General features: G+C 37.4%; 1 long non-coding RNA gene and 1 pseudogene across 1 annotated transcript; one reads left to right on the forward strand and one right to left on the reverse strand.

Annotated features, from left to right (window-relative positions):
• The first annotated feature begins 54426 nt into the window (after nucleotides 1-54426).
• LOC464692 (translationally-controlled tumor protein-like) lies at nucleotides 54427-54966 on the forward strand (annotated as a pseudogene).
• Nucleotides 54967-60302: 5336 nt separating this feature from the next.
• LOC104007997 (uncharacterized) lies at nucleotides 60303-220107 on the reverse strand. The gene is made up of 9 exons (XR_008537172.1): nucleotides 219985-220107; nucleotides 218108-218295; nucleotides 214811-214904; nucleotides 209936-210155; nucleotides 205561-205685; nucleotides 81068-81189; nucleotides 73542-73600; nucleotides 66967-67008; nucleotides 60303-65710 (listed from the first exon to the last, which is right to left on the reverse strand). It is a non-coding gene; the product is annotated as an uncharacterized LOC104007997 (long non-coding RNA).
• Between the last annotated feature and the right edge of the window lie 68251 nt (nucleotides 220108-288358).

Consider the following 288358-nt stretch of genomic DNA (forward strand, 5'->3'; position numbering starts at 1 on the left):
TATTTCTATCATAACAGTGTGTACTTCCTTTCTAATCAAACAATATGTGAAGAGCAATTTAAGTCATTCATGATATATTTATTTCACAAACTTTATAGCATAAAAGGCCAGCAGAGGTGCAAGTCCCTGGGGAGACTGTAAAACTGTAGCAATAGCATGAATGTTGGAGTCAAAAGATCCAGTTTGAAGAATCAGCTATGTCATTTTCTGATTATATAACCTTGCATCACTTATTCAGCAATGGCATTCCTTAACTTTTTTCTTTTCAAGTGGTATGGATAATATTCCACACACTCCCTAACTCGAAGAACAATGACGAGGTTCAACAGAATTTATCTGCAATATTAAGTTCTAAGGGAAAAATAACCCAACCATTTATTGCATGCTTTTTTTTTTTTTTTTGAGACAGAGTTTTGCTCTTGTTGCCCAGGCTGGAGTGCAGTGGCGTGATCTCGGCTCACTGCAACCTCCACCTCCCAGATTCAAGCAATTCTCCTGCCTCAGCCTCCCGAGTAGCTGGGATTACAGGCATGCACCACCATGCCTGGCTAATTTTTTTGTATTTTTAGTAGAGATGGGGTTTCTCCATGTTGAGGCTGGTCTTGAACTCCTGACCGCAGGTGATCTGCCCGCCTCGGCCTCCCAAAGAGCTGGGATTACAGGTGTGAGCCACCACGCCCTGCCTATTGCATGCTTACTAAATATTAGGTTGTGCCAAGGCACTGTTATTTCATAAGGCAACCTGTTTAATATTTATAATAATCTTGTGATATAGGTATTATTATTCCTATTTTACATATCAGGAGACAGTGCTAGAAGGGGCCAGGTAGGCTGCCTAAAATCACACACCTGGGTTGCAAACACAAGCCTATTTAAATCTGAAGGCAGCCTGTGCAGGCATTATTACCGCATTTGCAGCACAATTGCTAAGTCACTGTATGAGTGTAGCCAAGTCTCATAACTGAATAGGGCAGACACAATAATTCAGTCCTTCCTAACATCCTAAAACGTGTGTGTGTGTGTGTGTGTGTGTGTGTCAAAGAGAAAAAAGTAGGTGTTATAGCACTTGAACTTTAATTTTCAAACTCTATTCCCATTTCAGATATTTGTTATTAAGGATTCCTTATGCTTTTGGAGGAACGAAAGGAAAGAAGTGTGGAGGTGGAAGAACGCTTGTTCTATTCTGGAGGTACCCAAATGAAATTAAACATAAGAGATAGTCTTTTCCTCTGTGATCACCAATCATGTCCAAGGAATAGGCCTGTCCAAGAACCACTTGCATCCTTCATTTCAATAAATCAGGCATTGGGATCAGTAGAGTATAGATTACAGGGTTATCCAGCAAGGTTATTAGTGATGCCTTCCTTGTCTTTATACAGTGTATCTGCTGTATTCCTAATTGATACATTCAGGATCCATAGGACTGTGCAGGGTAGTCATGCTGCGGTTTATCCTGACAGAGAAAACACTCTGGCTGAATCTAAAATGAGCTGTTTATAGCTCTTGTCTTCCTGGTGCTGGCATATACCTGAAAGAGGTAGAAATGGTAGAAATGAACAGTATTCTAGAACCCAAGAAATTATACCTTCTGGTTTGGCAGGAACTGTTGCTTATCCATAAAAATATAAGAAGCTTTGGGAATGGCAATGATGTTAGTTAATAAAAATTTCAACTTTAGGTAACTCTAAAGTTTACAAAATGCATTCACACATAACATCTTAATTTTCTAAAGAACTCAGTGAGGTAGTTTTCATTGGTCCTCTTCTTTGGGTGAGGATAGTGTGGATCAAAGAGGTTACATGTGTCACACAGCTAGCTAATGAGAGGCAGAACTCAGGCTTCTTCGTTCCTGGGTCAGTTTATTTCCCATTGTGTTGAGTTGTTTTCAAGGAACCAAGGACTAACGTGTCCTGAATCAAAAACAGGAGTCTGGAAGAAGCGAAAAAATGATGGAATGAGGGGCAGGCTACTGTAACCCACCAGAGAATCAGAAGAATGTCTTAATTAAAGCTTTGAAGCAGAGAGTAAGACAAGAGCATTGTATTCCAGAACAACACAAATTGGAGTGAGAAATCAAATGGCATCGTGCAGGATGAAGCAACAGACTGGATCCAGGATATCCCTGCTCTGCTACAGACTCCACCACTTAATAGCTACATGATTATGAGTAAGTCACTCAATGCCATTGAACATCTCTTTCTTCAGGTACAAACTGGGGGTTGTATTATTTGCCTTGATTTTCTTACAGTTCTGCTGAGAGTTAAGACAAGAAGTAAAATTTTGTACAAAGTATAATGATCTATACGAATAAAAGACGTTTCTACAAGTGCTACCATTTCTGCTATTATAGCCACTACTACTCTATTTTTGAAATTATCAAAGAATGCACTAGCAAAATTACAGGACATAATAGTAAAATTTTGTTGCCAGTAAATTTAGCACAGAGTCTTTTCCAAAGTAAGTACTCAATAAGCGGTTGTTTAAATTTAAATAATTAGTTCTGCTTTTTTTTTTTTCAGATTCTCTATTTCTAGACTTTTCCTGACTTACAGGTATCTCTTCTTCTCAGAATGAAGCATTATTTTTTTAATGTTTTTAAACTCTTCTTCAGTGGACTGGCCTTGTTGATTATTTTTGTTGTTTGATCTAACATCTACATTGCCAACTTTCCAACTAACAGCTATCATTTTAGGATTGTGCCTTGTACACTGGCTAAGATCCCCCAAAGTTCAGCAGGACCTGTTTCCCTGTTCACCTGCATCAGATGTTGGAATCTGACAGCCTGAGAACATTTGTCTCAGAGATAATGATATAGGGGTCACATTCTTTCTTTGGCTCTTGCCAACTGGAGCTAAGTATAAATCATGTCCTTTTAGGTGAAATGTGTACTGTCCATTCACCAAAGTACCCACTGGTCTCATTCTCTCACTTACATAGCCCTTTAGACATTTAAGTTTGAGGCTTCTTTCCTAGAATGTGATCAGACTCTGCCTTCCACAACAAATAAAATAATATATGCAGGTCCGTTTCTCCATCTCCAGACCTACTGTAGGCAACGCATCAAGTGCAAAGTTCTGGCCGTTCTTACCTCATCTCTCAGTCCACCACGTAAGGTGCTAAGGTTAGTTATCGGCACTCTTTAAAATTAGGAACAATATCAGAAATTGCCAACCCTTGATATGAAAACCAAGAGAATGTATTTGACACAAAGTAGATTTTAATTCAATTCGATAGATATATTGAAGCCAATTGGCTGTTAAAAAGAAATTTCCTTAAAATGCATTTGATAATTGTGTTAGTGATATTGCCCATGGATCTAGCCAAAACAACAGGTTTTCCAGGATTCAATATGGAAAACACAATATAACTGAATATGTCTATGAATCTAAGCACAGGAGTATAATTAGCGTAACTTTAAGGCCTATTTGTGAGTACCAATAATTCTAGAGTAACCAAAATATAAAAGTCAATCAATTCCACCATAACTTACAGGTCTAAAATAATAAAATTGGCAATATATAATAACACAAGTGTTCTGCATAAATGACAAAAAAGGAACTTACAGGAAAAATGTGAGTGTGTTTTCAGCACTGCCCAGGTACAGTTAGTCATTTGGAAAAGGTTGGCCCCATGAACATGTTTTAAGACGTACAGTGTCCCAGTCTCTGAGTTAGATAGTAAAATAGCAAGAAATAAAGGCATATCTTTTTGTTCCAGAAAGTCGCATTTCAGAAGCGGACCCAAATTGGTATATACACACACATCCAAAAAACAAGTTATTTATTTATTTATTCATGCAGGTGATATTTGCTGGACCTCTAGGATGCAAGTACCAGGCAGAGGATGATGCACATAACAGACCAGACCCTGTCCTGTCAGGATTTACTGTCTAGAAGTGGAACTTGATAATGAACAGTGGACAAACAGATACGTTCCAAATAGTGAAACAGCACTTTTCATTTCCTATTCTAAATAAAGCAATATTAAGCAGGTGAGATATATGATCAAGTTTGTGTTTTTGTAAAAGGGTTATTATGAGAATAAATTGGGCAGAAATTGAGACAGGGAGATGAGTTAGAAACCTATTGGAAAGCAGAGATAACATAAACTTGGACTTGAATGTGACAGTGGGCATATAAAAAATAGATTGATTTGAAATATACTTTGAAAATAGAAAAAGGACTTAGAGATGCATAGATGTGATGTGAGAAGGAAATAAAAAATCAAGGACAATTCGTAGATTTCCAGCTTCAGCAATAGAGATGAGAAAGCTGGAGTAGAGAATTCATAACATTTGGTTTAAGTTTGAAATATCTGAGTGTCATTGAAGTGGAAATATTAAGTAGACAATTATTCATGTGAGTATGGAGTGCTGAGGCAAGATTTTGTTTTGGAACAAAAAGTTTAATATTAAACACAATGCAAAAAGTACTACCTGTTGTGTGATAGAAATATGAGAGAAAAATTGAGATCCTTAAAAGGACAACCCTACCAAGAAGAGAAAAGAAATATACTATCTGAGTTTTATAAAACTAACTATTTCTGTCACTGAATCCACTTTATTCCAATTTTATTTTCATACCATGATGTGTAGATAGTAATTTATAGTCTCATATGTATTTTTCCACTAGGTCAATAACTGGTTGATCAGCTGAAATTAAAATGGCCTGAAATTGGTATAGAGAACACTAGGTTAAACTTAGCAAACTATGGTTTCCTGATCTAGCCCAGATTCTTGTTAACTAGGGGAATTTAGACATATCTCTCTATGTCTCTAAGGTTCAATGTCAATCTTCAAAATGAGAAAAATAATGACTGTTTCTACTCAACTAAAATTTATACTAAGTATCTATTTCTGGCTGAAGTGAAATAATTTATGGCAGAACATACACACCAAGAATAATTAGAAAAGGTGAATAAAATATTTTAAAAATAGTAAAAACATCTGAATGAAGGCATCAAAATATCAATAAAAAATTCAGAATTTGAATGGACAAAATTCAAGGGAAAAAGTAACCAGAAAGTTATGAACCAACATTCTAGAAGCCATATTTCCTCTCAAAGCATTTGGCAATTTGGAGATCATAGCAAAAGTTTGAAGATACTAACAGGAAGTCAAGGTTAAGAGGCAGGAAAACAATCAGATGTTTTGGCAATCTCAAAAGGATAGGGGGACAGAAAATGGAGTCTGAATTTGTCAAGGCAGCTGGGCTTGAGGATCCAAGTTCCTAACAAGAAGGAAACCCAGAAAATTAAGCCAGACCTGCTGGGTTTTTCCCCTGAAGACATTACCACATGCAAAAGTAAAAATGACAAGATTTTAAGAGATAAATAAGAAGTTAGAAAAAATAAAACTGAAAAAAATAAAACAAAATGAAAGTTAAAATATTAAAAGGAAAAAGAAATGAAACATACCTTCTGGTTTTAGCTCTGACATGCAAAACTTTGGAAGTCATTATTCCTGTTCTTACAATAAGAAACAGTTGAACAAACTAAAAATCAACAAGTTTTCCTGAACCTATTTGAAATCTGAGCTTTCAGGACAAATCAATATTTTGAAGTTTGCAGAGGCAAACACACTCAGAGTCCCACAGTTGAGATATGATTACCGAGAGCAGAAACTTCTGGAGCCTGGAAATAGTATAAACACTTAAATTGTAATATTGATGAATTGCAATAAGCTAAATGTAGAAAGAAGGAGAGTAGGAAATTTCTGGGTCCGCAATTTTAGGTGGCCTCAAATACTTTCATGGCTTAATTCCAGGAACACTACCAAGCTCTCAGCAGTGAAGATCTCAGAAAGATCTCATGCTCTGGTACTTATATGCAAATGTAAGACTCTGCTAGGCTAAAAAGGAAAGGGTGGAGAAAGATATACACTACAAACCAAATCAGAAATCCTAGAGTAACTGTATTACTTTCAAACAAAGGATTCTTTAGAACAAGAAAGCTTGTCCGAGATAAACAGAGGCATTACATAAAGAGTAAGTGGGTCAATTGGGTCAATTATCTAAGAAGAAATAACAATCTTAAAAATAAGTGCACTTAACAACAAAGCATAAAATTTTATGTGACAAAAATGGGTACATCCACACAATGGAATATTATTCAGCAAGAAAAAATAATGTGCTATTAAGCCACAAAAAGGCATTAAGGTACCTAAAAAATGCCTATTACCAGGTGAAGAGGCCAGTTTTAAAAGGCTGTATGATTCCAATGGTATGACATTCTGAAAAAGGCATAACTATAAAGACAGTAAAAGGATCAGTAGCTACAAAAGAGATGTGGTGGGTAGAATTAATAAATGAAGCACAGGGCATTTTTAGGATGGTACAACCACTCTGGAAAACCTCAGTATCTACTGAAGAAGAATAGCACTTACAACATGACCTAGGAATTCCTTTCCTAACTACATATCCACAGGAAATAGGTACACAAATACCTTGAAGATATTGTGGGTTTGATTCCAGACCTCTGCAATGAAGGGAATATTACAATAAAGTGAGTCTCCTAAGTTTTTGGTTTCCAAATGCACATAAAATTTATTTTTACATTATGTTATAGTCTATTAAGTGTGTAATAGCATTATGTATAAAAATGTACATGCCTTAATTTAAGAACACTTTATTGCTAGAAAGTGCTAATGATCATCTGAGTCTTCAGTGAATCCTAATCAATAATTTTGCTGATGGAGGGTCTTGCCTTGATGTTGATGGCTGCTGACTAATTAGGGTGGTGGCTGCTGAAGGTTGAAGTGCCTGTGTTGATTACTTAAAATAGGACAACAATAAAGTTTTCCACATCTATTGTCTCTTCCCTTCACAAAAGATTTCTCTCTATCATGTAATGCTTTCCCATAGCATTTAACCCTGTATAATATCTTTCAAAATTGGAGTCAATCTTCTCAAACCCCACCACTGCTTTATCAAGTAAGTTTCTGTAAGTCCTTTCTTGATATTTCAACCATGTTCACATCTTCAACAGGAGTAGATTCCATCTCAAAACACTGCTTTCTTTGCTCATCCATAAAGAGTAAAGACGTACTCCCTATCCGTTAAGGATTTATCATGATATTGCAGAAATTCAGTCACATTTTCAGGATCTACTTATAATTCTAGTTCTCATGCTATTTTCACCACATCTGCAGTTACTTCCTCCATTGATTCTTTAACCCCTCAAAGTAATTCATGAGGGTTGTAATCAGCTTATTCCAAACCCCTATTAATGTTGATATTTTAACTTCCTCTCATAAATCCAGAATGGTCTTAACGACATCTAAAATGTTGAGTCCTTTCCAGAAGATCTCCCATTTATTTTGTCCAGATCCATCAGAGGAATCACTCTTCTATGGCAGCTATCACTTAAAAATGTTTTTTTTTTCTTAAATGTATTTTTTGTTTCAGTGTTTTTTTAGATTTATTTTTCCACCCTTAAGGGCCTCACTTTAATGTTTATAGTTTATTGTAGCCTAATTCAGCTCTTGGTGCTTTCATGGGTGAAGACTTCCTTGGTTATAGAGGGTCTTTTTATGATAGCTTTCTCAGATGCTAGTAGTAGCAATGTGCTTGACGTATGAGCAAGTTCACTGTATCCCATGAGGCTGGAATGGCAGAGGTCTCTTGAAGCTTATCTCATTCCCCTGTGGTGTGCACTTATTTATTTATTTTTCCCCCAGTATTTTATTAGCTGGATTGAATAGTTCAGTCTCTAGGATAGTAAGGGAAGTGTCCTTGGGTAGAAACTGTTTGTATTTAAAGTAGGTGGGTAAATGCAACACCCAATGGCGGGCAGAGGTCCCAGCCTTGAGAGAGGTGGCTGAAGGAGCTCTCAGTGAAACATACTGAGGTTTTATCAAGGGATAGGGTGGGAGCCACCTCAGCTCCCCTGCCAGGTCAGGAGGAAAGTGATTCACCTCCTTGTCACACTCCTGACCCAGTGTTTCAGCTATTCAGATTGGTCAGGCATGTCTTTTCTTCTGCAGAAATGTTAGTGTTCCAAGTAGAGAAGAATTATGTAAGCCTGAACCTGGAAGGCACTCCTTCTGTGGGGATGCAGTCATCCTGAGTGTTCCAGAAAGGCTGTCTATAGGTGCACTCATGCTGAGCTCCCATGGGAAAATCCCAGCTGTGTCTGCAGTGGCAGATGAGAAGGAAAAGTCATCCCCTTCTCCAAGACCCTTCACATGCACCAGGGCTGCCTGACTGTCAGGTAGAGCTGCAGACTTTCCCTGCTGAGCCCAGCACTGCCCCTGTGCCTCTGCTGAAAGAAACTTCCTAGTAGAAGAAAGTTCTGGGACTCAGGGCTTGCCATCCAGATTGTTTTATCCCACAGGGTATTCCCTTGATATGGTGCACTTTCCTTTGGAGCCCCTGAGAGCCATACTACTGTGAATGCTGCTGCTCCTCTGGGTCTAGCCTCCTAATGGAGTTGCCACACTCCAGGCTGGTGATGGGGAATTTCTGCAAGGGATCAAATGATGTGATTTGTCCTCAAGTCTCCCAGTAATGGGTACCAGCACCAGCTCTGATGGGGGTGGCAGTGGAGTGACATAGACTCTGTAAGATTTCTTGGTTATATATGGCCTTAGTGTATTGCCTTTCTCAAATACTGGTTGTAGTAGTCATGAACTGGCACACGAACACACTCAGAACCTCCTGGTTAGCCAGGGTGCTGTGGGTAATGGTGATAGCTGAGGTCACATACAAGTTTTCTCCTTCCTGGGAACTGTGTTATTCTACCTGGAGGTGCTGTAATGGACTGTGTTGTTTGGCCTCCAGCCAGGAGGTGGTACTTACAAAAGAGTGCCAGCTGTGTTGGCAGTGGTGGATTTGTGCTTGTCCCTTACCCAGGGGAGGTATTCTGGATTCTCAGGCAATGGGTGGGGCCATAGAGCTCCAAAAACTTTCTGTTCATTGTGCTAAGCTACCAGGGTGGGTAGAGGGGCAAAGCCAGGTTAGGGATGGGTCAGGCAGGTCTGCACTCTGGCTCTCCACAGGTGGGTCAAGCAGCAGGCCCAGTAGGGGTGGGAGGTCAGTTATCTGGCCCCAGTATAATATTCCAGAGAGAAGCACAGCTGCCTGTTGCACAGAAGAGTTCACACAAGAAGGGGGGAGTAGCAGGCAGCACTAAGCCCCACCCAGCTCTCACATACTTGGCAAGGCAGGTCTCATACCTGCAGTGTTCCACTAGCAGCAGCTAGCTAAGATCCAGACAGTCTGTGCTCAGAACTCAAAACTCCCACAGATGATAAACCTTCCCAGTGGAGATGGCAACTGAGGCTTTCAGTCCATGCCTCTTCCTGTCTGCCTGCAAAGCCAGGCACCCAGCTCCTGCACTGGTGGCTGCAGCACACTTCCCACTCATTCTCCAGTGCTGGCCAAGAGAGTTTGCCCTCACTAGAGATTATACTGTGAATTTCAACTGGGAGCATATCTCAACCTGTGACCACTGCCTAAGTTAGCTGGAAGACTTCTGCAAGGTCCCCTGGGAGGTAGGATAAAAAATGGCTTCCCTCCATCAGCACTGGAGACTGGGAATGCAAGCAAGGTTCTTTTCTTGGCTGCTCCTACTTTTATATTTCCCACGGCTCCCTAAAACAGTTCCAGTGCTAGGTAGGGTTAAGGCCTTCCACCATGGTCTGGATTGCAAGGCTCCCTAGTTGGAGTATATATCCTGGAAGCAGTTTATCCCCCTTTCACACTCTGGGAACTTACAGTTTACTGCCTGTCTCATGGTGTAGGCTGCAGCCTGCTACTTCTTTCAAAGGATCTATGCTTTCTTCAGTTTTCCCATTAAGTTCCTGCATTGCTTCTTGGAAAAAATTTCCATGTGAATTTCTACACACTATATTGTCTTTCCCTGTGGGAGAGGCATGCTAACAATGGCTCCAGTCTGCCATCTTGGAAAACAAATGTATTTCTTAAATAGTAAGATTTGAGCATCAAAATTACTCTTTGATTCATAGGCTGCGGAATGGACGTTGTGTTAGCAGGAATGAAAACAACATTAATCTTCTTGTACATGTCCATGAGGGATCTTGGGTGACTGGGTGCACTTTCAATAAGCAGTAATATTTTGAAAGGAATCTTTGTTTCTGAGCAGTAGGTCTCAAGTGTGGGCTTAAAATAATCATGCTGTAAAACATGCTGTCATCCAGGCTTTGTTGTTCCATTTATAGAGCTCAAGCAAAGTAGATCTAGCATAATTATTAAGGGACCTAAGAATTTTGGAATGGTAAATGAGCATTGGCTTCAATTTAAAGTCAGCAGCTGTGTTATCCCCAGTAAGAGTGTCAGTCTGTCCTTTAAAGCTGTAAAGCCAGGCATTGACTTCTCCTCTCCAGTTATGAAAGTCCTAGATGGCATCTTAATATGTTATAATATGTTACTTTTAATACAAGACTGTTTCAACTGCATTGCAAATAGGTTGCTGAGGGTAGCCACCTTCATCAATGATCTTAGCTAGATCTTCTTGATAACTTGCTGTAGTTTCTACATTAGCACTTCCTGCTTCAACTTAAACTTTTATGATATGGAGACAGGTCCCTTCCTTAAACTTTATGAATCAACTTATGTTTGCTTCCAACATGCATTTCTTCTGTAGCCTCTTCACCTTTCTCAGCCTTCATAAAATTGAAGAGAGTTCGGGCCTTGCCCTGGATTAGGCTTTGGTTTAAGGGAATGTTGTGGCTGGTTGATCTATCCAGATCACTAAAACTTTATTCATATCAGCAATAATGCTGTTTTTCTTTGTTGGCATTTGTGTGTCTTCTGGAGTAGCACTTTAAATTTCCTTCAAGAACTTTTCCTTTGAATTCATAACTTGGCTAACTCTTTGGTGTGAGAGACTAGAGCTTTGAGCCCATCTTGGCTTTCAACATGCCTTCCTCACTAAGGTTAATAATTTCTAGCCTTTTGATTTAAAGTGAGAGACATGAGACTCTTTCTAACCCTTAAACATTTAGAGGCTATTGTAGGGTTATTAATTGGCCTAATATTACTACTGTTGTGTCTCGTGGAATAAGGAAACCTGAGGAGAGGGAGAGACATGGGGGAATGGCTGGTCCATGGAGCAGTCAGAGCACACAAAACATTTATCAAATAAGTTTACCATTGGTATTAATCAAGGTTCTGTAAAGGGACAGAATTAATAGGATAAATGTATACATGAAGGGGAATTTATTAGGAGAATTGACTCACACGATCACAAGGCGAAGTCCCACAGTAGCTCATCAGCAAGCTGAGAAGCAAGGAGCCAGTTCGATCCCAAAACTTCAAAAGTGGGGAAGCCAACAGTGCAGCCTTCAGTCTGTGGCCAAAGGCCTGAGAGGGCCTGGCAAATCACTAGTGTAAGTCCAAGAGTTCAAAACCTGAAGAACTTGGAGTCTGAAGCTCAAGGGCAGGAAGCATCCAGCACAGGAGAAAGATGAAGGCCAGAAGACTTAGCAAGTCAGCTCCTTCCAACTTGTTCTGACTGCTTTATTCTAGCTGTGCTAGCGGCTAATTAGATATTAACCACCCAGATTGAGGGTGGGTCTGCCTCTCCCAGTCCACTGTCTCAAATGTTAATCTCCTTTCGCAACACCCTCACAGACACACCCAGAAACAATAATTTGCATCCTTCAATGGAATCAAGTTGACACTCAATACTAACCATCACATGAATACAGTTCATAGCATCCCAAAACAATTACAATAGTAACATTAAAGATCATTGATCACAGTTTACCAACAGATATAGTAAACATAAACAAATGTAAAATGTTGTAAAAATCACCAAAATGTGATGCAGAGACCAAGGTGAGCACATCATGTTGGAAAAATGACACCAATAGACTTGTTCCACACAGGGTTGCTACAAACCTTCAATTTGTAAAGAATACAGTGTCTTACCAACCAAAAAAAGTCCAGGACCAGATGGATTCACAGCCAAATTCTACCAGAGGTATGAAGAGGAGCTGGTACCATTCCTTCTGAAACTATTCCAATCAATAAAAACAGAGGGAATCCTCCCTAACGCATTTTATGAGGCCAGCATCATCCTGATACCAAAGCCTGGCAGAGACACAACCAAAAAAGAGAATTTTAGACCAATATCCTTGATGAACATTGATGCAAAAATCCTCAATAAAATACTGGCAAACAGAATCCAGCAACACATCAAAAAGCTTATCCACCATGATCAAGTGGGCTTCATCCCTGGGATGCAAGGTTGGTTCAACATATGCAAATCAATAAATGTAATCCAGCATATAAACATAACCAAAGACAAAAACCACATGATTATCTCAGTAGATGCAGAAAAGGCCTTTGACAAAATTCAACAATGCTTCATGCTAAAAACTCTCAATAAGTTAGGTATTGATGGGACGTATCTCAAAATAATAAGAGCTATTTATGACAAACCCACAGGCAATATCATACTGAATGGCCAAAAACTTGAAGCATTCCCTTTGAAAACGGGCACAAGACAGGGATGCCCTCTCTTACCACTCCTATTCAACATAGTGTTGGAAGTTCTGGCCAGGGCAATCAGGCAGGAGAAGGAAATAAAGGGTATTCAATTAGGAAAAGAGGAAGTCAAATTGTCCCTGTTTGCAGATGACATGATTGTATATCTAGAAAACCCCATTGTCTCAGCCCAAAATCTCCTCAAGCTGATAAGCAACTTCAGCAAAGTCTCAGGATACAAAATCAATGTACAAAAATCACAAGCATTCTTATACACCAATAACAGACAAACAGAGAACCAAATCATGAGTGAACTCCCATTCACAATTGCTTCAAAGAGAATAAAATACCTAGGAATCCAACTTACAAGGGATGTGAAGGACCTCTTCAAGGAGAACTACAAACCACTGCTCAATGAAATAAAAGAGGATACAAACAAATGGAAGAACATTCCATGCTCATGGGTAGGAAGAATAAATATCGTGAAAATGGCCATACTGCTCAAGGTAATTTATAGATTCAATGCCATCCCCATCCAGCTACCAATGACTTTCTTCACAGAATTGGAAAAAACTACTTTAAAGTTCATATGGAACCAAAAAATGGCCCGCATTGCCAAGTCAATCTTAAGCCAAAAGAACAAAGCTGGAGGCATCACACGACCTGACTTCAAACTGTACTACAAGGCTATAGTAACCAAAACACCATGGTACTCTGGTACCAAAACAGAGATATAGACCAATGGAACAGAACAGAGCCCTCAGAAATAATGCCACATATCTACAACTATCTGATCTTTGACAAATCTGACAAAAACAAGAAATGGGGAAAGGATTCCCTATTTAATAAATGGTGTTGGGAAAACTGGCTAGCCATATGTAGAAAGCTGAAACTGGATCCCTTCCTTACACCTTATACAAAAATTAATTCAAGATGGATTAAAGACTTAAATGTTAGACCTAAAACCATAAAAACCCTAGAAGAAAACCTAGGCATTACCATTCAGGACATAGGCATGGGCAAGGACTTCATGTCTAAAACACCAAAAGCAATGGCAACAAAAGCCAAAATTGACAAATGGGATCTAATTAAACTAAAGAGCTTCTGCACAGCAAAAGAAACTACCATCAGAGTGAACAGGCAACCTACAGAATGGGAGAAAATTTTTGCAACCTACTCATCTGACAAAGGGCTAATATCCAGAATCTACAATGAACTCAAACAAACTTACAAGAAAAAAACAAACAACCCCATCAAAAAGTGGGCGACGGATATGAACAGACACTTCTCAAAAGAAGATATTTATGCAGCCAACAGACACATGAAAAAATGCTCATCATCACTGGCCATCAGAGAAATGCAAATCAAAACCACAATGAGATACCATCTCACACCAGTTAGAATGGCAATCAATAAAAAGTCAGGAAACAACAGGTGCTGGAGAGGATGTGGAGAAATAGGAACACTTTTACACTGTTGGTGGGACTGTAAACTAGTTCAACCACTGTGGAAGTCAGTGTGGCGATTCCTCAGGGATCTAGAACTAGAAATACCATTTGACCCAGCTATCCCATTACTGGGTATATACCCAAAGGATTATAAATCATGCTGCTATAAAGACACATGCACACGTATGTTTACTGCGGCACTATTCACAACAGCAAAGACTTGGAACCAACCTAAATGTCCAACAAGGATAGACTGGATTAAGAAAACGTGGTACATATACACCATGGAATACTATTCAGCCATAAAAAATGATGAGTTCATGTCCTTTGTAGGGACATGGATGAAACTGGAAACCATCATTCTCAGCAAACTATCACAAGGACAAAAAACCAAACATCGAATGTTCTCACTCATAGGTGGGAACTGAATAATGAGAACACATGGACACAGGAAGGGGAACATCACACACCGGGGACTGTTGTGGGGTGGGGGGAGGTGGGAGAGATAGCATTGGGAGATACATCTAATGCTAAATGACGAGTTGATGGGTGCAACACACCAACATGGCACATGTATACGTATGTAACAAACCTGCACGTTGTGCACATGTACCCTAAAACTTAAAGTATAATAATAATAAAATTTTTAAAAAAAGAAAATTATATTTTGCATACCTGAAAAAAAATACAATGTCTATGAAACACAAAAAAGCAAAGCATAATAAAATGAGGTATGCCCGTGCGTGCTCAAAGAAAGAGAAGTATAAAGATATTCATGCAGTAATTTTCTTTATAGCTACCAGCTGAAAACAACTCAAATGTCCATCAAAAGTGGAATAGACAGACAGCTTGTGATATTTGCACGGAAGGAACTACTATTCAACCATAAGGAAAACCAAAACAAAACAACTATTGCTACATGCAACAACTTAAGGTCACAAATATAATATCGAGTAGGAATACCCAGACATAACACAATACATTATATATATGATAAAATGTGTTAACTTTTCAAAAAGATGAAATAATCTATAAAGTTACAAGTCAATAAAGCAGTTACTTTTGTGGTGTGGTTAAGTGACAGAGTAGGGGGCATCAGAGGGTTTTTGGAATGACGGAAATGTTCTATTTCATACTCTGGCTGGTAGTTTTATAGATAAGTGTACATTTGGTAAAAATTTATTGAGCTGTACAATTGCAATGTGCATTTTTCTCTGTGTATATTACCCAATAATAAAAATATAAATGTTGATTATAAAAATTAATGCTGTGATGGTTCAGTAAAATTGAACATTCTATGCTGTTTTGATTAATATAATGAGTGCCCTACAATATTTAAATGGTTCTATTATATTTTGTTTTGAGTTTAGGCTCTGACCAGTGAAAACACTAGAGAATCCTCAATACAGAATCAAATCAAAATGGTTCTCTACTTGTTATCTCTGATGTCTTCTCTTTTTTTTTTTTTTTTTTGTATGTTTGTTTTAGGTTCAGGGGGTACATATGTAGGTTTGTTACATGGGTAAATTTCATGTCACTTTGGCTTGGTGTACAAATGATCCTGTTAACAAGGTAGTGAGCATAGTGTCCAATAGGTAACCTTCCAGCCTTCCCATGCATCCTCCCTCCTGTCTTGTCTCTGACATCGTATATTCACCTATATGTCTTTTCAGTGTAGAACAATGGATAAAATAGTAGTAATAAACATTAATCATAGATAACAAATTATAAATTAAAACAGTAATAATAAAGAAATGGGTCCTATAGCCACCTATGCCATTAAAGAGCTATGTGATGCTTGACAAATCATGTTGTTTCCTCATCTCAATCACCTTTTTCCCATATGAAATAAGAGGTTGCATAAGTTAATGTCTCCTCCATATCTCTAGAATGTGTTCTCATACTCACTCACTAGGCACTGGAGAGAGCCTTCTGGAATAATAAGCCAAAGTAGTTCATGCCTAAATTGGTCACCGAAATCCAGGCTTGCTTGAGACTGATGGAGTAGGAGTGAAAGTTAGGGCTAACGTGGCTCCATGTGTCATGTAATAATATGAGCTTGTCCCATGGAGGGAGAAAGATCTGTCTTTCCTATGAGCTTCTTTCTATGACTAAGAAAACCTTTCTCAGCTCTTCCTCACCTCTCATCACAGTTAACTGGCTAGAAGCGTTCACATGCCTGTTTCTACATGAATCACTTTCAGGGGCAGTGGGATGATTATAATTGGTTTCCAGTGGCATGCTAGGGCCCAGTTATGCTGGCTCATGAGAACACATTGCTAAGTTTTCAGGAATTTTGCTAACCAATTGATGTCACTTGCCTAAAAATGACCACCATGGAAGTATTTACACCACAAAAACTGGAAAGTGCTACAAATTAGGCTTTCATACCCTCTGAAAAGTTAGTAGCTAAACATGTTTTAATACATTACTAATTTAGATTAACCAAGTTTGCTCTAGAGCTGAAAAAAATCTTCCTGAGGGTTGGAATTCTGAAAAAAGCAGGATTCTAATAACAATAACAATTAAAACAAAGAAAAGGGGGAGCAGAAGGAATGCCACTTAGGTAGGAAACTAAAAGTATTTATCAAAAATAGCTTTTCTTTATATGATAAAAACTCCACACATCTTAGGAGAAAAGTACAACAAACTGAATTTTCAGGTCTCTGCCCGTCTCTCCAACTTTATTTCCAGCCATTCATTCCCCCATTCCTCCCTGTGATACAGTGGCTCTTCCTTCTGAGTGAGGTCTGTGCACGCACTGTTTCCTCTGTCTGAAATAATTTTGCACCCACCCACCATATGCATAGAAACTTCTCATGTTTCAGGGCCAATTTAAATGTCTTCTATATACTCAGAAAAGCCTTTCTTGATTATATAAAATAAAATACCCTCCACCTCTTCATTCTCTAACAGAGTATTTCTTTCTATCCTTTTAGCATATGCATCGCTGTTCATCATTGTGTATTTATGTCTGCCTCTCCACTAGAACTAAAGTTGTATGTCCATTTCTTCAGAGCTTTGTATAGTGTCTAGCACATGATAGACTTTCAATTAACATGTGTTGAATGAATAATGGGGAAAGGAAGAAAGAACGTAAAAGAGGAAGAAAGGAACAGATAGAGTGAAGGAGAAGAGAGAAAAGGGAGAGAAGAAAGAAGTCAGGGAAAGAGGGAGGAAGCATGGAGGAAAATCATGAAGGAAGATAGGCTACGTGTCAAGAAATGTTTAAATTCAAAAATAGAGTACATAAGTAGCACAGTAGTAGTAAGGTGAAAGAATATAGGACTTTGTTTATGAATGGAATAGAATGTTGGATGTTATTTAATAATTCATGAATTCATTCACTTATTCATATATTTCTGTATTAATGTTGCAGGAAAATCTGGGTTATTGTCACATGACCAGGAAAGATTAGGCTCATAGATGCTTTAAAGGGTGAGGGGAAATGGAATTTACTGGGCAAAAAAGGAAAAAGAGAAAAACTTTCAGCAGAGTGAGAGGGAAGCCTGTTAACCAGCTCCTGCCCCACCACACAGGAACTCAAGAGGCCAGGATCCTCCCCTCTGCAAATGACACAAACTCCTGTGGCTCTGCTCTTTTCTCCCAGAGCACAGGCTGGTCAGAGGTTCTCCAGGGACCCCTTGATACCTGGTGTCTTATTAAGTCATTCATTTATTCATTCAACAATAAATTACTGAGCATCAATTTGGTACTTTGACAGTAGAAACTGAAGACAAAGAGATGGATACAACATAGCTTCTACCTACAATGAGCTCTCAGTAGAGATGCTGAAAAAGTAGACATATGAATTTAATATAATACGGGAGAAGTTCCTGGAGAAAGCATAAAAGATGTCCTCATTTAATTTTGCATTTGATGCATGGACAACAGGGTTTGGAAAGAGGTAGCACTTGAGTAGGTAACAGCCCAGAATGGACATTAAAGAAGAATCAAGGAGTATAGGGTAGAGGGGCCAGAAACTCATAAGGTCTTTTTAGTCTGGGAGAATGAAGAAATGAACATAGGGTAAAGGTGAGAGAACAGTGAAGAAAATTTGGTCATGCTGGAATTTAGAAAATGAGGGGAACAAAGATGAAGCCAAACCAGAACATGTTAGCAGGAGGCGGATTGTGAGCTGGATCAGAACTCACGGATCCTGAGCACAGCTCAGGAAGCATCTGTCCTCAGATCTTCAGCTTCTCTCTGATTCCCTCAGATGACTACAGTGATGTCTCTTAAGCAAAATATCTTCACTTTCAAAAGGTAATCTATCAGTAATTTTAATTTAAGCAGTGGTGTGATCAGAGTTACATTTTTAAAAGACCACTTTGACTTCATTAAAGAAATAATTAAGGAGTGGTGAATCTGGATGATGGTAACATAAATTGGGAGTCTCTTTGCAGTGATCCAAAGAATTGATGTCGACCTAAACTAAAGTTGTAGCCACGAGAATGGGCTCCAGACTTCTTGTGGGTGGGTATGCAGGCCTGAATCAGAGGCAGCTCAGGACGCATCTGTCTTCAGATCTTCAGCTTCTCTCTGATTCCCTCAGATGACTACAGTGATGTCCCTTAAGCAAAATATCTTCATTTTCAATGAAATTCTGCATTTTTCCCTGTTTACCACTCTACCCTGGAAGACACTCATTCAAATCATTCTGGGGTAAAAAGATCTTTAGGAAAAAGCAACTGAATATATCCCCCTCAGCAGATGCCAGCTCTCTGAATGGCAGTGATAAAAAAAATCTCTCATCCCCCACTTCTCTGACTCACTTGACCCATCTCCACCCAATTTCAAAGAAACAAAAGATGTCTCAAGGACTCCTTTGGAAAAATAACCACTCAATGCGATGTGACTAGGCTGTTTCCATGGCAATTCAAGCTTTTTTACATTGTGATAATTCCTGAAAATGGAAATTTCCTTTTGTCTCCTAATGTTACTTTCCTTTGTTGTATAGGTATTCATACTCACACAGAGGCAGTTTGGGTCAAAAAAAATAAAGATAAAGTGAAATAAAAGACTTAAGTCTCTTGGTTATTTTCCTACTTCCTACAGCTTACTAGCCTGGGGAGACTGTTAAGCCTTTTAAGGGATGCATCAAACAGAGTGTCAATATGGGGGTTGGATAAAGGATTATCCTAGTATTTAGAAATTTTTTTAAATACAGGCATTTCAGGAAAACAGAACACTCTGCATAATACCCAACAATCCCAAACTCTCTGGAGCACACATCAGGCCCTCAAACAGCAGTTTCTTCCCAATTAAAAAAACTGCTACAAAGCCAGAGATGGGTCACTTTAGCCAGCCAGAGAAATCCAACCAAGAGGAAACAATGCAACCTGATCAGCCCTTCTCAGCTGCATCTGCATATATAAATCAAAGATTTCAGGATTGAGATGAAAGCTTGTTTTTATGTTATTGTTTAAAGCTGGAACTCGCCTTGCAGCAGTAATTCTCAACCAGGGGCAATTTTGGCCCTCATGAGACATTTGGGTTGACCCCCATGGACACTTTGGGTTGGCACAACTGGAGAGAGATAGGGATGCTGCATAACTGACTCTCAGCAGATAGAGCTGGGATGCTACTAAATATTTTGCAGAATTCATGACAAGCTTTCCATGACAGAGACTTTTTTGGCCCAAAATGTTACTAATGACTAGTTTTAGAAATCATGACTTAGAAGTTGAAAATGCTACTAACTTGGGGACAGTGGCTCAATCTTTACAAAACAGATTTTTCTGTTTAAGTTTAGAAAGTGCATCTAAGTGGGTCAGTAGAATAGCAGTAAAGAAGCCCAAAGACTCATTCCAAATTCTGAAACGTCATGTATTAAGTATCCAATGAGGCATATAAGACAAGACATCCAAGAATCCACAAGTCAAGTGAGTTCGTTTATTCCTTCAGTCTCACATTCATTGAATATGTTTTTCAACAAATGACAGGCAATGGCCTGGGTACTAAAAATTTAATAATAAACCAGACAGGGCTCTGCTGTCATTGATTTTCTGGTCTAGCAGGAAATACAGATAATAAACAAATGCACAATTAAATATTTAATAACAGTTGTAGTAAGCACTATGTAGGAGAAGTTGCAGGGAGACCCCCTGAAATTATTGCTACGGAATAAAAGATGAAATGCTCCTGATTATTGTAAATACAAAATTGCATGCAGGACAGTATAAAGACAATGCCAGGTTGGACTGCCAGAACGAGCCAACAGCACGTGATGTGCTTCCCCCTGCAGAGAGCCTATGAATGGACGTGCAGTCAGGGAGGTTTCACATCACCAAGATTCCTATCCCAGAAAAGCAGATGTTCATAGCTCTGGAAATGGAATGCAACCCTTGTGGAGAGCCTATAAATGGACGCATGAGGGGCGCCTGTTCATATGGATAAGATAGGGCTATAAATGCCCTCAACTTGCCACGGCTCTTCTGGGCCTCTTTAGGGTTAAGACATACTCCCTTCTGAGAATTTCTGGTCTAACCAGTTGTCTAGCTTCACATCCTGTTTCTATGGATTGTTTGTAACCAGCTTTCGCTGCAACTGTTACTGCTGATTAATATCTTGCTAATCATAGGTTATGGATAGACGGTGTTTCTGTTTTAAGGCTCTGTTAGAAATTACTGATGCACACACTATATTGTAAATTCTTATCTCTGTATACTGTACTTCTGCATACAGGTGTTACGTTAAAGAATTACTTCATCCCCGTGTGACCATCTCACCTCATAATCAAATGACCCTAAATCCCTCACTATCCTACCCCAACCCTCACTAAACTTAATAATAAATGCTGGTATATCCAGTGCATGGGCGGCATTGCAGGACCAGAAGGCAGTGACCCCCCCAGACCAAGCTTTCACTATCTTGTGTGTGTCTATTATTTCTCAACCTGCCGATCCACCTGGGAAAAAAGAGTGAGCCCCATTGCGTTGTGGGCTGCTGGCCAGATCCCGCAATAGAAGTAAGTTTTCTTTCTTTTTTTTTTTTTTTTTTTTTAAGTGTAAATTAGAAGACTTAATCTAGGGGAAAAAATTTCCAAGAGAAAAAAAATGACTTTAAGTTGAAACCTGATAGATGAGTAAAAATCTGGGCACGGTAGATCTTGGAGATATGTCTATATGCCCCAGAACCTGAACTGGTATGTGAATTGTGGAGTGAAGTCCAGATTACAAAGGAGATATCCACTGAGAGCCCACATTTAGAATGTTTCAATCTCAATCACTTTTGCTTTTTTTTTTTTTTGGCCCTGATGTTTTAACAATCAATAGATGAAGAATCAGGGAAAATAGCAGGCAAATTAAGAACTGAGACAAAGCTGGAACAACTTGGAAAAATAAATTGATACTGTACACTGTCTAATCTATGCATTAACTAGAACCTGAGCTTATGCATCAACCATATTTCCAATAAATATTAATTAAATTTATCCTTTGGGCTAAGCAAATGGTATTAGGTGTACATAATAATTTTTAAAAATTTAGATAAGTTAAGACATGGAGTGAGATAAGATTCAATAGGAACCCAAGGGCCCCCTGAGTTATAGGATCCCAGATCAAAACATTGACTGGTTATCTTTAATTTTTTCACCTCTATGGAAATGGAGGTAAAAGATATGGGAAAATGGCTGACACATTTGTCTAGCTAGTAACAGATTATTGCTTCTCTCAATCATGCTTTCTGTTGGCTGTCTATAAACATTTTGCATGTTATTGCATAGATGTTTTAAGTAAATATTTGTATTGATATAAGCAGACAAATAAAAAATATACAAGGCATGGATAAAAAGCTCAATAAATTTTCACAATTGCAGTTCAATAACTGCCAATTAGACCAAGACATAGAATATTTCCAACATCTCAGAAACCCCTTTGTGGTTCTTCCCAGCCAACATCCACCACCAGGATGCATACTGCCTCAACTTCTGTTACCACAGATTAGTTTTGCCTATTTTTGAAATACTGTTTAATGGAATTATATAGTATTTTATCATCTGTGTCTGGGTTTTCTTACCCCAAGTTATATGGTGATATCTACCTACTTTGTTGCATAAAATTGTTCATTATCTTTGTTGTATAGAATTCCTTCACATAAATATATCACGATTTGTCTATTCCACTATGGGCCTTTGGGTTGTTTCCAGTTTGGGGTTTTTATAAACAATGTTGCTGAAAACATTCATGTACATGTCTGTGAGTAAATGTTTTTACCCATTTTTGTTAATAATATATTCAAGAATAGAATGGTATCGCATACATTATGCATAGATTTGGCTTTATTGATCTGCCAAACATGTATTTCTAATAGCAATGTATAAGAATTCCATTCGCTCCACATCGTCTCCAACATTTAGCATTGTGTCTTTATCATTTAACAAACTTGGTGGATGCAGATTTTATTTGTGTTTCCTAAGGACTAAGGAGATTCAGCACATTTGCGTATGCTTACCATGCATTTAGATATCCTGCCTGGCAAAATGTATCTTCAAGTCCCTTGACCACTTTGTTACTTGGTTTTCTTCCTTTAACTTTTTAAAATTTTACGTTGGTTAAAAGTTTTTTGTTTGTTTGTTTGTTTTGTTTTGTTTTGTTTTGTTTTCAAATAGATGCACTACAAAGTCTTCTACCACTTAGTGGTTGTGTTTTCATTCTTGTAATGGTACCTTTTGATGAAAACATGTTTTTAATTTTAATATAGTATAATTTACCTTTTAAATTTGTGGTGCCTTTTGTGTCCAATGAAAATATCTTTCCTTATTCCAAGTTTATGAAGATACGTTTTTATTTCATGTTCTAGAAATTCCTTTTGCTCTATTTTTTATATTTATATCTATAATCCACCTGAAAGTGATTACTTTTTAACATTTTGAAGTCAGAGTGAAGGTTTCTGCTCTTTTCTCCACCAAGAAGATCCAACTGACTCAGCTAAATATATTGAAAAGAACACTTTTCACCATTGCACTGATGGAATTAATTGGTCTTAAATAATTATGTGTGGGTCTGATTCTGGAGTCACTCTTTTTTTGTTTCCTATTGCTCTATTTTTGTTCAAATACCATATAATAGTGAATATAATATTTAATGACATGCTAGGATTGACATAGGTAGGTAGGTAGGTAGCCCATGTTCTTCAATTTTGTTCATTTTCCTTCAAGACTTATGCAGATATTTTTTAACTTTTGTGTTTTCATATAAATTTTAAAATCTACTTATCCATTTGTTAAAAAAAAAAAGTTCCTGTTGTTTTGATGAGAAGGGCATTAAACGTGTAATTTGACTTGTAGAGAAGAAATATTTTTCCAATTTTTCTTTTCTTTCCTCTCTCTTTTTTTTCTTTTTTTTTTTCTTTTGAGATGGAGTCTGTCTCTGTCATCCAGGCTGGAGTTCAATGGCGCAATCTTGGCTTACTGCAACCTCCGACTCCCGGGTTCAAGTGATTCTCCTGCCTCAGCCTCCTGAGTAGCTGAGATTACAGACACTTGCCACCACGCCCGGTTAATTTTTGTATTTTTAGTAGAGACGGGGTTTCACCATGTTGGCCAGGCTGGTCTTCAACTCATGACCTCAATCAATCCACCCGCCTCGGCCTCCCAAAGTGCTGGTATTACAAGCGTGAGCCACCACGCCCGGCCTTTTTCATTTATTTATTTATTTATTTATTTATTTATTTATTTATTTAGAGACAGGTTCTCACTCTTTCGTCCAGGCTGGAGTGCAGTGGTACAATCAACAGTCACTGTAGCCTGTAACTCCCGGCTCCCAGGGAGCCTGCTGCCTCCGCTCCCTGAGTAGATGGGACAACAGGCATGCACCACCACATCTGGCTAATTTTGTTTTTGTTTTTGGTTTTGGTAGAGATGCAGGTCTCCCTGTGTTGCTCAGACTGGTCTCAAGATCCTGGGCTCAAGTGATCATCCCGCGTTGGCCTCTCAAAATGTAGGGATTAAAAGCATGAACAACAAAACCCAGCCAGTATTTATTTATTTCAATACGTGGACACATATCCTACCATGTGGGTGGGAAATAGATTTGTCGAATTTAATATCTGTTAGAAGTTTTCCCTGACTTTAAGTTTCTAATAAGTACACTGCTTAATTTCCAAACCTTTAGGCATTTTTAGTTACCTTTTTTATTATTAATTTGTAAGTTAATTCCACTGTGGGCAAAAAAAGAAATACACTCTGTATGACTTTAATTCTTTGAAACTTTTTGAGATTTGCTTTATTGTCTCACATATGATTAATTTTGATAGATGTTTCTTGTACTCTTGACAAGAATATACATTCTGTAATTGTTCAGTCCTACATTCTTCTTTATGAACTTGATATCATTTGCTAATTTAGTTCTTCCTATCTTCTGAATCCTCACTAGTTTTTACGCTGTGTGCTGATTCTATTATTTATCAAGAGAGATATGTTAAAATTGTTCACTAAGAATATAAATTTGTCTATTCTAATTTTAATCTGCTCTTTAGGCGTTAGAATAGTTACGTAGCCTTAATTAGTATTTGTATCATATATATGTATATATAGTATCCCATTATTTTCAAGTTTTGTGTCCAATTTCTTATTTTCTCTTATAAGCAGCATGTATATTTTTAGTTGATTCTAACAGCTTTTTTCTTGTATTTATAGTATTATTACACTTACATTTAATATAATTACTAAAATACTGTGCTTATATCTATCATCTTCCTATTTGTGTTCTATTGTTTCATTGGCTTTATGACCATTTCTGTCTCTTTCATTTTTAGATTTACTTCTCTGCATTTCCTTACTCTCTGGAATTTTATCCCCTCAAGGTCAAGCTTTTTGGTAGCACTTAACAAAGACTTTTGTTTTCCCAGCTGTGTAGGAGTACCACAATTTTGGACTCATTTTTGTTCTGTCTATTAGTGGCCACTAACCGCACAGTTTCCCCAATTCTGGCAATATTGTGTTAATCAGAAAATGACATGATGGACAAAGCAGCTAAGAATATTTTTCAATGTGTTTCCCTTCTTCCTAAGCTTTTGTTCCATAAATTCTAGTTTTCATGATACCTACCCAATGCCTTAAAAATAGATATTTTTGTTATTGTTATTATTTTATTATTAGTTTCACATTTTAAAATTATTATTGGAAGAAGGATTAATCTGCCACAAACTTGTCTCTTATACCCATGAACGTATCTCACACATTTCACACCACCCAAAACGATCTATTCTACCTCTAAAAGAAAGCCTTCTTCACTCTCCCCCCAAACTACAACTTTCATTCTACCTGGGCTATTTTATATATCTAAAATTATACTTCCCACCCTTCCATCTCTCTCCTGTCCTTGTTCCTCAGCCAATGAAATAATTATTAAGAACAAATGACTGTGGAGTCAGAATGTTAGTATTCATATTCTGGCTGTGATAAAAAATATAAACATGATTTTTCACATTCTGATAAATGAACTCCTTGTTTTGAACCTGCTATAGTTTGAATGCTTGTGTCCCACATAAAATTTATATGCTGAAATCTTAACTCCAAGATGATAGTATTAGAAAGTGGGGTTTTGGGGGAGTGATTAGGTCATGGGGGAAGAGCCTTTATAAATTATATTAGTGTTCTTTAAGAAGAGGCCTAAGAGACCCTTTGCCTTTCTGCTATTGTGAGGACACAGCAAGGAGGGTCTGTTTATGAACCAGGAAATGGGACCTGCTGGGGCCTTAAACTTGGAATTTCCAGCCTTCAGAATTGTACGGAATTAAATTCTGTGGTTTATAAGCCACAGAATTTAAGCCACTCAGTTTATGCTATTTTTGTTACATCAGTATGAACAGACTAAGATAGAATGCTTGCGCTAGAATCTCCTAAGAATTACAAGATAACTTTGAAAAAGTCAAAACAAAGTGGATTGCATTAACTGAATAGTATTGTTTTCCTGAAATCAATTTTCTCCACAGAAGATAGTGATTTTACTTCTTCTCAAGCACATCTCAAAGGTGCAAATTTTTGACCCAGGTTCATGTAAATCAGAGTCCTTTTTCTTTCCAGAGAAAACAGGAAGAAAGTTTTTTTACTATTTTTTTTTTTCCTGGCATATTATGTACTTTATAACAGCCAAAAGAAGCTATGACTTATGACTCTTTTTTTTTTCACAATTTTAGACTTCCTTGAGCCAAAAATTGAAAATCCTAAGTCTCAGAGGGAAGTCTGGTCTCTAACATGAACATAATGGGCACAAAATATATGAAAGTTTAGCGGCTTATCCGAAAACAATTAGCTGGACCAACTGGAAGAACAAGAGGAAAGGCAGTTACAGAGGCAACTTAAGCTGTTCTGTCTCATGATGCCTGTCAGCATCGTAAAAATGAATAGAGGTGAGGATGAGAGAGAATTGTAAAGTATTTCTGTTTGTGAAGTTTTACTCAAATATGATTAACAACTAAGCCTCAACAGCTTGAATACATGTCAATAGATTCTTTTCAGTGTTTTTTCTATAAAATTATTTAATAGCATACACATATAATCTTTTTAGTTTCATATGAATTTTCACATGAATTATCACATTAAATCTTCACCACTACACTTTTGGGGTAGGAATCACCAGCTCCAAATTACAGATAAAACAGTTGATTCCAAAATTTGATATCTTGATTACAGTCACTAAATCAAAGTCTGATCATTTTTCCTAAACACTACTGCCTTGGCATTTAAAACATCTTTATTCAAAAAGCTTACTCACGTTTCTTGAACTATGCAAATTGCATCTTTTTATTTAGGGGATTGCTCACATAATATTAAAATAACAATGTGAATGACCAGACAACAGCAGTAACAATAACTTCATCACATACAGTGATCACATAGGATAAACAGTGAAAGCAAAATGCATATCCAGATAGATTGGCTTCCGAGCGTTTCTTAGCCTCTGCTATGAAATCTTCCCTTGGCTTTGCCCTTGCCCTTTGAGGGGGCCAATGCCCTTCTCGACATTCTTGCATTCTCCAGGCCATTACCATTAATCAATACCAAGTTCTCCTTCATCTCAGATCATAAATCACCAAGCTATCCCAGTGTTGCCAGGTAATGGCTCTGATGAGCTAATTCACACCAAGGTGTGAATGAATAATGATGGTTTCATAAGTTTTCCACTTGGGAGTCTGTTTGGGTTTTAAGATGGGCTACAAACACTTCTCCAATGAAGTGTGAAATGTGGAGATTTTTAAGACTATTTCCAGCTAGATTAAGGGAGAAGTATTGTTTGGTCAAGAGAAACGTAAGCAACTTTCAAACTGTTTGATGTGCCAAAAAAAAAAAAAAAAATGGAGAAAATAGAGAGAATTAGTATATGGAGGCTAGCAAGAGGGAGTCAGGATAAGCCAACTCTTTATCACAGATAATGATGAGTCATACTTGGCCCCATAAAGGGACTTCCTTGTTACCTTCACTCCAGGAAAGATTGCTGCACCTGCTAAGATGCTCCTGTAAAGCAGGTGTTTGTCCCATTTTCAGATCATTAACACAGCAGGGCAAGTTTCCTAACATCCAGGATCCAGCTACCTCCCTTGTTCTTGCAGCTCCTTTGCAGAAATTTTAGAGTCTTAATTCATCCCTTCATGAGATGGCTCATCTCCTTCTATAAAGATTAGACACTTAAACCAATTGGAGTTTACAAAGAAACAAGCAAACAAAAAGGTTTGAAAAGATTTTCATTCTTTCAAACCACTCCAGCTTGAAGGTTGCAAGCATATAAAATGTTCCTGTTTCTTCATGGGAACCCTAGTCTCTTCCTTGAAGCTGCCTGAAGGGGACCCTGTGATGCAACGTTAAACACTATTGATAAATTCGTTGGACATATAGACAACGTAATAATGCCTTTTCTTAATACGCACTTTTAAAGTTATTAGTGGAGATTTCACATCATTATGATGAAGGGAACCCCTCTCAGTGGGATTCTGATCTGAGAAATATATGTAAGAAACAAAGCAGAATGATAATGAAAATGCCTTGTTAGTGGCTGAATAAGTAATCTCTACTTCTATTGAAGAGTCCCAAAGATACTTGGAAAATGCAACCCAGGCCCAAGGCTCAGGTGAGGCTTTTTGCATCCTCTTCATTGAATTCTAACTTCCTGACCCCCTACAGTCACAGCAAGAGTAGGCCTGCCCAGGGTGAGTCCAAAAAGGAAGGTTCTGCTCAGGGCTGAGAAAACAAAAAGTCGAAAAACATTTGACTTGAATAGGTTCAGGATAACCCTCCATTATTAACTATAGGTTATTAAAATTCTCAGATATTTTAGTGTAATTAGTAACACTTCTTTTCTTCAGTAAAGCTAGGAAAGGATCATAGGATGAAGGTTCCAAACATATTTTCTTAATTGAAAAGTTAAATGAAAGCACATTAGTACTTTGTTTCTTATTTTATATTTTAATATTACTTATAAATTTGGAAATATTCTTCATTAGAAAAGAGAGGAAATCATAATTAACACAGTTAAGTATAAAAGCTAAGTTTTTCTCCTAGCTTAATAGATTTACGGGGCTTCTCTAAGACTTGTTTTTCCTTTCTTTCACTTAATGTCTCAAAATGTTTGTCTGTTAAATGAGGACTTATATTTGTTTCATAAGGTGATTCAGAGTGTTAAATCTAGCAACGCATGTAAAGTACTCAACACAGTGTCTAGCACGTAGTTTGTGGTTAAGACTTAGTGGCTTTGGAATCAGGTAGATACAAGTAAAATTCCTCATCTACCAAGTATAAACCACATGACTCTGGGTGAATTAGTTTTTCTCTTAGACTTCTCATGTGCGCCATGTAGACAAATAATAGGTAATACACAGTGAGGATTAAATGAGATATAATTATTACAGATATAATTACTACACACTAGGAACTCAATTAATAGGAGCTATTATTATTAACGTCACTTGAAATCCATTTCACAGCATGTAAGTTCCTTATAATTTCACCTATATTTCCCTGTTGGCAGAGGTGGGTTTAGAACAGGGAAGACTGTATGTGAAAGTTACACATAAATTTTAATTCCTTTAATCGAATTACATTTGTCTTTTGGAATATGCTGATGCAATAATGTTAAATCCTTGCTTGTTACAGCAGAGCATAGTAACATAAGGTCTGGAGTCATGAAGTCTGCTTTCAAAGCCAACTCTAGAATTTACAGTCTATGTGAACTTGAACAAGATATATAATTTCTGTGTTTCACATTCCTCATCTATAATATACAAATAATTTTATCCACCACATAACGTTGTTGTAAGGATCAAATGAGTTATATATTTAACTACTTAGAAAAATGGTAGGGACATAGTAAGTTACTCCCAAATGTTAAGTACTCGAATTTCTTTTCATAATTATTTCCCTTTGTAGATAATATTTAATGAGTATAATATTTAAGATTATATTTTTATTTTAATCAATTACTTTAATTTTAAAATTGATCTGTGTTGTTCCATATGATCCACATTAAATGCTATTTCTAGTTTGTCAGATATTTCTAATCAGTGATGTAAGTATAACACTCATTGTAAGATCCAAATGGAATCAGAACATCTTTGATTTCTAGTTGGTTTCATTTGTGTGTGGACTAATTGACCAAAAAGTCAGTGATGCACATTCACATAAGGGCAAGTTGTAATCATGACGCTTGCACAGAAGTAATGCTGCATGAGTTATATGTAAGTTTTAATTGATTTTAATATCTGATTATGTCTACCTCAACAAATACTGCAGATGCCTTAACGCATTCTCTTAAAATCTGGCTGAAAATCCAAGTACATGTACCTTGAGTAGTTCGTACAAACCACACTTGTGTGAAAGAAAACAACACATCAACAACCAAAGATCAAAATTCTGAAATCTTGTGTCAGTCCAAGAGCTGTTCACCATCTTCCAGAAAGGCTCTCCAAACAAATCCTTGGCTTTGCCCAACAACCCAAGATTAGTGCTCCTTCTGGCAGATATAGGTGTTAATACACCTATTTACAACTTCTTTGATCCTTCCAAGAATTACATTTCCCTTCCCACTTTTAGTTTCCTCCACTCAATCCCATATACTTTCAGTTGGAAATCCTAGTCTTCTGAGGCTTCTCTCTCATTTTGTTGTTTCTGAGTTACTCTGAACTTCCTTTTAAAGGACATAAATGTTATACCACTATATCTCCCTCCTGTACACTTCCCATTTGTTTAGTAAAGGCTGCTCTGTTTGCTTAAATCATACAGCCTTGATTCTTAAAGGAGCTATGTACTTATTCACTTAGAATCAATCTAAGAAAACAATAGAATTTCTTTTGTTTTGTTTTGTTTTTTGTTTTTGTTTTTGTTTTTTTACAAGCTTTTAAAAAGACTCTCTTACTGAGGTAGATGAAGAAGTCTTGGTTTAGAGTAGAGATTGTGAATGCTTTCCATAAAAAAACAGGGTTTATTTTCTGCCTATTGTCCATTCGCTGTTTTATCGTTTGTTTCAGTGCATGTAGCAGAGTTCTCACACTGCATGCCCCAACTGGCTCTGCTTGCATAAAACATGATACTCTACCTCGAACAATGCTAGAATACATTACATAAATTTCCCTTTGATATCCAGCATGTTTTCTACTCTAATAGAATCTGAGAAGAACCATATCTCCTTTTCCCCTAGTGTTCCCGACGTGCATCATAACTCTCTCTTCTCTGAATCCAATAACCATCTCCAAGCCATTAGAACGGATACGTTTCACTGAAGGGTGGAAGTAGCTCAGTAGGGCAGAGCTGAAGATGATCTGGCAAGTAGTTACATGATAGCATAAGAGGACACAGTCTTAAGGATCAGGAAGCTATACAATCAATCTTCATTTCACTCAGAATTCTTGCAGGATAGAGCATTCTGGTTATAATGTGGAGTGAAGGCCCAAAACTTTCATATCTCAAGCTCGATTGTAACTATTCCTAAATGGTCAGTGTTCCTTTCTGTGGAAGCCACTGCAGTTTCATTTACCTCACATCCACTCTCAAACCTCATGTCAACTTTCAATCTCCAGTAGAAGCAAATACAGCTTCCCTTACAGCTAGCATGGTCATATGCACAGTTAAATTCAACAAGATGGAGGTAGACACCTGTTAGGAGAATGTCTTGGAAAACTTTTGGTTTCCTAATTAAAAGGAAAGGATAGATAGGAGGGCACCACATTTTACCCTTGAATGTTTCTGTGATACCAGAAACTACAATGCCCATCAATGACCACGAGAGAAAGACCAGGGTGATCACACAGATAACAGCCCTGATATTGTTGAGATGGTGAATCAATGTCAACAACTTCCTACCTCTAGATGTTTTACTATGTAATATAAAATAAAATAATCAGAATGCCAATTTGCTTAAGCCAAGGTGTATCATTTGTTTGATTTGTTCTATTAATAATAGTGACAAGTATTTCTGTTACAAATACCTTGCCTTCCTAAGTTGAACAAACCTTGCTTCAGATCTAAGGATCATCAGGGCTTTGTAGTCATCATTCTAAATACCTTGGCTTGATACAGGTCTGGAAAGTCTCAACATAAGAACCCATTCCCTGGAAAGGCACATAGTAGAAACAGCATTAGACCAGGCTAGTCTCCACTTTCCTCACTTTCAGTGTGAACTTAGAAAACCCAATTCAGAAAATGAGCTCTCAGCTATTTGAAGCAAAGTTTGGAGTTAGGTTACATAACCTCCTAGTCCTGAAGTTTGACAATTCCTTCTCAGCACCTGGAGTACGCTACAAGATTGTAATTCCTAGATGTTCTCCATGGCAAGGTAATATGTGAAATAGCCCACTGGTAATGTGGACATCTGTGTTGTTGTACTGGCTATGCCGTTTATTCCTGGTATTCATTGTTCTGAATCTCATTTTTTCTCACCAGTATGAGATCATGGGTAAATAAGAGATCATATTCTGGTGGTTCTTAGACTAAATTCAGTCATCAATTTCATTTCCTTTACAGAGATTTTATTTTGCATATTTTTAAAGAAAAGGAATTAGTCACATAATATCCACATATCTAGGTTCTATATTGAGAAATCAGTCTAAATAGCAATGCTCGACCTACATTCTTCCTTGAAATTGTCCCCTGGAATAGGGGAGTTCCTTCCTCATTTGGAGCGAGTCTGTGTCCTCCACTCCCAACACTTTCTATCAGACTCACTTCCCTTACTTTGGTCCCGTATTTGGCAACCATAGTTATTTGAATTTCTAAGCCTTGGAATAGAAAATTGCCAAGATTCTTTCTAACTCTAAAATTGACTCTAAAAACATCTACTTTGTAAGCTGAATATATTAAGCCATCAGAATTTTTTCATAGGCTGTAGGAGATGATGTCTTAAGCCCCTTCAAGCTCTAATATTCCAGTATTCTATGACAAGCTAAGTTGTTTCTGAGACTTTGATGGATTATTTTACACCTCATTGGGCAAGCCAGCCTTGAGCTGGTCTTAGAAGTCACTAAAGGGAGCAACACTTCACTTGTCACCATTGATCCAGGACAAAAAAATTGATAGGTTAAAATCAGGGGTTGCAGGTATGCCCTTCCTGGCAGTTCTAAATAAACACAATCAGTCTACTCAGGGCTAAGCAACTGTTTCTTAAGGCATGTTTGTAAATGTGTTTATAAAGCAAGAGCTTCCAATCTATCAGCTCTCAAAGAGCTAATCAATATATTCCGATCTGATCTCAGAGAAATTTTGCCGTTGGGAAGTTTAATTCATTTCAACTCATGGCCTTGAAAAAATGAGCAGCCAAGGCATTCTGACAAAATAGAAAAAGTGGATGATGTTGTATCCAGCACCAGTTCCATTTCAATTTTCCATTTTATCTGTACAAATCACCTCACTGAATGGAATGACCATGAAAACCAGTCAGGCATGGGGTTAGTCTGTGGGCCAAGGTAGGAAGAAAGTGTATATAGATGGCAGCTGCAAAAGGCATTGTTACTCACAGACCACACTCCCTGTTAAAACGTTTCTTCTGGAGAAGGAATAAGAAGCCTGGAAAATGGTTTTGATATGTAATCTACCAGATAAATTTCTTTTTAACAACATTTGTATTTGGATATAATCACTTCCCATAGCCTGAGTGTTTGCCCCTGAAAAATAAATTCCCCTGATGTCTGTAATGGATGGATATCAAATGCCATTTCCCTTTTAGAATTTGGCACTGTAATGACATAAACAAATCCCAGGAGAGTATTTCTGATTTTTATGCACCCAAAATAGAATTCAGGTCTATCATATACTGAAAGACAGCATAGCTTTCCAGCTAGCCCCAAGGGAAATATGCAGAGTGGCAGAAATGGAAATATGTTATCCTTGAAACCCTGCTATATTACAGGCAGCACCAGTGGCATATGTTTGCATAAGTGATATATCAATCCCCACTCTTCTTATGCAGATTCAATAAACAACAGTGTCAATTGTCTTGAAAATGCAAAGAGATAAGACCTGGAAGACAAAACATAAGGAAAGGGGAAGACTAAAGAAGGTTATTGGGAAGTAGGGACTTTTTTTAAAGCAGGGCTACTTTAAACTAGTTTATCCAAAAAAGGAAAACTGGACTGAGAGAAGGACTCCAGAAAGCATAATTGTACTGTATGTAAGCACCTTGAGAGACAGACCTTATTTTCTAGTGATACAAAGATGGTGCTGAGGTGGAGAAAGGATAAAATGTCCTGACTTCCTCCTGGGTCCTGATAAGACCACTGTTGAGTTAGAGAAAGCAAGATATTAAACTGTATATTGTAACTGGAACAATGAACAGCATTCATTTTATTTTTGATACCTCCCTGGATTCACTGTTATAACAATATGGGGAGACTTCCTAGGGATTACAAGAGCAATAGGGCATGAAAGAAGAAATATTAAACCTATGACTATAAAGCATTAATTCTAGCTGCTGCTTTGCCACTAATTTCCAATGTGACTTAACTTCTTTGCAATTGTGTTTCCTCATCTCCTAAACAGTCATTGCTTTGATAGTTTTCCAAGGTTCTATCTAACTCTAAAATGTTGTGATCCTCTTCAGTGATCTTCCACACAACTCTACATGTGTATTTCTCTATTTTTAAAGTAGTGTACATTGAATATATAAATTAATTTCTTTTGACTTTTATTTTAAGTTCAGGGGTACAAGTGCAGGTTTGTTACATAGGTAAACTTGTGTCATGGGGGTTTGTTGTACTGATTATCTTATTACCCAGGCATTTGGGTTTGCTGTACTGATTATCTTATTACCCAGGTATTAAGCCTAGTACCCATTAGTTATTTTTCTTGATTCTCTCTCTCCCACCCACCCACTGAAAGGCTCAGTGTGTGTCGTTCCCCTCTGTGTGTTCATGTGTCCGTCATTTAGCTTCCGCTTATAAGTAAGAACATGTAGTATTTGGTTTTCTCTTCCTGTGTTCATTTGCTAAGGATAATGGTCTCCAGATCCACCCATGCCCTGCAAAGGACACGATGTTGACCTAAACGCCCATCAGTGATAGACTGGATAAAGAAAATGTGGTACATATACACCATAAAATACTATGCAGGCATAAATTAATTTTAGGATGACAATTGGGTAGAGTAATTCCCATTCTATAAAGTTAAACCTCTGCAATTCTCTTTCACAAGTTGGAACCATCTATTTTGGAAGTTATAATATACAATTGGTATAGGGTTGATTCATGACATTTATATTCTCCCAAGATATCCAACCTCATTCATAAGTTTCCAAAGGTTAGAGCAGCATAACCAGAATAGATCTCTCTAAGAATGACCTGTTTTAAAACACTCTTTGTCAAAAAGGATAACCTATCTGTGGCACTCTGTGTGGGCTCTTAAATAAGAATCTATTCACTGTTATCATCTGCAGAAGTAGGCATGGTTCACTACTTATTCAGAGAGGACTCTAGTGATTGAAGGCTCTTTGATGTGTCTACCATTTTCTAAAGAAATTACTGCAGAACTTACATTATGTTACAATGCAATGTTCTTTTGGTAAAATTGTTTAAAATTACATAAAATAAATGTCATTCAAGCATAAGAAAATGACCTTTGCCTTTTACTTTAGTTCTGTCAGATTGTTATTAAATAATGTCTGTTTTTTTTTATCACTGAATTCTTAGAAGGATGGGGACTAACTGGAGGTCAAGAGAAGAGTGTGTGTGACCTGTAAGATAGGAAGAAAGTCATGTTAAAAAAAAAAACTAATGAAATTTGAGATTTCTACCAGTGAGAGACACTCAAGAGTGATTCGTCTCCAGCATTCATGCATAATAAAATACATAGGAGGAAATAGATATGAATGGAATGGGAGTAAACTTTAGCTCTTTGGGGAGTGAACAAGAGGACTCCAAACCAATTTACAGAACATATATAAGCAGGGTACTAAGTTTGGTGCTATGGTTCACAGAGAGTTGATTTTAAAAAGTGTAAGACACCAAACTTGCAGTTACTCTTTTTTTTTTTTTTTTTTTTTTTGAGATGGAGTCTCGCTCTGTTGCCCAGGCTGGAGTGCAGTGGCGCGATCTTGGCTCACTGCAGCCTCTGCCTCCTAGGTCCAAGCAATTCTCCTGCCTCTGCCTCCTGAGTAGCTGGGATTACAGGCACGCACTGCCACACCCGGCTAATTTTTGTATTTTTAGTAGAGACGGGGTTTCACCATGTTGGCCAGGATAGTCTTGATCTCCTGACCTTGTGATCTGCGAGCCTTAGCCTCTCAAAATTCTGGGATTACAGGCTTGATCCACCACGCCCGGCCCCAGTCACTCATTTTTTAGGGAAAGAAATAAGCTCATAAATTATGCTAGATAGGTCTTTAAGCTCCAAAGAAGGGACAGGCCTAAGAGATCTTTGTTTATGAAGTTATAAAGTTTTATTTTAAAAATACAAACAAAACAAAAGGGAATAAATACCCTAGATATTGTCCCTTGACAATACATTCACTCTAGGCCCAAGAATCTGGATTGGACTGTAGTAAATATTTTTGGGAAGTAGAAGAATAACTCATTGTTAGGGACAGAATCTGGGCTTAAATTACCATCACCTCCCTCCACTTTAAAAATACAATTAGTATCTATGCCATCTGCAGCGAGAGTCTCATTAGATCAGTGGCCACATTTAACTGATAGTGCTACCATTGGGAACGGCTTCATAGCAAGTCACCCCAGATGTATCTGTCCTTTTTTATGTGCAGCTTGAATCGGCTATATTGATCCCTTGGAAAATTAACTTGTGAGCAGAACAACAAAGTTGATTTCATCCAACAGAAACTGCACAGGCTTCTTCAATGTAATTCAGAGAGAATCACCTGGTCCCATCGTCAAGAAGTGAAATATTTTGCCTACTCTTCCTGTCAAGCCCAGATCCTCCCACCCGCTGCTTAAGTCTCTCTTAAGGGAAGAGGTGTTTCTTTTTCTGCTTAGTATAAGCTCAGGGTATACATTGGTCTTTGCCTTAGAAGGCAGGTTTATTTTTCCTTAAATGAAGCATCCCAGTTTTCTATGATTGCATTGCTTTTTCGGCCTTTGGTATAGTCTGCCCTGGGGGAAGATTGCTCACCTCACATCTTTTCCTTTCAAGTCAAGGAATTGGTTGTGTAAGTGGATTAAGAGGTTGTTTTCTTCCCACGGGCATGAGCTAAGCGTGGCATTTCTAAAATTGAGGAGTTTCTCATTTGATGTTGGGCATAACTAGTTAAGAATTACTGGGCATCTGCTAAGCTATTAATGAAGCAATTTTTATTTACACTTGTATTGTCCTTTCTGTCTGTAGCATCTTCCAGAACTCTTTGGGGAGTGGTGACTAATAGGGTGTGGCTTGAGATTTCACAATACCTGATCATAATAGGGTCATGATAGAATCTTACCCATGCATTTTTCCTCAGAGAACAAAGTTGAAACATTGTGATAAGTTTTATAAGAGTACAAAAAGTTTTGTAGGAAAATGCAGGTGATACGTTAATTTAAGTTGGAAAGATCTAGATTGAAATGGTTTATAGGCATGTCAGAGTAAGTTTGCCTATTAAAGAGGTTGTTGGGGCCTAGAAAACCATACCCCAAAATGAAGACCTGTGAAGCAGCCTCAGAAGCAAAAGTTTCTATCTGACCTTCTTCTGACCCCTTGTCTCTGGCCTCTATGAATCCCCTGAGGCTAGCCATAGAAACTAGAATCCCTCTTCTCCAGGGAGGGTTATAGAAACAGAACCCGTTTTCCCTCAAGACAGCTATAAAACCCCAAAGTATGACTGTAGCTCTCCCCTGCCTTTTTGCATAAAATCTGGCCATATACAAATTATCTGACCTATTTTGTTTGATTATAGGTCATAAGACCTTCATTCCAGAGAAGGGCCTATCTCAAACCCAGAAGGAAGCAGTGGTGCACAGACAGGCCAAGAAGAATCTAAACAGACAGGGCTTGCTGGGTTTCTCCACTTAGGCTATCAGCATTGGATCTCTACTCTTGTCCAATCATATTTCTGCATGGGCTGTCCATGGTTCATTGATCCAAAGCATAAAGATGGAGTTTCCCCTGTACCTTTGAGTCTTCAAGCCTAAAGATGGAAAGTTTCTCCTGTACCTTTGGATCTTCACTCCAAAGGTCCCTGTGTCATATAACACTATAATCAAAGAAATTTGTATATCTTTTACATTATCAATCTGCTTTTTGTCAGTTGATTTTCAGCAAACCTTCAAAGGATGAATGGAAAGTTTCCCCTTGGACCCTACAGGGTCTTCTTACTTGGTGGAATAAATCCTAAAAGGGTTTTCTAAGTCCCTTAATATAATATTTACTGCTATCCTCCTGCCTTTACTGTAACACTACCTTTAATAATATGATGAATACTAATATTTTTACTAGCTACAAATGTTCAAAACTATTGGTAGGCATCATTCTAAGATTATTTCAATTAATATTTAAAATAACTCATCAAGTAGATATGATTATAATGTGAATTTGAAACATAGGAAAAGTGCCCATGGTCATACAGACGCTGGATTAGTTATTTCTGCTGGATAGTTTATCATCTCAAATTCGGTAGCATAGAACAAAAACATTTATTATCTCTCATGATTTTGGCAGTTGACTCGGCTCAGGTAGGTGGTTTTTCCCCGGGTTTGGCATGCAGTTTAAGTCAGCCAAAGATTGGCTAAGGCTGTGATCATTTCTAAGGCTTCTCCACTGACTTAGCAGGCCCCTGGGCTGAGAAGACACAACCAGCTGAAGACTGAAACAGATGGGTCTCCCAGGGTATCTCTCTGTAGTTTTAAGTGCTCTCTCCAGCATGGTAGCTTCCGGGTCTTCAAACTTCTTGCATGGGGCTTGAGACCCCAGTGGTGCATGCTCTCAGAGAGAGTTGGGTGAAAACTGTATCACCTTATGTGACCCAGCCTCAGAAGTCATACAGTGTCAAATTTATCATATTCCATAGATTACTAGTGAGTCATTAAGGTCGGGACCTCTTCAAGGGAAAAAAATTTGACTTAACCTTTTGATGAAAGAAAAGTCAAATAACAAGTGTTAAAATCTTTATTTGAAGTAAGGTTTTCCTAACTCAACATCTGTTCTTAGTTCTGCTGGCTACACTTCTACAAGTTACACTGAAGATTGTCTAAAGGACACTTGGCCACTTAACCTATAAGGTCATAAACTTAACTGAAGTTAGAAGTCAAGTCAAAATAATATATTAAGGTCTCTCTATCTCTTACAAGAATGTACAATGTATGTTTTTAAATGTTAGAATCTTTAAAAATTGCTATTTTAATTAATTAATTAATTTTTTTTGGAGACAGGGTCTGGTTTTGTTCCCGGGCTGGAATGCAGTGACACAATCACAGCTCACCATATCCTCGACTACCTGGGCTCAAACCATCCTCCCATCTCAGATCCCTGAGCAGCTAGGACTACAGCCACATGCCGCCATGCCCAGTTATTTTTTATTCATATTTTTTGTAGAGACAGTGTCTCACTATGTTGCCCAGACTGGTCTTGAACTCCTGGCCTCAAGTGATCCTTCCACCTTAGTCTCCCAAAGTGCTGGAATTATAGGCATGAGCTACTGCACCTAGCCAGAAATTGTACTTTTGATGACAGCTGTAAGAAGCCTTCAGCAGCAGAACACACTGACTGAAAAGTCCCCTAGTTCCTTAATACATTCCTGGTTTTGATTAATATTAATATTAATTTTATATTTCTCTTTCTGTCTCTCTTATAACATATATAATTTGTGGCACATCACTGTGATTTTTACCTTCTTGACAAGGCTTATCTTCAACCTAACTGAAATTAATTTTTCATGTAAAATTCCCCAATGGACATGATTTCTTAAAATTCAAGATACATTGCATCAACACCGTTTCTTCTGACAACTAATCTCCTAATTCTATCAAAAAAGTAATCAAGTTTTCCTTGAATGATTTATTCTCTATAGAGCCAGAGTGCTTATGGCTTGTGGCTCTGTGATCGTCAAGGCACTAAAAGCTTTCCTGACTCTTTATATTTGTTATGGCGCTTTGCTAAACCATGAATTTCTATGAAAGATTGAGAAGATGATTGAATTCCTTTCCCATTTGGAACTTCCCAGCTGTCCTAGTGTCTGGCTTTGCATACATTTTTAGAGGTCTCTGCAAATTGCCATCCAACCAAAAATGTATGAAAATAAAATAGAATAAAACCACTAATTAAATATGTCAATTCACACTCCCTCTTTTTGCATAAGAATTAACAAGCTGGATAAATCTCACATAACTACCTTTACTAACAACCACAAATGCCCTTGACTTCTATTGCTGTCTACACATTGAAATCCTGTTGAGGTCTCAAGATCTCACCCTGCTGCAATCTTACCCTGACTTCTTATGTAGCTTTTGCAACTTGGTCCATGATGCCTATACATCAGGTGTTGGAGCTTCATCCTGGAAACAGGAGCTCTGTCTCTGGGCAAATGCTTACAAGCAGCTTGATCTTTCCAAACATTAATTGCTACATCAGTGAAATAGGGAAAATAATTTCTGAAAGCCTAATTTGCAGGGCTATTTTGCATGAATAAATAAAATGTTTTTTACCCTTTGTTAAACCAGTTCTGATTAATTGAACATAAGATTCTCAAACATTCTGTCAATGTAATTTTAAGATTTGAAATACCTTAAATATCGTGATGTAAAAGATGATTTGTGTGTGTGTATTTGTGTGTGTGTGTATGTATTTACTCTTCCTCCAACTTCTCTTGGAAGTCACAGAACTAAAGGTTCCAAAGGTGTCTTGTAAAATGAGAAGACGTATACAAATACAACCTTTCCAATATATAATGTTGGCCAGGAGCGGTGGCTCACACCTGTGATCTCAGCACTTTGGAAGGCCAAGGCAGAAAGATCACCTGAGGTCAGGAGTTTGGGACCAGCCTGGCCAACATGGAGAAATCCTGTCTCTACTAAAAATACAAAAATTAGCCTGGCGTGGTGGTGCACACCTGTAGTCTCAGCTACTCCGGAGCCTGAGGCAGGAGAATAGCTTGAACCTGAGAGGCAGAGGTTGCAGTAAGCTGAGTTCGCTCCACTGCACTATGCAGCCTGGGAGACAGAGTGAACCTCTGTCTAATAAATAAATAAATAAATAACCAAATATATAATCTAATATATTTGAAAGTTTGTATTTCACAAACAATTTTGTGAGAGTTTACTGGTAGCATTGTTGAAGTTAGGAAATTCAGGGGTACATAGTAATAAACAGCAGAGCTTGTGAGCAAAACACACTTCTGACCACAGATTTATAACTGTTCCTAGCCCTGCCCAGAATATCTAGCGTTGTCTGCACTTACCACATAAAACCTCAAGCCAGAATAAGAATTCTTGTTTTGCCTTGTTTTTCCTGAAAGGTCAGACTCCTCTCCCTTATTGATGGTAAACTTCTTGAAAGGAGAACCCATCTCTATTTTGATCACTTCTAGTGCCAGCTAGGTACTGAATAAGAAGTTATTCAACAACCTGTTCTAGTTATTTTTTTTTTTAAGTATACATTGGGCATAGCTTCCTTTCTTATACTTTCTGATATTCAGCCTCACCTGCATGAGTTACTTATCGTATCAGACGTGCATCTAGACATCTGTCTCTCTGTAAAGACCAGTTTTCACAGTATGGACAGGATGGATAATCAGTCTATGTCTGGAGCCCACTCAGACCACACTGATACTGAAGTAGTGGGAGAGGTATTTCCAGCCATGTCTGTTTAGCTTTAAACCCTATTCTCTTGGTGCATGAAGGAGAAACAGTGCTTTCAATGTATCTAGCAGATGGGAACTTCACAGGCATTGGTAGCTTTAAGGAAAAAAAGAAAAACAACAAGAAAAAAAACAAGAGTTCCATAGAAACATAATGCAATTGTTAGTTCTCATGGCCTCTATCTCTCTTTCAAAGATTAAAGAAGTATTTAGTCATCCATTTTCATATGCTACCTCACATAGTAAAGCTTATTATGTGTCTTTCACGTGTCCCTATTTCTTTGAGAGAGGTAAGAATAACAACTACTTTGCTGCATCCTTTCAGTGTCATCCCAACAGATTACAAAGGGAAATGTCTCTCCATTGATAAGATACAGGTGGTTTTTAATTAGTTATCAAATTAACTTTGAAACAAGTACAATTTGATAATTATAACAGTTTTTCCATTCATAAAATATTATTCAGTGTATACTGTCCTTTCAAATGATTTGTTTTGCTTTGCTTTTCATAACCACACAAATCCCGGAAGGTCAACAGAGACCCATAAGATGGCTAAGAAAGCCAAGCAATAAATAAGAAATACATGAGCCAGGCACATGGCTCACACCTGTAATCCCAGCACTTTGGGAGGCCGAGACAGGTGGATCATCTGAGGTCAGGAGTTCAAGACCAGCTTGGCCGACCATGGCTAACATGGTGAAACCCCATCTCTACTAAAAATACCAAAATTAGCTGGGTGTGGTGGTGGGCACCTGTAATCCCAGCTACTCGGGAGGCTGTGGGAAGAGAATCGCTTGAACCCAGGTGGCAGAGGTCGCAGTAAGCCAAGATTGCACCACTCCTCTCTAGCCTGGGTGACAGCGAGACTCCGTCTCAAAAAAAAAAAAAAAAAAAAAAAGAAAAAAAGAAAGAAAGAAATACATGGATTAACACAACTTTTAAAGTTAGAAGTGAAAGAGCTGGGGCAGACATTTCATCAGTGTAGAAGGTAAGTAATATTTGATGAGTACATATTTCATGCCAAATAACTGGAGATACGGGCTAGTATATGCTATTTTATTTGAACCTTGTAATTCAGACTCACATTGGCATCTCTCCACCTAATCTGTTCTGGAGCCTTTACGTCAATGCCCACCAAACTTTAGATACTACAATTATTCCCGGCCATGGATTATTAACTGTGAAATAAAGTTGCAAACATTTGAAAAAATTAGATGTTTTCCTCTATATAAATAAAAGGATCACCTCAAATGTGGGACTTGTGGTTGCTTTGTAATTTGTCAAGTTATCCAGGCTGAATTACTTTCCCAGAATCCCCTTCCCTCTATGTTTTAGGTTAGGATTTTCTGCAAAAGACATAATCGTTTGAAATTTGGAGAGCAGAAGAGAAGCAGTGACCATTTGGGGTTTTATGCTCCAACAACAGTCTGGGCAAGTACTTTAGTAGCTTACGCATGTTTTCAGTCATCTGTCAGTTTACCTTCTTGGGGTAAGGTAGCAACCAAGGCTGCAACTATTCTACCTTTTCCTGCATCCTCCTTCAACTTCTCCCACTTTTTGGTCTGGTATGTGTTTAGCTCTGAGATAAAGGTCACCAGCTTCTCCTGCAGGACCCTATTGGTTGGAGGCGATGAGAACCAACCTGGATTTCAGATCATTCTCATGGATTTCATCTCGTGCTCAAAGATTTCAGCTTGTCCTTGCTCTTCTCAATTTACATTTATTTTATCATGAGACAATGGCCTTATAGAAACTGTTTAACCAGTCCTATAATGGGGCAGAGTCAAATCCCTATAACAAATACGTCCTTGTAGTTCTGCTTCTGTGATTGAACCCTACCTGATATATAATTTGTCACCAAGAGAGATTCTTAGAGAAATAATGTCTTAAGGATAGGGTTTCTGGACTGGTTTGGGGTTATCTGGCTTGTTCTGATCTGATTAGATTGAAAGGTTCTAATCACTGCCCTTTCCAGTGGTTAAAGAGACACTAGTAATTTATGTGATTCAGTTGTGAAAGTGTTATGCAAATTATCACCTGCAGATATGTGTAATCAAATGCCTATAGAAAGCAAGGCTCTGAGTGACTAAGTATGTGATGCCAGAGAATATTTTAGTCAAATTAGGCATACGATGGGGTTGATTGGTTTCTTCTAACTATACAGGAAATATGTGTGTCGCGGGGAGGATAAACACAAAATGATGATATCCCAGCTAAGGTCCACATAACAGACCTGAAGTTGTCTATGTCTACCTTAAAAAAACAATACAAAAATCCTTATCTTCTGTGACCACGGGGTTGGGACTTCCAAAAGCTAAGCCCAAAGTCTAATCTTGCAGGGGACTGAATTACAACGTAAATTGAATCCCCAACTCCCAGGAGGTCTCTATTATTAAAATTTGGGCATTAACTGGGAAAGAATAAGACTTTGAAATTTGCAGTGGGGCAGATGGGCATATTTCAATAAAGCTGGGGATTTTGAACCCCTAAATTCTGTGGAGGCTTCTTTACAGTAGAAGCAACTCCCTTTCTGCAGAAATTGTAATGGTCTGCAAAAGACTGCTGATTCTACCTAGGAACTACCCTCACCACCTCTCCTTGCTTCTAAATGTATAAATATACAAGTCCCAGGAGACTCAAAGAATGAGAAACAAAGTATGACACATGAGCAGGTAAAATGCACAAAAAATCCTTGATTTTGCCAACGATGATGTCATTCAGCTAGAAGTTAAAAATGTCACCTGGCTGCTCTGGGTTTACTGTGCCAGTTAATCAACAAGCAAAGAATAGAGAGACTGTATTGGCTGGAGTGATTGTTTCTGACTCTCTAGGAGAAACTGAGTTGTTATACAACGAGCGTAAGAAGGAATATGCTTGGAATGCAGGAGAACCCCTCATCAATTCTTAGTATTCCCATGTCCGTGACTAAAGTAAAAAAAGTTGCAAGAACCCAGTTCAGGTAGAACTGCTAGTGGTCCAGATCTTTCAGGAATCAAGGTTTGGATCACCCAACTAACCAGGAAATCACAAGAAATTGAGGTGATTTCTCCAGTTGGAATTTGGAATGGGTAGTGAAAGATGGTAGTTATAAATACCAGATCTGACCATATAAACAGTCACAAAGATGAGGACTATAATAGTTATAAATATTCTTTATTTTGATATGAATATGTATGTATATGTGTGTATGCACAATATTTTTGTTTTCTTTCCTTTTTCCATTACCCTTCCATGAAACAGAAGATAGAGCTCATTGTTTAAGTTATAGGATACCAAAGGGAGAATGAAAATCAGCTATAAGAAATGAACATCACCCCCAAACTATACGAGAGATGTTATATCCTCTTTGGGGGAAATCTACTAAATATTAATTAATATTCAAATTTACTAATATTAAAATATTAATTAATATTAATACCATAATTATTTTGACTCTTAGTACCTAATTCTGTAGCATAGAGATAATTTTATCTATTTAAGAACTCAATGTGAAAAAGTAAATCATAAACATAAAATTTACTGCACATAGTAAGTGCTCAATAGTGGTAGCTATCACTAATACAAATATGGCCAGGCACGGTGGCTCAAGCCTGTAATTCCAGCACTTTGGAAGGCCAAGGCAGAAAGATCACCTGAGGTCAGGAGTTTGAGACCAGCCTGGTCAACATGGTGAAACTCTGTCTTTACTAAAAATACAAAAATTAGCCAGGCGTGGTGGTGTGCGTCTATAGTCCCAGCTACTCAGGAGGCTGAGCCAGGAGAATCACTTGAACCCAGGAGGCGGAGGATGCCGTGAGACGAGATTGTGCCACTGCGGTCCAGCCTGGGTGACAAGAGTGAAACTATGTCTCAAAAAAAAAAAAATAATAATAATAATAAACGTTAGCATTTGTTTAATAATTAATATTAATGAAAGGTTTTTAACCATGCATTTACTTTTTAACATCCATGAAAACTGTATGGCATAGGTAAGCATTGTTATTAACATTATTATTACTGTTGTTATTGTTTCCATTTTACAGTCACATAAAAACGTATTCAAGTGCTTACATGATATGTGGCCAAGGGTAGTTTGATTTTCAAAGAAGGAGGCAGAACTTTTTAATTCAAACTCATGTGGAATATTCTGCCTACATTAAATGCAAATTCCTTGTTTATTCTGATGCCAGAAAATGTTGAAAGCAGAAACAAATGTGTTGATTCTCTCTCCTCCAACTGCCTTGCATTCTAACGCTTTCTGCTTTGATGCGTTGTTCCCGATCATATTTGATATAGCTGCGCAACATCTTTTTTATGTCAAGGCTTTGCTTCAAACACTCCATTGCCAGTTTGACTTGTCAGTAGTTGGAGGGAACACGTTTTAAGCATTCAGCAAGCATTCTTCTGAAAAGAAAACCACTATTTCTAATGAGCATTTGAGAGCGCAGTGGATTGCAGAAATTGTTTTCTAAGATCTGTCACGAATGATTTAGTTTTATTAGTTTTAATGGCCCTCAGCTATAGGCATGGAATATAAGTGAAAATTAAGATATTTTTTATGAGATGAAAATAGATTTCAATCAGAGAGTGTGTTTTCCTCCCCATCTCTTCCTATTTACTTATTTATTTAACTACATTAATTAATTAATTTTTGGCAGTTGATTCTTGTTAAAAGAAAACCACTGTGAGAGATGAGAACACAGGGGTTTTCTTTCACAAGAACAAAGGTTTCCTTGTGTGGGGAGCCTTTCTGTTAATTGTATATAAACTGGTTGATTTGCCAAGCTCACAGGCAGGATGGCAGAGAAAGGGGCTAATGTGTTAAACTGGAATTTTTTCCTGGGTAGGGAATGAATATTTTTGTTCATAACTAAAGATCTGTCTTCCATGCTAGTAAACACAGAAATGACCATGAAACCCCTATATTTAATGCCACTGCTTGTTGCTTCTGTTTTTCTGCACTGTAGCTTTTCTTGGATAATTTTATTTCTTCCTTTCTTTTCTATCACTCATTGGTTGCTGAAAAGTATGGTAATCTAAACAGGTGTATATATTTTATTTTTCCTAAACAATATGAGTGTATTTCTTAAATGTGGAGTGGTTTTGGCTGCTCATTCTCATTGCCCATGTGTGTGTATGCCTGGTGGTGTATGGCAGTGGATGATGAATGTGAGATTTTCTGTTGTAATAGCTCTACTCTAGCATTTCTCCATCCTCTAGGCCAAGGTAATATGTGGTTTGAAAGAGAGCCAACAAAAGTCTGCATCAGGAATCCTGGAGTTTGTGCTGTCTCTGCCATTCATTCACTGACTTTACAACCTTGGGTAAGCCACATACATTTCTCGTGTCAAACTTTCCTCATTTGCAAAGTATAGGTCACTGGAAAGAGCAAGTTTACACATCTGAGATAAACAAACAAAAAGGACAAAATCCTTGTCTTCATGGAGATTATAATCAAGGTGGAAGAATAACAATAAGCCAGAAAGTAACTGAAAATTAAATTGTATTGTATGTTAGTAGGTAATAGTTATTATATTACTAGGTTGGTGCAAAAGTATTTGCTATTAAAAGTACTGGCAAAAACCGCAATTACTTTTGTACCAACCTAATAGTTTCCCAGGGCTGCTGCTACAAAGTACCACAGAGTGAGTGGTTTAAACAACAGAAATTTATGTTCTTACAATGTTAAAAGCTAGAATTCTGAAATCAAAGTGTCAGCAGGGTTCTCGAGTTTCTTCCGAGGCCTCTCTCCTTGGCTTGTACACCATTCACCTTCTCCTGGTGTCCTCTAGCATCTTCCCTCTGCACCTCACTGGGCCCTAATCTCTTCTTCACATAAGGACACTGGTCATATTGGATTAAGGCCTACTCTAATGACCTAATTTTAACCTAATTACTTCTTTAAAGAATCTGTCTCCAAATACAATCACATTCTGAGGTACTATGGATTAGGACTTTAACATGTGAATTTTGGGGAGCACAATTCACTCTATAATAATAATTATTCAAAAGTCTATAATTAGATTTGGGAGTGCAGGGACATGATTCAGTATTAATGGGATATTGAGGATACGCTTGACTGAGATGGTGACATCTGCACAAGTAGTGAAGGAGCACCGGGAGTGGACATTGCAGATATCCTGGAAGAGTGTGATTCACTAGAAGGAATAGTCAATCCAAAGGCCCTGAAGTAGGAATGACCAGAGATGCCCAAGGGTCAGTGTCTGTAAGAGAGAATGGTGATATGGCCGGGGTCATAACAGGGGCATTGCATTTTTGAGGGCCTGATGGGTGATGAAAAAGATTGGGCTTTTACCCTGAGAGAATTGGAGAGCCACTACAAGAACTGAGCAGACATAAGATTTGATCAGAACCACCCTTTCACATGCTCACTCAGCCCTGCTGCATTGGGAATAGATGGTAGGCCAGTGTTTCTCAACCTGGATGACATTGACATCTGGGGCCAGAAAATTCTTTGTTGAAGGAGCCTGTCTTGTGCATTGTAGGCTGTTTAACAGCGTCCCTGCTATCTACCCCTTAGATGCCTACAGCCTCTTGCCTGCCAGTTGTAACAACCAAAAGTGTCTGAAAACATTGCCAAGTGTCCCCTGAGGAAGGATAAATGACCCCAAGTTGAGAACCACTGTTGTAGGTGGAGTAGAAGAAAAGCTAAAAGACCATCGTGGAAGTCCTTGTAATAATATTGGCTAGAAATAATAGCTTGAATCATCATGGCAGCATTCTAAATATTTTGAAGGCAGAGTCAACCAATTTTAGAGGCTGCCCATGAACTGGATGTGCGGTATGAAAAAAGATTCAAAATGACCTGCGTTTTATGTTCTGTGCAACAAAAAGAATGTATTTACCTCTTACTCAAACAGGGAAGACTTTGAGTGGAGCAGGCTTAGAATAAACACAGACTCTTCATACAAGGTAACAGGAGGTAAGGTTAAACACATCTATACATATATTCATGTGTATAGAAGTGTGTGAGTTTGTGAAAATGTCTTCTAATTTCTATTTTTTCCTGAGAATTAGTGAGCAGAATCATTATCATCTGAGACTAAATATAGAACAGAATGTGTTAGATAATAAAAGCAAAGGTACAGAATAGAATTATAGAGTGTAGGTTCTTATATGATGTATTATCAATGTAACTCTGAAGACATTGATTGCAACGCCTCCCTAATTAGTATTGAGTGTTACTTTTAATGATGTCTCTTTATGAATCCAATGAATATTTTCCCAAAAAAGTCAGAGTCAGTATGCTTTTGGATCTGTCTATTTTCTATTGTTCTGAGCCAAACAGACAATTTTTGCAATGGCCAAAACAATCTCCATTCCTCCGGAAATACATTATTTACTTTCTTATGAGGAACTGATAGTAAAATTAAGGCAAAAAGCAGTGCTTTAAGCTATTGTCTTAATTTCATGCATGTTCATAATTAGGAAACATCTCTAAAAAATAAGTTACCGACTTTGAAGAATTATGTTGGTTTCCAAAGATCTATCTTGCATTAGAGACAGGACTAACTGCACTTGAGTCCAATATCTGTCAGTGCTCACTTCAACCCCTCTTGGAACTCCCATTACTGTTGATCAGAAAATATTATTTACTCCATACGACGCTTCTGAAAATGCTCCCTGATTCTAATGTGCCTCTACCATTGGAATATGATCCCTTAAGCACAGAAAATCACACGAGTTTACTGAAGCTTGGGCTGAAGTCAGTCCTCCGGTCTGAGAGATCTCACCTGATGACCGTGCTCTTTTTTGTTAGCAATTCCACCCCACACTAGTTGTTTCCTGCTCTGCAGGTACACCAAGCTCTTTCCCACCTTAGTGCTTCTGAAGAGTATGATGATTTTAAACATTCACTTTTTCAAAAACTCTTACACAGCCATTTCTTTGACAATGCCAGAAACTGTCAAATGTGCATTACAAATATTAAACTGATTAATCTTCATAACAAAGTTATATGGTAGGTATTTTTATTATCCCCATTGTATAGATGAGGAAACTGGGACATCTCAAAATTAAGTAACTTGCCCAATGTGACACAATATAGCAAACATTATTGATATACCCTGATATTCCCTCTGGTGTCCCAAATTCCAGTTATCAGCACTGGAATCTCTTTTTCTTAGAGTTTTCCCTGTTATAGGAGCTTCACCCAAGCCCAGAGCAGACCATAATGTCTGAGAATAAAGCTTTCTACTATCTAACCATACTCAACAATGCCTCATTGGGTCATTGCCCAGATTCCTTGCTCTTTAGGTGGCGTAACTTTGAGGTGGGCATTCTGTACTTGTTGCTAGAGTTTCCCAGTAGAATCAAGCCTTTGCTTCCTCACATTGGTAACTCATTTAAGAACCTAGCAATTATTGACTGTCTTCACTTCACTGTCTCACTTCCCTATTTCTTTACTTGTCTTTCTGGTGATACTTTCCAAATAAATTACTTACACTCAGATCCTTATTTCAGTGTCTACTTAACTGGGAACTCAAACTAAGACACAGCCACGGAGTTGCAGAGTCAGGATTTTATTAAGTGGGTATAGCTAAAGGGCCTGTATTTGTCTGTTCTCACACTGCTAATTAAGACATACCGAAGACTGGGTAATTTTTAAAGGAAAGCAGTTTCATTGACTCACAGTTCCACATGGCTGGGGAGGCTTCACAATCATGGCAGAAGGTGAATGAGGAGCAAAGTCACGACTTACATGGCACAGCCAGGAGAACTTGTGCAAGTGAACTCCCATTTATAAAACCATCAGATCTCCCGAGACTTAGTCATTACCACGAGAACAGAATGGGAGAAACTGCGCCCATGATTCAATTGTCTCCACCTGGCCCTGCCCTTGACAGGTGGGGATTATTACAATTCAAGGTGCGTTTTGAGTGGAGACACAGCCAAACCATATCAGGGTTTATGCTCTTAATCAATACACCATGCTGCCTCTTCTCTAGAAGCAAATGAATGAGTACCCTACTCTGTTTTTCAGGAAATTATATCTTTGTAAAAACTGCAATTCTGGCTTTGAAAGGCTACAACTTTAATCTTTTGAGTCCCCAACATTTTATGAACAATATCTGGCTATGATATGAACAGACACTTCCCAAAAGAAGACGTACATGAAGCCAAGAAACATATTTAAAAAAGCTCAACATCACTGATCATCACAGAAATGCAAATCAAAACTACAATGAGATATCATCTCACACCAATCAGAATGGCTATTATTAAAAAGTCAAAAAATAACATGCTGACAAGGTTGTGGAGAAAAAAAAAGAATGCCTTTACACTGTTGGTGAGAGTGTAAATTAATTCAGTCATTATGGAATACAGTGTGTCAATTCCTCAAAGACCTAAAGACAGAAATACCATTCGACCCAGCAATCTCATTACTGGGGATATACCCAAAGGAATATAAATCAATCTATTTTAAGGACACATGCACAGATATGTTCATTGCTGCACTATTCACAACAGTAGAGACATGGAATCAACCTAAATGCCCATCAATGATAGACTGGATAAAGAAAATGTGGGACATATACACCATGGAATATTATGTCATTTGTAGGGACATGGATGGAGCTGGAGGCCATTATCCTTAGCAAACTAACCCCAGAAAATATAAGCAAATATTGGATTTTCTCACTTATAAGAAGGAGCTAAGTGATGAGAATGCATGGACACATGGTGGGGAAACAACACACACTGGGACCTGTCAGAGGGCAGGGGTTGGGAGGTGGAAGAGGATTAGGAAGAATGGCTACTGGATGCTGTGCTTAATACCTCGGTGATAAAATGATCTGTGCAGCAAACCACCATGGCACAGGTTTACCTATGTAAAAAACCTGCACATCCTGCACATGTACCTTGAGCTTAAAATAAAAGATAGAAATAAAATAAATTAAAAAAAGGAAAGCTGCACACCTTCCTAGGAAAAATACACCTTTCCAAATATTCACTCAGTATGGACATGGAGCGCAATGTGCAAAAGACTCACCCCCACACCCCTTGGTGGAGCTGGAGCAATAGGAACGACAGACAAAAATAGATACTCCCATGATAACAGAACCAGAATTGAGTGAAGTAATTCCACCCTTTGACTGATCAGAATCTCTTCAGAATATCTGACCGGCAGGATTTTATTATTGCTATGGCTGACTACTGTGTGTTCTCTATTCCTCTTTCTTGAAGGTGATTTGTATCATGGCCTTTCTGTCCTTGTTTCACAATTATATGTCCATTATATATGTGTGTGTGTGGTGGTGGTGAGGAGGGACAGATTACCTGCCATTTACTTCATGGGTTCCTAGTCATTAAAAGTCATATATATATATATATATATTTTTTTTCTTCTTTTTTGAGATGGAGTCTTGCTCTGTCACCCAGTCTGGAGTGCAGTGGCACGATCTCAGCTCACTGCAACCTCCACCTCCCAGGTTCAAGCGATTCTCGTGCCTCAGCTTCCCAAGTAGCTGGGGCTACAGGCATGCACCACCATGCCTAGCTAATTTTTGTATTTTTACTAGAGACGGGGTTTTGTCATGTTGGTCAGGCTGGTCTCAAACTCCTGACCTCAGGTAATCTGCCTGCCTCAGCCTCCCAAAGTGCTAGGATTACAGGCATGAGCCACTGCGCCCAGCTTCAAGAGTCATATCTTGATCAGACAGAAAGGAATGCATGTAATCAGGGTACCTTTGCTTATTTTGAGACAGAGTGTTGCTCAGGCTGGAGTGCAGTGGCACAATCATGGCTCACTGCAGGCTCAAACTCCTGGGCCCAAGTGATTCTCCCACCTCAGCCTCCTGAGTAGCTGGGACTACAGGTGGGTTCTACTACGAATAAGTAGTTTTCTTTTTTCTCTTTTTTTGTAGAGACAGAATCTAGGCTGATCTCAAACTCCTGGCCTCCAGTGATTCTCCTGTGTCAGCCTCCCGAAGCTCTGGGATTACAGGTGTGAAAGATTACACCCAGCCACATCAGAATATCTTTGAGTTTAGCATGAATGTAACAAGGGAGAGCCATGCAGGTATTTGTTGGCTAAAAGAGTAGACTCTCAGAAAACAGCTTACTGTCTATCCAAATTCCATGCTTTCTTTTCATTGCATGGAATTCCAATAAGATGTGGCTATCCAATTAGAGACTATGTTATCCAGTTCCCAATGCATCCAGGTTAGCCAAATGATGAGTTATTGCCAATAAAATGTGAACAGAAGTGACACGTGTAGTTTTGATGAAGGAATTTAAGAAGCAAATGTGCCTTTTGATTGCTTCAATTTTTTGACATTAGAAAATTCTGAGGCCTAAAGGGCTGGTTTAGCCAAAAAATAGAAGGAGCCTGGATTCCTTAATCAACACATGGAAGAAAGGTAAGCAAGAAAAACTATTGAACATGAGACAGAAATGCATTTCTGGGTGGGCGTGGTGGCTCATGCCTGTAATCCCAGCATTTTGGGAGGCCAAGGTAGGCAGCTCATGAGGTCAAGAGATCGAGACCATCTGGCCAACATGGTGAAACCCCTTCTACTAAAAATACAAAAATTAGCTGGGCATGGTGGTGCATGCCTGTAGTCCCAGGTACTCAGGAGTCTGAGGCAGGAGAATTGCTTGAACCCAGGAGGCGAAGGCTGCAGTGAGCCGAGATCGCGCCACTGCACCCCAGCCTGGCAATAGAGCGAGATTCCACCTGAAAAAAAAAAAAAAAAAAGAAGGAAAAGAAAGAAAAAGAAATGCGTTTCTATATTACTAAGTGTGATGATTAATACTGAGTGTCAATTCGATTGGACTGAAGGATGCAAAGTATTGATCCTGGGTGTGTCTGTGAAGGTGGTGGCAAAGGAGATTAATCTTGAGTCAGTGGGCTGGGAAAGGCAGAACCACCCTTAATCTGGGTGGGTACCATCTAAATCAGCTGTCAGAGAATATAAAGCAGGCAGAAAACCGTGAAAAGGTAGACTGGCTAGGCCTCCCAGCCTACATCTTTCTCCCGTGCTGGATGCTTCCTGCCCTCGAACATCAGAGTTCAAGTTCTTCAGCTTTGGGACTCGGACTGGCTTCCTTGCTTCCCAGCTTGCAGACGGCCTATTGAGGAACCTTGTGATCATGTGAGTTTAATACTCCTTAATAAACTATGCTCTCTCTCTCTCTCTCTCTCTATATATATATATATGTATGTATATATACATACACATATATGTATGTATATATACACACATATATGTATGTATATATACACACATATATATGTATGTATATATACACACATATATATGTATGTATATAGGTGTGTATATATATATACACACACACATATATATCTGTCCTATTAGTTCTTTCCCTCTAGAGAGCCCTAATACACTAAGCCACTAATATTTTAGCCTTTGTTCATTACAGCCCCTAGGATTACTCTAATACAAAAATTATCACATAGTTGACTATTTTGTAAAGGTCTGTGCCTAAATGTCACCTCCTTACAGATGATCTCACCAAAACACTCAACCTATTTTACATCTTCTGTCTCACTCTAACTCAGTACCTCTTTTATTAGTAACTCAGAACTTTCTATTACCTGCTTTTTAAATTAGTTTTTATGTATATCTATATATAGCCTCTCTCTACCATCACTAGCATATAAGCTCTGTGTTGGTTGGAACTTTTTCCAATGGACTTACTGTTGTAGTACCGAGTACCTAGAATAGTTTATGAAACATAGGATGTGTTCAATAAATATTTTTTGAGAGAAGAATTACTTATAATCCTTTGTCTCTATATTCCAGATATAGTCCCAAAGAAAATTGAATTAGGTACTATTTGTGTTAGAAAATATTATTTCTGCTTTCCTCTCCATGCCTGCATTGTCCATTTGCTTTCTTATTTTCTATCCAAGCCCTGTTCACTCAACATCTTCATTATGCAGGTATTGGTGAAAATTAACTTTGATATTCACTAGCAGTACTCCATTACTCATGGGAAATCTGAGAATCACTGAAGTGAAGATTTACTGTATCATGTCTACAAATCACTGAGCACTTTATATGCACTATTTTATTTCATTACGTCCTACTGTGTATGTGGAATGTAGGTATAAATATCACCACTTACAAATAAGAAAAAATGAGGTTCAGAGTTTATGTACCATGCATAAGTTCACAGAGATATGAAACATTAGAGTGGGGTTCAAGCCAAGTTCTGGATGCAAACCTGCTGCTCTAAAAGCTCCTCATGCTTTTCCACCTGCTCCCCTGTCCCCCTGAGCGCCACCCTGGCTGCACCACACTCGCTTGGAGCTTCTGGCTGCTGCTAAGCTAGTGCTGCCGTAGTCTCCCTTCAGCCGCCATCATGATTATCTACCAGGACCTCATCAGTCACAATGAGATGTTCTCCGACATCTAGAAGATCTGGGAGATTGCGGACGGGCTGTGCTGGGAGGTGGTGGGGAAAATGGTCAGTAGGACAGAAGGTAACAATGATGACTCGCTCATTGGTGGAAATGTCTCCGCTGAAGGCCCTGAGAGTGAAGGTACCGAAAGCACAGTAATCACTGCTGTCGATGTTGTCATGAACCATCACCTGCAGGAAACAAGTTTCACAAAAGAAGCCTACAAGAAGTACATCAAAGATTACATGAAATCAATCAAAGGCAAACTTGAAGAACTGAGACCAGAAAGAGTAAAACCTTTTATGACAGGGGCTGCAGAACAAATCAAGCACATCCTTGCTAATTTCAAAAACTACCAGTTCTTTATTGGTGAAAACATGAATCCAGATGGCATGGTTGCTCTACTGGACTACGGTGAGGATGGTGTGACCCCATATATGATTTCCTTTAGGAATGGTTTAGAAACGGAAAAATGTTAACAAATTTGGCAATTAGTTTGGATCTATTACCTGTCATCATAACTCGCTTCTAATTGTCATCCACACAACACCAGGACCTAAGACAAATGGGACTAATATCATCTTGAGCTCTTCATTTATTTTTACCATAATTTATTCGGAGTGGAGGCATTGTTTTTAAGAAAAACATGTTGGCTGGGGGGCAGTGGCTCACACCTGTAATCCCAGCACTTTGGGAGGCAAAGGCGGGTGGATCACAAGCTCAAGAGTTGGAGATCGTGCTGGCCAACACCGTGAAACCCCATCTCTACTAAAAATACAAAAATTAGCTGGGCATGGTGGTGCACGCCTATAGTCCCAGCTGCTCAGGAGGCTGAGGCAGGAGAATCACTTGAACCCAGGAGGCAGAGGTTGCAGTGAGCCAAGATTGCACTCCAGCCTGGCGACAGAGTGAGACTCCGTCTAAAATAAAAGAAAAAGAAAGAAAAGCATGTCATGTAGGTTGTCTAAAAATAAAATGCATTTTAACTCATTTGAGAGAATACCTTTTCGTTTAATGCATGTTTAAACTAAATTCATCCTGTTGTGTTCCTGGAGAAGCTACAGCCTGGTCATAAGCTACTACTAGAAAGAGTAAGACTCATCAATTAACTTCTACAGTGGAAACTACTTCTGGGACTGGAATATACAAAAAAAATCAAAGGTTTTGATTGTGTGTTGCAATAAAGGGAAAGACCATGTTCATAGCAGTGCCAACATCTGAAGTGGAGCTTTACGCATTTCATCACCTACAATGGAATTAGTTAACTGGAAGAGATTACCAAGAGAATAAAAAGAGACAAATTCAGCTGGAAAAAAAAAAACCACACATCATATATTGCCTAAAATAATGTTTGTATTCTGGCTCCCAGTCTTATCTTCTAGCATATACTGTCTTGTATTATCTATTTTTGTGCTACAAAATATTTTTTGCTTTTTAACTGAAGTAGTTTCAATGTAATTTAGATATAATTTTTCCATAGAGAAATGCACAAATCATAAATGTTATACTAGCATAATCCACACTCTTATCAAAGTGTAGAACATTCCCATCACTCCATAAATTTCCTTCGTGTCATTTCCCATTAATTATGCCTCCCACTATTGCTGAGGCAACCAAAGCTCTGATTGCCTATTCTAGTGCTTCATATAAATAAAAGCATACAAAAGATATTCTTATGTGACTGGCTTTATTTTCATGCAACATATGTTTAGAGGTTTCTTTGTGTTGTTGCATGTGTTTGTAATGAGGATTTTTTGTTTGTTTGTTTGTTTGTGGGTTTTTTAATATACTGATTTGTATTCCATCATATAAATATACCACAATTTATGTATCCATTCTGTTGTCAAGGAACCTATAGATGGCTCACAATTTTTGGCTGTTATGAATAAAACCATTATGAACATTAGTGTTCAAGTCTGTTTGTGGATATATATTTTCCTTTCTCTTGGGTAAATACCTAGGAGTACATATTAGTTTTCTAGGGTTGCTATAACAAATTACCACACACTTCATAGTTTAAAACAATGGAAATTTATTCTTTCACAGTGGCCAAAAGTCTGAGATCACGGTGTTGGCAGAGCCACGTTCCTCTGAAGGTTCTAGGGAAGAACACTTCCTTGCCTTTTCATAGCTTCTGGGATCTCCCATCAATCCTTGATATTTCTTAGATTGTGCTGTACCACTCCAATGTTGGCTTCCATCTTCACGTGGACTTCTTTTCTATTTCTTTATTTCCTAATCTTCCCTTTCCTTTCCCTCATAAAGACACCAATCAATGAACTTAGAGCCCACTCTAAACCCAGGATACTTTTATTTCAAGATCTTTAACTAAAAACATGTGCAAATATTCTCTTTCTAAATTAGGTAACAGTCTGAGGTTCCAGATGAACATAAATTTGGGGGGCAACACTGCTCACTATACTAGAATTGGTATATCACATCACCCAGGCTGGAGTGCAGTGGCACAATCTTGGCTCACTGTAACCTCCACCTCTTGAATTCAAGCAATTCTTGTGCCTCAGCCTCCCAAGTAGCTGGAATTACAGGTGTGCCATCACGCCCAGCTAATTTTTGTATTATTAGTAGAGACAGGGTTTTACCATGTTGGCTAGGCTGGTCTTGAACTCCAGACCTCAAGTGTTCCTCCTGCTTTGGCCTCCCAAAATGCTGGAATTACAGGTGTGAGCCACCATGCCCAGCCTAAACCATTTTCTAATGTATTTGTAATGTATGATTTTAGTCCCAAAAGCGATATATGAGAGTGAAGTTATTCCACCCTTTGTATTTGATATTGTCTTTTAAGTTTTAAAATAATACCAGTGAATGGCAGTGGCATCTCGTTGTAGTTTCAATTCTTGGCAGTTTGTGGTCTGTCTGTTCATTTTCTTAGTGGTTTCTTGAGAATTTTTAAATTTCAATGAAGTCTATACTTTTATTTTCTTTTATAGCTTGTGTGTTCTGTGTCCTGCCTAAAATTGTTCATTCCAAGTGTATTAGTTGTCTATTACTATGTGACTGCACCAAAGCTTATCATCTTAAAAAAGCCATATTTATTATCCCACAGTTCACATTTATTAAAATGAATTTATTGTAACTGAAAGGAAGTATTTATTATACAGATTTTCTTAGGGTCAAACACCCTTAGCACAGCTCAATTCTTGTTGTTGCTGTTATTGTTGTTTTACAAGGCTGCCTTCCAGGGGTCTGATGGGGCTGCCATCATTTCAAGGGTCAGCTAAGGAAGGATTCACATCCAAGCTCAGGCATGTGGATATTAGCAGGACTCAGCTACTCATGGTCTGCTAGACTGAGGGCCTCAGTTTGTGGCCTCTCTATATAACACCTCAGAACATAGCTGCTTGTTTCAGCAGACGTCACAAGGAAGACAAGCAAAACAGAATGTTATACTCCTTTGTAATCTAATCTTGGATGTGGTAGTATTCTATTTATTCAAAGTCAGTCACTTGATTCAATCCACTCTCAAGAAGAGGTAACCTAAGGTTGTGAATACCAGAAGATGGGAATTACTGGGAGCCGTTTTAGAAGATGGCTTTCACATAAAATTTTTAAAGATGATCTCCTATTTCGTTTTCTGCTGCTTCCTACGTAGTTTTATATTTTACATGTAGGTCCATGATGCCACGAAGTATTGTTTGTATATTATGTGAGGTAGCTATCAAAATTCATTTTACCCATATGCATGTACAGTTACTCTCGTGCGGTACACTTGTTAAAATTTGTTTAAAATATTGTTAAAAATATTTTTCCCATTGAATTGTTTGGTAACTTAGTCAAAGTTCTTGGTCTACAAATATAAATGTAGATATATTTCTGGAATATATTGCTTTCCAATATCAAGCTGCATTGATTAATGGAGTTTTATAGTAAGACACAAAAACAGTTTGAGTCTCCCAAAATAGCTCTTTTTCAAAATTGTCTTGGATAGCCTAGGTGATTTGAATTTCCAGATATTTTTAAATTAAGCTATTAATGTCGACAAAAACATATATTGGTATTTTTATTAAAGTTGTCCTAAATCTATAGATAATTGCAAGTGAACTCCTACATTTAAAATATTGGGTCTTCCAGTAGTACACACAGTAAATCTCTTCATTTATGTGTTCTTACTTGATTTCTGTCATCATTATTTTTAAAATTTTAGTGTAAAGCATTTTTAATTACATTTATTTCAATTTTTATGGTTTTTAATGCTATTGTAAATGGTATTTTTAATATTTTCCAGTTGTTCATTGAGCTGCATCTCATTGTATAATGTTTGAGTTGTTGTTCTAAGAGAGTTGATATGCATCTTTAAGTTATCCCAATATATTTAGAGTTAATAATGAATTATTTCAGATAAAATAGAGGACTGTAAACAATATGCTCCATGCCTAACCCCAATGCTTATAACTATTATCATATATTAAATTTTAAAACTTCATAGAAACAAAAAAGTTATATTTTGCTTTAAATAGGCATTTTTCTTCCATAAATTTATAAAATAACTCTATGTATATGTATATTTGTATGTGTTTATATTTATTCACATATTTACTGTTTCTAGTGCTTTTCATTTCCTCCTGTACATCTGAGTTGCTATCTGTTAACATTTCCCTTCAGACATAAGATTTTTCTTTAATTTAAGGTAGGGAATATCTGCTGACAGCTGGTCATGTCAGTTTTGTTTATTTGAAAATATTTTACCTTGCTTTTTAAATGATAGTTTTTATGTATGTAAAATTTTTGACTGTTTATTTCATGGCTTTAAATGTGTTATTCCAATGTTCTCTGATCTTCATAATTATTAATATTGGCTATTAATCATAGTGTTGTTCCTTAAAGCAATATATATTTTTTTCAGAGTATTCCAGGTTTTCTCTTTATCTTCAGACTTTAGTGTTTTGGTTTTGACTTGATGCAAAAGGATTTTCTTAGAGTTTATCCTACTTGATGTTTGTTGAGCTTCTTTAACTTGCATGTTAATGTTTTTCAAACACAATTGGAATATATTTATCTATTATTTCTGCTAAGATTCTTCTTTAATATTTTCTCCATTTGACCCCACAATCCTATTACTGGGCATATGCCCAAAGGAATATACATCTCTCTATTATAAAGACACATGCAAACGTATGTTTAGTGCAGCACTATTCACAATAGCAAAGATTTAATTCACAAAAAATTAAATCTTTGGCCATCAGTGATAGACTGGCCATCTATCAATGGCCATCAGCGATAGACTGGATAAAGAAAATGTAATATATAGACACCATGGAATACTATGCAGCCCTAATAAAAAATGAGATCATGTCCTTTACAGGGCTATAGATGGAGCTGGAGGCCATTATCCTTAGCAAACTAACACAGAAACAGAACACTAAATACACACATGTTCTCACTCCTAAGTGGGAGCTAAATGATGAGAACATATGGATATATCGAGGGGAACAACAGACACTGGGGCCTTTCGGAGGCTGAAGGGTGAGTGCAGGGAGAGGATCAGGAAAAATAACTAATGGGTACTAGGCTTAATACTTGAGTGATGAAATAATCTGTACAACAAACCCCCATGACACAAGTTTCCCTATGTAACAAACCTGCACTTGTACTCTTGAACTTAAAATAAAGTTTGAAAATATATATATATTTTCCCTATTATTCCAATAATGAAAATGTTACTAGTTTTTATTCAAGTTCACTAGTCCTTTTCTTCTGATAGACACAATGTGTTAACAAACGCATTCAGTAAATAATTAATTTTGGCTACTTAGTTTTTGGCTGTAAAATGTTTATTAAGTTAGCTTTAATTGTTAGAATACTTATATGTTTACACACTGATACAAAACCGTATTTTTCTTCACATATTTTTAGTAATTTTTGTAGTTATTTGTTGCTTCAATCTGATCTCTGATCTCAATGACACTCATTTTTTTTTATTGACTGAATTCTTTTTTTTCCTGGAAATGTGTCACACTGTTCAGAAGCTTTTTGTGTCTAATACTTTGGGTTGAAAATTAAACTGGACATTATATAAAATAAATCATAGTGCCTCTGAATTCTGTTAGCTTCTTCTGAAGATTCTGGTTGCTTTTGTTTTAATAGAGATAATGTTACAAAACTTAAACTGCAAATTTTGTCTCCCCCATTATTGCACTTGATGATGTCTCTGTTCTGTTCATGTAGCTTCCAACTCCTCCTTATTTTCCTGCAGATCTCTAAGATCCTCACGTGGACCTGAATTATTTGACGATTGGCCAAGAATTTGATTTTTAAAATACCTATTCAGAGTTGCTCCCCCTCTCTGTGGTTCCCATGCTTCTAGAGAATCCAGGTTATCTCAAACTGTGTCCTCTGATACTTTAAGCCCATAAAGCTTCAGCTTTCTATCTTGACTATTTAAGTTTTATATATATATATATAATTAGCACTCAGCAACTTAATCATTTTATCCATTGTTATGATTTTATTTGTGTTTCTTCTCCTTCAGATCTGTTGGTCTACATGGATACATGGCTTCATATATTTTTAGAAATTTTAAGCCATTTTGAATGCTTCTTTTCCATTTTCTTCCATTTCCTTCTGGTACTCCAATTACACTTTTGTTACAATTCTCGATGTTGCCCCAGAGTTTACTGAGGGTCTGTTAATTTATTTCAGTCATTTTTCTCTTTGCATTTTATTTGGTTTCAACTGAAATATCTTTAATTTTTTCCTATAATATCCAATTTTTTTAAGCTTACCTTGTGATTTTTTCATTTTACATATATTTATCAACTTTAGATATTTCCCCCTTGGTCTTTAAATTTTTTTGTTTTTACTTTTCATTGTATTTATGTTTCCTTTAAGTCCTTGCACATATTTATAATGTGTGCTTTAAGGCCTCATCTACTAATCTTATCATCTCTAATATTTCTTGCTTTGTTGCTACTGACCGATTCGTGCTGGATATTGTTGTATTTCTTTAACCAATGTGGATTTTTTAAGAAAGCAGGTAATTTACTGGTTTTAAGTTTTGCTAGCATGTCTACGTGTTTCACGGGGTCTTATGTCTCCAAATATCATAGACAAGTAAAATAAACTTATATTTCTCTAAAATTGTTTTCATCTTATATATCTATGGTGTTTGATATTAAGCCAATATTTTCCCACCAAACAACTTTACTTCAGGGTAGTTTATTTCTACTCTAAGGTTTTGGGCTTTCTGGGTTCTTTAAAGAATGCTCCAGGTATTCACAATGGTTCTTCCTTTTTGTGTAATCAGAACTTGGGTGCTTCCGAAATGTTTGTGAACTCTGGGAGTTGTTCGACGCATAAGTAGTTGTTCTATCACCAATGATTGTTCCTTGCCTAGTCTCCTACATTCTAATCCTGCACATTTAGAGACTGATATTTAGCAATAATAGACTGAGGGAGACTCTATGTAAGTTCTTGAGTACTCTTCACTTTGATAATTTGCCCTACGTATGTCAACCACTTTAGCCTCTCCAAATTCATTCCTTTGTGTCATCTCAATAAGACTACTAAACTGTGCCTCTTTTATGCTACAGCTGGGGAAATGACTTTTGGTAGAAAACTGGAGCAATCATTTAACTCACTTGAGCTTCTCTTTTTCTCAGAGATCAGAATTCTGTTCAATGTCTGAAGACACTTATTTCATACATTTTGTCCAGTTCTCTATTTTTGCTTTAAGAGACTCAGACTCAGTCCAGTAGCAGTTACTCTATCTTGACTAAAGGTAGAATCATCAACGCATTTTTTTTTTTTTTAGACAGAGTTTTCCTTTTGTTGCCCAGGCTGGATTGCAATGGTGTGATCTTGGCTCGCTGAAACCTCTGCATCCCGAGTTCAAGTGATTTTCCTGCCTCAGCCTCCCAAGTACTGGGATTACAGGCACCTGCCACCACGCACAGCTAATTTTTTTGTATTTTTAGTAAAGACAGGGTTTCACCGTGTTGGCCAAACTGGTCTCGAACTCCTGACCTCAGGTTATCCTCCTGCCTCCGCCTCCTAAAGTGCTAGGATTACAGGCATGAGCCACCGCAGCCGGCACATTTTTTTAAAAGGTTGTGTATTCCTGATTACTGCAGAGTTTAAACAATTGGCACAGGGACCATATTCCTTTTACTCTAGATATTCTGTAGAATTCAAGAGTTCTTAGCAAAACAGAAAATGATCAAAAACTAAGATCCTCTGCCTCTCACTTATACTTCCAGAAAACAGCTAGGTAAGCACAAATGGTTAGTTTTTTTAATGGTAGGCAGTCAGTTTACATCAATATTCAGAAATTAAGAAAAAAAGTCAATGTTAACGTTTGTTTTTGTAACCAAGTAGTCCATTTATTTAACCAATGTCTTTAGATTTTCAGTTTATTACTTACAAACTTATAAAAGATTAAAATGTTCAAGCAATTTTCTTTCAAATGCAATCACTAGCGGTGATATTTTAAGTGTCCATTAGATTGGATAGAGTGATAGATACTTAAAAAGGATGTTTTTATTGTCTCTTGGAGAAATGTAATTTATCCATGTTTTTCTTTTATTTAAGGGTCATTCAACTTGACACTTACTATTAGTAACAAATAAGACAATTTGTTAAAAATTTTATTTCATAAGATCTTACATCTTCAGATATTATAGGCAAGTAAAATAAACTTATCTTTCCCTAAAATTGTTGTTTTTTTCTTATATCTCCATGGTATTTGATATTAAGCCCAGATTTTCCAATCAAACAAGGGGAACTATCTTGCAAACTAAAGTGTTCTGTAATAATATACACTTGGATAGATGTCACTGAAAATATATATATATTCTAACATTCTGAGAAAGGTTCAAGTTTAAGTTTTGACTTTGCACTTGAATTATTGTATGATATCAGGTTAATTACTTAATCTTTAGAGGGTCACCTTTTCCATTTTTGAAATAAACACCTCACAAGATGAATTGAAGATAAAGTAATATAATAAAGAAAACCGTAAAGTGATATATAATAGGAGGACTCATCATCTGTCTTATTTTGAGTTTCCCAAAAGAAGACCCTGAGATAACTATGTCCGCATGACTTTCCAGAACAATCTAGTAAGGTAATAGGAGATTAGGACAGAGCAGAAGAGGATGCAAAGCAATTGAGCGATTTCAAGGAAGAATGCTTGAGGGAAGCCCCTGGGGAAAGCTCTTGTGTAGCTTATTATCGGAATTTGTGTACTTGTGGCCAAGGAGCTAGGCATTGAAACTCCTATAATAGAGAGTCATTGGCTAAGAACAATCACAGGCAGATAAAGACTGTCTAATACTTTTGAGTAACTGCACCTTCCAAGCAAGTGCTGTGATAATGCAACAGTCATCCTCAAAGTTAGTCACAGGTGCTCACTGTTAGAAACGAATCACACAGAAGACAGAGCAGAGCACGCAGGGCCTGCATGAAGGATCCAAGGAGAGCTTGGTAGAGTATTGATGATATCTGTTACATCACATTTTGTCCTTTGTCTTATTCAACATCAACTTCATTGTCTTTTTGATGTCATCATGTAGTCAAAATCTTTGTAGCATCTTTGGCTTTTAAATTCCATTTACATTTGTTTTGTGTTTTGAAAATACAGAATAAAGTTTTGAGTCTTATTTGTGGATATGTGGAATATGAGAATCAGAAGGCTAACTGCTTACATTAAATAAACATAAGTTTGTGGAGATTCCAAACATTCAAGCATGTCTCTTAACAATCAGCCCATGGCATTCAGTCTTTTTCCTAATTCAGTCATTTTTATCTATTTAGTTATTTTTATATCTCCTAAATAAGAATAGGATCTTCTCATTTGCTTTCAAACTAGACATCATAGCTCTTTCTTAAAACATTCTACTGTCCATAAGCATGGTGTGTATGTGTATGTGTGCTTATTTTTCAGTTCTCCAAGAGATTTTCCTAGACATATATAAAGAATATTATTTCCATATATATGTGCATGAGCATTTATATATATACATGTATGCATTGTATGTACATATGTTTATATATACACATGTATACACTGTATATACATATAAATATAATCTTAGTCCATCCAGGCTGATATAACAAAATACTTTAGACTGGGTAATTTATAAATTATAGAAATTTATTTCTCACAGTTTTGGAGTCTGGGAAGTTCACTGTCAAATTATGAGTAGATTAGCTGTCTGGTGAAGGCTCACACTATGCTTCATAGATGGTGACTCTTACTGTGTTCTCACGCGGGAGAAGGGGTAAACAGCTCTCTTGCATCTCTTTTATAAGTTGACTAATCCCAATCATGAAGGCTGTGCTCTCATAACTTAATCACCCTCCAGTGGCCCCACTGCTTAATACTATCATGTTGACAATTAAGACACCTGTAATCCCAGATACTGAGGGGTCTGAGGTGGGAGTTTTGCTTGAGCCCAGGAGTTCAAGGCTGCAGTGAGCTACGTTGGCACCATGGCACTCCAGCCTGGGTGAGAGAGTGAGACGGTGTCTCTAAAACATTAATTAATTAGATATTTCTAGAAATAGAATTAAGTAAAATTTCAGAGTTCTTGATTACATTTCATGTAACATATATTTGATATATGATGAGCTGATCACATTTGGATTGACTGTTCTACCATATCCAAAATGAAATAACTAAGGTTTGTATTTGATTATTTAATAAAGGTTATTGATAGTTTGTGAATTCTGTAAATTCTATTTGGGAATGTCATTATTTTCATTAATTTTTCTTTTTCATATCCAACCTTGAAAGCCTATAGAAAGGAAAATATATTTGTTTTTCAATTATTCATTAAGTCTCTAGTTTATCAAGTATTGTTGATATGATGTGTCATATTCTAAGAAAGGGATTCAGCCATATTTAATAAAGAGAAGGGTCACTGATTATTTAAATGTCATTTACAAGAGGCTAGTCTTTCTTCCCTCATGTGTCCATCAAGATATGTAAAATGCCACAAGGTCTCCCGTAAAAGTCCTATATTATTTTTCTTAAGCTGGTTGGTACGCATTCATGTACTGTCTTAGTCTATTCAGGCTGCTATAACAAAATACCATAAACTGGGTGACTTATAAACAATGGAAATATATTGCCCACAGTTCCGGGGGCTGCAAAGTCCATGATCAAGTTTTCGGCAGATTCAGTGTCTGGTGAGGGTCCACTTTCTAGTGCCTTCTTGCCATGTCCTCACATGGTAGAACAGTCAACACGCTTTTAGGGTCTCTTATGTGTTTATCATTTGGGGAATCCTTTAAACAAACAGAGAATAAATAAAATTAGGATGCAACTATTTCTTTGTCCTATAACCATAATATCATTCATTAGCAACACAAGCCTACCCTAAGTATTATTAGTGAAGTTAGAATGATTTACTCAAATCCGAGCTAATTATACTCTGAATTTTTGCCAGCCCCTTGGAGGTTGCAAAACTTATCAAGATCAGGACATAATTGAATTACCCATAAAATACTCCATTTGTTAATTCTGATGTAGTTTCACTGTGTTTTTTAAACTGAAAGAGCAAATTATGATATATTTTAAAAGTTAATAGCATTGATATCTAAATACTTAGTTTCAACCATTCTCTAGTGATATAACTTTGGCCAGTTTTCTTAATATAACGGGGCTGTAAGATGTAGATAGATACAATTGCTAATAGGATTTTTGGGAGAGTGAAATGAAGTAACAAAGAAGTTTCTCTATAATCTAATGTGCATAGTAAGAATGTAATATAGTATTTGTATACAACAAAGTACTTCCATCTGGGCAGTGGGTCTCATATTGGCAGTACTAGAACTAAAAATTGGAAACAATGTTATCATTTTCCTCTTGCATTCATTTATATAATATTGAGTCTAGCAATCCTAATGCAAACTAGATTAGATTTTTTTAAAAAAGAAAAAATCTCCATTGCTTTTATAAGGAAATAAAGAAAAAGCTCATGGTGCATGTGGTGTGTGTGTGTGTGTGTGTGTGTGTGTGTGTATGTTTGTGTGTGTGTGTTTGAGAGAGAGAACAGTTGTCAATTAGGTCATTGAATTTCATATGATTTTATTTTTCATCCTAAGTCTGGCTGTTATTTCTACACTTCTGATAGAATAATAACTGAATTATCTCAAGAAATGTTATTATATTTTTAAAACAGATGGAAATTGAATTAAGTAGAATGCTCAAGAGACAATTTGTTCCAATAAGACTGAATGTCAAGGTTCACACACTGAAAGATCAGGATAAGGTTTGTGCAAGCTTCTGGTTTTCTTAGAAACATGCATGCTCAAATCAGTTAAATATGTGTTTCATCAATCACTTACTTGTCACTTAGTTTAAAGAAAAACAATAATCTTAAATCTCATGATTTTAAATTGCTGTAGCCTGTTTACAGAAAACAAAAAAGGGAGTTGCAACTTTATATAAGTTGATGCGTCTTGTTGAACCAAATAATAATAGAAAGACTATTGAAGTAGAAAGCATAAGAAATTTTAAAAGACCAAAATCTATTGCTTACCAACTTTATGAACCTTGGATTTCTAGCACTCAGTTTCCCCATCTATAAGATAAAATAAGTGGCCTCAGTTGTACTTAAATTACTTTCTAAATTTAATTTTCTACAAAGCAACAAGTCTAGAGCTATTTACATCTAATTGAAGTTTATTTATGTGATATTTAAGAGCAAAAAAAATACTCTGTTATTCTTCCTCATTGTCTGTCTTCAGCATTGCATCTCACAGGTTAAATCATCTTTCTGTGCACTTTAATTTACATGAAATTAATGATTGCTATAAGAGATTTAAGCTAATTTGTAATCATTGTCATAATCAAAAGAGTACATCTTAAAACAATGAACATGGGAGAAGGGAGGACATTATATTTTGGAAGTATAAGGTTCCAATTGGGAAGTATTCTGGCACATTTCAAAACTCATGTGGCTGCTTTAGGTCTTGATGGAGTAAATGATACTAAACTAGTCCTCTTGCCCAAAACAACTACAAAGCTAAAGAAAATAAATGCAATGAGAGTTTTCGTATGTTGCTTAATATGATGGACAAGCTTATGATTTATGAGAAAATGGTCCTCATGATAGCCCCAGCTTTGGTATGGAAGGAAATTTCTAGATTGTAGTACAACAGGTAAAGCACAAGCAGATTGTTACAGACCTAATGATGTGACATGGAATGAACAGGGTATAAGACTGCTGAGGTAGATGGAATTTGTAGGAAGGGATAGCACCAAAAAGGAAGCTGCATAGAGAAGAAGTCCCAGAATGTGTAGTGGGCACCATAAATTCGAAACCATGAATGCAGAGGGTCAGACTCTACAAGACCTATCAGAGAACAAGTACCAGGAAGCTTTGAGATGACCAGAGGTTCAGAGGTCACACAATGTTAGAAAACAGGCATTCTGATCAACCGGAGTGGATGAATCTCACCTAATATTTTAGGTTTTTAAGTAATACACCAAAAGGGCCACAACTGAGGAAGGAGAATAATTTAACCCTGGAATAAGAACTTCTCTAGACCCACCTAAAAAAATGACTATAATCTATCTTCAGAGGTTAAAGCTCGGACATGAGGAAATAAATTGCCTGCCAGAAGAAAATTTTGCACTCTCTAAACGAAAACCACAAAATCCAGAATCTCAAAGATGATGGATTTTTATGTTCTTCTTGTCAAAAAATAAGTAGATATGTGAAGAAGTAGAAAACAATGGCGAAATGAGGAAAAATACACTCAGTAAGAACAAAACACGAGATGTTAGAGATGTTGAAATTAGAGTCAAGAACTTGGACATAGCTATTATACAGCCAATACAGAGATGCTTAAGGATTTGAAGGAAAAATGCATTTAATGAGCAAAGAGATGAGGAATATTGCTGAAAAAATTAAAACTTTCAAAAAAACTAGATGGGAATACTAGAATGGAAAAATATAAGATCTGAAATGAAAATGTAAAAGGATAGGTTTAATGGAATATTTCAGCTCAAAGAAGAAAAGGTCAATGAAATTGACTATATGTCAATCCAAACACAAGCTCAGAGAAAAAAAAAGTTTGAAAATAAGAAAATAAGACATAAGAGGCCAATATTTATATCTATATCATAAATATTATTGTTTACTACTTTATCATTATTATGAGGTAGATATTTGTGTAGTTCAAGCAGTTTTATACTTAAATCCTAGAAAGAGGATGTTTTCATAAAATATTTGAAAAAGCAAAACATTAAATAGTGCATCTTTGATTAAAAAATAATATCTAGAACAAAGAGGCATAATATGCCACGAGCAAGAAACACACACACACACACACACACACACACACAGAAACTAGAAAGACATATAATAATCAATTTTCTAAATTAATAATAAAAAGAAAATCTTAAACTATCACAGAGAATAAGAACATATTATATAAAGAGGAAAATGCAAAAGTAACAATAGAAGTATAATTAGAGACAATGCAAGGGCATAGGTAATGAACCAATATTTTTTAAATGTTGAAGAAAAAAGAATACCTTTTAAAATATACCTTACAAATATTGCCTTTAAGAAGATTGCTCAAAATATCACTTTCCAAAACTGAAGGTTAAATGGAGATGTTTGCAGATAAACAAAAGCTGAGAGTTCTTTTTTCCCCTCAATAGAACTGCAATATAAAATAAAGTAAAAGAATATTCTTCTCCAGGTAAGTAGCAAGGAGGCAAGATGGGAAAATCTTTTAACATCAGAAGGGCATCAAAATAATGTATATCTTATTCAATATAAAATGATTTTCTTTTTTACTTTTTGACATCTTTAAACAGATAATTAGTTGCATAAAGCATAGACTAATAATAAGGTATTGTGGGATTCATCACAAGTTCATGTATAAAGATAATAGCACAAAGGACACAAAGGGAGAAATGGAAGTATACTAATTTAAGATTCTAATATATTAATTGGTATAAATTTTTTAAAGTAGATTGTGATAACGTAAATACACACTATTATAAACCCTACAGCAACCAGTGAAAATAATTAAACAAAGAGTTTATGTCAAGTTACATATTTATTTATATTAAATAAACTAATAAAGTAAGTTAAAATTAAAGAAAACAATGTAATAGAAGGTAAGAAAATGAAGGAAAGAAAGAACAAATAGAAAAATGAGAAAAATGGCAAGATGGTAAACTTAAACCCAATAATATCAATAATTACATTAAAAGTTAATGAATTAAAACACAAATTAAAAGGCAGACAATATCAGACATGATGATAAATATTCAACTACATGCGTTCTACAAGAAGACACAAACTATAAATTCACAGGTAATTTAAAAGTAAAATGATATAAAACATGTATCATGCAAACATTAACTGTAAAAAATCTGGGATGGATATACTAATATCAGACAAAAGGGATTGCAGATCAAGGAATATTATCATAGATAAAGAAGGGTGTCTTATAACCTTATAAAGGCCAATTTATAAAGATGATATAAGAACACCTCAAACAAAGGATCTTCTATAAACATCAAACAACAATGGATAAAACTAAAGGGAGAAATAAACAATTGCACAATTGTATTCTCAGATTTTAAGACAACTTTAGTAATTGATTGAATAGTAGGTTTAAAAATCATTAAACATAGGCCGGACACGGTGGCTCATGCCTATAATCCCAGCACTTTGGGAAGCCAAGGCGGGCAGATCACGAGGTCAAGAGATCGAAACCATCCTGGCAAACCCGTGATGATGAAACATGATGAAAACCCGTGTCTACTAAAAATACATGATGAAAACCCGTGTCTACTAAAAATACAGAAATTAGCCGGACATGGTGGTGCACACCTGCAGTCCCAGCTGCTCCGGAGGCTGAGGCAGGAGAATGGCTTGAACCTGGGAGGTAGAGGTTGCAGTGAGCCAAGATTGCACCACTGCACTCCAGCCTCGCAACAGAGTGAGACTCTGTCTCAAAAAAAAAAAATATATATATATATACATAAAGATATATACAATAAAGAATATTTAAATAATACCAAAAAACATGTTTATCTACTTGATAATGAATGTTACCTAATAATTACAGAATACACATGTTTTAATATATTATTTATTTCAATAGGTTTTTAGGGAGCAGGTGGTGTTCAGTTACATGAATAAGTTCTTTAGCGGTGATTTCTAAGCTTTTGGTGCACCAGTCACCCAAGCAGTGTACACTGTACCCAATGTGTAGTCTTTTATCTCTCACCTCCCTCTCACGCTTTCCCCCGAGTCCTCAAAGTTTACAACAGCGTTCTTATGCCTTTGCATCCTCATAGCTTACCGCTCACTTATGAGTGAGAACATATAACGCTTGATTTTCCATTCCTGAGTTACTTAACTCAAAATAATAGTCTGCAATTTCATCCAGGTTGCTGCGAAGGTCATTATTTTGTTCCTTTTTATGGCTGAGTAGTTTTCCATGGTGTGTGTGTGTGTGTGTGTGTGTGTGTGTGTGTATAGATAGATAGATAGATAGAGATATCACAATTTCTTTATTCAATTGTTGATTGATGGGCATTTGGGCTGGTTTCATATTTTTGCAATTGCAAATTGTGCTGCTGTAAGCATGCCTGTGCAAGTATCGTTCTTGTATAATGACTTATTTTCCTCTGGGTAGATACCCAGTAGTGGAATTGCTGGATCGTTTTCTATTTTAGTTCTTAAGGAATCTCCACACTGTTTTCCATAGTACTAATTTACATTCCCATCAGCAGTGTAAAAGTGTTCTCTTTTCACCGCATCCACACCGACGTCTTTTTATTATTTTTTTTTTATTATGGCCATTCCTTTAAAAGTAAGATGGTATCACCCTGTGCTTTCCATTTGCATTTCCCTGATCATTAGTGATACTGAGCATTTGTTCATATGTTTGTTGGTCATTTCTATGTCTGTTCTTGAGAATCGTCTATTCATGTCCTTAGCCTACTTTTTCAAGGGATTTTTTTTTCTTGTTGATTTGTTTGAGTTCTTTGTAGATTCTGAATATTAGTCCTTGGTCAGCTGTATAGGTTTTGAAGATTTTCTCCCACTCTGCGGGTTGTCTGTTAACTCTGCTGATTATTTCTTTTGCTGTGCAGAAATTTTTTTGTTTAATTAAGTCCCATATATTCACCATTTCTATTCAACATAGCACTGGAAGTCCTAGCCAGAGCAACCAGACAAGAGAAAGAAATAAAGGGCATCCAAATCACTAGAGAGGAAGTCAAATTTTCACTGTTTGCTGGTGATATGATTGTATACCTAGAAAACCCTAAAGACCCACCTAAAAAGCTCCTAAAACTGGTAAATGAATTCAGCAAACTTTCAGGATACAAAATTAATGTACATAAATCAGTGACTCTACTGTACACCAACAGTGACCAAGCTGAGAATCAAATCAAGAACTCAACCCCTTTTACAGTAGCTACCAAAAAAATACTTATAAATATACCTAACCAAAGAGGTGACCTCTACAAGGAAAGCTGCAAAACACTACTAAAAGAAATCATAGACAACACAAACAAATGGAAACATCCCATACTCATGGATGGGTAGAATCAGTATTGTGAAAATGACTATATTGCCAAAGGCAATCTACAAATTCAATGCAATTCGCATCAAAATACCACAATCATTCTCCACAGAACTAGAAAATACAATCCTAAAATTCATATGGAACCAAAAAACAGCCTGCATAGCCAAAGAAAGACTAAGTAAAAAAGAACAAATCTGGAGACATCATATTACCCAATTTCAAACTATCCTAAAAGGCCATCATCACCGAAACAGCATGGTGCTGATATAAAAATAGGCATATAGATCAATGGAACAGAATAGAGAACCCAGAAACAAAGCCAAATATGTACAGCCAACTGATCTTTGGCAAAGCAAACAAAAACACGAAGGGGGGAAAGGACACCCTATTCAACGAATAGTGCTGGGATAATTGGCAAGCCACATGTAGAAGAATGAAACTGGATCTTCATCTCTCACCTTATTCCGAAATCAACTCAAGATGAATGAAAGACTTAAATCTAAGACCTGAAGCCATAAAATTTCTAGAAGATAACATCGGAAAAACTCTTTTAGATATTGGCTTAGGCAAAGACTTCATGACCAAGAACCCAAAAGCAAATGCCACAAAAACAAAGTTAAACAGATAAGGCTTAGTTAAACAGTTACGTCTTTATATCCATGTGAAACTCTTAAGTAAAGAAACCATTTGCTGACTCTTTAAACATCTCAATATATTTTAAATGGCTGAAATTGTTCAAAGCATGCTCGGTGATAACAATGGAATTAATGAGAAATCAATAACAAAAATATACCTAGAGAATCCTACAGAGATGGCAATCAAACACACAGTTATAGATAACCCTTGGTCAAAAAAGAAAGCACATAGGAATTTGAAAAATATTTTAAACTGAATGGGAATAAAAAGACAACATACAAAATTTTGAGGTGCAGATAGTGCAGAGCTTAGAATAAAAGTTGTAGCTTTAAATTCTAGTCATAGAAAAGAAGAAATATTTCAAATTATCTAAGCATCCAATATAAGAAACTAGAGAAAAAAACCCAGCAAATTTATACAAAAGTAAATAGAATACAAGAAATTAAAAGACACAAAAGTGAATATTAATTAAGCACAGAGATATAAAAAATGAAAAAAATGAATAAAATGTAAATTGCTTTTCGAATAGTTCGGTAAAACAAGAAAAAAAGGCTAATTACACTGATCAAGAACAAAACAGAAAACACACACATTTTCAAATATTCAACAGAAATCAGAATAGTTCCCACACATTTTAAAAGTAAAATAAGGAAATACTATGAATAACGTTATGCCAAAAAATCTGGCAACTTACCTGAAATAGACACACTACTTAGGGGAGATACCCTAAGTTAGGGTATCTAAGTTACCAAAGTTGACACACACACAAAAATGAAAATTTTAATTTCATAATTTAAAATTATCTTAGAAAATTACATGACCCTCATGACTTTGTGGGTAAATTCTCTCAAATATTTAAGGAAAAAATATTATTCTTACATACATTCTTTGAGCAAATGAAGGAAGAAATTACCTTTTCCATCTCTCATGTGAGTCCAGCATAATGATGATACCAAAAGCACACAGGACATTCTAAAAACAAAAACAGAACTATAAGTCAATGTCACCCAAAGCAAAGATGCAAAAATACTCAACAAAATACCAGCAAACCAAACTTAGCAATATATAAAAGCAATGTTACAGCATGACAAAATATGGTTTACCTAGAAACTCAAGGTTTGGATTAATATTTGGAAATTGATTACTATAATTTACCATATTAATAGAACATAGAAAATCACATAATTTTCCCAAAAGATGCAGAAGATGGTTTGATAAAAATCAATGTTCATTCGGGAGAAAAACTCTGAGCAAATTAAACATAGACAAAAATTATTTTAAATTAATAAAGAATATTTACAAAAATCCTGAGACTAAAAAAATTAGTGAGAAAAAATTACTTTTTCCCTAAAACTAGAATAATGCAAAGTTTTCCATTATTATTTCTTCAATTCAATTTTGTACTAGAGCTCCTAGCCTGGGAAAAAGGTAAGAAAAATAAATAACTATATTGCAACTTCTCTTTTGATTTAAGATAATGTAACAAGTACTGGATTTACCCTCCTGACTAAAAGAACAAAAACAAACAAATGAACCAAAAATACTAGAAACAGTGTTTTTTTAGACATGAGGCAAAAAAAAAGAGAGTAATTTCCAAGATGTGGGAAATAAAGTAGTTGAGCCCTAGAGTTGAAACATTTCATTGGCTTGGGAATTTCCAGGACATGACACAAAAAGAGGGAAAACAAGTGGAGCCTAGTGGACTCAGAACTGAGAAGAGCTGGAAGAGTTCAAGTAGAACGCAATACTTGACACATTAGCACAGAGGAAACAGCTGTATTGAAATGGAGTTCTGAAAATTTGCAGAGAGTTGCCCTGGAGTATTTAGAAGAGTGCTATCAGAGCTCTTACCTAAGGAAACTACCTGCAGCCACAGAAGCAAGCATAACACCTGCTCCCAGCCAGCCAGATTGGAAAACCTGAAGATCACAGAACTTTAGGTGAATGATTTGAAAAGATGCATCAAAGAAGAGATATAGATAGGAAGTAAGCACAAGAAAAGATTCTTAATGTCATAAGTTGTTAAGAAATTACAAATTAAAATCATAATGTGATAGCACTACACCTTACAAAGACTGGCCATACCAGTGGTAGTAAAAATGTGAAATTCTTGTATACTGTTGGATATCACATAAAATGGTGCAACTGCCTTAGAAAATGGTTTGGCAGTTTCTTAAAAAATGTTAGACATATGCTAACCATGTGATCCAGGTGTTTTACTCCTAATTGTTTACCCAAAAGAACACAAAGCATTTGTCCATCAAAGACTTGACTACACATGTCTCCAGCAGCTTTATTTGTAACAGGCAACCTGAATGTTCATCAAAAGGTGAATGGATAAACAAAATGTGATTTATTTATACAATGGGATACTATCCAACAATAAAATAAGTGAGTAAAACACTCATCAAAAATACTATTGATACTGCAACATAAGTGAATCTCAAGGTTACACTGAGTAAAATAAATCAGACAAAAAATATTTACCACTTAATTCAATTTTTGTCAATTTTAATAAAATGCAAACTAATCCATAGTGATAGCATGTAGATCATTAGTTGTCTCTGGACAAGTAGGTAGGCCTCCAGAGGGACAGAAGCAAGAGAATACAATACAGTATGAGGAAATGTTGGGGGACAATGAGCATTTCACTGTTTTGGCTGTGGTGATGTTTCATGGGTATAAACACACATAAAAACAGGGTATAATAAAAGAGAAAATCTTTGCAATTTTGATATAGGCAGATCTTTCTTAGAACACACAGTAATGTAGTAAAGAACTAATAGTAAATAGTAATAATATTAAATTGGACTTCATCTAAAGATACTGTTAATTTTTTTTAAATTAACAGTATTTTTAAAAAGTAAATTTAAAAAGTTTAACAGTAAATTTTTCTAATATTTTTTAAAACCTAGATACTTGGGGAAATATTGTAATTATATATATTTGACAATGGAATTTTATGGAGAAGGTAATAGAAACATTTTTACCACTCAGTAATAAGAATAAACAACCTCACATATGTGGGAAAATGATATAGTCATAAACTTTACAAAAGAAAATAATATAATGATGGAAAAGCACATGAACAATTTTTTGTCATTCATTACTAGGGAAATTAATTTTAAAATTACAGCAAAGTACCATCACATCCCTAGAACAACTAAAGTTTAAAAGTCTGTCAATTCCAAGTGTTGATTATGATGTGCAACATTTAGACATATTATATAAAGTTAATATGATTAAAAATGATACCATGAATAACATTTCACTTATTTCTCATATTTACCATATGACTCAACCATTGCAGACCTAGGTATTTACCCACAACAAATATAAATATATGTCCACACACAAAAATTGCAAAATATTTATAGCCACTTTATTCAAAATAGCCACAAAGTGGAAATAACACAGTGTCTATCACTCATGAATGTATAATCAAATTATAGTATATTCATGCAATGATACACAACTAACCTATAAAACAAATTACCCAAAATTACAACAACATGAATTTGTCATCCAAATATGCCAGGCATAAAAGTGTACATTCTCTATTATTCCATTTTTATAGAATTATGAAAATGTCAAAATTAATTGTGATAGAAATAATAGCACAGTTTACCTGGGGTTAATCATAGGACAAGTTGACTGAAAACGAATGAAGGAATATTTTGGCTCTAATTAAAGCATCTTACTGGCTTGGCAGGGTGGTCTTACAGGGTAAAATTTAATCAGACTCTTCAGAATGTACATTTAAAATAGACACTTTTATTACATGTAAATTTTATATTTATGTCTCTATGAAGTTGATGTAAAATCACATATATATAGATGTGCATATGTGTGTGTGTGTATATATATTATATATACATAGATTATATATATATATAGAGAGAGAGAGAAAATTCGTGTATTAATGCCAAGTGACATGAAAAGGTATCTCATTCTGCAATTTTGAAAAGCTTGCAATTTTGAAAAGCATACGTATATTTGAAACTTTCTATACATGACTTTGTAAATGTTTACAGGGTTTCGTTACCACCCACAGAACCCCAACTTCTTACCACCACTGCTACATTTAATCCTTCCCAGCAGAGTCAAATAGCAGAGATATGGAGAGCAATACAACAAACTATGTAACACACTGTGTAATTGAAATGGACCATAATCACTAATATTAAAGACAGTGAATCATTCTAATAGAGCTCTGTTCAGCAAACAATGAAAAATTATGTGCCAGAAAAGCTAATGCTGGTTTTAAAATGAACAGAAATGAAGCGAAATGGAACGTCACTTGTTATTCATGAAGGTCAATTTAACGTGATTATTTTTTCCCAGCATCACAGGCTTGTGATTACTGTTATATACCTGAGTGCTATTTTACAACCTAATAAGAGTATAAAATAACCAGCTGGTGATGATCTTTAGATCTGACGCTAAATGCTCCCCTAACCAGCACCAAGTGAAACATGCTACTGGTTGCAATGCAAACAAGTTCCAATGTATCAAGAAAAAGGGAGCATGAGGTATTCAACAATTAGATTTTATTTTAACAATTTCAAAAGATGAAAGTAGATAAGCATAGATTACTCTTAGGTGAAATATTACACCTTAAAACCAACAATCACTTAAAATTACCTCTCATATAATATTTGCCTTTGATACAAATCTACTTTGCAGTCTCAAAGAGAGTATCCTAAAATTAGAGCCTTATTTGGCATACAACGAATGCTGACATTGCAACTTGCTGATTATTTCCAAAATGCTGTAAGATTTCACGTAGAGAAACCTATATAAAAGTTAATTAAAATATGTCTAAGCAATTTTATTACCAACACTAAGGAAACTCGTGTTTGAATGGCAAACATCTTGTTAAATAAAAATTTCTCTTAAATTTGGCTTTATCGGGGTCTCAGTAGACTCTATCAACAAGTTTACTAGTTTTCCTATAAAATTTATCCTATTTTTTGCTTATCTCATTTTTAATGTTTGCTAAAATCCCAAAGAGACAAATTAGTAAGGTGGCAGAGCCTGGCTGAGTGCCTTCATTAGCTCAGCGCTAATAACTTCTTTCAGCACCACGGATAGCGCCTGACATCACAACTCAAGCTTATCCAAAAGCTAATTATTTTCCCTGTTATAAAACAAAGGTTCTATATCAAAGGCCCATAATGCGACACAGTATACTCTCTAGATGCGCTGATTTGCAAAATAAATCAACTGTGTCAGGGAGGAATTTAAGCAGAAATTACAACAAATTGCAATTATACTTGCAATGGTGCACTATTTAAATGCATTGTCAGTTGTTCATGGTGAGATGGCATCCGTGCCATTCTGAGGATTGAGGGAAAAAGCTGAATTCTCATCTGTCACAGTAATAAAAATGTATTCCATTCTGTTGCTACAAGTTATAGATTCCATTATAGCTTATCTCATAAATATTTAAATGATATCATTGAGAAAAAAGACCTGAGGACCTCTGATAGATTATATTTAAAAATATTTTAATTATACACAGATGCACAAACACACATGCATATATTACATACATACATATTGGTTTTATGAAGTTAAGCCTTTGTATATTTTTCCTTTGAATATATAAGTATTCTTAAATAACACATACATGTATACTTCAGCTCACTTACCAAATACGAGCAGTTCTTTCCCAGAGGCCACAGAGTCTATCTTTCAGATTACACAACATCCTCAGAGATTCAGGAGAGAGTTTAAAAATAGACCAAAGTTTACTGAACTGAAAATTACACTCAGATGTTAACTAGAACACAGAATTTCCCAATGGGCCCATGTCTACAATGTTTCAAACGGAAAGTAGACTTCAGGAAAAAAAGAATATTTCCACTTCTTCCTTTCTCAATGAAGAAACTGCTAATTTGGAGCAATTGTTTTGTACTTTAGTTCCTTGGGGTAAGCTCTTTAGAAGTCCCTACAACTTCAACTCATAGTGAAAGGACGGGTGGAGGAGAAACAAGATGCCTATAAGGCCCCTCAAATAAACATGCAACCTAGGAAGTTCTGAGCCTGTATAGGTAACTAAAAAATCCTCCATACCTGACTAAACATGTTTCAGTTATTTAAAATATTTAATTTCCCTTTCTTCTGTTTTAGCTTTATCACATAATTCTCTTGCATATCCTCCTCTTGCACCATCTCACATACACACCTATCATTTTTGCTCCAGGATTTAAACAGAAAATAAAGTCAATAAACTCTCATCTGTAATTATGTCCTGTTTCTTCTTTGAACTTAGCCCATGGAACTTCTTCCATATAAATACCAGCTGTTTGTTTTACTCACCACACACTCCCACCCTTTCATTTCCCTTTGTTTGTTTCCTAGGTTTTTATCTCCAAATCTTTTGCTATGTTCCAAGCAGAAGTCTGACCCTTGAGTTTATTTACTATTCCAGTCTCATACACCTTATTGGGTTATTTTCTTTGCAGCAATCAGTCGTTAAATACAATCCAGTAAAGATACAGCAATGATTTTTGACAACCTGACCTTTCTCGGCTTTCTTACACTTGTTTAATTAGGTAATACAGGCAGCTGTGACTTGATCTTTACAGTTTTCCTTTGGAAAAAATAGAGGTATGTTGTTTAAAGAAGGTCAGATTTGGCAGGTTTTCTAGTTACTTCAGGAACTGACAATGGAGACTCAGAAGCCTGAGGGGTTTAGAAATTCTATGCTAGTTTTCTTAAACATAATTTTAAAAATATGATTTGGAAAGACCACTTGACTCATGAACAAGTTAGGAGATGAAGAGCTTTTCACTTTTGGGTTGACAGCTTGAAGTGATTGCAAGTCATCACTCTGGAAGTGATAAGTTTGGGTTCACATTCAATGAAGTTACAGGCCAAAGCTCAGGTTCTAATTGAAGAAAAAAAAATTCCTCATCATTAAGTAGCTCAAAAACAAAGAAATTATGCTAATTCCAGGTGAAAATGTAGTAGACGAGTCCGAAGTTGCTAGATATAGAGTGTCAGTTTACCATAATTAGTAGAGGGAGGCAATGCAAGGGTACCCCATCAATGATGTGTCCTAGAAAACACTACAGTGAACTATTGAAGTGCTAGTAGATGTACAACTGAATCTGCAATAAAGAAATTGAGTTCAACTTCCAAAACTGTCACTCACTCTTTGTAATGTGATCAAAATCATTTCATCATTCTCGATTTTAATTATTCATTTCTATGATTAAATTGGCATGTGCATAGTGGATTATCACATTTTAGTATTTTGTGATATTCAATCCTCTTATTAGGGATGTGGGATACTTATTGCTATCTTCTTTATCTCAGTAAATATCAGTCATTTGTCCAAGGTAACATAGCTAGAAAAGACAAAACTGATTTAGAGATCTATTAATAAAAAATCTCATGTTTCTCTTTTGTTATTGGACACTAATTCTGTTTAATGAGAAATGTTGTTTGCGGGTGCTTTATGTTCTATAACAATCTTTAAAAATATACATTTATTGAATTATATCACCCATGCAAAGCAGTGCCATTATCTTTAAATTAGACCCACAGTAATGCCTGGCCCCACTCCACCCTGCCAGGGTTGTGTTGTGACCCATCTCTCTGTTTATATGCCTATTGTTTTTCTTTTCTGGTTAAGGAATATATTTTGAAATCATTTTTAAAGTTCCACTCTACTTCATGTTTTAGAAAGACATGTTTGCTCCAAGTAGAATAATTCTATATCATGCCTCAAACAATATTGATGATCCAGGAAAATTAATCCAATTTGATTTAGTTCAATTCAGTAAGTATTTTTATTACATGTTTATCTTGTAATCAATCCAATGATAGAGTTATGAGTGATACAAAAAGTGATGGCTTCTGCTTTCCAGGAATGTAGTATTTTATTGTAATAATATGATACTGACATATGCCACATCTCAATAAAACTATAGGACAGTTCCTGATTATATTCCAAGAGGAGTAATCCTGTGATGCAATTTCAAAGAAGAAAGAATGCAACAGTAGATGAATTGTTCATGGAACAATAAATGAAAAAGCAGAAGTGCACTGTGTGATCTGAATGATGAATGTAATACAGCTAGATAGATGGGTGAGAGAAAGTAATTTCTGCCTGTATTAAAGACCTTGAAGGGGGACTTTACAGAGAGCTCACATGGCATAGCAGGAAAACATCCTTCCCTGGAAAGGAAGGTACATTTGAAAAGGTAGGGGGAAGAGAAGATCCAGTGAGTTTTGGAACAATTCACAACAGCTTTATCAAAAATTGGTTAACGCTGGGCACAGTGGCTCACATCTATAATCCCAGCTATTTGGGAGGCCGTGGCAGGAGGATCACTTAAGCCCAGGAGTTTGAAACCAGCCTGGGTGACATAGTGACACTCTATATCTACAAAAAATAAAAAATTATACAGGAGTGGTGGCACATACCTGTAGTTCCAGCTACTCAGGAGATGGAGGCTGGAGGATTGCTTGAGCCCAGGAGGTTGAGGCTGCTGTGAGCTATGACCGCACCACTGAATTCCAGTCTAGGTGACAGAGTGACATCCTGTCTAAAAAGAATTCAAATTTAAAAAAAATGAGTTAAACTGTTGAAATATAAAAATGTCATGTAGATGTATCTTTTATTGCATCTTATTTTATTTTTCTTGCAATTATAAGAAAATGAAAACAACCCACCAATCCTTCAGTAATAATCTGCTTAAATACACCATGACCTTTCTATAATGGAATACTACAAAAAATGTACAAAAAGAATAAATAATATCTCTTCATAGAAACTACAGAATATCTCCAACATATATTGTTAAGTAAGTGAGTAGAAGGGAGGTCCTGATTAGTATTTCAAGTGAGCTACCTTCTATATGTTTAAGAGGGAAACACATAAATGTGTGCATATGTGCACAGGCACAGGTAAGCAAACACACACAGGGAGAGAAATAATAAAGGATAAAGCAAATCTAATAAAGATGCTTAAGCATAGGGTCAGGGAGGAAAAGTGGAGGAATGGACAAGGAATGAAATACTTTCTAAATAATAAAATACTTTTCTTAATTTGTAATCATGTAAATATTTTATGAATTCTCCTTTTCCTCAAAGACCTTAAGATGGAAAAAGATACAATAAACCAAGGGAAAAGGCAACCTATAGAATGAGAAAGAATATTTGTAAACCATGTATCTGATAAGCGGTTAATATCCAAAGTGAATAACAAATATATATAAATCAACAGCAAAATAAATAAATAAATAATATGAGTGAAAATGAACAAAGGACCTCACTGAACATTTCTCAGAAGATATAGACATAGTTAACAGATACAAGAAAAGATGCTCAACCTCACTAATAATCAGAGGAATACAGATCCAAACCACTTTGAAATACCACCTCTTACCTGTTAGAATAGCTATTATTAAAAAGATAAGATAACAATTGTTAGAAAGGGTCTGGAGAAAAAGAAACCCTTGTACACTGTTGGTAGGAAGGAAAATTGGTACAGCCATTATGGAAACAGTATGGCGATTTCTAAAAAAATTAAAAATAAAACTGCTATATGATCCAGCAATCCGACTACTGAGTATATATCCAAAGGAACTGAAATCAGTACGTCAAAGAGATTTCTGCACTCCCATGTTTATTGCAGTATTATTCACTATAGTCAAGATATAGAATCAACCTATTGGTCCCTCAAAAGATGAATAAAGACAATTTGATACACTACTTGAAAATATAACTATAATGTGACTATATATATAATTTGAAAATGTATATACTTAAATATATACACAATTTAAAATTGTATATATATATAGATATAAAATTCAACCTTAAAAAAAGAAGGAAATCCTACTATTCATGGGAACATAAGTGAACCTGAAAAACATTATGCTAAGTGAAATAAGCCAGATAACATGGAGAACGACAAATATACTGCAGGGCCTCACTCATAAGTGGAATATAAAATAATCAAATTCACAGAAGCGCATTCTGGAACGGTGGTTGCTGGGGCAGGGACGGGGGAAAATGAGAAGATGCTAGTTAAAAGGTTAGGCAAGATGAGTGAATTCTGGATATACTGTTCAGCATGATGACTACAGTAAATTATACTCCACTGTGTACTTGAAATTTGCTAAAGGATACATCTTAATTGTTCACACACAAAAAAAAATAAAATGGTTACTATGTGAGGTGATTAAATATTAATTAGCTTGGTTGCAGTGATCATTTTACAGTGTATAAATATATCAAAACATCCAGTTGTACATGTTAAAAATGTAAAATTCATATTTGTCAATTATACCTCAAAACAGAATGGAAAATCAAAGAAAATTTAATTTAAACAGGAAATAAATGAAAACATTTTTAACAAATGAATCAGACTGCTTATCAAGTTGGTGGCATTGCAACAGAGTAGCACCGAATTTTGACGTATTTGATCTCTGATGATATATATATAACTAATGACAATAAAAATTAATTAATCTTTAGACTACATTTGTTAGTCTTATTAGCAGTAATATTGATGATGCTTTCTTGAGGTGATTATATATCTATTATATATAGTATGTGTATGTATTCCTATATACATATACACAGATATACATGCATATACATCTATATGCATGTATATGTAAATAATTAATATTGTATTTTTAATATTAGAAATCAAGAGAGCAAACATAATAGATACATGACAGGGGTTTAAAATCAAACAATTATGTTAAATGCTCAATTCTTAATTTTAATTGGAAATATATCAATTCATCATACTTTTTCTTAAAAAAATTTCTAGGTCTGTCTACTTATAACCCTAGGAACAATGGCAACAGAATAGAAAGAACCAACATAAGAAGAGAAAATAGATAGAGGAAGAAGTAAGGCAAATTTGGAAGGTGAAATATTAACCAAGACAAATAATCAATGGATCTTATTTTAAAAATAGAAACTTTTATCATAGAGTAAAAGAAATTTAAAAGACATAACAAAGGGAATATGTAGAACTTATTTGTATTCTGAATCAAGCATGCCAACAATAAAACATATTTGCGTTTGTGTTGGGTATTAGATAATAAGAAATGATATTAAGAAGATACTTTGTCACTGTTAGTCCTTGTTATAATAGATAAACACAGCAAAGAATTTATAAGAGAAATTACTTGTTGTCTACGATTGGTTTAAAATGCTTTAGAAAAAAGTTGAGAATTTAGATGACACAAGATTAGCAAAATATTTATAATTATTGAAGGTGAATTATGAGTACCTTAAGTTTCATTATACTACTGTCTCTATTTTGTGTATATTTGAAAATTTCCACAATGAAAATAGAAAAGAGAATAAAAAGGTAGTTAACTCCTGCCCTCAGTAGGGTCAATTTCAGATGACATGGGGAACATTTTATGAAGAGTGACAGTGTCCTTGAAAATATTTACTCAGGCCTTTAAAGTCATCGTCGTGTATCAGATAACTCAATAAACTAATTTATTGTATATTAAGTTATTAAGGCAGTTAATAATTCATTGGACAAATTTATTAAGAGTCTTCTGTGTAAGGTACTAATTATATATTGCTGAACAACACACTTTATTTGTGCTCATGGAACTTGCATCTAGTGGGAGTGAAAAAGACAGTAGAAACAAGCAAACAAATAAAATGACTATGAATTTTGATAATTACTGTGAATAAAACAAACAAGGATCCAAGATAAACAGTATTGGAAAAGGAGAGTGGTATTTTAGGATTGTGAAGGAAGAGCCTCCATATTGAGTGATATTGAAGTTCTGAATTAAGGATATCAAGGAAATGTGAAAAAGAAAAAACAATTTTCTAAGCAAAGGGTTAACAGATACTGTGGTAGTCAGAAATCGAATATAGTCTCCCAAGAATCCGGACCTCTGATACACATACACCTTCTCCTAGTTATTCAGTCAAATACCACTATAGGTACTATAGTGATGGGATTTTTCAGGTGTAATTAAGGTGCTAAATCAGTTGACCTTAAAATAGTGAGATTATCTAGATGGACCTGACATGGCTGGTGGCAGAAAAAGAAGTCAGTGATTCTGAGGCATAAGAATAATGTCATGCACTGTTGCTAGCTTAAAGATGGAGGTGGCCATGTGGCAAGACATGCAAGTGGCATCTGAAAGTTGAGAGCACACTTGGTTGGCGTCCAAGTACACTGGGACCTCAGTTCTACAAATACAAGGAACTGAACTCTGTGAACAACCAGAATGAGATTGGAAGAGAGTCTTTCTATCAGTGTGTGTGTGTGTGTGTGTGTGTGTGTGTGTGTGTGTTTCTATACAGATGTTACAGAATAAAACTCAGTTTGGAGAAACTTGATGTTAGCCTTGTGATACCCTAGGCAGAGAACTTAGCCACAGTGTTTCAGATCATGGTGCATTGTATCTGATTTAAGTGAACATTCAGTGGAAAATGGAATGTTCTCACCTTTAGAAAAGCTGGCTCATAAGAATGTGAATAGCACATTTGCAAAAGGAGATGTTTGACTCAGGAGAATATTTTAGGTTCCATTTCAGTGATCAAAATAATCTTAGGCTCATAAGTCAAGGAAAAGAGAGTTCGAATGCAACAGTTAATCTGCATGTAGATTTAATATTGCCTAGGTACTGGTTAGATGTCGGGGCAGGGATGCATAAAAATCAAGAGTGAAGGGTGTGGCATCTCTAATGTCATTGATCAGAAAGTTGATGATGTAGAAAATGACAAATTAGAAGAGGCAGAGTTGTGAGGGAGAACAAAAATTCCAGTAACATACAAATTTAAATTAAAGTGTATAGCTAATAGTGGGTAAAAATGCTCCACAGAAACTCAAGAGAAGTTCTGGACTGAAGAAAGATAGATGGTAGTCATTTAAATAAAGCTAATAACTATGTAAAGGAATGGATTCATGAAGCAAGGGGAAAAATGAGAAATCTAAGGACTGAACGTATATGATTGCAATGATGTACTAAACCTGGCTTGCCCAGGCTTACCTGAGTGAATTTTACACAGTTCTTCTTAACTCTATTTTTACTAACGAATGACACTGGTAGCTTGAACTAGGCCATGGTGGGAGTATTTAAATCATGAACATCAGCAAACACCACAAATCAGCCTTCTCTTCTCACCACCCCAGACAGCCAGTTGTTAAACCTTTGCTAGCACACTACTGAATATAGGAACAGGGATTTTAAAAAGACCAGCACCAAAGTAGTTTTTTTTTGTTTATTTTTTTTGTATCTAACATAGTTGGTTGTCACAGAAGAAACTATCTTGAAAAATGTGGGCATCCACTGTGTAAATGGTTCAAGATGTTCAAAAAGTATAAATGACTTTGGTAACTATGGCATTAACGTAAGAGAGCCCTTTCAATAAAGTGAGGCCAAATGGCAAGAAATAGAGTAAAGATTATATGCTGAGAAAATAGATCATAAATAGAATGCTATTATTTTACCCAAATGACAGGGTTTAGTAAATTGTTTGCTGGGATAAGAATGAGAAGATCTGAGTTTCTCATGCCATCACTATCACTTATCTCCGTGGGCCTCAGTTTCTCACTTGTAAAATCAGGGGTTTAGAGTAAGTTTTCTGAAAGGTCTGTTCCAGCTAGATTAATTGATAGTAGATGTTCCAAGATTTCCAAGGAATTAGTTAAAACAACAACAACAAAATAAAACTTCAGCATTCTCACACGCACCTGAGTCTCCTTAGACCACACTTATAATTGCATACTTTCCCCTTGAACTTCCTATCTGGAGTCATCTCTTCTAGATATGAAACACATGCATCATCTCACATTTTGGTACAGGTGTTATTTAACAGAGAAAGGGGACAGTCAACGGAGACTGATTAATGTGCTGTCTCAAGGGTTGGGGGAAGAGGACTGTATTAAGTGAAGCTACTTATCCCCCCTCATCTCTTCAGGCCAAATTATTCACTCAGTGCTGTCAAGACAACTGAAGTGACTTTTTGTGGCTGAAACTTTTTAAATTCTTTTTCACGTTAAATTTTTAAATGTCTCTAAAATTATTTTAATCAAATATTCATTCAGAGAAAGGTTAACTTATTCTCCCCCCACCCGCAAAGGAACTTCATGGTAACATGTGAATATGAAATCTCCCGGGAATTTACAGATTAGACAGGTTTTGTTTGAGGGTCTGGCATTTAACACCTTGCTCTGCCACTAGCTTTTGGGCCTGAGAGCTGCCTCAGAGATCTGGAGAAGAGCATTCTAATACCTGCGACTGAAACTGCAGAGGGAATTGGAAGACAAAACAAGGTTTTGGCATTTGCCAAGGAAGAAAATGGGCCACAAGAAAATCTGGGTCCCCAGGCTGGAGCAAACACACTCGATGGCTGATTCTAAAGAAGTTAGGCAGAGAAAGAGGATTTATTATTCCTAGATAACTCCTGGTCTTCTGACTCCGATGTCTGATGACACTAATACCAGAGTGAGAAGCACATGGGGACATAAGGTTAGTAGACCAGAGAGTGAGAAAGAATGCTATAGAAGGAGATGTAAAAGGGAAGACAATGAGGCATATCCTGAAAATATTGGCTTTGTGGTGACAATGATACATAACCAGCCACTGTCATGATACTTTTGAAGAGATTGTTTATGTTGATTTCAAGCTCAACAAGGTGATATTGAGAAGCAGCATAGATGAAAGGATGGTCAGATTTGTAGCTAATGTGACCCCAAGAGTAGATGAATTGGCCAAGAACATGTAGATTGAACAAATGAGAGAAATAATGAAAAATTCATGGATGACATCATTAATTAATGGGAAAGAATGATCTGGAAAGTCAAAAGAAATGTTTGATAAATGTAGTGGTCAAACAGGCCAGAAACGCACCAGATGAGCATGGCATTAAGAAGACAAAGGTAAGGCACTGTAATATCAAGTATCACCAAAAGGTCAAGAAAACTGTTCAATGGATTTGAAATTAGAAAACATTAGTGGACTTAGAAAAATAATTTTTAATCAATTCTGTGTTTGGATGGGATAAGGGATAAAAACCTTAAAAAGTAGAGTAGTTTAAAAAAAAAACCATTTTAGAGGATAATAGTCCGAAGAAAAGCATTAAAAATGACTGCTTGAGTGGAGTACAGAATGAAGAAGGATTATCTGTTTATTTACTTTTATAATGGAGAATTTCACATGCTAATAGGCTATGGACAAAGTAGATTAAATATATAGATGAGGAATAGTTTATTGATGAAGTGAGATATTGGGGGATATTTGTGACTAAAAGGAAATAGATGTCAGAAGTTTCTGGGAGAAAGTTACTATGGGTGATAAATTCAGTGTTAATCCTAATATTGAATTGGACCGATGGGGGATGATGAATGCTATTACTATGAAATGGTATTGAAATAACTAAAGGAACTTTTTTTCTAAAATTAACAGGTTTCAGGAATGAAATGTTCTGTCTTATAAAGCATGACTCCTTCCTTATTAGAGATGTTCAATGGGAGTGTGAAAAATGTGCCGCCTCCTGGCTGAAGGCCAACCAACACAAAACCAGCACACTTAACAAAATACAACGAAGGGCTCTCACATAATCCATTTCACTCCCCTGCTACCTTCACCAGAGTAGGTGCTGGTATTCATGGCTGAGAGATCTGAAGATGGATCACATCGCAGGACTCTTTGCAGACACTCCCCAGTACCAGCCCAGCACCTGCTAGCTCTGCTGGGTGGCTAGATCCAGAAGAGAAATAGGAGTCACTGCAGTTCAGCTCTCAGGGGCTCCATCCCTAGGAGAAAGAGGAGAGCACCACATCAAGGGAGCACCCTGTAGGACAAAAGAATCTGAACAGCAGTCCTTGAGTCCCAGATCTTCCCTCTGACACAGTCTACCCAAATGAGAAGGAACCAGAAAAACAATTCTGGTAATATGACAAAACAAGGTTTCTTACTACCCCCCGAAAGATCATACTAGCTTACCAGCAATGGATGCAAACCAAGACAAAATCTCTGAATTGCTAGAAAAAGAATTCAGAAGGTCAATTATTAAACCAATCAAGAAGGCACTAGAGAAAGGTGAAGTTCAACTTAAAGGAATTAAAAAAAGATACAGAATATTAATAGAAAAATCTCCAGTGACATCATAGATAAGATAAAGAAAAAACAATCGCAACTTCTGGAAATCAAGGACTCATTTAGAGAAATGCAAAATGCATGGGAAAGTCTCAGCAATAGAATTGACAAAGTAGAAGAAAGAACTTCAGAGCTCAAAGACAAGGCTTTTGAATTAATCGAATCTAACAAAGACAAAGAAAAAATAATTTTAAAAATGAGCAAACTTCCAAGAATTTTGGGATTATGTTAAATGACCAAACCTGAGAATAATTAGTGTTCCCAAGGAAGAAGAGAAATCTAAAAGTTTGGAAAATATATTTCAGGGAACAATCAATGAAAACTTTCTTGGTCTTGTTAGAGAGCTAGATGTTCAAATACAAGAAGCTCAAAAAAAGGGAATCGAACAATTATGTTTATGGATGCAAATGGCGGGGGCCAGATTACTCATTGCTAAGGTAAAATGTTACAGATAACCAAGGGAAGAGGCTAGAATGATTTGTATAGTCATGGATCAGAGGTGAAGACTGCAGTATGAATTCATATTTAGCTTAATAGTATCAAAATGCAGATTATATAGAAAAATTACAAACATGTATATATATGGAGATTACTATATATTATACTTTCATTTTATTTCTCTGTCAGCTGAGAGGGCCTAGAAGCAATGACATCTCAGTAGCCATGAATGCATCTATCACTCAAACTTTGGTTTCTAATACCATTCTCTAAAAAAAGAAACCAGGACTCTTTGAAGGAATGGCTGATTCTAGGGCAGAGGCAGGGATTATATCAGATGAGCAAAACACACTTCAGTAGCAAGGAGCACATCTAGTAGGGCAGAACATATACAAGATGAGCCTGCAGAGTTCTGAAGTGTTAGAAAGTAAGAAAGTTCTAAAACACACTTCAACACACATACACACACATACACGCACACACACGATGTTGGGATTATGTCAAAGGGATACAGTAACCAACTGAAAGAGTTGTCAATAATCAAAGTTGGAACATTTGGTCAAAAAGTAAGGTAGTATTGGATTATAATCCAAAATATAAAATAAATATGCACGAGTCCATACTGTTATAAATAATTGAATATATAAATATATGAGGGATATGCAACAAAACTTCCTTGCAGAAGAATTACACATAGTTTGTGTAATAGTTTGCCTTTAATTACAAATAGCTGTCCTTTAATGTAGTAGAATGTAGCTCCATGTCTTAAGTGGGAAAAGAAAGGGACAAAAAAGAATCACTTTATAGTGGTGAAACCTGACAATCATTACCTCAAGCCAAGTGATCAAGGTGATAAGACATATGGATAGTATGTACTCTTGATATGATGTGATGCGTATGACACTTTACCTTTGTAGACTTTCTCTCAAAAATATGTTGTTTCAGTCTAATAATGAGACAAACTATCACATCAATCCCAATTGAGACACATTCTACAAAAAATACTTGGCAGTACTCCATGAAACTGTCAGGTTCATCAAAAAAAAAAAAAAAAAAGGAAAATCTGAGACACTGTCACAACTAGGAGGAACCTAAAGAGATATCACTATCAGCCATAATATGGTATCCTGGATGGAATTCTAAAACAAACAAACAAACAATAGAGGACATTAGGGGAAAACTGAGGGAATATTAATAAAACATAAACTTTAATAATAACATTTCACTATTGGTTTATTAATTTTCCCAAATATGCTGTACCAGTGTAAGATAATAATAAGGGAAGCAGGGTTTGTGGTATACAGGAGATCTCTGTATTACCTTCACAATAATTCTGTAAGTCTAAAATTAAAAGTTTAGTTTTAAAAAATGGATAAGTAAAATTCTAAAAAGCAAAGTATTGAGGTTTCTAAACAAAAGTGTATACCAATATTGGTTCAGCATCTGTAAATGACTTTTTCATGGAACAGTAGTCCTGCAAGGTGCCCTAGAAAAAAAAATCATTTATTTGGTCAAATAATTTTTGAGATAAGCTGCATATTGAAAGAGCCTTTGGAGATTCACAAAGTACATTAGAATATTAAAAATTCTAAGAAATCTTTTAAAAAGATATAAATTTAATGTTGTTTACCTCAACATTAAGTTTACCTCAACTTCCCAACTTAACAATAATTTTTAAATATTACAGTCATATCTTCTAACATCTGTGGAATATATATCCCTAGAATATACTTTGGGAAATGTTTGTGGTACTATGTGTATGCTATTGAAATAAAAAATGAGTCACATAGAGGAAAACAACACACACTGGGACCTTTTGAGGGGTGGAGGGTGGGAGGAGGGAGAGGATCAGGAAGAATAACTACTGGGTACTAGGCTTAATATCTGGGTGATGAAATAATCTGGACAACAAACTTTCATGACACAAGTTTACCTGTTTAACAAACCTGCACTCATACCCCTGAACTTGAAATACAAGTTAAAAAAAAAAGAGTCACTTATGAAGGGAATATGTGATCCTCTTGAGTTTGAAGCTATGTAGTATAACATGTGATGTAGTATAACAAAGCCTGCCAAAGAGAAGGCTTTGGCAAAACACGGTATCTCCAATTCAAAGAAATGTCATGTTGAAGACAGTTTGTGTGGCTGAAGACAGTAGACTTAATTCAAATGGTGAGGGGTCATGCACACACATGCATACACAAACACGCAGTGACTTTAATATAAAGGAAACTCTTCCAGCAATCAGGGCTATCCAGGAATACATCTGGTAGGCATTGAGCTCTCAGTCACTAGAGGTACTCAATCTGAAGTTTGATTACCTTCCATAAGGTAAGGTGTAAAGGGAAAATGTAGAGAAAAAATGAACTAGGTAGGAGAAGAGGATCTTGAAGATCTGTCTTAGTTTTATAATTTCACTTATTTACTCATCCATTCAACAAAATGGTTAGTGCTTATTATGTGATCAGAATTATGCTGGGTTTTTGGTATAAAACATTGGCTGCCATGGTTTCTCCCCTGCTGATTACAGTTTAATGGGTAATTGGAATAAAATGAGCATTAGGAAAAAAGAAAGTTATCCTTTTCATTTCATTTTCTAGGGAGTAGAAAAATTTCCAGGGAAATGATGTCTAATAATAACTGCAAACACTTACGTAGCTGTGTGCCAAGCACCAACTACATTTATATATTAAGTAATTTAATTCTCACAATTTTATGAGGAATCTTTTATTGTTATTACCGAATTTTGAGCATGAAGAGACTGTGTGACCCAGGGGTTAAGTGACTCTCCCAAGTGACTCAGCCATTCATGCCAAACGATCTGTCTCTGAAGTTTGAACTCTTAACCACTATGCACTATTGTCCAAACTAAGACTTGAAGGATGAGTGTTCAGAAATGTGTATGTGTATAGCAGAGAAAGGGAAAGGAACAGGAGGATAAAGAAGAAAATAAATATTTGAAAAGCAGAAAGAATAATCATGTTTAATCTTTGAGAAGTGTCAGCAACTGGAGAGAATTTGAAAAATTTAAAGTAGTTTATTTTCCAGACTAAAATCATTGACGTTACATAGAAAAGAGCAGTTTTTATTTCCCTTATCCTCACCAAAACACCCACCTCCCCTACACACTTACATGCACACAGGTATAAATACACATGCCACAAGGAATTTAATTTGGAAAACTAAAAAGTGCTACTAACACCCTTTTAAATCATATCCCCACAAAGTTGAGGTTAGTTCCTTCTCCCTTCTATGTATGTAGAAAAGCCAATTTGGCAAAACAAAATTTTAAAAAGGTAAAAACTCCATCCATCTTCTTATTTATTTTAGATACCTGTAGCACTTGGAGACTTGAGACACAGCTCACCTAGGAGGCAGCCCTGATGGTGATGGGGGCATACTTGCTAGAGTCGGCACAGTCCCCAAGGTCTCTGGCTGCTGAAACCACATATTTGAAAATGATTGAGTTACTCTAACAATTATGAAATTGGACACCACTCAAGCCTGCAAGACTCTTTATTAGACACAGTGATTCAGAGTTTATAAGATCATAAATCCTATCTGTAAAAGGAAAACTCTGGACCCAGGCAGTCTATCACTTTTGGAAATGGAGTAAACGTCCAAAGGTTGCCCGGGGTCGAGGTCATGGAAGGTCGGGGTGGGAAAAGTGCCTTTTGACCCATACAGCTCAGGTGCTTCATACTTTGTAAAACTTTCTTTTGTCTATTTTTCACTTGAGAGAGTCAGAGAGGGTTTCTAAAATCATCATTTGATTAAGAAAACTGAGTCTGAGAGATGAAATGACCGCCCCAGATCAAACAACTTCTAAGCCATAGATCCATAGCTGGGGAACATGCTTATGCTTTTTAAATCATAACCCTGGGAGACATAACAGGAATTTGCAAATCCTGTTCCCCAAGGTGGGTGAATCAGTTATGGACATGCTAATACTGTGTAACAAATAGTTACATAATAGCAATAGCATACATGGATAAGCCTTTTATTTAGTTCATGTGTGTAAGTGAGCTGAGGTCTGGTGATGTAGACTGAGGGGTACAAGGAGGAGGCAGTGTTCCTTGTGCCTTTATCTTCCTCCTGGGACCAGCAGACTAGCCTGGGCATGTTCATCTTGGTCTCCTTAAGCACAGAAGCACAAAGAGAAACAGGCAAGCCATCTTAGGCTGAGCCTCAGAAATGTAATAATCAATTTCACCATATTTTATTGGCCAAAGGAAGTTATATGGCCAAATCCACAGTCAGGAGTAGGAAAGTACATCTCACCTACAGTGGAAGGACATCACAGATTTACACGGCAAAGAGTATAGATATTGGGAAAAATGAATTTGGGACAATAATGCAATCTATCAGAGTGGATGAAACAATTGTGGACCAGGGGGAGAAATGGTTCAAAATGGATATCTCTTACCCGACATGGTAAGTTTGAAACACACTGAGGGAGGCTCATAGAGCGTTGGCAGGAATTTTATTATGTAAAACACTGTATATATTAATAAGATATGAAGGTTTGTTTCCAAATATACTAACGATATCCTGGCACAGTGGGACAGGAGTATAGTTTCTGCTACTCAGCTACTTGGCAGGCTGAGGTGGTGGGAGGGTCCCTTGAATCTAGGAGTTCAAGGCCAGCCTGGGCAACACAGTGAAACTCTGCCTCTAAAATAAATAAAATTACATAAATAAATAAATACAGTACAAGTCATTAGAAGATTTGAAATAGAAAAGTGACACAATCATATTTACATGTTCAACAGGAGACTCTGGTTTTGAGTAGAAAATGGGTTATGGAGGTTCAAGATTAGCAGAAGAAAGAAACCGGTTGGGATGTATAATCAATAGGAAGGAGATTATGGATTAGGCAAGTGGAGGTAGAGATGTGGGAATAAAATCTCATACTTCTCGAAACACCAAAAGATATTTGGAGCTGCAGTGGGAAGGACTTAGAAATTGACTGAAAATGGTGGAAGTGAGGGTTGAGGAAAATAGTGATGCATAGAATGAATTAATCTCAAATTTCTGGCTTGAGTAGTTGGGGGTATAGAAGTGGAGAGGGCTGGAAACGAGGGACAGCTTCGCACTTTGTTCCGTTTGCCCTAACTCCATTGCACTGTCCAGGACCCCAGATTCAAGCTGACTTTATTCTCCTTCCAGGCAGTATAAGAAGTATTTTTAAGTATGTCATTGTGGAAAATGTTAAATATATACAAAAGTAGAGAGAAAAGTATAGTAACCCCCACACATCAATCCTCGAGTTTCCACAATTACTCTCTCTCTCTCTCTCTAGATATATATATATATATCCACACAACTATATTCCCGTTTTTAAAGGCCAGGCATGATATAATTTCTTCTATAAATATTTCAATAGGTGGCTCAAAACAGTAAGAACTGTTTTTAAATATAAACAAAACATTACTTTACAACTGAAATAAATTAGCAAAAATTCCCTGATAACATAAATCAAATTTCAAAGTTTCCTGAGTGTCTCATATTTTTATAGTGTGTCTAAATTAGGATCTAAATAATGTTCATACATTGTCATTGGTAGGTGTGTCTTCAAAAACCTCTTTTAGTATAAGAATTTCTTTTCATATTTTTTATTCTATTTATTTATATAAAAACATGATTTTTATTCTATAACATTTTCCATAGTCTACATATTTACTAATTATGTTTTGTGATTTTATATAGAATTCTCCTGTATGTTTCGTATATGGCATAAATTGGTTTTACGACACAGACTAATCAAGTTCAGGTTTAATTTTTTTGGCAAAAATACAAAGCAGTATTTTCATAGCAGGGATAATATAAAAACAGCACTGTAGGTAGAAGAAGGATCTGTATATTAAAGCCAGTTTTTTGGTTTTTTTTTTACTTTAAGTTCTTGGATACATGTGCAGAACGTGCAGGTTTGTTACATAGATACAAGTGCCATGGTGATTTGCTGCACCTATCAACCTGTCGTCTAGGTTTTAAGCCCTACAGGCATTAGTTATTTGTCCTAATGCTGTCTCTTCTCTTGCCCCCACCCCCTGACATGCCCCACTGTGTGATGTTCCCCTCCCTGTGATTATGTGTTCTCATTGTTCAACTCCCACTTACGAGTGAGAACATGTGGTGTTCGGTTTTCTGTTTCCGTGTTAGCTTGCTGAGAATGATGGCTTCCAGCTTCATCCATGTATCTGCAAAGGATATGAACTCATCCTTTTTTATGGCTGCATAGTATTCCATGGTATATATATGCCGCATTTTCTTTACCCAGTCTACCATTGATGGGCATTTGGGTTGGTTCCAAGTCTTTGCTATTGTAAATAGTACTGCAATAGACATACATGTGCATGTGCCATTACAGTAGAATGATTTATAAAGCTTTAGGTATATACCCAGTAATGGGATTGCTGGATCGAATGATATTTCTGGTTCTAGATCCTTGAGAAATCATCACACTGTCTTCCACAATGGTTGAACTAATCTACACTCCCACGCACAGTGTAAAAGTGTTCCTATTTCTCCACGGCCTCACCAGCATCTGTTGTTTCCTGACTTTTTAATAATCACCTTTCTGACTGGCATGAGGTGGTATCTAATTGTGGTTTTGATCTGCATTTCCCTAATGACCAGTGATGATTAGCTTTTTTTCATATGTTTGTTGGTTGCATAAATGTCTTCTTTTGAGAAGTGTCTGTTTATATCTTTGCCCACTTTTTGATGGGGTTATTTGTTTTTTTTTTCTTTTAAATTTGTTTAAGTTCCTTGTAGATTCTGGATATTAGCCCTTTGTCAGATGGGTAGATTGCAAAAATTATCTCCCATTCTGTAGGTTGCCTGTTCACTCTGATGATAGTTGATAGTTTCTTTTGCTGTGCAGAAGCTGTTTAGTTTAATTAAATCCTATTTGTCAATTTTAGCTTTTGTTGCAATTGCTTTTGGTGTTTCAGTCATGAAGTCTTTGCCCATGCCTATGTCTTGAATGATATTGCCAAGGTTTTCTTCTAGGGTTTTATGGTTTGGGGTTTTACATTTAAGTCTTTAATCCATCTTGAGTTAATTTTTATATAAGGTGTAAGAAAGGGGTCCAGTTTCTGTTTTCTGCATATGGCTAGCCAGTTTTTCCAGCACCATTTATTAAATAGGGAATCCATTCCCCTTTGTTAAAGCCAGATTTTAGTCATTTTTTTTTCCTAGCCTGTCATGCTGGAAAGTTCATTAAACCACCTCACATTTTAGTTATCATGGCAAAAAATGGGAATATTAATGTTAGATACTAACATAAGATGAATTATCTAATGTTTCTTATTTTGGGTTGTACAGCAAAATCATCTGAGCTTTTGCTTGTTTTAAAGTTGAAATACCTAAGCCCTATATTAACTCAAATCAGAATTTCTGAGATGGAACATAGAAGTCCATATTTTAAAAAAAATTCTAATATACATATTTGGTTGAGACTCATAAAGTAGCCAATAAGCACTTCAGAGGCAGGGCTTCTATATTTCTTATCAGGCTCGGGCTTATAGCTAATACTCAGTACATATTTTGGTGTGATAGCATGAATGAATAGAGTGACGGATGTATAGAGAGGATGGATAGCTGGAAAGATGGATCAATCATAAAGGGTTTAATGATGCTCTGAGTTAGTAATAGAATGATGCTAACTTCAGGATAAAAAGTTATATATACTTTTACCTAAGAAACTACTAGAATGTTTATGATGTGGGTTGACATGACCAGTGCTCTAGGTATGAGTGCATTAAAGGAATATTGGATATAAGTTGAAGATATTCAAGAGAAATGTTTTTAATTAAATACAACTTGGGAGTTGGTATAAGTGAATGCCAAAATATCTGAGAAGTAATCTGGGAGATGAGTGGAATGCTGAAGGTCACTGAAACTGCATTCTCATCAGCAAAATTATTTGTATGAACGATAATCAGAGAATTGAGCCAAATTCTATTTTTCTGAATATGTTGAAAATTCAGGACTATAGCCAAATGGAAAAATCTCACCACACACACATAAACATATTCCTAAAATGTTAAAAATTTTGAATTGAGGAAAAAATACTTTAAAAATGTTTCCATAACTTACCTGTGCACAAATAGTTGCCACATTCCCTAAAAGTCAGCACAGATAACAGGCTAATCACCTCTTTTAACCATAAGGACTGTTAATCTAAAAGAACCACCTCTAAAAACTAAGTTACTGAAGTGAGTGAGTGTGTGTGTGTATGCAGGATTCTAACAGCTCATAAATCTTTGTATGATTCTACTGTGTCTGCCAGTATTTATCTTAAGGTCCCCCTTCTTGTGTTCTCACATTGCAAATGTTTCCCTTTGATATTGGTTTTATTTGATTTGATTTTGACATTTAATTGCTAAAAATTGCAAGCATTGATTTTTCTTCCTCTCATCTTGCTTGCTCTGTTTACCTAAGAAGGTTTTTTCTGAAAATCAAATGTAAAGCAACATGTGAAAGCATGTTATAGTTTATAAAACTTCAAAAATGGGAGGAATTATTTATATAACCATTAATCAAAATCATCATCGTCTTCATTATCATTATGACAGCATTGTAATTGGGGAATGGTGATCGAGATCTAAAGCAGCTCTTTTTTTGTTGGAAGGACAAGTTGTAGTTATGCCCCATTGGGCAATTATCCTCCTTACATATGGGGAGAAAGTAAGTTTTTTTTTTTTTTCCTAATAAAAGTAATGGTGACTGCAGTGGAAAGGCAATATAATTTCCCAGGTGAGAAATAAAGGTTAGAAAGAACCATAATCTACATATCTACAGTTGACTAGCTAAGAAGAGAAGCATGCTTTCTTGTAATCTCTCTAATCTGAAGCTCTCTCTCTCCCTCTCTCTCCACCTCTCCTAGATGCCAACAAAGAGAATATGAGACAGGCCACAATAAAAGTATAAGAATTGTTCACTCATCTTCAACAGTGTAGAATTACTTTGCAAGTCCAGGCATTTGTTCCCCAACTGTACTTGGTAATTAGCAAGATATAAGCAAACTAAACACTCTATGGAACTTTTTGCTGCTTCTTTTTGCTGAAGTACTAGGAGCTTACGTTTTCTTTCCCTGTGGATTTTTTTCAATTATTTTTTATTATAATAAATATCTCTAGCTGCCTGAGATACTATTTTTTAATGCTTCTAATTACTAGATGTGTGATCTTTGGCAACTCACTTAACTTCTGTGAACATTTGTTTTCTCCTTTCTAATATAGACACAATTTTTGTCCTGCCTCATAAGGATCTTAGAGGCTCTAATTAGAAAATATATTTGAACACAATTTATAAGTTGAAAAAGGCAAACAAATAATGAGATATAATTATTGTAACTTAGTATCTGACCCAGTTCTTTATCAAGTTTTATAATTTTCTAGTATACATGGTAAAACCCTTAAATATGATTATTAATTTGCCTGTGTCTAGAATTGCAGACAAATTTTTCTTGTACACCATCCCTAAATAGTTGGTTTTGGCTGCTTGCAGTGCCTTTTGGAATTAATTCTAAGTTCATTTTGGGACATTGTGGAAAAAGATTCTATGATCAATCAGCAGCATCTTCTGTGGGCACAGGGGAGGGAAGTAGTATCAAGAAAAGTGTATATTTGCTAACTCTGCACAATGTTCTAAAGCAATAATATATAGTGGCAATACATGGATGAAATTCAGTCCCAGACATGTTTTACATTGTTTGCATAAACACTTAAAAATTCAAAGATTTAATACATACATGTATACATATTCATATATACATGGATTTTTATATTCTCTTGAAAAACTGGAAGGTCTAGTAAAACTATGCCTGTCCTTACCCTATGTATTAGTCTGTTCTCACACTGCTATAAAATATATACCTAAAACTGGGTAATTTATAAAGGAAAGAGGCTTAATAGATTCACAATTCTGCATGGCTGGGGAGGCCTCAGGAAACGTACAATCATGGTGAAGACAAAGGGAAAGCAAAGACCTTCTTCACATTGTGGCAGGAAAGAGAAGTGCAAGCAGGGGAAATGCCAGTTGCTTATAAAACCATTAGCTCTTGTGAGACTCACTCACTGTCATAAGAACAGCATGGGGGAACCATACCCATGATCCAATCACCTTCTACAAGGTCTCTTCCTCAACACCTGGGGATTACAATTCAAGATGAGATTTGGGTGGGGATAGAAAGCCTAACCATATCACCCCATTACAACAATGATCAAGAACTAAGTACTGTTTCATTACCCCTTTTAAGTGAAGCACATTCCCTTTAATTTTACATAGCTCCACCACTCCCTATTACCTTACTCCATTCTCCTTCACATTTGTTCTATTTTCTAAGATTCTGTAGGCATTAGGATTTCTGATTTCTGGTTTAGAGTTTTGCAGTGTGTTGGATTCATCTGCAAAATTCAGACTATGACAAAATTATCTGAGCACTGCATATTAAGATAGTTGAGTTCTGAATACCAAAAAATTTAGATACTCAAAAATGCTGTATGGTACAGACTTTTTCATTTCAAATCCAGAATTTTAAATCTTGAAAATGTCAATGCTGTTATGCATTGATCAAGCCTTTTAGCAAAAGCTTCATTAAATGAATCATGGCCAACATAGTGTAGCCAACTCCAAAGTTGGAAAAGAGTCTGTGCCCCTTTCCTTCGCCCTATAATCTCTCAGCACTTTCAGGATCTAGCCAAAAGCAAAGAAAGAGCAATATAAAATGAAGTGAGTAATTCACCATTTGTTGAGGGAACATAAATTAGCAACATTTTATGATGTCGCTTTTTTAACTAAAAATCTCCACAGATATGCTTAATGTGGAGAAGTGCATTTGTTTTCCCCTGATAAGACATACATATATCCCCCCATCCTCCTGCATCCTCTTTCAGATCCCTTCAAGTTGAACAAAGTGGACTTAATTTGAATTAAACTGTCAAAATTCTCCCACCTAAATTGATGTATCTACTTCCTCAACTAAAATGGATTAATTTCTGGGCAATGTATAAGAAGTGTTGATGGATTGCATTTTGTGAACTAGAAATATTTTGCATGCATCTTCATGTCATGTAATTTAGGTATGGAAAGAAAATGAAATAGTGGAAGTAGAACAGGACAGCGTAGGGAGTAGAAAATACAAGGGGTGGGTGAGAGGCAAGGGCGAGAGGAGATGGCAGCGTTTACACTAAAACAAGGAAATAGTAACCCTCTTTAGATATTTTGAGTCAGATAAACTTTTCAAATTAAATATGGAGACTGTCTTTTAAGTCTGATGTAGTTGACCTTCAAAACCCCCCACCCGAGGCATTTTACTGATGCCTTTGATTTACCAGGATATGATTTTATATGTGCAAATGGCCATTTAAATTCAAAAAAGGAAAAGCTGAATTATCAGGAAATTTTTGAATTTAATAATGAATTTTTGTTATATTATCAAGAATGCTTTGTGTACTTTATAGTGGGGGCTACAAAAAAAGTATTCAAATATAACGACTAGTTTCATCTTCAAAGATGTTATAATTTAATTAGGAAGCATAAAACAATTACTATCATATTTAAGGCAGAAAATAATTTGGCACTTAAGCCTGTAGTTATGGGCTAGAAATGATTAAAAAATAAAGGAAATCAATGTAAATTTGTATAAATCAGGAAGCTTCATCAATGAGGTTCACTGGCAGAAGATGGAAAATATTGTTTTATGCTTGTTGAGAAAATTGTCGTACTATTCACTAGTCTGCCTTCTGGCAGATTTGACCAATGTCATAGATATTAAAAGAAAATTAACTAAATGGAAAGCAAAATGCCTATTTATAAATTACTCAGTGAGTGTCGGGGTCTTTTTTTGTAGGGCTGTGGCAAGTGGAGGAGTGACATAGTATGATTTAAACTTGAAGTTAAACCAGGCCTCCAATCTCTCTCTTATTTTAACTCTCTGTATTGAAACCCATACATGCAGATATGCAAAAGAGAGTGAGCCAAGGGAGTTCCAAAGAGTAGGTGCCTACTTCATGACCTAGCCCACAGGAGTGAGGCACAAAGGTGTGCCTTGCTGATCCATTCAAAGGCAAGCACAGAGAAAATAACATGACATCTTGCAAGCCCTAGCTGAGTTGCTCACTGTATGGAGAAAGAAAAGGCAAGAGAGTCTTAGAAAATTTCCATTTACAAACACTAATTGTTATCACTGTCTCTGACCACTTGTAAAATGTAGTTCATTAGATTCACATCTCGTCCTTTTCATGGGGAAAAACGTACATGGTTGGAAGAGTCAAAGCAAAACAGAAATTCCCTACTTTATGGACTGAAGCCAAAGTATGAGATGAGCAGAAAAAGTATTTCCCACAATTAAGGAAATGAACTGTGCCATCCACCTGTAATGGTTCTAAGGGAATCTAGAAACATTTTATTGTGTCTTTGACCTTCAATTTTCCCTTGGTGTTACACAGTAATTTGAAGAATCTCTTTCAACAAAATGTCTCATCTGTTGACTATCAGAAATATACATTTCAACATTTTTATGACACATGATAAAAATATAAATCCTTTGAGTATTCTGCATAAAATTCGTAGCTCATTTAGAGAGAAATGAGGAGGATAGGAAGGTACTCAAATGATCTTAGGGTATGAGAAAAGATTGAAAAACATACGTGGATATTAATGCTGGTGGGATAGAGGAGGAATGTGATCACTGTCTTCAAATAGCTATAGCAATGTCATGGGAAAAAAACAATTACCCTAATTCTTTATGACCCAAATAAGTGAAAGTAAATGCAATCAAACTGTGTCACAAGGTAATAAGCTTCCAATCATAGGAAATATGTAAACACTAACTTTTTGGTAACTTTCCAGAGATGTGGTAGAGAGTTATTTTTCAAAGGGGTAAGATTCTCAAAAGTGTTAAAAGCAACCATCTAACTGTGAAATTATATGATTCTATAAGTCTAATTCTTAAACTGTTAAACCATTTGTGATATTGTGAAATATATATTAGGTTTTGGTCCCTGTTTCCTGTCATACAAGTCCTAACATCTTTAGAATCTCCAAAGTAATGTCTTTTTGTGTGCTATTGAGTTGACTGGTGGCTGGCTGACCCAGTAGCTTCAGCATGGGATCTGGTCACTGTAAACACCAAGACGTGATTACAGGGTTTGGTGTTTTGCCTCCATTCCCCAACCTCCAGGGCTGAAGGTTAAATTGGTCACCAATGGCCAATTGTTTAATCAATCATGCCTACACAATGAAGGCTTCATAAAAACCCAAAAGGACAGGGCTAAGAGAACTCCCCTAAATAGCTGAATACCTGGACGGTGTTGGAGGGTGGTGTGCTCAAGGAGGCCATAGAAGCTTCATGACTCTTCCCCGGTACCTCACCCTATACAATTCTTTATCTGTATTTTTGTAATATCATTTTAAATAAACCAGTAAATGTAAGCATGTTTCCCTGAGTTCTGTGAGCTGCTCTAGAAAATTAATGAAACCCAGAGAAGGGGCTATTGAAACCCCAGCTTGGAGCTGGTGGATCAGAAGTTGTAGAGTCCCAGACTTTTGGCTGGTATCTAACAAGCATACAGTCTTGTGGGACTGAGCCCTCAACCTGTGGGATCTGACTCTATCTCCAGGTAGACAGTGTCGAAATTGAATTGGAGGACACCCAGCTGGGGTCTCTTGCAGAATTGATTGTTTGCTTATTGATGGGGAGAAATCTCCACACATTTGATGACAGAAGTTTTCTGTGTAGATTGTTAAGTGAGAGAAAAAAAAGTTTGTTTACCTTTTATTACTTGTTTTTTTGTTTTTTACTTTTTTTACTTGTTTATTTATAATCATTATTCATTATTACTAAACTGTAGTTACAGAAATCTTACCTTCAAATCTTAACTTCTTCCAGTATGTTTCTTTGAATATATAAGTCTAGAATGAATATTATCCTTTGTTACAAGAGTCATGTGAGTCCACTTTTGGAAGTTAAACACCTACTGTTCTTGGTTAAGACTGGTCTGTGTTCAAATGGAAAGAGGATACTACTTCCTAAGAAGCTGAGTCATCCAATCTTACGGCTTTAAATGCCATCTTTATGCATAAGAAACCCAAATTCATCTCCAGCCCAGAGCTTACATTTGAACTACATATTAATAATGGGAACTGCTAACTAGAAATTTTCTTTTTGATGTGATGGGCATCACAAACAGTATTTCCAGAAAGAAAAAAAGGCAAAAGTGAGGTGCATATATCCGCCACACCCCCTCCATTTAAAAGACCTTGTCTCCCCCAGTATTTTCAATCTGAGTAAATGGCATTCATATCTATTTTAGTAGCTCACATCAAACACTTGGAAGTCAATTTTGATCTTTTTCTCATTCTCTACCACCAAAAGCTCTTCTGGTTCTTTTAGTTCTTCTTCAAAAATATGTCACATTTATCTTCTTTTCAATTGCTTGCTCCCACTCTAGTCAAGGCCGCCATCATAAATCCCCTAGCTATTGTCTCTAACAGTATTGTCTCTGATTGATCCCCCTGCTTCCACTTTTAAGTCTCTCCAATCCATTCTTCACATCACAGTCAGAAGAGGGAAGAAACGGCAAGAACAATGACATGCTTGAGACCATTGCATTTGAAAAACAAACATAAACAAACAACAACAACAACAAAACTCTTTCAATTATAAAAATGTTGTTATTTTATTTCTGCATTGCACTGACCTAGCTAGTGCTGAATATGGTGGGAGCCATTTAACAAATTTAATTTACTTGTACTCAAAAAACAATTCTTATCTCCAGGATTTGAGTTGAGGAGGGGAAGGATGAAATTTGTCATTGATTGACCCAATAAAAATTGACTCTTACTTTATCCCAAAGAAAACATCCTTCACTCTTTTCTCTCTGTGTTTGTCAAAAAAAACTTAGATTTAGAAGACTACAAGGACAAAAAAAAATCATCCACTAATTTATTCATCCATGTCATTCATTTGTTCGTGGTACTGTTAAAGAAAAAATTATTCATGACACTTGTTAAAGAAAGTAAGAAATATTGTTTTCAAGAGAGACTACTGTAATATGGGTTTTGCAACAGAAGACAAAAGTTAAGTTCAACTCTAAATACAATAAGAACAAGTTGAGATTTATAGCTAAGGAGTAGGATGAGGATTCAGTGGATAGAAAATTACTAAAAGAAAACATCAAGGCTAGAGATATCCTTACTGAAGGTAGGTCAGAGTGATACAATATCCAGGACTGGGGATAAGGCATTTGATCAGATACCAAGGATGGGGGACTTTCTCTAATCTGACAGAGTAGGACTATTGCTAATATAGGACTAAGCAGGACAAAGACAGCACCTGAGGTTGGACTTAGTCAAATGGAAGACTCAGCAGGTCCTGATTCAAGTTTGCTCAAGGATAGTGTCTTTGTCACTAACCGTGCTTTCTGAACATATATTCCAGGGTCTGAGCTAGGGAACAGTGATACAAATAATGACATGTCAGACATAGTCCCTACCTCATGTGCCTAACAAGCTAATAGGAAATAAAATTACTTTAAAAAAAGTTTACTCATTTAACTTCTTCAAGCCGTAGAAAGAGCCAGAATGAAAAAAAAAATTACTGAGGTCAGTAAGGGAATACTTAGAGACAATTGCCAGGTGAGTTTTCTGTTCGTTTGCCTTGTTTTTTAATACCCTCAGTTACCAATGAAATTAACCCGATCAATGCCCTAGCAATTTATTATCCACCTCTCCTAACTTTAGAAGTAAACAAAATAAGTGGTACAGTCACGAAATAGAAGTGGAGGAATGATGCTGAAAGGAGAAAGAAAGTAGGAAAATATTTTAAAGTACCTAATATGTGATTGAGAGCCTTGATTTATCTTCGAGTTTTACCCTTGCGTCTTCAATGTGAGGCAGAAAGAATTATCCCACACTATTTCACAGAAAATGAAAGCATCTCAGAGATGGCAAGAAACTTGCTCATGATCTAATAGATATACAAAGTAGCAAAACTCAAATTTAAACCCCAATTCATCTCCTCACTCCCAACACAGGCATTGATTATATCCTACAACATTTGTATCTTCCATCAGGCCCAGTTCCTTGGATCCATACAGAAGAGATTATTGAGACCTTAGAAATAAGCTGGAGACTGAGAGGAGTTCCTGATGCTCTCTGATCACGGTTCTTTCCAGATACTTGCCAGTTGAGCTGTCTTGCAAAACTTTTTATTTCAAAGTCCAATGGGAATTTCTATAATTATGCCCTGCCTTTTTCCAGCTTCTGCCTTTCACTTTCCTGCCCTCCTGGCCTCTCTCAAATGGAAATTAATCCAGCCTCTAACAAGCTGTCACTAAGTAAAGATTTTACTGTGATTATTGCTTAGGAAAAAGATATTGCCTTTCTCCCCCTGCCTCCAAATGCCTTATTTGCAGACTAGAAATCATGGGGCATGTGTCCAATTGATACATTTCTCTTCAAATAGCAGATCCAATGCTAAAGTGGGATGCAAATTTAATTATTCCACATGTACAGAACAGAAACAGAATCTCATTGTTAAATTTGTTCTCCTATGTTGGAAAGATTAAAAACAAAATATGTTGAAGTGGTTTGTGTGAGCGGAATATATTTCAGCTCATAAAAATGTGAGGCAGTGAAATAAGGGCACCAGAGGACTTACTTCTACCACACAGAATTGTCATTATTTAAAAATGTTTCTTCTCAGAAATCTTTTTTTTCCTCACCTGTGTACTTCCAACATTTCTATAATCTTCTCTGTGATGATTTCTCTAAATAATCCCCTTCAAACACTTTGTCTTCCAGCCATGCCCATATAATATAATTAATATGGAATAAAATGGTGATAAAATTAATTAATTGCAACATAAATATGAGTCCAGCAGTCAAGAGCCTGACCTTAACCTCTACCTAAACTCAAACGTTGGCTTTATTGCTTCACAGTTATACAAACTCAGGCAAGTTACTTGACTTCTCTCTGCTTCTGTTTCTTGCTCTATAAAAGGGCACAATAATGGTATCCACTTCCTAAAGTTTTTATGGAGTAATGAGTTAATACAAGTATTGTGTCTAGAACAGTGCCTAGTACTTAATAAACACTCAATAGAATGTTATTATCCCGTACCTGCCTCCTTTCCTCTTTATCACCTCCTTCAAGGTTCAACTGAAATAATTTCTATGCTATAAAACCATTTCACCAGCCAATAGTTAACTTTTCATCCCTAAGTTCCTTAAAACATTGTCTCTGCCTCATGTATCACAATTTATCATGTTCTTTCTTGGGTTATATCTATATATATATACAAGTTACTCCATTGCTCCTAAGAGTGAAGAGAAGAGATCATCTTACTGCTTTTACAGAGCAGGGAGAAAGTAAGTGCTTGCTGATCGATGGAATGAATAAAAGGACAAGGAGTGTTTTAATTAGAACCCTTGAGGGCTTACTATATATACCCAGGCCCTGTGCCAAGAATACATTATCTTATTTAATCTTTGCAACAGTTTTGGAGATAGGTTTTATTATTTGCAGTATATAGATAAGGGTTTGGGAGGTCAGAGAACTTTAATTACCTTGACCAAGGACACATGGGAAATAAGAGGCAGCATAGGCATTTGAGGTTACATAGCTCTGTCTGGCTAACACCTGTTAAATTGAGATTAGCTTACAGCTGCCTCCTTACACATCTTAAGCTCAGCCTAAAAGTTATGCCATACCTCATGAACCATAGCCTAACTGGATGTGTAAACAGACTAACCTACTCTTGTAACAAGTAGCTGAGTCTCAGCCAATCACAGCTTGGTTGATGTTGGCCAATCACAGGTGACCAACTGTTCAAACCGTGTTCAAATAATGCAAAGCCAAGCTATAGCCCTCTAGCTGTTTCTGCACCTCACTTCCATTTTCTATGCATCAGTTTCCTTTTTTCTGTCCATATGTTATCTGATCACTTGGAAGCCCTGGAGTCCTTCTGAACTGGGGGCTGCTCAGTTCCTTCTTTGCTCAGTTAAACTGTTGAATTCAATTTGTCTGAAGTATTTCTTTTAACACTCTAAAGATCATATTTGTACCTACTAAGCAAAATTGTCCTAGGAGTCCCCACATAGGCATGGGGAAGAGCAAATTATGAAATAGTGCTGTGTGAGATTGGAGTTTGAAATTCACTGAATTTCTTACAGATGCATTTCTTCTGTTAGCAGGAAATACTTCAAACCAGAAATTTTGTTAATGAGCACATTTCATAAATCCTAGCTTGAGACGGAGGGAGAGGGAGAAGAGAGTAGCATTCTCCCCTACTCATCTGATATGGTTTGGCTGTGTCCCCACCCAAATGTCATCTTGAATTGTATCTCCCATAATTCCCACGTGTTGTGGGAGGGAACCCGTGGGAGATAATGGAATCATGGCAACAGTTTAACACAAGCTGTTCTCGTGGTAGTGAATAAGTCTCATGAAATCTGATGGTTTTATAAGAGGAAACTCCTTTCACTTGGCTTTCACTCTTCTCTTGTCTGCCTCCATGTGAGACCGTGCCTTTCACCTTCTGCCATGATTGTGAGGCAGCGTCCCCAGCCATGTGGAACTGTGGGTCCATTAAACCTCTCTCTTTTGTAAATTGCCCAGTCTCGGGTATGTCTTCATCGGTAGCATGAAAATGGACTAATACGCCATCTCAAGAATATCTGTCTCTGGGGAAGTGACTGCTTTCTTGATTACTTTTATCTCCTCCTTCCAAACTCTGGTTGTCTCTTAGGTCTCAGATCAAGCCACTCCCACTCCCACCCCTTCCTCTCTGCTCCAGCCAAGAGATCTATTTAAAATTATTTGCATTGGTACCCTTCTTTTTCTTCAAGCTTCTTTGACCACCATCTCTTCTGTTTTCACTTTGACTCCCAAATGCTTTCCCAACCACTCTGGAAAGTTTTCTCAATCATTCCACTAAATTCACTGCATTGAATTTGCCTATTTATTCTTCATTTTCTCCTCACCAGTCTACATCCTCCCAGAAAATAGGTATATCTTCTACCTTATTCACAGTTAAATCTCCAAACTGAGTGGACCCTTTCTTGGCCAAGAGGACCCAGATAAACCTTAAAATTGAATTCCTGGTCATGACCGGATGGGAAGTGAGACATGCCTCAGGATGCCCCTCCATTATTAACCTTTAGCCAGAATTCTCTCCTAAGGAGTAAGCAGAAAACAGCCCTAGAAGACAAGAAACAGATGATTCATGCCTTTATCAACTTTGGCCAATCACTGGAGACTGCAACCAGACTCCCCTTCCTGCTTTGCAGGTTAACTTGACAACTCACCAGTTTCATAGCTCATTCCTTTCTTATAAGAGACCATGGATCACTGAGTGGTTCTGGCCAGTCTACAGAGGCTGTGCAGTGAGGGTTTCTGGGTCCCATGCTTTACCTTTTGATGTCAATGGGCCAAAAATCCCACCCTCAAATTACACTAATGCCACCATTTTTTTGAACGTGCAACTCATGGAGAGGCATTAAGCTCAATTGTGCATGTGCATGTTTCTCCTTTTATAAACATTTTGACTTTTCCTATAGCTTGATAAATATGTATATTTGGTCTCCCCATTTAGCATAAATTTCTATCTTCTGCTTTCCTCCCTGGAAGTTCTTGCTCTTGGCTTCTGGCTGGAGGCTATGCTTCCCAGAATGTGGGATGCCCAGCCTGCAGGCTGAAATGCTTTATGAAAAATAAGGCTTTCCCTTCCAAATTTATAAGCCCCCTGATATTTAGTTGACAAACCTTGTAGAGGTTTAAATACCTCAAAAACTTTAGAAAACTGTAATTACCACTTTTCCTGCTCATACCACCCTGCCTCCACTCTCTCTAACAGCATATAAAAGGGAAAAAAAATTAAGGCTGATGTTACCTGGGAAAAAAAGCCCAGGAAGACCTTTTAGGAAGGAGAAGAGATTTTCCCCTAGTAATACAGAAACAGACGTCAACTCCTTTCCTTCCTACCTTACAGCTACAGTAACAATAATGTGCCCTAACATTTTAGTCTAGGCACACTGTTTCTCTTAAGTACACATAAAAATCACCTAGAGAGTTTGTTAAAACAAATTCCTAGCTTCTGATATGCAGAGATTGGGCCATGTGAATCTCAGTGACCTGAATCCCTAATACTTCTTTATGGCTCCTCTGCCCCAGAAAAAAAAAAAAAAAGAAAAGAAAAGTTAAAATTCATGTATCAATTATAAATAATTGTGTCTCCATTAAGCACAAGCAAGTGATTCCTCATTGTCTCTGTCAAATAAAACCACCCCTTAACTCAAGCGGTTTTCTTCAGAAAACACAGCTCCACTTCCTCCCACCCTGAACTCAGTTAGATTAACATTAATGATTCTTCCTTTCAGATGGGCCCCAGAGCATTGGACCCTGCCAAGCCATTTGCCACTTAGAATGATGCTTGTTATGGCCTCTTGCTTGCAACATGGCTCTATCTCAATTTGGAAGTAGCAGCTGTTTAACAGATGCTCGCCCACTTAGACTTAGCCTTGAAAGGTATGGAGAGAGGGTCTGGTAGGCCAAGAAAAGAGAAGAGAGCATTGCAGATATATTATGATAAATTCTAGAAGCTGGGAGCATAGATCCTGGAAAGAAAAACCACCATTGAGCTTTATAGTTGACTTTGAGTGATGAAGACTGAGCAGTTATTTTGCCTTTCCCAGGAATGTGTGTCAGTATTTTAAATAATTTTAACTACTCCTTTTTTTTAATTTATAAATAAAACACACACAAAAAGATAGAATTAAATGTCTACATGTTCTAACTTCCTTTCTCCATTTTAGAGTTCATCCTTGTTTATAATGTCTTATGTATTCTAGAATTTGTACAAATATCAGAGCATTTAATATAAACATTTTGTTTTAAAATCACAAATGACATTATATATAATATTCTCTACATTGATTAAACATTTCTGTCACAGAATCATGTGCTTCCAAAAAACAACGTATATATTTAAGTGTATAACTCATTGACTTTTTATAAACTGAACTCTCAGATGTAACTAGCTGCACAAAGACCATAAAACAGAACAAAACAGAATTTTAGGAGTTCTCTTGTGCACCTTGCTTTTTCATTTAATGAAACAGCTCGGCAATCTCTTCATTCAGCCTATATGAATCTACTATTTTTTAAATAGCTATAGAGTGCTTGGCCATATGGCATTGCTATAAAGAAATACCTGAAACAGTGTAATTTATGAAGAAAAGAGTTTTAATTGGCTTGTGATTCTGCAGCTGCATGGGAAGCATGGCAGCATCTGCTCAGATTCTGGGGAGGCCTCAGGAAACTTACACTCATGGCAGAAGATGAAGGGGAAGCAGGAACATCTTACATGTCCAGGGCAGAAGGAAGGGGTGGGGGCAGGTGCCACACACTTTTAAACAATAGGAGGAAATCTGCCCCCATGATGCAATCACCTCCCAGCATGCCCCATCTCCAACACTGGGGATTATAATTCAACATGAAATTTAGGCAGGGACAAGATCCAATCCATATCAAAGAGCCATATATTTTTTAATGACTGGGCTATTGATGGACATTTAGGCAATTTCCAGTTTTGCTTTGTAAATATCTCCATGAAAATTCTTGCACGTGGATCTTTGTACACTTCTGAGAATTCTTTAAAATGTACTCTTGAAGAAGAATTGCAATAACAAAAAAGTGTCTGTATTTTAATTGTTACGAATATTTTAAAATTGTCCTGCAAGAAGTTAAGGAATCTACACTAATCCACACTCCCACAATGGTACCAGCTTCAGAAAAATACAGTTTAAAAAATGCATGCTAAATATATACTACTTAGAATATGCTGATAAACAAACAAACAAAAAACTAAACATTACCAGCAGTCTTATCTCTTTGAGGTAACTCCTTATTTATTTTTGTGAACTTTTGGAATTTTTTTCTTAGGTTCAAATGAGGAGAAAGTTTGGTTGATTTGAAAAGGCATCGTGAAGAGACAGTCAGCCTGAGGATATAAGCTCAGTTGATGTTCTGGAAGAGAAAGCTGATCTCTTTCAGTTTAGCACCGAAACCTTTTCACTGCATCATTTTGGCAGCTCCTAAGGCTGTTTCTCCTCTCCCTTTAGACTAACAAACTCATGGCCTGCAAGGAAAGAGGGAGTCATAGACTTATCCAGGAAAGGAGGCATATGGACTCAGCGGCATGCCCAAAGGCCCAGGTACCCACTAACTGAGCTGTGGGGCTTGTTATGCTGCCTGTGCAGGTGACATATAGGCATCATGGGATCCATTCATTAGAGTCCAGATGCTCTGATAAAGGGAATAGTGCCTTATGCACTGTCACAGAGAGAAAAACTCCTTTCTTTAACTTTCCATGCATTTTTCACTGCTGACGATCATTGAATAATATCTCTACTTCATATATCTGGGAGTAAAATGTTCACAAAAACAGTCTGTGTGAGAGATGAGCTGTCACAAAACAGAGCAGCAGATAAAGTCTGATAAAGTTCCTGCTGTATCCATCTCCCTTCCTCACTTGCAGTTGGTACTGGTTGTACCTGTGACACCATATATCTAAGCAAACAACATGAAAAGTTCTCTCAGAAGTATTTCTTCTCTACCATCTACCTTCTGCCATGGAATTCCTGGCAGAAGAACTCAGAATGGCAGAGATTTTCAGAGGTGAATGGGATCACAGAGACCATGCGGTGTGGGACTTCTCCAAAACTTTCAAATTGTATGTAGACTGGGCTTAAACATTGCTTCTAAAGGCCCAGCATTGGCAGAGGTTATGAATAAAATCTGGAATGGGGTCCAGGAATATACATTTTTTATTAAGGTGATGCTGATACAGCAAGACCTCTAGTTTGCATTTAGAAAACATCATTTGAGTTCAAACCTCCAAGTGAGTAAGTGAAGAAACTGAAGTCAAGTCCAGTGAGTATTCTATTACATTATACCAAAGAAATGCTTTGTTATTCACCCTTCCAAAGTCAGAACTCTGTTCACATAAGCTCAGAGTATTTCCTCACAAGATACTTACTAATTTATGAAGGACATACAGTCACTTGACAGCAGACAAAACTGGCAGACCCTTTCCTAACCAAGTGATCAAAGTTAATATCATCAGTTATGAACAAATCAGTAAATGGTACAGATGAGACAGGGAAAAGATGCAATAAGAACACAGCATCATTTTTATGGCATCCTTGCCAAAAAGGTGTAATCTAAATTTTTCATCATAGGAAATATTTGCCCAACCCAAACTGAGGTATATTTGACAAAATAACTGGCTAATATTCTCCAAAAAATGTCAAGGTCCTAAAAGACAAACAAAGAAGCTAATGAACTGTCACAGATTAAAGGATACTTAAAGGACACATGAGGACGAAATATATCATTCAGGATTGGGTTGTGAAACAGAAGATGACATCAGTGGAACAAGTAGGGGAATTTAATAAAGTCTTTAGATTAGATACTCATATGTTATCAATGTTAATTTCTTATTTTAATAATTGTACTATGGTTATACATTAACATTTCTGGAATCTGGGTAAAGGGCATACTGGAATTCTTTTCACCAGTTTTGCAATGTTTTTATAAGTCTGAAAGTTTTTCAAAAATAAAAAGCTTAAAAAACAGAAAAATTAAAAGGTAAGAACTCTACTGTACTCTCAGACTCCATAAAATTTAAGAGATAAAGAAATGGTGAAGACATTGACTTATAAAACTGATTTTTGCCTCTGAAACTTGAAGAATAGAGACAAAGGCTGAGGCATAAGACAAGTTTTACAACTTTATTTGGTGTCCTTGGATAAATCATTAACTTCCTTTGGCTTCAATTTATTACATAAAACCATTATTAAATATAGTCAACTATCACATTATTTAACATTCAATAAAATTACTTGATTGTGTCCTTCCCTTAATAAGTAGAATAGGTTGCAGATGGAGAGGAAATGTATACTAGGCACTAGAATACCTCCCTACAATACTAAAACACTTTTACTTCATCCTAGATGACAATTTAAATCTTAGACTGTATTTCTCCTCTAGAATAGAATCTATATGTAAGTTTATCTTGTTTGTAGCCAAAATCGCAGCACCTAGGGTAGTTTGCTGTCACAAAATATTTATCCTTTAAATATCTCCTGAATAAATTAATGAACGAACAAATCTATCTTTACCTCTTTGCTGGACCATACCAAAATTTATTCCTTCTACAAATTCCCAAATGTTATGAATTGGCAAAATCTACCCTATTTTATTGTTCTTTCTTAATTGTTTGATACTTGGCCATTGTTCTTTTTTTTTTTTTTTGAGACGGTGTCTCGCTCTGTTGCCCAGGCTGGAATGCAGTGGCGTGATATCCGCTCACTGCAAGCTCCGCCTCCCGGGTTCACGCCATTCTCCTGCCTCAGCCTTCGGAGTAGCTGGGACTACAGGCGCCCGCCACCACGCTCGGCTAATTTTTTGTATTTTTAGTAGAAACGGGGTTTCACCATGTTAACCAGGATGGTCTCTATCTCCTGACCTCGTGATCCGCCCGCCTCCGCCTCCCAAAGTGCTGGGATTGCAGGCGTGAGCCGCCGCGCCCGGCCTTGGCCATTGTTCTTTCAGGCAGTATTTTAGCTGTCCTTCCGGCGCAGTTGAAGACTCTATAACTGGGCGTTTGCCATTCAAAATAGGTAGAGTTGCACATTCAAGAGGGAAACAGTCCTGAGGCATTCTCACAGATAAAGGTAAGTCGAATGTTTAGGAAGCACTTTAACTTGAGCTTCTGGAAGGTAATCTCTAAGAATGCCATGCCTAAAAAGAGTTTCTTTCTTTGCATGGTGGCTGTGAGTTACACTAAATGGTCTAACAATACGATTTAGGGTGAGGCCTGGCCAGAATTTAGGGCTGGGGCTACTCATGCCAGGAAAACCAATAATGTTACCTGAGGTGAGGGCTTTGGATCATGCACTATCAGTCAACCTGTAGACTGAGATCAACCACATGGGCAATCAATCAGTCAATCCTATCTACATCATGCAGTCCCAGTCAAAATTCTGAACAAGGAGTCTTAGTGAGCTTCCGTTTTTGGCAGTCCTCCAAGCATATTGTCATACAACATCGGCAGGAAGGTAACACATCCTGACTTCTCAGGGAAAGAACAACAGAAGTTCCACCAGGGAAATAAAGTGGAGTCAGATTTATAGAAGTTGTTAAGGTATGAATAAAGAAGTATGTCAGTTTTGTGCGTTCTGTGATAACCTAAAACACAGAGGAAGAAATTTCAGTGAAGGAGTTCAAATCAGAATGCAAAACAGTAACTAAAAGTTCTGAAACATTGAGCAACTTGGGGGAGTGTCACACAATACAAAAATTAAGCTCTAATAATCTGCAAGAGTCCTTTAATTCTGTTGTTATAAAGATGATACTGTATAGGACTTGTAAGGAATTCCGTGTTCTCATCTCTGGCTACTACTCTACTTCTCTCAAAGTTTTTATCATAGTATCATATACTACAACTAGAATGAATTGGTCTTATTTTGTACTTTCTTAAATATGCCATAGTCTGTGTTTATGTTGTTCCTTCTGCTTTGAATGCTTTTCCACACTCTCTTTGTCTGACTAACTCATGGTTATAACTTAGGAAACACTGCCTCCAGAAAACCTTAATTGTCTCCATGTTTGGCTGAGATATTCCTTTCTGTGGTCCACAAACTTGATATTCTTGCTCTTTCATAACACTTATGCCCTGGTATTGTATGTATCTGCATAAACTCTCCACCTGGCTAGATTAAATGCTGACTAATTAATGGCAGGAAATGTGCTCACTTTAGTCATCACTGAATTCTGCACATCCAGAACACTTCTTTTATATATGTAATGAATAAATGTGCACTATTTGTTAAATAGCTGAATAAATACATTTTATAAATACTGCTTTTGGCTTATTCATTTTTATTTTATTTTTTTAGGAACAGGGTCTTGTGTTGTTGCCCAGGATGGCCTTGAACTCCTGGGCTCAAGCAATCCTTGAGTAGCTGGGATTACAGGCCTGCACTGCTGTGCCCTATTTATTTTTAACAAGGGGCATTATATGCCACTTAACTATCTGATATTTCCATCATAAATTATGATTGACATTTCTCTGTTTATTTTAAGCTGGGAATAAGCTTAACTCTCAAGAAAGATTCTCTGGAGATTATGGCTCTTTTATTGTATGGACTGATCTTAAATCAGTACCTTAGTGTGGCATAGCAAAAGAAGTTCTGGACTGAAAGGGAGGTGACTGGATTTCATAAGAAATCTAGCAACAAATTCTGTAACTTAATGACTATAGTATAAGACTGCTTTTTCTACCAGGCGGACATCAAGTAGACTGTAAATATTAGCAATCTCTCCTTTAATATTAGAGAATCTCTATCTCAGAAGAGTAGAAAAGCTTATTTGCTAGCCAAATGAAGAGTAGTCTCCTAAGTCTTATCTATTACCAATGTTGCCTGGACTGAAGTTGTTATAGTGACTTTTTTTTTTTCAGTTTCTTTTTCCCTTTCTCAATGAAGAAGACATTTGTGGATTCTTTCTTTTTTCTCTCTCTCTCATTTTGCCTTTCTCTCTTCCTTCCTGCATGCCCCAACTCTCAGGATCTCTAGTACATTATTAACTGGGACTTGTTCAATTAAAGGGGACGTGGACCTTCGTATTTCGTGGTTCCTCAACAACGATCAGGCTGGCAGGCCCAGGAGGAACTGCAGTCCCTGAGACACTGGCTGCATGAGCTAACAGGAAAAGATGAGCAATAAAAAGAGATTATGAGAGAAATCAATAGGTTCATACTGGCCCCATATGTCCACAAACATCTTTTTGCTGCTGGAGAATCACTTCTGAGATTGTAGCCATCATTACTGCAGTATTTATTTCTCTCTCTCTGACCCATCAAATACCTGCCTAGAATCAGGAGTCTATTTGGTTCTGGCGTTTTAAGCTCTCTTAGTTCTCTATAGGTCAGGTTTTTGGTCTTTTCTCTTATTTCCTAACTGCAAGCCAGAGACTACAGTTTCTTTAACTGGCTGACTACAGGCCTGAAATATTGTGCAAGAAACTGTGGAATTCATAGGGAACTAGGGATTGGTCTTAGTGACTTTATTCTAATTCTGAGCTTCAAAGATTCTGTGCCTAAATGAACATTTTATCTAAGACGAAAAACTTGCTGTTGGTTTCATAAAAACATATTTATTCAACAAATATTTATTGGGCATGGTGTGTCTGGTATTCATTTATGTTTTTGGCTTCATTGATTACATCTAACTATTTTGTAAATTTTAGAAAGGTTCTGCCTGGTGATTTAGAAAGGTTCTGCCTGGTACCACACTCCTGATAGCAGACATAGTCTCTGAGCCTCCACATTCTGTAGTCATTTATCTTGATGTTTCCCAAAGTGTGGTGCAAAATCATCTGTCTCAGACAAGCTGCTAGAGTGTAGTAGTTATGAATATGGCTCTAGAGCTGAATTGCACCTCAGCCACTTACCATCTATGAGACATTGGGCAAAGCACTTAATCATTTAAAATCATGTCTTGTGGAGTAAGTCCTGAATGATGAGCAACTATCAGAATTATCCAGCAATTCTATCAAAATGCAGATCTAGAGATGTTTTAGTGGTGGACTGACTGCAGCAAGATGATCTTTATTTATTGAAACTTGCGGAAGCACTGAATTTTATACTTTCCCCTTAAATTTTCTCAGTTTTTCTTCCCCCCACTTCTATCAATGACTGGGTTCAAATCTGATCCTTTCATTTTTCATGATGTATAATTTAGGCAAGTTTCTTGAACTCTCTGATACTCAATTTTTTTCACATGTAAAAAGAAAGACAATATTTTCAATGTTTCTGGTGATGATGAATGAGGCGAGGATTAAATACCTAATAGAATGGAAGAATACCCAATAAAATGAGAATACCCAATAAAATGAAAGTCATCATTTGTTACCATGTAACAAGCATTGCCTTATGGTGTTTAGCTATCTCAGCCACTTTGTAAGGTAGGTAGGTATCATCATGCCCATTTTACAGATGAGGAAACAGGTTCAAAATGGCTAAACTATTTGCACACAGTCTCAGTCTCACAGATAGTAAATGGCAGATCCAGGATTTGAAAGCACAACTATTTTCGAACGTGGATATTTTATCAATAAAGTGACTTCTACTTTTCTTATCGTTTTGTAAAGTTTCACCTCTACTTGAGAACCATGTAGGTAATGTCTTCTCAGGAGAGGATTTTCTGAAATCAGGCAGCAGATAGAGAATTATCAATATTTATACTCTTCATCAGTGTGTTATATATTAATGACAAATGTTTTTACAACAGTACAGGCAATTTTAGCAAAAAAAAAAAAAAAAATACTAAACCCCTAACAATAAAAGTTGCTGGAGTAGAAAGCACTGTATATCCGTATAGCTCATTATATGTCTTTGCTAATAGAGTGTTTCAGGTCACCTTATGGGGTTAAGGAAGCCCCACTGTCCTTGCATTAATTAATTAATTTTTTTCTCAATCTTATTTCTTACACTCTATTTTGTTGCTATTCAAGAGGTATCTATAAACTAGTTGTAAGTAGTGAAGAAGACAGTAAAGTTCCCTGACATACGGCACTTAATTTTAATGGGGGAACATAGATAAAAATTACTATATAATGAGCTATATGGGTACATAGTAGTTTCTACTCCAGCAACTTTTGTTGTTAGGGGTTTAGTGTGATATTTTTGCTAAAATTGCCTGCAATATATATATATATATATATATATATATATATATATATATACACACACACACACACACACACACACACACATATATATATATATAATACCTTAAGTTCTAGGGTACCTATGCACAACGTGCAGGTTTGTTACATATGTATACATGTGCCATGCTGGTGTGCTGCACCCAGTAACTCATCATTTACATTAGGTATATCTTCTAATACTATCCCTCCCCACTCCCACCACCCTACAACAGGCCCCGGTGTGTGATGTTCCCCTTCCTGCGTCCAAGTGTTCTCATTGTTCAATTCCCACCTATGAGTGAGAACATGTGGTGTTTGGTTTTTTGTCCTTGTGATAGTTTGCTCAGAATGATGGTTTCCAGCTTCATCCACGTCCCTACAAAGGACAAGAACTCATCATTTTTTATGGCTGCTTAGTATTCCATGGTGTATATGTGCCACATTTTCTTAATCCAGTCTATCATTGTTGGACATTTGGGTTGGTTCCAAGTCTTTGCTATTGTGAGTAGTGCCACAACAAACATGCGTGTGCATGTGTCTTTATAGCAGCATGATTTATAATCCTTTGGGTATATACCCAGTAATGGGATGGCTGGGTCAAATGGTATTTCTAGTTCTAGATCATTGAGGAATAGCCACACTGTCTTCCACAATGGTTGAACTAGTTTACAGTCCCACCAACAGTGTAAAATCATGAGTGAACTCCCATTCACAATTGCTTCAAAGAGAATAAAATACCTGGGAATCCAACTTACAAGGGATGTGAAGGACCTCTTCAAGGAGAACTACAAACCACTGCTCAATGAAATAAAAGAGCATACAAACAAATAGAATAACATTCCATGCTCATGGATAGGAAGAATCAATATTGTGAAAATGGCCATGCTGCCCAAGGTAATTTATAGATTCAATGCCATCCCCATCAAGCTACCAATGACTTTCTTCACAGAATTGGAAAAAACTACTTTAAAGTTCATATGGAACCAAAAAATAGCCTGCATTGCCAAGTCAATCCTAAGCCAAAAGAACAAAGCTGGAGGCATTATGCTACCTGACTTCAAACTACACTACAAGGCTACAGTAACCAAAACAGCATGGTACTGGTACCAAAACAGAGATATAGACCAATGGAACAGAACAGAGCCCTCAGAAATAATACCACACATCTGCAACTATCTGATCTTTGACAAACCTGACAAAAACAAGAAACGGGGAAAGGATTCCCTATTTAACAAATGGTGCTGGGAAAACTGGCTAGCCGTATGTAGAAAGCTGAAACTGGATCCCTTCCTTACACCTTATACAAAAATTAATTCAAGATGGATTAAAGACTTAAATGTTAGACCTAAAACCATAAAAACCCTAGAAGAAAACCTAGGCAATACCATTCAGGACAGAGGCATGGGCAAGGACTTCATGTCTAAAACACCAAAAGCAATGGCAACAAAAGACAAAATTGACAAATGGGATCTAATTAAACTCAAGAGCTTCTGCACAGCAAAAGAAACTACCATCAGAGTGAACAGGCAACCTACAGAATGGGAGAAAATTTTTGCAATCTACTCATCTGACAAAGGGCTAATATCCAGAATCCACAAAGAACTCAAACAAATTTACAAGAAAAAAACAATCCCATCAACACGTGGGCAAAGGATATGAACAGACACTCCTCAAAAGAAGACATTTATGCAGCCAAAAGACACATGAAAAAATTGCCTGCAATATTTTAAAACCATTGGTCCTATATATAAAACATACTGATGAAGAGCAATATGATGGAATAGGACTTTCCACTGTTCCCCCTTCAGAAACATCAGTTTGAACAACAATCAACACACAAAAGTACCTTCACAAGAGGTGATTTTAGCACCTGGGCATAGCACAGAAATCAGAAGAGGTGCATTAAAGAGAGTAAGACGGGCAGTTTTATATCAACTGAGTCACCCCTTTGAAAATTCCAGGCAGTACATCGTGTAAAGAGACACTCTTCAACTTGGGGAAGGAGAAGAAAGTGAGCTTTGGACTTTTCCTTTGGCCCCAACATTGGATTTGCACCAATAAAACCCAACACTGAGCAGGCTACCACAACCACAGAATTCAAGGTAGTACCTATGGGCTGAGTATCCAGGCCTGCCCTGGCACCAGATTGGACCCTGCTGCTCCAGGTTCCAGGCCTGCTCATTGGATTCAGTCTCCAGGCCTGCCTCACCATCAGGCCAACCCCAGCGGCCCTGGGCTCTGGACCAGCTGCAGCACAGGGCTAGTCCCATCACAAGGTAAGCCCTGCCAGATTCAGGCTCTAGGCATGCCCCACAGACTCGGTCTCCAGGCTGGCCCCAGCAACCCTGGGCTCAGGCCTGCCCCAGCACCATGCTAGTTTCTGCATCCCTAGTCATCATGCTAGCACTCACAGATCCACTCATCAGGATGGACCCTGTGCATGCAGAATTCAGGTTTGCCCAGTAGCTGGTCAGCCTCTATGACCCCAGGCTCCAGACCTGCCCCAGGTTTCAGAAAAGCCCAGAGCTAGGCACACACACAGCCCCAGGCTCAGGCCCACCCTGGCACTAAGTTAGCAATCTTTGCCTCAGGCACTAGGATAGAACCCATTGGCTCAGGCTTTAGGCCTGCCAAATACAAGGTTGGTTCCTGGTTCCATTCTCCAGGCCAGATACCAGAGCCACATGCTCCAGCAGACCTAGAGTTCAGACCTGCCCAGGGTCCAGGCTTATCTCAATAGATCCTAGCACCAGGTGAGACTCCTGAACCTTGGCTCCAGGACTGACCCTCAGCACCCAGGATCTAGGCCAGCCCCCAAAACCCCAGGACCCAGGCCAGCCCTCATGTTCCTAGCCTTCTGGTCAGCATCATCACACCCAGCTTCCAGGCAAGCCCCCATAGCCCTTGGCTCCAGGCAAGTTTCTGTGGCTCCAAGCATAATGTCAGCACCTGCCATCCCAGGCTACAGTCTGGCCCCTGTGGGTGCAGGCTTCATGTCTTCCCTAGCTCCAGGCCATCCCCAGGTTCCCGTCAGGTCCCAGTGGCCCAAAGTTCCAGTGGACCCAGGGGCCAGGCCTGATCCAAAAAATACAGGGCCTAGGCTTACCTCAGGTGACCCTAGTGACTGGCCAACCCCTGTGGACTAAGACTCTAAGAACAACCCTGCAGACTTAGGCTCCAAGCCCATCCCAGTAGACCTAGGCTCTAGGCTTATCACAGCACCTGGTAGCTCCTTCAGACTCAGGCTCAAGGGATATTCCACTATCAGGTTAGCCTCTGTGGATTCATGCTTCAGTAGAGACCCCATGGATCTAAATCAAAAGGTCTGGCACTATTGATCCAGCTTTCAGGTCCAACTCTGCAGATCCCAGGCACCAGGCCCACTCATCTGCTGACCCTGACACCAGACCAGCTTGCCTAGAAACTTCAGAAGCAAACCCATTCATGAACCATGCCAGATGGACTGTTAGAATCTCTCTGGACAGGCTCACTGTTGAAAGTTTTTCTGAAACAAAGCCAGTCTGCAATGTTTGGAATAAGTCCATACTTCTTTAAATACACAGAAACCAACACATGGCCGCAAGAATCAAGAATGATCAGGAAAACATGACACCAACAAAGGAATAATGCACCAGTAACCAACCATAAATAAGTGGAGATTTACAAATTGCCTGACAAAAAATTAAAATAATTGTTTTAAGGAAGCTCAGTAAACTTCAAGAAAACATAGAGAAAAAAATTCAATGAAATCAGAAAAAAAATAAATGACCAAAACAAAAAATAAATACCAGAGATATTGAAATTATTTTTAAAAAATCAAACAGAAATTCTGGAGCTAAATATACCATGAAGAAAATTTAAAATGCAATAGAGAGCATCAACAGCAGAATTGATTGAGCAGAAGAAAGAATTTGAGAACTTGAAGACAGGTTATTTGAATATGTACAATCGGAGGAGAAAAGATCTAAATGAATAAAAAAGAATGGATAAATATTATGGGACTTTTGGGAAAGCATGAAAAGGGCAAGGCTTTTTGATTTATAGAAATTAATGAAGGAGAAGAGAGAAACAGTGATATTTAAAGAAAGAATAGAAGAAAACTTTCTAAATTGGGAGAAAGATATAAATATTCAGGTATGTAAAGGTTAAAGATATCTAATTAGATCCAATCCAAACAGGACTACACCAAGTCATGTGATAATCAAACTGTGAAAATTAATGATAAAGATGGAATTCTGAAAGCCACAAAGGAAAAGAAGAGAATATCACATATATGAGAATTACAGAACCACTAGAAACAAACCTCTCAGCAGAAATCTTACAGGCCAGGAGAGATTGGGTTGATATATGCAAAGTGCTGGAGAAAAAAACAAATCATCAATAAAGATTATTTTACCCACAGAATTTGTCCTTCAGAGAAGGAGAGATATAGGCTTTCCAACACAAACAAAAGTGAGGGAGTTCATCACCACCAGAAAGACCTGTCTCACAAGAAATACTAAAGGCAGTCCTTAAAGATGAAAGAAACATATGCTAGGTAGCAACAGAGAAACATAGAAAAGTATAAAACTCATTGATGAAAGTATGTACACAGTCAAATTCAGAATGCTTTAATATTGAAATAGTGGTATATAAATCACTTAAATCTTTACTATGAAGGTTAAAAGAAAAAACTGCTAAAAATAATAATAGTTACAATAATTTCTTAAGGAATATGCTATTTAAAGAGATGTAAGTCATGGCATCAAAAACACAAAATGTGAGGAGATGTTGAGTTTTTTTTAATGAGATCAAAGTTAGTTGTTATCAGCTCAAAATAGCCTATTATGACCATAAGATGTCTTATGTAACTCATAAAGAAAAAAATAGTAGATACCAAAATAATAAAAAGAACCAAGTATACATTAGAAAAAAATCACCTAATTACCAAGAAAGGCAGAAAGAGAAGAAGAAAGGAATATATAATCTACAAAACTACCAGAAAGCAATTAACAAAATGGCAGTAGTCATTACCTAACAATAATTACCTTAAATATAAATGATTTTTTTTAATCAAAAGATACAGAATGACTAAAAGTATAAAAACGAGACCTGCCTATATGCTGCTTACAAAAGCCTCACTTTACCTGTAAGGACACACATAGATTGAAAGTGAAGGAATGGAAAAAATATTCCATGCAGATGGAAATCGAAAGAGAGCAATGACAGCTACGTTTACATCAGATAAAATAGACTTGGGTGAAGAGTAAGACAGACTGTAATATAATAATACCAGGGACTTCAGTACTCCACTTTGGGCATGGACAGGTTATCCAGACAGAAATCAATAATGAAACTTTGGATTTAAACTACACTAAACCAAATGGACCTAACAGACACATACAGAATATTCCACACAGAAAAGCAGAATATACATTCTTCTCAAGAGCACACAGAACTTCTCTAGGATAGATTATATGTTAGGCCACAGAAAAGTTTTAACAAATTTAAGAAGATTGAAATCATGTCAAGTGTCTTTTCTGACCACAATGGTATAAAGCTAGAAATCAGTGACAGAAGAAATCTTGGAAGACTCACAAATATGTGGGAATTGAGACAAACAAAAATGGACAAACAACATAACAAAATTTAAGGGATGCAACAAAAGAAGTTCTAAGAGGAACATTTATAACATAAATGCCTACATCAAAATAGAGAAAAGATTTTAAGTAAGCAACCTAATATTATACTTTAAGAGAGTAGAGAAAGAAGAACAAACTAACCCCAACATTAGTAGAAGAAAGAAAATAATTAGTATCAGAGTAGATGTAGGCAAAATAGAGACTAGAAAAAAACAATAAAAATGATCAACAAAACTAAGAGTTTTATTTAAGATTAACAAAATTTACAAACCTTTCACTAGACTAAGAAAATAAAGAGAAGATGAAAATAAATAAAATCAGAAAGAAAGAGGAGACATTACAACTGATACCACAGCAATAAAAAGCATCAGAAGACATTACTATGAGCAATTATATATCAATGAGTTGGATAACCTAGAAGAAAAGAATAAATTCCTAGATACATGCAGTCTGTCAAGACAGAATTATGAAGAAATAGAAAATCTGAACAGACCAATAACAAAGAAGAAGAAAAAGTCAATAGTAAAGTCTTTCATCAAAAATAAAAAGGCTCAGGAAATGACAGCTTCACTGCTGAATTTTACCAAACACTCAAAAAACAACTAACAACAATTATTCTCACAGTCTGAAAAAAATGAAGAAAAGGAAATACTTCCAAATTCATTTTATGAGGCCAGCATTTCACTGATACTAAAGCCAGACAAAAACACTACCAGAAAAGAAAATTACAGGCCAATATTCCTGACATAGATGCAAAAGTTTGCAATAAAATATTAGCAAACCAAATTCAACAACACATTAAAAGGATCTTTCTAATAGAATACTTTATATGCCTTTGGGAATACTCTGCAGCCATAAACAAGAATGAGATCATGTCCTTTGCAGGGACATGGATGGAGCTGGAGGCTATTATCCTTACCAAACTAATGCAGGAACAGAAAACCAAATACCACGTGTTCTCAGTTATAAATGGGAGCTAAATGATGAGAACACATGGATACATAGAGGGAAACAACACACACTGGGGCTTCCAGAGGGTGGAGAGTGGGAGGAGGGAAAGAATCAGGAAAAATAACTAATGTGTACTAGGTTTAGTATCTGGGTGACTAAATAATCTGTACAATGAACCCCAACAACACAAGGTTGCCTATGCAACAAACCTGCACTTGTACCCCTAAATTTAAAATAAAAGTTAAAAGATAAATAAAATGATGCTTCACCATGATAAAGTGGGATTTATCCCAGAAATGCAAGATGGCTCAACATACACAAATCTGTAAATGTAATATACCACATTAATAGAATGAAGGACAAAAAACATACAATCATCCTAATAGATGCAGAAAAAGCATTTGACAAAATTCGAACATAATTTCATAATAAAAACTCTCAATAAACTAGGTGTAGAGGGAATGTACATGAAATAATGCTTAACGTCACTAATCCTAAGCGAAATGCAAACCAAAACCATAATGTGCTACTATCTCACACTTGTTTGAAAAACTTTTTTCAAAAACTCAAAAGATAACAAGGGTTGGCAAGGAAGTGGAGAAAAGGGAAAGCTTGTACGCTATTAGTATAGCCATTATGGAAAACAGTATAAAAATTCCTCAGAAACTTAAAAATAGAACCACCACATGATTCAGTAATCACTCTCTTGAGTATAAATTCAAAGGATATGAAATCAGTTTGTCTAAGAAATATATCTGCACTTCCATGGTTATTGTACCATTATTTGCAATAGGCAAGATGTGGGATCAATCTAAGTGTCCATCAATGGATGAATGGATAAAGAACATGTGTCATATGTACTTAAAGGGATTCCTTTTTTGCCTTTTTTTAAAAAAAAAAGAAAGAAAGAAAACCTGCTATTTGCAACAACATGGATAAACCTGGAGGACCTTAAGTTAAGTGAAATAAGCCAGGCACAAATAGAGAAGTGTCACAGCATCTCACTTACATATGGAATCTAAAATAGTTGGACCCATAGAAGCAAAGAGTAGAATAGTGAATACCAGGAGCTGGGGAGATGTTGGTCAAAAATTACAAAATTTTGGTTAGATAGGAAGAATCTACAGATCTCTCTATTCAAGAGCTCTGTTGTACAACATGGTGACTATAGTTAATAGGAATGTACTATATTCTTGAAAATTACTAGGAGTAGATTTTACATGTTCTCACCGCAAAAGAAAAAAAAATGATATGTGAGCCAGTTCATATGCTAGGTAACTTGATTTGGCCATTCTGCAGTGTATACATACTTCAAAATATGATGTTGTACAAAAAAAAGTCTACATAATTTTTGTTAATTAAAAAATAAATTTTTAAAAATTACTAAGATAACTCATAATTGATTTTTATAAATGTCATACATGATACAAATAAGATATTATCTAAGGGTAAAGAATATATTTGAAAGAATAAGAGAAGAAACTAAAAAACATTTAACTTGAAAACAAAAAGATTGTGTTCAGAGATAGTGCATCCACTTGTAACTGCTAAGCTGTTCATGGTGGCACACGTAATACTCTAAGTAATTTTACTGTCTTTATGGGCTCTTGATGTGTATTCATGTTCTTAGACTTCATATTAAGAATATTTCATCTCAAGCAATATTGGCATCTTTGAAAACATAATGCTTTCCAATACCAATGTCCAGGATGGTCAAAGTAGGTAATTTTCTCTGATGTAAACGTTTACTATGATGTTGACATCCTTATTGTCTTCTTATAAAAAGTTATAAAAATTTTCTGTCCATAATATTTGTCATAGAAATAACCTTAGAATAGTCTTTTTGAGAAGATTCCATACTGTTCTCATCCCTGCTACACTTAATTGATCAGAGTCGGGCACCTGTTCCCCAAGACAGCCCAGGTACAATCTGGTCAGCAACCCATGAAATGATCTTGTATAAACCATAAGCTGGACCAGTTAGATCTCTTTCTCTAACATATTTGGATCAGCTAACATTAGAGAATTATGTTGATAGCTTTGGGGAAGCAAAAATGGAAGTGTTCATAGAGACTATGAGGTAGAGTGAGGAGGGCTTTGAAAAACAATCTGAGAAAGTCATGTGATGAGGTTTTAATGCAATAAATAAGCAAATGTTATGAGAAAAGAGAGAAATGACAATGAAGCTAGTCTTTAGTGAGCTAACAAAAAGGAAAGAGAAGTGGAGACCCAGAGAGTACCTGAATGACCTTAATTTTGAAAAATTCCAGTAGATACCTACCAGTGTCTACTGCCAGAGACTTTAGAACTTTGCATTGGTTTTCATTTTCAAGAGGCTGAATGAGCATTTGAGTGGCATGTCATAAGAGAATTAAAAAATGGAGTTGAGACTAGACTATATAAACTCATAGGTGTTTCTTAATTATGAGAGTCTAAATTTAAGTTCCCAAATCATCGACACCCACACAATTTACTGTCTACATTAAACATCACTTTAGTAATCCATTGCTTTCATCTGCATGACTTTACAATTCTAAGAAACTGTTGCCTAGGAAAATAAATTTTGAAAATGATTTTCTTGTTCATTCCAGGATCTTCACAAGAAGATCACTTAAATAAACACCAACTAGTTAAATGCCTCTATAGCATCAAATGATAGCTTGCCCCAAAAGATTCTTCCAACTAAAGCATTCACCAATTCTAAACAATTATATCTGAATTCTTACCCAGTCCTAATCAAACCACTTCATTGAAAGACCGCTAAATTTTGTAAATATTCTAATTTTATCTTTCTCCAAAAATTTACTGAGTCTGCCAAGATGATATATTCCCTTACTATAAGAATCTATTCAGCTTTTCCTTATCAGCAGGTTGTTTTTTCTTTTAATATCATATGGTAGTTTATGTAAGACCAACTTGAGAAAAAAAAAAAAATCCCCTAGTAGCTTCCAGAATCCGAAAGCCTTATGCTTTTGTGCGTTTACATCATACACTTTAAGACTTTGTCAAATGACCTGCCTTAATCAGGATTTTTAATCCTTCCTCCCACCCAATCCCATTTATTCTCTTGCCACAGTTCTTAGGCATGGCATTCCTCTCACTCATCTTTTAAAATGGAGAGTTTTATGCTCCCATTTCGTGTGCTATAGTCTCTGAATTGTCCCGGGCTATGTAGTCTCTTTTTTATCTCTGTAAATCTATCTCTATTTTATTTTCTCACCAAAGTGCGAATACTTGAATCTGTAATAGATCAAACCTTTGTTGAAATCCCTTTCAAATTATATTAACATTAGGCTGAGGTACATAGAAAAGATGATGTGATTTTTCTATCTCTGTATGCGTGTGTGATTGCGTATGTGTATGTATGCAATTTCAAAAGAGAAAAACAGATAAACACACAAAATGTCTAAGAACATCAACCCTTTCATCAAATAGCAACCAAATTAAAAAGGAAACCAAAGATAAATTCAGGTCCATATTTCAGAAGTGAATGAGGACCTCTTTATTTCCAATGCAATAGAAATGCAAAGCGGAAGAAATCAATGCAAACCAGTATGTCTTGGATCAGCACATTTTAAAACAAAATGTACCTTTGTATCTAAAAATCTGAGAGCCATGAATATTTAACACAGAGAGAAAAGAATGATTTTGTCAGCCTGTAAAGCAAGTCCCAGGGAAGCTTAAATTCTGCTGCCTTCTATTAGCTTCTCAGCTCAGTAAACAAAATGTGTCATTCAGGGAGAAGGAGAGGAAGGAGGTAAGGACCAGGGGAGGCTGAGTGAGAGGGTACTTCTGAGGCTTGGGAAGCAGTGAACTCAGGAATGGTAGTGGAGGGGAGAGAATGATGAGGTTTAATGCCAGCTAGTGGTCATGAGCTCTCTGGCTGGGGATAGAGCAGCTGGAGATAGTCTGTGGAAAGAATTATTAAAACTCCTACCAGTTTTTGGAACCAAAGGAAGCAAGGAGTGGCTATTGTAGTAAAGGGATCTAAGGGACTGATTTGGCTATTCCAGGATGCATGTCTTGTCCAACTAATCTCTCCAAGGCTCTCTCTCCTAATCTCTTAAAGGGTAGTAATACCAGCTCTTTGCTTTAGAAGAATATCTTAGGGATAAATGAAGCGCATTAGCCAAAATCCATGCTAAATATTTGATGGTTGTATCTGAAGCCACACAAGGGAATATTTGATCAGCTTGCTATCTTCATGGGGGACAATTCTTAATGTGGCATAATTCAAAACTTTTATTACAGCCCAACCCCTATCATTATGACTCAGATAATGTTCCCAGGAGTTTGCCTAATACTCAGAAAACAACATCCTGCAGGCTAATGATGTATTGATTCTTTGGCTATGAGGTCTGCATGAAAGGAAAACGATGATGAGTGGGCTGGGATGGTATACATGGGTGTGTAGTTGCATTAAACAATACTAATCAAAAAGTTTGACTGCTCCTTCAGTCTTTCCTCCCCCTGCCCCCCCCCCCCCCCAATATTCTGTTAGGCTTCAAACTGGCATTTTATCCCCTTGTTTTTTAACAAATGACTTTTGCAAGAGGCAGCATAGTGTTGTGTGAAATGGACTCTGGACTGCGAATCAAAAACCTTCATTCTCATCCTAACTCTGCAATAAACACCACTCATGAATTTGAGCAAGCCACTTCCAATTCTTTACTTTTAGAGTGTCAGTTTCCCAATCTGTAGGAAAAACAAATACATTCTACAGTTTTTTGTTTGATAGAGGGAGAAGGGAAGAGACTTTCATTCTAGATAACACACATTACTCCCTGTTTATGTTTCTGCCCCAGCCACTCTCTACTTAGAGCCTATGTTTCAGGGCTATAAGCCTTAAATATAAGCTATAAGCCTTGCTGGAGGCTGTCACAGCCTGAACTAACCATTAACTAATTAAGGGGAGCAAATCAAGTTGTCAAAAATCTTTAAAACTAATAAGTCTTTGTAAATCGTTTTTATTTTATTTTTTTAATTTAAGTGGGTACACCGCAATCCCATCGCTTCAAGGCCAGCGTGCTTAGTGCAAGGTATCAGCAGACAACCCTTGAAAAGAAGATTTCTCATTAAATACACTAGCCCTGAGGCCATCACTTCACTCAAAGCTTGTCCTTGGTACCTTAATTTTGGAGAAAAATGCAGATTTTCAGAGGATGTAAGAAAAAGGCATCCAGGCTGTCTCCTAGGAGTCTCTTGAGCCCTCAGGCAATCAGTCTAGAAGCAAAAGTGTTTTTCTACAAAGGGACACTTGACACCTATCAATTATCTTCCTAAGCTGACTAATTCTTCTTTATGGCTTCTTGGTGCTCAAATCAGAGCAGAGGTGCCATCTCTATGAAGGTTGAATTTGTATCAGCTGAAATATGGGAGCCACCATGGAATCATAGAATAATGGATGTTCAGGGCTTGTCGTATTAGAGATGGAGACGATTGGCACAGGAGCATCTAACTGGGATCATTTCTTCAAGTAAGGCATTCTTAGCCTAGGGATGTGAATAGAATCATTCTGCAAATAGGTACAGGGTTTCTGTGCTGAGCTCACGCTTGCATTTGAGGACAGAGGACAAAGAATTGAAAAGAAAGGGTCTCTTCCACTCTAATACCTGAGCACGTAAGTGGAGATATAAAGATGCACGCAATGTTTTACCATCACTGGTTCATAACACTGAAATTGTATTTACATCTCTCGTTATGTGAGGTAATGCAGGAAAACATTACAAAAGACGTGATATCTGAGCTGAGGCTTGTAGGGTGAGTAGGGTAAGGGTAAGCAAGCAGAGGGAAGGCCATGCCAGGCAGGGGGAACATTATATATAATGGCAAGAAGATCTGTAAAATAATTGTTTGTTTGTTTGTTTGTTTGAAAGCAGTTTGGTGTGAAGAGGTGTTCCTGAGATACTTGTCTTCCCAACACATACATGCAAGATTTGATGCTACAGTTGAAGGGAGACATTATCAAATATTGAGCAGGTGCACAGATTGATTGGATACAAATAGTAGAATTGCCATTCTGGAGGTTGTAGGGAGACTATCGAAACACATGCCAGGTCATGGGAGACACTGTCCATAGGAGATGAATGAGGACATCATTTTGACAGTGTAGGGGAACAGGTGAGACCCTGAAGCAGGATAGCAGCAGTTGGAATAAGTATCATGTAAGAGTTATTTAGATGGTGGAATTAGAACAGAAGTTTACAATCGATGTGGTGGCATGGATAAGGAAGAAAAATAAGGCATTTTATTTGTGTTTAGGTTGTTATTAAAACTTCCTCACTCAAAGTAATTTTCCCATTTTTTAACAAGTAAATTTGATTCCAATATATGTTTTAACCCAGTTAATATGACCACAGTGCACTGTATTTTCAAGTTAGCAAAAATTGACAGCAGAAAGCTTTTTTCTTAGTTTTACTAATCAATATCCATTGAATTTCACTGGACATTCTAAACACAGTATATGTATTTGGGAAGAAAATGGTAAAAAGCCCAGGACTCTCGCCCTTCCAAACCTATGTGTGGAACCTGTTAGCCTGTATGACCCAATTCTCCTGTGAGATGACTCCATTAACATGGAAATGCCAGCTTTGGAAATTGTGTTTTCAGAGTTCACAATATAGCTCAGAAAGAGGCCAAAATGGATGTTGTAGTGTCCATTTTGACTGGATACAGCTCTCATGGGTTTCTTTGCATTTTTTTAATGTGCACTAAAGAGCCAAAGTTGCTGAGCAGATAATGCAAAGATACAAACATGTTCTTGTGCAGAGGATAAAGAAAAGATCTGGAAGTCAAAATGCATCATATATAGTGAGATAACATTATTAATGAATTATTTGTCCATTCCTTAATTAGATAAATATTTGTGGAGTTTCAAACATCGTAAACTGTACAGTGGGTGTAATGATAGAATCAACAGATTTTAGATGTGAGTTTCAATATTCAATGATGAGTCTTATAATTGGAGTTAAGAAGTGTCATGGGAGTGGATATCAGATGTTCCTAACCATGAATTAAGTTCTGTATTGAGCTCAGGCAGGAAATAAATAACAGCAGTTCATTTTTCAATCAACATTGTATACTTATCTGTGCTTCAAATATTGAGCTGGGTTTGTGGTGAATTTAAAATAAATCAGACACTTATCCTCTTCTCTAGGTATTTGTACAACAGCCGTGGTAAGGTATGGAAACAAGTAAGTTTGAAATTATTAAATCCATGATAAGCACGTTTGACAAAGGAAGTGCCACAGGACTTAGGCAGAAAGAGAAGTTGATTCCAATTAGGTGATCTATCAAGAAAAGCTTAAATATCCAGGGAAACATCTATAAAAACAAAATACATTTGGAAACATAGTAATAAAGAAATTAGACTTATCGGGACTTGCTCTAAGAAGGTTAGCCAGTTGGTATCCAAGTCGAAGGAAGGTATATTACAAAAGAGGTAATATCTGAGCTGAAGCTTGAAGGATGAGTAGGATTTATTAGGATAAGCAAGCAGAGGGAAGGCCATGCCAGGCAGGGGAAATATCATATGCAATGGCAAGAAGATCTGTAAAATAATGGTTTGCTTGTTTTTTTGTTTAAAAGCAGTTCAGTGTGAAAAGGCACTGCTGAGATATTGCTATTACTGACACTGAGACTGAGGCACTTCTATTCATTCAGACTCAAAGCATGTGACCTCAACTCTGTTCCTACAACCACGATCTTATGTCAGGCCCTTCTCATCCCCTCTTGGACAGCAAACTACTTTCCTTGCCATCTCCTCTCTAGAACCCAGTCCTGCTCCCTGAGAAGTCAACTAGCTCTTTAGGAAACAGGCTTCCATGTTCATTTCCTGGCTTAGTATCTCTAACAATTTCCTCAACTAAAGAAAGTGCAATAATCCGTTTTCACTTATTTCCTCTATCAGCATTCCATTTTGCTCTTACAACCATGGTGCAACTATCCAAAATTGTTTCTTTATTTTTCTCAGAATTATTCTTTTATAAGAACAATTTATATTTTGTATATGTTGACCCCTCTTCCTGGAATTGGTTCCTCTCTCTGTGGACTGAAAAAAATCCTATCTACCCTTGGCAAGACTTGGCTTAATTGTCCCCCTTTTCTGCAATGGAGTCTCTGAGTCCCAGGTTTCCCTAGATTCCTGTCTCTATTACAATACTTATTTTACTGTTTTGGAATTTTCTCATTATAAACCCCTGTTGAGCTATATGTATTGGAAAGGGAAGCCATAATGGTATTTTGTATAAATTTTAAATAATCTTTTAATCTGAGTTATTTAATTTTTGATATTCTAATATTCTGTCTATTATTTATAAAGTGATCTATAAATTTTCAGTGTCTCCAGTGGTAACCTTGCTATAATGGGCACTTGACAAATGAAGACTCAATTACTCAGGAGAGGAAGGTGTCATGGTAGGCTGGAACCAGCATCATTGCCCAGTTCCATTATATATTCTCTGTAACTTTGCACAACTTCCTTGACTTGTTCAAGGTTTAAGTTTATTGTCTGTAAAATCAGGATAATAATACTTAGCTCATTGTGAGAATTAAGTAAAATAATGATTGTAGAGCATTTGGCTCAATTCCTAGCATATAGTAAGCTCATAATAAATTATTTATATTAAAACTATTGCTGTTAATTAATGTTTTAACCTGAGCAAAGATCAACCTCTATAAACTTTATTTTCTACCGTCTTGCCCTCCATAGAAGACTTTAGTGATTATCAAATAAAATATTACAGGTTAGAGTACTTTAAAAATTACAACAAATCATATAATTGTTAATAGTGATTATTAAGCTTCTCAGAACCTTAGGTCACTTGGAAAGGATGAGGATGTGGCTTGTAAATTCTCTGTGACTAAAATGGAAACTGTTTATAAGAACAGAGAATGTTGTTATAGTTGATTCTGAGTTACCCAAGGTTAAGAATTGGAAGTGAGATTAATAGAGTCAAAAGCTTTCCCTTAATCATGGATCACATAATAAGTCAGTTATTACATCTTTTTTCATGTCCCAGAAACTGCCTAACATAGGTAGAATTATTAGCCACAATTCTCCATCAAAGTACACGTTTGTACCATCATAATTAGTCTGGCCTGAAGTGATAGGACGATTAAGGAGTGTTTCTGTCAAGATATTGTCATTTAAGATTTAAAAGCAACCAGTTCTTAATATCTTGCCTAGGTCATTTTAAATTGTCAATTATACTGAGTAGACAGTGAAGCACTTATTTTTCTTTATCAATAATTATCTGGGACTCTCAAATGTTTAGTCATAATACTAATTCTTAAAATATGAAACCATAAATATCAACTCAAAAGCTAGATATTGGTATTTTGCGTAAATTTTGTGTAAATACCAATATCTAGCTTTTGAGATCCCAAGAGACCCATATCAGTTGGGGAAATAATGGGCACTTTTTCCACGAATGTTTTTCTGACCACTGTGGTATATATCATTTCTCTCTATTCCTATTAAACCTACAGTACATTCTACTCGGTTTCTCTTTTAATTGAATGCCTTGCAATACAATTGAAACTGCTCTAGGTGTATTCAACTGGATAATTTGCTAGCCAAAACAACCTAAAAATTACAAGCCCTAGAATCTGTGAAATGAGAATAATAATAATGCCTTGGCTATTCCCCCAAAAGCTTATGTTGTTCAAATGATATATTGGGTGTGAAAATAGTTTCCAAAATGAAAATAATTATTTATTTATTACCTAATGGTTTGTATTTCACATTCTAAAACATCTTTAACCTCTCTTATTCTCTAGATTCTCTCTAAACATTTTCTCTCTTTCAACAGCCTTAATTTCCATTTAGGGGTGACAGGTTTGAGATCCATACTTGTGTCTCATCTCTCTTCATGAGCTGGACACCCATACATCATGCTGGATAATCTAAAATTTATCAAATTTAACATTTCCACATGTTAACTCATCACCTTCTCTCCTTTCCTGTCTTATTTTCTTTTTCCCTACCTCAGTGAGTGGTACTCCCAACCACCTGTTACTGTAGCCATGAACCGGGTGTTCTTGATTTTTCCTTCATTGTTACTTCAGACTTCAACCACTCACTAAATGTGGTCAAACACCCCTCAAACTGACTTCCCCTTCAGTCCTGGATCAGTATTACAGCCTCCTAATCCGCTTCTCTAACTCCTGACATGGCCTGCTCTAGCATGCTATCCACACTGCCACAGATAAACCTTTATAAATGAAACAGGAACCTCCACCTGCTTAAATCCTGAAACATAATAGCCATTGTTCCCAGGACAATCTGTAAACTCAAGCATGGTTTACAAACTCTTGAGAGCAGGTCCTGCCAAATGTAATATGCATGCACATCACTTGGGCATCTTGTTAAAATATAGCTTCTGATTCATTGGGCCTGGGGTGCAGGCCCAGGACTAGGGTAAGCTAAGTGAGACATCCCCAGATGAAAAATTTAAAGAGATACTCACTGTCAGGGCAGTACTAGTGCCAATCCTATGCTTGCATGAATCTGAGAGGGAGTGTCTCCTTAAATTATGTGCCTTAAGTTTCTCACTTGCTGACCTTCCAGGTGATGCTGATGCTGCTTGTTCTAGGACCACATTTGAATATCAAATCTGGAAGGGTCAAAACTTATCTGCCTATCTTTATATCTTAGGATTTCTCACCTCAAACTTTACCCTCTAGCTATACTAAATAATTTATATTATTATTTTTTTCATTTCTGGGCACATGCTGTTTTTTCTTACTGAAATGATTGGCACCCCTAACTTTCATTGCCTCTGTGACATCTATGTGTCCTTAAACACCACTTTCTCCAGGCTGCCTTTTTTGACTTAGAGAGCCAATGGATTCAAAGGTACCTATCTATTCTCTATTTCTGTAGCTCTACTTACCTATTTTTCTTCATCATTTGTCTGTTGATAGCATACTATCCTCTTTAGTTGTATATGTCTGCAGGCTGCATTTGTGGATTTAAAAACATGAGTTTATTACTTCAGATCAAGCAACAAGTACATTTCCTCACATAGAGTAGATATTGAATATATATTTGAGAAATAAATGAAAGAATATTTGAACATTAAATTTTCATTTGTGCTACCTTCTTAAATCTACTTTAAAATCCTTTAGCAATGCCTTCTACTTTTCCAGTAATGCTCACTTTACCTTACAGTGCAGTGTTTGTACTCAATAAATATGATTTCATATCAATAAACACAGACAATAATTTGTCTTTATTGAAGTCATTTACTGAATAATTGTTAATCATGAACCTGCGAGGTGCTATGAATTCAGTGGTGAACTACAGTAAAGTCCCTGCTTTCAAATTTAGGGTGAAGGCATTTTTAAGCATTAAACAAATATGTGTATGTGTTTGTGTGTGTGTGTGTGTGTGTGAGAGAGAGATATTGCTACACAAGTAGCAAGACAAACATATATACATACATTATATACATACATGTATATAACATATGTGTTTATACACAAATGTATGTATATATGTGTTTATCTTGCTACTTGTGTGACGATTAGTAAACTACTTTATCTCAAGTCTCTTACTCTCATTCTGCAAAGTGATCATAGCATTGCCTAACTCTTCAAGCCACTGTGTGAATAAATGAACTTAACTCTTAACTCACTTGGGTCACAGCTCTTACTGCTGGTTGGATCTAAGAGTGCTGCAGAAGGCAGTTCTATATGCTTTTTACTACTCTCTAGGACATACCCCCTCCATATGACTAAGGCATTTTGCCACTTTAGCATGGATGAGTGCCTTTGGATTCAATGCTCTGGAGACAGCTCAGGAAAGAAGGGAGCCATGTAAGAGACTAAGAGGAGCAGACACAAATTCATGAGCAGCACCAGGTCATGGGAAAGGTGGGCACCCCTTCACAGTCTAATGCATATGGACAGGGGTGTGATGCAGGGGCAATTGGGATCCGTCTTCAGTGTTAATTAACCTTTCTCACCCTTACATGGCACCAGACAGTAGCAGTTCTCTTACTCCCAAGAAAGGGACATAATTAGAACAGATGGAGAAAATACAGATGAAAAGAAATGGAGCAGGTGTTCAACTCCAGGAATAGCTCATGTCCATTGATTGCATTCGGTAGAGGTAGGTTGTGTTTTTGGTTTTGGTTTTATTTTCCTTTTAATCTAGCTGTTTCTCTCATGCCACTGAATGAAGCCAGATGTTAAGGAGAGGTAGAAAAGAAAAATGGAGAGGCTATCTATAATGAAAACTGCTCTTAGTTATCTGTATTTCCAGCCTCACAGCTTTTGGAATATAGAGAATATTTTAAATATGTGTACACATAACTTTTCCCTGCAAGACTATAAAGTCCAAAAACCAAACAGGGACATCAAGAGGCCATAGATTCCTTCAATGATGAACAAGAAGAGTCTTTAGACTCATCCAAAATATTCTATAAATTGAACTCTTAATTTTGGAGAGATTAAAAAAATAGCCTCAACCGCATAACTGGTCAATTAAAAAGCTAGAGCTAGAACCCAACTGTACATTTATTTATTACACCACCATGATTTAGTTACTCCCATCAGAAATATACTTCAATTGTATGATTAAGGAAGGATCAATGGTGGGGGCCTATAGCAAGTATCAATAATGTTGGCAATTTAACTCAAATCACATTGACTACATATTGGAGAAAAAGCTGTATCAAATTCAGTCTTCATGTTGGCCAGCCTAGCCGAGGATTTTGGGTAGCCAAAGCACTCTGCGGAATGACTCATCCAGAGAGATGGTTAGGCAGAAGTCCTCTGGGTGCAATTAAACACTTAAATAATCTTTTCTCAGGGAGAGTTCCTGATGATGCGTATGACCACAGTCTCTGCAACTATCTTCATAGTTACGAAAGTCCAAAGGCTTCTATTTTTTTTTGAAAATTTCTTTTCTAAAAAGCAACCCCCACAAAAAATTAAATACCTTATCTGCCTTGCTATGCTTACTTCTAGTATACATTGGGTTTCTATGTAAGAGACCCTATGAGTCTATGGATATTTTGATGGACATCTATAGTGTTATTTTCTAAGGAATCTATTCTAGTAGAATGTGTCTCTATTCTACAGAACAAGAGAAGAGGGTGCCATGTTCTGCTTTTTCTACTCCACTGGTCAAAGTTATTGGTAGTCAAGAGTGGGCACTTGACCCATGTCAGGCCAAAGTTCTTCTCAAGGTTGTTTTTAACTCAGAGATTGAGTCTTTCTTCTATGATAGAAACTGTAAGATACAGTCTGGATATCTGTGTCCATATTTTCTGTTACGTAGAGAGCATTATCCTAAAATGCAGAAAGAATCAGGAATTAGAGGTGAAGATATTCCTGGTGGAATTTACATCACTGGCCCTATTGCATTTGATGCTCATTTGTATCTTTTCCCTTTTAACGGTTTTATTACTTAAACTCTCTAGGATTCTGGAAGGTATTTTTTTTTTAAGTTAGTTGGTATGTTTCTTCTCTTCTTCATCCAAAGGAAGCCTGGACAAGCTAGAAATCAGAATTTAAAAAATACTTTCAGTGGGCCGGGTGCTGTGGCTCACACCTGTAATCCCAGCACTTTGGGAGGCCGAGGCGGGCAGATCACGAGGTCAGGAGATCGAGACCATCCTGGCTAACATGGCGAAACCCCGTCTCTACTAAAAATATGAAAAATTATCCGGGTGTGGTGGGGGGCGCCTGTAGTCCCAGCTACTCAGGAGGCTGAGGCAGGAGAATGGCATGAACCCGGGAGGCGGAGGTTGCAGTGAGCCGAGATCGAGCCACTGTACTCCAGCCTGGGCAACAGAGTGAGACTCTGTCTCAAAAAAAAAAAAAAAAAAAAAAAAAAAAAAAAAAAAAAAAAAAAAATTTCAGTAGTTACAATTACATGCCAGTTTATTTAAAACCATACACAATTGTATGTGCAATTTTGCCTATATCTCTGAGAGGCTGATTTTATTATCCCACTTTACAAAAGTAGAAGAAAGCTCAGAGCTCAGAGAAATTGTCTATTCCAAGGCTATCCCTCCAGGTAATAGCAAATCTGCGATGCAATCTAAGTGTCTTTCTCTTTTCACTGAAGTATACCCAGTCCCTACTCAGGGAGCATAAAGTTCATTGAAGGTCCAGAAACAAAATTAATCAAATATAGGAAAGTCCAAAATTAAGAAAGCAAGTTGGCACACATAGATTGCAATTAATCAAGGAGTTTCTTGATGAAACATTCAAATGATATTCTAAAACATGATAAAATAATATTTCCATCCATGAGATCAACATGAGCAACACAAAAGTGTGTAAAAATTCAAAATGTGGCAAAAATATAGTATTCATAGAGAAATATAGTGGGAAGGAGACCAAAAAATATTTAGGAACCAAGTTACTGGAATTCTTAAAATTCTCTAAGCAATTTAGACTATTTAATTAGCACTGTCAACACAATGGAAGATTGAGAAGAGAAGCAAGTTCTTCACAATGTGAAGGTTGGATTAAAGATGGAAGTGAAACCACAGTGGTAGTAAGATATTGTAATGATCCTAGTTCTTCCAGAACTTTCATTTTATGAGTCAGAGTGGAAGGGTATGCTTTATGTCCAGACTTGGAGCTCCACTTACATACTCATGCTCTCGTAATTTTAGCTATTTGATCACGAGTGGCATATCCCTTATTCTTGAACGATTCACCTTATTTTAAGTCGGAGTCTGAAGCCACATCTCTAATATTGACTACTCACAGGTCCTCGTGGTTCAACAAGAATGATATCCAGATTGTGCTTCAGAAGTGCTTTGGGTCCACCACCTACTGCATTTGTGTCACAATCCCATTTTCTGCTAAATAGGGTAAGTTCTTCCCATTCTTCCCATTCCTTTACAGTCTTACTTATGTGACATAGTTTTTATTTTTATTTTTTTCTTGCATTGCTCTAGAGGGATAGATAAGAAGTATTCCACTCAAAATAGGTTTAGTTTAGAAACATGGCCTTTGCAAATTTGGATTGTTTCATTATGCCTGCTTTCTCAAATGTTACACATGTAGAATAATTTTGCTTCTTTTTTTTTTAGTAAAATTGGAGAACAGTTGAAAACACCATTTACCTAAATTCCAGGCATTCAAAGTAATGGGAAAATTTGAGAGAACAACAGTGTATGAAAATCCTGATTTCCTTACCAAAAAGCTGCCTCTACCTTTGGAGCTGACTTAGCCATTTTCCTCTGCTTCTATGGTTTCATATGAACCCCTGGTTTTTACTACAGTTCTTTTTATATATTCAACAGCCCAATTGGACAGCATACCCATTAAAGGCAGGTGCTGTGTTTTATTGAATTAGACCTCTTTATGGAAGGGTGGCCTAGGACATAATGATTTTTAATCTCTGGGAACTCCTGGGTATGAGAGCCAACTGCCATATGTGTACTGTTAGCTCACCTCTGGCCATAGCAGTTTTATCCTGGAGTGAAAAGCTGACTTGATTGGAACAGTCAGATTCTCTCTTCTGGAAAGTTGCAATCTCAAAAGGAGAGACAGATGATCCATATTGATTGTAGTATCATAGAGAGAAAATTGTTCTCTTTTCCTCTAGGTCTCCTGAACTTCCCTGCTCTCCACTTTTTCCGAGTCTTAGTCATTCAACTGTTTGGACTTAATGAGATACTCAATATTATTTCAAAATCTCCACTTTTTAAAGTTAGTCTGTGTTGACTTCTGATGCCTTACATAAAATAATCATATGTAATTTTGATCATTATCTTATTCATAACACAGGTCTCAGAAATTTACCCATTGTGAGTATTCAAGACAAACTAAATAAATGATCTCAAAAGCATTTGCACCAATATCGGCTTTTCGTTTAGGGCTTAACCATTAGAATAGAAAGTCAAATAAGTGCTGGTTATCCAGGGACTCCAAAGGCTGAGGGAGAAGGATCACTTGAGCCCAGGGTTTAGAGGCTACAGTGAGCCAGGATTGTGCCACTGCACTGCAGCCTAGGCAACATAGCAAGACTCCAACTCAAAAAAAAAAAAAAAAAAGAGAGAGAGACAGATGGGGTGCTGTGGCTCATGCCTGTAATTTCAGCATTTTGGGAGGCCAAGGAGGGTGGATCGCAGGTCAAGAGATCTAGACCACCCTGGCCAACATGGTGAAACCCTGTCTCTACTAAAAATAGAAAAATTAGCTGAGTGTGGTGGCACGTGTCTGTAGTCCCCACTATTCAGGAGGCTGAGGCAGGAGAATCGCTTGAACCTGGGAGGTGGAGGTTGCAGTGAGCTGAGATGGCACCACTGCATTCTAGCCTGGTGACAGAGCAAGACTCCGTCTCAAAAAAGAAGAGGAGGAGGAGGAGTAGGAAGGAGGAGGAGGAGGAAGGAGGAGGAGGAAGGAGGAGGAGGAGGAAGGAGGAGGAGGAGGAAGGAGGAGGAGGAGGAAGGAGGAGGAGGAGGAAGGAGGAGGAGGAGGAGAAAGAAGGAAGAAAGGCTGAATGTGAAGAAAAAGAAGAGGGAGAAGAAGAAGAAGAGGAAGAAGAAGAAGAAGAGGAAGGAGGAAGGAGGAAGGAAGAAGGAAGAAGAAGAGCTGAATGTTAGCTCTGACTCATTTACTAAATCACAACTTTATGTAGGGTCAGTCACTTTCTTAGACCATCCCTGTTTCAGTATTTTAAATGAAAAGATTATATCACATGATCTCCAAGGTTGCTCCTGGGCCTAATATTAGACTGTAGTTTCATATTACTCTGTTAACAAAGATGTAAAGTTTGATATCAAGTTCAAAATTTGTTGTGTGAAAAATTTGTTGGGTGATCATTTAATACTCCCTTCCACATGTGCAGATCTCCAAGTAGAACATGAGCGCTAATTATTTATAAGTTCTTTATATGGTAAAGGGAGAGCTGGAATTGGATCCAGGTCTTGCAGCTTCTAGTTCAGTGTACTTTCCATTACCCCATGCTGCTGTTTCGGCTCCACCAGTGCATGTAGAAACATCTGTCCAATAGTCACCCAGACAGTCTTTCCAGATCACCTTCATTAGTCATTTAACACAAATGAAATTCTTTCCAGAGAAACAATCCTTACCAGTGAGGCTTAAGCTATTATTACTATTTTAGGCAACACAGGGCATTGACTGAAATCTTGGCAAGGAGATGGTTCTTGGAACAAAATTGGCTTACAGTGGTACAACAGTGTTTTGTGAGTTGAAGGTATCCCGTTCTTTGTATAGCACACGCCTGGCACAGAAAATTACAGTTTTGCAGAACTCAGTGTATCCTGGGGAATAGAAAGTGATGGCACTGGAGTCAGAAAATGTTGGATATCCCCTGGATTTTGTTACAGCTCCGCTGAGATGACTGGAAGTGACTTCATGTCCCTGGTCTTTGATATCTTTTGTATAAAACTAGGCTTACCTCAGTGGTTCTGGGAAGACTTAGGTTCCACAGCAGAGCCTCATAAGCTACCTTGCAGTGACAAGTGATAGGTTGCAGAGAGGACACTGTGCAGAAAGGGGTTTCAAGGGTCCCTTTTCCCACATCAATCGGAACTGCTCTTCTTTGGTCTGTTATAACAGAAAATTTTCTCATGGAATTTACTTAGGGGTAAAAATAAAATATTTTAAACAACAAATTTCTTGAATTACTAAAAGTGAGATCTCTCCCTTTCCCTCTCCCTCTCTTTCCATTTTTTTTTTTTTTTTTTTTTTGAGACTGAGTCTCCCTCTGTCACCCAGGCTGCAGTGCAGTGGCTCGATCTCTGCTCACTGCAAGGTCTGCCTCCCAGGTTCACTCCATTCTCCTGCCTCAGCCTCCCCAGTAGCTGGGATCACAGGCGCCCGCCACCATGCCTGGCTAATTTTTTGTATTTTTAGTAGAGACGGGTTTCATTGTGTTAGCTAGGATGGTCTCGATCTCCTGACCTCGTGATCCACCCGCCTCGGCCTCCCAAAGTGCTGGGATTACAGGTGTGAGTCACCGCGCCTGGCCTCTTTTAATCTTAATACTAAGTGGGAAGATTGGAGAAATTGCACACATCCTCACTAGTCCTCTTTAACAAGGGTTTTGAACAAATCCATTTATTTCTTCCTGAAAAACAAATAGATTTATGCATCTCCAATAGCTGATTGAACTTTGCCACTGTGATTCGTCCCTATCGGTTTATCAAATCAAAATACATCTGCAAACCTGAACTCAAGCTCTATTTCTGTTAAAATCTGCTTCTCAACAAACCAGCTTTAGACTTAGTGAAAGGCAAATTTTAAGTTTTTTTTCTTCCTGGTTAGCCAGCATTAAAACCTTCAAGTTATGCTTGACCTATTTGTCTCTTTTAATTGCTGTAGAAAGTTTTTCACTTAGCTATCCTAATACTTTTTTTTCAAATTTTCTTTACATTTGCTTAATCTCAATTTCTATTCGTATGATCCTAATTTAGAGATTACTACGACATTCTCCCAAATATCTGCCAATGTGCACAACTACCTCAGAATGGTTCTCTAAATTTTTTCCTCCTCTACATAATTAGATAGATCCTCATAGCCAGATTAATTTTTCCAGAATGGGGCACCTGCTATACAGTCCAAAGGCTTTTGAGAGTCCAGCACTCTTGGATTCGCTTTTAAGGCTCTCCATAATCTATCCTACCCTACATACTTACATATTTCATCTGAAGTCTTTTTAAAATGTAAATAATTCATTCTGAAATATTGATTTATTTGCTGTACCAGACACATATATCATTTGGATTTGAATAAACATAGGCTAATTTAGATTTTCAGCTCTTGTAGCTGATAAGAAAATCCAAATCAACCTATACATGGAGATTATAACACAGAGAAAACTTTCCCTGCTACGATGCAGGGAGGACTAAATAACATGAGAAAAGGGTTACATGAATGCTTGATTAATTTTAATTTTATACAGTATTAGAAGCCTTCAAGACACACCCTATAATATAGAGGGCACATTCCACACACTTCCACATCATAATGCTGCTGGTCCCAACTAAATCAAAGATTAAAAAGGCAACACACTACACTATTTGAGGCAGTCCCAGTATTTGCTTTACATTTCTGTGACACTGTTAAAGTAGCATATGTCTTTCAGAGCGTCATCCTGTATTCTAAAGTTTTGGCTATTGTTTTATTTATGTATTTATCATTTCTATATTGTACCCTCCAAACTATAATACCTCTCTTCAATTTCAGAACCATATTTTTATCTGTCCATCATAAGCACTGTGTTCATATCAAATTCATTGCCCACCCTTGTTTTCTTTGTTATCTTCATAACAGCCTTCATGTTACATAAGTCCCCGGACCAGACTTGGAATAATTAATGACTTTGCATTGGTCAGTGTTCATGACAGGAAAACAGGTGCCACACCAGGTATTTTTAAGAGACATTTTTAATATGGGGGATTGGTTATGCAAGTGTTGGAGAGCTGGAGAGGAAGGAGGGTGTGGGAGAACAGATTAAATGGCTTTAGGAATCATCTATTATCCCCAGAATTGGGAGAACAAGGAGAAGAGTTAGCAGTTATCATAACCTAGAATATCAAGAGAAGATGCTCCACAAAGTTGGCACTCTGACCACTGAGAAGGAGAACAGTTAGCAGTTATCATAACCTAAAATATCAGGGAAGATGCTCCACAAAGTTGGGGCTCTGACCACTAAGAAGGGAGGAACTTGCCATCTCACATTGGTACCTTTGAGAACATGCAATGTGAATGTTAAAAGAAGCTGGAATCTGGGGCTGGGCACAGTGGCTCAGGCCTGTAATCTCAGCACTTTGGGAGGCTGAGGCAGGTGGATTTCTTGAGGTCATGAGTTTGAGAGCAGCCTCATGGCTCTCACCATACTGAGAGCCAATATGGTGAAAACCTGTCTCTACTAAAAAAATACAAAAATTAGCCAGTGTGGTGGTGCATGCCAGTAGTCCCAACTACTTGGGAGGCTGAGGCAGGAGAATTGCTCGAACCCAGGAAGGGGAGTCTGCAGTGGGCCGAGATCACGCCACTGCACTCCAGCCTAGGCAACAGAGAGAGACTCCATCTCAAAAAATAAAATAAAATAAATAAAAGCTGGGATCTGGAACCAAAGTGGGCTGCCCAGGTAAAGCATCATCTCTAGATTGTTTCCATCAAGAATAAAAATCAAAGTAAGAATGAGCAAGTCCCTTCTTGTCTTCTAGTGGTCCTTGGTGGCAAAAACTTTTAGAAAGTCAGGTACCAGAAAGGATGTGTATTTTTAGAAGTCCAATCACAGCATTAAAAAACAAAAAACAAAACAACAAAAAAAAAACAAGAATAGAAGGTGGATTTGGAACTCAAAAATAGTAACTTCACATTCAAAAGAATACAAAGTTCTATAAATTATATCTTTCACTCAGGGCTAGAATGCCTCACCTTCTCATTTCCTGTTGCCACACTTCTAGCGCAGGTACTCACTGTCTCTTGTTCAGGCTATCCAAATGAGCTAGAGAATTCCATCTCCTACCCTTTCCTTTCTCTAGTCCACTCACTACATCTGCGGTCTAGTCGTTTTTCTAGTGAACAACTTTGATCGTGCTACAACCTGCTTGAAAAGCTTTCCAAATTTCTTATCAACTCATTTTCTCTGGGGAACCTGAAATAGTATTCATTCCATCTCCATTTAAGGAACCTCTTCTAAAAAAGGTTTATGACATGTGCAAAGAAAAATATATATATGTATATTTTTTACAAAACTTGGTAGCGTTCTCTCTTCTGGCATTCAGCAGTTACGGAGCATCTATTACATGTGCCAGACCTCAAAAAATCATATTTTAAGTTGTGAGTCTGTTGCCTATACTACCATATAAGTGCCTCATGAACACGTTTAATATTGTTTTTTTGTGTTGTACCTGTAGTAATCTGCAGAGGACCTCGCATGTAGTAGATGCCACAAGCTACTTGTTAAATGAATGAATGAATGATAAATATGCATATCTAGAAAAAAATTGAGCTATTTGTTTTCTTGTCCTGCTGGGTTTGTACATTGTCCACAGAGAAGTTTCCAAAAGATTTGGATCAACATCTTATAAAGAAGAAGTCTTGAGACCCACAGTGCACATGTCATCAGGGCCACAGCAAACAGTGAGGCAGAGGCAAGTCTAGTTCCAAAGTTTGAGCTTGAGTTATTCAAAAGCCAATGAATTTAAGAAGTAAACTGAAGGTAAAGTAAAGGAGTGGTCCACTGGAGTGCTCACCCTTGTTGCTCTTCTCCCCTCTTCTCAGAAACCTGAGATTAGTTCTTCCCTCCCTCTCACCCCTGCCTCCTCTCCATTTCCACCTCCTAATTTTTAAACGCCACTGTTTTGGAGAAACGTAGTATAGTTCCAGCTGCAGGCACTAAATCATTGCTGTACTTTGGACGTGTGCTGCAGAAGGGAGCCCTGTGATGAATGGGGCTGTCCGTATTTACATTGGGTACACAACAGCTGTGGGGATCGTCCTGTGCAATGAGTATTCTGGGCAAACTTGGCATGTCCCCATCACACTACCACCTCCCCCACCTTCTCCTCACCCTGTGACAGTGACTGATTGGCCACTTCTAAGGAGAGCTGCCCTGTAGAACAAAGGAATCACAATGTCCCCTCTTGTAAAAGCACATACACACATACTCTCACTACACACACACACACACACACACACACACACACACAGAGCCCTTTCACTGACAGTCGGCCAGTGCCACATTTTTTTTGGCAATTTTGTATTTCCCTAGATAAATAACCTTGCAAATAACAAAACTTCTCAAGTGTAGGCAGGTGGTGCAAAAGGAGCAATTTCTGTCTTTCAAAAAAAAAAAAAAATCTCCTCATGGGCTTGAAGAGACATACTGCATTGGTCATTGCCAAACTTATTGCCCAAGGCAAGTTGTATCAAATACAGGTCATGCTAAAACCCCATATAACCAGGGCTTTTTGCCCGTAGGCAATCCACCTTCCTGACAGTGTTGATTTCAGTTCTAGTGCCAAAAAGAAAAAGAGAAGAGAGAAAGGGAATACGGATAGTAAAGATTTATCACATTTATATAGTTCTTTACTCTTCATAGTACATATAATTCCCTTCACTCTCCAGGGATAAACATTCAAGCCTGAAGGACAAGGATGACTGTGCATGTGTGTGTGTATGTGTGTGTGAGAGAGAAAGAGGTTATTTGTTAAATAACAGAAACTTTGAACAAGCTGGACTAATTTTATTGGCTAGAATATTTTAGACTCAGAGTATAATCTGGTCTTTAGGCTTTTAATCGTATGTACTTTTAATTTCACTATTTTTCTCTGTGAACTAAACCTGAGAAATATTGCCATCTAACCATCTATTTTTTTATAATTCTCCCTTTGGGTCCAGGAGTTCTTATAGGTCCTGATAGGAAACATCAAGACAAAGAGATGGCCATGATTGCAACAATCCTAGGGGTAAATCACATGCTTTATTCCATCCCACACTCTGTCTCTGAGTGGGTAACCAAAGAATCATTGGTATGACAAGACCAATTCCAAGTTTTCAGACTACTCATTTAGAATTTAAAAATTTCTTTTTAGAGCACATAATTGCATTGCTATTCTTAGGTTTCTCCTTTATATGTTTCAACCTGTTCAGGGACACTTCCTATGATATGAGGCTACAGAGTGGTAATATAATAGTTTCTAAACTTTACTGCATAAAATTGGATCCAATGCTACACCATCTGGAAGCGCACATACTTTATAAATTGTAAAACATTTAAAAAAGGTAAGAAGATGTTAGTAACATTAAATTTGTTCTAAAACTACCTCTCTTCCTCCTGTCTACCCTACCACCACCACCACCAAGAAAACCATCAAGACCTGGTTTGGGGCTCTGTGAGGCAGCCCCAAAACATAGATGCCACCCACCAGATTGATTGTATGGCCTGCAACAGTATCCATACTAAGACTTAGTCAATCACAAAAGAAAGCAGAGTAGGGAGTCGCCGAGGACGCAGGGGGCAGGTTCCAGTTCTATTGCTTATTTGTTGTGTGAACTTAAGCAAGTTTCTTAACTCAGAAAACCCTGTTTCCTCTTGTGTAAAAAACAAGTATTACCTTATCTATATAGAATTATTTTGAGGACTACGTGATATAATGAATGCAAGCATTATTACCCCAGGAAGTCATTTAACAGATTTCCTTTCATTTATTTTTGTGTTCATATTGTGAGGCAAGGCAGTAGGCAGTATGACTAAGAAGCAAAACAAAAGCAAAAACACAAAAGAAGGTGAGAAGGGCTGGGCGCAGTGGCTCACACCTGTAATCCCAGCACTTTGGGAGGCCAAGGCAGGCGGATCATGAGGTCAGGAGTTCAAGACCAGCCTGGCCAATATGGTGAAACCCCATCTCTACTAAAAATACAAAAATTAGCCGGGCATGGTGGCATGCGCCTGTCGTCTCAGCTTCTCGGGAGGCTGAGGCAGAAGAATCACTTGAACCTGGCAGGCAGAGGTTGCCGTGAGCTGAGATCATGCCACTGCATTCCACACTCCAGCCTGGGTGACAGAGAGAGACTACTGTGTCTCAAAAAAAAAATAATAATAATAAAGAAGAAGAAGAAGATATGAAGCATCCAGTCATTCAGTAGCTTTAAGAAAAGCTGAGTTACATGGATTTATTCATGTTTTAAAATCACTAATATCACAGGAATATGTTGAATGCAGCACCTCCCAAAGCTACTTGACATTGGAACTCACATTTGCTGGATGTATCTAGAGTGGCACTGTCCTATAGAACTTTCCACTTTCCGTAATGATAAGCATGTTCTGTATCTGCTCTAACTTACATGATGACCACCAGCCACATGTAGCTACTAGACCCGTGAAAATTGGCTAGCACAACTAAAAAACTGAGTTTAAATTTTATTCAAATTAATTTCCGATGTAAATTTAAATAGCCGCATGTGGCTAGTGACTATCACATTGGACAATACAGATCTAGAGACTAGTGTTTCAGGAAACACACGTCAGAAAATGCTGCAGCAGTACAAACAGCTGGGCAATAAAAAAAACAAAAAACAAAAAACAAAACACGGAAGCTGGCAAGGCCTGAATAGGTTGGGTGAAGCAGACATGAGAAGATCTGTTTGCTTCCCTCAGGGAAGAAAATGCCATGAATGACAGTGGCTAAGCAAAGTGGGTTTACTGAGAAGCTCCTAAAGCTTAAATTTCAGTGCTGCACTATTGCATGAGTTCAGCTAAGGCTCTGTGCATTTTTCACATGGTCATATACTTCACTGTAAAATTTTCAACAGTAAAATGTAACAATAGTTTTTTCAAAGAGCCCTTTCCACTCTGACTTTCATTATGTGAGGTCTCCTCTCATGTTGGCTGGTGCTCTGGTCTGAATGTTTGTGTCCTTTCAAAATCCACATGTTGAAATCCTAACCCGCAAGGTGATGACATTTTGGGAGGCGATGAGGTCATGAAGGTAAAACCCTTATAAAAGAGGTTTCAGAGAGCTGCCTTGTCCTTTTCACCATGTGAGGACTCAGCTAGAAGGTGCCATCTATGGGGAACAGGCCATTTCTAGACACTACATTTGTTGTTGTCTTGATCTTGGACTTCCAGCTTCTGGAACTATAAAAAAAAAATCTGTTGCTTATTGACCACCCAGCTTATAATATTTTCGTTATAGCAACCCAAACAGACTAAGACAGATGGTGACTGTGTAGCATGAACATTTTTGGAATCTGGATAATGGGAAGTTGAGTTGGGGATACACAGTGATTGGTTTTAAGTAAAATACATTTACATGGTTCAGAGTCACTTTTGTATGTATATAAGTTATCTCTAGTCATTCTAGTGTAGAAATGGCTTTCAGGAATGTTCTTAATGTTGTAAACTCAAAAGATATAGATTAAGTTCTTTTAAAGGCAATCTAAAATTCTTTTAAATTTTATAGCTCATATATGAAAAAACTTTCTAAAGATTGGCACAAATTTGACCACAATCTTAACAAAATTTACATGATATTACAATAATTAGTGAAAGTTCCCAAAGGCATTTCTCTCAACTATCTTTAATGAAAAATAAATTGTAAGCAACATTATTAGAGAAAAGATCAAATTACTTTTTATTCTGTCTTTAGAGAATATTACAATAGCATTGTCATAAAAAGTCATGATCAAATGAAGTCAAAAGAAAAAATAAGAAAAAGTTATTAAAGAAGTATGTCAGAAAGTTAATTATTTTGTAAAACAGATTTACATTGTTTTCTCAAGTTGGGGTCTCTAAACATTTGAGTTGATTATGAGTTCTTATTTTTCTAACTGCATATTATTATTCTGTATTTGATGTTTGCAATTTTGTGCTTTCACTTTAGAGCAGGCTCCTAAACTTCTAGAATTTTTAGGTTGTATAATATCTCAATAAGTCTATAGATGCCATTTTTAAAAATTCTTATCATATGCCAGCCATCATTGAGAAGCTATTGCATATAGTATTGCATTGCACTTCCTACTAGCCCTATGGAGGAGGTGTGCTCACCATCTCAATTTTCAAGATAAGGAACTGAGCTTCATAGATTTTTGCCCAAGTTTATAGAGCTGATAAGTAGAAGAACTGAAACTCAAACCTGATAATACTTCTACTTCTGGTTAAGGAGTAGAAGGTAGCAGCAAACTATTGTTCTTGCTGGAACCACTTGGGTGTGAGAGGCAAATGCTACAAAAGTAATATATTTTTAAAAAGTGATCAGAAATGTGTTTAGGTAAGGAGTATAGAAGAATTGAAATCCAAACAGAAAAGAGCTCTTCCTAAGTGAGTAGACTTCCTGCATTATTCACTGAGGGCATTTTCTGAGTCTAAGCACAGGCTGGACATAAAGCTTGCAGTAGGCAGAGAGACTTTTCCAAGGATAGGAAAAAAAAAAGCAGTGGAACTTTTTACAGCCACATGGGTTAGCATGAGGGAACAGAATCTGGAAGTGCCTCAAATGCTAGGCTGATTTTTCTCATAGGATCTGCTGAGTGCTATGGTGGAATGGAAAGTTGGGGCAGGATGGAAAAAGCAAAGTAAAATCTTGTTAAATTTTGCATTGTTTATAAGTCAAAGCAGTGCATATTGTTGTTTATTGTTTATGTTGATATATAATAATGCATTGTATGACCATTAAAAAAAACTACCTTTTTACCCATTTGGGTGGCTTTTGATTTCTTGCTATCACAAGAAGTGTCACTTTGAAAACAGATAATATTGACTGGGGAAAGAAAAAGTAAATGAAGAGACATAGGTTTTTAAATGCATCATTGCATACTTATATACACTTTTTTTTCTAATCAGAGAAGAAAAACATATCTGAAAAGATGCATTTGTCTACTTTGTATTTTTTTTCTGCAATTAGTTGGTACCTTTGATGTATTGAATATGTTCTTTTAAGTGTGTTGACAGTAAAGGAGAATATGCATCTGAAATAAAAAATTCCTTTTCTTCAAGTATTAGAAATAAACATGCCAAAGTCTCTGCAAGACAGGAGGAGAGCAAAACAAGAAAAGTAGAGAGAGAAATGTATGTATGGGAAAGAAAAAGAGTTTTACAGAAGTGCAGATAAGGATGGAGGCAGGGTTTGTACTCTGGTGTTGGGTGATGGAGGCTGAAACTCCAACTTGCAATCTCCTTTTCAGCACTGTTTCCTTTATGTTGCCCATACCCAAATAACTTACTTTTAATTCTTCTCCAATTTGGACTCATACTTTCTCATCTCAAGCTGCTCTTGTCCAATCCTAAAGTGTCTGATCCCGAATAAAATTGTCAAGGTTTGTTGTTTAAGGTTTCACTTTATGAGAAAGACAGAATGCCACAACAGGAACATGACTTCGAGAGAGGCCGTAGATTTGGTTTCTGATGTCTTTTCAGCTCCTACATCTCTCTGCAGTTCCAACTTCTCTGCTGTTTCTGGCAGCGTTTCTTCCCAGTAAGATATTTATGTGAGGGATTGCTGTTACATCATGACTTAATAGTGCATTGCATTTAGGCCTGTTTTCTCTTCCTGGTCCTAAGAACAATATACTCTTGAACAATGGAGCAGAGCCACGTGTTCTTTTTGCTTTCTTGGAAGGGATTATCTGGAGTTCAGACTAAAAATTGTTCAAATAGAATTAGAAAACCTGGGCTGGGCATAGTGGCTCATGCCTGTATTCCCAGCACTCTGGGAGGTCGAAGCGGGTGGATCACCAGAGGTCAGGAGTTCCAGACCAGCCTGACCAATATGGTGAAACCTCATGTCTACTAAAAATGCAAAAATTAGCCTAGCATGGTGGCATGGACCTGTAGTCCCAGCTACTTGGGAGGCTGAGACAGGAGAATTGCTTGAACCAGGGAGGTGGAGGTTACAGTGAGCTGAGATCACACCACTGCACTCCAGCCAAAAAAAAAAAAAAACAAAACAAACCTGAAGATGCAAATAGATTTGAAAGGTCATCGTACTAGTTTGTTCTCATGCTGCTGATAAAGACACACCCAAGAATGGGTAATTTATAAAGAAAAAGAGGTTTAATGGATTCACAGTTCCACATCACTGGGGAGGCCTTACAGTCATGGTGGAAGGCAAAGGAAGAGCAAAGCACATCTTACATAGCAGCAGGCAAGAGAGAATGAGTGCCAGCAGGGGATATGCCAGATGCATATAAAACCATAAGATCCTGTGAGACTCACTCGTTATCATGAGAAAACCATGGGGAAAACCACCCCTATGATTCAATTACCTCCACCTGGTCCCTCCCATGACACATGGAAGTTATGGGAACTACCATTCAATATGAGACTTGGGAGGAGACACAGCCAAACCATATCAATTGTCTAGGCTTTCATGTTGAAGAAGGGAAAACTGAGCTTCAGAGAGTTGTAATACCTTGGTCAAGCAAACATGGATGATGAGAGCTTAACAGCTTGGGTTAGAATCCGAGTAATTTTACTCCCAGGAAATTTGGTATAAAACTGAGCCTCTGTTATGAATTAACAACTGTTCCAGTGCAGTAGAGGAAATGTGGGGCTTGGCATTCACCCTCAAAGGGCTTAGAAAGGGAAAGCCATGTATATTAGATATAGCATTTTTAGAAGTACAGTATGTTCTTGATAAGCTGAGAGAGAAAGGCGAGAAGCTCATCAATGTACCTATTCTGCTTGTGTATGTATGACAGTGAGACAAATTTAGGCAGAATACTGAGTACCCACTATGTGCCATGTATACCATAAACACAGAGGATACAGTGGTGAATGAGGCACACACTCCTCTGACTGTACATAGTGTACTATCTGGTGGAGAAGCAAAAAGCAACAACAAAACCTTTTGAGAGAGAAGCAGAAGCTAGAGAAAGCGAGAAAACAAGAAAACATGATTAAGGAGATCTGTCTCAGCAAGAAGAGGGTAATAATCAAAAAGTTCCATGGAGGTAGGGTAAGAATGATAAAGGGGCAAAAATAAGATGATTTTTAGAAAAAGGAAAGAGCTCAAGCATTTTAAGAGGTGTTGCAGATTGATGAGGAAGGAGTGCTCAAGAATAGTGCTTTTCCCCATTGCTCACTGATTCTGTGTTACCACGCTTTGTGCGCACATAGTTAAAGTGGTCTCTTTTTCACTCCCTTTTCTGTGGGTTTCATTTCTAGTCACACTCTCAGCTGGTTAATTTTCTTCTCTTCTGCGATCGGTGATAAGATACAGTCTGGATTTATTACTGGAAGACATAAAAAGAACTATTCCTATCAAGGATTCAAATGATTAAATATCCCCACCACAGAAATACTTTTAACTTCTCATATAGTAGAAATTCACTTGCCTTCAGATACCAGGGGTGATGCCACCCCAGGGCTCCAAGTCTGGAGGAACAAGGACAAAAAGCAGAGGGATGGAATGAGAAAGAGTGATGGACTTAAAAACGGGGTGGGGAGAGGCTGTGGGAGGGAAAGGACATAGACAAGGATAGAAGAGAAGGGGACGTGAGTGGCATTAAAGAGGCACTGCTTCTAGTAGCTTTGAACTGAAATTGGGAGGATTAAACCAGTCAAACATGGGAGCAAAATCAAAGCTAGAAGAGAAAATGGCATGAGCCATCTTCCCTCCTTCCCTCCCTCTATCATTTACTTTTGTTTCTTTTATTTTCCTACCTAAGAATTCACCATTCCCTATATTATAGAATCCCAGAATCTGAGAACATGGAACAGCCATGTTGAAGGAGTATGTATTCCCAACGTTGCGTGCTGCAACTTGGTGGCTCCCGTCATATTCTGTTAGGTTGAAATCCTCACTGAGCATTTGCTTAGCCATTGCATTTTGCGGGCAAATCAGGTATTCAAGCTTCTCTTGAAAACATTAGAAGATCTCGTAATGTTTGACTCTCATAAACCTACATTATTGGGAACAGTCAGATAAACCACCTCTTTGAGGAAGGGCATGACACTCCTAGTTCTCCTCAGTTCCCACCTGGCCTCTCTACAAGCTGCCTTGCCCCAAGAGGCATTTGAATAGGCATTAGGAGATATACCTAATGTAAATGATGAGTTAATGGGTGCATCACACCAACATGGCACATGTATACATATGTAACAAACCTGCACCTTGTGCACATGTACCCTAGAACTTAAAGTGTATAAAAAAAAGAAAAACAATTTGGTTCAACTCATCTACCTCTCATCTCCTCACCCCCACACAGAAACCCACATGTACATTGCATGCATGAGGAAAGAGAGGCAAAGACCAGTCAAGGGACTAGCTAGTTTCTGGCAGAGATCAAAGCAGAGAGTCTAGCTTTCTTTCCACTATTCCAGTGTCAACTACAAAGCCCTTTTTGGCAAGGGCTTTCCAGACGTGAGGGCTCTTGTCACGGCTAAGTTTATCATGCTGTTTACAAACCTGAGCTTCCTCCCATCCTGAATTTCCACCCATCTTGGATGCTCCACCTCGGCTGTAAGATTTCAAAACCATTTCAGCCTACCTAGGCTCTCCATCACCTTTCACAGATAAAGAAACAAAGCTCCCCAGTGTTTATCAATGTTCCCTGGTCACACTGTTCATGAATGAGAGGACCAATCTCAGAGTCCAGATCTCCTTTCTCCTTACCCCATGATGCAGCTAAACACATCGTCCAAGCCCCAAGACCTTCCAGGGTGTGTATTTGACTTTACTTTCTCTTTACACTGCTTCTCGGGTCTCAGACACAAGCATTTCCAGAGACTTCAGGAGCTTCTCTTCTCCAGTTTTAAGTTCATGGCCATGCCTTTGTTAGCTTTTTTTCCCTCAATTCCTCATTGCCCTCTGCCCTCATCACCATCTGTCTGGTGCCTCCCTCTCTTCTCCTCTTTCTATTCCATTAGGTTTAATTTTACCATGATTTCCTCCCAAGTTTTCTAATTTAATCTGATGTCAACTTTGACACAGTATTATTTTCCTTGACCCTTCACAGTAGCACTTACCATCTTTCCCAAAAATCTAAATGATTCTATTTTTCTTTATTTTATATGGTGATCTCTCTCCCTCACCCTTGTTTTCTCTCTCCCTCCCTCTCTCCCCCCCCACTCCCTCTTTTTAATGTCTATGTCTTTCTCCACCTTTTTCTCCCTCTTTTCTTTGAATTTTCTTTTCTTTCTGGCTTTTCATCTCTTCTCTTTCTCTCTGCCTGCTTTTCTCTGTCTTGATTATTATCTCTCTTCTTATTGTTTTCTTTTGATTCTCTCCCTCTCTCTCTCTCTGCTTTCTTGCTCTCTCACTCTCGTCTTGTCTATCCTCTCTATGAAAATCTCAGATTCCTTTATTTTCCCCAAGGGAGACATGGGACAGGTTTCAGACATGGAAAGAACAGTAGGGGAGCAGGTATTCTCAGCTCCAATCCTCATTCCTCATAGGAGGTGGGTGGGAGCGTGTGCCCTACTAAACAGTGTGTATTTCTCACAATTTCTTCCTGCTCTGGGGATCAACATTGCCTTTTCTCTTCTCTCAGATTTTACATGGGTCCACAGATGCTGTCTCCCTCTGGACTTTGTGTTTCACGTTGAACTAACCATTAATGAGATTCAGGGAACCTGAAATGAAGTTTATTGCCTATATGGCTTCAGAGCTTGGGAGGGATCTATTACAATGTAATGTTTGATAAACCAGGAACCCTTTCTGTTCTCGCAGATCAAATAGCCTGCATAGGAAAATGGTGGAAGATTAGGCTAGAGAGATGGGAAGAAGTTGGATCATGAACAAAAATGAGTGTGAAATGTTTTACAAGCCAAAAATCACTGAATTATTTTGTTCTTTTTGCCCCCTTTTGGATTTTAACAAAACAATTTCAACTCCATGAGAAAGAAAAGGAGCATCAGAAGGATGGAAGGAAGAAAAAGATAGTGGAGAAAAAAGAAAAAGGAAAAAGAATTTACCATCACCACCTGGTTTTTTGCTAGTAGAACTTAAAATATTAAATTAGGAAATATACTGAAACCAATATATCAAGCTAAGGGCTAGAGTATTACTGCCCATGTTTTCTTTGCTTCTTATGTATAGACACTTAATAATTAGTAATAATCAGATTCTTATAAGTCTAAGATGCTGGAATGCCATTATTATCATAATTATATTTGAGGAGCAATTCAGAGCTTAGGAAGGAATTCTTACATACACTATTTTATTTTATTTATTTTATGACATGGAGTCTCACTCTGTCACCCAGGTTGGAGTGCAGTGGCATGATCTCGGCTCACTGCAACCTCCGCCTTCTGGGCTCAAGCAATTCTGGTTCAGCTTCCCAAGTAGCTGGGACTACAGGCACATGCCACCATGCCTGGCTAACTCTTTGTATTTTTTTTTTTAGTAGAGATGGGGTTTTGCCATGTTCTTCAGGGTAGTTTACAACTCCTGACCTCATTTGATCCTCCTGCCTTGGCCTCCCAAAGTGCTGGGATTACAGGCATGAGCCACCATGCCCAGCCCCCAATTTTATTTTATTCGTGGCCATGATTCCAACGATCAGGTTAAAGGAAAAAGGGGCAAGTTCTGTATCTCTAAAGCTTGAATTTGCAGTCCATTTATTTAAGAAGACTTTCAATACTGTGGGGAGATTGATAAGGTTATTGAGCAGTTTCTGAATTAATCACTCCAAGCTTCTTCAGTGAAACAATATGTAAATAGGCCTGTGGACAGTTTGTAAACTGCCAAATGCCCTCAGACTCCAGATAGTTGGAGATTAGCTTTCTAGGATACTTCAAAGAACAGTTTGCTGCATAATGACCATCTTCTCTGTCATTTATAAAAAACTGACAATTTTCCAGGCACACACATTATATTTTCACTTGTCATTCAAGATTTGAATATCCCAATATTTGCATATGAAGCAGTTGAGGTTCAGAGAGGTTAATTGATTTGTTGGGGTCATACAGCCAATAACTGGTAGCATTTTAGTTCAAGCCCAGGTCAGCCTGCTCAAAATTTATTTATTTTTTTCATAATACCACACTGCCTTCCTTCCAGGAAATCGGTAAAGGAAGAAAGGTTAAAGTATGACTTCACATCAGATTATTTTATGTTTTTTCTCTTTTTAATTAGTCATTTTTCCTGTTTCTTCCATAAATAATTCATCAGCAGAGGAAGAGAATCATTCAATATGTGAATAAAGGAATAACAACATTTTTTTACCAAGATTGCTCATCGTGGAGGAAATGGACTAGTTCTTTCTCATAGCCACTTCAAATTAGGTAATTTCAGGTGGATTTTGGGAGGATATGCTGAACCTGTCTTATAGACATGGAAAAAGATCCACTTACCAAGTCATCTTTATCCTATCAAGACACCTGCTGGATTGCAGTCAAATTGTCTATGAATAAATAATTAATAGCTAATTTCCATAAAGTGATTTGCCATCCTTTACTGGTTCCTAAACCATCTTAGATTATCTACTACTTAGAGGGATATTGGTTAGCTTTAGCTAGTGTGAAACCATCCACAATGGCCAAGCAGGAGTCCCTTATGTCTGGAAAAGGAGATGCAGGTGCACAACTCAAAGCACATTGGTGGTAATGGTCGAGGAGAAGGCTCTCTGGAGCTTACTGAACAGTGCAGAGCACAGGAGATGGCAGAAAAGCCCAAAGACATGAGGCTGATATATTAACTGGTAGATGCTAAAAGGCACCATTGAGAAAGCTTGCTTTGTGGTTTTTTAAATCACAGATATTCAATCAGAGATGCGGAGAAGAGTGGATTTCTGGCTTCATTCCTCAATCACCGTCAACTCTGCCAAAGCTGGAAGACTTTAAGTTTATTTGGTTTGATATCTTCTCAGATTACTTTGGGACCTGGAATACCTTTTTTTTTTTTTTTTTTTTTTTTTAGAGAAGCTTATTCAGAATCCACCTAATTAAGACAGATATGAATTGGATCTTCCTCAGCTAGGTAGGATGAGTGACTTTTTTTGCGGATAATTTGTAAGGATCAAAAACTTAAAGGTGCATATTCTTTGACAAACAATTATTCTTCTAGTATATTTGCCTTTAGCAAAGCACAAAATGTGTGCACAAAAGTTTGTGCAATCTTTGCAATATTGCTTATAATATCAAGAAAGAGGAACAGTTTATCAATAGAAGAAAATTCAAATAAATTATTGTGCAATTTTTAAAACAAATGAACAAATGTTACATGAGCTAATATCAGAAGATATTCACTATCAATTGAGGTTACATAAAAACTTCAAAGTATAGATAAAACCTTAATATGACATAAATTATATTTAAAACTCTCTCTCTGCCACACACATGTGTTTTAAACGTCATAACCTACGGATCAAAATATAAGATTAAAACAATTTACACACTAAACGTAATATTCTTTATATTCACGGATTGCTTAAATAATTTTAAAATTTGTGAGTAAATTTATACATTTGGTTTTTATGTGTATTGCTTTAATAATTTCAGGACTAAATTGTTCACTTCAAGGCAAAATTTGTTTCTCTTTCAATGTAATGATTTCGTTTCATAGAGACTTCAGTAATTTTATTGTGGTTTCCATTATTATCTCTACTTATTTTAATTATGCTTACCTTATAGCCATTCTCAGATTTTTCTTTTTTCTCAAGTTCATGAGATGCTATTTCTCCTATATTTTTATTTTCTTACTTTCCTTTAAAGGGATTGGTTTGCAATTTTCTTTATTTTTTTGTTATCGTTACCAAAATATTTTTATTCTCCATGGATGCCCATGAACAGTGGTTTTGGAAGTGGCTATAAAGTGGTTTTCATTTGATTATTTTGAAGATCAAAGTGTTCTTCAGTCCTCAACCAGGTTTTTTTAATGTTAGTTTCTGATCTCAGTATTCTAATACAACATGGATGATACAAATTCAGACTCCACACTTGCATATGATACAAATACGGAGTTTTGAGTTTTGACTTGTGGACCATATATAGGGTGCTGACTCTTGTTTTATTATAACCATAGTTACTCACTTATTTTATTATGAGATAAGATCTCACTCTGTTGCCCAGGCTGGAGTGCTGTGGTGCAATCATAGCTCACTGCAGCCTCAAACTCATGACCTCAAGTGATCCTCTCACCCCTGACTACTGAGTAGCTGGGGGTACAGGTGTGCCACCATGCCCAGCTTTCCCTTCTAAGTTTAAGGCTAGATATTATTTTTTCCTCCAATCTGTTTTCCAGAATCTAGGCAATCTGTTTAAACTTAGAAATCTTCTTTTCAAGTGTTTTGGAGAAGGTCAGTCTGAGGTGACCAACCCACAAGGAAGTTTTTTTTTTTTTTTTTTTTTTTGAGACGGAGTCTCGCTCTGTCGCCCAGGCTGGAGTGCAGTGGCGCTATCTTGGCTCACTGCAAGCTCCGCCTCCCGGGTTCACACCATTCTCCTGCTTCAGCCTCACGAGTAGTTAGGACTACAGGCGCCCGCCACCACGCCCGGCTAATTTTTTGTATTTTTAGTAGAGACGGGGTTTCACCATGTTAGTCAGGATGGTCTCGATCTCCTGACCTCGTGATCCACCCGCCTCGGCCTCCCAAAGTGAGTATCTATTTGACAATACAAAGAAAACTCACTCCCCCGCCCCATTCTTGCCTTCATGAGAGCTTCGGGTGATAAGTTGGATGGGGAAAGAAGCTCTCTTAGGAGAATATGAATTTATTCTATTTGACCATGGATTTATTAATGCCTCTCGTTTTTCTAAGAGAGGCATTATAAATTGAAAACAGTATACTTTCTAATGACAGCATCTATGTTCACCAGCTGAAATAAACTGTTAATTGTAATAGCTATAGACGTAAAAATCCTCAAGCTCTGCCCCACATCACTGCTCTTACTTTGCCCCTTCTGTCTTATTGTGCTCAATATTTTAAGGCTTAATACAATTCCCCCTTCTCTCAAGAAGTTATCTCATCTAATCCAGCTTCAACTATTTTCATCTTCTTCTTCTTTTTTTTTTTTTTTTTTTTTTTTTTTGAGACGGAGTCTCGCTCTGTCGCCCAGGCTGGAGTGCAGTGGCGCCATCTCGACTCATTGCAAGCTCCGCCTCCCGGGTTCACGCCATTCTCCTGCCTCAACCTCCCGAGTAGCTGGGACTACAGGCGCCTGCCACCATGACCAGCTAATTTTTTGTATTTTTAATAGAGACGGGGTTTCACCATATTAGCCAGGATGGTTTCGATCTCCTGACCTCGTGATCCACCCGCCTGGGCCTCCCAAAGTGCTGGGATTATAGGCATGAGCCACTGTGCCCGGCCAACTATTTCTTCTTCTAATTCTTAAGTCTTTCGTAATTTACAGGATGTCATTTAATGACATGTATTCATGCATTCTACTTGTGTTATGCCACATGTGACCATCATGATCTCCAATCATACTGGGAACTCTTTGAATTCATTAATAAGAGTCCACATTTATCGTCAGAGCTAATATTAATCCTCACTGTTCTGTCAGCAAAATACAACCACTTTCATGAACTCATTGGCACCTCCCAGCAACCCTGAGTGAGGGTAGAGCAGAGGAGAGAATTGAGCTTGTAAAGAAGGTAAAGTGTCTTTTTCAAGGGCTCATTGCTCTAAATAACAGAGTTATTCTAACTCCAGACACTTAATTCATTTGACCAGATCCTGGGACCTTCATCAACAGTTCTCTGCCTAGATCAGGAAGAGATTCATAAATAAAGCTGAGATGAGCATGCCATTTATGAGATGGTGATTCAGAGATCATTAAGCCACAGTTCCTATATCATTTTCCTCTGTTATTCAGGATTAGGTGCTCATTGGCCTATCTATCAAATAGAGCCATCTAGTAACAGCTTTTGCTCCCATTTGTCTTTAAACAAACGTCTAAATCAAAGCTCATTTTGTTTGTGTGTTTTGTTTTGTCATGTTGTCCTCAGAAGCACATAAACATCTAATCTATATAGACTTGTGAAATTCACCCTTTTAGTTGGAAAGAGTTTACGACTAAAGTCAAATATGGGTGGGCAATCTACAAAAAGGAGGCTATTTCACAAATGGAAGAAGCCCACAGTTCCTCCCTAATAGTGCTAATACAAAAAAATTAATTAATAATTATTAATAAACTCATTATTACAAAATTAAAACTTAGACTAGGTGAATCATGTCACTTTACCAAGCATGTTTCATTAGATATTACATGCCACTCAAAAAGATCTTAAGCTCTCCAGATATCAGACTGTCTACCTTGAATTCTTAAAGCGTAGAGAGTTTTGTTGGCACTCACTAAATTGCATTTAAGTCATTTAAGTATTATTTGTACATTCTCTTTAAGTTCTATGTATTCTTTGTGTTTCATTTTTAAAACTCCATCATCTGTTTCTTATTATTCTGGTAGTTGTACTCCAATTTTGCTTGAGTCATGTACTATTGGGTACAGACTTGATAGTATCATCAATAAAAGGGCTTTATTCTTGTGCGCATGTCCCAAAATGGACCAATCAACTTCTCTTTGAGATATGAGTCCTTAGAGTGGTGACCCAGTCTAAGACTGGCAATAGTTAGAGGTCATCCTTCTGGTAAGAGAATCCTAAAGAAGCTCTCCATTGTCTTCTGCTACCCCAATCTCTGGATTTCTCTTCAGTTTCTGTCATTTTTCAAACTGATTTTCTCAGCTTCTACTTTGATTACTTTAAAAATAAAAGTTATCCAGAATCAATTTGTTGATTGCAACCAAAGAATTCTAGCTTATATATTGTGACTCAAATAAAGTTAACAATACTGCATTGAATTTTTACATTTGTATGCATAATTAATGTAATTTTCTGTCTTCCATTTACAAACTCCTTTAAGCCTATCAGATTGGCAGAAAAAAAGCAAAAAGGGACATAATATCAATTGTGAGCAAATGTAGGGTGAGACTGGCATATTAATTCCCAGTGATGAGAATATAAAATGATATCAAAAACAGTCTGATTATAATTAATAAAATCGGGTATAAATATGTCCTGTGACTCAGACATCTCCCTCCTTGGCATGTATTACGGAGACATTTTCATAACAGAGATATTAACATAAACATAATTAACAGAGACAATAACATTACAGAGACAAGTCCATAACAGACATGTATAAGGATATGTATTTTGGTGTTGTTTGTATGAATGCAAGCTATGACCTAGATGGCTATTACCGAGAGAATGGAGAGACAAAATGTTTGTGAATAATTTGGGATGTTATGAAGCAGATAGAAGCTATAAACTAATGTACCAATAACAACATGGCTTGATTATGAAAATGTTCCTTAATGAAATGAATTAATTTTAGACCATTATAATTATATAAATTAAAACATAATATATATAATATAGCATGATGTATTTTATAAAGATGCATTAAAACTCAGGTGCCTGCAGGAGAGTAAAGAGGCGTGGGAAATTTGTGGTCTTAGAAACACAGATGCAAAATAAAATAATAGAAGAGAAGGACATTGTACAGAGCAATGATTTCGATGTGCTTTGAAGGGAGGAGTATAAGCCACTGTACTGAAGGTTCAGAAAAAGCAAGGGAAAATAGCAAAACAGCAAAAATACAAACATTTCTGGTGTCTGATATGTATTACTATCCATTGTTATTTATTAAAATTCATGATAACTCAAGCTCCTTAGCTAACAAGAATTTGGCTATCTTTACCAGTGACCATGTTAACTGAAATCTGCATCTCTGAAACTTTCTTTACCTAAGGCAATTATCTGAGTTATTGACTGCATCAAAATGAAGAAAGGTTTTGAGAGAAAGAAAAGTGTATTTAGGTAATGTGAGTAAAACATGGAGTTTGCTACTAAGATCTCTTCCTTCCAAGCTTTGGAGTTTAAATGAAAATACATTTGGGTTAAAAGAGAAAAAGTTCTTCACTGAATGCTGCAGTGTAGACTTACAATTGGCTTCTCAAAAGCTAGTTAAAGCTTTGGCAAGTCTGGGTTCACTCACTGCAATTTTCTATGGGTCTTCAAGAGTCTCCCTGGTTTTTCTTATGCCTATATAGATGGCTCACTCTCTTCCATCATTATTCAGTGATTAAAACATTTAGTTTACTCTTAGGATTAACACAAGATGGTGTTTGGTAAAAGCTCTGTCCCCAGTCCCTTCCTCTTGGCCTTTGTTAGCGACTCAGCTCACTCAAAATACAACTTTCTCATAGAGGAGCTTCTTCATAGTCTTGTTGAATTCCTTGGAAAGGAATATCTTTGTAACATCAGAGTTACAATTTTTGTTCTTTTCTGCTATCACATGCATGGAAAAGGGGAAAGACAAAGTAAACAAAAATCTTTGACTCTATTGATCAAGTGTCTAGAATATGTTCCCCCAAATGAATTTTCAGCTTTATTATTATCACTGCTCCTAAAAACATAGGAGATCTTTCTGACTGAGGTCAATGAAGGAGAAATGGTTCAGGTTGAAAATGAAAATGAGATATAAATGGGAAGAAAATGCGCCCATAGTATGTAACCAGTAGAAAACCTGAAAATATATTAAATGTCTTTCTAGATCAAAACATTACTGAAGAAATGAAATGAACTTACAACTAGTTTAGTAAGAGGTGAGGCCTAGGGATACATGTGGATAATGAATTTATTTACAATGTTATATAAGCTTATGGGCATTTATTGATAATTGACAGAAATAATTAGTTAATAGTATTAGAAGGAAAACTTGAATCTACATTATCATTCATTCAGCTACACAATGATCCTTTAAAATGATGCCTGAACAAGTACATCATTTTAAAGGAGGCTATACATGTGATATATTTATTTAAGGCTTCTTAAGTCTTACTGTACAGTTTTGAGAATGAGCAAGGGTGAATTGGGACAGGAAACTAACTTTCTTCTATTCCACATATCCCATAGTCAGCTATCTAGCACTGAGCAAGAGCTTGGAGAGGAAGAAGCTATCTTCTATTGCCAGTGAAAAAAGTGTTGTCAGGACTTTTGTGCACCAAAATATCACAAATATGGCTTCATACAGAATAGCACTGCCCAACAGAACTTTCTGCAGCGATGGAGTTTTCCTCTATATATGCTGTCCAATATGAGGGACACTAGCCACTGGCTATTAAGCACTTGAAATACAGCTAAAGTGGAGGAAGAATTTAATTTTTAATTTTATTTAATTTTTCATTAATTGAAATTTAAATAGCCACTTGTGTCCTCTGGCTAATCTACTGGGCATGCAAGTCTTGCAAAGACTGAGCGTCTCCCAATGGGCGGGCTGCAGTCAAGGAGTCTAAGAGAGATAAGTGCTAACTCTGGGGCTTGGACTTACAAGTGGGCATGGCTCTGAGGACGCTCTTTATCTCTGCTCACACAGGCCCTCCTTAAGTTGTATCTGCCCTTATCTACACGTATAAAGTCACCTTACTCTTGGATTAAGAGGAGATTACTGGAGCTAAAATTCTCAGTCCACTAATGTCAACAGAATCCATTTCATTCTTTCTCACAGGATAACACATGATATGAAACCTGAATTCCCATACCCCTGAAGCCCTCTCTCTTCTCTCTAATTTATGTTGGACGGAAAAGAGAAAAGAACCCACATGCCTATCCTATACAGAGTATCACTCTCCATAAAACTGAAATTCCACCCTCAGAGCCCATTATTTGAGTATACTCATTATGTCCTTGAAAACCTTTTTAAAGTATAAGAATGTTGCCAAATAGAACAAACATATTTGGTAGAGGGATTCATTAAAAATATAGCAGTGATTAGTTTATCAAGTTAACTAACCTCCTAGGACTAATAAACTGTGCTAAGTACCTCTGTCTCTTCCAAAATGTTGGTGGAAAGAGGGAATTTAGGTTGTTTTGTCAAGTTTTCGTCTTACAAATGAGGAAACTGGAGGACAGAGAAAATGGAGTGACTTGTCTAAAGCCAGTTAGGAGTGGTAACTTGTGGGTGTGAACTATGTAGGTTTTTTTTTGTTTGTTTTTCTTTTGAGACGGAGTCTCTCTCTGTTGCCCAGGCTGGATGCAGTGCAGTGGCGGCACAATCTCGGCTCACTGCAACCTCCGCCTCCCAAATTTAAGTGATTCTCATGCCTCAGTCTCCTGAGTAGCTGAGATTACAGGCACATGCCACCACATCCAGCTAATTTTTGTATTTTCAGTAGAGACAGGGTTTCGCCATGTTGTCCAGGCTGGTCTTGAACCCCTGATTCCAGGTTATCTGCCTGCCTCAGCCTGCCAAAGTGCTGGGATTACAGGTGTGAGCCACCGTGCCCGGCCAGGTTTTCTAACTTCTAGCCTTATACCTTTTCTAATATATTTACTATCTCCCAGAAATATCCAAACAAGTGGAGCCAATACATTTGATTAGGTGTGCAAATTGTTATTAATTGTTAGTAGAATTTGGTGCTCTATGTGCTAAGAAGGATTCTGAGGCTGCATTGAACCTGATAGCAAGACTCCATCACTCTATGATTAATTGTTATGGAGACAGAAGAAATAAAACACATACCAGGTATTTGCTATCTGTGTTTCAAATATCTGTCAATGTGCCTTGGAAAACAGGAAAATCTGGGCCAGTGAGGGCCATAAAAATATAGTTGAGTAATGAATGAGGGGGAATATTAGGTTCCATCTACTGGTAATATCTTTTGGATGTAAGATTGAAAAGAAAAAATAGTACTTCTCTGGGAATGAGGAAACCTAGTCTCAGATCTAACCTGTACTTTCTGTGTGTTTATGGAAGAGTTAATTTTCTTCTCTGAGGTCCAAATTTATCCTGTGTAATATAGCAAAAGTAGTTCCTATTTCTCATATTTCCTGAGAGAATTGCATGAGATTGACACATTTAACCCATCCATTGGGGTGCAACACATACTAGTTACTAAAATAGTTCCTCTTTCTCATATAAGGGTTAATATTCATCTACAAGTTCTCTAAGCATAAGACTTGCATAAAATGTCTTTCTGTATGGTTTTAATTTGTATTTCCCTGATGATTAGTGATATTGGTCTTTTTCTTTTTTAAAAATTAAATTAAAATTTATTTTTGGGCCGGGTGTGATGGCTCATACCTGTAATCCTAGCACCTTGGGAGGCTGAGGCTGGAGAATTGCTTGAGGCCATGAGCTCAACATTGATCTGGCCAACATAGTGAGACTCCATCTCTAAAAAAAAGAAAAAAAAATCAGTTTTCATATATTATAATTACATATAATTATGGGATACAAAATAAAGTTATGATGTATGTATACAATGTGGAATGATTCACTCAAGGTAATTAACATATTCATCACCTTAAATACATATTGTTTATTTCTCCTAACTGCAACTTTCTACACTTTGACCAACATCTTCTCATTCCTCCTACCCCTCTGCCAGCTTCTGGTACCACCATTCCATTTTTTGCTTCCATGAGCTCTATTGTTTTAGATTCTATGTGTAAGTGAGAACATGTGGGTTTTGTCTTTCTATGCCTGGCTTATTTCACTTAGGATAATACCCTCCAGGTTCACCCATGTTGTTGCAAATAATGGAATTTCCTCCCTTATAAAAATAATGTAATGATTTTACATGAAGATATGAAATAATGTCCTAATTGACATACCTTAAACCCACTCACCTCCAAATGACATCCTGTAGTTACCCCAGGGTTACAATGACACAGAACTGCCAAGGTCTTATTAAAATCCTAACCTATAGCAAACAACAAATGAAACACACATAAAATGTATTTGCCATGAGTGCAATGTAAAACCTAAAATTCTCTGTTTTCCCCAAGTCTCACCTTTGAAAGGCATCTATGCCACTCACTGCTGAGAGGTAAGGCATCTCCTCACAGCTTCCCCACTGGCCCTCCACATGGTGCTTCTTGACAAGGCATTATTGCCCTCTTATCTCAGAATTCTCACCTGAGCATCACCTCCATTTTTTATTATGTTTATTATTTCAAAAATTTTGTTAAGCCCTACACTTTCTCCTTAGTGATGGGAATATAATGATGGGGGATATAGACATAATCCCAAAGCTCCTGAAACTTAAGTCCAGGGAGAAAGAAAGAAAATTAAATGAGCTTGGAGAACGTTAACACATCCTCATCTATGTTCTTGGTCCCTTGGAGTACTAAAATTACTGCTTTGAATTCCCACAACTTCAGTGGTGGGGAAGAGACAAACATCTCCCCTTTATTTTTGTACATCATAGTATCTTCTTTCGTGCACTGCCACCTTTTCCATTTCTTTTCTATGCTGTTGTTGTCTTGTGAGGCTTTTTTCCTAAAGAGTTGACAGACTTATCGCTCCAAGATATTTCCTGTACTGTAAGGCATTGGCTGTGGTTATGCCTTCAATTCTCTAATCAGAACACAGCCTAATTACAGACATGTTGTGTGTGATTCTCTATCTTGATCAGATAATCGAAGGTGACTCATTACTCAGATATTGAGGGAGAGGGGTGCATTATGGGAGTGATGCTCTAAGACGATAACCCTAATAGAGTGTACCGGATATCTCTAGGGGGTGGCGGGGAGGTATTCTAAAGACATAATGGTACTAGCCTAGACTACGAAGAACAGCAGTCTATTGATGAGATATCCAAAAAAGAAGACAAACTGTCTAAAATGAAAACCAGTGGCACTGTAGAAATTGATTTTTACACAACATCCAAGGAACACTTTCCTTTTTGTATAGAAAGGTTCACCTGTGCCGTGTTTGTGGGCCAGCACGATTACAGCTTTATTTAGATGTGTGTGAAGAAACCATCTGTTCCAGCTCACAGGAGGGCCAGGACCTGCATGGCAGGCATCCCCCCTCAAGGTCCAATCACATCTGATGCAAAAGTTTCCTGATGGGAAGCTTGACTGAAAGCTAATGACAGGGAACACTTCATTTTTCAAAGTGTGCTTTTTCTCATGAGCAAGTGTGCGCTTTGGTGATTGCTTTGTTCCTCCCTGCAGCCCCTAGAAACAGCATGAAGAGCAGAGGACTTGGAAAACCAGGACAGTTCTCCATCTATCCATTCCTGTATTTATCCCTTCATCCGTGCAGTAAGTGTATGTGGCTGCCTGCTAGGAGTCAGGTGATTTTTGAGGCACTGCAGATATAGCTGTGAACAAGATGGATAAGATTTTACAAAGTACTTACATGTGAGAGGAGTAGACAATAATCAAATACACACAAACATTTTAGAAAAAACGTACTAGCAGGTAGTTTCTTGTCATGACAAGAAATAAGTTGGGCTGATGGAATGGACAGAAACTGGGTGGCTGCTCTTCATGGTATGGTCATAAATGACCTCTATTTAAACTGAGACCCTAATCTCAAGGAGTCAGTGTTGCAAAGTTAGGGGGGAAGGTACACCGCAGGCAGAGGCAGCGGCTGCAGTCAGATTCCTAGGGTCAGAAGAATTTTGTGTGTTTGAGGTTCTGAGAGATGTCCAGTGTGCCTGAAGTGGAGAGGGAGAGGGAGAGAGGGAAGAGAAGTGGGTGGGATGGGATAGTGTGGTAGGCATGGGGCAGGCCATATGGGATTGTGAATGTCAGGATTAAGGGCATGAATGTTTTTCTATACACAGTGAGTTTAAGTCTGGGAGTGACATCTGATGTCAATGGTGCCAAACAAAGTTGGGGGTCCACCAAAGATATCTGGCATCTGTGACACAATTTTCCCTTCTCTATAAATGAGGACCAAATTTCAGGCTCCAAAGGGGAGGGTAATAAATAAAATTTGGGACTTCACTGATTGTTTCTGCAAAACTTTCCTGATTTCTCCTCTCTTTATCTCAGTCTGGGATCTCAATCCAATATCATAAATATACAAGAAGCAATCATTATTCCCTCCTTGGAAATATCACTGCTTCTCGTATATTTATGATATTGGTTTGCTGTCACCTGTTAACAGAGCTTCCTGCCTGCCTAATTCAATAGAGTGTAAATGCCTTGAAGCCTCAGATCAGCGATGAGAATTTTCTGTGTCCCCCGCTGTTATGGTTTGAATGTGTTCCCCAAAGTTTATGTGTTGGAAACTTAATCCCCAATGCAACAGTGTAGGGAGGTGGAACCTAAGAAGAGGTGATTAGGTCACGAAGGCTCTGCCCAGATGAATGGATTAATATGGTTATCGTGGCAGTAGGTTCGTTATTGAGAGAGTGGGCTTATTATAAAAGTGAGTGAATCTCTCTTGCTTTCTTGCTCTCTCAAGCTCTCTTGCTCTTCCACCTTCTGCCATGGGATGATGCAGTAAGAAGGCCTCTTGACCTTGAACTTCCCAGCCTCTAGAATTATAAGAAATACAGCTGTTGTTTTTAATAAATCAGCCTATGATATTCTTATAGCAACACAAAATAGACTCAGGCACCAGTGCTAGCTCAGGGGTTGGCTTATTGTAGATCCTTTGTAGTCTGGCCCTTGACCGTGTGTCCAGTTTCACTGCCCATAGTTGTCATATCATAGTTAAATCCCCAGGAAGCTGAGACTTCTTGAGGCTTCATTTGTTTCTCTGCCTGGATGTTCTTCCTTCTTCTGTCTGCCTCTTGCAGAATTCCAAATTCTCCTTGAAGGGCTCACTACAAGTGTCAGTTTCACTTGTACCTTGTTCTCTCCATCTCCCCCAAACTTGGCATGGCTCATTCCTCCCCCATGCTCCCACAGAACCCTGTGTGACCTCTATCCTACAGTTAGAAGTGCGCTGTAGTAATGTGTGTATGTACGTGTATGTGTCCTGCTAGAAAGTAAATTCTTTAAGGGCAAGTGCCTTTTATTTCACTTCCATACATCTGTCTGTAGTATTATTCTTGGCATAAAAGATCCATGCAGTAAATATTAGTTGAATAAAAGAATAATTGAGAGGAATATGGTTAAATGGGTAATAACCTCAGTTTAGTATCTGTGGCCACCATGAGAATATCTTCAAATATTTGAGAGGCCCTAGCAACCGTGCTCTGAAGCTCATCCCTGCATTCTTGCCTGGGCCAGCCTTCCATGGGCTGCTCCCAGCCAGTGACCATGCATGGCAGGGCTGCTAAGGCTGGATCATTCATGAGAGCCGAGAGGCTCCTCATCTGAACCTCCGTTAAGCTTAGCGGCAGTCTGAGATGTTTCCTTTTCTATCTCCTTCACATGGGGTTAGATTTGCAGCATGTCTCATGGCTCTCCAAGCACATGCTACCTTTCACACATTTAATTCTGTCTTGGTGTCTGCTTCTTGGAGGAATTTGGCTAATAGTAATTATATTAAAATTATTTATTGAAAAAAATATTTGCTGAGGATCTACTATGTCAGATATTTTGCTAGTAGCCTGAAATTCATCTTGAATAAAATGCAATCACTAGACTCAAGAAGCTAGTTGGAAATAAAGACGGGTCACCAGATATAATACAAAGGTACAATTGCTAGACTCAGGAAAGTCAGTGAGATAGGAGCACATAGACAGGTACGAAATCCAGCCTAACTGTGCCTATATGTTGGTGGTAGTGAGGATACAGAAATTACAGGAAGCTTCCTAGAGGAGGTGTCATTCATGGTGAAACAGAAACTGTGTGTCTAGGTAAGAGTTACATAGAAAGAAGAAGGGATGGTGGTTCTAGGAGGGAGGGGGAGTGCTCCAGACAGGACAAATAGAAATACAGCAGTAGGTAAAGGAGGGTGTGTTGCTTATCAAGGGAAGAAACATGAAAAAACAAAACTGGGGGTTGCAATATAAAAGGATTGGAGGGGGCTAACAAAAGTGGGCCATGGTGAACAAAAGAAGAATGAGAGGTGAAACCATGAGATCAGAGCTTGGAAGAGTTTGCTTTACAAAATCTTATGTTTGGAAGGGCTGCTGACTGACAGAAAGCCCTCTGTTTAGATGGCTGGTTGGCTTAACCAACCCAGAATCTTTCATAAAGGAAAACAGGAAGCAAGACATTAAAAATCAGGTTATTCCAACTGGGCATGGTGGCTCACGCCTGTAATCCCAGCACTTTGGGAGGCTGAGGTGAGTGGATCATGAGGTCAGGAGATCGAGACCATCCTGGCCAACATGGTGAAACCCTGTATCTACTAAAATACAAAAAATTAGCCAGGCATGCTGGCACACACCTATAGTCCAAGCTACTTGGGAAACTGAGGCAGGGGACTCGCTTGAACCCAGGAGGCAGAGGTTGCAGTGAGCAGAGATCATGCCACTGCACTCCAGCCTGGTGACAGAGCAAGACTCCATCTCAAAAGAAATTTAAAAAAATCAGGTTATTCCTTGGCTGCATACACTTAAAAGCAAAGGGAGTGAATCCATAATCTAGGGGGATCTTGGGCATAACCCTAAGTGTCTCCTACCCACGCATGCCATTTATTTGATATATATAGCTTAATGGTCAGGATCATAGTTTTGGGAGTTAGACCAACCAGGTTCCAGATGACGCTGAAGTTCCTGGGCTGTCATTTGTCAGTTATGATTTGGGGCAAATAAGCCTTTCTGAACCTCATTTTACTGATGTGCAATTGGGAAATTGTTAGATAAATGTTAAAATAGAAATAAAATTCAATACTTCTTAAGCAAGTCTCCGTGCCCAGGCAATGTGCTAAGTGCGTCACACATTTATTTACTTTCAGAAGGTATTTTGCAGAATAAGATTGCAATTAGATGAGTAAGACATATCTCAAGGTCACACAACTGGTAAATGGTACACCTGGCATTTTTAATTTATTTCATTTAAAATGTGCATGTTTCAAGTTAAATGCTATTAAATTAAAGTGGTATGATATTCTGGCAAGGTGTCCTGGGCTTTACGTCCTCACTGTTTTTTGCACACCTCCCTAATTCTCCCAGTGGGTACTCATATCTTGGTTTGAGAGGTCAAGACCTGAGAGCAAATTCCGAGCCATACTCCGCATTCTAGCAGGATAAGAATCAAAGGAACTGCAGAAGGGAGACGTAGAAAGGGGGCTGGCAGGTCAGTGACAGGCCACGGGCAGACAGATACGGGACCTCAGTAAGTTGTGAAGACAGATATTCACAGGGCAAGAGAAAGGGGACATAGGGGAGGGGGAGGAAGAAGATTCATGGAGAGTCACAGCAAAGTATTTTCCCTGTCAAAAAATTACTTTGGCCTGCTGATTTAGGCTATAAAAAATATATCTTCAATCAAGAAAAGGAAGGTTCTGTCCAAGGACAAATCAAGGCAGCATCTCTGCTTGTCTCTCAAAATTAATTTGAAACACACACACACACGCACACACATGCACACACCCCCTAGAGGACTGAGCAGAATGGAAGACCTTTTATATCCTCTCATAATCTGTGTTAGGTGTGAGGCAATGACTGAAGACTTAGACGACCTGGGTTCTGGCTTCAGTGAAATGAGAGACAGCATGAAGCAGATGCAGCAGGGCAGGAGAAATCTTGCAACTCTTATTTCCTCTTCTGCTTTGTCTTCTTAACTTATATTTATTATTACTATTATAATAAATAGAAATATACACTTATATGCATATATTTGTTAAGCTCTTATGCCTTGAGCAAAGTTCCAAACATGTTATATGTCTTACCTAATTTAATCTTCACACTAACTCGGTGAGGTAGATACCATCAGTAAGCCTCACTTTTTATGTAAAAACCTAAAAAGAAAAGTCTCTGGTCAAAGTATGCCTTCAGTTAAAGGACACAGTAAGAGGCAGGCAGGAATAAATTATACAGGAATTAGGTTCAAAGACTAAAGTTACATTCCAAGGTTTGTCTTATCCTAGCTTTGGAATCCTATGCAACACTACTTAGGCTTTCCAGTATGTCCCAATTCCATCCATTTGTCTTATTCTCCATTGCCAATACCCTCCATCCAAATCATTGTTACATATTGCAATACCCTCCTATTTGATCATTCCCCACCAGCTCCATTTACTTTGTCCTCTCTCCAATCCATTCTCCAAACTGTACTCAGAGTGATCACAGATGGAGAGATATATGTCAAAGATGGCTTAAATGTGTTGCTTGCTCAACAAGGAGATTGGGAGTGCTATTAACTGAGGTAGGACCACTGGACATTTTAGGGAGAAGGGTAGCTAGAATTTAGGCATGGTGAGTTTGAGGTAAGATATGATCTGTATCATCATAATATTCTACTCCCTGTATCTGTGCCCACTTCTTTTGGGTTCTTGTTATTGAAATGAGAACATATACATGGCATGATGGAATATAATACCTATATAAGATGCTGTTACTAAGACTATATTTGTTCCCTTGCACTACACAGAGTTAGTGGGAGATTTTGCAGGAAATACATGCTGAGTGCCTGAAGCCCTTAAGAGAACAACTGCCTTTAATATATCAATTAAGATCAACAAATATGTGAACAGGCAGGCTCTTGCTGTCCTCTGAGTCTATCTTCTCTTTCTTGGTTTGCATAAAAAAAGATGGTCTTTTTTCATTCAATTTATCTCTACACATACAAACCCTGTGGTTTAATTCAGGGTGTGTGAGGTGCTACTTCCAAAGAGCATATGAGAAATACAGATACTAACATGTTCTGTGTCCTTATCCCACTTTTAAAGGAGAATGCAAGGCCCAGGAATACAGAAAAGGAAAATTTGGGTCCAAGCAGGAATCCACAAGGCTAGTCACAGAAATCTGGAATCATTATGAAAGAATTTCTAGAGAACAAAAGTCTATTATTTTGAAATAGACCAGACAATGCTATCAATATTAATTATTTATCTTCAACAGACTTCAATGAATTGCCCCTAGACCAGCTTAGCATTTGACTTATTATCTGTCACGTTAAATAAATATTTTGTTTTTAGATCTCCATCTCCTCCACTGAATTAAAATAATAAAATTTAAGCCCATTTACTGAGCGGCTACTTTGGGTCAACCACTGGCCTAGGAATGTTACATGTATATGCTCATTTCATTCTCACAATACCTCTGTTCAGTGGACATAGTTACTCCATTTCACATATACAGAGAAGGGAGTCATTTGTTCAAAGCTAGTTAGATAGTTTGTCTAATAAATTGGATTCAAGTATCATTTCTGAAATCTTAACATGTTTCATGGGTCCAATTATATAGCCAACAGGAATCTATCACATTCATAGTTTAACTTTCTTCCCAAAATATTCCTCTTTATTAAATGAAGAACATAAAAACCAGAAAAGATGAATTTTATGTGGAAACACATGTTCGTGCTAGAGTTGGATTTAAAACTCAGTCTCTTTGGGTCAGTCAGATTATTTCTCCAGACTATGCCCTTCCTCCCAGCATAGCTGCAAGCCCAGGGATTTGGGGAGTTACCATTTAACACATATCTGCTCCTTGGCTTCCAATTTCCATTTCCTTTCTAATGATGAGAGGAATTCCATAGGAAGCAGCAATTTCTTCAAGACCTGAGATCACAGCATGCAGCTAATTATAGAAATAAATAACTAGTGACTAGAACCATCTGTCTTTCCTTTGGCAAACACCTTGCTTTCATGTGAAATTAGTGCCACCTGCAATCTGCAGGCCCCTCAGAGACAAAGGGGCTGCCCCCGCCTCATTCAGAGGTTGACTGCTTTGCCACTCCCAACCCATAACCACAGCCCTAGAGGATGCCATGCATCCCTAGAGAGGCACAACTAATAAAGCCAGTAGCATTCCTGAGCTCTTTTCATAGCTGAAGGAGGGGAGAGCCAGGGCAGGGCTCCACATTTGTGTCTGGTGGTGCTACTGTGGGCAGTGTGACTGGGCAGGGCAGTCACTCTAATGTCTTCCTGAGTCAAGGGCAACAGGGTGCTTCATCTTACACTGTTCATTGCTTGTGGTGGGGCACTTATACCACTCTGTTTGATAGCAATGTGGAATTTTAATATAATTTCAGAAAAACCCCCAGTTCTGCCTGTTCACTTTAGATACATTAGTTCTGGTTCAATTCCCAGCCTTCTATTTGTGTGATCCTGGATAAATCACTATGCTGCTTTGAGTCTCAGTTTTCTCACCTGAAAAATTGGGAGAAATAATAGAACCTACCTGTTAGGTCTGTTATGAGAATAATATGAGATATAATACATGGAAATTTTTAGTATAGCATGCAAGAAGCACTAAATATACCATGGCTTCCATTCACCAGAAGTGAAAAGTCTAGTTATAATAGGATATAGAGGCTATTAGTCTGGTTTCCAAAGACCCTAAGAAACTTACAAGTGTCTTAAAAGTACTTGAAAAAATTTGTACATATGATGATATTTTGGGAGATGTATATGACTCATAACTTGAATCAGAATCTCAATGTTGTCCTCTGACCTTTCACTCTAACTTAGGGATGGAAGGCATAGAAGGATCGGAGGATTTTCCCCTGGTTTTTCAATTAGGTTTTCTCTTGCTGTGGAAATGGCACACTCAAAGGTAGTTAATGTCTCTTGGAGATCAGGAAGCAGGCTTAATGCCTCCCTTCCCTATCTACATCACCAAAGAACAAAAAGCAAGATAGCTTAGCATGTCTCTAAGCACTTCATTTCACGTTGATGCTTTGTTAATTTTATCCAACTTGCCCTGAATGACTTATCTAGTGTTAGGAACAATATTGTTTGTGAACCCTCTGGCATCTACTATTACATGAATACAGCAAAAATCTATTATATGAACACAATTTCAGTTATTGTTTTCTTGACAGAGAGCAGGAACTAAGTAAATAATTCCACCAGTTACAGCTATATAACATCTAGCAGGTCACAAAATGATTTCAAATGCATTATTGGATCTCACCTTCAATCAATAGGTTACTCAAGACAAAAAAGTGTTTATTCCCATTTTATAAATAACATAATTGAGGCTCAGTGAAGAGAAGAAAAATGTTAGTATTAAACATTATTTTTTTAAAGAGAATTCTCCTACCATCCGATATCCATAGACCTGTAAAATTACCCATTATTTTTTCTTTCTTCTCTTTTTGGAGGCAGGAAAATTCAGAAAATGCCTTCAGGTGCCTTGATATTTGAATCCTCTCTCCTGATCCCCTCATTACTAACTGCATTCATGATCAGCCTAGCTTTGACATTGCTCTTGTCTCTGAGACTGAATCCACCATCTTCCAACACTAAATAATTGTTGCTAAACTTCTATCTCAGCAAATAGAAAGTATCAGGACGTGTGTGTGTGTGTGTGGCATGTGTGTATGTGTGTAGATATACGTGTGTATATATATATTCTGATATGAGTGTGTATACATACACACACTATATATAGGTATATTCTTCTGAGTTTTAAAAAAAATTAGTGTTCATTATTTGGCATCCAAAACTCTAGGAATGTGAAAATAGGCTTCAGAATGTCAATAAACTCTTGTGACTCAGACATTTGATAACAGTAACATGACATTATGTTATTCACTAGTACAAAGAAAACTCTTCTGGAAAGCTGAGAAGTGAACATTGACAGGGAAAAGAAGGCCTGGATGGTATAAATTTTATGAATGGACCAAGAAAATAATAATTAAGTTTGAGAAGTATAAACTTTGCTTATATCACAATTCAATTTGCCCAAAACACATTCTTAACGTTATGCAGATCAATTACCTTGAGAATCAATACACCTTAAACTTAAACTTTTTATCTTATATATACCCATATATATATGAATATATGTATGAACCCATTAGTAGAAATATTATTTTCATATTACCAAAATTCAGACTACTACCCGAAGCATTAGAAGAATCTCTTCATCCTTGGCCAGGGGCGGTGGTTCATGCCTGTAATCCCAGCACTTTGGGAGGCCGAGGCGGGCAGATCACGAGGTCGGGAGATCGAGACCACCCTGGCTAACATGGTGAAACCCCGCCTCTACTAAAAATACAAAAAAAATTAGCCGTGCGTGGTGGCGGGCGCCTGTCCTCTCAGCTACTCAGGAGGCTGAGGCAGGAGAATGGCGTGAACCCGGGAGGCGGAGCTTGCAGTCAGCCACTGCACTCCAGCCTGGGTGACAGAGCAAGACTCCGTCTAAAAAAAAAAAAAGAAGAATCTCTTTATCCATCTAGTGCTTCATTCATTCATTCATTCATTCACCTAATATTTATCGAGCATTGACTATATAGCACAATTGGTTAAAATCTTGAAAGCAGGCTAGAGGAGAAATATGCGAAAATCAACAGACACAATGCAGTGGTAAGCACTATGATAGAGGCATGGACTGATTGTTCACAGAAAGTAAAAGTAAAAGGAAGCTGTGTAAATCCAGCTGGAGGCTGTAGGAAAAGCCTTGGAAGGGGAGTATCGAAATTGAATCTTAAAGGATGTGTTTATGTTGACCAGCAACAGATTGAGGAAATGGAGAGAAAACGGGGACTCCAGATAGACACAGCAGCCTATACACAGGCAACAGAGATTTGAGAAATCCTCCTTGCTCTCAATTGCCTTTGATTTAACTACCTTTACACCCACAACTCCATGCCCGGGTTCATCCTCATCCTAACTAACATTAGGTACTTTGTCTTCAGTGATATCTATCCAGCTATTTCTCAGGTTAAGACACCCATTCTTCACAGAAAGTCATTTTTATAAACCACATTAACTCCAGAGTGGTTCTGTACATTTTAAAATATTCATATGCCATACAAAAAAACATCACCACAGGGTTCAACACAGAATGTACTCAATGCAGTAAACATGTGAATGAGGCCTCAAAAGCATTTTAAAAGCATTACTTTTAAAATGATGCTTAGTCTCATTTCTACAGAATCACATGCTTGGAGTTAAGAAGAACTGCTTACATTAAACATGTTTTTAAGTTGCATTTACAAAATATAGGAGATTTCAGAAACACCTATTTTTAGATTCTACCTATATCTTTCTTCCTTAATCAGAATGAGTCCAAACCATTCTCTGTGAGTTTTGCTTTTTTTTTTTTTTCTGAAAATCATTGATTTTCCATATTGCATTCTCTGTTTTTCTCCAATTTTCTTGCCCACTGCCAGAAGCTCAGAGCTGCCCTGGTGAAGGAAGGTCTTTTTCTTTTTGCTTAGCTTTTTTATCCTCCCACTCCCAGGCTCAGCATAGAGAAATGGGGCCTCAAATCAATTTAAAAATCATTATGAATTATTTGCATTTGACTTTTTAGTGGAAGCTCAAAAACATTTTAGGATTTTAGAGTGATAATTAGACCTATCATTTTTAGACAAATGCCACAAAATTTGTCCATTCCTGCAGCAAATCTTGCTCCTGAAAAAGAGGGCAAATATTTAAGAATGAAATGAGACTGACATGCACATGAATTAAAAAACAACTGGTTTAAAATTTTAAAATGATTTCCCTGGTTCTCGCTCATTAGTCAATATTGCAGAGAGTCCCATGCCAAAATTTTGAGCAGTCCCTTAATCTCAAAGACATACTTTTTCTCTCTCTTCATTATTAATGCTAATTTATATGAACCTTGAGGTAAGCAATCACTAGTGCTCCTATCACACAAATTCTACCCCTTGGAATCATAAGCATGAAACAGCATGGTTATTTCCCCTTTCACCTGAGCAAAGTGGAAAATGGAACTTTCTTTCAGCAGGAAAGAGTGAGTCCAAAGAGGGATTCTTGGAAAATGATAAAGACAGAAGGGAAGAACCTCTCAGCCAAAGTAGTAATCAGATAACTTTTTAAAAAATCACAATATAGACAGTATTTGTAAAATGTCATTCCCCTTTAAATGAAGTTACTCGGTGAACCAACACAAAAAGACAAGAAATAAAATGTCAGACAAAGCATGAAACAGAAATCGTTTCTCCTTACACATTTCATTTCTAAACTATGGCAAAAGTAGTCTATCTCAGACTGTAACCCAGAATTTCATGTGGCTGGATTGGTGCCACATGACAAATATTGCAACAGTTGAAATGAGATTATTGGCTAAATTCTCACAAGACTCCCTGCTATATCATTTGAAAACTCATCTTCTGCTTTAATGTTTTAATAGTAATAATAGCAGCAACAGCAACAAAAATCCAATAATAATAAAAGTACTCATCATATACTATATACTATTTTATTAAATATGTATAGTATATAACAATTATTAATATATCATATTAATTGATAACATGTTAACTTAACAATTGTATATATTAAGCATCAGCATGAGTTAAGAATGGTTTTTATATTTTATATAATTATATCTTTTACAAAAAAGAATGTCATAGAGACCATCTTGCCCACAAAGTCAAAAGTATTTACTATTTAGTCCTTTACAGAAAGTGCTTGTCAAACCTTGGTATGTATTAATATTCATGTAGCATTTACCAGATACCAGCATGTTGAATAATAAAGAATTTTGCTGGCCTTTGTCCTTGGTTTCTAGGAAAGAGCCTCTAAACCCTTGGAATTTATTCATGGTGGGTTCCTCAGACCACATTTGAATATGTGCTATCAGGGTGACTCATGGTGGATCCCAAGATAGGTTTAGGATGGGGCCTGGCCATGCCAGAAAGATCAACCCTGTGATTACCGTAAATTTGAGTGAGCTCCCTGATTGGTGCTACACATTACCGTGCCAGGGGGTGATGGACCCTGAGGACACAGAAGGTCTGTGTTTGGGCTCCCTCAGACCTCACCCCATGTATGTTTTCATTTGGCTGGTTCTGACTTGTGGTACTTTATGATAAAGTCATAATCATAACCATAGAGCTTCCTGAGTTCTATGAGTTCTTCTATCTAATTATCAATACTGAAGGGGTAATGGGAATTCTAAATTTATGGTCAGTTGGTCAGAAACATGGGTAGCTGGCAACCCCTGAGCTTGCAGCCAATGCCCAAAGTAAGGGCAGTCTTATGGAGGACTGCCGCTAACCTGTAAAATCTGTGTTAACTCTTGTTCCTTAGTTTCAGAAGTGTGTTGCACAAGCATTAAGCCTTTTTTTCCTAAAATTTTAACAAATATTAATTCTCAAAGAAGTATACAAAGTAGGTGCTATTTTATCCATATTTACAAATAAAGAAACTGAAGATCAGAGAGATTGAGCATTTGTCCCCAGTCCACATAGCAAATAGTGGAGCCAGGATTCAAATCCAGATAGTCTGGCATCTGAGGCTAGCTGAGACCCTCACTACCATGTTACTAAATTATGATCCTGCTACACACTTCATTCCAGCGGGTAGAAGGATGGTTATAAAACTCCAGCTGAATACTCTGAGACTCAGAATCCTGTCTCTCCATCACTGTTCTCTTTGCCTTGGACATGAAGCACAATTCTGATCTGAGCCTTGGATTAGCTTCTTAGACCTTCCATCCATCGTGTGCCCCAGCTCTGCTGGTTGGATCCTTGGATTGTTTCATGTTTTCTAAACACCAAGGCAGAGTTGTCCAGTAGGAAAATAAAGCATTTTGAATCTGGGCTCTGCCACACCTTGGCAACAGATATATTACCTGATAAACCCAAGCCTTCATTTTCTCATCCATAAAAGAAAAATGTGAGTTAACTAAATGAAAAAAAAAATGCAATAGAGTATTCTCACTGTGGCAGAACTGGGGTTAAAAATATTCTGACACTTGAAGTTGAGGGACCTACTGCAGCTTCCAGGCATGCAGCATCTATTTGGATTCACCAATTTGCATAGGAGCTGTGGGTCCCCTGAAATGTTTACAAATACAACCAATGGGCATGGGGGAAGATATACACTGGAAACAGGCAAACCATAAGGAGGAACTGTGGATCTTCTGAGAGAAAAAAAATTCTGAAAAAAATTTTCATCTTCAGGGAAGAAAGAATTTTGAAAGAGAAACCAGATTGGGTAACAGAATCTGAAGGTGGGTGGAGAGCTGCGGTTTTGCCAAGAGGGTAGTGACTCTTAATTAAACCTGCCCTTGCCAAGGCATGCTGTTACCATGTGAGCCCACCAGGAAGGAAAGGGCTGTGCCTGTCCAATAAGAGATGGTGCATTAACTACAACTCCCTTGCCACTGTACAACCTTGCTGTGCGTTCTTCTCTACCTGAAAACAACACAGAGGAAAGGTGGCTCTTCCCTTCTCCCTTCACAGCAAGGTGAGAGTTTGAAAGCATCGAGGGCCTGTGAAATCAGAATTTACACTTTAGTGAAATGAGGGCTACAAGCTCAGTGGACTTCAGGCTTGGTTTTCAATAACCACAGCTGGACTTCAGTGGGGAACCCGTAACTTTATATAAGATGATTTACAGGACTTAGGGGAGGGAGAGTCCAGTGGTTTCACATATATATCTGCATAGGATGGTGTTCTATATCTGGTTATATTTTGGTTGCATGACTTGGCACATCATAAATACGAATTCTTTTTTAAAATTTATTACCTTTTTTCCCTCCTTGCTTCTTACCTTTTTTTCTTGCCTTTCTAGGTAATTCCCTGCCATGTTCTTGCCACATTCTGCCTTCCAGGATCTGAAGGTCTACCCTGAGATGAAGTCCTCTGTCTGGCTCTTTTTCTATTCTGATAGCCCTTCTAGCTGCTGCCTGCCTGCCTGCCTGCCTGCCTACTTCTGCAACTAATTCCTGTTCCTTTCTTTGCTGCCTCTTTTTTCTATGACAATGTAACAAGAAGCCTACCTGAGGCAAGTTTCAGGTGGGATTACAAAAACATCTTGTTGACTTCCATCCCCACCCCATACTTTGTCCTGCTCAGCAGCTGAGCTTCCTCCTAGCTGGATCTATGGCCCAGAACGAACTCAATGTAAGCCCACCCGGGCGTGAGTCTGTCCCACAATGGGCCTTATATTTCACAATTCCTTCAGGTCTTGCCCTACCCTACCCTCAGCCATTCTCTACTCCAAATTATTTTTTATCTGCCACTCTGTAGGCCTGCCCTGCCCCATAGCCTGTAGCCACTCATGAGTACTGAGTACTAGAAATGTAATGAGTTCAAATGGAGATAAAATAATGTAAAATGCCTCATTAATAATTTTATGTTGATTTCATGTTCAGATAATATTTTAGATGCATTATGTTAAAGAAAATATAAATTATTTTTTTCTTTTTATTTAAGAAATGTGGTTTAAGAAAATTTAAAATTACATATGCAGCTGGCATGTGTGGCTTGCATTATGTTTTTATTGAAGAATGCTCTTTGGCAGTCTCTTTAAAAATCATAATCTGGCCCCTCTATTCCACTGATTAAACCCTTTCATGGGCTCCCCAGAACAGGACTCAAATTCCCTAATGCGACCGGATGACTTTCCTGATCTGGGCCCTATTTGGTTCTCCATCTCCCCCTATTCTCCTGCCCCACTGAATTACATATGTGAAGTCATATGAGTGGTCCCTGCTTCTCCTCACCTCTAGACCTGTGCTCATGCCAATTTCTCCATCTAGAAAGCCCTTCCTCCTGGTAGTTCAGCCTTAAATTGTATGTCACAATTTAAATGTCAGTATGCTTGAGTTTATGTGCCCCTCATCTACCTTCCTAGTGTCCAGTACTTGCTCTTCTCATAGCCCTCATCACAGAGCATTTAACCCCTCTCTGCCCACTCTACTATCAGTGCTGAGCAGAGGCTCTATCTTGTTCACTTATACATACCTAACACCTAGATGAGTGCTTGGCACATAGTAATTACATTGGTTTTGAAGCACAACATACACATTTTTGAAAAGAACAAATGCATCAATCAAGTCTTATTCCTTTAAATCAATAGGGCGTATCTTACATGATCAATTCGTCAATGAGAGGGTGAGAGAGATAAGTAGGATTGTTTTGAGGACTATCTCTGGAGAATCAGATTGCTGGGAAATAGGTGTGTCTAATCCAGCTTCACAAGAAACCAGGGAACTCCTTGTGTCTAGCAGCTCAAATCTAAAGTATTTTAAGGTCATGAGTGCTAGAGGTTGCCAGTCCTGACAAGTTCTTGCATAGCTGGCATTTACCCCAAGATGCCTGGTAAGGAACTCTTACTCAAAATTGTCCTCACTCTTGCAAGAATAGCAAGGGAGCAGACTCTGTTTCCTAAAATTCAAACCAATTCTCTGTCCAGTAGATTGTCCAGGCCCTAGACTCCTCTCTGCATGGTGTTGTCAGAAGTGTATATTTTTTTGATAAAATCTTCTCAAATTCCTTAATGTATGATATTGAGATACTTGTCTTCACTTACTCTGCCATTACAAAGTAGTTCGAAAGTAAAATTGGTACATTATCCTACAACAGGATCTCAGTGAAAATATTCTGGCAACCCCCTTTTTTGGGAAAAACCTGATGTCTGTAAATTCCAGTTCTCAGAGTAGGGGCACAGTATTCCAGGGACTTGTGAGCCTCCTCTGATCCAGCCAGCCCTTTCTCCACATCGTCCCTCCTATTTATTTAGGCCCACCCATGTGTGCATCTACTCATCTCTTGCCTGACTTATCCTAACATTCTCTCTTTACCTAAGAAAATTTTACTTCTCTTTGAAATATTAGTCAAATTTACTTTTCTCTATGAAACCAAAATAGATCAACTGAATAATTCTTTCTTCTTCTTATCTCCCATATCATTTATTAAACTTATTGTTCTCTTTGACACTTCAATTATGTCTTAATGCAGTCTTGTGATATTGATTATATCACTGTGTTAGTATTACTTAACCTTTCTAAAGATTAGATCATGTGTCTTCAAATATATCATAGGCTCCCTTGAGGACACAGGCTGTCTGGTATGTCTTCATAGTGACCCTGGAGCCTAGCACGTTGATCAACAAATTGTTGTTGTCTGACTGCTGGGTACTAAAAAGAAAGCAGGATAATATCAAATATGGATTAAGTTGGTAAAACTAGATCAACAATATTAAAAACTTATATATCTGAATTAAATAGGATATCTTGGTTAGTGGGAGGAAAATGGATTGAGAATTATCCATTTGTAAAAATTTATTCTTCCTGTTAAGAAACTTTGATATATAAGCCCTAACCAAGTGCCAGGGATCCAGCAGTGAACAAAACAGCAAAATCTTGACCTTCAGAGAGCTGAATATTCTAGTGGGAGAGGCATGCAATAACAGCAAATAAACAAGTAAAAATTGTGGTATGTTAGATAGTGTCAGTGCCATGAAGAAAAATAAGGCATAAAGTGCTGAGAGACAGATGCTGCCATAAGGAATTTAAAAATTTTAAAGTTTAACAGATTTAGGTTCAAAACAGGAAAACTCATTTATAGAGATTATACACTATTGAGTATCCAACTTAAACTCTGTGACTTTCCCTTGCTGTCAAATGAGTAAAAATTAATATCTACTTACCCATTAAATGTTGCATTAAAACATATAACATGTTTGACATATTGTAGGCATGCAGTATACTGCGCCAAATACATGACTATATAAAAACCTGCAGAGGTGGATATCTTTACATTTATGGTTAACTGTATTCACCTCTTTGATCTCTGCATTCTAAAATACAGCCACACTTCAAGATTGCTTCAAATACCACCACCCCCGGGAGGCCTCCCTTGAGGCTCTTCGGCACAAACTAGGCTCATTCTGTACTCCCCAAACCTGTTCAGATTTATACCTCTATTATTTGTGTGCATATTTTCTCCCTGACAAGGCTATACGTTCTTAACAAAAGAAATCTATGGCTATTGTAATTTTATTATCTTTGACATGCCCCTCACTTACCATCTACATGCAATCCAATCCCAAGTCTCATAAAATTTACCTGCAAAGTAGTTCTCAATATTGTCTACTTTTAATCTGCACTGCACAAATGCAAACTGTTACTAGCCCTTTCCCCTGACCTCTGGCTCTATAGTACTTCTTAACTGATCTTCTTATTTTTATTCCTAACTTCCTTTATTGCTATATCACAGCCAAAGCTATCTTCTTTAAACATAAATCTCACTAAGTCAAATATTTTTCTTAAACCCTTCTACAGATTCTCATTAGACTTAGCATAACATACAAACTCCTTATGGAAAAGCCCTACGTGACCTAGCCCTGTCTGCATTTCACACCTCACATTTCACCAGCCTCCTCACTCACTGCCCTTCATCTATTTTAGTACTCTTTTAGTTCTTTGAATTTTTAGCCTCTTTCTCACAATCTTCTGCCAGAAACATCCTTCTTTCCACATTTTTTTCCAATTAAGAGTATACATCCTTCAGTTCTCACTTTAAATGTTCCTTCTTTAGAGAAGCATTCTGAATTATTAATCTAACTTAGTCCACCTACCCTCTTCTCTCTTAAAAACCCAATTGTGTTTCCCTATATGACTTATCAAATCAATTTTGGGATTGATTTTTATTCCCTCATTACTCTTTAAGCTCCATGAGGGCAGGGAAAAAACGATGACAAATATTTGTATGATAAACAGATGCTTTTAAATAAATATATTTCTTAATATCTACCTGGTCAGTGTTGGTTAAGTATTTGCTAGGTGAATTAACGTTTACTTGATTTTAAAAGTAATTTAGAAAACATGTTAATATTATGTAAACAGAGTCTGCATCTGCACAGGATGTGATGTCTGCAGCTGTAGTTCACAGTCTAGAATGTTTTGCTCTATCCTGCCAGCAGCCATATGTCTAAAAACTGATACAATTTTGAGCCAACCTCCTCCCCAAAGCACATTTTCCTTAAGTGTCCTGTTCCAATATCCTTTTATTAGCTAATCTGGAAGACAAATTTATGATCCTTGCCAGGTTTAGATCTCTGGACATGACATTCCATCCTTGTCCACATTCTGTATAATTATCATTACATTTTGATTCATGACATGAATTAAGTCATAGTCCGCTGGAGAAATTGAATATGTTACATGAAAAAAATTAGTATCTAAGGAGGTCTCCAGAACTAGAATGATAAAACTAACCAATTAGATAAAATTTCACACGAAGAAATATAAGCATCTGCCACTACCCACTTAAGAAAACTAAAAAGGATAGGAAGAGCATAAGTTAAACTCAGCATGGATGAAGCAGGCTTGGGGCTTTCAGCAGACTCAAGAGAGTTCAGAAATGTAATATATGTGAAGGCCAGAAAAAGGTATTTGCTTTCAAATGAATTAATAGAAGTAAAATTTGGAGAATAGAGAAGGGGCTATTTCTTTCAGTGATAAGACTACCTCAACTAAATAAACAATTCAGGGCATGAGAGTTTAAAAAAGACATTAACAAAGGGAGAGGTATAGAAAATCACCAGGAAGGTGAGAGAAATGAAAACATGAAACTGAAGTAATAGAGATATATGCCTGAAAAGAGAGAGAAATGGAAAGTAAAGTATATAATAAGCAGAATAACACAGCTAAAAGGCCCGAAGTTTAAGGATTTGGACTCCTTAAAATGTTGATTCTTGATATACAAACTTAGGCCTTAGTTTACTCGTGTGAGAAACAGGTATATAATACCCCAAACTCATTAATTATTTGTAAGGTTAAAATGAAGGCAATTATTTCATAGACCAGGATGTAGCCCAGCTCCAATAACTATTTGATTTTATTATCAATATTAATGCAAACAATCTCCCAACAGGATGCTTAGGAAGGTGTGAGTTCCATGTTGGTCTAAGAATTCAAACACAGCTTGAATGAGCTATTATTGAGGTAGGAGGATATGGATATAATTCAATATGAAATGTAAAACTGTACTGACTTCCAACTCTAATTTGCTATTATTCTAAAATAGTACAGGGGGAGGGGTGCAGGAGGAGGAAAGGAGGGGGAGAGAAAGAGAGAGAATCTATAATAAGCTGCTTTCCATCTTCCAACATATTGTAACCTTTTTAGTCATCTCATCATCTGAAATATCTCTCCAGGCACCTAACTGATCACTTCCTTACCCTGTCTTCCCCCAACTACCTTGCCTCAGATGTGTTCATATTCCCTGCTAGGCCTGTGTGAGACACTTGGGCTTTGGAAGTGGCATCCCAACACAGCATCTCCAGAGCCTTATGTCTGGAGGAGACAAAGGGGGAGGGTGCTGGGATTTGATCCGCAGCCTCACTTTCCCGTCCTTCTTCAATCCTTCCCTCCTATGATGGTTTCGGTCAGCAAAATCACACTGGGGACAGAAAAGGCTCTCGTAACCCATGGCAACCAGCTGCCTTTGGATAGAAAATGGCTTTTTCATAATTTCATAATGTGCTTTAGCAGAGCGGGTGGGGAAAGGAAATGGGAAAATAAATAAATAAGTCTGCTTCTGAAGGCTGCTGTACTCAAGCAAGAGAATGATGAGTTGTAATATCTTCCACACTAAGTATACCACTCTTTCATAGGGAGATCACTCTCTCTTCCAATAAACTCAGAAAGGCCCTCCTTACTGCGCAGTTCCAATGTGCTCCAGGACTACTCTCACACTAATTATTTTTAACACTAGTGTGGCAGCCCGATTTGGAGAGATGGGCTGATGCTAACTTTAAGTTGTCCCCAAGTTTTCAGACAGGTCCTTAAAATGCTACTGAAAAGTTATTTCTCCAAGTGATGTACCTTACTCAAAACTAAGTAACTAGTTTGTCCCATCCCTATACTGAGAATCACAAAATTGAGACTCCAAAGAGGCAAGAACAATTATGGTATTTGATCCCTGATTGCATTACATTACTGAGGTCCCATGGATGGAAATGGCCAGCCAGGATCCTCAGGTCAGTGATGGCCGAGGAGAATCTGGAACCCAGTCCTCTTAATTCTTAAACTTTTTCTCCTGGACAATCTCATTTGCTCTTCTTTATCTTTGCCCACTACAGATCATTTCTCTTTATTTTCAAATTTCAGAAAATTTGATGGGGATGAGTTAGAGAAGGGTATGTGGATACATCCAGTAAACAAGTTTTAATTAGAAAGTAATAAAATAATAATGAAATTGTCTTCTATTTATTCATTTCATTGTTTTAAGTTTTATTGTTCATCTAGGATTCCAGTGATTTTAAGGTTTTTTCATAGATATCTTACTTTCTACAACTATTTGATTAAAATATCTCTTTTCCATTGCTGGTGAGGAGCTGCATTCCTTTGGAGGAGGAGAGGCACTCTGACAAACCCGCAGCCAATATCATACTGAATGGGCAAAAACTGGAAGCATTCCCTTTGAAAACTGGCACAAGACAAGGATGCCCTCTCTCACCACTCCTATTCAACATAGTGTTGGAAGTCCTGGCCAGGGCAGTCAGGCAGGAGAAGGAAATAAAGGGTATTCAATTAGGAAAAGAAGAAGTCAAATTGTCCCTGTTTGCAGATGACATGATTGTATATCTAGAAAACCCCATCGTCTCAGCCCAAAATCTCCTTAAGCTGATAAGCAACTTCAGCAAAGTCGCAGGATACAAAATCAATGTGCAAAAATCACAAGCATTCTTATACACCAATAACAGACAAACAGAGAGCCAAATCACGAGTGAACTCCCACTCACAATTGCTTCAAAGAGAATAAAATACCTAAGAATCCAACTTACAAGGGATGTGAAGGACCTCTTCAAGGAGAACTACAAACCACTGCTCAATGAAATAAAAGAGGATACAAACAAATGGAAGAACATTCCATGCTCATGGGTAGGAAGAATCAATATCGTGAAAATGGCCATACTGCCCAAAGTAATTTGTACATTCAATGCCATCCCCATCAAGCTACCAATGACTTTCTTCACAGAATTGGAAAAAACCACTTTAAAGTTCACATGGAACCAAAAAAGAGCCCACATTGCCAAGTCAATCCTAAGCCAAAAGAACAAAGCTGGAGGCATCATGCTACCTGACTTCAAACTATACTACAAGGCTACAGTAACCAAAACAGCATGGTACTGGTACCAAAACAGAGATATAGACCAATGGAACAGAACAGAGCCCTCAGAAATAATGCCGCATATCTACAACTATCTGATCTTTGACAAACCTGACAAAAACAAGAAATGGGAAAAGGATTCCCTATTTAATGAATGGTGCTGGGAAAACTGGCTAGCCATATGTAGAAAGCTGAAACTGGATCCCTTCCTTATGCCTAATACAAAAATTAATTCAAGATGGACTAAAGACTTAAATGTTAGACCCAAAACCATAAAAACCCTAGAAGAAAACCTAGGCAATACCATTCAGGACATAGGCATGGGCAAGGACTTCATGTCTAAAACACCGAAAGCAATGGCAACAAAAGCCAAAATTGACAAATGGGATCTAATTAAACTAAAGAGCTTCTGCACAGCTAAAGAAACTATCATCAGAGTGAACAGGCAACCTACAGAATGGGAGAAAATTTTTGCAATCTACTCATCTGACAAAGGGCTAATATCCAGAATCTACAATGAACTCCAACAAACTTACAAGAAAAAAACAAACAACCCCATCAAAAAGTGGGCGAAGGATATGAACAGACAATTCTCAAAAGAAGACATTTATGCAGCCAAAAGATACATGAAAAAATGCTCATCGTCACTGGCCATCAGAGAAATGCAAATCAAAACCACAATGAGATACCATCTCACACCAGTTACAATGGCGATCATTAAAAAGTCAGGAAACAACAGGTGCTGGAGAGGATGTGGAGAAATAGGAACACTTTTACACTGTTGGTGGAACTGTAAACTAGTTCAACCACTGTGGAAGACAGTGTGGTGATTCCTCGGGGATCTAGAACTAGAAATACCATTTGACCCAGCCATCCCATTACTGGGTATATACCCAAAGAATTATAAATCAAGCCGCTATAAAGACACATGCACACGTATGTTTATTGTGGCACTATTCACAATAGCAAAGACTTGGAGCCAACCCAAATGTCCAACAATGATAGACTGGATTAAGAAAATGTGGCACATATACACCATGGAATACTATGCAGCCATAAAAAATGATGAGTTCATGTCCTTTGTAGGGACGTGGATGAAGCTGGAAACCATCATTCTCAGCAAACTATTGCAAGGACAAAAAACCAAACACCACATGTTCTCACTCATAGGTGGGAATTGAACAATGAGAACACATGGACACAGGAAGGGGAACATCACACACTGGGGCCTGTTGTGGGGTGGGGGGAGTGGGGAGGGATAGCATTAGGAGATATACCTAATGTTAAATGATGAGTTAATGGGTGCAGCACACCAACATGGCACATGTCTACATATGTAACAAACCTGCACGATGTGCACATGTACCCTAAAACTTAAAATACTATATATATATCTTTTTTTTTTTTTTTGAGATGGAGTCTCGCTCTGTTGCCCAGGCTGGTGTGCAATGGTGCTATCTCAGCTACTGCAACCTCTGCCTCCAGGGTTCAAGCTATTCTTCTAACTCAGCCTCCCGAGTAGCTGAGACTACAGGCATGAGCCACCATGCCCAGCTAATTTTTGTATTTTTAGTAGAGATGGGGTTTCACCATGTTGGCCAGGCTGGTCTTAAACTTCAAACCTCAGTTGATCTGCCCGCCTCGGCCTCCCAAAGTGCTGGGATTACAGGTGTGAGCCACCGCACCCTGCCTAAAATATCATTTTTTATTTATTCATTTCCCATCCAATATATACATATTGAGGGCATAGTTTGTGTGAAACCTTATATTAGTCTTTGGGGTACATGAAATAATTTCTCAAAAATTATAATAAAAATAAAGATAATAAATAGCATGAATCCCAAATCATATTTTAACAAAGTGAGAAATTTAAGATTCTTAACTTTAGCTGCTGAATTAACTTATTTTGGTGTAAATGGTAGCATTTAAATTCTTTTACCAATCCCGCTCATTTAAAAATAGTCTCAATTTTGCCTGGTACATTACTGAGATTGTTAGTATTTGAAAGTACTTTCGTATGCCAATCAGGATTGTATATTTTACAGCAAAAATATATATTTTAAAAACAAATAGGATTTTTGACATAGGAATGATGACCCTTTAAGATCTCTTGTTCCTTCCTATATATTTTTGTTCATCAAAATAGCCCTATTTATTTGAGAATTAATGTTAATTTTGAATTTGATATCACAATGATTAAAGGAACACTTATATTTTCAAGATCATATAAAATATTTGTGAATGAACTAATCTAATGAGGGAGGATCTGTCTTTTAAAAAGTGAGGTGTGAGGTGGAGAGCTGAAATTGGGTTGATTATGAATTGGTAATTACTGAATCTGGGTGATGAATGCCTGGGGCTTTATCATACCATTGCCTCTACCTTTGTCTATGTTTGAACTTTGCCATTGTGAAAACATTGTATTAAAAGCTGCTTTGTTTTTCTTACTGAGGGGCTCCAAGAAAAGTAAAAAATATACATGCGGGCTTATAAAATATATTTGTAGTAATAAAATTCCAGGTTTTTCTTTTGTTTTAGCATCAAGGAATCAAGTACAATTTGTTTAGAGTAAATATTTTGCTACCTGTGGAGGGTGAAAACTACTGCAGGGTGTCATTTAAGTCTAACACTCTCAAAGATGATTGTCAGCAGCAAGGCAAGCTGCCTTTTATGAAAACGACAACCAAAAGGCCTAAGGGGCCCTGTGACATACCTAAGGCCACTCCTCCAACTAAGAATAAAGCTGGGACTTAGACCATGGTTCCTGACCTTGGGCTGGCCCCCACCTGTGAGCAAGAGCAAATTGTCCCTTTACAAACTCAGTAAATGAAGGAACAAAAAGGTATCTTTTGGAGATGGATTGGAAATGAGGTCTACATACAATCAGCCTTTTCTATGTGAAAGTGGCATTATTATATTCTTACTATCCAAAGGCTCATGCTGACTCCATGCCCCTACGCTATATTATTTACTGGCGAAAACCTATTTCCCAACCAAACACAAGTTTATAGCAGAACAATCAACAGGCATTTGATGTAGTTGGTGGCAAACAGAACTATCTGTTGACATTATTGTGTTATTTTAAATGTAGTCTATTTTATTTTAAATAGAGTACATTTATTGTGTACTCTGTGTGTCTGTGTGTTTATGTATTTTTTACATTAATTTCTGCTTTAAATATATTTGCCAGCCAGCAACATAATTGGATTTTCTTTTGTTATAAGAAGGGAACATAAATTACTCCTATTGGGTTCAGATTAGGTTACAGGATTTCTTTTCTTCTGTCACTGTCAAAACTTGGGTGTCAGAAAGCTTTAATATTTAATGCAGGCCTAATTAGTCTCAGTTGGGCCCAGGGCACTTAGCAAAACCTTACATGTGCCACAGAGTCAAGTTCATTTAAAGAGCATAATTACCAGTTATTTCTATACTGCAGTAAACGCCCCTATTAGAGTAGATTTTCTCCTTGCCTCCCAATTTTACCAGTAAATGAAAAAATAAAGTAGAATAAGAAAAGTCTTTGACTCCTGGTAATAATGGACAAAGATAATATAATTTGGTTCTGGGTCTGACATTTCTGCGATAACTTAAAGAACTTGCAAGTATATAAAAATAGAATCAGGGATGGTTAGATAAACCTGGAGAAGATGGATCTGTAACCGGCTGTTAAAGAAAATTAGAGATTCATGGGGATGAATAGTCGCTTATGACCAAAATTCTGAAAATAGCTTTTACGAATGTCTGACCAGTCATTTAGAAAATGTGTGTTTAAGGCTTATTATAGGCAGGCATCATACAAAGCCTAGAGTTACAATAATAAAAATATTCCTGCTCTCCTAGGGCATATATTCTAGAAGAGAAATACAGAAATTAAATCACATTATTTAATTTGTATTTACAACTTCCGGTTACTGCTCCAATGGAGAGTCATAAGATGCTATGGGGTAACCTGACTCCATGCTGGATTTCAAGAAAAGCTTCCCTGTGGTGTGGACATTTTAACTAAGATCTGATGTAGGAGGAGGAGTGAAGAGAAACAGAAAGAAAGTGAAGTGCCCCAAGTCTCTGAGCAGGGAAGAAGCAGAGCACGTCATGAAAATGAAAGAAGGCCTAGGTGATGACTCCTCAAGGGCTCCAAGACATGGGCAGTAGAGGTGAGTAGAAGGCAGATAATGCAATCTCTGATGTGCATGCTAAGGATTTATATAATCAACTGAGTAATTAGTTGCATAATGTCTATCTTACATGGGACAATGTCTTATTCCACTCCAAAACCTGAGCGGCCTAACATATGTGTATTGAATGAATGAATGACTTGGATTGAATTAATGATAAAAGGCAGTCACCAAGTCCGACAACTCAACCCCCATCACTGCTCCCTTGTTTGCCCCATTTTATAATACTGTAAAAAGTAAAATAGAGGTTCCTCTTCAAAGACTTTCCTCCCCATTTAGTTAGGAATAAATATTAACTTCTCTTACAAGCAAAATTTATTCAAAGAACTGTGCTAACATTCTTAACTATCTGCTAGCCGTGATAAAGAAATCCATGTACTTTATGTCCTTAGCTCCCACAATGTAGCCTAAATATTTGCCCTGGCATGCTTATACCGGTCCAAAAAAGTATTAGGTCATAGCCTGTTCCTCTTCCTTATTTGAAGGTGTTTTTACCTTTCTCTGCATTCCGCAAGTTGCTTCCTCCTTCCTTTGTTCTCCTCTGCCTTTGCCTCTTTTTAAAAGTTCTAAGTTGCTAGCCAGTCAGAACAAATACAGAATGTGAGGTCCGGTGCCAGTCAATGGAAACCAGACACAGCAGTAGGGTGGACATGTCAAGTTATAAATGACCCTATCTCCTTTGTTCGGTGTGCTCTCATGGCAAAACTGCTGGCGAGTGTACCCTTTCTGCAAGAAGTAAAAATGGCCTTGCAAGTAAATTAATGTTCAAGTGCTATTTCTTTATGGCACCGGGAAATAAGCATTTCAAACAATACTAAAAGAGCCATCATCCCTAGGTGATGCAATAGGTTTATTAATTGCCATTTAGACCTAAGAAAGTTGAATTTGTACAAAATCACACAATAGCTGAATGGCAGAGCTGAAACTAGAATAAAGTGATGAGGCTCACATTCACCCAGACAGGGGTTTTGTGTTTCTGGATATAGGCATATGTTTCTGGAGAAACACAGTCAACATTATCTCCTAAAGCAATTCCTTCCCTGCTTTCATTACCTTTTCCCTCTTGTCCCTCCCTAATACCCTCAAATCTCAGTTCAGGCCTAGACTCCTTTTGTGGGGTTTCTCAGCTATTTTGACTCTCAGGAGCTTTTATAATAGCTCACATCTAAATCGCTAATTTTATCACTTGACTCTTTGTGCCCATCTATATAGTTCTTTTATTTCTTCTAATGTGGCCTTCTGCACTAAATTGCTAAATGTCCCCACAATAGTAAACACCATGAGTTTCTTTTTTCAGAACAAATCAAGCCAGTATGCAAAGCACAGGAGAAACACTTGTAGATGGATTGCTCCCTCAGAAAAATAGCAGATCCCTGTTGCTTACCTACAACATCGGAAAAGTCTGAAACTGACTATGGCGGAGTGGATCAGAGAAATAATGATCAGAGGGCAGAAGTATCTGAAACGGGAGAGGTTACATCCTTGACTTATCTGAAAACCTTTCCCAGTCAGAATCCTAAGTGGCCCCAGGTGAACTTCTGAAACAGCTATTGATGGCCCATTAGTGGCCAAACAATGTTTAGTCTGTTCTTATCCCAACTTCACATCTCTGAGGCGCTTCTCACTCCTCCAACCCCCACCCTCCTTTTTTGGCAATTCCATCTTCTCCATCTTATCATGAGAATGTAAATGATCCTGTTTTTACTTTCTGATTACTCCTTCACCTTTCTAGATGTGGTATTTCTCCAAGTATTTTCCCCTCCCTATCTTTAATTAATATATTTAAACCAAGTATATATGGTTTCAAAAGTTAATAGTTCTGTTGCCTCCAAATTGATAGGGATTTTTATCAATTTATTCTCATTTTTCTATTTTTTGCTTTGTTCATTTTGGGGTTCTTTTATTATTTGTGTACATGTTCAGAGCTGTTCTTCATGGTGACTAACTCACTTTTTCACTATAAAAATGAATCACTTCATTCCTAATATTTTTTTCTTAAAATCTATTCTATATTTTTTCTGAAATACATATAGCTATGACAGGGTTATTGGCCAGTTTTTGACCAATATAACTTTTTTACTCCTTCTTTAACTTAAAATTATCTTAACAGCTTGAAGTGTGTCTCCTATCATCATCTAGCTGGAATTTTAGGTCAACCATGACTTTTTTTTTTTTTTTTAAGCTAGCAGATTTAATCTATTTCCACCCATATCCTATGCATTTCCTATTTTTATTTTATTTATGAAAACTAATCACTGCCTGAAGCTATCTCTTTAATGTATATTTTAAATATTTATCTCCATAATAATATAATATCCATAAGGAGTTGAGTATTGCCTGGCCTCTTTATTTCTGTTATCTCTAGTGCCTGTACCAAGTACACTTTTGAACACGAGTTTAAAAATAATAAAATGAACACTACAAAAAAGTCAACAATTCAAGGTTTTAAACATTGAGTTTCTACTCCATTTATCCCCAGAGGTAACTTATTTCAACATTTTTAAATGGTTTCTTAAGTATTTATCTCCACATTTCTAAGACATATGGGTACACTGTTTCATTTGTTTATAAAAATGCTTAGCCATCTTGAATTCATACTCTGAGGAAAAAAATTAGTTTTCTTATAAAATCCATCAATTTAAATTATTTTCCCTGTCCTCTCAATATAGTTATATTAACTTTTATATTAAATTTATAGTTATAATTTATTCTGCAATTGTTTCTACAGCTGAAATATACAGTATACTCTAATCATTTGTGTGCTTTGTGTATATATGTTATTGTGTATGTATGTGTGTGTATGTATACATATATATAACTTTTATATATACATGCTTTATATATATATCATATATACATACACATTTTATATATATAACTTTTCTGGAAGTGGACAATTGACTCATTTTATTTTCACTGGCTTACTTTTCTATGGTCTTATTACTAATGCATTCTCAAATGTTTTTCTAAATGTTCTAAAATGCATCAGACCATGTTAATGTGTAGGTTCCTTTTCCATTTCTCTGTCCAGGAGCCACCTGCCATCTCCACCTTCTCTAGTTCCTACTGTTGGTTCGGCAGCTGCTTGCAATTTCTGACCCAGGTCTCTTCTCAACCCTTGTATCTTTCACCCCTTTGCTGTTGGATCTTCTGTTTCCTGATTCTTGCATCTACTTCTTTCTTGGATTACTCTCTCATTTGTGTGTCATACATTCTCCATCCTCCTGATAAAGTGGAACTAGGAGTTAAGTTTTTGAGTTTCTGTATGCCTGAAAAAATTGTTTTTAATAATAATGACTTGCCTATGGAATCATAGGTTTGAAATTATCCTCTCAGAACTTTTATGATATTGCTCCACTGTCTGGTAGAGGCCAATGTTGTTTTTAGTGAGTCCCTTCTATATAATCTATATCTCTTAGAGCATTTCATTCATCATGTTCTGAAATCTTATAACAATAATGCTATGACATGCTGAGTACTCCGTGGGTCCTTTGTTACGCTATTTATTTGGTAAATACTTTTCTTTCTCTTTTTCCTGTTATTTGTAATTTTCTTGGGTCAGATTATAATTTTTTTCTATTAGTCTTCAATTTTGTCTTTTTTTCCCATATTATATTTATGTTTCTAGTTACTTCTGGGAGATTTTCTTGACCTTAACATTGCATCCTTCTTTGTATTTTTTCTACTTATGTTCACTTTTTCTTTTTCTTTTTTTTTTTTTTTTTTTGAGACAGAGTCTCACTCTGTCACCAGGCTGGAGTGCAGTGGCGCAATCTTGGCTCACTGCAACCTCTGCCTCCCAGGCTCAAGCGATTCTCCTGCCTCAGCCTCCTGAGTAGCTGGAATTACAGGCACATGCCACCAAGCCTGGCTAATTTTTGTATTTTTAGTAGAGACGGGGTTTCACCATCTTGACCTGTGATCCACCCGCCTCGGACTCCCAAAGTGCTGGGATTATAGGGATGAGCCACTGCGCCAGGCCTATTTTCAGTTTTCAAGATGTATTTTTCTCTATTACATTTTATGTCATCTTTTTTTTTGTTTCATAGATTAAATATTTTCCCCTCTAAAGAACAGTTATTATATTTTCCCAGATATTATTTTTTGTTCTCTACATTATTTCTATTCACTCAGTTTCTTTTCTAAAATGTATTTGTTTCGGTATTTTTCTCTTATATGGACATCAATTTTTATCTCCATATCTATCTATTTATCTATCTAAGGAGCTTCCTCAGAACAGAATATAAGGGTGTGACTTGTCAACTGGTGGGTTTCACTGGTGGGTGAGTTGTGCCAGACCAGCCAATATGCTGGTAGATGTCTGCTTACATGGGTCTTTCCATTAAATCAGTCACTTTTCCCAAAGATGAATATCTGAGAGACATAAACTTTGCTTTTGGCATTCTGGAAGCCAAGTAGTGGCAGACTTCTAATCAATACATCTGTCTTCTATGCATCTGCTTTTTTTTTTTTCTTCTCAGTTTTGTCTAGTGTCCCTGAGAATGGAGTCCCACTGATTCAGTCTTTTAAGGTACACAGCATCCTATCTTATTTAGGGGGAGGGGAGTGGCAGGAACCAAGTGGCCTGCTTTGAAGGAGTTTTTCTGGGCCTCTCGCTGTTCTTTATACAGGCTTTCAACCGTCCCTTCTGTTTCCAGCTCCACCTATTACCTCTGACTTCAGAGGTACCTGTCACCTCTAATTCATGATTCTCTCCAGGTTTTCATAATGCCAATTACTCAGCTTTCTCTCACAGGCTAAATCAGTCACTACCTTTCATAATTGTATTGATAGTCCTCATTATCCATCAACCTTTTTCTAATTTGCTTTTACTCCATATGTTTAGCTCTTTGTTGGTCAGTCACTATCATTTCAGTTAAGAATGGAGAGTAGAAAGCTGAAACTGGATCCCTTCCTTACACCTTATACAAAAATTAATTCAAGATGGATTAAAGACTTAAACGTTAGACCTAAAACCATAAAAATCCTAGAAGAAAACCTAGGCATTACCATTCAGGACATAGGCATAGGCAAGGACTTCATGTCTAAAACACCGAAAGCAATGGCAACAAAAGCCAAAATTGACAAATGGGATCTAATTAAACTAAAGAGCTTCTGCACAGCTAAAGAAACTATCATCAGAGTGAACAGGCAACCTACAGAATGGGAGAAAATTTTCACAGCATACTCATCTGACAAAGGGCTAATATCCAGAATCTAAAATGAACTCAAACAAATTTACAAGAAAAAAACAAACAACCCTATCAAAAAGTGGGTGAAGGATATGAACAGACAATTCTCAAAAGAAGACATTTATGCAGCCAAAAGACACATGAAAAAATGCTCATCATCACTGGCCGTCAGAGAAATGCAAATGAAAACAACAATGAGATACCATCTCACACCAGTTAGAATGGCAATCATTAAAAAGTCAGGAAACAACAGGTGCTGGAGACGATGTGGAGAAATAGGAACACTTTTACACTGTTGGTGGGACTGTAAACTAGTTCAACTATTGTGGAAGTCAGTGTGGCGATTCCTCAGGGATCTAGAACTAGAAATACCATTTGACCCAGCCATCCCATTACTGGGTATATACCCAAAGGACTATAAATCATGCTGCTATAAAGACACACGAACACGTATGTTTATTGAGGCACTATTCACAATAACAAAGACTTGGTACCAACCCTAACATCCAACAATGATAGACTGGATTAAGAAAATGTGGCACATGTACACCATGGAATACTATGCAGCCATAAAAAATGATGAGTTCATGTCCTTTGTAGGGACATGGATGAAATTGGAAATCATCATTCTCAGTAAACTATCACAAGGACAAAAAACCAAACACCACATGTTCTCACTCATAGGTGGGAATTGAACAATGAGAACACATGGACACAGGAAGGGGAACATCACACTCTGGGGACTGTTGTGGGGTGGGGGGAGTGGGGAGGGATAGCATTAGGAGATATACCTAATGCTAAATGACAAGTTAATGGGTGCAGCACACCAGCATGGCACATGTATACATATGTAACTAACCTGCATATTGTGCACCTGTACCCTAAAACTTAATGTATAATAATAATAATAATAATAAAGAATGGAGAAAGATCAGACAAAGTCTGTGTGCAATCTACTGTGTTTAACTTTAGGTCCTGTTTTCTCTTCCATATTCTTTTTTTCTTTTACACAAAGTTTTAGTCATTTTATGCTTAGAAAAGTCTCATATCTACAGTCACAGCCTGAACCAGTCCTACCATGCCGTTTTCTTCTAGTGAAACTCAGAGGTTTTGCCAACACTGCAAATTTGTTGTAACCAAATTAGAATAAACGCATCATCATTCCTGACCACAAAATAAACTCTTTGTTAATGGTCAATAGCATAATCCAAAAGAGAATTAACCCTTTTACCTTTAACTATGATCAGCAGAATTTACAAAGCCTACTCTGAAACTTAATTTGCACTCTCTTATTCACCAAACGATTATTGAATGCCTCCTCCACGTCTAGCACTGTGTTATAACTGGGTGATGGAAGAATAGGACATTTTATCTGCTCTTGCAGAGCTCACACTTCCATGAAGAAAACAAAAATGTAAGCAGAAAATTCGCATGTAATGTGATAAATGCTTTAATAGGAGTGATCACAGGATTATATGGTCAGGGAAGACTTCCCAGAGGACAGTGCCTGAGTGGAATATTGAAGAATGATCAGTAAAAAAGGAAATGAAGAACATGCTTGGCAGAGGAGGTACAATGTGCAACTGCTAAGAGGCATAAAACAAGTGGGTTTTATTCAGAGGAATGGTAAGTAATTCAGTCTTCTTAGACCCCACAGAGGCAAAGTTGAAGTGGAGAAAATGAATACTAGAGGCACACCTGAGGCCTGGCCATGAAAGGCTTTAAATGTGATTTTAGGAATGTGTGAATTCCCAGGGGACTTAATTTTCCATTTGCTAATGAACATTAACAAATCCTTGTTTTTGACCTTAGACATTTGAATGTTTGTGCAAATACATGTTAACACACATAAGCATATGCATGTGCACTCACATGGATCCTGTGAATGCCAGATTCCTGGATTTTCACATTCCCCATGTTGGACAGGGGAATGTTTGTCCCCTGAGGCAAATGAAACAGAGCCAGGAATATTGGGTATGGGGCATGTGATACACATAGAGTCAGAGTCAGAACTTCCAATAGCGAGGCAAGTCCATTTCAAGCATCTTGTTGGAAATCAGAAGCACAAACATATCTGGGGGCTAAAAAAGAAAGCTAAAAAAAAACCAAACTGATCTCTCTAACAATTGGATTTCCTAATTATAAAGTGCAATAAGCTTGTTGCTCCTGGGACTGTGGTCAGAAGCCATACAGACATTCTCAAGGGATGATGCAGACGTAATTTGTACCCTGGGTGAAATAATCTTTCCAGCCTGAAAAAAGAATTGAAGTCTAAAGCATATTGACAAAATGAGTTTCCCTGATTTCTGGGTTCTAGAAAGAAATGGCAAACTCAGAATTTGAGGAAGTCCATACCAGACGATCATGAGAACATAACAAATAATTGGAAAAAAATGAGACCATATGCATAGATGGCTTATTATAATTTATTTTTAAAAATTTAGGCCAGGCATAGTGGCTTACACCTGTAATCCTAGCACTTTGGGAGACCAAGGCAGTTGGGTCGCCTGAGCTCAGGAGTTTGAGACCAACTTGGCCAACATGGTGAAGCCGCATCTCTACTAAAATAATAATAATAAAGAAATAGCCAGGTATGGTGGTACACACCTGTAGTCCCAGCTACTTGGGAGTCTGAGGCACAAGAATCGCTTGAACCTGGGAGGTGGAGGTTGCAGTGAGCCAAGATCAGGCCACTGCACTCCAGTCAGGGTGACAGAGCAAGACTCCATATCTCCCCACCAAAAAAAAAAAAAAAAAAAAAAAAAAAAAAAAAAAAAATTATGCCCGGCTTTTAATTTGATGCTTATAACCTCTTGAGGAAATAAGAGCAATTTACATCAGCTTTATATATGCAGATAAAGAAGTACATCGGAAGAAACTGAAATTGGCTCAAGGTCATACAAGCAGGATGTCACTTAGCCTAAGTTAAAATCTTAAGCCTCATGTTTAGCAGTCTAGAACCCACCTATCACTCTTCTTTGCCCCGATTTTCTCTCTTGCTGGATCATATATGTATGTAGAAGTTGGTCTGGGCTCTTGGGACTCAGACAGACCATGTAGTGCTTAATTCAAATTTTCATGGTAGCCATGGTAGGTGACAGACATTTCAGGACCCCTTTATAAGAAATAAAATGTTCCAAAGACCATAATCTGGAGTTTATTTAAGTTCTTAGAACTTACATGCCTTGGTCTTTGTGACAGCAAGAAATAAGGGGTTAAAGATGGAGCAGGAGGGAGGATAATTGACATGTGGGCTTATTGGTCTTTCCCCAGGCCATCTGGGAGCTTAAATAGCCAACAGTTAATTAAAAATAAACTGACACTTTACTTTAAGGATAGTTTTAATAACCATTTATAAATGTTACATTAAAAATTCATACACTGTTATCAACTCCTGCTAAGGATTCACAGCACAATGAAGGTGTTATGAATGTTTTATAGGTACTGGGGAGAAGGCTTTTTTTTTTTTTTGTAGAGATATTTTCAGAAGACTATTTGTCTTTTCTGGGCCACATCATAAGTACTTAAGACAACAGCGGCTTATGGAGTGAAAACAGCTCCCAAATTTCAGGTTGTGATCTTGCCCTCTCACGTGTTACTGGCCATAGTTCTTGCCTTAAGCATAGTGTGTTCCTCGCAGAGTGTTTGTTCCAAGTAGTAGATGAAATAGAGAAGATAAATAGGGCAGCATAAAATGGTATAAGTGAATCCACTACCTAAAAAGATTTTGCATGATGCTGATAAATATAATAAGCAGAAACTTAAAGTAGGATGTAAGAGTTAACTAGGTAGTTGTTATAGCTGGTGACCCATGCATTCTGCTAAACAACAGTATCTGTTCTGCTTTTGGACATCTGTGGCACCATGAAGCACTAGATTCTTATCTGCCCTGTTTTTCACATCCTGTGAACTTGTGAACTATCACAATTTGCCATAGACATATTTTTTGACCGTAGGTTTGGGTACACATGGGTTCTATCAGCAAATGGCAACTGAACAGAATTTCAGCTCAGAGTTAAGAACAAGTCTCTTCCTCCAGCTGCTGCCTTTTTTCTTCCAGGCAGGAACCATGAAGCTGTATATATTGCAAAGATTGCAAAAGAGAACTTAAAATTGACTGCTTCACAGTTGACAATTGGAAAGGAAATTTCCTTGTTCAAGAACCAAGAATTATAAGCTGTACCTTTTAACAGCTTAGGGTCTGTGACTTTGAACAAATGCACGCTTGTATTGTAAAGCCCTGGACAATCGCCTCCAGTGATGGCCCAGCTTCCAAGGTAAAGCAAAAGGAACAGAAATATAAGTCAGTGGTACTTTTGCTTTTATTTATCTATTTTCCTTATAGTTCTATAAGTACAGATCAGTATTGTTTGAACTTCTACACTCATTGATAAGAAGCTTCTGGACTGTGGAATGAATCTAGCTCTTGATGTCATTCGGAATGATTAAAATGTCAGTAGGAACCTATGATGACAGAAACGTAACGCAAGCTTTATTAGTAATAACCTAATAGGACTTAATATGAGAAATGCTTTTAGATGAGCATCAGTTTATATTTTAGGCACCATTGGTTTCTCAGTGTCTTTCTCACATATTTCATTGAGACTCATTATGTCCCTCCCTTTGTAATCATTCTATTGTCTGAATGGAGTTTGTATGTGTTACGTCTATTTCTATTTATTTATTTAGATGGAGTCTTGCTCTGTTGCCCAGGCCAGAGTGCAGTGGCACGATCTCTGCTCACTGCAACCTCCGCCTCCTGGGTTCAAGCGATTCTCCTGCCTCAGCCTCCCGAGTAGCTGGGACTACAGGCATCCACCACCATGCCTGGCTAATTTTTGTATTTTTAGTAGAGGCCAGGTTTAACCATGTTGGCCAGACTGGTCTTGAACTCCTGACCTCAAATAATCCACCCACCTTGGCCTCCCAAAATGCTGGGATTACAGGTGTGAGCCACCGTGTCTGGCCTATTTTTTTTAATTAATCATGGCCTAGAAATAAAATATCACAATTATTATCGCATATTATAGGACCTGTATGCATCTGTGCATCTTGATTTTTCTATAATTATTTTGTTTTTGGAGTTCTAAAACAAGCATTACTAATCTTTTGAAATTTCAAAATTATATCAAAGTTGATTAAATCAAAGTCTTACACTTTAACTTCCTCCAGTAGAGACAGAAAGACTCAGACGAAGAGAGAGCAAAATGGATAGAAAGGAAACCAGTATGAGAGCAACAGTGAGAGAGACAGAGAAAATAATGACACAAGAACAAGAGAGAGAACAAGGGAATGTGTAGGGAGGAGAGAAGGCATAGGGAAGAGACAAAGTGAGGGAGAGAAGAAGAAAAGGAGATGCAAGGAAATGTTACATTTCTGGAGCCAGTTAAAATAATGCATAGTTATCATAGGGTCTCTATTAAAAGTTATTATAAGCTCAGCTCTGGAAGCCATTAGGTGGGTGTCTTAACAGTTGAAAGAGTCCAGGACTTCAACTTATTGTGCTGATACTACCACAGCCCCCACTTTCCTGCTTCAGTTTCCTCCTTTATAATATTGGGAAAAGTATAAAACCTTCCAAAAAAAATAAGATAATAGCTTATTCCTACTATATTAGGAATTGCTGTGAGAATTCCTATTGCTGTGAGAATCCAAAGAGATAATGAATATAATTTAATGTAGTACTTTCCAACCATATATCTTCATACAAAAGATATCGCCATCCTTCTAAAGATACATTTTGGGGGCAACAAAATTGTATGTGGTAAAACAAAAACAATGAACAATAGACAGCCGGATTCTTCCTTCACAGTGAATTCATTCTCTTCCCTTTTCCCACCTTCCTTCTGAGGTTTTTGCCTATAAACCTGGTTTTCCCATTGCCATCCATGGGCTGCCACTTTGTTCTTTACAAATCTATATCTGGAAGGCCAACTTCACTAACATGTGCACAAGAGGGATTACTGCTGCTCTGGCTTCAAAAAGTTTGTTTTGTTTGTTTCATCCTTTCATTCAAACGGGCTGGATCAGACTCCCACTGCTCCTCAGTCTTATCAGCTACTATGTCTGTCATGGATTTTCAGCAATACAGAGAAAAAAAAAAGCACTTACTGTTGACTGCATTCTTACTATCCTCATCACATATACAGACAGATTGTCTTTCTAGTGAACTGTCTAAGCTCCTTCCCACTTGTACTTTCTCACATTTTGACCTATGGAAGTATACCATATGGCTGCATCTCTCTGTGCATTTGAAGATAATAATTAGCCTTTAGCATTCAGAGTGTTAAATCTTTATAATTCATTACCCTTTATATAAATGGAAAGATTACTGTACTTGGGTTGGGGATGGAAGCCTGGAATTTTTCTTGTTCCTGCCAGTAACTGGCTGCTATCTGTGTGGCACCGGGGTAATCACTTGCTACAGTTTCCTCTGTTTTCCATATATGAAGTTAAAAGAGGAACTCAGTGGTGGCAAATGGTAGCTACCTCCAAGGCTACAAAAGCCAAACTAATATTAGAATTGTATATATTCACTAACTCTATAGAGCTCCAGCCTGAGAATTTAAGAAGTATTGATGGAAGAAGTAGTCTTTGATCTAGATCTTGAAGGTTAAGAGTCAGGTAGGTGAAGATGGATGTACGGCATTCCAGAAGAGTTCTAGAAATATGTTAGAGCAGCAAACTCATTCATTTATTCACCTATCCAACATCTACTAATTGAATGTCTAGTCTGTGACAGTCACTGCTCTAGGAGCTAAGAATAGCAGGGAACAGCACAGACAAAAGTAATCTTTCTCTCATGGAGCTTGCATTCTAGATAGGACAGAACTAGCAATTGCACTTATCTGGATCAGAAAATGCAATAAAGGCAACAATGATAATTGTGTTGAATTATACTGGAGTTCAACAATGAAGAGCCTTTACTTCCAGCCTAAGTTTGTGTTTCATGGTAACTGCTATGGTTGTAATGCCCCCTCTAAAACTCCTGTTGAAATTTAATTTCCATTGTAACAGTGTTGAGAATCCAGACCTATAAGAGGTGCTTAGGTCCATGAATGGATTAATGCTGTTACTTCAGGAGTGGGTTATTGATAAAAAAGGAGGAATTTGGCCCAATTTCCTCTCTTTTTCTATCATATGATGTACTTCCACCATGTTACAATGCAGCAAGAAGGCCTTCACTAGATGGACTTCCTGAATCTTGGACTTCCCGGCCTCCAGAACCATGATTTAAATCAATTCCTTTGCTTTGTACAGTGTCCAGACTATGGTATTCTGCTACAGCAGCAGAAAATGGACTAAGACAGTAATACATTAGTGCTTACTCTCAAAACTTGCTAATGGTCATGGAGAATGATAGAGACTTTTCGGGAAGAACAGGCCTCATGGTGATACAACCTTGACAGTGATTACAGACAATACAGCTATAAAAGTGGGAGGGGAAAAGAAAGTGTTGCATTCATAATGAAAAGAACTTGGACTTTGAAATCGATCCATACATACTAGTCATAAGACGTCGTTATTTAATCTCTCTGAGTGTTGATTTCTTTATTTATAAAATAAAGCCCACTTTATATTCTTATTGTAAGGATTAATTTAAAGAATCAATTTACTCACCTAACACAGTGTCCAGTACTTAGTAGCGCAGTAGATGGTAATAAACTATTTTAGTTTCACTCTCTTCCAAGTGGGTGACAACTTGGCTGAGAACTAGCCAGAGGAGAGAAACTTGACAGGTGTTGCTGAAGAAGCAAATGAACAAAAAATTATACTGAGAAACAAGAGTTCTCCTCCCCAAGCAGAAAAGTCTTGGGGGTTATACATTGCTTTGCTGGAGGGAAGACATTAGGAAAAAAGTCATTTGCTGAAATATGAAAAACAAAAAGATTTGGGCTGGGCGTGTTGGCTTATGCCTGTAATCCCATCAGTTTGGAAGGCTGAGGCAGGTGGATCAGGAGGTTAGGAGTTCGAGACCAGCCTGGCCAACATGGTGAAACCCCATCTCTACTAAAAATACAAAAATTAGCGGGATGCAGAGCGGGCACCTGTAATCCCAGCTACTCGGGAGGCTGAGGCAGGAGAATTGCTTGAACCAGGGAGGTGGAGGTTGCAGTGAGCCAAGATCATGCCACTGCACTCGAGCCTGGGTGACAGAGCAAGACTCCATCTCAAAAAAAAAAAGAAAAAAGAAAAAAAAGAAAAATTGTATCACACTATGTCTGGTTAAATGTTTCCATTGTGAGTTATGAAAATCACATTCTATTTATAAATAGCAGTGTTCATGAACATGATTCCATCCACAGTAAAAACCTTTGACATATAGGACACATTGTAGAGTCTTTCTTACAAATTAAAATACAAAGAACTAAAGAATAGATTCAAAGCCCAGACCATGGCCATTCAATGAGAGTGGTGAGCCCAAGAATGTAAATTTTCTAATTTTGATTTCAAAATTCCTTCTACTAGATCTATCCTTATTTTTATTGAAAAGTGCTGTCCAATGAAAAATAAAAGTCCTTAATCCTATTTCATTAAAACATACTCTTTGGTGGAAAAGATATATCATCAAAAAGAAGCTACAGATAATGGGTTCATAGATGCAATGAGCTGGAAAATTTCAAAAGTCTAGTTTCATATTCTAGCTGTGAGTTTTACTAGTTGTATAAAATAAATAGGAATCTCATGTATTTGCATTTGTAGATACGATAATCTTTGAAATTATTTAGCTTTATGCCTGGCTAGTTAAGTATCTATAAAGCAAAGGTATAAATAACTGTGTGGAAATTTTATCCAATGAGCTATGCAATGCATTACTCCTCTCCAACTGCCAAAGCCAGACAGCCAGCATTGGCTTGGCCAAACCAATGCTAAATAGCTCATTTTTTTCATGACAGCTTGATCAATTTCTGGAAAGTACTGATGGTCTTTTTACATTGAGTTAAAATGTGCTAGTGGTCATTGTTCTTTGGAAAATAGACTCCAGATTCTAATTCTACATACAATGTCTTCTTCACATTTCAGTTCTTAATATGTCTGAAATATGCATTATAACCTACCTAAGCCTCCTTTTCTCAAGCTTAACATTCCAGTGTTCCTCAGATAGTTTACATATTATATTAGAACACAATTTTGAAACTGTTATCCAGCTCTGTGGCTCATGATTAGTACAATGAACTCTTCCACAAACTGAGTTTTTAAGAAATCTGTTTAATTCCAGCCAATTTCATGTGCCAGTAGCAACATAAACAGTTTACTTGTAGACACGTTTCTTCACTTCTTAAATATGACCTACTTCTTCATATTCTAACCTCTGTACTTTCTTCTCTTCCTTCCCCCATCCCCCCTTAATCGTAGGTACCCTGAGCGTCTTCAGGTTACACTTTTTTTCCTTAAGCCATTTTGTGCATGCAGTTGTAAGGACTTACTGTGTGTAACTTCATTAGTTGGCCCTTTAACTTTCAAACATTTCATCCTTTCAGAGTTGTATCAATGGGTGCAAAGGTCATATCTCTAATTTTTATCCTTGCTGCAAGTTTGAGTTTGAATCAGCCTTTGCCACTCAAGAGCCTTCTCAATTGTACTCTTTACTGGTTGGTATTGAGAAGTAACTTTCTTTTCTAACTCTTACAGTCCCTGGATTGATTAATTCTCTCTATTCCCTTACATTTCAATTTACAAGCTGGCTAATACATTTCTGAGATCACCTCTTTATTAGTGCATTGCCAGACAGAACCAGAAGGACTAAATTCCCTTTCATGCCATTTCTTCTACAGCCACAAGTTCACAAGCTATGTAATTTTCTTCCCAACTTACCATAGATAATTTTTTTTTTTACCAATTTTGCTGTTTCTCTGCAAAATAGAAAATATGATCTTCCCAACTTCTGATCAGTTTGTTTACCACCTGTCAGCCAATCATTAATGGGATGGCACATATATGAGGGACTTTTTGCAGCAGCCCAGTTTCTAAGTGTCCCACTACATCAGTCAGGGTAGGGAAGGCTTCAGTAGTAAACAATATAAAACTCTCAGTTAGTTAAGACAAATAACAATGTTTACTCGTGTTCTGTGCCCAGCTCACATCAGCTGAGGGCTCAGCTCCGGGTCATCCTCACTCTGAGATCCAGCTTAATGGAAGGACTGCCACCTGGATTTTTGCCAGGCATGTGACAGGGCTCTAAAAGCTTCTGGTTAGAAGTTATATAAGTCACTTGCCACCCAATTCCATTGTCCAAACCAAGTCAGATGAACACAGCCAACTTCAGTGTTGGGTAGCAGCCAAACAAGCATAGTGTAAATCTATGGAAAATAGATTCTAGAGAGGCAAGAAAGGAAGAATAGCAATCAAGAGAGTTTTTTGTTATGGAAGCCAAGGGGTAAAAATGTTTTATAGGGAGGAATGTTATTGACAACATGTTAGTGAGAAGTAAGATGAGAACATATAGAGACTTACACTATAAAAATACTTATAGTATTACTCATTCCAATTAGTAATATTTGGGATTACTCTAAAAACTCTAAAACATTGAGATGCAGAGATGTGATCTCACCCTGACTAAGACAAGTGCAATTTTTCTTAAATTGCTCCAAAGTTTGCCTATATCAAAGATGAATTCTCCTACAAACTCAGAACTCCAATGTGTAAAATTCTCTCTCAGTTTTCAAATAAAATAGGGTCCTACTGACACATCAGCAGGGAATCACACATTTTATATTTGGAGCTTCTCACTTCCTCCTGAACTACGTAAGAAATTCTGGAGGCAACACAGCCCCAAAGGAGGTCTAGCTTCATTACCAGAAGTCAGCTAGGGCTGGTTACTATCATTACCATAGTTTTGTAAGAATAAAGAAAATCAGCTCCACCTATGATGTCAATCACCTGCTGATCCAGGTGCCTCGGTAGGTTCTCGGGCCTTTAAGGAAAGCTCATTCCACTCTCTGAGTGCAAAAACTAGCCATAGATATCCCTTGCTTGAGTTCTTAGACTTGTCCACCTTGGTATTTGCTTCTTGCATTCTCAAATGTGGCTATGCCTCAGAAAGCTGGACCTCTCAATAACAGTAAGCTGTATTTGCTTAATGTTGTTGTCTCTCACAAACTAAGGACTATTGTCTCCTTTTTCCCAGTGGTCCACACCTCCAAGATTTTAGCAATATTGCTTTTCCAAGTCTTGAAATCCAGAGTCTAATTTCATCACCTTTTTGAGATAATGGGACTCCACACACACCTGTCTTGGGGCTATTTACACACTTCTAAGATCTTCTATGTGAGGGGGAATGGGAGAATGCTGTTTTCATTAACTCAAAATGAATTTATTCTCCTAAATGTGACCATGTTGACTTTCAGTCACAGCTCTCTCCTGGATAAATCAAAACAAAACAAAAACAAATCAATGAACAAGCAAAACCTACATAAGCCTGCTCTCCTGCAGAGCCTCCCCCCAACTATTCAATGATTCTCTATTAGTGACCATTATATATTTTGTAATTAATGTTTTCAAAATGCAATAATTTTAGTAAAGGAAAAACATGAGTTTAAATGTCAAGATGCACCTGGCAATCAATGCTTGTTGAATGAATGAATGAATACTATGTATCCACTATTTTATGCTGTTTATAGTTCTAAACGATGTCATCAATGTACCAATAATGTGGAAAATTACTTGAATTACTTGAGAGCATTACAGCAGCTGCCACATCAGCAATTATTTTGCCAGTTGTTCAGAGGTTGTGAAAATTAACACAAGCTGGAAGAAACACTGACAATATATCTGGGAGCCATTTTTTTTTTTTTTTTGCCTGTAATAAAGGTGATTTCTTTAGATAAAACACCATCTGCAAGATCATAGAGAATGAAAGGCACAGTGAACAGAGATCCGCATCAAACAAATTCTAAGAACATAAAGCTCCATAGAAGAACTCACTTAACACCATGAGCAACTAAACAGACTGTGGCTAAGCTCTGATATCACATAGGCAATATGATTTGCTTACCTTTGAGGTTGGAGCACATAAATGCTAAGGTGGTTTAAAAGAAAACTCTTAAGGAGGTGCTGCCTGTGCCAATGAGTCGGTGTTCTCAGTGAATTCATCAGAATCAAACAGGTGGTGAGAATCTACCGTGGTTCAGGCACTGAGCTAGGTCCTAGTCACAAAGAAGTGAACAGACATGCCTCTGCCCTCTTGAAACTCACAGCCCTGTTTTTAGTACATACTTCATAAGGATTTCATTGAGAAAAGCAAGAGAAAGAGAAAGAAAAGCCAGAATTATTTTGAATAGTCTGTAAAGACTGTACTCTTAACTCCAAAAGTTGAGGTCAGATGTTTCAACATATTTATCAACACCCAACTCATTTCCCTCATTCATGTCCTTCCTTTCCCCTTGCACAGGGGCAAACAAACCTCCACACACTCACTTTTTGGCCTGTGTAGTCCCCTTTTTCCTCGTCCCTTCCTAAATTTGTTAGTCTGAGCTAACTCACCCATGTCTCCCCTGCAGCACTTTTAATCTATTCTCCATAACTCTGAGGTAAGGGTCATTTATATATATTTTTCAAACAACAACAACAACAATATTTCAGAGAAAATGAAAACCAGCACTTAGTGGTCAAAAAAACCCATTAGGGCAAATTCAGAGTTCTGTCTCCCTCCACTGTTCAGCCTGGGGAGCAGCAAGCCACTTCCCGACTCAGGTGCACCCTGAGACCCAGCTGTATTGACTTACACCTGAATGCCTCTTCAAATAGGGGCAAAACGTCGAAGAGTGTGTCAGTGGGAGAATCAAACACTGCTGCTGAGACTGTCACTCTGCTACCCCTAACACTGCTGTTACTGATGCAAAATTCAATTCCAGAATGTTGACAAGTTGTATTATAAGTTCACAAATACCCTAAGCCTTTAACCTAACCCTTCCCTGTGGTCACGATCTCAGAATTCATCTAAGGGGATGAATGGCCAAGTGATGGGGAGGAAGGCTCAAGGCTGGTAAGCAGAAGCACAGGGCCATGGTGCAGATGCTGACATTTTCTTATTGCGGGACTTACCTGCTTTTCGAGGAAGTCACATACACTGTCTAGATCTCTGTCTTCATCAGCAAAAGGAGAAGATAATGTGTAAATAAGAATATGAAATGAATGGAATGATAAAGTTTTGAAATTGGAAGTGACTTTAAATTTGATTTGCTCTAACTTCCTCACCATCCTTGAAGCAAACTAAAGCAAAGGAGTTCTCAAACCTGCAACTTAGTAGAATCACCTGGGAACGTTTTTAAAGTGTCAATGCCTAAGCCCAGCTTACAGCAATTTCTTATTTAAATAGTCTGGGTTAAGGCTCAATATTAGTACTTTTTAAAAGCTCTCTGTGGGATTCTAATATGAAACCAAATTTAAAACAATACCTATGTGGGCACACACACACAGGCCTATAGAGAAGAAAATGCTGCCCAATATCCATGGAAGGACCTGCTGGAGGACAGAATCAGGATATAAATGCCTATCTTATATATTCTAATACAGTGCTGTTTCTGTAACCTCAATGGGGAAATCACCCACTCTACTCCCTCCAGCTGGGTGCAATTTTTCTCTTTATGATGCCACCAGAATACTTATCGCCTCTTATAAAAGTGATTGATTTACATCCATTACATAGATTTTATAAGACTAGAAACTTCGTAAGAATAGAGACCACAGTGTCATTTCTGTATATTCTGTAGTGTCAGTCACTGTGCTAAAGTGCTCTGCACAAAGGAATGTAAGCTGAATGCTATGAGTCATCCACTGGCACCTCACTTCCCATTCCCTACCTCCTTTATCCCAAGCCTTCATTTTCCAGGACTAATCCATCCAAATTCCTTTTCTTTTCTCATTGCTTCAATTATTCAGGTTCTCTGTCACATCTCTGCTGAATATTGCTCTTTTATTTTCTTTCTCTTATTCAAAGCACTCTAACCCTTTCAACATACCTTCACATGACCAGCTACAATACGTAAAATAATTAGTGACTCTTCAGTATCTTGGGATTAGTTTCACTCTTCACATACTATTCTTGGGATTATGATTAAGGGGCCACGAATGAATAAGCTGTTTCCTCTAAGGATGAAACGAAATTCCCTTGGGTCAGTCCCAAAGCTGTTGTATATTTGAACATTTGCTTGTATTCCATCCTCCAATTATGCTTTGCTCTTTGTTACGGATATTTCCTACCTTGATGGAGGCCACTACAACACTAGCTCGCTCTCTCTCTTTCTCAGACACATCTACACATATCTCCATCTTGCAATGCACTGATTTTAAATATTTTCATTCTTATTTATCCAGTGCCATCTTCTGTTTTTTATTAATATGACTCTTGTCTATATTTCTAGGGGCAAGTACAATTCTAGCTCTTTGTCTTTTACAAAGTCTCTCTGACCGCCTAGCCACTGTTTTTTTTTTTTTAACTTTTATTTTAAGTTCAAGGATACAAGTGCAGATTTGTTACATAGATCTACTTGTGTCAGGGAGGTTGGTTATACGGATTATTTCATTACCCAGGTATTAAACCTAGTACTCATTAGTTATTGTTCCTGATTCTCTCCCTCCTACCTCACCAGCATCTGTTATTTTTTGACTTTTTTATAATAGCCATTCTGATTTCTGTGAGATGGTAACTCATTGTTGTTTGATTTGCATTTCTCTAATGATCAGTGATGTTTGCATTTCTCTAATGATCAGTGATGTCGAGCTTTTTTTAAATATGATTGCTGGCTGCAATATGTCTTCTTTTGAAAAGTGTCTGTTCATGTCCTTTGCCTGCTTTTAAATAGGTTTTTTTCTTGTAAATTTGTATAAGTTCCTTATAGAGGCTGGGGAACAAAGAAGACAGTAATGTAAATCCCTTAGTATAGGGTCTGGAACTAAAGTTCTTAGTAAATGGTAGATGTTATTACCACTAAATAGAACACTCCTGGCTCTGCTCTGCTCTTTACTTTCTGTGTGATCTTGAGTAGAGCACCCACTATCCCTACACCTACAGGCTCCACACTAGATGGATTTGGACAATCAGCAGTCCTTATGTGATGGTAGCCTCCCAGTGGAACCTTTTCAAATGCATGAGAGAGGGATTTGTTGTTGTTGTTGTTGTTTGTTTGTTTTGTTTTGTTTTAATGTGGAGAGGCATTTCTGATTGCCTTAATGACAGGAGTGCCTTTGGCCTTGAGTAGGGGAAAGGCAAAGAGGCAACATATTAAGCCCTTTCTAGCCCTGTACAACTCTTGCCCAAAAACAAAAGCACTCTCATTATGAAATACTGTACTAAATATTTCTAAGGTCCTTTCAAGGTTTAAAATATCGCAGTACTAATATTAGACTTTTTGCTGAGATGTGACTGCCTGCCAAAGGGTTTTTTTATTTATTTATTTTTTCGAGATGGAGTCTCACTCTGCCACCCAGGCTGGAGTGTAGTGGCATGATCTCGGCTCAGTGCAACCTCCGCCTCCCAGGTTCAAGTAATTCTCCTGCCTCAGCCTCCGAAGTAGCTGGGATTACAGGCACCCGCCACCATGCCTGGCTAATTTTTGTATTTTTAGTAGAGACAGGGTTTCACTATGTTGGCCAGGCTGCTCTTGAACTCCTGACATCAAGTGATCTGCCTGCCTCAGCCTCCCAAAGTACTGGGATTATAGGCATGAGTCACCACGCCCAGCCTGACAAGGTTTTAACCTTTATCACTTATTAAAAATTTAGCTCAGCAATACTCATCAACTACCCAGTACTTAAAACACAGGGTTATGTATTTATAATTAATATAGATTAGATATTATTTTCTGTGCAGTTTGGAAGACAAGTCAATTTGGAGCCTCACACAGCTGCTCAATAATGCAAACGATGCCTATTTAAATTAGCATATTACAGTGCTTTAAAAGTGTGGGAAGCAGCTTGGCAGAGTTGGAAAAACACCGTCTGGAAGCAGAGAAACCCATTTTTTAATACTGGATCTGTCAATTATTAGCTCTGTGAATTGGGCATATATTTACTTTTGTGGCCCCCTTTTTCTTCAATTAGGGAAGGAGGCAAACAAGTCTGCTTCAAAGGCTGCTGTAAGAATTAGAGTGACTCTGTTTAGAAAGATTGGCATATTGGTGGCTCAATAAATGGCATTCATAATCATTTTTATTATTCTTTTCGTCATGAGGAAGATATTTATTGGTTCCTCCTACTGTACTAAAAGAGGAAATGCAATTTTGGATCTGGGCCTTGGAAGATAATTAAGTTTTGGTCCAGTGGATAAGTGGGCAAGTTTATGGTCACAGAATGCAATGGTCTTAATCTACGTTTTTGTTCTTTCCACAAATATGTATTGAGTTGCAATTACATACCAAGTACTGTTATAGGTCCTAAAGATAAAATGCAGATGGTATCTGCACTCATATAGCTAGCACCCTGGAGGGTATTGCACTGTGTCTGTTCAAGAAATAGTAACCACAAGGCCGGGTGCGTGGCTCATGCCTGTAATGCCAGCACTTTGGGAAGCCGAGGCGGGCGGATCACGAGGTCAGGAGTTAGAGACTAGCTTGGCCAACATGGCAAAACCCCGTCTCTACTAAAAATACAAAAATTAGCCGGGCGTGGTGGCAGGTGCCTGTAATCCCAGCTACTCGGGAGGCTGAGGCAGGAGAATCGCTTGAACCTGGGAGGCAGAGGCTGCAGTGAACCAAAATCATGCCATTGCACTCCAGCCTGGGTGACGAGCAAGACTCCATCTCAAAAAAAAAAAAAAAAAAAAAAAAAAAAAAAAAAAAAAAAGAAAAGAAAAAGAAAGAAGGAGTAACCACATGCTGCATATTCTGCATTTTCAAAACTTGTTTTTACAACCGGGCACAGTAGCTCATACCTGTAGTTCCAGTAGTTTGGGAGACTGAGGCAGGAAGATCACTTGAGTCCAGAAGTTCAAGACCAGCCTGGGCAACATAGTAAGACCTCCATCTCTAAAAAAAAAAAATACAAAAGTTGGCTAAGTATGGTGGTGTGTGCCAGTAGTCTCTGCTATTCAGGAGACTAGGGTGGGAGGATCGCTTGAGCCCAGGAGGTCAAATCTACAGTGAGCCAAGATCAGTCTATTGCACTCCAGCCTGGGCAGCAGAGTGAGACCCTATTTCAAAAAAAAAACAAACAAACTTGTTTTTACAATTTTCAGGAATGCAATTGAGAAGAGCATCACACTGGACCTATAGCAATATTTCTACTTATCAGCTATATTGCTTATACAAAGAAATCATAAATCTTTCAAGTTTATTTTATCTAGGGGTTGCACCTTTTCTAACATAGTACACACACACACACGCACACACAGTTACCTCTGTGAGTCAATAGCATGAATATTAATGGGCATATTATTTACTCAGGCTAGCCTTAATTTTTCTCATAATTCAGTTTGATTTGTAAAGATCCTTGGTCTATTACTTTGAAATATGATTTGGCAGTAAAAATGTTTAGAGAAGGTAAGACTTTGCTTGGTCTTACAAACAAATTTGTCCTGGGCAGCTCTTTTTAAAAAAAAAAAAAACTTTATCACCTCTGAATTGATAACAAATATTATTGAGAGATATTTACATGCCTATTACTCTTATTTCAAGGCTTTCTTTGACTTATACTTACTGATCATTGTTTTGAACTCACAACTTGCAATATTACGTTTCTCTTCCTGAAAAAGTGGGAAATGATTTTAAGTAATTTTTAAATCTATGGCTAGAACAAGCTGATCTTATTTTCAATTTAAGGATATCAAGACATATTGAAGCAATATTAAATGTTTGAATTACCCCAATTAAATCTGCCATGTATCTCTGCCCCAGAATACCAGTGACCTTTGGCTGACACCTCAAAAATAGTTAAACATATCAATTTACATTATCCAAATAAGCTTTGGGTATCCATTACATCACATGTACTATAGTAGATACTGATGAATAAGATATTAAATTATGGCTCATGCCTCAAGGAGCTTATAGTCTAATAGAGAAAATAGTCATAAACATGTCAACAGGCTATTATAACAAGTAGATATTAGAAGTATATCACAGAGGAGGGAATGATTATCTGGTTGGGCAAATGTCTGGGAAAAAATTGTAGGACCCAGGCAGACGATTTATTACAATGGAGTTGATACTAGTTAAACAAAATTCCCTCTACTTGGGGTTGAGAAAGAAACAGAGAACATTATCAACAACTGTAATAGGTCAGAGTTCTTGAACTTCCTTTTCCACTTCACTCTTCTTCCTGGAGTGACTGGCAGAGAGTTAATAAAGTATTACTTAACAGAACTTATGAGAGCACCTGCACTTTGAAAACAATGAGAGTTACCTAAAATAATAAATGCCTACAAACACACATTGAATTCTACCTCTGAGGAGCCAGCAATGGAAACCCTATCCTTAGGCTAAATTGTCACTCCCCCACCACCATCTGGTAAGGTGACGATCAAAGTCAGTTTTCTTGCCATGTCCACTCACAAGCCTTGCTCGGCTAAACCCAGTTCATGAAAGGACATTACTGAAAAACATAATGACATCATTGGTGTTGATAGTAGCACTCCATTACATTTTGGAATGTCCCATATTCTAATATTTAACTTGAACCAATGCCTTGCTTATTGGTTTATATGCTCTATCTTTTGTAACTGAGAGTGCTAAAGTATAGAGATAGTAAATAAGTAAATTTAGGCCATACAGCTAAAAGGGAAGTAATAAAAGCATGGTTTATATTCATTTGACTTAAGTGTTTTGTTTTGTTTTTAGGAAACTTTGTGAAGCTTATCTGTCTAAATATCGAACTGCCAAAACAGTATTCTAAATATCAATTGTGACTTAGGGCTATCATGATTTCTGGGCTAAAATTTACCTTTCTTCTCAAGCTATTGTTGTGCAAAGGATGATATCAAAACTATGTTCAGAAAAATCCTGTCTATCAGTCTAATAAACCCACTAGAATTGTATAATGTTATAATTAAAAATAATCATCCTCAAAGTTATATAACTCACTTCACCGACTACATCATGTGTTTTTAAGGTTAACATTCAACACATTCTTGGAGTCTTACTCAAGGTTATGTGAGATTGCCACCTAAGTAGCTATGAAGTTGCTGCTTTCTCACCCACACAAGAAAGCATATTGGAATTCACGTGAATGACAAAACAATGTATAAACTCTCATCTAAGCAATAGTAAAATGTAAATGTTTACAAACTTTTGTACCTCAATTATTATTGTTAGGACAATAATTGTAATACTCCTCACAACAGACCAAGACTCACCAGGTGCAACAATACTGCCATTTAGAAGATTGATTTATTCATTTATCACATGATATTTGTGTTTTTCTGCTTTGTTATGAAGTCATGTTTAAAATGGATCTTCAAATATTAACACAGTAACTTAATCCTTTGTTCCAATCTCTTTTGAAATTCATTTTTAAAAACTTATAGTAATTATTATAACAAAATGACTAGATAACATTGTTATGGTGTTTCATAATTTACCAAGTATTTTCTCACCCATTACACTTGATTTCCAATAATCCTGTGATATGTTCAGCAATTCCCATTTCACAGATAAAGAAGCTCAGATTTATAAAAGAGATGTAGGGAATATGAAAAACTGTGTTTACGGACAATATGATTATTCTAAGGTTAGTGTGCCTGTAAAATAAAGAGTTAGAAATGCTCAAATCCAGAGAGAATTACCTCAGCCACCAAATAAGGAAGAGTAGCATTAACCTGATATTCCTCATTCTGATTGGTTTGTTCTGCATCGATACAGTTAATTAATATACAACTCCAAATTAGCTTTTGCAGGCAGGGAAATGTCAGCGGGTTTCTTCTTGTCCTCAGGACATTAAATCATTATTACACATAATAGTTCCTAATTCACAGGTGGAAATATTAGCTCCCCAATGCATAAAAAATCATTTTGAGTCTGAAGGTCAACAGTTACATATCGGATTGTTTTGGTTTCCTGCTGGTCATTTTATAATAGTGTTTAATGGTTACCATAATATATTTCTTCCAAAGTGAATTATGATCTGGACCTCATCTCTTCATCATTAATTTAAAGATGACATAGCTAGGAGACCAGATTTCCAGCTGCATTTTCCTAACAGAGGAAAGGAAGCACGGAGAGGTTAAGTGACTCACCAAAGATCACACAGAAAAATTTGACTGCTTGGTGAAGCTTCCATATTGGTACGAGCTTGGGAAGAAGTTGATCAATCTATTTCTTCTTGCTTATCTAAGTTTTTTCCTCTCTGCCCTTATAATTCTTCACCCCATGACATTCAAGGGGACGGTGGCAAATGCATGGCTTTACCAGCAGCAAATACACTCTGTAAATAAGACTGCAATTACTGACGGAGAAGACTGAGACTCACTATTGCAGTGTCTTATCTGCTGGGTAGGCAATTCATTAAAACAGATATCTAGTGTTTTAATCACTCTGCCAAACCACCATCTGTTTCTATCCCAGCCTCCTCCCAACCCTAAACATCCCCCTATACCTCCTGCCACAGTCCCAATCAGGCTTTGGTATAGGAATAGACAGCTTGTGAGTGGAAAGTCGGAGGCCTGTGCAATAATTCATCTTTTGGGCATGACAGAACAAGCTGTTAGATGCTGTGAATATGCATAGCAGGTCTTGCTGGGCAAAATCCTGGATCGGAGAAGAGGATGGCTCCCACTTGGTGGAAACAAATCCTTCCTCTTATCTCTCCATCCCCCACTCAAAATAGTCACCAATCCTTTGAAAGTCTGAGAAATATTTCAGAGGCCAAGAACAAGCCTACTGAATGAAGGGATCTGGATTCCAATACTTAGTAGAGGAATTAAGATCAAAGGTGTCAGCTTACTATTAATAGTATGACTATTATTTCATAAGTTTCCACTATGAGATGGGACCATGCCATGTACTTATATACACTAACTCATTTCTTCCTAAAATAACCTTGCTAGGTAGTTCTATCCCCATTTTACAGATGAGTAAACTAAGAAAGACTCAGACTGCTTAAGTAGGATATTAATTCATGGTCATAGCTATTGTGTGGTAGAGACTGGATAATAACTCTGATTTTTTGACAAGTCCTGCATCCTTAATAACTATATTACCCACCCACCTTCATAATGCCACAGAAATCTTAGCAACGAGCTGTCTTAAATGACAATTTTGTGCTGTGACTTGCAATATATATTGCTGTCATTGCAATACATATTTTTTACTTTATGCTGTTTTTAAAATGATCTCTTCTATAAAATAACAAATAAAGGAAACTAAGGCTCAGAAATTTACTTTGTTTCAGTGATGAGAATCATTGGTTCCTCAGCCCAAAGCCTTTTCTAAGCAATGTTTACCCATGAATGCTTATCCCATACCTTGATATTTTAAATTAGATATTACAAATATTTTCTAATTGATATCAAGACTCATCACTTCCTTAACCTGCATCACTTCCTTAACCTGCAGAGGAATGGAGTATCATTCACGGCAAGCAAAGTGCAAGAGCCATCTCATAACTAGCTTGCATTCTGGATTCATCGTGGGCATATTGGTAGGACAAGCAGGACCAGGAACATAATTTTCAGTGCTCATTGCAAAATAAAAATGTGGGGTCCCTTGTTTCAGAATTATAAAGAATTTCAAGATATTGGCAGTGGATCATTAAACCCAGCATGAGGCCCTTTGGAGAGTGGGATCTCACCCAACAGTGCGAAGTGCAGGCCCATGAAGCCAGCCCTCACTGTACACCTATCACAGTCCATGCCTCCAGAAAAGGCCTTATTTTCCCCACCCTATTCTTCTCATAGAACCTGGAGTGGAAAGAATGCTGAACTGGGAGAGACTGTAGCCTGGGGTCTTGGTTTACAGTGTGCGGTCAACTGGCTCTGTGACTTTAAGTTTACCATTTAATCTCTGGTGCTAGGAGTCCTCAAAAACTCTTAAGACTGGACTAGGTGATCAGTCTCTAAATTCTGTCCAAAGTGCCCAGCCTACAACTTTTAGTCCACCCAGTTCACTCTCTTACTTTACTTAACTTCATTTATCTTTTTCAATTTCCCCTTCTGCCAGTGCAACTCTAAAACTAATCAGGCTCAGCAACACCTGCGCCACAATCAACCGGTGTTACTCTCCCCAGCCTCATCAGCGTGCTGAGAAAACACACCTCACACTTCAATTATGAGGTCGTTGTTGCGCATGCTCAATTGTCTCTGACTCAGATGCCTACCCCAGGGCATTAGAGACAGCTATTTTAAGACTGGTAAAAAGGAAAAGAAAGAATCCTGCTTAGTCTATCAACTCATGTTAGTGAGGGAAATAGCAGGAAATTTTTTTCCAAAGGGACAAGTTTGTTAAAATTATGTATTTCTTGCATTTTTTAAAACAATGATTTCTGAATCATGAATTTAAGACATACTAAAATTGTTTATTTACGTATGCTGCAGAATAAAAGTCCTTTTTCAAACCATAAACTCTATCCTGTGAAAAATTATAGTGATGCCAACGTAACCTAGCTTTCCTTCCTCTCTAATTTTCTTTCCCTTGTCCTCCTACTGACGATAAATACATCTGTTCTGTTTTGATCTCACCTTTTTCCCTGAATCTAAACTATGTCATATCTGATCTTTCCTTTAAAACTCTTTCTTAGTCTTCTTTAGATCCACTCATCCCCCTTCTACCACCACCACCATCACCTCCTTCCCAAGATACGTACTGGCTTTTCTCTTCTCTCTGCCTCTTTACCTCTATGTTAAAAAGTGTCTTGCTTTTAGCTTGAACCAAATTTGGGAGTTTTCTAAATCCTATTGCTCCTTCAAAGAAACACTCAAATTCTACCTTCCAGCTAAACTTCTCTGATTTCCACCACTCCAAACTGATGTGATTCTTCTCTTAACACAACCTGCTCACAATACTTGCCACTTATACTCTGTTCAATTTTTTATTGTAGTAAAAGACACATAACATTTACCATCTTAAGCATTTTAAGTGGACTGTTCAGTAGTATTAAATACATTCATAATATTGTGCAACCATCGCCACCATCCACCTTCATAACTCTCTTCATTTTGTAAAACTGAAACTGTATACCCATTGTACAATTAGTCCTCATTCTCCCTCCCCCATCTCTTGTCATCCACCATTCTACTTTCTGTGTCTGTGATTTTAACTGCTCCAAAGTTATCTTGTATAAGCAGACTCATACAGTATTATATGTCTTTTTTAGTGACTGACTTATTTCACTTAGCATATCGTTCTCAAGCATCATCTGGGTTGTAGCATATGGCACAGGGTTTTTACCCCCTTTTCAGGTTGAATAATATTCCTTTGTATGTGTATAGCATTTTAAAAAAATCCATCCATTCAGCAAAAATGACATGGATTGCTTCTACATTTTAGCTACTGTGTGTAATGGTGTCATAAACCTGGGTCTAAAAATACATTTTTGAGACCCTGCTTTCAAATTTTAGATGTATATGCAGAAGTGGAAATCTTTGGCCATATGGTAGTTCTATTTTTAATTTTTTGAAGAATATGTGTACTGTTTTTCACAGCAGCTGTACCATTTTACATTCCTACCAACAGTTCACAAGGGTTCTAATTTCTCCACATCCTCTCCAACATTTTTTTCTTTCTTTCTTTTTTCTTTTTCTTTTTTGATGATACCTATCCTATTGGGCATAAGGTGGTATCTCATAGCAGTAGTTAGTTTTGATTTCCATTTCCCTAGTGATTAGTGATGCTAAGCACCTTTTCGTGTGCTCATTGGCTACTTGTATATTTTCTTTGGAGAAAAGTTTATTCAAGTATTTTGCCCATTTTTAAAATCAGGTTGTTTTTGGTGTTATTGTTGAGTGTTAGGAGTTCTCTATACATTCTGATTACCAATCTCTTATCGGATATGTAATTTACAAATATTTTCTCCCATTCTGTGGGTTGCCTTTCTACTCTGTTGATAGTGTATTTTTTTCATTTTCATAAATTTCAGTTTCTCTAATTTTTTTTGTTTTTTTGGTGTTGCCTGTGCCTTTGGTGGCATATCCAGGAAATCATTGTCAAAGGCTATGTTGTGAAGAGCTTGCCCTATATTTTGTTATAAAAGTTTTGTTATTTTAGGTCATACACTTAGGTCTTTGATCCGTTTTGAATTAATTTTGTATCTGATGTTAGATAAGGATCCAGTTTCTTTCTCTCTTTCTTTTCTTTTGCTTTCTTTCTTTCTTTCTCTCTCTTTCTTTCTTTCTCTCTTTCCTCCTTTTTTTGCATGTGGATATCCAGTTTTCCTACCACCATTGGTTGAAAACACTGTCCTTCCCCATTAAATAATCTTAGTAACCTTGTCAAAATTGTTTGACCACATATATGAGAGTTTATTCGTGGGCTCTCCATTCTATTTCACTGGTCTGTACATCTGTCTTAAGTCACTACTATACTGTTTTGATTACTATAGCTTTATATTAAGTTTTAAAATTAACATGTCTGAGTCCTCCAGGTGTGTTCTTTATTCCTTTTCTTTTATTAATACATATTTGCACATGTTTATGGAATACATGTGATACTGTGATACATTCATAGAATGTATAATAATCAACTCAGGGTATTTAAGTTATTCATCACCTTGAATATTTACCATTTCTTTGTGTTAGGAATATTGCAAATCTGCTTTTCTAACTATTTTGAAATATACAATATATTATCTTTAACTATAGTCACCCTACTGTGCTATCAATCATCAGAACTTATTCCTTCTCTCTAATCGTATTTTTTGTACCTATTAACCTACCTGTCTCCATCTGTCCCATCTCCCTCTACCCACCACACACACATACAGATACCCTTCCCAGACTTTACCAACTATCATTCTACTCTTTACCTTCATGAGATCAACTTTTTTAGCTCTCACATATGAGTAAAAACATGTGATATTTTATATTTGTCTTTCTGTGCCTGGCTTATTTTACATGACAGAATGACTCCATTTCCATTCATGTTGCTTCAAATGGCAGGGTTTCCTTTTGGGGATGGCTGAGTAGTGTTCCACTAGGTTTGTATACCATGTTTCCTTTATCTGTTCATCCACTGAGGGACACTTAGGTTGATTCCATATCTTTGCTATTACAAATAATGCTGCCATAAACATGAAGATGCAGGTATCTCTTTGATATACTGATTTGTTTTCCTTTGGATAAGTACCCAGTAGTGGGATTGCTGAATTTAGTGGTAGTCCTACTTTTAGTTTTTTGAGAAATATCCATAATGGAAATGTTTTCTATAATGGAAATTTATATTCCCACCAACAAGCTATAACCAAAAAGATAAAAAAAAAAAAATCAAATGTCAGTAAGGATGAAGAGAGAAGGAAACTCTTACACAGCTTTGTTATTTTTCAAGATTGTTTTGGCTACTTAAGATTCCATTTTATACTGGGTTTTATTTATTTCTGTAAGAAATGTCATTGTGATTTTGATAGTGATTGCATTGAATCTGTAGATCACTTTGGGCAGTACTGACATTTTAACAATATTAATTCTTCCAACACATGAACACAGAAGATGATTCTATTTATTTGTGTCTTCTTTAATTTCATGCAGCAATGTTTTGTAGTTTTCAGTCTTTCACTTCCTTGGTGAATTCTTAAGTGTTTCACTCTATTTAATGCTATTATAAATGGGACTGATTTTGCAATTCTTTTCAGATTGCTCATTGTTAGTGTATAGATGTGCAACTGATTTTTGTATGTTGACTTTGTAAGCTGTTACTTTCCTGAATCCTTTTATTAGTTTTATTTATTTTATTAGCTCTATTAGTTTTTTTTTTTTTTCCGGGATAGTTAAGTTTTCTACATCATCATGTAAACAGAGATAATTTTGTTACTTTATTTTTAATATGGGTTCTTTCCTACTCTTCAATTTTTTGCAGAAGTTTGAGGGAGATAGTGATTAGTTCTTTAGCTATTTGGTATATTTCATTACTGAAGCCATCAAATCCAGGGCTTTTCTTTGCTGGGCGATTTTCTTTGCTGGGCGATTTTCTTTTTCTTTCTTTCTTTCTTTCTTTCTTTCTTTCTTTCTTTCTTTCTTTCTTTCTTTCTGATTCAATCTCCTTATTGGTTATAAGTCTACTTAGATTTTCTATTTATTTGTGATGTAGTCTTTGTACATTACATGTTTCTAGGAATTTGTCCATTTTATCTAGGTTTTCTAATTTATTGACATATAATTGTTTATAGTACTCATATAATCCTTTTTACTTCTTTAAAATTGTTAATAATTGTGTTCTCACTTTCATTCTTAATTTAATAATTTATATTTTATCTCTTTTTTTCTTAGTCTTTCTAGCTAAAAGTTTGTCAACTTTGTTGAGCTTTTCAAAAGACCAACTTTGGTTTCATTTATTTTCTCTATTGTTTTCCTATTCCCCATTTCATTTATCTCTGCTCTAATCTTTATTCTTTTTTTCCTCCTGCTAACTTTGGGTTTAGTTTGTTTTTCTATACCCTTAAGTTGTAAAGTTAGGTTGTTGATTTGAAATCTTTCTAGTTTTACAATGTAAGTGTTTATAGCTGTAAATTTCCACATTAGAACTGCTTGTGCTGCATCCCATAAGTTTTGGTCTGTTGTGTTTTCATTTTCATTTGCCTCTAAGTACTTCTTAATTTCTCTTGTAATTTCTTCTTTGATCCACTGGTTGTTTAACAGTGTGTTGTTTAATTTTCACAATTTTTCAAGTTTCTCAGTTTTACTTCTGTTATTGATTTCTAAATTTTTTTCTGTAGTGATCAGAGAAGATACTTTGTGTGATATTTATATTTTCAAAAAAAATCTGTTGATAATCTGTGGCCTAACATATGGAGTATCCTAGAAAATGGCTCATATGCACTTGAAAAAAATGTATATGCTGTTGATTAGAGTGTGATGTATATGTCTATCAGGTTTATTTATTGTTATGTTGTTGGTTATGTTTTTTGTTTTCCTACTTATTCTGTCTGGTTGTTATATATATTATTAAGAGAGAGATATTGATGTCTCCAACTATTATTATAGAACTGCTTGTTTCTCTCTGCAATTTTATCAGTTTTAGCTTCCTATATACTGATGGGCTGTTATTTGATGTATAAATGTATATCATGATTATATCAATGGTTAAGAACTTTAACTTCTTACTGTATTGAATTTTGTTATTAATCTATAATATCCTTATTTGTCTCTTGTAAACTTTTGTGATTCAAAGTTTATTTTGCCTGATAATAGTATAGCTACCTTTGGTCTCTTTTGGTTACTATTCACATGGAATGCCTTTTTTCTATCCTTTTACTTTCAACTTATTTGTATCTTTAAATCAAAACTGAGTTTCCTCTGTACTACATATTGTTGTCTCATGTGTTTTTATCCATTCTGCCAATCTCTGTCTTTTGTTTGGAGAGTGAAACTTCTTACATTTAAAGTAATTACTGATAAGAAGGGACTTATTTTTGTCACTTTGCTATTCGTTTCCTATATGTCTTATAGTGTTTTTTTTCCTAATTTCCTTCATTACTGTCTTCTTTTGTGTTTAGTTGATTTTTTGCAGATAAATGTTTACATTTCTTTCCCATTTCCTTTGTGTATATTCTATAGGTACTTTCCTTTTGGTTACCCTGGCAATTACATTTAACATCTTAAAGTTATAACATTCTAATTTGAATTTGTAATAGGTTAACTTCAACAACATACAAAACCTCTGTTTCTTTTTACCTCTGTCTCCAGCCTTCTCAGTTGTCAATATTGTAAATTTACAGCTTTATACTCTGTGTACCAAAAAAACACAAACTAATAATTCTTTTAAATGCATTAGACTCTTAAATCATGTAGAAAACAAAAATGGAGTTACAGACCATTAAAACAATAATACTAGCTTTTATAACTTTCCATCTATTTATTGGAAATAAGATAATCCTTTATTGAGCACTTTATTTCTTCATATAGCCTCAAGTTACTGTCTAATAACTAGGGTCCTTTTGTTTCAAATTACAGAACTCCCTTAAGCATGTCTTATAGAGAAGGTCCTAGTGTTAATGCACTCCTTCAGCTTTTGTTAATATGGGAATATTTTGATTTCTTTCTTACTTTTGAAGGACAGTTTTGCTGGGTATAGAATTCTTGGTTGATAGTTTTTTAACTTCTTTTTCTTTTAGCACTTTGAATATACTGCCCCAATGCCTTTTGGCCTCTAAAGTTTCTGATTAGAAATCTGCTGATAATCTTATTGAGAATTCCTTGTATATGACAAGTCCCTTTTCTCTTGTTGCTTTCAAGATTCCCTCTTTGACTTTTTCTTTCAAAAGATTGATTATAATGTATTTTAGTATGTGTCTCTTTGACTTCATCTTACTTGCAGATCATTGAGCTTTCTGAGTGTTTATATTTATGTCTTTCACTCAATTTGGAGGGATTCTCAGCCAATATTTATTCAAATATTCTCTCTGCTCTTTTCTCTCTTTCTCCCTTTCTGAGACTTCCACAATATGTTGGTTTGCTTGATGGTGTTCCACAGGTTCTGTTCATTTTTCATCAATATTTTTTATTTTGTTCTTCAAATTCAATAGTTTCCATTGTTTTGCCTTCAAGTTCACTGATCCTTCCTTCTGCCTGCTCAAATATGCCTTCTAATTCCCCTGATATGGTTTGGCTCTGTGTCCCCACCCAAATTTCATCTCGAATTCTAATTTTAATGCCCATGTATCAGAGGAGGAACCTGGTGGGAGGTTATTGAATAATGAGGGCAGACAATCTGGTTGTTTGAAAGTGTGTGGCCCCTCCCGCTTCACGCTCTCTCTCCTGTCACTGTGTGAAGAAGGTGTTACTTCCCCTTCGCTTTCTGCCATGATTGTAAGTTTTCCAAGGCCTCCCAGTCATGCTTCCTGTTAAGCCTGCAGAACTGTGAGTCAACTAAACCTCTTTTCTTCATAAATTACTCAGTCTGAGGTAGTTCTGTACAGCAATGTGAGAATGGACTAATACATCCCCCCAGTGGATTTTTATTAATATTTTAGCTATCGTACTTTTTAGCTTTAGAATCTTCCTTTCTTTCTTTCTTTCTTTCTTTCTTTCTTTCTTTCTTTCTTTCTTTCTTTCTTTCTTTCTTGGTATTTCCATTTTGTTTAGACATCATTTTCCTTACTTTTTCTGTATTTTTCTTTAGGTATTTGTGCATCTTTAACACTACCACTTTATTTCTTTTCCATAAGTTATTGGGGTATAGGTGGTATTTGGTTACATGAGTAAGTCCTTTAGTGGTGATTTGTGAGATTTTGGTGCACCCATCACCTGAGCAGTATACCCTGCACCATATTTGTAGTCTTGTATCCCTCGCCCTCTCCCACTCTTTCCCTCCAAGTCCCCAAAGTCCATTGCATCATTCTTATGCCTTCACGTCCTCATAATTTAGCTCTCACATATCAGTGAGAACACACAATATTTTGGTTTTCCATTCCTGAGTTACTTCACTTAGAATAATAGTCTACAATCTCATCTACATCACTGCAAATGCTGTTAGTTCATTCATTTTTATGGTTGTGTAGTAATCTATTGTATATATACACCACAGTTTCTTTATCCACTCGTTGATTGATAGACATTTGGTTGGTTCCATGATTTTACAATTGTGAATTGTGCTGCTATAAATGTGTGTGCAAGTATCTTTTTCAAATAATGACTTCTTTTCCTCTGAGTAGGTACCCAGTAGTGGGATTGCTGGATCAAATGGTGGTTCTATTTTTAGTTCTTCAAATAATCTCCACACCGTTTTCCATAGTAGCTGTACTACTTTACATTCCCACCAGCAGCGTAAAAGTGTTCCTTGTCCACTGCATCCACGCTAACGTCTACTGTTTTTTGATTATGACCGTTCTTGCAGGAGTGAGATGGTATCTCATTGTAGTTTTGATTTACATTTCCCTGATCATTAGTGATGGTGACCATATTTTCTTAGGTTTGTTGGCCATTTGTATATTTTCTTTTGAGAGTTGTCTATTCATGTCCTTAGCCCACATTTTGATGAGACTGTTTGCTTTTTTCTTACTGATTTCTTTGAGTTCATTTTAGATTCTGGATATTAGTACTTTGTCAGATGTATAGATTGTGAAGATTTTCTCCCCCTCAGTGGGTTGTCTGTTTAGTCCGCTAACTGTTCCTTTTGCCATGCAAAAGCTCTTTGGTTTAATTAGGTCCCAGCTATTTATCTTTGTTTTTATTGCATTTGCTTTGGGGTTCTTGGTCATGAAATCCTTGCCTAAGCCAATGTTGAGAAGAGTTTTTCCAATGTTATCTTCTAGAATTTTTATAGTTTCAGGTCTTAGGTTTAAGTCCTTAATCCATCTTGAGTTGATTTTTGTATAAGATGAAAGACGAGGATCCAGTTTCATTCTCCTATATGTGGCTAGCCAATTATCCCAGCACCATTTGTTGAAAAGGGTACTCTTTCCCCACTTTATGTTTTTGTTTGTTTTGTTGAAGATCAGTTGGCTGTAAGTATTTGTGTTTATTTCTGGGTTCTCTATTCTGTTCCATTGATCTATATACCTATTTTTGTATCAGTACCACACTGTTTTGGTGACTATGGCCCTATAGTATAGTTTGAAATCAGGTAGTGTGATGCCTCCAGATTTGTTCTTTTTGCTTAGTCTTGCTTTGGCTATGCAGTCTCTTTTTTGGTTCTATATGAATTTTAGGATTGTTTTTTCTAATTAAGAATGAGGGTGGTATTTTGATGGGAATTGCATCAAATTTTTGGATTGCTTTTGGCAGTAGGGTCATTTTTACAATATTAATTCTACCCATTCATGAGCATGGGATGTTTCCATTTGTTTGTGTCATCTGTGATTTCCATCAGCAGTGTTTTGTAATTTTCCTTGTAGAGGTCTTTCGAGTCCTTGGTTAGGTATATTACTAAGTATTATTTCCCTTTGAGAACTGGAACAAGACAAGGACGCCCAATCTCACCACTCCTCTTCAACATAGTACTGGAAGTCATAGCCATAGCAATCACTCAAGAGAAAGAGATAAAGCGCATCCAAATTTGTAAAGAGGAATTCAATATGGTCACTGTTTGCTGATGATGTAACCATTTACCTTGAAAACCCTAAGGACACACCCAGAAAGCTCCTAGAACTGATAAAAGAATTCAGCAAAGTTTCCAGATACAAAATCAATGTACACAACAGTAGCTCTCTTATACACCAACAGCGACCAAGTGGAGAATCAAATCAAGAACTCAACCTCTTTTACAATAGCTGCAAAGAAAAAAGAAAGAAAGAAAGAAAAGAAAACCACTATTACTTCAAAAGCTTTTCTCCTAGTTGATGTGCCATCAGGCCTTGTTCAGAAACAATTTCTGTTAATTTCTTTTTTTTTCTTTTGATGAGCCATACTTTCCTGTTTCTCTGTATGCCTTGTGACTTTTTGTTGAAAAGTGGACACTTGAATCTAATAATATGGCAACTGAAAATCAGGTTTCAGATTTTTTGGGGTGGTGCTATTATTTTCATATATTTATTCTTATTGTTTTTATTGTTGTATGTTGTCTCTGGGCCAAGGAGTATTCTGACACGCTAACTTAAAGTTTTCTCAGGTCTCTTCTGAGCCTACACATTTCCCTGGGCATGACTTGTCACTTCCTAATTTTTCCCATATAAGCAATTGGTTTTGAATGCTCTGGTCTTTAATGTGTGGCTCTCAAAACAAAAACAAAAACAACAAACAAACAAATAACAACAACAACAACAAAACAGAAAAATGAGAGGAGAGAAGGGCAGTGGCCGTTTAAATCCCCAGGAAGTCACTTCAGCTGGATGGGGAGAGGCTTGCAATAATAAGGGGAGGTGTAACAACAGTGGCCATCCACCTCTTTATCTGTACCTTTTGGTTAAAAGCAGCAATCAGAGCACAGATCCCTCATATTTGTATGACAAGGTCTTTTTTGCTCACCCTGCCTCCCACAAGCTATGTGCAGATTGTTCCAGGAACACATGTAAAGCTGTCTACCTTGGGTCTTGGGGAGGGAGATGGGTAACTACCACTGTGTTAACTGCTGAAATGTACTGAAATTAACAACACTTTACTATCCATGCCTTCTGTTTGAAATTGCAAGCCTTTGATAGCCTCCAGAGTTCCCAAATGGTTTCCTAAGACTGATTCTGCCAGTGCAATTGTTGTCTAGGTAGGGAGACAGATTCCTGATGCTTCCTTTTCCATATTCCCAGAATCCTTCTCCAATACTTGCAACTTCTTAATGTTGAATAAAATTATGTACGCACATACCTCATCTCTCCTGCTAGTCTGTAACCAACACGAAGACAAAGAATAAGCCTTCAGTGGCTGAAAAGTGCACCTTAATTACAGTAGGATCACAGTGTTTGTTGAGTGAGTGTCTGTGAACTACTATCAGAGTAACAAGTTAAACAGTAACAACTGGATTTGAGTCTAATCTCAGCTGACCTCTCCTCCTCAGTGTTCCCTGTTCATGTTTCTCAACCTCTGAGTCTATCAAATGCCAAGTAAGAGTCTGTTTCTCTGAGATAATTCATCTGTCCTGTTAATTTGTGCTAAGTGGTACTTTATCAGAGCCAAGCTTTTAAGTCCATTAAAAGTCTTACAGCTTGTCTCAAAGCTGGAAACACTGTAAAAGACAACATCAATCCTATGGCTCTGCCCTGCACTTAGAACGAGTTGATGCTTTCAGTCTAGGTCTCTAGATCAGCCTGCAGACCTTCAGAATGGCCCCATAAAATAACAGTAGGCCATGGAGTGTCACTTCTTCTGAGATATGAAACAGGCTGTCCTAAACTCCAGAATATCTCATAGAGATGTCAGCTGGAGAATAAACTAATATATTATCATCAAGTACTTTCATTTCTCAAGCCTTTAAAATACACTTTTAAAAACTCTGCATATGGAGAGTACATTATTGTGCCTCTTCTCAACTTTAGTATCTCTGTCCATCTAATGATTAGTTCCTCCTCCAAAGAAAGAAAGAGATGGTGATCTGATTGATCAGAGTGCAGGGCTTTTACTAAGCTATATTTTACTAGTGGATGATGTTTCTCTGACCCAAAGTTAGCACCATTGTATAGCACATCATCTTTGGTCTCTTCCCATGAAGACTTGCCTTAATAAGGACATTCTAATGAGATTCTCTTTCTTTCTCTCTTTTCTGCAAGCTCTGAACTTCTATTTGATCGGATATATTTGACCAGAGCTACTGGCATACCTAAAAATGCTGACTTAAATATTTTTATTGATGATCATTCCATTAATGATCATAATGGAGGTTCTAGCCCATACAATGAGTCAAGAAAATAAATTAGAGGCGTAAGTACTGGGAAAAAAAGAGAAAGAGAGCTCTATTTGCAGACGCTATGATTATACACAAAATTAATTCTACAAATAAATCAATTTAATTATGAAAACCATTTAGCAAGGTAGATAAACACTAAGAATAATTTTAAGATGTACTTGTCTTCCCATAATACTACTTACAAACATAGAAAATAAACTATATATATATGATTGGAGGGTATTAAAACATACATCTTGGAAATATTCCAACAAAAGTTTTTGAAGACTCCATGGGAATTTTAAAAAGCCAAGAAAAAGTTAAGGAAAAATTTATTCTTCTCGATATCAAGACTTCTTATATTATTTAAAACAATATTTGGAAATAGAAAGGCAAATTGACCACTAACACAATGGACAGTTTTAAAACAGATTTACACATATGTGAAACACCAATGTATGTGTGGCATATCAGATCAGTGGAGAGAAAAGGAATTATTCTCAAAATGGAACTTAATAAAATAATTATTCTTGTATAAAATAAAAATATTGGACCTCTCTGTCACTTTATATACAAATATCAAATTGAGACAAATAAAGGGCTTAAATTTCAAAATCTACATAGTAAAATGTATGGAAAAACTATAGATGATTATCTCTTAGAATATGGGCTGGGCAAAGTCTTTTCATAAACAAGTTACAAAAAGCACTAGCTATATAAGAAAAGGATGATCATTTGAGTTCTAATAAAACTAAAAACTTTTCCTTTTTTCAACACATATCTTGAACAAAATGAAAAGAATGGAGAAACAGTTAAGAGATATTTGCAGTATATGTAACTAATAAAGTATTAAACTCAAGAACATATAAATAATTTCTACTCATTATTAAAAGTGGGCAAATCTAATAGAAAAAGGGCAAGAAGCATAAGTAGGCATTTCACAGAAGAAAAAATAAATATAACCAATGAAGCCAGTAAACACATTAGGAGATATTTATGACTATTGTCAGGTTGAGTTGGGTCAGAGGTCTTTTTTGAGTCAATAACTGATAACATTCCAGTGACAGATGCTTGTTTTTCTGGGTGCTTGAGCGACTATCATAAACAGAGCCTTTCCATTTGCCACTAGCCCAAGATGGACCTGTAAGGTAAGCGAAACCTTAATAGAATGAATATCTTCTTATTTACACCACAGAAAATTACCTTATAATGTAGAAAAATTTTCATATGTCCATTGGTAGTAAGAAGAAATAAAATAAAAACATAGCGCAATTAAGGGATAGAGAATGATGAAATTAGTAAATTCTAAGTGCTGACATAGTGTCTGACACAATGGTGGGCAGAACAGATACAAAAAGTATATATTTGTGGTCACAGGAGATTTCTCTAAAAATCAATTTGATCAGGGACCTTAAGGAAGTAAAGAAGAAGATCATGTAGATACCTAGAAGAGTGTATTCTAGGTTAAGCAAAGGTAAGTACACAGGCCTTGAGGTGAGAGAAACCAGAACCTATTTGAGGCATCACATGGATGCTAGTGTAGCTGGAGTATGCTGAATGAGAACAAGGGGGGTCCAAAAGAAGACCAGAAAGGTCATCTGTTTTGAGGTCACAGATCATTTTTAAGGCCAACCTAAGTATTTTGAACATTGTTGCTAATGAAATAGTTTTGAGCCATTGTGATCTGAGTTATTTTCCAAAAGTATCGCTAAGGCTGCTCTGTTAAAATAGAGATTGGTGTCAAAGTGGAATCATGGAGACCTGTTAGGAGCCTATTGGGTAGTGGTGGTCAAATTGGGAAGAAATAGTTGTATTGTGCATAATCTGAGAGTAGAACTGAGAGATAACAAGAAGAAGGAAAAATGAGTCAAATGTGACATTAAGATTTGGAGCTTGACCAATTGAAAGAATGAGTACTTTATTGATATTACACATGTGGAGTAACAGAATTGGGAGAGAAAATCAAGAGTTTGGTTTTGGTCATGCTAATTGTGAGATAGCTATCTGACATCTAAATGTAGGTAGAAGAGGCTCTTGGATATACTAGAGAGGGAGCATTCATGAGAAATATTGGAATTAGACATATACATTTGGAAGCTGACAGAATACAGAAGGCATTTAGGCTGGGCGCGGTGGCTCATGCCTGTAATCCCAGCACTTTGGGAGGCCAAGGCAGGCAGATCACCTAAGGTTGGGAGTTTGAGACCATCCTGACCAACATGGAGAAACCCCGTCTCTACTAAAAATACAAAATTAACTGGGCCTGGTGGTGCATGCCTGTAATCCCAGCTACTTGGGAGGCTAAGGCAGGAGAATCGCTTGAAACTGGGAGGTGGAGGTTGCAGGTGAGCCGAGATTGCACCTTTGCACTCCAGCCTGGGCAACAAGAGCAAAACTCCGTCTCAAAAGAAAAAAAAAAAAACAAATATAGAAGGCATTTAATGAGTTTATAAAATACAATCAATTGCATAGTTAGGTAAAAAGAGCAGAGAAAATATCTAAGGACTTAAGCCATGGAGAACTCCTATTTTTACTAAATATGATGACAAGCAGGATTCAGCAGGGGAGACTAAAAAAGAAATGACCAGTGAGACAGACAGAAAACCCAGAGAGAGCAATACTTCAAAATCCAAAGGGAAAATGGATATCAAGAAGAGAGCATGATCAACTATGTCCAGGTAACAAAGAGAAATTACCGTTGCATTTGACATAACAGAGATCATCGGTAACGTTGGTAAGAATAACTGGGCCGGCCGGGCGCGGTGGCTCACGCCTGTAATCCCAGCACTTTGGGAGGCCGAGGCGGGCGGATCACGAGGTCAGGAGATCGAGACCATCCTGGCTAACACGGTGAAACCCCGTCTCTACTAAAAATACAAAAAATTAGCCGGGCGTGGTAGCGGGCGCCTGTAGTCCCAGCTACTCGGGAGGCTGAGGCAGGAGAATGGCGTGAACCCGGGAGGCGGAGCTTGCAGTGAGCCGAGATCGCGCCACTGCACTCCAGCCTGGGCGACAGAGCGAGACTCCGTCTCAAAAAAAAAAAAAAAAAAAAAAAAAAAAAAAAAAAAAAAAAAAAAAGAATAACTGGGGCAACTTCTGGTGAATAAAATTTTAGTAGAATAGTTTAAGAAAAACTATGAAGTTAGGAGGTGGGGCAAGCCAGTATAGAAGATTCTTGAGGATGTTTTCTTTTCTTTTTTTAATGGTGATTGAGAAATGCAGCAGGAATTGAATAGCATATCATGGGAAGAAAGGTTTTTTGGGTTTTGTTGTTGCTGCTGTTTTTGTTGTTCCTGTGAGGAGAAAAAACCTTACATAAAACATGTCTGTATGTTTATGGGAATGGTCCAGTAGACAGAAAAAAACTGACAATGAGGAAGTGATATCCTTGGGTGTGTAAGATGGAAAGGGTAGACTTGAGATAGGAACATGGACAGCTTATCTATAATAACTGAAAATAAAAGAATGTATGAGTATAGAAGCAGATATGTTAGCAGATTTGGAAAGGGAGATTTTTCTTTACATTATCTCTTGTATTTCCAGACCTCAAATTCATGATTATGCCCCAGCGAAAGTGTACAATTGACCTAATTAAATGATTGTGGGAGTAATTTTACAATGTTACCCAGAAAATTGGAGACACATTCAGGACTAGAAGCTAAGTCTCCTGATGACTTCCTGTGGTCTTTAGTTCATTCATTTATTCATTAAATAGTTATTGAACCTCACTGGCCAAGAATGCTTTAAGGCACTGGAAATAAGTAACACATAATGTAATTTCTGTTTTTAATAGGGTTTGGGTCTGTGTTCCTGCTCAAATCTCTTGTCAAATTGTAATCTCCAATGTTGGAGGTGGGGCCCAGAGGAAGGTGATTGAATCATGGGGACAGATTTCCCCCTCCATGCTGTCCTCATGATAGTGAGTGAGTGCTCACAATATTTGGTTGTTTAAAAGTTTGTGATGGCCGGGCATGGTGGCTCACGCCTGTAATCCCAGCACTTTGAGAGGCCGAGGCAGGCGGATCATAAGTTCAGGAGTTCAAGACCAGCCTGACCAACATGGTGAAACCCCGTCTCTACTAAAAATACAAGAAATTAGCTGGGTGTGGTGGTGCACACCTGTAATCCCAGCTACACAGGAGGCTGAGGCAGGAGAATCACTTGAACCTGGGAGGCAGAGGTTGCAGTGAGCCGAGATCATGCCACTGCACAGCAGCCTGGGTGACAGAGCAAGACTCCATCTCAAAATAAATAAATAAATAAACAAAAGTTTGTGGCACCTTCCCCTACCTCTTCCTCCTGCTATTGCCATATAAGACACGCCCACTTTGCCTTCACCTTCAGCCATGAATGCAAGTTTCCTGAGGCTTCCCCAGCCATGCTTCCTGTACAGCCTGCAAAATCATGAGACAATTAAACCTCTTTTCTGTATAAATTATTCACTTTCAGGTATTTATTTATAACAATCCAAGAATGGACTAATACAGTTTTCCAACATATTTTAATCAAGAAGTTGCAAAAAGCATAAATTGCATAATTAATTTATATGAGTTAACATAATTTCTACAAAACAAGATCCATTTGCAATAGTACAAAATATGGAGGCAGTTCTCGAGTAGCCAGTGAAAAATAAATAGCTGATAATCTAAAATTTGAAGGATGAATAGGTCTTGTATATGTGAATTAAAGTGTATGGGTGTAGGTAAGAACATTGCACAGAGCAGGAGCACTATACACAAGGACCTCAAGATATTAACAAAGTGTTGTGGCGTGGTGAGAACAAGGGTGTGGCAGGGGGTGGATTTAAGTTGGAGAAACAGGCTGGGACTATATCACATGGTTAAAAGTTAAGATTTCACATGAAATATAATGAAAAGAAATTGAGGGAGATTTATGCTAGAGACTAAATTGACTAGAGCATATCTTTATTATAAAGGGATGATTCTGAGTGCTGTATGAACAAGAAATTGAAGGGAACAAATATATAGGTAGGGAAACTAGTTGAAACAGTATTGTGGTTGAGCAAGTATAAAATGTTGGTTGCATGGACTAAGTTATATATGGGGAAATGGGAAGAAATGAATGGATGTGAAGGTTATTAAGGAGTTTGGACTGATGGGATATGGTGGTAGATAGCTGTTAAAGAAAAATAATTTTGAGAATGACTTCCAGAATTTGGCTTCAATAAATGGGTTGATGGTAGTGCCCTTATAAAGAAGAGAAGGTTTTGGAGTCACAAAAGTAATGAGTTTAGTACTGAAGAGAAAGTGTGAGATGTCAGTGAGATTTTGAGGTGAAGATGACAAATATAATGCATCAAATGCCTGCCAAGTGCTATGCTGGGTTCTGTGAATATGAAGATAAATACAAGTCATTTTCTACCCTCAAAATCTTATTGTTTAACAGCTCTCACTCCTCTGCTTTGCACCTTCCTTTTTCTGAATCTGCCACCAGTTATAAAAGTTAAGTTATGCTCAGGAATGGCTGCAAGGAAGAAAGAAAATATTCCAAGTTGATATCCTTTAACTAGGCAACAGCCACTTCTTAAAAAGATCATAATGTGATGGGAGATATGCTAATAATATTCATGGAAATGAGGGTTCACTGTATTAACTACAAGATCAAGTGATAACTGCAAGTAATTTGGTAATGGGCTGTAATTACCCTTCCATCTATAGCATGGGGATGAGTGTGGCACACAAATCAAACACTATTACTAAATACTTTCATATTTCATCAGTGACTTCTCTTTAACATTGTACTTTAATGTACCTGAAGAGCTGCCCCAAAATAAACTAGTCATTTTGAATATCAGGTTAAATAGTGGAGAGAATAGTTAATTCTCACTTTTTTTTCTCCCTCTCTCCCTCCCTCTCTCCCTCCCTTTCTCACTCCCTTTTCCTCTCTCTGTCTCTCTCTCTTCATTTTTTTTCTTTTCCTAGCTTGGTCTCTTTGCTCAAATCAGGGATACTATGAATTGCCATCCTAGCTCCAGAATTTTTCAAAGTGCCAGTTGAGGGCTTCAATGGGTCTTCATGCTAGTTTAACTTTTCCCTTTGCCCAACCCCAGAAGATGTGACATGTTGCTGTCCCCAGACCCTCTCAGTGGAGAGTTAGAGAATACCTGTATACATTTACCTCTACCTCTATCTTTCTACATATTCAGCTATATATTGAATATCATAAGTGTGGTAAAGAGAATAATGCCTTCCCAAATATGGCTGCATGAAATAATACCCTCCCAAACATGGTCTATGAATCTGTTAGGCTACATGGCAAAAAGAAATTAAGATTGCACATGGAATCAAGATTGCTAATTGGCTGACCTTAAGATAAGGAGTTTAATTTAGATTATCCAGGTGTGCCCAATGTAATAAGAATGACCCTTAAAAATGGAAAAAGGAGGAGGAAAAAGTGAGTCAGAATGAAGTATGACTACAACAGAAGGTCAGAGGAATGCAATGTAAGACTTGACCCACAGATGCTGGCTTGGAAAAGAGAGGAAGGGGCCACAAGCCAAGGAATATGGGTGGCCTCTACACATTGAACAAAGATAAGAGAAGGGATTATCTCCTGGAGCCACCAGAAAAAAAAATTAGTTCTGCCAACATCTTACTTTTTGCTCAATGAGACCCACATAGGACTTCTGACTTATGGAAGTGTAATGTAATATGAATTTGTGTTGTTTTAAAACATGAAAATTGTGATAATTTGTTACAGCAATAATAGACAACTAATATTATAAGTTTATATTGATACCACTAATTCCAATCTAACACCTCAGAATTTAATACAACTTTCCCCCATTTATGACTCCCATTCTAGCATTAACAAAATTGGTCATCATTATGTTCAAATAGTTATTTTTTTAAATCTATCCCAGATCCAGTAGGTCATTGCCTCATGTGGCCACCTTTCTCACTTGGGCTCTTCCCCTCTGCCCAGATGCCACTGATAAGCCATACGTATCTTTCTCACTTAACTCCAATTAATAGTTCTTAGACTAAGTTATGAAAAAGGGAAGGAAAGAGGGAAGGAAGGAAGGGAGGGAGGGAGGGAGGAAAGGGAGGGAGGGAAGAAAGGAAGGAAGGAAGGAGAAAGGGAGGGAGAAAGAGAGAGAGAGAGGGAAGAGAAGGAAGGGAGAAAAAAAGACTGAAAGGACAGAAAAGCAGCCCATTCAGAGATTTCATTGACTCAAAGTCCATGAATAGAATCTATAGATGGAATTTGGGAAGCCATTGTATTACATATCCTACCCCCAAAATTTCTGAAAAACAAAATGTTTATGTTTGTTTCTCCAGGGTATGGATCCATAGTTTTCATCACTTTCTCAAAACAGATCATAAACACAAATAAGTAGAATGATGACCTAAATGACCTCCTTAAAATCCATTTACAAGCCTCATAATATACTATAATTTATCTTCAAAACACACAACATAACCACTTTTATCAGCCAAGAATCAGGACCTACCTATAGGTTCCCAGAATCCCCACATTTCCAAGAGAGGTAGTAGACCATTTATAGAGAATGCTAAATGATTGTGAACCCAGTTTTGCTAGCTAGTGATACCAACTCCAGCTTCTATGAGAGGCTAAGGAGACCCAAAAATGATTTTACTGGGGAGAGTTTTGAATGTGTGTGTATACCTATCCCCTCTCAATCCCTCCAGTACCTGACCACGGGTGTTTTGGTGGTAGGAAAGACATTTCCTGTGAAAGGAAGTTCCGGTTAGAGGACCTGAAACTCCCCATGAAAGAAAGAGATAAATTTCAGGATGAGCCAGGTGCAGATTACAATGGCCACCAAAGACTTCTTTCGTTCTTCTCCTCCTTCCCTGAGCCCTACCTTAGAAGTGGGGAGGGGGGAGAACCCAAGGTGTTCAAGGGGGAGAAGAGATGGAGCAAGGTGAGGGAGAATTGGCTGACCATAATCAGCTTGCCCACTACAAGTATCTAGGCTAAAAGTACTGTTAATCTGCAGGGAGAGAAGCTCTAATATAGCTCTGACTTGGCAGTTTGAAGATTATTACACTGGGATGGAAATTTTAATTACAGAAATGAGACTGTTTCTGAAACTGAAAATGACCAAAGGATTTCTTTTTATTTCTAAATAATGAAGGAAAAATATGATACCTGCCCCAAATTCCATATAAGAAATGGGAGGAAAAATCATGTCCAGTTTTATGTTTTCTTCACAACCCATGAATGGGTCAGTTATTATTCTCCTGGGTCAGTTCCTACCAAAAGTCATCTTTTTGTTCTCAAACATAGTATTGAAATAGCGATAGATATTGAATAATCCATATTTCTGTATTGCCTGATAAAGAAAAGCCATTAGAAGATTATATTTTTTCTCTCTCTTTTTTTTTCCCATCTCGCACATGGGCGGGCAAGCTTAACTCTGCATCTTGTATTCAGATCCAACATTCCAGAGTCCAAAAAGCTGTTACTCAAGGATCTTTAAGTGCCTTACAGGAAACTTAAATAAGGGGGCTTGAGTAAAATGTTGTTTCTAGAACTTTGAAGGCTAATTATATGTACATCAACCTTGAGGTATTTTAGTGAGTTTATTTTGCTGAAAACCACTTAAGTACTTTTAAAATTTCTAGAATTGATTTTTTTCATTATTCAAATCAATTTTCTCACTAATGTCTGAGTGCACTACTCTCCTCCGTCTGCATCGCCAAACACAACAAGAGACCTTTTAGTTCACAGAAGTACAATAATTATTAGGAGGAAAAACAAATGAGATAAGGACTCCGTAAATCATCAAAAATCATAAATCGTTTCAAAGGACCATTTTGGTAATTCCTCTGCCTTTAAGCTTGCTGGTCTTACATGCCCTCTGAGATATAAGATTTAGTTATTCGCTCAGTAAATATTTATGGAGAATTATTTTAGCAAGGCCTGAGCTAGGAACTCTTGGAGTAGTTCTTTGATTGAAATCGTCATCGAATCATAGTTATCATCCTCATCATCATCTAAAGTAGATTTCAGAAACCTTGTCAGTTCTTTGCACATTCTGATGACTCTTATTGGGAATTATCCATTTCTAGGTAGTAAATGTTATGCCCCAATTTTAGATTCACACGAAATTGCTGTTTATTGCCTGAAATAACTTTTGCTTAGGCTTGTCAAATGTGTGTGTCTGTGTGTATATGTTTATATACACATATATACATACACACACATATTGATTGCACTGTTTACAGCATGGGAAAGGAACATAGGTAACAGTACTCTGAAATGGGCTTTACTTTACAAGTGGATGGTTGAAGGAGGATTTACATTTACAAACATTGTTTAGAAGTGAAGTGGCTAAAATCCATAACTTGAATGTCAGATTGACCAGGTATTAGTCTTCTGTCTACTCACCAACTTTCTGAACTGACCTATGTCATTTATCTTCTGTGAGCCTCACAAATCACATCTGAAAATGGGACAAATAGAAATATAACCTACCTCATTGAGTGTTTTGAGCTATTAAATGGGCGAATGCACCGAGTGCTTAACTTAGTGACTGGAACAGTTTATGATCAGTAAATGGCAGCTTATTAGTGCTTACTCTGTGCTGGTGATCATGCTAATTTTATAGAGAAGTATGAATACATTTGCTGGAATCACTTTTTTTTCCACATGAAGAAATGTAGACTGAGGAGGCTAAGATGGTTGTCCATATTTACACAGCAGAAATGTGGCAGGACCCCAGGCTCGGCTTCACCTCTAGATGCCATGACACCTTGTTAACCCCCTCTCTTGCCAGTGCAGACGTGTGTCACAGACACATGAACACTGATTAGCCCACACTTTCCATCCACCTGTGACATCTTAAAACCAGAGAATCCTGGAAGTATACAGCTAGAAGGGACCATCGATAAAAATATTGGAAATATAATTCCAAATGTTTCACATTCCCATGGAGATTTATAGGTATAACAGATTTTTGCATATCTTATGTATTTCAGATCTGGACCTCCAAAATTAAAATTACCTGGAAGTGGACAGAGTATATTTGATGAGTGCCAATTTACAGTGGAAGAAAAATAAACATTCAGGTTTGCTTTATTTTTTAATTTTTTAAATTCTGCTTGGCTGTCAACAGAGTGATTTGCCACATATCTAGTAAGTTGTGAAAACTGACTCCAACTCAGCCCTTCTAACTCCAAGTGCATTGCTCTTGTATCTACATTACTTAACAGATGAATTTTAATGCCTCCCATTTATTGATAGCTTTGGTATTTGTCCAATACTCTCCTAAGGTTTTAATATGCCTCAAGTAATTAAATCTTTGAAACAAACTCTTAAGGTTATTTTAGTACTATATTTTCTTTCTTTCTTTAAGATAAATCCTAATTGCCTTAATATATAAAAATCCATAGATTTTTTATTATTTTTATTTTTATTTTAAATATGTAATTGTCAAGGATGTGTAACATAATGATTTTATATATGTATACACTGTATAGTATCCACTTATGTTCTCTCTCTCTATTGTATAATGATTACAATAATCATTATACAATACAATACAATAATCTCTCTGTATTGTATAATGATTACAATAATCAAATTCATTAACACATCCATCACCACTCATGCTGTACATTTGATTGCCAGAACTTGTGCATCTTATAATTAAACATATGTATGCTTTGACTAATATCCTGCAATTTTTTCCCACGCCTAGGCCCCCACAACCACCATCCTACTCTTGGCTTCTATGAGTCCAACTTTTTTAGATACTATGTATAAGTGAGATCATGCAGTATTTTTTTTCTGTAGCTTATTTCACTTACCATAATGTCCTTCAGGTTCATATCGTCAAAAACACCAGGATTTCTTTCTTTTTAATGGCTGAATAATATTTCATTGTATATTATTACTACCACTCTTTATCCATTCATCCATTGATGGTCACTTAAGTTGTTTCCATATCTTCGCCATTGTGAATAATACCCTAATGCACAGGGGAGTGCAGGTAACTCTTTGAGATACTAATTTCATTTCCTCTGGATACATACTGAAAAGCGAAATTGAAGATTTTATGAAGTACTAGTCGATTTTCTTGATAAGGAAACAAAGGACTAAAATATTTCAGCAAATTACTCAAGATCTAACAGGAAAGAGGCTTAGAAAAAAGACGCATGAACTTGGGTCACTCTACTGTAGAAATTAATTCTCTACAATTGCACCACAATACCTGAAGACTACGAGACAAGAGAGCTTTACCGTGGACTATTTCTATATTAAGGCCCTGCTGACAATCATTGCTGCTCTTATGCTTGAATTATTTTCATGTTTAAGTATGTTATTCAAGGTCAAATAGCTATCTGGTAGATTCCCTCTCCTTTCTATTCAGATTCAAGCTATCATCGAATGCACGTAATAATTAGATTCAACTTTCATGAAAAAATATAAGTTACCCTTCTCTCTACTGAAGCACTCTTTCCTTCAGTCTTATAGTCAATTAAAGATGATTCAGAGCAGTGGAAATAATTTTTTAAAAAACATGGTGTCCCCAGATGCCTAGGGTTTTAGTTTCCTTACTCTCTAGATTCTATGTGGACACTGAACCTGAAAAGTTATAATAACTTCCTGTGGAACCCTTCTGAGTTGTTGTCTTAAAGGGATGAATTAAGAGAAGAGATATTGCTTTTAACATCCACTTATGTTCTAAATTATTGGGTCCCCTTCCTATGACACACGATGGAACAGAAAGCATTTAAAATTGTAGGGCATGTTGGTGGGAGTATATGCGAGGGTGCCATTTCTGAAGGGTAGCTTGGCAACATAGATCAAACTTAAAATGTACAGACCCTATGTTGACAAGCTGGCAGCAACCTAAATGTAACTCAGTTAGAAAACTAGTTGAATAAACCATGGCAAAACAATTCAATTGATTTATAATATTTTTAAAGAATGAGGTAGATCTATATGTAAAGATGAAAAGATACTTCAGAATTTTTGATAAGTAGAGAAACAGGTTACAAATAAGTATGTATATGTAGTCATGAGTGCAACAAATGTTTATTGAGCAATGACTAAATGCCAAGCTTTGCTCTGTGATCAGACTTGTTTCGCATGCATTTTGAGTATGCTTCTGTTTTATATATACAGAACAAAAGATACCTAGAGGGCTGTTCACATAATGATAAAAAGGATGGGATTTGGAGGGAAATTTTAATTTTATTACATTTTTTGTCAGATTGATCTCACTTCAAAAATAATTGGGATATATTTTTTATTATTAGAAAAGACAGATTCATTTAAATGAAAGGTGAAAGAACAGTCCTCTGGCCCATGGACCTTTTGCCATGATGGTTCTGCTTCAACAAGCCCAGAGGAGAAGGCAAGGGATACAGATGCCACTGATGCTCTATTTTCTCAAGAAGTGAAAAGACAAAGGCCCCTACTCATGGTACTGTAAAGGGTGTCATCCTTTATGTGCAGAGAGAAGATCCAGGAAAGTTTGAGCTCACTGTTGAGTCTGTGGGGTCTGAGTGTCTGAAGTCCTCTGAGTTAGAGAAGCAGCTCCATTAATTACAGCTAATTAAATTTGTTAAAGAAGGTCAAAACCAAACAGTGTCAACAACTGTCCCCAGAGCTCAGAAGTCACTTCATTGTGCTAGACCTTAGCCAGCACTGAAATGTGCTCATCTGGCCTCTGTGAAAACAAAACAAAACAAAAACAATGCATTGATATTCACAGAAAAGATCCCTGTGAATTAGGCACACAGAAAAGATCCCTTGTGAATTAGGCACACATCTACATGGTTGGGGCCATCATCTAGACTCTGGTGATTTTCTCCCCTGATTGGCAATCATTTGGAGTAAGATCTTTAGAAAACACCAATGTGTAGGTGAAACACGTTCAAGATTCAATTAGTTTGGTTTGGGCGTGGACAGGAGCATAGTTTAGAAGCCAGTAGATAATTCTAAACATGTGCTCAACATTAAGACCACCTGGCCTTAGGGGAAGAACCCCTGCATTCTCCCTGTATTGCTTCATGTGTTTAACAAGCTTCACTCCACCCCTTCCCCAATATATTACTCCCATTCAAGGTCAATAAGTAAAAGCACATTTTATAATATGTAGAATATGAACGGTCTGCATGAAAATAATCTGGGCCACTTGTTAAAAATGTAGAGTAAAAATTAATAAGAATTTGTGGAAATGGGTTCCTAGATCTGCATTTTAAACAGGCATTCCAGTATGCTTTTATGAAATAAAATTGAGACCCAGTGTTAAGTCCTTGCAAGTGGATGCAGCAGACATATGGTAGCTCCAATACAGGGCAAAGATTGGCAGCTGTTCAAAAAGTAGCTACTAGCATTTACTTAATAACAAAAGCATATCAGAAGATGCTAATGTACTTTCGGCCTTAACCATGTCAGGGTAGATTCTCTTAGAGCCCCACTGACTTGCTGTGCTGTGTCTTGTGGAGAACATTTACAGAATCACCATTTGGCCTAAGAGTTCAGAGTGGCTTGCTATTGGTGAAACTGTCCATGACTTACATGTCTGGTGCTTGGAGCCCTTCCATCACTCCCAGCACCACTAATAGTATACCCTGAAGCCTTTGTGAGATTCTACTTACTCTTTTTAAAGGCCCCTAATTTCACTGATGGACTTCAGCAACTTGCCCAGAGCAAGGGTTTATCTTATCTCACCTTATTGTCTTTTTTAGCTACAAAGATGTCTACCCTTGTGTTGAAAGTGCTCTGAGATCTCCCTATAAAAATATTAAGTACTTAAATGCTGAATCCTGACTCCAGAAGCACAAACATTCCCCCATATCAGGGGAAAAGCTTAGGATCTTTGCTGCCAGCATGATCAGTTCCTACTTCCCTTGTGCTTAAAATAATCATGTAGGAGACAGTCAGCTCAAGGGGCACAAAGTAACATATAGTCTGGCAAAGTTAGTTAAATATGCTGAGCTGCAGAAATAAAGAGCACCAGCTAGAGAGTTGAAGACTGGGGATTATGTTGAGCATGTCAGTGTGTCTATCACTTATAAGGTAAGTCACTAGGGGCAAGGAAATTCACCTCTCTGGGCCTCGGTTCATAAATCTGTAAAATAGGAGAAGCAAAATTTGTAAAATATTTCTCAAGAAATACAAAAGATGTTGTGAGATTAAATTGAGAAAATGATTAGAGCCTGGAACAGTGGTTCACACCTGTAATCCCAACACTTTGGGAAGCCAAGGCAGGAGGATCACTTGAGCCCAGGAGTTCAAGACAAGCCTGGGCAGCATAGTGAAACCTCATCTCTACCAAAAATTAAAAAAAAATAAAAAATAGCTGGGCATAGTGATGCATGTCCATAGTCCCAGCTATTCAGGAGGCTGAGGTGAGAGGATTGCTTGAGCCTAGGAGTTTGAGGCTGCAGTAAGCCATGATTGCACTGCTGCACTTCAGCCTGGGTAACAGAGCAATTCCCCATCTCAAAGGAAGAAAAAGAAAAGAAAAAATCATGACAATGCTTGGAAAATTCCAAAATCTTGTATAAAGTTCTGTATAATTTTATATGACTAGAGACAATGGTGTGCTAGCTAGTCATTCCTTAAATAATCAATGTTCTCTTCCCAAAATACTAGTCTTTGCAAGTAATATTATCCTCTATTAGTAATTCCTGAAATTTCTTTACCAGAGACAAAATATCATCCTGCCATAAACTGAAGTCATAGTTTGGAGTGCAAATGACTTGCGGAGCATCTCCTACAAAAGGGACAAAGTGACACAAAGTGCTAAGAGCAGGTGTGTCCCTCAGAACTTCCAGGGAGAGTATACAGACTCTTAGGGCCACAAAGGGAAGCTGATGTGAAAGGTGGGGGTAAAAAGAGTGATGGAAGTGTGGAGATTCAAGGTTTCTGAGTGCAAGCATGCCAATATTCTTTGGAACAAAATTGAGATCAGTTTTCAAATCAAGAGTAATCTACCCTTTCAAAACCTCCCTTAACTTGAGAGAAGCTGTAATATGTCATGGGACCCTGAGAGAACCCCACCTGGGACGGACAGGGCATCTTCTTTCAGCAGTTCATGATGAAGGGGTGCTAGGCCTGCTGCAACCGAGCAGATTGGTGACAGGTCAGCCCTTTTGCAAGGATAAGTTATTTCTTTATAAAAGTATGCTGCATGACAGAGAGGGGAAGGAAACTCTAATTCACAGGCTTTTAGTAGCTGACACACTTCACATTCATAACTCGCCTTTTGCTTATAGCAACCATTAAACCAGTGGCAGGAGGTTTGGGGCTTCCAAAGAGAGCAAGATGACCTTGATCAGCGTTGATGGAGAAGAGGAGAAAGAGGCAGGATGGAGAGATATTGAGATCTGCTTTTATAACAATAAAAATAGAATTAAGATCATCCAAGACCATTGCTGGATAACTGTAAAAACTTCTCACCCACACAGATAACCTGACCTTCCATGGTTACACATTAAAATCTCATAGGTGATCACAGTCAAGAAAAGACTAAAAGAGAATCTAGTTTAACCCCCTCCTTCACAGAGGTCCAAAGCAAATAAGATACCTGTGTACTAGGTGCATACTCAGAATAGAGATGGTAGTATAGAGACAATTATTAAAATACATCATTTAGTAGATATGGCATTGCTATAAAGTAACTTATCATGTTACATTTTTGACTTACCTTCTTGGCCATAGCACGATCTCGGCTCACTGCAACCTCCACCTCCCAGACTCAAGCAATCCTGCCACCTCAGCCTCCCAAGTAACTGGGACCACAGGCATGCACCACCATGCCCAGCTAAATTTTGTATTTTAGGTAGAGATGAGGTTTTGCCATGTTGCCCAGGTTGGTCTCAAACTCCTGAGCTCAAGTTATCCGCCCACCTTGGCCTCCCAAAGTGCTAGGATTGCAGGTGTGAGCCACTGTGCCTAGCCTCAATTTACCTACTGATTTGTAAATGCTAAAAAATGAAATATTTTCCTTGGTTATTTTCAATTATAGGCAAGATGAAATATGCATGTACCTGCAATGATGCTAGTATTAATTAATGTATATTAAATACATATGTCCCAGGCACTGTACTAAATGCTTCATATGGATTATCTCATTTAGCCTTTACAGGAACTCTATGAAACTGGGTGATTTGTTTTCTTATTTTGCAGAAAATAAAACAGAGGCTTACTAAAGTCAAGCCACTTGTTGGTGATCAAGCAGGGAGTGGGAGGCAGAGCTGGTATTCAAACTTATTCTGTAGGCTCTCAATAATCCTGCAGATTTGTTCAAACACTAAAGACAAGCTGCAAAGTGTAATAGCTATGAACATAAACTCTGGAGGACAAAGTGTCTGGGTTCAATATGGGCTATGCTATTTAATAGCTATGAAACCTTGAGCAAGTTATCTCACCTCTTTTGGCCTCAGTTTTCTTCATGCAAAATGGGGTTATTGTTGGCACATATGTCAGAACATTGCTATGAGGACAAATTAAGTATGCAAAGATTGTAGAACCCAGTCTGGTACATAGTTTAGGCTTTACAAGTGTTAGCTAGTACTACTATTCAATGGAAAAATCAGAAAAAAAAATTAATAAAATATCATCTAAAATCTGAGCCTGCTTTTTAGGATTCATCAAATAAATACTGAAAATATATTAAGAGCCAAGCAGTGTGACTCCTGCTGGGAAAATATGATGAAAAAGTGTGATATGATCCTCAATAACAAACATACAGGTTTGTAATAAACAAATAAGTAAACAAACCCTCCCTATTTAACCATCACAAAATCTTTTATGTATTCCACAGTTGTTTCACAGATGAGGAAATCGAGATTTAAGAGGAATACTTCCTAAAATTTACGAGAATAATGAGAGACTGAACCAGAATTTAAATCTGAGTCCTTATTTTTGTGAGTCTAAATATGTTCTCACCCATTTTGTTATCTTGCATCATAAATGTGGGTGTGTGTTCTAGTTTAAAATAGGGAAAGAAAAGACAGCTAGTGGCCAAGCTAACAAAGAGAGCCAGATTTCTGACTTCTAGTTCAAATCTCTTTTACCCACAAAATTGGTAAGGAATACGCAAGAACTAAAAATTATAAAGAAAATACTGAAATTGTCAAAGCTATTTAGATATCAGAACTGAATTTTAGCTTGTTTGGATCAAATTACAGAAGGAAATTTTACCCATATCTGATGGACAGCCTATCCATCCATACTGTCTACCATGCACCTCTTTCCACAACCATGAACACGACAGCCAATCATCTTAACAATGAACAAAGGTAGCATAACTTCTACATCACACCCTATACAAGGATGAACTGCACATGAATTCAATTCTTAAATAAGAAGGATAAAGTAATTAAAGTTTTAAAAGAAATAAGACTTAGGAAGTATTTTGAAAATCAAGACAAAAAAAATCATAAACCACAAAGAAAAACACTGGTGGATTTTAATACATCAAAATTAAATATAACTGTTTAACACATGACATTATAGACAAAGTTAACATACAGGTGTCATATTCAGAGAAGATAATTGCCAAATTAATGACTGATAAAGAATTAACTATATTTCCTGAAAAATAGAAAAAAAACCTACAATGCCCCCCAAAAAAGTGGGAAAATTATTTTGATAGTACACGAGGACAAATATGAAAGGTTACTTACTTGGAAAATATCCTCAGTCCCAATTCCGATAAGAATAATGCAAATTACAGCAGTAATAAGACATGATTTTACAAAATTAGAATGGCAACAATAAGAAAAACCAATTCTGCATGATTGTGATTATAGGCCAAAATGGTAACCCTCATACACTGCTGACGGGAGAGACATAAGCTAACAAGCCACATTGAAAAATCTCACATGACATTTATCTCATTAGTTTGCCTATAATTTAAAGAATAGCAACTGTACTCTTACGTATAGGCCTGTGATAAACTTTTACACAGATGCGCAAAAAGCTATGGATTCCATTGTATACCGTCCATATTTCAGACGGGGTCATAAAGAGTTGGGTGCAATCTAGGGTCTATCAATAAGAGAGCAGATTAATTAAATGAAACACATGTCCAAGAGATATACTAAATGATCAGAAAGACTGAGCAATATATATGTGGTGATGTTTGTTTCCCAAACTATGATGTTAAGGAAAAAAACCTTATGAAAATAATATTTGCAATATAATACAATTTGTCATAATTTAAATGTCATAAACATGCACATCAAACCATATATTTTTCATACTTTCATAACATAAATCAATATATAAAAGTATATTGGAAGGAAATAATTGAAAATAAAATTTATAGGTCTCTGTCAGGAGAGGGAAATAATATTACAAATGTAAAATGCAGAGAAAGTAATAAACTACATGATGACTGTGTATTATGAATATTAAAGTAGCTGTGACTATCTGAAGTAAAAAGAAAAAATAAGGATTTATATATAATAATAATTTACCATTTATTGTGCACTTACTATGTGCCTGACTCTGCACTAGGCCCTTTCCATTAATTATCACATTTAACTCTAGCAAAACAGTAGGAAGCAACAGCTATTTTACAAAGGAGGAAACTGAGGCACCAGGGAGCAAAACTGTCGAAGGTTACAAGGACAATTAATACCTAGGTTGCCATTTTTTAAATCAAAAAACTGTTTTCATTTTCCTATCTCTTGACTATTTCAAGGGATAGTCCTACCTGGAAGTACACAGAAGAAGATAATAAAGTAAAAACCGATTTCAGCCTAGAGCTCCTATGAATCATTTAGTTTTGAATTTCCAAATGCTAATCACCTTGAGGAATCTACTGAAGCCCAACAAAAGCTAATCTTTGATATACTATGCTCCTTTTTACATAAGAAGACAATGAATGGGGATGAGACCTCGAACTCTTACCCTTGTGTTTGGTCCATGTTAGGTACCAAGTGATTGCTCTCCAAATGAGAAAATGGCTCAATCAAGAGATATGCTTAAGTTGGGGCTGAAGTAGAATATAAAACAGGTCAAGTTTTAAACAATAGGCATGTCAAGACAGAGAATATTTGAGTTAGAAACTAAATTAAAGGTTTCATCACAAATGGTGAAATCACAAAGGGTTTAATTTATTTGGACATTTGAGTAGCCATTATAAGCAATTGTCCAGACAGAATCAGTATAAAATGTTAGATGTATTTCTATCAATGACTGGAATTTAAAACCACAGAACTAAGCAGGTTAAACGCCAAGGTTGGTTTTCAGTCAGCACCACAAACAGCTGCAACAGGCCTTACTAAGGCCTTTGCCCTGTATCAGCCGCCCATAGTTTCTGCCAGCCTAATCCATGATGCTATCCCCTGAGCATTAAAGAGTTTATGTTTCTTGAGTCAGTCTTGTGCTTTGGTCTAAGAATTTTCAAGCTCTCAGAATCCACAGCCTGTGTGATGGATACGTGCTAAGGATAGGTGTACAGTTTAGCTTGGAGTTTCATGTTTGAGAAGCTGACTGTAGGGAGTAACTGAGAGTCATCTCCCTTGGGATATTGACTCCCCTGTCAATATCCCTTTCTTTAGGGCCTACCTTCTTTTTCTCTCTGCACTATATCTGAGGAAGTGGTACTAATGCTTAAGATGGAAACTTCATCCACTACATTTAGTGAGGATAGAAAAGCGACTCTCATTAAACCCAAACTTTGTAACAGAAATGCTGAAGTCTTATGCAGAGTGTCAAGTTTGTCTCTGTGTTTCCATTCAATAGCCGTTTTTCTGTCAATATGCAATGTTTCCCAATTCAAAGGATAACCAAAGAAAGAAAGAAAAGAAAGAAGATTCTTTATGAGAGAGTAAGCAGAGATAAGTCATATCACAGGCAGAATAGAGACAAAAAGAGAGCAACCACAGAAGGTGGCATGCAGCTGGAAAAAGTATAAGGGAATAAATAATAAGATGTGGATTCTGTTTCTGAAATTCCCAATAACAAGCTGGCTGGTTTTGGATTGTCATTTAACCTCACTGTGCTTTAGTTTTCTTACACGTCAGATGGGAATAGTAAGAACTGCCTTTATGTCTCATAGGACTATTGGAAGGAAATAAGATAAAACATATGGAAGCTCTTTGGAAAATGTTATATAAACTGCTATTGAAACTTGATAGATTATTATTAATGACAATGTGTGGCGATATAATGTCTTTTAATTGATAATGGTTATGATATGTCAGGAGAAAATTCTATTCTCACCTATGTAAGAATGAAATAGTAAGGGAAGTAAAAGTGTAAACATAAGACATTTAGGAGATATTCCTTCAAGATGCAATTGAAAGATATTTCATAACATACAGAGAATCATAATAATGTGAGAAGAGCTAACAGAATATGTCCTTTAAGGCCAAGAAAATATAGAGAAACTCGGGACACCAAAGAAATAGTTAGATTACTTCCTGGGGGAAATGAGATTGTGTGGTGAGAAAGAGAAAACCTAGCACAAAGAGAGAACATAAGAAGCTAATAATGGAAAAATCTATGAGGATCTGATGGGCTATCTCTGCTTCCCTCAAGAGAAGTTTGTCAGATGGTGTTAATGAGCACTTCAGGTGTGGGCACATAACGGAACGATTACATTCCATGTGGTCACCCATGTGTCTTTTATGAAATGAGACTAGTGCAAAAGTATTGAGGGAATCTTAGAGTTAAAGAGTCTCAGAGATTGACTAGCAATTCTCTGCTTCATTCAGAAATTATTAACATGCGTTTTCCTATTTTCAGAGACAGGAAGCTCATTACATCACAAAGTACTCAACTGCATGATCATAACACACCTTTTGTTCAATAGCTCCTCTTTATGTGGAGCAGACATTTGCATTTGTGCCATGTCTAACAAGTGACTTATTCTATATATCACATATATTCTTATTCCACTCGCCCCCCAGCATTTTCTGAGTCTCTACCCTGTACCAGGCACCACACTCATCAGTAGAGATTTAAAAATGGAAAAATATATACTTAAATAATAAAAAAATCTAGAATGCAAAAAATGATTGTAACTATGGACCGTCCTCTGGAGTCCTTCAAATACTTGAATGCAATAGCTATGTCTTTCCTTGATATTTTATTCTGCTACATAAATATATACAGTTTCACCAAAAATTACTTTTTTAATATTGTTTCCAGATATTCTTACCTTCTCATTACTTTTTCTTTTCTGGACATGGTCCCATTTTTCAAAGTCCTTCTTAAAATATGAGAACCAATATCTTAAAGGTAAATAAATAAATTTCTTTAGAATATACGGTTAGATAGAAGTTTTGAGTCCTAATGTTTAAAGCTGAGTACAGTGACTATATTTAGCAACAATGTATTGTATATTTCAAAGTAAGTAGAAGAGAGAATTTGAAATGTTCTCAACATATAGAAATGACAAATACTCAAAGTGATGGAAACTCCAAATATTTTGAGTTGTTCATTACACATTCTGTGTATGCAATGAATTATCACATGTACCACCAAAATATGTAAAATATTATGCATCAATTAAAAAGAAATATGACATTAGGCACTTACAAAGGATATTTCATAATCACAATGAAAAACAAACTTGGGACTCACAGATAGCCCAGCTTTTACTGGACTCATTACCAAATTTTTAATAGTAGAGAACAGTTGTGGATTTTAGTGATTTGGGTAGTGGTGGTATAATAAGATAAACTGACCTCACAGTAAAACAATCTGGATTTGAATCTTGTCTCTATCATTTATTAGCTGTAATACCTTGGCTAGGATACCACTCTCTAAAAGTGTTTGATTATGGTTAAATAGGAATATTATCTACCTATTTCATAGAGTACTGAAAAGAAAAAAAAAAACAAAGTGAGATTATATCTATGGAAGTGCTTCATAAACAGTAAAACGTAATGCAAATGTAATATGGCACTGCTATTCTTATAATCAAGTGGGTTTATGCAGAACAAAATGTTCCATTCTGTAATTACCCAAATTCAATAAAAATGTGTTATATTCTAACAAATTAAAATTCCTGTGGTAGTAATAGCCTCCATTTATTGAAGGCTTATTATGTGCCAGGCAGTGTGCCAGGTGCTTTACAAATATTATCCCATTTGCTTCCTGTAATATAGACAATGCTATGAGTTTACCAAATCCGTTTTATTTTCTTTTTAGGCACACAGCAAAGCTACATTTTCCAACTTTACCTGTAGTTATTTGGGGGAATGTGACTGAACACTGATCCACCCAGGCCTGCCCATAAAATATCCTGCATGATCTTCTGTTCTGTCTTATTTACCAAACACTTTTTGGATAGAAAAAATCAGGTCAATCCCTGGTGTCATGCACTAAAACAACTGAGGATTATAGGTTCTTCTGTCAGACTTGGTTCTTGAATGATGTTATAAATCAGAGTCTCCTCCCACAAGTTCCCATACTAACCTGACATACTGGAATGTGTTGTGGGCAAGAAATAAACTTCTTTTTTTCTTTTGCTGGTTTAAGCTACGTTAGTTGTTAATTACTTGTGCTTAAGTAGGGGGAACATCTTGAAAATATAAAGTTGCCATTGAAAAAGCACAGTAGTCATCGTTAGCTGCAGGTCTGGGGTGGTCATATGGGCCAGTTTGGTATAGTGCTTAAGAGTATGAACTCTTGAATAAGATAAATATACGCTCCTAAATCAGCATTACTATTTCCATATCTAGAAAACTGGAATTAAAAGCAACCATCTAAATAAAAATATTTTTATCTATGTGCATATTTATTCCACAAATATTGAGTTCTTTTCTAGCAAATTAACACAAAGCAATGAACAAAGTAGTCAAAAATCACTATGGTCAGAAAAGAAAAAAAAATGAAGTTCTTAAGTTTAGTTGTTTATTACAGAAGCTCAATATCAATTATCCCGCCTATTAGAGTTCCTTCAAATATTTACTCTATGCCACAATCAGGAAAGAATTTCTATAAGACTACCACTATATCTATCAACCAACAATACGTTGGCTTATGAACTGCATTTTTTTTTGTTTTCTGACCATAGTGATTTTTGACTACTTTGTTCATTGCTTTGTGTTAATTTCCTAGAAAAGAACTCAATTAATATTGTGGAATAAATATGCACATAGATAAAAATATTTTTATTTAGATGGTCGCTTTTAATTCCAATTTTCTAGATATGGAAATAGTAATGCTGATTTAGGAGTGCATATTTATCTTATTCAAGAGTTCATACTCTTAAGCACTATACCAAACTGGCCCATTATGACCACTCCAGACCTGCAGCTAAGGATGACTACTGTGCTTTTTCAATGGCAACTTTATATTTTCAAGATCTTCTCCCTACTTAAGCACAAATTCTGTGACTCAAAATAATAGGCATCAAGGGCCAATAAGTTACTTCCAGATCATCTAGTGAAGTCAAGGGATCAATATCGGCTTAACAATAACAGATTTCTTTCCATTCTCCTTTACTAACCAGGCAGAATTTGGTGCCTTATGGACCAGTGGTCCCAGAAGACCAAATAAGAAAGTCAGAGAAAAAAGTAAGAAAATGAAATGTTTAAGAAAGGGATAATCTTACTAATCTTCATTTTCTCTAAGCTACTGTAAGACATAAAGGAAAAAACTAATATTAATTAAATCCATTAAATCACATTTAACACTAATAGGAACATAAAAACTATTATTTTCCATATTACTCTAGATGAAATCTTGAGATTTAACAAGATGAAGGTTATCATACTGGTTCACAGAGCTGTTACATGGTACAGCTTAATTCTAATCTAGTTCTTTGGACTTAAAATCTTCAGCTGTTTGAATTAATATTTTTTCAATGACTTATTATCACACATTTACCACTACCAACTTGGAATGGAAACACTGTTGTACAAGGTAATGGTTAAGGGCAGAAATTATAAGAAAGACAGAATTGAGATTAAAATCTGGCTCTGCTGCTAAGGGGCAAAAAAGTCTTGGGCAGTTTAGCTTTTTGAGACTTCAGTTCCCTTAAGTGTATGACGGTGAGATATGGTAGGAGAGTTGTTAGTATTAGATGATTAATGAATTATTATAATGCTTTCATCATGACTTTCACATAGTAAATGTTCAAAATGTGAAACAATTTGCATCGTCATTAAACATATTCCAGTCAATATCTTACTGAAAGCTTTTTGATGCTAAAGACTTCATCTTACTCCATAGTATTTGTAGTTTAATGATGAGTAATTTTCTTTTGCTGGATTTATTTTATTAAATTAATATAGATTTTTCAAGCATATACTAAGAGCAATGCACAATGCCAGATATTAGGGATACATATAAAATTAAGGTAAACTTCACCATTTAAATCTCATTAAAGTTACATACCATTGGTGACACTTAGTGACAAAAAGGGACAGAGAAGAATAACAATAAAATTAACAGACCCAACACAGCATTTTTTTTTTTTGAGACAGAGTTTCGCTCTGTCACCCAGGCTGGAGTGCAGTGGTGTGATCTCGGCTCACTGCAACCTCCTCCTTCCGGGTTCACGCCATTCTCCTGCCTCAGCCTCCTGAGTAGCTGGGACTACAGGCACCTGCCACCACACCTGGCTAATTTTTTGTATTTTTAGTAGAGACGGGGTTTCACCATGTTGGCCAGGATGGTCTTGAACTCCTGACCTCATGATCCGCCTACCTCAGCCTCCCAAAGTGCTGGGATTACAGGTGTGAGCCATCACGCCCGGCCAGCATTTTTTTTTTAAATATAAAAGACCTTTATGTGAAATGCAACTTAAATCCATAATAAGAGGAGACTTCCAAATTCAAAATCCACATTTAAAAAGCTTGAAAGCCATCACCATTGGTCTTACAACAAGATACACCAAACAATCTGAAAATCAAGGACTTTTCCTGGAATCAGCAGAGAGTGGAAGCTGCAGGGTAAATTTTCACCCTAAAATCTGGAGAGACAGGTTTATACACAGAGGCAACCAAGAGTTGCTTATGTGGGGCAGAAGCTACTAAAGCCATAAATTAGCAGGAACACATAAATGATAGTTGTATTAGTCCATTCTTGCATTGCTATAAGGAAATACATGACACCGGGTCATTTATAAGGATAAAAGATTTGATTGATTCACAGTTCCTCAGGAAGTACAGAAAGCATGGCTGGAGTGTCTTTGGGAAACTTACAGTCATGGTGGAATACAAAGGGGAAGCAGGCAGGTCTCATGACAGGAGGAGGAAGAGAGAGAAGGGGAAAGTGCTACACCAAGCTTGTCAAACCCACAGCCTGTGAGTCGCATGCAGCCCAGGATCACTTTGAATGTGGCCCAACACAAATTCATAAACTTTCTTAAAACATTACGAGATTTGGTTTGCAATTTTCTTTTTTAGCTCATCAGCTATTGTTAATGTTAGTGTATTTTATGTGTGTCCCAAGACAATTCCTCCTTTTCCAATGTGGTCCAGGGAAGCCAAAAGATTGGACATCCCTGTGCTACACACTTTTAAACAACCAGATCTTGTGAGAACTTGCTCACTATCATAAGAACAGCATGGGGGGAGTTCGTCCCCATGATTCAATCACCTCCCACCAAGCCCGTCCTCCAACATTGAGGATTACAATTTGACGTGAGATTTGAGCGGGGATACAGAGCCAAATCATATCAGTAGTTTTGACAAATAGGAGGAGAAAGTGTAGGTTAGCATGAGAATTAGAAATTCCTGAATATTACAGTCACAGAAGTGCCTCCATAAGTTTATGGGCTTTATCTCCAAGAACCCTACCAGGTTATTAGAGTGAAAATATGAGAAAAAGCCCCTTAGGGCTCTGGCTGGGAGAGGAGAATTTATCAAAGGGAAATACACTCAGAACGTTCTCCACAACAAAGGCCTAATCCATGTGGTGAAAATATTTTGTGAGAGCCTTGTCATAGTTTGGGGAACGGCATTCCTCCCACTCCAGCTTCTTTAGCCTCCTGTGATGGCTAATACTGAGTGTCAACTTGATTGGATTGAAAAATGCACAGTATTGATCCCGGGTGTGTCTGTGAGGGTGTTGCCAAAGGAAGGTGGCTACACTAAACACCAGATTTTCAAAGTAAACAAAACAGCATGAGAGTCAGCATGTCCTTTGAAGCTTCGAAGCTAAACATTGACTACTGCTCTCTAGAAAACTCCAAGATGACACATTTTTCCAAAATCATGCTGTTTTGTCTACATTGAAAATCTGGTGTTTAGTGTAGCCACCTTCATTTGTGATCTTAGGTAGAGCTCCTGAATAATTTGTTGCAGCTTCTATATCAGCACTTGCGGCTTCACCTTGTACTTTTATGTTATGGAAATACCTATCTTCCTTAAACCTCATGAACCAACCTCTGCTAGCTCCCAGTGTTTCTTCTTTAGCTTCCTCACTTCTCTCAGTCTTCATAGAATTAAAGAGAGTTAAGGCCTTGTCTTGGATTAGGCTTTGACTTAAGGAAATGTTGTGGCAGTTTGATTTATATAGACCACTAAAACTTTCTTCATATCAACAATAAGGCAATTTTGCTTTCTTCTCATTTGTGTGTTCACTGAAGTAGCACTTTTAATTTCCTCCAAGAAACTTCCACAACTTGACTGTTTGGTTCAAGAGATCTATCTTTTGTCCTATCTTGGCTTTCTACATGTCTTTTTCACTAATCTTAATCATTTCTACCTCTTGATTTAAAGTGGGAGACATGAGACTCTTCCTTTCACTTGAACACACATTGTTATGTTTCAAGCAATAGGGACAATTCCTTAAAATTAAACATTTCAATAAGAGAATATAATTAAACCACTATAGTTTCTATAATTCACATATTAATTCTTGAGGGCAAATAGTGGTAGATTGTACAGCAGAGATCATCAAATCAACGTGTAAGTCAACATGAAAAAAAGCCATGAGGAGGGGAGGGAAAGAACAGCTGGTTGGTGAAGCACAGAACACACACAACATTTGTCAATTAAGTTAACTGTCATATATGGTTACACTTTGTGGTGCACCAAAACAATGATTAGAGAAACATCAAAGATCACTGATCACAGATCACCAAAATAAATACAATAAAAAAATTTTGAAATGTGAGAATTACCAAAATGTTACACAAAGACATGAAGTGAGCATATGCTACTGGAAAAATGACACTGATATATTTGCTTCATGCAGGGTTGCTACAAACGTTTAATTTTTAAAAATTGCAGTAGCTACAAAGTACAATAAAGTAAAACACAAGAAAACAAGGTTGGCCTGCATGGCAGCTTTATTTGTAATAACCAGAAAATTTTGAGACAACCTGAATTTATTTCCACAGGTGAATGAATAAACAAATTGTGGTATAGTCATGTAACAGAACACTTCTCTGCAATATAAGAGAACAAACTATAGTAGGTGCAACAATATGGATAAATCTCCAAAACTTTATGTTAGTGATAGAAAATAAACAAAAAAGTGCACTGTGCATGATTCCATTTATATAAAGCTCTAGAAAATGAAAATTAATCTCTGAGGACAGAAATTGGATCAGTGGTTTTTCAGTATTGGGAGTAAAGAGACAGATGGGCTATAAAGAACACAAAAAAACTTTTGGAAGTGATAGAAAGGTATATTATCTTTATTGTGGCAATGGGATCACAAGTACATATGCACAACAAACTGTGTTTGTACAACTTATAGTACATCAATTATATTTTAAATTGTTTTAAGAAATAAGAATTTTTAAAAACTTATTCTATATTGTCAATCACATCTAATTTGTTTCTCAAGCAACGGATTGCCCAATAATTACAATAGTTTGAAAGGTATTTTAATCCATTCTATCTTTAAATGAAATATTAAAAGAAAGGCATATACAAGTCAGTCCTCCATAACCATAAGTTCTGCATCTGTGAGTTCAACCAATCATGGATCAAAAATATTTAGAAAAAGATTCATGAAGTTCCAAAAAGCATAACTTGATTTTGCCAAGCACTGAGTACTCCATTGAATCCACATGAATGAAGTGATGTGTAGGCCTTGTATTAGGTATTTTAACTGATCTAGGAACAATTTAAAGTATATGGGAGGATGTTTGTAGGTTATATGGAAATATGATGCCATTTTATACGAAAGACTTGAGACTCTTTAGATTTTTGTATCTATGCAGAGTCCTGGAAACAATCTGCAGAAGATACCAAGTGATGACCGTATAGGCAGTAGATTAAAATGGAGCTACTCTTCTTAAAATGAGGCTAGGTGGCCTGAAATTTCCAGTCTTACTGTCCCTTACTTTCCACCCCAGCCCTAGCACACCTGCATTTCCCCCTAGAGAGCCTGGTCTCTTATAAAATAGACATCTAACTCCATGTTTTTTCTAGAAATCTGCAGGTCCAATTATGCCAATCAATTACCATAGCAATCTCAGTGATGACAGTAGCTCATGATTGACTTGGAAAAGTCATTTATTTCTCTGGATCTCAATTTACCCATATTAAAAAAAAAGAGTGATGCATCTTACTACTTATAAATTCTTGAACATTATTAGCGCTAAATAATTTTTATGTATAGTTAATAAATTTGTACTCTATTGTCAATCATGTTTATAATCATGTTATATATATTAACGTTTATAGTTAATATATATATACCTTATATATATAAATTATTTTGTGTGTGTATATATACACACACATAAGTGTATATTATACACATAATTACACACATAATATACACATAAGTGTATATTACACATGTGTGTATATTACACACATAATATACACTTAAGTGTATATTAAAAAACCTCTCAAGGTTCAATGTGGGAAATAGAAATCAATCTAAATATTTCCAACATAAAATGATTTAATACAGAGAACTATACTCTTATAAAACCTTTGGAAGAACAGGATTAGAAAAGGTCAGGGAAGATGCTAATACCAGAAAGTACTAGTATCTCCAACAATTTTTGCTAAGCATATCAGTTACTAAGAGCATCAAAGTAAGTAATTTATAGGATAAGAAACATGAGCTACTGACAAAATATCATATCTTCTTCTGACAAAGCCCAGCACCACCTACTGCTAGAGTAATCATGGCTTCTTCTATCTTTTTTTTTTTTGACCTTCCAAATACCTTGCCAGTACCTTTTAACCTTGTAAAAGTTAAGCTAGAATGGGACGATAAAGAAGTCTAGGAAATGTGGACTTTAGCCTTCTACTTGCTATGAGACAGAAAATGGCCTAATATATGGTAAAATGCTAACAGATAATCTAATGTAGGCAGTATTTAATGTGATAAAGGACAAAAGTATAGTGCAAGTAAAAAAGAAAACCTAATGAACAGTTCCAAAATGTTTGTCCAATAAATAAATGAATATGTTCAATGTAGGTTGAAATTACTAGAGCAGACATTATTGAAAAAACTGAATCAGATAGGAGTCTTGAAATGTGTGAAGATTTTCATTTTAAAAAAGTCAAGTAGACAGCTCCATGTATCAGTTGACTTTTGGTGTGTAACAAAACACTCCAACTTTGGGGCATTAAGCAGCATCTTTAAGTTATCTCACAATTCTCTGAGTCAATGATTTACTCTGGACTCTGTTGAGAAGCTCTTCTGATCTCCTCTGAGTTCGCTCATGCAATTGTGGTCAACTGCTAGATTGCCTGAGGGCTAGTTTATCTAAGATGCCTTCAGCTAGAATGGTTCAGTTCTGTTATATGTGGTCTCTTCTTCTCCAGTCCACCAGACTTATCTGATTATCCTGGCACTTGTCTGGTTTCCAGGAGAGAGAGTGGAAACACACAACATCTTTTGGTGAGTGGGTTATGGAAGTCACAGCGTGTCAATTCTACGGCAACCTATTGGTCAAAACAGGTGACAACTCTAGTTGTCCAGATTCAAGAATTAGAGAAACAGAGCCAAATTTTAGAGGCTGTGGATGCAGAAAGCCTGAAGAATCATGAGCATTGTTTTTATTGCATACTATACTATCTTCTGATAATTGATTCAGCCAATATTGTTAAGCTACATGGACAGGAGTGTTGTTTGTAGGATGGAGGATTAGGGAATGTTGAAGATTAGTTACGTGAACATAGTTTAATTCTGCAGTGTTAGGTAGTATTCGGTTTATAGAATCTTTTACTCTGAATATTAGATGTAAATGAAAGCAAATATCTTACTCAATGGCTTTGGTTTTTTTTTAATTTTTTTTATTTCCATAGGTTATTGGGAAACAGGTGGTATTTGGTTACATGAGTAAGTTCTTTTGTGGTGATTTGTGAGATTTTGGTGCACCCATCACCAGAGCAGTATACACAGCACCATATTTGCCGTCTTTTATCCCTCATCCCCTTCCCACCCTTTCCTCCTGAGTCCCCAACGTCCATTATGTCCTTCTTATGCTCAATGGCTTTGTTTTTAGGTGACAAACATTTGACCCCGAAATGTTTTTGTTTGTTTGTTTGTTTTAAGAGGCAGTCTAGCCCTGTTGCCCCCACTGGAGTGCAATGGTGTGATCTTGGCTCACGGCAACCTCTGCCTCCCAGGTTCAAATGATTCTCCTGCCTCAGCCTCCCGAGTAGCTGGAATTACAGGTGCCCACCACCACACCCAGATAATTTTTGTATTTTTAGTAGAGACAGGTTTTCACCATGTTGGCCAGGCTGGTCTCGGACTCCTGACCTCGTGATCCACCCGGCTTGGCCTCCCCAAGTGCTGGAAATACAGGCATAAGCCACCACGCTGGGCTGACCTGGAAATGTTAAGTAAATTTCTCAAGGTCGTACATCCATTGGGTGTATTCAAATGGGACTGAAACCCTACACACGTCTATTAATCTGAGACCGTAAATGTCAAGAAAAAAAATCATTTTTATTTTTCTGGAGTACAATGTAAATGTATATACAGGTAGGGGTCTATTTGTGTTTTTGTGCTTTCAGTACATGCAGACACACGCACTCTACACACACACATACACACAATAGGAAAAGGAGATATAAAAGTACCACTCTGCATAGGCCTATTGCCCAATTTTAATTTGGCTCTCCTCCTAATTTCTTTTATACCTGGAGCAGAAGTTATTCCCAGAGCTAATTCATACATACACTCTTTAGCACATGCCATCTGCTTCTGAAACCTGTGGCTGCACACAACACGTGTCCTGTAAGGTAAGTAGTTTCTGATATCAATCTAGAATTAATGTAGCTCCTGCTTTTCTTTAGGAAAAATATAGAAATAAGTAACAGTAATCCTTTTATACAGCCATCTCCTCCTGCTTAGGAAAGACCCTCACAAGCGTACACAAGATGTACCCTCACAATAGTCTCATTGATGTATTCTCCAGAGTGCTTATTGATTTGCACTGAAGATATTGGATCTCCAATTAAAAGAAAAAAGTCCAAATTAGGGGAAAGACCTGTGAAATTATTTTAAATAATATTATAAACTAGTAATAGTTTGTATAGTGTAAGGTTACTAAGTAAAGCAGCCATGGCTTTTAATTCCATTTTCTGGATTTTTAAAATGTTGCAATCTTAGATAATTCAACATGTGTGAGCTCCAGTTTCCTCATCTTCAAAAAGAAGTGGGTGGGCAATAACAACAGTTATGCATCATCTGAATATTGTAATCATCCCTAGCGATAGATGCATGTGAAACATTAAATTCAGTGCATGGTACAAAGTTCGAATGTTAGCCAAGTATATCATTATATTATTAAACTGAAAAAAGTCAATAAAATGATATAATTAAACAACCATAGTTGCTGTAATTCACAAATTAATTGTTGAGAGCAAATAGGGGTGGATTCTGGATAGCAGAGACAACAAAATCAATGTATGGATTAACGTGAGTAAAACAGCTTCCTATCATTGTGCTAGGTTTTGTGCCAGAAGCTTCACATGCGTTGTTTTTACTGAGGCCTCTTTAATAATCCCATTTCACAGATAGGAAAACTGAGACTCAGAGAAGTTAGATAAATAGGCTATGGTCTTAGGGTTAAGAAGTAGGACAGCTGGGATTTAGCCTTTGATTTTAAAGATGATTGTAGATTTATCATTTGTTTTTATTTACCCACATTACTTTCTGTGTCATTCTGTCATGTTTAACCTAGATAGAACATAGCCCTGGGTCTGGACTTCCACACTTTTGCTCCAATAAGTGTTCAGTTATATAATGTCCAATAAAAACATTTTTTGAGTTCCTTGTATAAATTGACAAGGTCAATAAACTTGAGTTGCAATTTTTTCTCCTGAGACGCAGACCAGATAGGAAAACCAGAGCTCAGACAATTCTGAGAGTTAAGTAGTAATGAAAAATGTCAGGGAGGTTCTGGAGACAAGGGGAATGATCTTGGGGTCTGAAGCCTAGAGATCACATTTCTCGGTGCTAGTTCATGAGTGCTAGGAAAAGCCACAGCAAGTAGAATGTCCCAGCACTATGAACAAATGGCATTACAATGTACAGAGGATGAGATTGGAAGGCCATACATGCTGCTCTCCGGAATTCTTACTCTAAGAAGCCTTGCCTGTTTTACATTGTCATAGGAGGTACAAAAGAAATAATTGATTGCTTCAATGTATTTTCTCTCGGGGGCATTTTTGCCATTTCAGCTTCAAAACTAATCAATCGACGAAGCCATGGCTGTGACAAACCTAAACTTCACATGTCTTAACAGATCTGCATACATAGTAAGTTCTACCTAAATACTTGTGGCTGATGATAGAAAAGTGTGTTTATCTAGAAAGAGCCAGGGACTCGAATTAGGAAGAGCTAAGTTAAAAACTTGTGTACACCAATTCACTTTAACTTTTCAAATGTTTCCTCATCTGTATATCAAGCTTAGGGCATTGCTTAGGGTGACAAAAGGAGGTAAGAATTATGAAATTACTATTCATATTTTCCATAAAAATTCTTTGGTTTATTCCTTTCTGTTCATCTATGTTACATGTTACTAAAAAGAAGACTAAATCTATACCCAGTAGTTTCAATGCTTGGGTTCTATTTGCAGATTATCAAAGAAGTCTCTCCCGACAATCCATTTGATAGAACTGCAATACATTTTAATTGCCACCTGCCTTCTTAGGGGCTCTGTTGCCTTTATTTTGGGGACGCTTTTCAAATAGGAGTAGAAGTTAAAATATTTTGCAGCTGCTCTGTAACATAAACCAGGAAGGCAGTCATCATCTTTATAGTTTCCTCTTCCTACCTGCCACCTCTAGTCATTCACCTGCTCAGTGAATCTCTACATTTCTCTCTATCTCCTCGGTACCTTTCCTAGCCCTCTTGCACTTGCACAAGTATCTTCAAAATTGTCTTTCTATTTCCAGTTTTATTGCCTTTGAGACACTTCCTTACATTGCAAGTAAAGTGATCACTTAAAGAGCACATTAAAAATACTATGACCACAAGGGTCATGAAAACTCCTTAGCTTAATATCCTTACACAGCTTCTCTTTGCTTTTAAGAGAAAACTTAAAACTCCTAAACATCATTACAAGACCCTCCATAGTCTGACCCTGCTCATTTCATCACTTTACCTCTCCATCTTACTCTCTGCTCCAGCTCTACTAAACTCCCTGTTCTATGAACTTCCCCTGCTCCCCCTGCCTACGCTGTTAGACACCTTTGTTCTCTCAACTCTTCAGGTCCTGGAGCAAATGTCACTTTATGGAGTGGTTCACTAAGCCCGAGACCAGTGGAAAACCCTCTGCTACACTGTCCTATATCTTCCTGTACTTCCCCTATTATAATGTTCTGTGCTTTCCACATGTTTAGAACTCAAAAATTATCCGCTGAAAGAATTGGTGAATATGAAAGTTCATTTCCTGATTTTTAACCAGTTTCTATTTTTCTCTCACTTCAGAGATCATCAGTGCCTCAAAGAATTAAAATGAGGACAGTTCAGTCAACAGAGTGACAATTTTTTTTATCTCTAGATTTCCTTATTCTCAAGAATTGAATAAATGAGTGAGTGAATGAATGAATTTATATGAGTAATACTCAACAGCAGACTTTACTAGTTCAATTCTCCCTTTCCAGTGAGCCATGAGATATGCTCAAATACAGACCAAATAGATCATCAGTGACACAAAAACATACCTTTTTGGCTCTAGTGACCAAGCTGAGAAAGTAGAGACTCAAGTTTTTCTGTGACAAGCAGAAAAGTGAATGAGGTCCTTTCATTTGCCTTCCCTGACCCTGCTTTGTATCTCTGGCCCCTCAGGTTTGAGTTGTGAAAAGATCTGGCTGCTTAGAAAGATGTAAGGCTGTGAGTTAATTTATAAGATTGTAGACAGCTAGAGAGTTGATTTAATTGAAAGATATAATTACCAGGTGTTGAAGGCAAAGGGGTTCATTAATTTCACAGACACTCTGTTGACTGAACTGTCCTCATTTTAATTTTTCATGACACATCAAGGAGGAAGACACCTGTGGGTCATGAGAATGGACCAATCCTGAACTTGCAGGCACTTACATCCCACCCAAGGGGCAAATAATCTTTCAGAAGTAGAAGGCTAAGTTGTTTTCTACTGTTCAAAACTTCTCTTTATAAAACTCTATCATAATCCTCCATCTACCCTTTGGGCTCCATGAAACCCTTCATAATCCGGCCTTTGTTTACTTCTCCTGCCTCAATATTTGAAACCCTTCCCCATTCCTGTTCTATTTGAAATATTTTGAACAAACAGTAAAATGAATAATTATTGGTATAATAATGATTTTAATTATTACTACTGCTATTAGTATTTACTACATTCTTAGTATGCACAAAACACCGCTACACGCACTATATTCACATTAGCTTATGTGGTCCTCCTGACTGCTGTGGTAGGTGCTATTCTCATTTTAAACGTGAGAAAAGTGAGTATGGGACCAGTCAAATTACTTGCCCCAAATCAAGCACCTAATAAAAGCAAACCCTAAGTTATACTGGAGGACCAAACTCTGTCTTTTAAAATGCAAGGGTTTTGTTGTTGTTATTGAATCCTATCCTACATTCGTCTGTGCATTCTTTGAGGGCAATTGGTGTGTCTCCAACAACCAGCAGAGCGCTTGGCACTTAGAAGGCTGTCAAGGAATCTGCTGGGTGAAGAACAAAGGAACTTTCCTTTCTTTACTTAATTATAGCAGTGCTAGCATCTAGGAGAGAAACGTTGGCTATATAGTCGTCATAACCCAGCTAGAGATGGAAATGGCAGTACTTCCTAAAACAAATATCTCAAAGGACCAGGGTCCTTGCAGCGAAGTCCACAGAAATGCTCAAAGTAGGATCAGCACAGAATTTGTCAAGGACATACTAAGCAGCTTGATGGAAAGAGCTTTGCACATTATTCTGCTTGTCTTGGCCATACAAGCCAGGTATTCTTACTTTAATAATACACTTTTTTTTTTCCTTGAGACAGTGTCTCGCTCTGTCACCCGGGGTGGAGTGCAATGGTGCAATCTGGGCTCACTGCACCCTCTGCCTCCCGGGTTCAAGCGATTCTTGTGTCTCAGCTTCCTGAGTAGCTGGGATTACAGGCATCTGCCACCAGCCCAGCTAATTTTTATATTTTTAGTAGAGACAGAGTTTCACCATGTTGGCCAGGATGGTCTCGAACTCCTGACCTCGTGATCTGCCCACCTCGGTCTCCCAAAGTGCTGGGATTAAAGGTGTGAGCCACCGTGCCCAGCTGATAATATACTTTTAAAATGTGGACATACCAATAGTCCTTGAGATATGTGAGATCATCTTATACGCATACAATTAAGAGATACTCTTGATATTTGCCTGCAGTTTAAAAGACTAACAATAAAAATGGTAATAATAATAGTGAAAATAATAAAAATAGTAACACTTTATTACATGTCTACTCTATGACTGATGCTATCCAAATATTACCTGTAGTCTCACAAGAACACTATTAAGCAGAAATTAATATTAGCTCCATTCGACAGAGGAAGAAACTGAGAAATAGCTTGCCCAAGATTAGCTATAACTTGAAAGAGCAAGAATTCAAATTTAGGTTGTTCTGATTCCAAATTATTTTCATACCGTTTCTAAGTAATGCTCACTACTTCAGCATATTTTATCTTAATTTTTAAATATATCATTTAATTGTGGCTGTTAATTGAAGGCTTATTTCACAGAGAATAGGATAAGGATTTACAGCGAAAATATAGAGGCTATTTTGGAGGGAAAAAAATTACCTTGAGTTTCATGTCCTTGATATTGCTGGCCAAAATTAGCCACATACCTCAGACTATAGAGGAGGCAGACAGTTCAATTAACCAAATATGGGGAAAAATAGCATTGATTAAGTAGAAATCTTAAGAAGTGGTTAATTACATTTCCTGGATAACTGAAGACATTTTGTGTTTCAGCCCATCTTAATGAAAATCTAAATATATCAGGCCCTTTGCAGAGAACAGATCACAGCGCCTTTCTCTGTGTCCTTGAAGTTTATTTAATCAAGTTTTTCAGAACACATGTATTGCCTTCTTCAGCGTCTCCACTATAATTGTGATATTTAGGAATGATTCCTGATTCCACAGGAGAGATTGTTTCCTAAATGTTTGTAATCATTTTATGGTATGACATCACAACACTTGAAAACCTGTATCTCACTCAGGCATCTCTAACAATTGGAAATTCACATAATTTCAATTTCATTCTTCTGAACCTCACCCATGTCTTGTTCTGAACTTGTCTCTGTCTTATCCTAAACTTCATTTAAGTCATTTTGGGGTAACAGACATAGAGTTGTAAATGATTTCCTGGAGGGGGAGACTGAGCACAGCTAATCCCCAGGGAGATGCCCAAAACTTCTAAACACTTGTAGTTAATTTACACATTAGATTCTTGGCATTCATACATTTTCTCTTTCTACTGTTGTAGTTGTGGTTATTTTTAATTTTTCTCAGCTTATATTTAGAGTATATTAGTTCCTGTGGTTTCAAGCCAAATGTATAATCTCAACAATCAATAAGTGTAGATATGGTGACATTAATATCAGTGCCCAAATCCCAGTTATTCTGAGCCTACTCTGCTGTGTTCCCTCCGCCCTGCCTTCAGCAGGATAGTGATGTTTCCTATGGGCTTAGGAGAAAGTTCACTTATTTTCTGCTTTAGGTACTCTTCAAGGCTTCTTCTCACAGCCCCTGCTTCATTGGGCATAGCTATGCTTACCTGCTGATTACCCAAGCCCACAGAGTCATTGAGCTACACTTTAGTAAGCAGTAGACTATTGAGGGGAAAGGACTTATCCACAATTCAGACTTTATCAGATGGACTTCAGAGGAGAGTCGCTTGAGCCCGGTGTCTCTCAGGTTTTGCCTGAGCACCATTTCTGCATTTTCTATTTTGCTTAGGAGTTCAAATCTGATTCATTCATAGGGTGGAAAGAACATATGCCATCTCATCCATTGTCTTCCTCTTCCCCCAGATGCTTTGAAGGAAAATAAAGAAAACCAACAAAGACAATAAGCTGCTCCTTCTTCATTTAGCCCATCTCACTGTTGACTTCTCCAGAGAAGACGCTGTAAAACAGTCTGAAGAACAAGATCCTTCTTGGAAATCGACACCTGTGAAAGCAAGAGGGTATAAGCAGAATTGTGCAGAGGAAGAAGGTGAACCCCAATGTAGGCCCAACTGTGCATCTACCGATGTGGCAAAGAGCAAAGTGAATGTTGCTTATCAGACTTTCTACATTGGACCTGCATGGTCAGGCAATTACATCCCTGCCTGGGTGAGTCACTGTATATAGTATCCCCAGGAAGGGCATGACCTCATCAAAGTAGATTTCTGCAGTTGAGACAGACCCTGAAGATGTCAGATGGAGGCTGTTTACTGACAATACTCCTTGTAATAGAACAGCTACCTCTTCCTTGTTTCCTTTGACTCTCAAACAAAAAAGACCCATGCAGCTCTTTGGATAGAAATAAATATATAGATATTTGGGTGCTGCCTAAGTCTTCTCCCAGAAGCATCTGAGCCCTAGTTTCCACGAGGTAAATTAAAAATTTGACCTTTTATTATATTTAAGAGGGACACATTCGAAGACCTATCTTTGAAGAACATGAAAAGTGCACTACAGAATTCCTAACATTTACCGTAAGTGAAAGGACAGCCCATCTCAGTGATCACCCATAACTGTGATTGTCCATGTCCTACCCAGACATAGGGTGGAGCCAGAGAGCAGTGGTCCACTTAACCAGGCTTGAGTCTGGATTGCAGTGTTAGAATATACAGTACAGAGAGATCAGAATTGGAGTGTTGAAATATACAATACAAAGAGAGCAAGCTTGGGAGCACAAGTGTTCAGAGTCAGATTGCTAAGTCAAGGCCATATATACCTACAATCAGAGATGAGAGGGACAGACTCATTTCAAGATGGAGAAACATTGCTTGAAGCAATATAACACCAGAATGGCAAATCCTAACAAGATTACCTGAAATGCTTTGGCCTCTATCTTGACTTTCATTGATTTAGTTTCACTAGTAACATTGGTATAGTCTAACATTTTTAGGAACATACTATGTACAAGGCACTGTGTTGAATCTGGTCTATACATTATTTTATTCATCTTTAATATAAACCTATGATTTGGGAGTTATTATGTCCATTATACAGGTGCATGAATTGATTCTCATTTACGTTAAGAATTTTTCCTAAGTCAACAGCTAGTAAACATTAGGGCTTCTCTTCTCAGCCAGGTTCTACTGAACCCAAAGGGTACAAAAAAAGATTGACAATTGTAAGTCAGAGTGAAGATTTGGGTTAAATACAAGAAGCATTATAATGATAAGAATCATCCAAACACAGAATTGGCTATCCTGATGAAGATCTCTCCATCCCTGGAAGGGTTCCAACAAAGATAGGTGGCCATCTGTTAGGCACATTGCAGAGTTCTGACTGGCTGGGTGGTTGAACTTATGATTTTACAATACTCTTTCCAATCCAGATGCTCTAATTTTAAATCCCTGGTAACTCCTGCAATTTCCATTGCAATCCTCTTTCTGAGGCATTATACAGCTGACATGCTTCTCTAATATTTTGGCTTTCTCTTGATGTAGAGTGGACATTTACAGTTAGGAATAAAATTTGGATAATTTATACTTTAATACAATTTGTACTAGAAAAAATAGATGCTTAACTGTACACTATGCCAGCATAACCAAGATAAAGCTGGAACACTCTAGGGTTTGCCTCTGTCCAGTGTCACATTCAGAAGAAATTCTAATTTAATATGAACAAATATTTGAAAATTTAAAAGGCTATTTAAATCTACAATTAAGTTTCAAAAAAATAAAAATTTGCCAAACATGATACTAAGGAAAAGAGTAACTGCTTAAAATCATTTTTCAAAGTGTATTTACCTTAGACTTCAAATTAATGATGGCTGCCCAATAAATATTCTTTTCAAAAGCCCCAACGTCTTCAAACTCCAGCCCATGCCAAACTTTTCCACTCTCTTATGAGTCTATCATTTTACGTTAAGAGCACCTCTCCTCTCTTTCTTGTTTAAAACAAGTCAATGAATGTTTCTTCTTCCTCCAATTCAACATTTCACTCATTAACTCTTAGAAGGCAGAAAAGAAGGGTCTGAATATTCATGCTTTATTATTAAACTTTAGTAATATCTTTACAGACTCCACCAAAGAAGGTAATATGTCTATTGTGCTACCTGTAGATTCTTATCATCTACCACCTGAACCCCTTCTTCCTGAACGTTCTTCTCATACTCCTACAGTGGGGTCATGTGGGATCTTCTAGAGGCTGAGCTTTGACTGTATCCATTCAAATTACTTCTAAAAAGCCCAGGTGTGAGTAACTGAAACCAAAGTCCACAGAGGCAATCATGTTGTTTTCAGATTCTGTGACCTCCCAATCCTGGTTCTTTTCCTCTTAAGAAAGAAAAAAATAATGGAATGTCTATCGAGTTTGTTGCCCCACGGTCAGAGTGCCTGTCTTGATGTTTCTCTTCATCTTTAGTTTGTCTTTGACATTGTCTTTTCCATGCTGGGGCCTAAAGTTGACCAAGGAGCATCATCCCTTGGGACTGATTTTATCATAGTGGAAGCAACTTAGGAGGTGCAGCATCTGGCTGTCCCTGAAGCATCCACTTTTGGAGTTGAAACCACTTACCTGTGCCTACCTGGGCCACGCTTTGCAGGATCCAAATTCAGGAGGCTGTCACATGCCCTTAGCACCTCATATTCTCGCGTCTTACCTAGAGTTTTAGTCTGAGTTTTGCTATTTGATTTGTTCCCAGGGAAACATTATGGTCACCTTTTTTTCCTTTTTCCCCTTTATCTAATTGGCTTTAGTAGCAGCAAGAATTCAGTCATCTCCTCATATAGGTGGTGAAGTCTGAAATAGTTTTTTAACTCTTCGCTAAAAATTGCTACTGCACTGACTTGATCTAAGGAGTTTCTGATCCTCCAAGCCATCTTCCACCACCTGCTGCCCAATTACCAGCTACAGATCTCCCTCCAGTCTGGAAGAGAATGCAGCTTGTAAGTTACTTTTCTGTCAATGTGCAGATATCAACTAAACACACACATTTCAGCCCCTGTTCACTATTTCTAGGAGGTTCAGTCAGGCAGTTCACCAGCAAAATAGGTTGCAAAAAGTGCATAAATAAATCCTAATCCAGGACGCTATTGACTCTTAATTGCCAACATCTCTCCTCTTCCCTGCACCTCTTGGTTCACTGCAAGCTTACACACAACTCAATGTTTCATTTGCTTGTTTTTTTATTCCCACATTGTCATTATCATGTTCCCTGCACATTGTCAAGTTTCTTAGAGTAATAATAGACTCAGGGTTATTTTGGTACAAGAATCATAACTTTACAAACATCATGTAATTAAAGATTAATCCTGACACAGGCTATCAGGTCTTCCTATTTAACAGCTGAAGTCATGCTGCTCTGTGGCTCTCTCAAAGACAGTTTATAATTCATTGAGCCAACTTTCAAATTATGAAATTCTTGATGAATTGTTTTTAATTTGGTTGAGTCACAGAGTGTTAAATATTGTGCATACGTGAGACTTATTGATACTTTATATAACCGTATGTCTAATTTGTGGAATTCAAATTCACATAAAATGCCTGTAACACAGATTCTACAATGTGCGTGATGGAGCACCACGGAGCTGGAGCTTAATTCTCAGGGATTTTGTCTTAAAAATGTGTTCCAGGAAAAAGCCTTGAATTAATCCATGATGTCTTCTACTGACTACCTCTTTCTTTTCAGAAAGATTTATAATTCTTTCAGATATTGAACATCCATAGGAACCAGGTTAAAACAATAGACACGTCTAGCCTAAAATTTACTGCAGTAGCCATGGAATTGCATGGCTCAAATCTCCTGCAGAAGTGGGAGTGGAGAAGCAATGTTGACAGATAGCCCCAGTGGTTGCTCTAATGAATCTCCAGCACCTCTGAGGCCACACTTTTCATGGGATGCTCCCAGCCGATGACTGAGGACAATGAAGGGGCTAATGCAGAGTCCATTTCTGTGCATAGCAGGACTCCTCTAACAGGTGATTTGGCCCTTCTTGGAACCTCCTTAAGTCACCTAATTTGAGACTATTCTTACCCAATCCTCCAAATCCTTCTTTCTTTGTCTTCTTCTCTGGTGTCAGGCCTGCCATTACAATTGGAAAGGTCTCCCTGCCTTCTCCTGCTTCCTCCCCTTTACCCTTAGACATTTCTCCTCCAATAAATCTTTTGCAGAGCTAATCTTATCTTTCCTTCTGCTGCTCTACAGTCATGTTCTTTTGACTTACTTAGCTTAGTGAGCATCCCCTTTTAAACTATATTGTCCAAAGAACATAATGGTGACCTCAAGTCATCTACAGTGTTCCTCTGAACCTAATGGCCCATTGATGGACCTATGGCACATGGTCACATCTGAAGATCACTCCAGGACCACTGTGGCTCATATTGGATCAATATCTATCCCATGTGCCATATGACCACCAATTTGGCAGTCATGATGAAAACACATTCTTAGCTCCATTTCAAGATGAGGATTTGAGTTAAGTTGAAGCTGAGCATTTCACTTTTTATCCTAAATCCAAGATGAGTTTTCCATAATGAACACAAATAATATTTTATTACTCCATTTTAATACAATATTATCTTTATAAGAAACGTTGATCTGACATCTTAAAAATGAAGTGTATACCTTATTTTGTGGTCATTTGTAATACTTGAAATGAAGGTGTGCATTAAGAAATACCAGTTTTTGAACTTTTCCAACAATTGCTACATACCCTTTCCTTTCTCTCTCCAAACCTGCTATTTATTTCATACTCACTGCTCATGAATGCTTATATTGTTCTCAATCCCTCCACACATTTTACTAGATCCTTCCTTCTCTCCCAAGAGAAGCCCTGTTCTTTCCAGTGTAAATAGAGCTAGTATTTTTGTTTTTCATTTTACACTGTACTCATTGCCTTTTTTTCTTAGGAAACAAAATATGAGGAAAAATGTCAACATTACATATGAACAATTGTCTTTTTTCCATCTTTACATACGTAAATGGTTACCCACATCTAAGTGCTTTCACTGTAGCATCTTCTCATACTCCTAGCATCCTTTATGCCTGTGAAAAACTCAGACTGACTTTTGGTTCCTTCCAAGTGAGGAAGTCATGAAACTAGCCCAAACATTAGCAATTCAGCACCTTTCGTGATGAAAAATCTTTTCATCCAAGAAAATTTAGGAGGCAGCAGAATGTCTGGCCTTGTGGCTAATTCAGCAGTGATCTCACATTCACACTACTGAGGTCTGGCATCTCAGTTGGGAGTTGGCTAAGGCTAGAAGAGAAAGAAGTACATCCCTGCAGGCTAGTCATGGTCCCCCTCCTGCTATCCCTCCCTACTTCACACCCCATAATCAGTCCTGGTCACTATTGCCAGCTTGCTACCACCTAGCCTGAATTTGTATTCTTCCTGCCTTACCAGTCTGCATTTAGATTTATGATTTATTTAGAACTGGATTACATCAAGGCTCAAGGCCAAGGCTCCATAATCCGTCACCGTCTCCAATGTGGCCAAACACAAACATTTGTTTTAGCTGCATCAGCATCTCTAAACCCCGCCGAAAGGATACCCATTGTTAATCGCTATAGCAACTGCATCCTTTTGTGTTTTTTCTTCCCTAACTGCAACCTCTTTGCCTCCCTCCTTTCTTATTCCAAATGAAAGCATTGACTTCATCAAGTAATAGATATTCATAATTTAACAGAATGGTGGCAAGTCTAAGCTATGCTGTTGAAATACATCACACCCAGGGTTGCTTTGCTATTTGTTTTTGTGCTGAATATCAGCAAGTGTTTTAAGTTATGGGTCTTTCACACATAAGGAGGAGGAAAGAGATATATGTAATTGTCACCAATATTGATGATGGCTTCTAGCCTGCTGAGTAAAGTCCCATGCAGCAAAATTAGGGTGTTTCTTCTTTAACTAATGTTCATGTCTTTTATATTTTATTATTGTTTTAATACTAGTGAAAAGGACTACATTTGATATCTCAATAGCTCATCAAGGTTAACAGAAAGTAAATACTACCTCACCTAAACTTTACAATGTTTTGCTAAATGAGGATATTTATGCTCTGTTTTATTGTTGAAGAAACAGGCTCAGAAAAGTGAAGTAGTGAGCCTAAGCTCACAGAGTTTTTAAGGAAGAAAGAGAGAACTGAAGGCCAATCTTCAGATTCTAAGCCCAGAGTTCCTTCTGCTACACCATCATTACCTCCTTAACAAAGGAGGCATCTATGTGGACTAATTAGCTCACACATCAATTTAAAATGGACTTCCTGAAGGGCAGCAAGGGTGTATCTCAACGAGATACAGCTCTGTTAAGTTATACAAAAGTGGAAGTACAATGGGTTAAGTAAGCAACACTTTTGAGGATCTGAGGCATGCCTAGGCATTGGAAAAATAAATCAAACAACAAATTATATAGAAAATGAAATGGATTGAGGAGTCCTAGCTTCTAGTCAAGCTCTGCTATTAACTCACTGCAAGCTATCTTTCTTCCCTGAGCTTTAGTTTCTTTGTGGGTAAAATGTGGGAGTTGAAATAGGTTTTCTCTAAGCTTAAAAACTTTTAATATTGTCCAAGTCTCTCTTAAGCACACATTGCATGCTTAACCTGGACTTTGACACCTTCAGGAGTAGAAACAGAAGAAAAAATTGGTGTTTCTCTCCTTTATGTGATACAATATAACTAATGTTCACAAGGCACAGATAGCATCACAAACACATACCACCAAACAAAGCAATGGGAACAGTATTTAAGTGTTACATTTTAAAGTTTATAAGTAAACATTGTAATTGGCCAAACAAAAGGGAGTTCAGAGAGAACTAGAATGATCAAGAAAAATATTTATGGTATAAGAAAAATCTCAGCTGAATGATTATGGGTAAGAGAAATTTGAAGGGTAGTGTATTGGTTGGTTCTTGTATTGCTGTAAAGAAATACCTGAGACTGGGAAATTTATAAAGAGAAGAAGTTTAATTGACTCATGGTTCTGTAGGCTATACAAGAAGCATGATGCTGGCATCTGCTTGGCTTCTGGGGAGGACTCAGGAAATGTACAGTCTTGGTGGAAGGAGAAGGGGGAGCAGGTACGTCACATGGCAAAAGCACGAGCAATAGAGCAAGAGGGGAGGTGCTACCCACTTTCAAATGTCCAGATCTCATAAGAACTCACTCATTATCATGAGGCCTGTACTAAGGTGGGTGGTGCTAAACTATTTGATGTGGTTTGGCTCTGTGTCCCCACTGAAATCTCACCTTGAGTTGTAATAATTCCCATATGTCAAGGGCTAGACCAAGTGAAGGTAATTGAATCATGGGGGTGGTTTCCCCATGCTGTTCTCATGACAGTGAATGAGTTTTCACAAGAGCTGATGGTTTTATAAGTGTCTGGCATTTCCTCTGCTGGCACTCATTCTCTCTTCTGCCACCCTGTGAAGAGGTGCCTTCTACCATGATTGTAAGTTTCCTGAGGCCTCCCTAGCAATGAGGACCTGTGAGTCAATTAAACCTCTTTCCCTTATAAGTTACCCAGTCTTGGGTATTTCTTCATAGCAGCATGAGAACGAACTAATATACTATTTATGAGAAATTCACTTCCATAATTCAATCACCTTCCACCAGGCCCCACCTCTAACATTAGGGATTACATTTCAATATTAGATTTGGACAGGGACATACATTCAAACTATTAATATAACAGGTAGGAAAATGAATGTCCATACCCAATGAAGAAGTTAATGTTAAGTGAAAGCTCAGTAGAGGGAGTGAACTAGAACATTTCCATCTAGCTATGACTATTGACTTCTCTGTACCATAGCTTTGCTGTGAACTTTTGAAACTGGACCAAAAGTAGTTACAAAGAAGACTAAAATAATCATCTGCCACTTACTCAACATTCAACTTTCAGAAGCTTATACAGAGAGAGGATGTAAAGAAAAGGAAAGAAGAATAGAAAAGAATAAAATATAAAACATAGCAAAATATGGAATTTTAATAATGTAGGGCGATATGATCCTATCTAATCCAATCAACTAAATACATATGGATAAAAGGGGGCCCCCAAAATGAAGTAACTCTTCAATGGCATACAGTAACCACAAGCACAATGCGCCCCACACTCTCTGTGGTCCCCATTCTGGTGTTCCTTAACTACTATGGAGGTAGTAAAAGAAAACCAGAAAAGAAGATAGAAAAAAAATGAGTAAAAGGGAAGAGAAGGGTGAGGGGAGAAGGACCAGAAAAATATGCCAGTAGGAGTTCACAGAAGTCTGTGCTCACCCAGATATAGGAGGGCTAATTCAAAGCCACCCAAAACAACAAGAAACTGGAATAAGGTTCCTGCTCTCTCCTTATTATGTTCAGTTCTTCTTCAAGTATTTAGATGACTGACAAGGAAAAGATGTCACCACAGTTAAAACTTCGTCCATTTATCTGTCTGCTTCTGTCTGCAATGGGCCCCCAGTTTGGACAACTTCAGGTGGCTAGGCCCTTGAATCAGAACAAAGCCAATTTAAATGAATGGTGACTTAAACCACTAGTTCTCATTCTGAACATTAAATCACTGTGGAAGATTATTTTTTAAATACTCAGTGCTATTTTGTTTGTTTGTTTGTTTTTTATTTCCCCTAATGTGCACCTAAGTTTGAATGTCTTTGGCTTAAGGGGAAAAAAATTAAATTCAGGGTAATCTCAGTCAGAACCAATATCAGATTATCCTATGCAGCTGTATCTAGAACATGAGCCAGGCACTGAAACAAATGGGTATGAGGATTAGGATTAGAGGAGTGTCCTGACAACTCACTCTCATACTGGGAAATCAAGTATTTTAGGGAGCTATGTATCCACGTTCTATGTAATCCTTCTTGTTAGCATTTAAGACTCTTCCAGAGATGATGAGTTTCCTAAGAAAACACCATAAGAAATGAACACTAAAGCCTCCAGAAAACATTCCCTGAGGAGACAAAAATCTATGTTGAAAAGGACTACTGGGCTCAATAATAATCTGTTAGTTAATGTCTGGATTGCAAAATATGTGGCCCGCTAAAGGTCACTTAGCCCTGGTGCTGACTGGTTTGAACCAAAAATATGAAATGATACAAGCAGGAAGTGGAGGCCTTGAGTGAACCTCAGCTGGTCAACTCTTTAACTTTTCCAGGCGGGCCTAGCATTTAGTGGAGCAGGGCTGGCTTTTCTAGAGCCCAGACCCTGGGCCTAAATTGGACCTGTCTCTCTTTCTCTTTTCTTTTTTTTTTTTTTTGAGATGGAGTCTTGCTCTGTCGCCCAGGCTGGAGTGCAGTGGCGCGATCTCGGTTCACTGCAAGCTCCGCCTCCCGGGTTCATGCTATTCTCCTGCCTCAGCCTCCTGAGTGGCTGGGACTACAGGCACCCACCACCATGCCCAGCTAATTTTTTGTATTTTTAGTAGAGATGGAGTTTCACCGTGTTAGCCAGGATGGTCTCGATCTCCTGACTTCGTAATCCTCCAGCCTCAGCCTCCCAAAGTGCTGGGATTACAGGCATGAGCCACCGCACCCAGCCTGGACCTGTCTCTCTAAGAAGAGTGAACATGAAAAAAAAGAAAGATGTTTATCTCTGAGTCAGAGGGCGAAGTAGGCTTCTGTGGGTCAGTGGAATTCCCGTCTGTATTTTGGGCTGAGAATCTCAGCACCTTAAAAAGAGCTGTCAGTGCCTCTGACCTCTCATGCACTCTTAACTCTGGAGTCCCTATCTCTCTTCTGGGGAATGCTGACTTCAGTCAGCCTCCTTCTACCTAAAGAAAGCTGCACAGAAACTCTTTTCCCATGAACTGAACAGAAACATCCTGGATGAAGGGAGATTATGACTGTGCTTGAGGACATTCTGAAGGCAAAACATGCCGGCTCCCACCACGGCACATGTGAGGATTCTCTTTCTGAAAAATTCTGAAGGTTTCATCTGTTGGTCAAATTGATGATGATGATTCTAAACTATTTGTAAATGCTTACTGTTTGCTGAGCACCATGGTGAGTATATATACACTAACCTGGGAACAATGAAAGCTTTACTATTAACGTGCATGTCATAAGTATTGAATTGGAGAACTGAACAAAATGTTTTGGAAGCACTCATTAGGAGGTGACCCATTTCTATAAGAAAGTTGTGGAGGGATAAAAGACATTTCACAGAGGCTATGATTTCTGCGTTAGACTTTGATGGTGAGGTATTAAGCTGGGTTGGGAATATTGGTAGAAACATGCTCATTAGAGGTGAGATTAGGAAGCTAAATCAAGACTTGTCAGATAATCTAACTAACTTGGAGAGATTGTCTAGCGTGGCTTGGGAACACAGCTGGGGCATCATAAGCCACACTGGTCACCTCACTCCCTAAAACCCTTTCATGACTCCCTGCTATCCTTAGTACAAAGCTCAAACTTCTTAACTTGTAATACAAGGCCTTCAGGATTTTAGTCTGTGTTTCTTTGCCTAGACCCATCTTTTCCCTCATTTATGTTAGCTACCATTTAGGCCCATTCTTTTTGGTTTTTCAAACAGTTTTTGTGTTTGTTAATCTCTACAGCTTCTAAAAGGCTTTTACATAAAATAACCATCCTCCTCAGTCTTCATCTTGTTGATAACTACTCATCCTTGATATTTCAGTTTAGATAATCACTTTCTTAAAAGGACATTCCTAAGTCTTCAGATCAAGCTAGCTTTCCTTCTCCTTCCCCTTTTATAACATTTTATCTTTAAACTGACTTTTTCTATCCCCACTAGACTTCAAAATAGATTGTGTCTTAGTTACCAGTGTGCCCTTGTTACCTGGCATTTTCCCTAGCATCTAGTAGGTTTTCAGTAATACTTGTTTAAAAGAGAGGGTAAGGCAAGATTGCAAAGGATGTTGAATGTCAGGGTCAGGCTATTATCCTATAGCTGGCAGGGATATGCTGCAGATTGGTTTAAACTAGGAAGAATACACTATCAAAGCTGAGTACTGAGAGATATCACTGTGTAGATGATGCTGGAATGAGTAGAATCTGAGGCTTCTTGCATAGAGAAATGCCTTGACTGTATATTTGATTTTAGAGGCCATATTAACCAATCTATCTCTGGACCAGAACCCTGTGTTGTTACTGTTTTTACTGCAGAAAATGATCCTGCTTCAGCATCCCTGCCCTATCATGGTCCCACCTGATAAGAAACCTAGCCAATCAGGTGAAGTAGGGATAAGGAAGGAAAAGGAAAAACTCATTCTTCAATCACTTTCAAAATCTCCCCTGTGCTTTGATTTGCTTTCAGAGAACACTTTAGCTCAACAAACAATTGCAAACTATCCAGTTGCAAGGTAAAATGAAAAGCCCACAGGCATTAATTATATATAGAGATATTAAAAAAGAAGCTACTGCTTAATTATTGTTTGCAAATCTTGGTATTTAAATTGACTTATTTGCAAATGTCTGTTTAGAAATTGACTTTGTAATTATAAAGTCAGTGCAGGGATGTCTCAGGCCCTGGAGGAGTCTCTAACGAGGAATGATAATGTAACAGCCAGAGTGAGACATTGTGAGCTGCATTTTAATAACTAAAGGTGGTTGGCAGGGAGTTGAGATGCTTAGTGGAAAATCCCTAAACTGGCAAATGAAGGGGCCAGGGTCTCCCTCCCTTGTTGGCAAGGAATCATTGGAGGAGACAGGAGTGGGCAGGCAGGGAGCAAAGAATTTGAAGGTGGGTGAGGCCAGGGGCAACTGGGAGAGAGAAACGGAGGGAGTGTGTTGTGTTCTGTGTGAAAGGAGTCCTCCTTTGAAACCAATTACAGAGGTTTCAGGAAATCATCTAACACCAATAATGCTCTACCCAATTGTTGAAATCTATAGGTACTATGGTAATATTATTTCATACTGAACTGTGTCCCTCCAGAGTTCATATACTGAAGTCCTAACCCTCAGTACTTCAACTTGTGTCATTATTTGGATATAGGGTCCCTGCAGATGTTGTTAAGATGTGGCCATATAGATATAGGTTGGGCCCTTAATCAAATATGATTGGCTTCCTTATAAAAATGGGGAAATGTGAATACAGAAACACACACAAGGAGAATGCCATGTGAAGATGAAGGCAGAGATTGAGCCAATGCTTCTACCAGCCAATAAATCCCAAAGATTGACAGCAAACTACCAGAAGCTAGGAGAAAAGATGTAACACAGAATCTTTCTTAGAGACCTCATGAGGAACCAACCCTGCCAACACCTTGGTCTCAGACTTCTAAGCCTCCAGAATTGTGCAACAAGAAATTTCTCTTGTTTCAGCTTCCCAGTTTGTGGTTCTTTGTAACTCTAGGAAAGTAATACAGCTGGCATATTGGACTCACAATGGCATTACCTATCTCTACGAAGAAATTGGAGAGGGACCGATCTAGAGCTAACAAGAGGTTTCTGCAAAATACTAGAGTATTAGACATGGAAGGGCCTGACCTCGAAACTATCTAGAATGATCAGTGGGTCTTGAACATGGTTACATTTTGGAATTACCTGGGGAATTTAAAAAAATACCAATGCCTATATTCTATGCTCAGAGATTCTGATTTAATTAATCTGGGGTATCTCCTGGACATCAGGCCTTTAAAAGCACCCATGGAGAGCTCATTTGTAGCCAAGGTTGAGAACCAACCTTCTAGATTTTACATTATCTCCTTCATTTAACAGGAGAGGAAATTAAGGCTCAGAGAGGTGAAGGAATAATTGCCAAGGGTCACATTGTTAATAAGTGGAAGAAATGAGAAGTACCCAGACACTTGGACTTTCAGTTCATTGTTCTTCCTCTTGGCCCTGGATATAGAATGCATGTACTGATTTCTGTTTCCTCGGGAGTCCTCTAGTCCTAGGCGAATGGTGACCTTGGCCATTGATATTAAAGGAAAGTTGTCAATTCTCCATGTGCACAGTGAGTTTAGAATACTATTTCACACATATCTCATCCTATTTCTTTATAGCAACTTTATCATATTAAGTGGGGCAAGTACGTTCCACCTGTTAAAGAAGATTAAGTACAGAGACATGACACTGGCTCTTAAATTCAACTGTTGGTTAAAGACAGAACCAGGATTCAAACTTGGGCCTTTCTGAAACTACTCAATTATTTTTTCACCACTTGTCCAGTGAAAGTGAAGTTAAACTGTATTGGTCTAATCTTTTTTCAAATATTTCTAAACAACCTTGGCCACTTTTCTGCTTTGATTCTACTTATGTCAATGTAATCCATTTACTCTGAAAAGACAAAAGACTTGCATGAACTTTGGGCCTTCATTCAAATATATCGCAAGGCTCAGAGTGGTGATGGAGAGTGTGGTCATCACGATGTTAGAGAAAATATCACTAAAGAAGGGTCATGTTCTCATTTTCCATTTAAAGATAGGTCTGTTATACTGCTTTGAAATGACCACCCTGGCCATTCAACTTATCCCCACCACTAATAGACACAGATATCAAATTAGAGTCATTTGATTCCTATCTGTAATCCTAGTTGCACACCTATTTTTTTGTACTTATACAGATATAGGTTCAAGGTCCAAGTCTTGGATTTACTACTTATTAATTATGGAACTGTAGGGAAGTCAAATACTTTGAGTTTTAATTTTCTCAACTGTAGAATGGAAAGAGTAATGCCTATTCTTCTTCTGGTGAGTAAAGCCGAGACAGCCAAGTATAAAGAGGTCCTCAGAGAACCTCTGACTGGCCTGCGCACAGGGAGAATGGGGTGGAGGCTCGGGAAGTTCACGCTCTTTGTAAGGGTGTGGCCTTGTCTCTCCTGTTCTGGGGTGGTTACCTGGAATTCAATCTGTGAGATGAGGGCCTGTTAACAGGAACCTCTCTCACTTTGCTGATTTTTTTTTTCCTTTTTACCCAATAAATTTCATTTTTCTCACCCTTCAAAGTGTCTGCAAGCCTAATTTTTCATGGTTGTGTGACAAGGACCCCATTTTTAACTGAACTAAGGAGAAAGTCCTACAACAAAGTGACCTCCTGTAAATAATATTCCTTATACAGATGCACCTTGATTTGCAATGGGAGTATATCCAGAAAAAAACAATCATGAATCAAAACATTATAAGTTGAACCATTGTAACTCAGGAACTGTGTTTATATATTATTCCCTCAATAATGTGAGATTGAATCTTTTCTTCCAGATAAGTAGCTAACAACAATGGTTTCTAAACAATCAATGGCTTGTCCTGCTTTGGACCATTAGCTGTATTGTTCCTATTCCCAAGTCCTATTTTGTAATTTCACCTTGTTTGTGTCCCAGTTTTAAAGTCTTTGCTTCAGCAAGCTGTTCAGGACTCCATTTATTTGCATTGAGCCCAAGGTTTTTCTTACTAATTCTTCCAGTGACTTAAATTTTGCCGATGATCCAGCTTCCATCTCTTTCTTCTATGCTACTTCTCTGGAACATCACTAAGAACACTATTCATGCTCTGACTGCCTTCTGTGATTCTGCCTATTGCCTCACAGTAGGTCTCCCTGGTCTTGACAACCTGAAGAGGCTTGGGTTTTAGCTATTTCTCAAAGAGCAAGAGCATGAATGGAGTAACAATAGTAGGATGTAAACTCTCAAGCTCTTCGGGAAGACTTATCCCTAGAGGGCAAACAGCAAAGTAAAGAAGGTGGGAGACATATTGTTGAGGATCAAGTGCCCAGAATAACACTCTGAGTCCATGTTATAGGTCCAAAGCCCAAGTCTTGGATCCACTATGCATTAATTATGGAACTGTAGGGAAGTCAAATACTTTGAGTTTTAATTTTCTCAAATGTAGAATGGAAAGAGTAATGCCTATTCCTTGTCTGGTGAGTACAGTGATCTCATGTAAATAATATTGCTTATACAGATGCACCTTCACTTACAATGGGATTATACCCAGAAAACCAAATCATGAATCAAAACATCATAAGTTGAACCATTGTAAATCAGGGAATGTGATTTACAATTATGGGAGAGGTGGTCTTTGATATCTCTTGATGGATATCCCTCTCCTCCTAAGAAGCCCCTGGACTTACCTTCTTTTACTGTATAAAACCAACCTGAAGAAAGTCATCAAAGTGGTCTGGCCTTCAGAGACTGCAAAACTAGAAGGTGATGTTTGCTGTACAAAATGTCATCACTTTTAAATCTTGCAATCTGACTGGATTCCCTGAAAAATGCTAAATGTGTTTTAAGTAAAGCTCAAAATTCAAATGAGTACTCCCAACAATATTTATGCATTCCATTTCTTTCTTATATACAGGCCATAACATTGAGGAATTGCATATAAAATATTAGAACCTGAAATTTGTAGGGCACCTCCCATGGGCCAAGCATATTCTGAATCTTCATAATATCATGATGACATATGTATTATTACTAGTTCTATTTTGCAGATGAGAAAACTGAGGCTTAAAAAAAGTTAGCAAGTTATTCAATACCAAGTTAGCTCATCCAGAATCTTGCAGTTAACAAAGAAGAAAGGTGCAATTTGATGCAGCCCTGTGTGATTTCAATATCTATTCTCAGAATCACTAAATGATACTATTTAGGAAACCAAAGAAAGATCACTTTCTCCCAACCCCTCATTTAACCCCCTTCAGGAGAGAACAAGATAGAGATTCACCACTATCATTTATATGTATATTTCCAAGCCTATTTCTTTATTTGTAAAAGAAGGCTGAGCTCATCTAGAAAAACCCTTCAAGCTCCAATGTTTTATTATTCAGATACAAATACTGCCAGTGAAAGCAAGCAGCCACTGCTGAAGGGCAGATATTAATGCTCTACAATTAATACCCCATTTCATTAACAATTAGATATGTTAAATGCCATTCAATTTTGTTTGCACCATGAAGTTGTGGGTAGGTGTCTATGTTTCTTATAACTTTCCAGTAATTCTCCATCACCAACTGGGTTAATTTTCCAAGCAGGCAGATGACAGATTTTAATTCTAAACCTTTAATATTCTCCAGCCCTTGGGACACTGGAGTTCCAACATGAACTGATTCAGCTACTATCCTAATCCAAGATTAGGATACTTTCTTTGGGGTGAAGTCTGTGTGGGCCCCTCCATGTATTTAAAAAAAAAACATTAACAAGGCTTACATATGGGGTTGTCTCCATATCTACCCCACACTCACACCCACTGATTTTCTGATGGCAGACACTGTAAATTTATGACAGAGTAGGTTTTCAGACTCAATATAAATATTACTTACTCACTTAAGGCTTCTCCTGTTGTAGTCTGAAGTGAAACAATCATAGAAGACCAAGTTTTAAAGAAGATATAGTAATAACAATAGTAATAATGCTAACAGCAAAGCAGCAAGAGCAACATTCATCCTTGCAGCTACCACATGCCAAATACAGTGGCTACATGCTTTATATATGTTTTTTCTCTTATTCTTAAAAATAATCCAATAAGTGGGTACTATGGTCATCCTCATTTTACTTGTGAGAAAATTGATTGTTTACTTTATTGGTTGTTTACATATTGGTTATTTTATTGGTTGTTATTGATTGCTATATAACAAATTTGGCAGCCTAAAGCAATATATACATCATCTCGCTCAGTTTCTAAGGGTCATGAGCCTGGGAGTGTCTTAGCTGGGTGTTTCTGGCTTAAAGTCTCTCATAGGTTTGCAAACAAGATGTTGCTCAGAACTGATGTCATATGAAGGCTTGACTGGGGATTGACTGAGATTCAGTCACATGGTTGTTAGTAAAAGGCTAATCCTACCATGTGGGCTTCTCCTAACAAAATGGCCACTGGTTTCCCTAGAATGAGTAAATCAAGAGAGGAAGAGGCAGAAGCTGTGCACTGTCTCCAATTTTTGGGAGTGACATACCATCAATTGTGCATTATTCTATTAATCACATACCCCATCTCTGTTATTGTGTCCGGAATTGGTGGGTTCTTGGTCTCACTGACTTCAAGAATGAAGCCGCGGACCCTCGCGGTGAGTGTTACAGCTCTTAAGGTGGCGCGTCTGGAGTTTGTTCCTTCTGATGTTCGGATGTGTTCGGAGTTTCTTCCTTCTGGTGGGTTCCTGGTCTCGCTGGCTCGGGAGTGAAGCTGCAGACCTTCGCGATGAGTGTTACAGCTCTTAAGGCGGGGCATCTGGAGTTGTTCGTTCCTCCCGGTGGGCTCGTGGTCTTGCTGGCTTCAGGAGTGAAGCTGCAGACTTTCACATTGAGTGTTACAGCTCATAAAAGCAGTGTGGACCCAAACAGTGAGCAGCAGCAAGATTTATTGCAAAGAGCGAAAGAACAAAGCTTCCACAGTGTGGAAGGGGACCCGAGCGGGTTGCCACTGCTGGCTAGGGCAGCCTGCTTTTATTCTCTTATCTGGCCCCACCTACATCTTGCTGATTGGTAGAGCTGAGTGGTCTGTTTTGACAGGGTGCTGATTGGTGCGTTTACAATCCCTGAGCTAGACACAGAGGTTCTCCACGTCCCCACCAGATTAGTTAGATACAGAGTATGGACACAAAGGTTCTCCACAGCCCCACCAGAGTAGCTAGATACAGAGTGTCCATTGGTGCACTCACAAACCCTGAGCTAGACACAGGGTGCTGATTGGTGTGTTTACAAACCTTGAGCTAGACACAGGGTGCTGATTGGTGTGTTTACAAACCTTGAGCTAGATACAGAGTGCCGATTGGTGTATTTACAATCCCTGAGCTAGACATAAAGGTTCTCCAAGGCCCCACCAGACTCAGGAGCCCAGCTGGCTTCACCCGGTGGATCCCACACCGGGGCTGCAGGTTGAGCTGCCTGCCAGGGCTGGGACTGGGTGCCGTGGAGCAGGGGGCGGTGCTCGTCGGGCAGGCTCGGGCTGCACAGGACCCCACGGAGGCGGGGGAAGGCTCAGGCAAGGCAGGCTGCAGTCCCTAGGCCTGCCCGGCGGGAAGGCAGCTAAGGCCCGGCGAGAAATCGAGTGCAGTGCCGGTGGGCTGGCACTGCTGGGGGACCCAGTACACCCTCTGCAGCCGCTGGCCCGGGTGCTAAGCCCCTCATTGCCCGGGGCGGCAGGGCTGGCGGGCTGCTCCAAGTGCTGGGCCCACGAAGCCCACGCCCACCCGGAACTCCAGCTGTCCCGCAAGCGCGGCACGCAGCCCCGGTTCCCGCTCGCGCCTCTCCCTCCACACCTCCCTGCAACCTGAGAGAGCCGGTTCTGGCCTTGGCCAGCCCAGAAAGGGGCTCCCACAGTGCAGTGGCGGGCTGAAGGGTCTCCTCAAGTGCTGCCAAAGTGGGAGCTCAGGCAGAGGAGGCGCCGAGAGTGAGCGAGGGCTGTGAGGGCTGCCAGCATGCTGTCACCTCTCATTATGATATGGGAGGATATACACAAGGGAATAATATCAGGAGGCAGAAGTCACTGGGGGCTACCTTGGAGTCTGCCTATCACACAAACTGAGATTACACAACTGATAAAGTAGCAATAAAGAAATGAGTTTATAAACTCAAGTTATGTCATCTTCACAACCCATGCTTTAAACCACATGTTTACTGCCTCCTTAAAATGTCTTCTTGTGTACCTCACTTTCTAAGCCTTTCACTACAAGTCAGGGTTTGATCAGAGAAACAGAATCACTAGGAGTGACAGAATTAGGTATAGTAAGTTATATAGCAAGTTGATATTTAGTATAGTGTAGCAAATTATACAGTCTTTATGTGGGCTGGAGTCTACATGGCAGCCAGAAGAAGAAGAAGGAGGAGGAGGAGGAGAGGAGGAGAAGGAGAAAGAGAGGAAGAACACATGGATATAAAGTGAAGAAGAGAAAGGACAAACCAGAATCTGATAAGACAAAGTAGAACCCACAAGGATGAAGAGAAACCCGTGGTAGGCTCTCAGTGCCTGCAAGCCTGCAAATTTGATGTGATGTGTAGGTGATCTGCAGGAAAAGCTAGTGCTCTTTGTTATGGGAAGCTTGAGAAGATTACAGAAGAGATCTGATGGGAAGTGAAGGAGTTACAGGGTTGCTGCTGCCCCATACCACAAGATAAACTGGGAATAAGCAATAATTTGGGTAATCTGCAGCAACCTCTTGCACCCTGCACAGACCTTCCAAGTCTAAACAGAATATAGTTGCTGTTTCCCTTCCTCTTTTCAAATCTCATATAAAATGTCTCTTGTGGCCCACAGTATTCCTGAATTATGCAGGGTAGGGAGTCCTTGGAAAGTCGATACCAGCTTAACTAAATTAACACAATACAAACCCACCATACCATCTCCTCTGTTGTGTTGCCCTTTTCCACAGTAGCATCTGCAAATCCATATCCACACTGTACCCATAGAGACACACCACAAGGTATCACTGTCTTGTAAGTTTTAATAATTTTTTTGCAAGGGACCACAAGTTGTCATTCTGCACCAGGCCCAATAAATCTGCACTGCCCCAATTTAGCCCTCATCCTTCTGACAGATTTTTTTCTTCAAAACTCACCTGTCAAACTTACCAAACTTACCTGTCACTTAGGAAAAGTTTTCCCACCCAACAATTCTATCCCCTAAAGATACACACACACACACACACACACACACACACACACACGTTAAAACAAAAAATCCTTCCCTGGAACTACTTCTGTGAGGTTGTTAGCTACTGCTTTGCACTTATCATCATGAAA

Source organism: Pan troglodytes, chromosome 11 (assembly GCF_028858775.2).
Source record: "Pan troglodytes isolate AG18354 chromosome 11, NHGRI_mPanTro3-v2.0_pri, whole genome shotgun sequence".
NCBI lineage: Eukaryota > Metazoa > Chordata > Mammalia > Primates > Hominidae > Pan > Pan troglodytes.